The sequence below is a fragment of the Typha angustifolia genome, chromosome 5 (assembly GCF_048772165.1).
Source record: "Typha angustifolia cultivar Huaian chromosome 5, ASM4877216v1, whole genome shotgun sequence".
Lineage (NCBI taxonomy): Eukaryota > Viridiplantae > Streptophyta > Magnoliopsida > Poales > Typhaceae > Typha > Typha angustifolia.
Window position 1 is genome coordinate 7,170,861 of NC_133243.1, and position 215,363 is coordinate 7,386,223.

At 38.2% G+C, this 215,363-nt stretch overlaps 34 protein-coding genes, 1 long non-coding RNA gene and 1 pseudogene across 59 annotated transcripts; 18 read left to right on the forward strand and 18 right to left on the reverse strand.

Annotated features, from left to right (window-relative positions):
- Positions 1–5,103: 5,103 nt before the first annotated feature.
- Positions 5,104–19,645, reverse strand: LOC140760471 (probable DNA helicase MCM9). 13 transcript variants are annotated; one of them, XR_012104380.1, is made up of 23 exons: positions 19,450–19,645; positions 19,271–19,373; positions 19,096–19,198; positions 18,854–18,992; positions 18,192–18,258; positions 17,843–18,017; positions 17,250–17,349; positions 15,548–15,645; positions 15,092–15,157; positions 14,570–14,662; positions 13,157–13,273; positions 12,421–12,493; positions 11,412–11,478; positions 11,149–11,230; positions 10,319–10,440; positions 10,105–10,172; positions 8,208–8,317; positions 8,097–8,144; positions 7,865–8,017; positions 7,545–7,639; positions 7,290–7,401; positions 7,079–7,170; positions 5,104–5,432 (listed from the first exon to the last, which is right to left on the reverse strand). XR_012104380.1 is itself a non-coding variant. In XM_073097444.1 (20 exons), the coding sequence occupies exons 1-20, from the start codon at positions 19,578–19,580 to the stop codon at positions 7,581–7,583; spliced, it is 1,974 nt and encodes a 657-aa protein (XP_072953545.1). In that variant the 5' UTR covers positions 19,581–19,645; the 3' UTR covers positions 7,544–7,580. The 13 variants fall into 13 exon arrangements, 1 of the variants encoding a protein (XP_072953545.1); XR_012104382.1 differs by having other exon boundaries at positions 5,104–5,436; XR_012104372.1 differs by having other exon boundaries at positions 7,074–7,170.
- Positions 19,646–21,837: 2,192 nt separating this feature from the next.
- LOC140760039 (uncharacterized) lies at positions 21,838–31,704 on the forward strand. Its single transcript, XM_073096824.1, has 14 exons — positions 21,838–22,251; positions 22,695–22,771; positions 23,381–23,539; positions 24,682–24,895; positions 24,991–25,077; positions 25,186–25,325; positions 25,592–25,672; positions 27,585–27,649; positions 27,817–27,992; positions 28,659–28,789; positions 28,890–28,977; positions 30,034–30,247; positions 30,549–30,655; positions 30,829–31,704. The coding sequence occupies exons 1-14, from the start codon at positions 22,084–22,086 to the stop codon at positions 31,333–31,335; spliced, it is 2,214 nt and encodes a 737-aa protein (XP_072952925.1). The 5' UTR covers positions 21,838–22,083; the 3' UTR covers positions 31,336–31,704.
- A 3,059-nt stretch (positions 31,705–34,763) lies between these two features.
- On the forward strand, positions 34,764–37,846 carry LOC140760189 (putative pentatricopeptide repeat-containing protein At5g59200, chloroplastic). Of its 2 annotated transcripts, XM_073097036.1 has the most exons (3): positions 34,764–35,592; positions 36,075–36,497; positions 36,606–37,846. In XM_073097036.1, the coding sequence occupies exons 1-3, from the start codon at positions 34,818–34,820 to the stop codon at positions 37,049–37,051; spliced, it is 1,644 nt and encodes a 547-aa protein (XP_072953137.1). In that variant the 5' UTR covers positions 34,764–34,817; the 3' UTR covers positions 37,052–37,846. The 2 variants fall into 2 exon arrangements, with proteins under 2 accessions (XP_072953137.1, XP_072953136.1); XM_073097035.1 differs by having other exon boundaries at positions 36,075–37,846.
- A 167-nt stretch (positions 37,847–38,013) lies between these two features.
- LOC140760236 (14-3-3-like protein C) lies at positions 38,014–39,454 on the reverse strand. Its single transcript, XM_073097104.1, has 4 exons — positions 38,834–39,454; positions 38,637–38,759; positions 38,410–38,526; positions 38,014–38,309 (listed from the first exon to the last, which is right to left on the reverse strand). The coding sequence occupies exons 1-4, from the start codon at positions 39,305–39,307 to the stop codon at positions 38,256–38,258; spliced, it is 768 nt and encodes a 255-aa protein (XP_072953205.1). The 5' UTR covers positions 39,308–39,454; the 3' UTR covers positions 38,014–38,255.
- Positions 39,455–43,940: 4,486 nt separating this feature from the next.
- Positions 43,941–45,926, forward strand: LOC140760498 (plant cysteine oxidase 1-like). Its single transcript, XM_073097478.1, has 5 exons — positions 43,941–44,088; positions 44,179–44,333; positions 44,430–44,574; positions 45,315–45,521; positions 45,678–45,926. Exons 1-5 carry the CDS (start codon positions 43,962–43,964, stop codon positions 45,776–45,778), a joined length of 735 nt encoding a protein of 244 aa, XP_072953579.1. The 5' UTR covers positions 43,941–43,961; the 3' UTR covers positions 45,779–45,926.
- A 630-nt stretch (positions 45,927–46,556) lies between these two features.
- LOC140760484 (F-box protein At3g08750-like) lies at positions 46,557–47,881 on the reverse strand. Its single transcript, XM_073097462.1, has one exon. It carries the CDS (start codon positions 47,855–47,857, stop codon positions 46,697–46,699), a length of 1,161 nt encoding a protein of 386 aa, XP_072953563.1. The 5' UTR covers positions 47,858–47,881; the 3' UTR covers positions 46,557–46,696.
- A 413-nt stretch (positions 47,882–48,294) lies between these two features.
- On the forward strand, positions 48,295–51,153 carry LOC140760537 (small ribosomal subunit protein eS6). Its single transcript, XM_073097537.1, has 6 exons — positions 48,295–48,410; positions 48,555–48,619; positions 49,246–49,303; positions 49,402–49,510; positions 49,596–49,868; positions 50,738–51,153. Exons 1-6 carry the CDS (start codon positions 48,405–48,407, stop codon positions 50,974–50,976), a joined length of 750 nt encoding a protein of 249 aa, XP_072953638.1. The 5' UTR covers positions 48,295–48,404; the 3' UTR covers positions 50,977–51,153.
- A 172-nt stretch (positions 51,154–51,325) lies between these two features.
- On the reverse strand, positions 51,326–53,009 carry LOC140760535 (peroxidase 17). The gene is made up of 3 exons (XM_073097536.1): positions 52,668–53,009; positions 52,364–52,555; positions 51,326–52,154 (listed from the first exon to the last, which is right to left on the reverse strand). Exons 1-3 carry the CDS (start codon positions 52,887–52,889, stop codon positions 51,540–51,542), a joined length of 1,029 nt encoding a protein of 342 aa, XP_072953637.1. The 5' UTR covers positions 52,890–53,009; the 3' UTR covers positions 51,326–51,539.
- A 1,014-nt stretch (positions 53,010–54,023) lies between these two features.
- On the forward strand, positions 54,024–63,984 carry LOC140760534 (uncharacterized). Its single transcript, XM_073097535.1, has 15 exons — positions 54,024–54,278; positions 54,947–55,035; positions 55,484–55,550; positions 55,667–55,782; positions 56,118–56,184; positions 56,584–56,632; positions 57,088–57,173; positions 57,280–57,539; positions 57,628–57,683; positions 58,414–58,499; positions 59,381–59,473; positions 60,786–61,224; positions 61,355–61,893; positions 62,981–63,209; positions 63,296–63,984. The coding sequence occupies exons 1-15, from the start codon at positions 54,105–54,107 to the stop codon at positions 63,553–63,555; spliced, it is 2,610 nt and encodes an 869-aa protein (XP_072953636.1). The 5' UTR covers positions 54,024–54,104; the 3' UTR covers positions 63,556–63,984.
- Positions 63,985–64,228: 244 nt separating this feature from the next.
- Positions 64,229–67,558, forward strand: LOC140760656 (polyadenylate-binding protein 2-like). 2 transcript variants are annotated; one of them, XM_073097698.1, is made up of 6 exons: positions 64,229–64,410; positions 64,480–64,582; positions 64,963–65,030; positions 66,572–66,763; positions 66,863–66,990; positions 67,100–67,558. In XM_073097698.1, exons 1-6 carry the CDS (start codon positions 64,255–64,257, stop codon positions 67,146–67,148), a joined length of 696 nt encoding a protein of 231 aa, XP_072953799.1. In that variant the 5' UTR covers positions 64,229–64,254; the 3' UTR covers positions 67,149–67,558. The 2 variants fall into 2 exon arrangements, with proteins under 2 accessions (XP_072953799.1, XP_072953798.1); XM_073097697.1 differs by having other exon boundaries at positions 64,245–64,410; positions 64,474–64,582; positions 67,100–67,554.
- Positions 67,559–68,313: 755 nt separating this feature from the next.
- Positions 68,314–74,268, reverse strand: LOC140760088 (uncharacterized). The gene is made up of 2 exons (XM_073096894.1): positions 73,032–74,268; positions 68,314–68,646 (listed from the first exon to the last, which is right to left on the reverse strand). Exons 1-2 carry the CDS (start codon positions 74,183–74,185, stop codon positions 68,637–68,639), a joined length of 1,164 nt encoding a protein of 387 aa, XP_072952995.1. The 5' UTR covers positions 74,186–74,268; the 3' UTR covers positions 68,314–68,636.
- A 2,683-nt stretch (positions 74,269–76,951) lies between these two features.
- On the reverse strand, positions 76,952–78,122 carry LOC140760234 (protein EXORDIUM-like 2). The gene has a single exon (XM_073097101.1). It carries the CDS (start codon positions 78,059–78,061, stop codon positions 77,138–77,140), a length of 924 nt encoding a protein of 307 aa, XP_072953202.1. The 5' UTR covers positions 78,062–78,122; the 3' UTR covers positions 76,952–77,137.
- Positions 78,123–81,349: 3,227 nt separating this feature from the next.
- LOC140760219 (protein PHOSPHATE-INDUCED 1-like) lies at positions 81,350–82,652 on the reverse strand. The gene has a single exon (XM_073097079.1). It carries the CDS (start codon positions 82,392–82,394, stop codon positions 81,450–81,452), a length of 945 nt encoding a protein of 314 aa, XP_072953180.1. The 5' UTR covers positions 82,395–82,652; the 3' UTR covers positions 81,350–81,449.
- A 1,538-nt stretch (positions 82,653–84,190) lies between these two features.
- LOC140760611 (protein PHOSPHATE-INDUCED 1 homolog) lies at positions 84,191–85,332 on the reverse strand. Its single transcript, XM_073097638.1, has one exon. The coding sequence runs from the start codon at positions 85,279–85,281 to the stop codon at positions 84,352–84,354; it is 930 nt and encodes a 309-aa protein (XP_072953739.1). The 5' UTR covers positions 85,282–85,332; the 3' UTR covers positions 84,191–84,351.
- A 4,349-nt stretch (positions 85,333–89,681) lies between these two features.
- LOC140760133 (protein PHOSPHATE-INDUCED 1-like) lies at positions 89,682–90,794 on the forward strand. The gene has a single exon (XM_073096960.1). The coding sequence runs from the start codon at positions 89,741–89,743 to the stop codon at positions 90,665–90,667; it is 927 nt and encodes a 308-aa protein (XP_072953061.1). The 5' UTR covers positions 89,682–89,740; the 3' UTR covers positions 90,668–90,794.
- A 2,993-nt stretch (positions 90,795–93,787) lies between these two features.
- LOC140760646 (protein PHOSPHATE-INDUCED 1-like) lies at positions 93,788–94,882 on the forward strand. The gene has a single exon (XM_073097685.1). It carries the CDS (start codon positions 93,832–93,834, stop codon positions 94,756–94,758), a length of 927 nt encoding a protein of 308 aa, XP_072953786.1. The 5' UTR covers positions 93,788–93,831; the 3' UTR covers positions 94,759–94,882.
- A 4,981-nt stretch (positions 94,883–99,863) lies between these two features.
- LOC140760296 (protein PHOSPHATE-INDUCED 1-like) lies at positions 99,864–100,933 on the forward strand. Its single transcript, XM_073097201.1, has one exon. It carries the CDS (start codon positions 99,908–99,910, stop codon positions 100,829–100,831), a length of 924 nt encoding a protein of 307 aa, XP_072953302.1. The 5' UTR covers positions 99,864–99,907; the 3' UTR covers positions 100,832–100,933.
- Positions 100,934–103,102: 2,169 nt separating this feature from the next.
- On the reverse strand, positions 103,103–105,242 carry LOC140760216 (7-deoxyloganetin glucosyltransferase-like). The gene is made up of 2 exons (XM_073097076.1): positions 104,575–105,242; positions 103,103–104,451 (listed from the first exon to the last, which is right to left on the reverse strand). Exons 1-2 carry the CDS (start codon positions 105,101–105,103, stop codon positions 103,505–103,507), a joined length of 1,476 nt encoding a protein of 491 aa, XP_072953177.1. The 5' UTR covers positions 105,104–105,242; the 3' UTR covers positions 103,103–103,504.
- Positions 105,243–106,030: 788 nt separating this feature from the next.
- Positions 106,031–109,585, forward strand: LOC140760527 (7-deoxyloganetin glucosyltransferase-like; annotated as a pseudogene).
- Positions 109,586–111,129: 1,544 nt separating this feature from the next.
- LOC140760511 (uncharacterized) lies at positions 111,130–115,207 on the reverse strand. 2 transcript variants are annotated; one of them, XM_073097499.1, is made up of 7 exons: positions 114,439–115,207; positions 114,225–114,351; positions 113,322–113,439; positions 112,585–112,621; positions 112,043–112,313; positions 111,549–111,582; positions 111,130–111,458 (listed from the first exon to the last, which is right to left on the reverse strand). In XM_073097499.1, coding segments are annotated over exons 1-7 (792 nt in total). In that variant the 5' UTR covers positions 114,643–115,207; the 3' UTR covers positions 111,130–111,457. The 2 variants fall into 2 exon arrangements, with proteins under 2 accessions (XP_072953600.1, XP_072953599.1); XM_073097498.1 differs by lacking the exon at positions 111,549–111,582 and having other exon boundaries at positions 114,439–115,201.
- A 966-nt stretch (positions 115,208–116,173) lies between these two features.
- LOC140760368 (lysine-specific histone demethylase 1 homolog 1) lies at positions 116,174–119,058 on the forward strand. The gene has a single exon (XM_073097299.1). It carries the CDS (start codon positions 116,238–116,240, stop codon positions 118,719–118,721), a length of 2,484 nt encoding a protein of 827 aa, XP_072953400.1. The 5' UTR covers positions 116,174–116,237; the 3' UTR covers positions 118,722–119,058.
- A 5,140-nt stretch (positions 119,059–124,198) lies between these two features.
- Positions 124,199–127,473, forward strand: LOC140760009 (protein WHAT'S THIS FACTOR 1 homolog, chloroplastic). Of its 2 annotated transcripts, XM_073096768.1 has the most exons (3): positions 124,199–125,484; positions 125,549–125,625; positions 126,864–127,473. In XM_073096768.1, exon 1 carries the CDS (start codon positions 124,246–124,248, stop codon positions 125,458–125,460), a length of 1,215 nt encoding a protein of 404 aa, XP_072952869.1. In that variant the 5' UTR covers positions 124,199–124,245; the 3' UTR covers positions 125,461–125,484; positions 125,549–125,625; positions 126,864–127,473. The 2 variants fall into 2 exon arrangements, with proteins under 2 accessions (XP_072952869.1, XP_072952868.1); XM_073096767.1 differs by having other exon boundaries at positions 124,202–125,625.
- A 768-nt stretch (positions 127,474–128,241) lies between these two features.
- On the forward strand, positions 128,242–131,232 carry LOC140760012 (5'-adenylylsulfate reductase-like 3). 2 transcript variants are annotated; one of them, XM_073096771.1, is made up of 4 exons: positions 128,242–128,415; positions 129,880–130,067; positions 130,139–130,263; positions 130,638–131,232. In XM_073096771.1, exons 1-4 carry the CDS (start codon positions 128,242–128,244, stop codon positions 131,090–131,092), a joined length of 942 nt encoding a protein of 313 aa, XP_072952872.1. In that variant the 3' UTR covers positions 131,093–131,232. The 2 variants fall into 2 exon arrangements, with proteins under 2 accessions (XP_072952872.1, XP_072952873.1); XM_073096772.1 differs by having other exon boundaries at positions 130,665–131,232.
- Positions 131,233–131,764: 532 nt separating this feature from the next.
- On the reverse strand, positions 131,765–134,000 carry LOC140760010 (uncharacterized). The gene is made up of 2 exons (XM_073096769.1): positions 133,049–134,000; positions 131,765–132,313 (listed from the first exon to the last, which is right to left on the reverse strand). Exons 1-2 carry the CDS (start codon positions 133,713–133,715, stop codon positions 131,958–131,960), a joined length of 1,023 nt encoding a protein of 340 aa, XP_072952870.1. The 5' UTR covers positions 133,716–134,000; the 3' UTR covers positions 131,765–131,957.
- Positions 134,001–137,958: 3,958 nt separating this feature from the next.
- On the forward strand, positions 137,959–152,841 carry LOC140760006 (LRR receptor kinase SERK2-like). Of its 2 annotated transcripts, XM_073096764.1 has the most exons (14): positions 137,959–138,184; positions 138,432–138,477; positions 139,833–139,889; positions 139,969–140,083; positions 140,819–140,951; positions 141,762–141,833; positions 142,982–143,125; positions 143,221–143,292; positions 149,509–149,574; positions 149,648–149,718; positions 149,821–149,961; positions 150,277–150,618; positions 151,273–151,667; positions 152,209–152,841. In XM_073096764.1, exons 3-14 carry the CDS (start codon positions 139,836–139,838, stop codon positions 152,521–152,523), a joined length of 1,920 nt encoding a protein of 639 aa, XP_072952865.1. In that variant the 5' UTR covers positions 137,959–138,184; positions 138,432–138,477; positions 139,833–139,835; the 3' UTR covers positions 152,524–152,841. The 2 variants fall into 2 exon arrangements, with proteins under 2 accessions (XP_072952865.1, XP_072952864.1); XM_073096763.1 differs by lacking the exon at positions 138,432–138,477.
- LOC140760008 (uncharacterized) lies at positions 143,299–148,068 on the reverse strand. The gene is made up of 2 exons (XM_073096766.1): positions 147,765–148,068; positions 143,299–147,717 (listed from the first exon to the last, which is right to left on the reverse strand). Exon 2 carries the CDS (start codon positions 147,549–147,551, stop codon positions 145,935–145,937), a length of 1,617 nt encoding a protein of 538 aa, XP_072952867.1. The 5' UTR covers positions 147,552–147,717; positions 147,765–148,068; the 3' UTR covers positions 143,299–145,934.
- A 1,454-nt stretch (positions 152,842–154,295) lies between the features above and the next one.
- On the forward strand, positions 154,296–155,086 carry LOC140760013 (uncharacterized). Its single transcript, XR_012104303.1, has 2 exons — positions 154,296–154,440; positions 154,530–155,086. It is a non-coding gene; the product is annotated as an uncharacterized lncRNA (long non-coding RNA).
- A 2,542-nt stretch (positions 155,087–157,628) lies between these two features.
- LOC140760011 (uncharacterized) lies at positions 157,629–158,976 on the reverse strand. Its single transcript, XM_073096770.1, has one exon. It carries the CDS (start codon positions 158,877–158,879, stop codon positions 157,869–157,871), a length of 1,011 nt encoding a protein of 336 aa, XP_072952871.1. The 5' UTR covers positions 158,880–158,976; the 3' UTR covers positions 157,629–157,868.
- A 551-nt stretch (positions 158,977–159,527) lies between these two features.
- On the reverse strand, positions 159,528–168,572 carry LOC140760007 (outer envelope protein 64, mitochondrial). Its single transcript, XM_073096765.1, has 13 exons — positions 168,110–168,572; positions 167,866–168,018; positions 166,191–166,315; positions 164,546–164,671; positions 163,357–163,539; positions 163,066–163,210; positions 162,611–162,779; positions 162,227–162,361; positions 161,894–162,094; positions 161,164–161,291; positions 161,028–161,079; positions 160,311–160,380; positions 159,528–159,909 (listed from the first exon to the last, which is right to left on the reverse strand). Exons 1-13 carry the CDS (start codon positions 168,370–168,372, stop codon positions 159,827–159,829), a joined length of 1,833 nt encoding a protein of 610 aa, XP_072952866.1. The 5' UTR covers positions 168,373–168,572; the 3' UTR covers positions 159,528–159,826.
- A 271-nt stretch (positions 168,573–168,843) lies between these two features.
- On the reverse strand, positions 168,844–172,537 carry LOC140760565 (probable protein phosphatase 2C 41). Its single transcript, XM_073097570.1, has 5 exons — positions 172,089–172,537; positions 170,879–171,118; positions 170,508–170,784; positions 169,459–169,613; positions 168,844–169,367 (listed from the first exon to the last, which is right to left on the reverse strand). Exons 1-5 carry the CDS (start codon positions 172,125–172,127, stop codon positions 169,227–169,229), a joined length of 852 nt encoding a protein of 283 aa, XP_072953671.1. The 5' UTR covers positions 172,128–172,537; the 3' UTR covers positions 168,844–169,226.
- Positions 172,538–177,210: 4,673 nt separating this feature from the next.
- LOC140760349 (transcription factor MYB93-like) lies at positions 177,211–178,689 on the forward strand. Its single transcript, XM_073097280.1, has 3 exons — positions 177,211–177,458; positions 177,577–177,706; positions 177,812–178,689. The coding sequence occupies exons 1-3, from the start codon at positions 177,326–177,328 to the stop codon at positions 178,434–178,436; spliced, it is 888 nt and encodes a 295-aa protein (XP_072953381.1). The 5' UTR covers positions 177,211–177,325; the 3' UTR covers positions 178,437–178,689.
- A 2,945-nt stretch (positions 178,690–181,634) lies between these two features.
- Positions 181,635–183,500, reverse strand: LOC140760183 (large ribosomal subunit protein uL29c). The gene is made up of 2 exons (XM_073097029.1): positions 183,050–183,500; positions 181,635–182,019 (listed from the first exon to the last, which is right to left on the reverse strand). The coding sequence occupies exons 1-2, from the start codon at positions 183,419–183,421 to the stop codon at positions 181,846–181,848; spliced, it is 546 nt and encodes a 181-aa protein (XP_072953130.1). The 5' UTR covers positions 183,422–183,500; the 3' UTR covers positions 181,635–181,845.
- Positions 183,501–183,826: 326 nt separating this feature from the next.
- LOC140760182 (UDP-N-acetylglucosamine transporter ROCK1) lies at positions 183,827–187,714 on the reverse strand. The gene is made up of 7 exons (XM_073097026.1): positions 187,462–187,714; positions 186,630–186,678; positions 186,309–186,535; positions 185,467–185,665; positions 185,240–185,383; positions 184,382–184,456; positions 183,827–184,303 (listed from the first exon to the last, which is right to left on the reverse strand). Exons 1-7 carry the CDS (start codon positions 187,587–187,589, stop codon positions 184,142–184,144), a joined length of 984 nt encoding a protein of 327 aa, XP_072953127.1. The 5' UTR covers positions 187,590–187,714; the 3' UTR covers positions 183,827–184,141.
- A 1,529-nt stretch (positions 187,715–189,243) lies between these two features.
- Positions 189,244–193,058, forward strand: LOC140760599 (uncharacterized). Of its 5 annotated transcripts, none has more exons than XR_012104415.1 (10): positions 189,244–189,427; positions 189,508–189,586; positions 189,695–189,774; positions 189,873–189,939; positions 190,582–190,653; positions 191,074–191,289; positions 191,358–191,610; positions 191,712–191,772; positions 192,159–192,552; positions 192,633–193,058. XR_012104415.1 is itself a non-coding variant. In XM_073097622.1 (8 exons), exons 1-8 carry the CDS (start codon positions 189,352–189,354, stop codon positions 191,718–191,720), a joined length of 852 nt encoding a protein of 283 aa, XP_072953723.1. In that variant the 5' UTR covers positions 189,245–189,351; the 3' UTR covers positions 191,721–191,938. The 5 variants fall into 5 exon arrangements, 1 of the variants encoding a protein (XP_072953723.1); XR_012104416.1 differs by having other exon boundaries at positions 192,159–192,279; positions 192,379–193,058; XR_012104414.1 differs by having other exon boundaries at positions 192,159–193,058.
- An 851-nt stretch (positions 193,059–193,909) lies between these two features.
- Positions 193,910–206,078, reverse strand: LOC140760598 (copper-transporting ATPase PAA1, chloroplastic). The gene is made up of 17 exons (XM_073097621.1): positions 205,436–206,078; positions 205,277–205,330; positions 204,870–205,023; positions 203,526–203,600; positions 203,077–203,357; positions 201,757–201,990; positions 201,310–201,408; positions 201,027–201,176; positions 200,623–200,769; positions 199,303–199,353; positions 199,017–199,190; positions 198,220–198,351; positions 197,517–197,614; positions 196,951–197,188; positions 196,572–196,775; positions 194,907–194,987; positions 193,910–194,542 (listed from the first exon to the last, which is right to left on the reverse strand). The coding sequence occupies exons 1-17, from the start codon at positions 205,859–205,861 to the stop codon at positions 194,282–194,284; spliced, it is 2,859 nt and encodes a 952-aa protein (XP_072953722.1). The 5' UTR covers positions 205,862–206,078; the 3' UTR covers positions 193,910–194,281.
- A 3,275-nt stretch (positions 206,079–209,353) lies between these two features.
- LOC140760032 (DIS3-like exonuclease 2) lies at positions 209,354–215,135 on the forward strand. 3 transcript variants are annotated; one of them, XM_073096803.1, is made up of 7 exons: positions 209,354–209,803; positions 209,900–210,213; positions 210,326–210,379; positions 210,481–210,549; positions 211,276–213,507; positions 214,100–214,171; positions 214,248–215,135. In XM_073096803.1, the coding sequence occupies exons 1-7, from the start codon at positions 209,692–209,694 to the stop codon at positions 214,635–214,637; spliced, it is 3,243 nt and encodes a 1,080-aa protein (XP_072952904.1). In that variant the 5' UTR covers positions 209,354–209,691; the 3' UTR covers positions 214,638–215,135. The 3 variants fall into 3 exon arrangements, with proteins under 3 accessions (XP_072952904.1, XP_072952905.1, XP_072952907.1); XM_073096804.1 differs by lacking the exon at positions 209,354–209,803 and having other exon boundaries at positions 210,167–210,213; positions 210,326–210,399; XM_073096806.1 differs by lacking the exons at positions 209,354–209,803; positions 209,900–210,213 and having other exon boundaries at positions 210,342–210,379; positions 211,280–213,507.
- The last annotated feature ends 228 nt before the right edge of the window (positions 215,136–215,363 follow it).

Below are 215,363 nucleotides of genomic sequence, written 5' to 3' on the forward strand. Positions count from 1 at the left end.
CGAGCTTGTTTAATAAACTAATCATCCGTCCGTCCGTCCGTCAAATACGGGTCGGATGTATTTGCTCCGGCGTCGTCTCTCCATGCAACACGCTCATGCTCAATACACGGACGGACGCTTTCCTTCACCTCTTCATCTCCTGAATGTGGACAGTTTTTACGTCCACGTTCAATTGCCCATCCAGTAAATTCTTGCATATTTTGAGAAATTTACATTTTTCACCCAATGTTTTACTCTTATAACGATTACGTATTTACCATTTGACCGTTTCAATTTTTTTAATCACAACCAAAAAAATTAGAGCTAAATTTTGGTGGCTAGCCTGGATTGGTGGGCCCTTTTTAGTTTTTTAAGTTGGTCGGCGCAAATAATTTATTAACTCTTAGAGATTATTATAATACAATTTGATATCTTTTGAAATAAATATCACACTTAGTCTACAATAGACAACACTATAATATAAAAAATATTATTTTAAATTTAATAATATAAAATAAATAAAAAGAAAGGTCGACCCTAGAAGATTCACGGGAACAAGGAATGCGTAGTCACTCTGCAGTTTCGTCGTGATCCGACAGTCTAAAATACAGTCTCATAAAACTGAAGCTACACGCTTATGTTCAAAGAAAAGAAACAACGAGCGGAAAGAAACGATGAGATTTTGTTTTCTCCTCTGTGTATGTGTATGAGATGGTTTAGACTAGTGTTAATTTGAAAAGGAGGTTGAGATTTGTTGGGATTTTTGTAAGCATTTTAATGTCCTATTGTTAACGTCTTACTAGTGATAACGACAGTCGCAGAGTATTTTACTGGCATGGCCTTAAGAAAGGGGAAATTATTACACTGGTAATTTTTCCATCTATTTAACTACCCCCTCTTTAGGTATATTATATTACAAAAATGTTAACAGAGACCTTAATCTTGTTAATTAGTTAACTGGAAGATGCTCATTTACCTTTTAATATCGATGCTGTTGTTTGTTAATAATTATCACATCCTATATATATATATTTCAATCTAAATTAAGACTGGGGTCCTTCATGAACTTGACTCCTTGCTCAAAAGCCTTTAGAAAGTCCACAATTCTCCAGTAATTAAGGATGTCGACTGATGTCACCCTCAAAATTAATTTGTCTACTTAGGAGGGGTTTTCTTTCGCATATTTTGATACTATATTATGCATCTCTTTGCTGAAGGGTGGTAAATTTGGAACTTAAAAAGATTGACTTAAGTAAACATAAATTATTCTTACTTTAAATAATAGATCAATTTTGTAAAAATTGGAACTCAAACCTCCTACTTAGTTACCATATTAAATGATGTGAGATTGCGTGTTATTAGTTCAAACTTTTGGTTTAACTGATTGTTTCTAATCCGATTCATGCTAGATTAGTAGTTAAATAGAAAAAGTAAAAGCGAAATACAATAATAATTTTTATTATTTAGATATCTCTATTAGGGGTGTAGTTGAGCCAAGCTCAGATTAAATTTGAATTTAAATTAATTTTAAATTGAAGTCTAAATGAGTCGATCAATAAGTAAATTTAAATCTGAAACAATTTAAGACCTAAGTCTAGTGGGAGCAAACTTTGAATTGAATTGATTCTTTGCATCCATTAAAATATAAAGGTTTGGTAACTGTCCCCTTCCATTGTAGGGTAGTGTCGTTGAATACTTAAACGCAGTCTTATTCACGGATTAAAGAGAGGAAAGGGATTGAAGTCGAAAATAGATGGGAGTAGAAGGAGAGTAATCACATCCTGGTCTATTCTAAATCTCGTTGCGTTTCATCAAAGAGATTGGTGTCCGTCAAGCTTAATTTAATTTGTTAATTAGATTGAAACTTTAGCATCTAATAATTAATTATAAATTACGAGATTCTAGAGCACTTTCTTCCTTTTCTTTCCACTTGTCATCAAGCATTAGATCTAATGCCGTGTTCATTAATCATGGATTAATTATCTTGTTACTGGTGATTCAAAGATACTTTGCTCCAAAGGATAGAAACGACTCGTGCTACAGGATTCAATCTTTTTATATTTTTAACACTTGAACTTTTATTGCGTGTTTGAGGTATCTTAATAGATCAAAGAAGTAGATGTTAATTAAATGAAGAGCTGCTATATATTTTAGACGACAGATAGTATAAAAACCCACCATTTTTCTTAATACCCAGTGAATTAAAATGATATTTAATGTTTTAAGTTCAAAAACATAAAAAATTATCGTTCTTAAAACAAATATATCTTTCCAGGATCTCTTTCTTCTCTGAAACCAAAAGCTTAAGTTATTAAATATATACATGTTTCAGTATAAAGTTATGAAGACAAGTGATCCCTTTTTCTTTTGATAACCAAGACGAGTATGAATTTAGGTATCAAAACTATAGACATCTTTTATTCCAATTGCAATAAATCATACACCATAAATAGATCTCCCTTGCTCTTTGTAAAGGAATCCATACCCCTCTCTCTATCTATCTATCTATCTATCTATCTCTCTCTCCTGATGACCCATTTTGTCTAAAAGGTAGATCGTGGTAGAGATTGAAAACTGCATGCATGTCTGTATCCTGTGACATATATTATAGCCACTTTGGGTGGCGAATTATTCTTTAATTTGTATCTATATTCAACATTTTAATGTAAGGCTCGTTTTGGTCTTGGGTTTCTTCCAATTAAGGGAGCATATATATAGTTTGTGATTGGCTAAACATCTCAGTATCTAATGGCGTTTGGTGTGGATCATTTTCGAGCTACTTATTTGGGTTAAGCAGGACAATTAATCAACTCGATCATTCAATCTGGAGGGAAACCAAGATGTGACTGCGGACTATTATTTTCATGTTGTATGGAATGGACTTTTCTTTTGAGAAGAAGAAGAAGAAGAAGAGAGAAAAGTTAGTAGGATAAATATTATTTTCATACTGAATTTTGAGGGCATATCTGAAACTTTCTCACGTGAGGAGTATGTGTGCATGTAAAATGGAAGACTTTAAAAAGGGTGGCGAGAGAAATAAGGGGTTTTTGAGGGGGGTATATGTGCAAAAAAAAGAGAGAGTTGTGAGTGGTTGCATGAGGTAAGAAGCGTAAGCTCTGAAAACCACACGGACAGGTGGAAGCGATCCAAAAGGTGGGACCCTTCGACGGAGAAGGAAGGGAATAGGGATTCCTCGAGCGCCTCTCTCTACACCGCCCACCGTAGGGGGGCAGGACCACCCCCAATCCCAATCCCAATCCCAATCCCAATCCCAATCCCTATCCCTATCCCTATCGTTCTCTCCTTCTCACTCTAAGACTAGTACACTCGTCGTTTTGCTACTTGGCGTCGTATAGCAATTGAATGCTACGAAAGGGCAAAAATAGATAGAAGAGAGAGAGAGAGAGAGAGTCCCGTCACCAGACGGTGATCAAATGCTTCTTCTCCTCCGCCTATCTATCTGCTTATATATAGCTTCACTTCCAAGGAGGAAGAAGGCCCACCGGAGAAGAGGATGGAAAGCGACGAGGCTCTTTTTGGAGGTGAGCCCCAGGAAAATCCAAAACCCGAGTGGTCCAGCACATAGCCTCTTACATCAAACCCGGCCCCGGCGGCAAAGTTAAAGAGGTCGGACGTGGGGGCCAACGAAACGAGAGGCGGAGAGAGAGAGAGAGAGAGGGGATGGGGGGTGGACCCCGCGGCGGAAGCAGAGCCTCGTGAGTCGTGTCCGGCGCTCTCGGCGCCCAAGTCAGAGATTGGGGCGGCCTATGGACTTTTGTTAAATGCGATGGCCCACGTAAACGCCCCCGAAGAGCTGTCAAGGATTGGATACCGACCATATTGGGTGGGAAAGGGAGATAGTAGAGAAGCTGGCATTGAGATGGTGACGACGATGAGAAATCTTAAAGACTTTTGGGTTCACATCACATTACTTGGGGGCTCGATTCACTCAAACTTAGATCATACTATAACAAGAGAGCTAAATTATTTTATTACTTAGTTGAAAACTATTATAATAATTTTGATATGACATAAAATTAATATTAATAAAAAAATTGAATTTGTATTGAAATTTTAAACATTTTAAACTAAATAACAAAAGTACTCTTATTTAATTAGATGTAAAATAATAATAATAATTCAATAGTTTTAATCTATGAGCAAAATAATCATTTAAGTTATTATTAAATTAATTATTAAAAGTCGTATGAAATTAAATAAGAGATAACGATGAGTTAGTATACTTAAAACATTAAGTAGTTATTTAGTTACTATACTAAAATAACTAAGCTTTTTTTTTTTTTAAGTATTCTTATTCCAAAAACAATTGGGGACTTAATACTGTTTCATGAAAAAAAAAAAAAAACATTATGCTCGCTTGTTAACTTGTGATTGCATATTCTTACCTAACACGTTATGTTAACCGACAATAGATCTACTGCAACGTTCCAGCTTTTCAATTAGCGGGTCTTTCGGGAAGAGACGCTATCTTGCTGTATAACTTGTTAATTAACGACATAGCACATCGGATGAGATTGACGAGGGCAATGCTTAGAGTACTCCAGAAGGGCGAAGGAGCAGGGCAGAGCAGTGCACATATAGAGGAAAAATATCACACATTTTGATCCGGAATTGTGAAATCGGAAATCAAATAGAATTATTTCACAACACAGTGGCAGCCAGCCATATGGAACACCTCCTCAAGCATTTTTAGACGGAAAAGAAGCACCACGTGAAAAACACATACATCCCAGCCACAATTTCACGAACTTGAACCAGAACAAGTTACGAATCAAAATTTTGAGTCAATTCACAATTAGTGCAAATAGAGCTGTTACCCCCAGGGGGAGGGGGGCTTAGCCGCATTTTTATGCTAGTAATGGTTTTAGCTGAAAAGGTTGGAAGTTCATAAGATCTATGATGTTCCGCAACCATACCACTTGGGTAACATGAAAAGTTATAGTAGAATGATAGGTTGGAAGGTGGATGCAAGAATGTAGTCGGCACACAACAAACAAATAAACAAACGGAACGCTACACTAACTATAGAAAACTATGAGCAGAAAGGCTATCAATATGACCGTACAAGCTGGATGTGACAAGCATCGCAAATTTCATCGGGCATCGTAAATAACAAAGATATCAAATTTAAAGGAAATCCAGGCAAACGTAAAAGAGAACAAAACAATAACTGTGGAACGTTTAAAAAAATATAAAAGTTGTCAAGGATTTCAACTAAAGAGACAATGGGCTGCACCAAATCCATTATACAATAAACAAGAGTACGACGACTCTACCATTTATCATGGTTTAACACACAAATAATCACCATCCTGCATAAAAACAATAGATTGATAACCACACATTATTGTTGGAGAAAGTTACGGGCGAAGACTTGACTTGAATGAGAGGTCCACTCTTGATGGACGCATCATCGAAATCGATGTTGAGCCCTAGCTTCAAATAACAGAGAATTCACAATCACGGCATGGTCATTTGACTAAGAATAGGATAATATTCTCCAGATATGATTGTTGTTCAGTTAAAACAGCAATTTTTTATTCAAAATAAAATTAAAAACTAAATAGTAATTCTAATACTAGAATAATTAGGGCAAGATTAGTATCAATGTTTTCACTATCTTACCTGTTAGGTTTAAACTTTAGATTGGACGGATATTGGATACTTTCAAAACTACTCCGAACAGACCTATCTTAGATCCCGCTACACTCTTGTTTGAATCAGCAGAATTCAATTGATTTAAAATTTCAAGTCCTTCGAAAATGCTGTTTGGGATCATTAAGTGATCAGCTTTCAGCTGATTCCAATGGATTTGAACAGATTTTATATAATGAAATCCAATAATTTGAGGTCCGACTCGATGAAATTCTTTTCTTACTTAATTTTAAGTTTACCAAATATCAAAAAAATTGTTTAATAGTTACATTCTTATTGAAGCTTACGAGTAAAATAGGAAAAAGAAACATAATGAAATAAATTCCTACCTTGTTTCAAACAATAAGATTAAAAGAATTTTATTTCAATTTCATTATTATCCAAACAGAAAAATTCCTTCCCAAATAAAATTAATCGAATTCTAACTAAATGAAATCAATTAAATTCTATCTATGGTTCCAAATGTACCGTTTTAAGTTTGAACTTAATTTTGGATTGAAGCCAGACAAATATATCATTTATAAGCCAACTATTCTGGCATGTAGAACTTCGGATGTTCTTTTATTTTTTATGAAGAGCCCGTAGGCACGTAGAACTTCGGATGTGATTTCTGGTTTTGGGCTCTTCTGATCTAACCAGGACCACAGTGTTTGGCCTGTCCAGGAAACAACCAAAATGTTATTGTCCGTATTCAACACTATACCCTAATTCCTTCCAGACACTTTTTCTGCTGGCCGGGACTCTCAACTTCAACTTCTCCGACATCAAGTTTTAGATGGTAAGTACAACAATTTCTAGATACAAGTCTAGCATATCAAGTATATTCCTTATCCAAATAAAGATCCAATTTCACTAATATGAGCGTACAAACAATGTAATAAAGGATAAGAGGGACACAAGCCACTCAAAGCTAACGTTCCATTAAAGTAATAGAGCCTACGGCTTATGCAACCGCGATGCCTCTTTATTGCTATGATCAGGAGAAATTATTGACTGAGAACAATGAGAATATATTTTGGTACTTAAGATAACATTATGAGAAACAAGTGATTCACAGAGTCTAGCATACCAGCAAGTTATTATTTACTATTTAACATTTCGGATTTCCGGAATTTGATTAATTCCTATTCACATCTGTATATTTGTTAATATCAAGATTTCCCAATATCAACGTGCAGAACTTTTATATCGTGTTATATACTATTAATCATCATGTTATATCTGAATCAGAACAAATCCAAGCTGCTTTAAGGAGAGCTCTCCGTCTCGTCAACTGAGGATCTATTCTAACAATTAGACAGGATCACATGAACATCATATAACACTATAACAGTGTAACCTTAACCAATCAGATCAGATCCAAAACTACAGCGGAGCAAATAAGCAAATGAAGACGGTAGATGCTGATAAGTGTGTACCTTACATTAGAACAGCTGTCAAGGAGTGGAAGGTTACCATCAAAACCCTAGGAGAACATGGGAAGCACTCTACCTCCGCTACGAAAATGACAGCTACCTAATGTAAAGACAAATTACATACATCAGCCTCAGATTAGTATCTATCAGTTACAGTAACTGATATCCAAACCTGCAGTCTAGTCAATACACGTAGCAAGTACGAATCTACATGCTCACACTTATCTGAACATTGATGCAGACTCTTTTGTTCGAATATAGTGGCATGATGTCAAATCGCGAAGTCCCGTTGCAGCCATGCACACTAATGAATTTATTAAGTTTGTTTTGCCTGGTAATAGTACATGAATCGTTAACATTTTCTTAATGAGATAACCATGGGTCTTCACTTTCGCAAGAAAAATAGTAGATGAATCATTAACACCGCTCTTAATTGTGCACATAACTAGAGGAAATGAGCAAGATTTCTGGCACCTGATAACTACAGGTCAAATATTCCAGATGGTGGCATCAGGGGAACTCCTCGATCACTCTAAGCTTCTCGAGGATCATCTTTTCTTGTTTAGCATCTGAAGCATGTCAAGATATACAAAAGTTCGTAGGTGGTGACCTAGAAAGTAGAAACTATTTCGCGCTTGAAAATCCAATAAATTAGTGAACCAATTAACCATAAAATAAAAGAAAGCCGTCATCCTGGAGTCGCTGAAATTATCATAGAAAGCAATATACTGCTACCATCAGCAAAACAATAATAACTATTTCTCATCAGAAAATGAGGCAGCATATTAGGATACACTCCTGGTCAGGGTTATCGGTGAAGTTGGAGTGTAAAGCATTTCCAAGGCTGTCAACAATTGCAGAAGTTGTCATTGAGGATTCAATGCATAAAATGGCTGCAATAGCATCAAGTTGGAGGACTTCATTTCTGAACATGAGTCTTGCATGTGCTGAATGGAGCCCAAGCATATTAATTAGGAACAAATAAAAAGTATAGTTGTGTGGATATATAAGTTGTCAAAGCCCTACCTTGGGCCAATCTTATTAAACTCTCAAGCATGCGTACAGTGGTTCTAGCTGCACCAGAAGTCATGTGAGACAGTACAGAAACTATCTAGTAAAAAACAAGTCCATACTCACCCGCATTATGTGTTGCTGATCTTCGCTGGAGCTGGTAGTAGCTTGAAATTACTCTTTCTGAGTCTTTTGTCAGCACCGGTTTAAAACGTTGCTTTACATAGTGGATATACCTAAAATAATCAAAAGATATAAAGGACACTATCTTAGGAGTCGACAAGTTAAATGTCATGTAAGCTAAATCAGTTTTTGTCAGGAAAATCAGTTACTGCTCATCGAGGTCCTAACATTCTTATCTTAGTGAATATGCCCATCCATGAACTTTGCTGTACTAGATAACATTACAAACTAAAGACCTGTGCTTCTGTACAACCAACCTAGACTTGGTGTCCATAAGAGTATTATTATACTTTGTGGCCAGGAAAATCTCAAGAGACAACTATTGGGTATATCAAATTTCATTCAGAATGTTCCAAAGCGAATTATATATAATCATGTAAAATAAGTGTTGAATCAAATCTAAAATATAGAATAATTATCCCACCTTTGCTAAATGATAGTGCTGCAGAAGTTTAGTACATCAAATTCCGTCTAAGATAAGTGTTATCTTATTGTCAAAAAAAGAAAAAGAAAAAAAAAAGAAAGATAAGTGTCATCCTGATTTCCAACAGAATGTGTTGTTTCTTGGTAGAAACACTTCCTGTCATCATGTCAAACACTTTCTTATTGGAAGAGCTAGTTACAACTTTTTTCAGAAGTTGCCTGACTCTTATAGGAAAGTTTCATATCTACTATTTTCTTAGATCTTATTTGTTTGAGTTTAGGGATCTCTCTAAATTGATTCAATAACTCCTAAACTGGTTCGATAATTAAACATCTTTTTATCTTTTTCATATCTAATCAAGTTTACTCTTCAAAAAATTAAGACTGAAAAATAAAACTAACTAATCAAGTTTGAAACTTAGTCTCAAAGCAAACAAGACCTTACATTTTTGCAAACTGAAAAACAATACAGACGGTTTCATTCTTCTCTTTCCTTGGCATCAAGTATCAACGAGACAGGATCAAAATAACTCTCTTCCCAGGATCGTGCTAATCAGAGAGATTGGAAAGGTCGCAGACATTGTACCTTGGGAACTTTTTTTTTTATCATGGACAACCTACACAAGAGGGAGGCAATATGCTTTTAGGGAAATGCATTTTATTGCATGCTTCTTCCTTCCGGGCAGGTCATTTCTTGACTTTAATATTATTATATTAGCCTGATTCAGGATTCAGTTAATTCTTTTGGATTTTCTCAGATTTAAGTTTCTTTGAAACCAAAAAAAAAAAAAGAGTTTTCTCTTGAACTTGCAATCATTCACAAATTGTTATATTTTCTAGCACTTCCATTCTCATAGCAAGTAAGATTTTCTGTGTGCTAATAGATCGACAAGCATTGGTACTTTAAAGAGGTATAATATATTAAGTTATTAACAGATTGTCAGATGTCTAATGCACACATTAAATATAGCACTTCAGTTCTGCAGCTTTTGTTAATGATAAAGGAACAGCTTAGCCATCATATTTTTGAACCATCAGGTTGAGATATTTTCATATTAGCTATTAAAAGGAACTATTAAGGTAATTAAGCATTGGATTCTGAAATTTATGCTTAAAAAGACATCATGCAGTATTGAAGCCACAAGGGAGGGGTCATAATAAAGCTGCATTGTTGGTAGATGCAACAGGTTAAGCTTTTGCATCAATTGGCCTAACATGACACAAAAGCTCTGAAGCACCACGCCCTAACACAAGTCTCCACACTTCCCAACTAATATACAATCTCCATTTTGCCGAAACTAAATAAATCCTATTGACTTGAAAATCAAATAAGGATCTCCATGCATGCAGATTTCACTAGCTAGTTCAAATATAATCTAGCAAAAAGCATAGATATCTGAAGGGCTCAAAGTGCTACCTTCGCAACATTGGTAGTGACCACATATTTTCTAAGTCATCATTCTTGTTTTTTGTTTCTTCACCTTTCTGCATATTTTCAAATATAGAGCAAGAAGATTACTTATGCTGGAGTTAACTTTATGTTTATAAGACACCTAGGAGAAATAAAACATGTTCACAGAACAAGAAATGTAGCCAGGAAGAAGGAAGTTATGAGAATGAAAAAAAAATACCTCAGCTAATATATGAGATGAAACTATCGCATCCCATTCAGGATTTTTTGTATCCAATAGTACAAGAACTATATCAAATCGGCTCAACAGTGGTCCGGACAGACTTGTATTGACAGACAAAGCTGAAGTTATAGCAAACAACAATATAAGTTAAAGATTTGTAATATAATCTGGTATGAAAAAAAGATTTGTAATAGAAAACAAATGAAATAAATCAGCTATGTTAATAAATCTTATCACCTCTGCAATTTGTTTGGTAGTGAAAGAAATGAGGTATAGCTATATTAATAGGCACTCAATAATAGCTGACATGCCTAGACTCCACAAATAATTCCACATGGAAAACTTAGTTTTAGGTCTAATAATTATGTGTGAGAATACCAGCATATAACCTTAGGAGATAGAATTAGAAGTATTGCAAGTTTTACCATTTGGATGCAAATATGCAACAATGTACCCAAAATGTTACATTGAGAAGATTAAAATTAGAGTCTAGAGAACCTTCAAGAACAATAAAATTCAATATCAGTAATAAGAGAAAGTCAAGTGAAAAAGAAAAAGGACTTGAAGCACAATTATGATCAGATCTCTCCATTAAAATTATAGGTTTAAGCACACCCGACCTTGTTGATGTTTGAATAACTCAATTGAGGTAGCCACCACTAGACACAAACATATGACAACCAGATATGACTCAGGTACATAATTGTCAATATGGAAAAACTTCACTTAACTTTATTTAATTATCTATCCAAGATAAAAATAATTTATTTAATTCCACTTAATTACAGAATAACAGTAAGCGGAGATGCATGAAATAAATGAAGTACGTTGATTAGGATCGTACTGTCCTTTTGGATTAGTTGCACCAAAGACAATAGTCCTTGTGCTCAGACTTGTCACAAGGCCAGCCTGGAAAATAAAACAATTATACACCAATCCATTAGTACAATGCTAAGTTCAACTAGAAAACATAGAATGCGGGTATCTGATGTCAATATGTTAAACTCCACAAAATATGGAATAAACAAAAAGAAAAGTAGCATATTGCTTATAATGGTTATTCAGGTAAAAGTAGTTGGACGATAGATACCTTGGCAACACTTATCGTTTGTTGCTCCATTGCTTCATGTATTGTCGCTCTGTCATGCTCTCGCATGCTATACATGCAGACAATGGTGTTAGACTACACCTTGTCGCATTAAAGCTTACTGTATAAACAACCAAACTTATCTCTCTAGAATGACATTAATGGCAAATTATACATTGGTCTAATGGGATGTCTAAATGATATCTCATTGAGAATGGCTGTCCATATCCCATAAGCTTCTCAGATGCACAAACAAGGTTAATGAAAACTTGTGAAGCTCTTAAAAGCCATATAGATTTGATAAGGACCAACACCAAGATTATTGGAAAATAATAAACCTGTAAAATTATGTTGAAACTAATTCCTGGAAAGAAGCCGGACATGGCAAACCCATTTTGGCACCGTAAAGTAGATAGTATACGTGATTGCACATGCTTAAAGAATCTCTTTCTAGTTGCTCATACAACCAAATTTATCACTCTATTAGAATGACGTTGATAATAACAACAGAAGGTAACTACTATAAAAATGTGTCAATAAAATCTCTCTTTTTCTTACAGATAATCTATAGAAACTAGTCATGAAAGCAATAACCATAACAGTCTTCAATGCATACACAGACAACTTTGTGAATAAACTCCATGAACAGGCTGTGAAACTCAAATCATCAGATACTATGGATAAGAATGAAAAAAGGATGGTAAATTGATAAAAGTATTGGAGGCAATTATACTCTTGAGGCTGAATTAGCGTATTGTGGTCCAGTAAAATATCACTAACTTTGCGTGCATAACTAATGTGACTGCAGTATATGTCACAAGAAAATAGTTTGATGTAAGTATATGATCATTAGATCAGGACCCTCATGTTCTCATAAGGAAGTGGATGAAAGAAACAAGATTTATCTACAATGAGGCAACAAAACTTAATGATTATAGTAAGAGAAATGACACTTCCAAGTTTCAACTGTATAACAAATGAAGCAGTAAGATATTAATTACATAAACCAAACCTATCAAATTCATCTATGCAACACAGTCCACCATCAGCCAAAACAAGTGCCCCAGCCTCAAGCATCCAATCCCCTACAAATTAATAACATAATGATTGATAAGATATAATAATAGCAAAATAAAGGATACACCTAGCAAGACTTGCATAAAGACAAGATTATTAAGTGCATCTCCTTTGAAAAATAACAGGAAAGAATTATCATTTACTGAGATAATGATACTATGATTTATTAACTTTCCTCCACAATTATCATGCAGAAACCTAAAAGTTTTCACAACTAAGATGAACAATAAGAGAGTAAATAGAAACTAGGAAAAAAGAATACAATTTTTCCTTCTTTATGGATTTATTGTGTTGAAAGTCCACAATTTACTTTCTGCAGACCTAGAGCACATCATATGCATCTTTTGGGCTAGCCTGATGTTCACATTATTCCATACTTCATAACACATAATATAGCATTTGGACAATGATAAAATTCAGCACATTTGAGATAATATCTAGTTTGGCATGGCACTCTAGATAAATTGGGGAAAAAATTGAGTACAAAGATTTAAGTATAGCACCAATCATTAAACTACCAAAGGCTTAAACGCAAAACATAATATAGCATTTGGACAATGATAAATTCAGCACATTCAAACATAACGTCCAGTTTGTTGAGTACAAGATTCAAGTATAGCACCAATCGTTGAACTACCATAGGTATAAATTCATAAATATAAAATAAGTACCTCCATCCTTCACAGCAGTAACAGTTAAACCTGCACTGGTGCTTCCCAACCCAGTTGTAATCACGGATCTGTTGCTTAATTTAGCAGCGAACTTCAAAAATTGAGATTTACCGGTACCTGAAAGTCAGGAGAGATGCTTCCTTTCAACCATATCTGTTAATCTTCATTCAAATGCTGACAAGTTCGATGAGATAAAAGTATCTAAGCTATCTCTCAGGCAGGCAGGCTGAAGTGATGTACATCGGATGGGATAAAGAACCAATAGCTTACCAACTACGCAGTAAGATCATGAAATGCAACATAACATCCAGGTCATTTTGTAGAAATGTTGGCTTGGAAAATGAAGAATTAGATCGGTAACCATGTCTCAAAACATAGTAAATTGGACAGCATAACACTGTTAGAATATAAAGTATAAAAACGCTTTTCTCTGACAACTTAAGCTTTTAGATAAATATGTGAGTATTATGGTATCAGAACAAGAAGCCCTGAGTCTAGATCCCATAGGCCTATCTGTTATTTAAAATATATAACCTCCCTCAATTTAATCCAAATTCACATCTTAGGCCTATTAAAATGTCTTGAGCTCAGAAGCAAAAGGGGGTGTTAGTATAAAATAATAAAAGGGCAGGATGGTCAAACCCAACATTCAATGGACAATTTCTAAAGTAAAGAAGTGTTTATAAAGTATACTTCTTGTGGGAGGAAAAAAGCTCAACATATTCAGTTAGGCATGATTACATGAAATTAGGACAAGCTTTGTGCAGTATAGGTGTAAATGGCTAGGGGAGGTACATTGCAAAACACTGAACAAATCTTTCCACGTTGAGAATTTATATAACATAACATAAACCAGCTCTTACCGTCCTATTACGAAGATCATAAGACAACTCTGGAAATAGTGCATGAGGAAAAGAAAACTTCTTGCTCATAAATCCCTAGCCATCAATAACAAAACTTGGTAGAAAAAAAAATTGCCCATTATACAACCAGGATGCCAATACACAGTTCAACTTCTCAAGAGAAGCTCATCAAAAGACCAAGCCATTTCAGAATGCTCCATGAGTAACTCATTTTTCATACTAATAACAAACAATCTCCTCCAAACTTACCATGAAAGTCCTTAGCAACTGCAACTCAAATTATCAGGCCTTATTACGTCAGTCTCAACAAAATCAAAGATGTATAGAAGCTGGAAATTTTAGATAACCACTTTGAATTGATATTGTACATTTTTTTTTAAAAAAAAAAACTTGGAATCCTCCACAGAAAGTTGTGCTGGTACTCGTATCTAATTTAAGATTAGCAAAAGAATGATTCTCTACCAAGATTACTAAATAATGGCCATGTTTTAATACAAGAGTGGAAAGGAAAAATGATGTTCATGAAAAATGCATGTTCCACATGAAGTACCTGGATCACCAACAAGAAGCATGTGAGGTTCTCCACGAACCTTTGTCCCCGAGGCATCAACATGTTGCACACCTCCAATCAGCGTTAGAGCAACTGATATTCAAATATCTCATTAAGATAGCTGTAGATGCAAATGTGAACTTTAGAGAACAATGATTTTTATATTTTATATTTAATGTTTCCTCTCACGCTGAGGCTAAGACAATTTGATGGGCCAAAAAAGTAGACTTTTAAATTTAAATTAGCAAATATTTTATATTTTAAATGACAGATAGGCATGGCTCTATTATGATATCATACTATTATACTAACTTACAAACTACTATAAAAGTTTAAGTTGTTACAAAACTATGATTTTTATATTTTAAATTTAGTGGTAAATTTCTTACTGAGCAAAAAATTGTAACCCAGTAGTTTCAGGAAGAGTGATGTCAAGAAGAAAAAGTATCTGCTCTAAACACGAATTCTGTAATAATCACTCATCATAATGCATGCGGCTGGATGCACATCAAATTTACATACCTGCAAGTTTGACTGTGAAAAGCCCAAAAACTTGAGGACAAATACCTTGCAGAATGGTATTTCTTCCTGTGACACCCACATAAAGAACAGATTAGCATATAATGAGATCGGATGAATAAAAGTTAGCGGGATTAATTTAGAAAATATGCTTTAAGAGAAAGTTGCATTACAACAATTTTACATGAAATGGAACTAAAAGGACAAGCTTCTCACTGGAACCAGAGAATAGTTACAGACAGAAAAAATTGTTCTATTCAACAAAATTATTTATTCATATAACCATGAGCATTCTCTAGATATAATGATGACAACATATATGTTTATTAGATCCTAGGAAAGCTAAATACATGTCTGATATCTTCTTAGAAAGCATGGTATGTTGGGTAGAATAAAAACATAGACTAGACTATTATCCAAACAAAATACACAAAGTAAATGAATATAGAATGAGATTACCTCTCAATGGAGTAGTTCTGCAATCTAACCAAAATTGTTCAAATTTCTTGATAATATCATCAGGAATGTCAATATCAGACTTCAACTCATTGGTTCTCCTGAAAACATAAATAACACCAGATTGTAGAAAGCCTAGAAGATGTATTTACTATTTAGGTAACTGTTTATCCTCAATCCACCAGCAACCAACAAACTATTCTGGTCAGCAGGATATTTAAGTATATAGATTGTAAAATTTGTAAAAATGTTATAAGCACTGAAATTTGATAGACAAATATATTTCAATAAACTAGTTAATCCAAAAAAACAAACAAGAGAAATAAATTTATTGGTCACATGGTAAATTTTGTAGTGTTATAACCATCATGATGAGCTATGTTAGAGTGCAAAAGAAAAAGAAAAATCATCCTCCAGCACCTTAAACTTTTGGAAAAGTTTGTAAGTCGATAATATTAGAACATGAGGTCATGAGTTTAAATCCCATCAGGCATACATATTAAAGATATGCATCCATGGATCCACCCATTTAATTGAATATCCATATCTTGTGTCCATTAAAATGTATTAAGCTCAATGTAAGATGAGAATTAGAATATAAAAAAAATAAAAAACCACCATCCTTTAGTAGTTTAAACTTTTGGAGAAATTGGTGAGTTAACAAACAATTAAATGAGATATAGTTCCATGAAGTAGTTATCTAGACATATTGTTGGCCAGGTGTATATATACATACATACATACATATCTATATATATACATAAATTTATAAAGTGGCTTCAGAAAAGAATAGCAGTATGTTTTCTTCTCACAAGCACACTTGCTCAATCAATATCAAATGTTACGATCATGCATCGCCACATCATGATCTTAATACCAGAACAGTGGACTTATAATAGAAACCTTGAATTCCAAGGCCATAGGTTGATCTAGCTATTGACTGTGGCTGTGTGTTGTTGTTTGAAATGTACAGCAAGGGTAACGTTTGGGGTTGTATGTGAGATACTGAACATCGAACAGAAGCCATACACTCGTATGGCACTGATACACTTAAATTCATAAATAAAAATCATATCTATGATATAAACAATGCCAAAACTTTCCTGGATTTGAAACTTCTGGTTAGAAACAGAAATACCGATAGTGGCACCGTCTCAAAGGAAAACAAACTGATTACTCACGGATATTCCACCATCTCTTCCATTTATAAACCTTGAAACTTTAATTGGAATGATAAAGTAAAAGCTTATGCATATATATAGCAAGGTAGAAACACCTTTATTCTTATGGTTCCACAAGTTAACTCTATTCAGTGAGCTACTCTCGGTTTAATAAGCATAATATCTTTGGATCCCTAACACAGGACTAAGGAGCACGTTCGATTCCTGTTTTCTGACTCTACAGGCTAAGGAAATTGAGATAGCAAGCTTTGGCTAGTAAGGTACTAATAAAGTTAAAGATTCATGAGGATATATTTTTCCACTAGATGTCTAAACTCTTAAGAGATGTCAAAATTTGAAAGCAATATTGAAAGAACATGACTGTCAAGAAGTTGCTGATTAAAATAAAGTTGAAAGGTCAACTATCTTATCAATACTAAGAGCTATAAATAATAGGAAAGTGGCAAATACAAAAATGGAAAGCTAGCAATTTGAGTTGACAAATTAACAGATTCTCGGAGAATAATTAAGAAACAATTATTTACCTTACATAGTTAGCAATTATCATAGGATCAAGGTCGGAACGGACATCCTTTAAATCAGATGACCACTTGGCAGATAAAACACCTGTAACTATGACATCATCTGAAGCAAGAAAAAGATCAGATAACAATCATAAATTTATTTGTTAGCATGATAGATGACCACAGACCTTAGTATGTTACCACATAATAAGTCCAAGCATATGAGTTCATGCAACTATACATGTGAACTTCCATGTGTAGAAAAAATTGTACTGAGCCAAAATCTTGTTATTTAAGCAATTAAACACAAATCGCATATGCAACAAACTTGGCTCTTACAACTCCAGAGTGAAACTAGCATGAGCTTTAGTTTAATTGGGACATAATAATGATATAGCCACTCATTATTTCAGTATCTTCCATCATTATTTAGGAGGGGAGCAAGAAATATATATATGCTTATTTTTTTCTCCCACTTTTTCTTGCAGAATATACTGCGATAACTTTCTTGATTTTCACAAGTAGAACTAAGATGTCCTCATTTTTACAAGTCTAGGAAAAGGAAGGGCAAAGACATACAAAAAAGGAACTAGGGTCTAGGCAAGATTGCATACCTCCAGCTTTCACAATGTCCACCAGGTCATCCATTAAAATTACTGGAATTGAACGAGGTATAGATCCAACACCCAAAAGATGTGTGCTTTCTTGGATCTTTATCTCTTGGTAGTCATGGCACACCATACTATCTTCCACGAACTGGAAATTTGTCCCCTCGCAGATTCTAGACCCCTGAATCATTAGATAAATTCTTACCAATTTGCTGCAGAAAGTTGGAGTTTGAAGCGGTTAAATTATTATTGGGAGTAATGACTGAAAAACATGGTCAGTAGAGACAGCTAGAATCAAATATTACGTAATGGGAATGACTAAGGAAGCTAGGAAACTATGAATATAGGATGGTACCCTGGATGGGCACGAAGTAGGAAGATTTATACGGTTTCCAGTCTCCAGCTCTGGATAAACTTTAAACCTATTCAAGATAATAAAAATGTTGATGATTTATGATGCTCAAATAAATCAGATGTAAATATCATAAGGAAATTTGAACAGCTTAGACATCATGGAAATATGGATGCTCAAGCAAAGCACATAAAAGACTACTAAGGAGCACTAACATTTATGCATCAAATCATAATAAAATATAACTGTAACCTCTGCTACAAGGTTGCCGATATGAATTTGTAAGCATCAGTCTATTATCAGTGCTAGAACAAGCTAAACTTTCCCTACCCATCATGCATGTCCAAGAAGCAATAGGTTACAGCATCTAATCTTTATCAAAATGCAACAGTCACAACAAGATGTAGTTTGTCATTAACAGGATAAATATACCTCGAAACATTATCTTATGAGAATAGGTATCAGGCCAAAGATCAAACTATTTCTACCCGGAAGTAGGTCGTAATCAGCTACTACTCAAAAATTATATATAGAACTTTGACCATTCCATGGGCAAGAAAAGGAATGCTTTAGCTTAAACAAATCAAAAACATACATGCCTATGTGCAGCAATCCTTGAAAACATAACGCATATTTGAGATTGAAAAAAGCATGGAGACCCTTGCCTGTGCTTGCACTTCCTGCATTGATACACACGCTCTCCTTCTATCATCTTAACCGCCCCGGACCTTATGACTGTACCCTTTAGGGTAAGAAGGATCCCTCGATGCTTCACCCTCACCCTCCCAATGCTCGGAAACGTCTCTGCAAGAAGCAGAAGCGACAAAACCCTAAACCATTCCCCTTCTCACAACCATCCGAAAAACCAAAAAAATAAAAAAAAAAACCAAACGCAAGAAACTGTTACCGGGAAACTCCAACGGGGACCCGCTGACGTTGATCCGGACATGGATGTACTCCTTCTCGCTCGCGACCTCCGTCAGGTCTGCCGATTCCTTGAGAACGACGCGCTGGAAACAAGAACCGATGTGAGATCGAATGATATGAAGAAAGAGAACAGAGAGACGAAGGAGATGGCTCACGTGAGATCGTAGAGCGGCTTCGTCGAAGAGGGGGAGGAGATCCGTAGGGCGGGAGAAGAGGATGTGAGCGAGATCGGGGTCGAAGTCGAGGAGCTCGGCGAAGCTGGAAGTAGAAGAGTGGGACGAGTGAGATAAATAAATGGAAAGAGGGAGGGAGGGAGGGAGGAAGTGGGACTTACTTGATGATGAGCGGAAAGTGGAGTTTGGGGTCAGGAAAGAGAATAATAGAGCGGAGATCGGGAGAGTGATATTTGATGAGGAACTTGGCGAAGGATTTGACGAGGGAGTCGGGGTCTCTAGGCATCGCCATCGAGAAGCAAGGCAATGGTGGGATAGGAGGAGGCGATGAGTTTTAGCCTTTAGGCGGGAAGAGGTGAGCTAGGAAGTGGTTTATCGGGTTCGCGTCAAAAGTATCTGGGGGAGGAATCCAATATACGAGCCATGGTCCGGCACGTGACTCGGAGCCTGGATTGCCCCTTGATTTTTTTCCCTTTTTTTTTTGGTTAAATATAATTTACCCTGATACTTTTGATCAAATTTATTTTAACCACTAAATTTTATTTTGTATCATCCTGTCTCTCTGTACTTTTAATTAAGCCTTGCATCCCGATTTGCCTTTTTAATTTAAAAACTACTACCAATTTAAATAAATACCATCAATTCGTTTAACATAAAAGCGAGAACAGATCGGAGGTCGGTGAAGAAGGGGAAGAGTAAAGCGTGAGGGAGTGCTAAAAGGACTAATACATTTTTTTTCACGGGTTGAAATCGGTACCGATAAAACCAGCTCTTACAGTTGTCAGATCATACTTACAATTTATTCTCAAGCATTGAAGTATTTACCTTAACATAAACATTGATCAGTTTAGTTATTTTGTTATCTATGCGGACATCACTAGTATTTTACAGTTTAATTAATAAGTTTAGGAAAGAATGGTAGTACAAAACAAAATTCAAGAGGGCCATATATATTTTTATCTGATAAAAATAATAAATAAAAACTAACATGGCACTTAAAAATATATAATAATAGATATTCTAATTCGTAAAGTGCCAGTATATGTATATTTTTTATATCAACCAATTCTTTACAAGGGGTACTTTCACTATTATTAATTTTCGTGTAATCGGCTTTTTAATAATTGACATAAAACATAGGCAATTATACGAGTAAATATCAAAATTATTTTGCACGTAGTTTTAATATATAATTATATACAGATTAGTTGTCACAAATTAAAACAACAGTATAAAAAATTTATAACTAATCAAATATAAATTTTAATTATTGTAAAAATATAAATAGTCACTTAATTATAAGCATCGATTATTAATCACTATTAGTTGTTCCTATTATGTTAATGCATACGATCTAATCAATTTAACCTAAATAAACACATTCTAGACCCCACTTGAAGCCCGATTGTTATGCTGCGCACCCATGCGCACGTTACGGCGGTACTTAAAAAACCCCATCTTAGTGCAATCCAAATCGTCAGCTAATTATATTTAAAATGAAGATACTAGTATGATAATAAATTATCTTACCAATAGTGACTGTTAGCTTACTAAACACCAATTATATGATTTATTAAATTAAATATACGTACGTAGTAGACTAATACCACTTCCATTTCACAGTAATTTAAGATGAAATATAAACAGTCTTGATAATATTAATCTGGGAGGCTACATTTATTATTTCCACACCAGCTACCATTCAACCACGTTTTGTGATCTTAATTATGGATCTGTGATTTGTTAGGCAGAAGTCAATTGCGTGATTTTAATATTCAAATTACACCCTACCATCTACTAAACAAGCAAAAGTCAAGTGATGTGCTATGTTAAGCTAACCAGGGATTAGAATTTGTCATGTGATATTCATATGTTAATTTCAGACGCAAAACAAACGGTAGTTAAAGCGTAGCACTACTTACTAGGTTACAATTGAAAGGATTTAAATGCAATTTAGCCTATAATATTTAAACAAATTTATATTTTAGTTTGACCATACGCCCGTTCATTACATTCACCATACTAAGTGAATAATTGAAAATCTAGCCATCCTTCAGCTTGAAAGAACTTTCCATCGTCTCCAAATTGTAAGTAATTTTTTTTAAAAATATTTTAACTCAAACACTTAGCCACCGTACATTCAAATCAAAGTGCAGCTATTTTCTTTTAATAAATATCAATCATTAACCATATGTGGATCGTTAGCCCTAAGTTATCCTAATGTGAGTTAATACATAGATAAATAGATATTATTTTATATTTTGGTTAACAATAGGCTAATAATTGCAACTTAGTTTGAACCAAAGGGCTAATTACTTAAATTAAAAATATTATATAATATAATTTATCGTGTTATTAATAATCTAAGACAACATTAGCAAAAGTGATATTAAATAAGTTTTAAATAATAAGTTTAAAAAACTTTAATAAATAAGTTCTTAAAGACGTACCGGATCCTTTCGTCGCACAAGAGCATTAGGTACGACTTGAGCCGTGCGACCGAACCCAACTCCAAAACTCCTGCGAACACGCGCGCTACCGGCACCGACAGACGTCATCGCTTCCCTCCGACGCAAGAAAAGCGATTCGGTAGTAAAAACTCACCGCGACCCAAAGCCGCCCGGTAACTTGTTCCGCGGTTGTCCGCACTTTATTTAATTCCCTTCCCACCACCTCTTTCTCCTTCCTCCCTCCTCGTCTACGCTGATCGCATCGGACCCTTTCCTCTTTGACCGCTTCCACCTTCGCTGCTCCGGGAGGAAGAGGAGGAGGAGGAGAGGAGGAGGAGTGCAAAGATGTGGGTCTTCTATTTGATATCGCTCCCGCTCACGCTAGGGATGGTGACGATAACGCTCCGGTACTTCGCGGGGCCCGACGTGCCGCGATACGTTCTGTTCACCGTCGGGTATGCGTGGTTTTGTTCGCTCTCCATCATCATCCTCGTGCCCGCCGACATCTGGACCGTAAGATCTAACAACCTTCCCTCCTTGTCGCGGAATTTGGATTTCTATTCATTTCGGCGTTGATCTTGATGTTCTATTGTACTGCGTTGATAATATTGGATTGTTGATCGAGGATTTGTGGCAAAATTGGGATATTTTCTTATTCCAAAAAAGTTGGATTTGATCTTATATCGGTAGGGTTTAGGAACTCCTCAGATTTCCTACGTTTTGGGTGTTCTTAGGTGGTGGATTTTCTCCATTTTGCGTCAAATATTATATGGTTGGAAACAATTACGGTGTTTTGCGTACTACGAATTTGGCTAATTGGATAGAAAAATGGTTAGTTTTGAAAGCACTTCTGGATCGAGTTTTGGTGCTCTAAGTATTGTTTTCCTTTCTAAGGAAAGCTAGCTTCCTTTTTCTCTGGTTGTCTAATCTGTTATGTACTCCTATTTGCCTCGCAGACAATTATAGGTCATGAAAAGGGTGGCATTGCATTCTTCTGGAGTTGGTCTTATTGGAGCACATTCATCCTGACATGGTATTCCATTTAATTTTAATTTTATTTGGATACTGCAAGTTTATGTGACATTTGCTATGACTATCGATAACAAAACCAACTATGGTTCCTCTAACTAGCTGAGATCATCAAAACAATAAAATATGAATATTGTTATCTCTTTGATTTAGGATTACTACTCTTTCAATATGGTAAGATAGTGTGATGATTTCTCAACATAGTTCAAAAATCTACATATAAAAGAAGTAAATATAATGATAATGCACCATTATGATTTTTAGTTATCAACTAAAATAAACTATGCTTTTGTATTCATATTCCATATCTTTTAAGATTTCTTTCGCCTTCTCATGTTAATCTAAGTCTTCTAGTTCTATAAACATATAATAGAGTACTCGGTCTGCTTTATTGATCTCTGAGTAATAAATGTACTCCATTCTTCCTCTATACCTTACTCTTTTTCTGGGCTAGTTCAGGCATTACTTATATTTATTCTGCCTATAGTACTCAGTGGTCATAACGCGATTTTTATGGTCTTTTTATTTGCATATACATAATTTAATTTGGCCGTCATAGCTGATATATTCTGATTGTTTTAATTTAGTTATTTATTTCTGTCTATCTAAACAGGGCTGTGGTTCCCACAATTCAGGGCTATGAAGATGCTGGAGACTTCACAGTGAAAGAAAGACTGAGAACTAGCATCCATTTGAACCTAGTCTTTTATACAGTTGTGGGATCTATTGGCCTTTTTGGACTTATTCTGCTTATTGTGATGCATCGGAATTGGTTTGTATCTATTTATATTGGACTTGAGTATTCCATCTTATTTATGCTAGTGATATTTTTTAATATACTTCCAAGTACAAATATTTGCAGCTTAGTCATTTGGCTATCAATGTACTTTTCTTGTAAGAAGTAGTGGCTTGCATTCTGCAGCTATTCAATTTTATAACATGTAATATGCATTTTTTTTTTTTTTTGGTAGAGTTCGGAGTCCCTCATTAATGCCTTCTCACTACCAACTATCATAGTTGTTCATACATTTATTATCATTTTTTTTTGTTCCAGTGTTGCCATGGAGGATTCTCTTGTATTTTAGTGTCCAGGGGCTTTCTAATAGCAAATGCAAGTAGGCCGTGATTTCATTTTCTGCATTTTTGTTGTTCAAACTGGAAGATATGTGGTTGTCTGCATGCATTCTGGTTCAACTTGAGGAAAAAAAACTTCAGAACTTGTGACTTGGAAAATGTGCCAGCACCTTTACACATATACATGATTTTAGAACCTTAATTAAGACGTGTGCTGTTTGGTTTTTAGCTCATGGCCTTCTTAAGATTAAGACAATTAGCTGTAACTTATTTTAACATCCTTATCTTGGTATTCACATGCTATGCAATTGAAGTGTATGTAAGTCATAGCAGAAAGTAGATTGCAGGAGCAATTGGTAAGTGAAATGTATTTCAGGTGTTCTATTATGTCATGCAAGTACTTTGGCAGAGCAATGAGATAATAAGTTAGTCTTTTTTTTTCAGAGAAAACAGGAAATAATTTTGATGGAACAATCACAGAATATTTTTTCTGATAGCTGAAATAATTAATATTCCGTAGTTAGTAACTACGTCCCACTATTTGCCAGAATTGCATTACGTGGCTAGGGGAAATGTTTCATTTCTCTTAGCTCATCATAAGCTGATTTGGAGAACTAGAAGACCAACGGGAGCAATGGGGACGTTGGCGAATTGTTGTAGTAGACAGTTTGTTTACGGATATGTTGTATGCTTATTATCTGAGATATTTGTCTAAGTTTGGTGTTTAAGATCTTTTCATATATTACTCTTTTGTTGTCTGTAGTGGTTCCATATTTTACCCTACACATGGATGACTTATTTTAAAGCTAATCCGTAATAATTATTTTATTTGATCGACAGGAGTGGAGGTATTGTGGGCTTAGCCATGGCATGCTCAAATACCTTTGGGCTAGTTACAGGTGCATTCCTTCTTGGCTTTGGTTTGAGCGAAATTCCGAAGACTATTTGGAGAAATGCAGATTGGAGTAACCGCCAAAAAGTTCTCTCTCATAGGGTTGCAAAAATGGCCGTAAAACTTGATGATGCTCATCAAGAATTTTCAAATGCAATTGTTGTATGTCTGCTTCATTTTAATGATTTGATGATTTTAAAAAGTTTCCTTGTTTCTACCAAAGTCTCAAATTTCCTGTTCCTTTTATTATGCCCTAGGTTGCACAAGCGACATCAAATCAAATGTCCAAGCGAGATCCATTAAGGCCTTATATGGATGTTATCGATAAAATGTTGCTTCAAATGGTACTGCTTTATTATGAATGTTTATTTCTTTGGTTGACTATGGACATGTCAGTAACTAGTGTTATGGTTCAATGTGATTAGCGGCAAATTTGACATGCCTTTCTTCAGTTACAGGAGGATCAATCTTTTAAACCGTCAGGTGGTAGATTAGGAGAAAATGATATGGACTATGATACTGATGATAAAACAATGGCTGCACTTAGACGACAACTCAGAATGGCTCGAGAGGAGTACTATCGGTGTAAAAGGTATGGAACATGTAGCCATTTGAAAGTGACTGTTTTTATTGCGCGTAATCATTTTACATGACTTTGTCTTTACCCATTAAGAACTGGAGAGTTTTGCAGTCCGAAATAGAGGCGAAATGATATTATAGGTTCTAATTTACAATATAGAAGTTTCTAAAATTATAGAAGCATGTCTTTTAAACTTGATTTTATACTAGTTGTCAATGGTGTTGTATCTGTGATGTGTATTAAATGCTCATTCATTAGCTTACTCTTTCTTTTGGCAGTGAATACATGGCCTACGTCATGGAAGCTCTTGAGCTAGAAGATACTATCAAAAACTACGAGCGTCGGGATTCAAATGGATGGTTTGTTTATTGCCGTTCTTTTTGAAAATGATTTTGGTTATCTCTAAACAAGTTATCTAGTCATATACAACATGAGCCCCCAAAAAACTAATAATTCTTAGGAATGGCGACAAGTCCTCTATGTCATTCTTTGTCACTTTCAGTAGTTTAATAATATGATGTTTATTCTTAAATCTTAGCTCTGGATTTCTTTCTTCATAGCAGGGAAGCAAATTACAGTGCAATTTTGCATATAAATTTTAGTGGCAAATATGTTCTTCCAAGTTGATCCAAGCAACTAGTTTGGTCTTCTTTTACAAAAAAGTTGTTTAGGCAATACAAACAACCTAATTGTTTAGGCAATACAAACAACCTAGTGTTATACAACTAGTTTGGTCTTCTTCCACCTACCTCCCTTCCCCAGCCGAGCTCCTTCCATCTCCTCACTCTCACAACCCGACGCCTCACAGCCACCGATCCGAGCTCAGCCGACGGTTCGATCGCCCAGCTCATCGTCGACCTTATCACACATCTCATCGTTGACCACGACACTGTCTCCTATATCTGACCAAGTCTACTTTCAAATACAACACACAAGGTGGTGTATTTGATTTTCAATCTGATAGTCGCCAAACCTTATTGAGTTTCAGATCTACTGCATGTTATCTTGTTTGTCAAACATAGTGTACTTTTAACAAAGAAAGTTGGATGAACATAGTGTAATGCATCACCTCCTGCAAGTTTCAGGCTTCATAATTCACTTAATGACCTCTGACTGATCTTTAAGAAAACTAACTTCTTTGCAAGAGGACATCCAGAAGAACTTGTACTATCCTTGCTCCGAGACTTCCCTTTTACACAGAAAAAAACAGGCATTGGCCTTCGAGTCGATGGTGCCTTTCCAGAGTCCAACCAACTTGCCATCTTGTCATTGTGCTTTCACATTTGCTTTGATGGACCCTAAATAGCTAGATCAGTAAGGCATACTTTTCTTTTCTGCCATCAGGTTTCTTTTGTTGTATCCTTTCCATTTGGTAGGATAATAATATGGACTAGGATTAATAGGTGTACAGACAGTACTCTTCCTGATATACATTTTGTTCAGTGCTCCGAACTACTGGAATGATAATAGAGGTTATGACATTCCCAGCTTAACATTCTACATATAACATTACAAGCATCTACAAATCTTTTTTGATGCTTTACTTTTTCCAAAGAATAAATAATTGGGTTCTTTTCCTACTAGGTTATGCATCATGATTGATCATGTCTTCCATTATTCAGTGTTTGCAACATTTTATGTATGTAGAAATTCTTGCATTACCAAATCCATACCATTTAGGCTGCTCTAAACCATACATCAGAAAACTCCCTTTTCTTCCTTTCTCATATTATTTTGTGATAAATTAATCATTTGGAAAGATGCATTTCAAATATATATTTTAGACATCTCATGTCATAGATCATGATGGCTCATGCAGACAATTGTTTTTGGATGTCTCATCATATGATTAATGATTTAAACAATTGATTAATTTTCTATAGAAATTAAAGTTGTTCTCATGAATCATGATCACCACAGAGAAGTGCATGCTGCCTTTTACGAACATACATGAATTTTATTTCATTCTTTAATTTTGTGAATTTCTAAACTTAGCTAGAATTCCGTAAGGAGTTGAAACATTTGATTTGAGTAAGCCACTAATGTTTTGTCAACTTGATAGGCCAGATCTGGTTTGCCCATGATTTAGACATTTAGTCATGCATGACAGACATTCCAGATTTGATTCGGATATCATTATGCTAAAGAAATCGTATTTCCCATTTTGTTCTTTACAAAAGGATGTATGTTGTCATCAAATAAACTTTCTTTATTCATTTAGAATGTCAGATTTGGATCCACATATAATTATTTGGCTGGTGACTGTTGCAGGAGATACATTTCAAGTTTTAGAGACAGCCGATCAGGCACACTAGGATCCTTTCTTGATATTATGGGTATACCTCTGTCTATCTCTGTCTATCTTCATGAAGAAAATTATTAAATTTAATTTTCTATATAACCAGCAATAAGTCTGTACTGTCTGTTACTTGATTAATAGAAACCATAGATTTAGCATTGCTTCTCCTTGGGAGTTAATGGCGGAAGTGTTTTAATGTTTCAGCATTATTATGGCGTTGTATATTTAGAAAGCAGCTTCAGAAAGCATTGGCGGTGATCCTTGGTTGCATGTCAGCTGCCATTCTTTTGGCTGAGGCAACTTTGTTGCCAAGTGGAGTCGACTTATCTCTTTTCTCCATTCTTATAAATGCTGTGGGAAAGCAAGAGGTCTTAGTACAGGTAAATATCTTTGCTGAAAGATAGATCAAATCTTGGGATTAGAGTATTAATTGCAGCTTATCTACTTTCATCCAGTATATTTTATTTAAATATCCATAATAGATGTGAATATATAATCAAAAGGCTTAAAAGAGAGAAACATGGAAAAGGATCTCTGGTTATCCCTGATCTGTTATGTTGTGGCAATTTGCAACAATTAATTTATGATGGATTAGAGCAATTAGATCTACACTTTTAATGGTTGAACAATAGTACAAAATCATAGCAAACCTGGTAGCCATGAACTAGATCATGATCACCTCAATGAATCCATAAGAAGTTATCAAATTTTTCCCATCCTGTCCAAGTGAAGACCAAAGATCTTGAGGTCCAACCATCTTTGCTTATAGAAATGCCTTGGGCTATTATAGTATAATTGATGGGAAGAGCCAGAAAAGTGTGAACTATGCAATTTCACAGTAACATTTGATTAAATGAATGAAGAGTTTGTTTCAGAGGGAGAACAAATGGCAGAATTGAAACAGAAATATCATTTGAGAATAACTAAGACCGATTTGATACTGTGGTTAAAGAACTGTTGAATCTTCTATCAAAAGGTTTAATGTAGGCTCACCTCTCCACTACCATATTTGTTCATTAGTTAATTATGAATCTCTCCCTTTTCAGGTTGCTGCATTTGTTCCTCTTATGTATATGTGCATTTGCACATATTATTCCTTATTCAAGATTGGAATGCTGATGTTTTACTCATTAACTCCGAGACAAACAAGCTCAGTCAGCTTGCTTATGATATGCTCGTAAGTTTCTCTTTTCTAGATTAATCTATTCAGATTTCATCAAGTTGTTTTTATTCTATTGAACTAATTTCAGCTGTTATAATTAAAATATATTTTGCAGAATGGTTGCGAGATATGCACCTCCTATATCTTATAATTTTTTAAATCTGATTCGCCTTGATGGTAATGCTAAAACTATTTTTGAAAAGGTATGTTGCAATTTATTCACCTGTTAAACTTTTTTTAGTTTTGGTATAGAGATATGCAGCTCCTATTTCTTATTTTCTTAATCTCATTCGCCTTGTTTCTATTCTGTTGTAACCTTTGCAGTAATAACAGGCAACAACCAAGTGTTGTCTTATGACTATTGTATCTTAGATGACTGAAGAACTAAATTATGCAGCATCCCTTGTGAGGCCACGTCATGGGTCACTGCACATGAGTTTGTCCTGGTGTGCTAATGACCAAGCATAACACTATTTAATGTACATATCAATGGCTTAGAGAGATCCTAATGTACAATATGATTATCCAGTTGACAGTAAAACATCTCTTACGTTTTCTTGTCATGTAACTTCTAATGAAAACAAAAGCAATTGTCCTTTTTTGGACTAGCTAGTAACTTTGGGCTTGCAGAAGTACTTCCTAGTGGGCTTTTCACATCTGTCCTGCTATGATGGATGAGGAAAATGAGCCAGAAATTTATGGAATTAATCTCCTTAAGCATGGCTAGAAGACCACAATGTAAGAAACAATGTTTTGCCGGATCTTCCCAGGAATGTTGAGAATTTATTAGCCTTCATGAAAGAATCATTATCTCCAATCTAAAACAAGATATTGGTCTTCCTGAAAGAATCTTTATCATCTCTATTCTTAAATGTCATAAAGGAATCTTCATCTTTTTTAGCATAATGCACTTACCTCTTATATATCTGCTTTTTTGGACTTGGAGTTTATGCTGTGCTTATTTCTATATCTTGTATTCGTATGTACACCTCTGTTCCTTATTATTCCACATTCCATTAATGCAATGAAAGAGGAAAAGACACTTGTTTGATCTAGAGGATTAAATTGGTTAGTTGATAGTTAACTAACCATTTCTATCTCTTATTTGATGTGATTGCTGAATCATTCATCTGTCATAAACTCGTAATTCAACCTTGTGAATCTGTGCACAGTATATCTATCGTTTATAGAGCAATCTTAATCATTTCATGATACCTTTTTTCAGCAATATAGTGATTGACATTTATGTTGTCATGCAGAGAATGGGCAATATCGATGATGCCGTCCCTTTCTTTGGGAAAGGTTTTAACAAAATATATCCACTTATTATGGTTGTTTATACCCTACTGGTTGCTAGTAATTTCTTTGGACGAATAATTGATTTTCTTGGAAGCTGGAAAAGGTTCAAATTCCAAAGCGAAGAAGAGGATATGGATGGGTTTGATCCATCTGGAATGATTATTCTGCAGAAAGGTGAGACTAACATCCCATCTATCTTCAAGGCCTTAGCCGTTTTCTTTCCTTTCATTTTTTCCTTTTTTCTTTGGTGTGGATGTTTTACATTTTTAGTAGATGATGTTTAGCTTCTTGGTCTTGTCAAGCTCTTTCGTCATTTGACCTAATAGAGATTGTCCAATCTCTCTCAAATGCTAGAGTTTTTCCTTGTTAATGTTAAAATATGTCAGCTGTTAATCTACTCTGTCCTAAAAATCTGTTTGACTCATGGTACCTAGTGTCAATCAACTAAGGTGGCTAGATTTTATATTTTGTGCAGAGAGGACTTGGCTTGAACAAGGATGTAAAGTCGGTGAACAAGTTATTCCATTGGCAAGAAACTTTAATAGTACGACTGCAGATGTTGAATCTGGAAATGCACCCCTGGTAAGTCATATCCTTTGTTTTGGTATCAACCAGCTCAGGCTACTTTGCCTGGTTACTTCAGTCAAGAAAGCTTCCTTTGCTCATCCTCCTAACTTTGCTCTCTGTAGAATGGATTTGGTCATAGACAATGATCTGGATATTCTCACTTTTTTTTTCTTATTTATTTTATTCAGGAGAGAAACATATTGGAGATGAAAATGGTAGCACCCCATGCCAATGAGGACGGAAAAGGTGGTGGACAATCAAAACCTCTGAAAGAAGGAAACCACAAATATGGTAACAGCCGGGATAGTATTGCAAACAAGTATGCTGCCATGAGAGAACAGCAAGGGAGGCAGTCATCCAACCCAGTGTCGAAAGAGATATCATCTGCTTCCGTATCCTTGCTTGATGCTGGCAGTTCAGAAAAGCAATCTAATAGTTCATTAGTTGGCTCATCAGCTGGGCTTACCTCTACATGGGCCTCAATGAAGAATGGTTTTCAGAATTTCAAAGCAAATATGGGGTCTAAGAAGTTTCTTCCTCTGCGGCAAGTTCAGGGGCCTCTGCACACACGAATCTCCTCGTCTGAGTCTCTTGATGACATTTTTCAAAAACTAAAGCAGCGCCCGAAGGACGGGAAAGGGAATTCTGACGATGATGACGATATGGACATAACAGATTCAGGTTCAGCAAGATAATAGTTGACAAATTTATTTTAAAGTAGAATACACCAATTTTCCAGTAAATATATAATGAAATATTAGGTGGAAGAAGAAAAGAGAAAATGTACAGACTTGATTAATGATGGGCAGATTTCCTGGAGGAGGTTTCAATCGCATATTAAATGCTGTATTCATCTAAGCTCTAAGGCATGAACCATTAACAGGTAGTTTGGCATAGAACGATAGCACAATTAAAGAGTGGGACCATCCATGGGTACAGTTATGTGTCTGCACGGATGACTTGTATTTGGAGTAAATTGGCATTTTATTGTGTCGTTTTTGGTTATTCTGTCCCTTGTACTGATCACAATTCAAAGTAATGTGATATATAGAATTATTGATATAGTTTTTTGTCTGCATTTCTATGCGTGAATCGGGAGAGTGACCATTTTGTAGTTGAAAATGAGAGGGTTTATAGTTCTGAAAGTTTCTCTTCTTTCGCCCATTGTTTTTATACGATATTTGATGTTCGGAAAAACATTGCGATTCTTGGCACTCCGTTTGCATCTAGTTTCTCAGAGATCATACTACTTTTTATTTTATTTTTAAGATAAGTGAAAACTTAATAATTTCCTAATTAAGCTGATATAATTTGAAAATATTCATACTATACATACAATATGAGCCATTTTAACCTCTCAAAAAGTAGAATATTACGTACGGCAGGAAGGTGACTGGATCGGTGTGGCTACATGAGGCTTAATATTTAGTTATGGTTTCTTTTTTTCGCCACCATTTATGTCCTCTTTTTATGTTCTTTCTCAGTCTTTCCATTTACATGTGACGAGTGATGGATGAATGAGCTCATATATACTAAAATGTTCCCGATATCTTCAAGTGAAAATTTACGGCAAGGAGCAAAACCATTACAAATAAGAAAAACTAGAGAGGGTGGCATTAATATATCTAGCAAATTACACCAAAATGGGAATCAAACCCACTTGGTACTAGCAGGCTCCTCCTTGAGTGTCTCGGATTGCAACAAAGAGTATCCTTCCTTCTTCCCTCTTCTTGCTCCACTCAACATCTTGAACCAAAAGCTTCTTCTCTTCTTCTTACTCTTCTTCTCCTCCTCCTCCTTTTTTTTCTCCATTACTTCTCTGTGCTCCTTTCGGTCTCCCTTCCGACGCCTAACCACGAATACAAAAGACCTGCTCTTTGCCAAAGGCTCACTCTTCCCCACTAACCCACCAAGATCCACGCCTTCTTTAAGGAGAAGAGAAAACCCAGTGCTGTTTATGTGGTGGTGGGTGGGAGAGCTAGCGAGAGAGCAGAGCGCGGAGTCGTCCGGGGAGTAAGGTGTACAAACTGAGGCAGTAGAAGAGGAAGCATGGCTATAGCAAGATGACGAAGAAGAGAGACAAGAGAGCTTCTCTTTGAGGCAAAAGGGGCACACCCCTGTGGACTGCAAGTGTCTTGGGTGTCTCTTGCACCTCCCCTCCCCACCATCAGACCTTCCCATCTCTCTCTCTCTCTCTCTCTCCACTTTGATTTGTGGAATGGGCAGGGGGGCTACTTATAAATGTAGATGGTGGCCACGATAAAAATATAGTTTCTTGGCCTGATAGCTCTTAGATTTTTAGAAAGTCAGCATTTCTTTGTGAGTTTTCCATATATTATCTTCAAATTTACTGTACTAGATGACTTTCACATCAGATAACTTGAATATATAAACAATAATTTATTTAACATCTATGAGTAAATTTTAGACATCACAATAATATCACATAGTTTATAAACAAATAAATAAAGAAGTTTAATCAACTGGTCATACGGCGAAAGAGGACAAAAGTAACCCGGAAATGGTGGGAACTTACACAAAGTCCTCCACGTGCATGCATCCAACCCTGGGCTCTTGTCTTCACCCGGCGCCACGTGGCCTCCCCTCGTGACTCGCGGTGCCCCGCCTCCGCACGTGCGGTGTCTCCTGCCGACGTGACCACCGTGAAACACTAATCTTATATAATTATTAGCTCTAAGCTCTGTGGTTAATGAATTCGAGAGCGTTTAGGATTACGGCGTTGGATATGTAGTCCAGAATTCCACCATCCTCATAAATATACGGCGGATTGTGACTTCCAATGCAGGCAGGGGAATGTACAGAACTATTGGGTTTGGTGTGGATTGTTTTGAAAAGTGCCAACCAGGGAATTGGGTGTAGCTTAAGAAATGGATGTCCATTGGCCACAAACTATAAGATTGACTACATTTATTTATTTCTCTTGGAGTAAGTAGTGTGTGCTGGTATCTAGGGCTCAAATTAATGGGTACATCAAGTTAGAAAATTACCTCATGGGAAAGGAACCCTATAAATCATATATTAAAGCACAAACCAATTAGTAGTACAAACACACTACTCAAACTTCATTATTTTAAGATCATCCACTCCCCTAATTACACGTAGGGGTACTTTTGTCATTATAAAAATTTGTTCTTGTAAATAAACATTTATTTCCACACAAAAAAGAAGAACCTTTTTATTTTTAGCTCTTTGACTACCCCAATTTGAAGCTTTCAATCCAACTATGGTCTATACAGCACCTCCTCTCCTCTCCTCTTATCTTCAACACATCCCAAACAAAGCAACTTCCACCTTTCACCCTTCCTCCCTTCACTCCCACCCACCCATCGTCCCCTTCCTAGCCTTCCCCACCACCCCCCCACAACTATAAAAACCCTTCACCCCAGAAGGAAAATAAAAAGAAAAAGAGAGAGCTTTACAAGAAGTAGAAAGAAGAAGATCTTTGCAACCGATCTTTAAAAGGAGATAGCAGCAAGATGGCCGTTAGCAACAAGAACAACAACACGAACAAGGTGGTGTTGGGCCTTGCCTTGGTGGGCCTAATGGTGATGGCTTTGGTGAGCCCATCGGCCCAAAATAAGGAGGACTGCTTCTGCCCGTGCATGAGGGACAAGTGCATGACGATCAAGGACGCGACCAGGGAGGAGTGCGCACCGGCCTGCACCGAGGGATGCAACCAGGCCGGATACCAAGGACAGCCCAATCCCAGGGAGTTTTGCGGGTTTTAATGGACTAAGACCCGGCCCGGCCCAACTCGGCCATCCATCCATTCACTACGCTTCTATTCTTTAATCTTTTGGGGGGCTAATTTGTTTTTTTAATAAATATTGATGTTATTTGTACGTGAGAATTGAAAGTCATAATTATCTTTATGCGAAGCCCGAAGAAATAATAGTAATTGGTGGAGCAACTGCAAATTATTTTAGAAAAGGATAATTATTCCTGTTCTAATACAATGCTCGCTTTCGGGCCGTTTGATTTGCATACTGTTGCTATGATTCTGAACCTTAAGCCCATGGGCTGAAGTAGGGCTGGCCCATAACGTATTTGTCTTCAATTATCGGAGTAATTAACTCACTTTGGAAAAGTTCGCAATCGATACGATAGATAGCTCAGCTCGTGAAAAGAAACAGGGAGAAAACACCATGCCATTCCAATGCCAACCTTCTCCGAGATCCGAGCCCCCCTCCTCCTCCGCTTTCTCACGCGTTACCCTCGCCCATTCTGCGTACGCAGTCTCTCCACCGTCGAAGTCTTCCACCACAACCTCAAGATTAGCGCTCTCTGCCGCGGCGGGAAGATCGACGCTGCCCGGCAGTTGTTCGACGAAATGCCCGACCGAGACGTCGTCTCCTGGAACGCCATTATAAGTGCCCACTGGAAGAATGGAGATCTTGCGGAGTGCACGCGACTCTTTAATTCCATGCCGGAACGGAATGTCGTCTCTTGGAATTCCATGATCGCTGGTTGCATTGAAAATGGCAGGCCCGATGAGGCTTTTGAGTACTTCAACACTATGCCGAAGAGAAATATTGCTTCTTGGAATGCAATGCTATCTGGGTTCATTAAATATGATCGGCTTATTGAAGCGGAGAAGATGTTTAGTGAGATGCCTCAGAAGAATGTGATTTCTTATACTGCAATGGTGGATGGGTTTGCTCGGCATGGAGAGATTGCAAAGGCTCGTGAGCTATTTGATAGGATGCCTAAGAGGAATATGATTTCGTGGGCTGCGATGGTGAGTGGGTATGTAGAGAATGGGATGTTTGAAGAGGCTAGGAAGCTGTTTGATCGGATGCCAGAGAAGAATGTGGTCGTGTACACAGCCATGATTACGGGGTACAGTAAAGAGGGGAAGGTGGAGGATGCAAGGATGGTTTTTAATGGGATACAGACTAAAGATATTGTTTCATGGAATGCCATGATTGCTGGTACGTATGAAGAACTCTACGCTGACTCTTTCATTAATGTCGTTGGTGAGATAGAGAAAATACAGATGAGGTACTTAATTAGATTCCTATAGTCCATTAGCTTGATGACACGGACTTGATTATTTATATTGTTGGACCAGCTCTAGCTATGTGAATATCTGCCGATCTAGTCTGATGCTCTGTATTAGAACATTGACCAGCTTCACCATAGCGACTTGTTAGAGTCACATTATGTTCCATGTTTTTTTTTACTACAAAGATCACATCTTCCAAATATTGTCATCGCTTCTAGGATGAATTATTTGCTTTAATAATTCACTTTTCAATCTCATCTTTGAGCTCCATATGATGTTTTCCATCTTATGAATTCTTCATTCTCTCAAATGGAGTCATGAATGATACATTAGTATATAAAGTTTAGCACATATAAATTAACATGATTACTTCTGGATAAGTAAAATTTATTCTCCTAAATTTTGTAGGATATGTGCAAAATGGGCATGCTGAGGAAGCACTGAAGCTGCATATACAAATGTTAGAACTAGGTGTAAAACCAGATCATGCAACCCTTATTGCAATATTGACGGCGTGCTCCAGTCTTGTTTTGCTCCAACATGGGAGGCTTACACATGCGGTTGCAATCAAAACCAGGCTGGAATCTAACATCTCACTGTGTAATGCTTTGATGACAATGTATAGCAAATGTGGTAGCATTTGTGAATCAGATTTACTCTTTCAGAATTTTGAAAGTCGAGATTTGGTCTCTTGGAATACCATAATTGCTGCTTATGCACAACATGGACGTTATGAAAAAGTTGTAGCTTTATTCCGTGATATGGAAGCAAGTGGATTGGCACCAAATGGTCTCACCTTCCTTAGCATCTTATCTGCTTGCGGGCATGCAGGTAAGGCGAATGATAGCTTAAATTGGTTTAATTTAATGATATCCAAATATGGTGTATCTCCAAGGGCCGAGCATTATGCTTGTCTTGTGGATATTCTTGGTCGAGCAGGTCAGTTGGAGAAAGCTTGTGATTATATCAGAGAGATGCCATTTGAAGCTGAGGGTGCTGTTTGGGGTGCTTTGCTTGGAGCATGTCAAACGTATCCTAACTTGGAGTTAGGGGAATTAGCTGCTAAGAAGCTTGTTCTGTTGGATTCTCAAAATTCAGGTGCTTATGTGATGCTATCAAATATATATGCTGCTTCTGGCATGTGGAGCGAAGTTACTAGGATGAGGGGTCTGATGAAGGAGCGAGGAGTGAAGAAACAACCAGGGTACAGTTGGACTGAGATTGCTGACAAAGTGCATCTGTTTTTGGTAGGGGATGCATCTCATCCTGAGATAAGTAAGATTATGTCGGAACTTCAAAGAATTGGTTTGCATATGAAAATGACTGATAATGAAACTGACAAAATATCAGAATTCACTCACCGGCACGAATACTGCATCCCCTAGAGTATGTAAAGATATCTGAGGCTAAAGTGCTTCCAAGGTAATTTCAGATGATAACTTGAAGATCTAGATGATCACTAGATTTCATGGCAAAACATAAACTTATCATTATGATCTTGTTTTCTTCTTATATGAGAGGATAAATGTTTGATTGTTGCAATGGGTGATAAAGCCACACTTCATTCTTACCCATATAGTTGACATCCATGTTTATGTACAACCTTGCTAATACCTGTGGCTTCTTGGCTGATGCTTCCTGCCACTAGTATTTCTAATACTCGTCCAATCTGATGGGTGTCAAATTCGTGAAAAGGAGAAGCTGGGTGTGGGCCACAGTATATGGAATGGTGTAGCACAATATCAAAATAGAGTGCAAGGCAGAAAAGGGTGACCAAGTTGTTGGTTTTGGCATCTTAGTACTGTATTTACTGTAAAGTAGAACATATTGTGCAGCAGAAGTTCATTGTCCCATTTTTTTTTCCTGAGAGAACAGCAAAGTTCATCAGCAGCAGTAGCAGCAAAAGTTCATTTCGACACCCTTTTGTCTGAATTTTACTTTGTTATGCTCTAGCGATTCTGAATTAACACAATCTTCTGTCGCTTTACCTACAGCCATTTGCACATGAAATATTGTGATGTTACTCAAAATTACATGACACTGAAGCACAAGAAAGCAATGACCAAAATCTTTGCAATGCTTGTGAATTGTCTGGTTTAAGGAGATATTGCCTCTCTTTTGATGTGATATTGTGATGCATTTCCTTTGGCAGTGTTGTAAGATCTCAACATTTCATGATATAGACGTCTAAGATGTTTCAGAGAAAATGTTGTATCTTGAATTGAGTTAGCGTATTTCTTCCCATATAAGGTTCATCCTCACTCAGGTAATTGGTTTGAACCAATGATGGCCGTAATACCCATACACATGCTTTCGCCCCAGAAAATTAATACAACAAATGTTCTTAGACAAATCATCCAGGCATTCTTATTAATTTAAGATGGAATATAACCATTATATAGAAGTACAGAGGAAGATTTCAGAAGCAAATTGTGTTAGATTTTTTTTTTCAAAAAAAAAAAACCCACTACATTCCCCAAGGCAACCATGAATAGCACTAGCACACCAACCCAAAAAAATGGCGTGAAAGGAAAACCCAAAAGAAAAGGGATGGACAGCAGCACGAAGAGCAACGTCATAAATTCATGGTTACTGGTCAACCCCAGATTGGCTTGTTTCCTTGATATCATCAACACCATCATCCTGCGACGAATAGCACACAAGCAGCAATTATTTGCATTACAAGTCATTCGAAGAAAAAGGATAGAAAGTTCCTTTAATGAGAGCACATCAGCAAATTAACCTGCATATCTGAAGTCCAGAGAGTAAGGTTGTCACGAAGTAGCTGCATGATTAAAGTGCTATCCTTGTATGTTTCCTCTCCAAGACTATCCAATTCCGCAATTGCTTGATCAAAAGCCTAACAAATTTTACCATAACCAACAAGTTATAAAATTGCCACTATTTTCCATATAGGTTCCTCATCTTTCTTTTTTTCTTTTTAATTTATTTTATAAATAAATAACTCGCCTGTTTTGCCAGACTGCAGGCCTTATCCGGCGAATTCAAGATCTCGTAGAAAAATACCGAGAAATTTAATGCCAGCCCTAAACGAATCGGATGCGTCGGCGACAAGTCCGCGGCCGCAATCTCCTGCAATGCAACCTTTCGGCGATCAAAATTCCTAACTTTCTTATCCGATTCGGATCAGATCAGATAGATCAGACCTGCGCAGCCCTGTAAGCGGCGTAGGTGCTCTCCGCCGCGCTCTTCCTCTCCGCCCCGGTCCGGAACTCGGCGAGGTATCGGTGGTAGTCGCCCTTCATCTTGAGGTAGAAGACCTTGGAGTCGGCGCCGGAAGCGGAGGGCACGAGGCGCGCGTCCAGTAACCGCAGGATCCCGCCGCACACGGTCGCCAGCTCGGCCTCGACCCGGGCGCGGTAGGCCTGGATAGACGGCACGTGTCCACGGTTGCCGCGGGACTCCTCCCTCTGCTCGATGGAGGAGACGATCCGCCACGAGGCGCGCCGCGCCCCGACCACGTTCTTGTAGGCGATGGAGAGGAGGTTGCGCTCCTCCACGGTGAGTTCCTCCGCCGCGTTCGCCACCTTCTCCATGAACTCCACCATCTCCTCGTACCGCTCCGCTTGCTCCGCCAGCTTCGCGAAGTACACGTTCTGTTCCCTCGTCGCCGTTGCCATCTCCGCCGCCTGAAAACAATAAACAATAGGGGTGGAAAAGAAAGCAAAGGAACGGAGAGAGATTTGAAGGGAAACAGAGACGAATTGTTAGATTTTTAGAATGGGTTCGATGGGTTTGAGGGAGATGGGAGGTTTTAAAAATCCATGTACAGACGTGCGCGTCACGAATTTTGACCAACAATTCATCTTTTAAAATCTCAGAGTGTTAGAGAAAAACGTAAAAACCATCTATGATTAAATATAAATTTTCGTTTTATTTACAATTCCATATCCACTTGAGATAAACTTGACACACGTACATGATCAACTCAATCATCTTTTGAACGAGACCTCCTCAGCAATAGCTTTAGCTTACGTTTGAATTCTTTTCTAAGGACTGCTACTCTATTTGCTGAAGTATCTTTTCTTAGAGCATCAACAAATGGCTTACCAAAGTCGCCGGATATTGTTCGGATTCTTCTCATGCCGGAAGCACCCAGGTAGTCTTCGAGTCGAATTATTTGGTCCCTTTGCACTGAACTTGAACGCAATTTTTTCTTCAATCTCCTGGCACATTTGAGCGCTGTTCTCAACGCTTCAATTTTCATGTGTAGCTCGAACAATTCGTCTTCGCGTATGAGCATGCGTATTTCTTCCGAGCTTTGCCACCTACGTCTGGCACGACTGTAATCTTGCGAAGGGACTGATACGACCACATTAGTATTCAGCACTGATCTCTCAAGCTCGCCCATGAAGCTTGAATGAGATTCCTCAAAATTTTCCGGCAAAAAGCGGGAGCTCGGCGTGCAGAGAGGCAAATTTGATGTGTCTAACTCCCAAAGCGCTTTCTTTTGCACGGGGATCTCACGCCTAATAGTAGTCATCGGTATCTGAACTCCGGGACGATCTTCCTTCACTTTCGGAAGAAATCCGCTGAACTCCTCGAGCAAATCCTTATTCTCCGCAAAGAGCTGCGCGACGTGTCGGTGCACGCCGTCGACGGACTCGTTTCCGGTCCCGTACGCAGCAAGAACAGCCAAGAACGAATTGTAGACATTTCCTTTCTCGTTCCTGAATCGGTCTCTTACTTTTTCGAGGAACTTCTTGCCTTTCCTTCGATCGTTCTCTTCGGGCAAGAAGTAGTAGAAGCGGAAGATTAGATCGGAGTGGCCGTGGAAGAGCGCCTCAACTCTCGCAATGACGGCCTCAGGGTCGACGTCCGGATCCCTCTTGAAGTCGGCCATTATTCTGCAGAATTCCTCGTATACCTTTGCGTCATCTTGGAACCTACCCCTGACGTCGCTCAAAAAGGCCAAGACGTCGTTAACTAGAGACATGCTAACTTGATAGATCTATCTATCTTCTCTCTCTGCATACTGTTACACTTACCGTGGATATTATATAACCTTCGCGAATAGTAATCCGAATAGGATTTGGTTTTCGCGAATAGTAATCCGAATAGGATTTGGTTAAATAAAGAGTAATCCGAATAGGATTTGGTTAAATAAAGAGAAATCCGAATAAGATTTGGTTAAATCTAATAATTTTTTTTGATTAATGGAGGTAGTGTTAGCTATTGATAATTGGCTCGGATAATTTCTCATCTCGACCATAATTTACAGGTCCCGAGGGAATGGTTCACAAATTTTTTTGCCTACTGTTATTGATATAACCTAGAGTAATCCGAATAGGATTTGGTTAAATCTAATATTTTTTTTTATTAATGGAGCTAGTGTTAGCTATTGATAATTGGCTCAGATAGATAATTTCCCAGACCATTACAGGTCCCCAGGGATTGGTTCACGAATTATTTTGTGTACTATTATAGACTTATCGTGTATATTGATATAACCTGGGCGAAGAGTAATCTGAATAGGATTTGGTTAAATCTAATAATTTTTTTGATTAATGGAGCTAGGGTTAGCTATTGATAATTGGCTCAGATAGATAATTTCCCATGTCGACCATAACGTTCAGGTCTTGAGGATTGGTTCACAAATTTTTTTGCGTACTATGACAGACTTACCGTGCATATTGATATATCCTGGGCGAAGAGTAATCCGAATAAGATTTGGTTAAATCTAATAAATTTTTTTGATTAATGGAGCTATAATTGGATGGATAATTTCCCATCTCGACTATAATATACAGGCCCTGAGGGATTGGTTCACAAATTTTTTTGCGTACTGTTTACAGACTTACCGTGCATATTGATATAACCTACCCGGGGGATTAAACCTGGGGGAAGAGTAATCTGAATACTAATAAATTTTTTTTTGATTAATGGAGCTAGTGTTAGCTATTGATAATTGGCTCAGATGGATAATTTCCCTCGAACATAACGTACAGGTCCTGGAGGATTGGTTCACGAATCGAAATAAATAGTATCCGCCGGACATGTCCGATGCTGCAAACCTATCTATTCCATTTCATAATCTGATAAGTGTACGCTTAACTAGATCTAGTGAAATACTTCGTCCCAAGAACCTCCCAAAGAGGGTGAGTTTCCATCGGCTTCTATATTTCTCCAGGACTTTCGGGTTTGCTCTCTTAGCTTTTCCAAAATTTCCTCCGGGACGCCACAAGCGTCTTAGGTTGTCTTCCTCCTTTCCCACGGTCTTTGGCTCGTTTGCAAGGTGGCTATTCCCACCGGCATGGGCGGGTGGGGGAACAGCCTCCATCCCTCCACTAGCCACGTGTGAAGAGGAGCTACTACTTGCTGGTTAATCGACCTCAGCTCTAGTCACTTCGAATGCTCTCTTGGATCTAAAATTCGACGGCCGGATGCCACGTGTTTAGATAAATGTACCCCAACGAAACAACGATACTACGTGGCGTTATCATAATTGTAATCAGACTCCCAAAAAAGTGCAAAGGCTTTAGCTCCCAATCCGCTGAACTCCTCCAGCAAATCCTTATTCTCCACAAAGAGCTGCGCGACATGTCGGTGCACGCCGTCGACGGACTCGTTTCCGGCACCGTACGCAGCAAGAACACCCAAGAACGACTTGTAGACATTGCCCTCCTCGTTCCTAAATCGGTCTCTTACTTTCTGGAGGAACTTCTTGCCTTTCCTTCGATTGTTCTCTTCGGGCAAGAAGTAGTAGAAGCATCGGAGTGGCCGTGGAAGAGCGCCTCAACTCTCGCAATGACGGCCTCGGGGTCGACGTCCGGATCCCTCTTGAAGTCGGTCATTATTCTGCAGAATTCCTTATATACGTCGCTAGGCCAAGACATGGCTCATTAGAGACATGCTAACTTGATAGATCTATCTATCTTCTCTCTTTGCGTACTGTTACACTTACCGTGGATATTATATAACCTACGCAAATAGTAATCCGAATAGGATTTGGTTAAATCTAATAAATTTTGGAAACGCGTGGAATTGTTTTACTTCGAATCTGATCTTCGATCCGAAAGTCAACGGCTGAATGCCACGTGAGATAATAAGAAAAATAACAACGATCCTATGTGTAGCTCTCCTAATTGTAATCAGACTCCACAACCCCACCAAAAGTGAAAAGGCTCCAACTCCCTCCACGTTATCAGAGCCGCCAATAGATCCTGGCGCTATACAGGTGGTTAACCACCAATCTATGGGTAATAGGGAATAAGATTGCATCACATCCGTGTTTTTATAGGGAACAAAGAACATAGTAGTGGACCACGTGGCGCACGCTTTATCTTTTTTTTTTTTTTTTTTTATAAAAAGGACCTATGTTTTCATAAAATTGACTAACTTCCATCTGACATCGCAAAGCAGTTTTCCTATTAGTTAGTTATAGATAAGCTAAATTAATTACTAATATAAAATAATCTTAACATCTTTAAGTGAATATTTTAAATTCAAGATAAAAATAAAAGGAAACTAGATTTTAAATCAAACGGAATTACATTAACTTTAAAAAGTCTATTTCTTATTCAAGCCACGTAATGCCAAGAATTTGCCTTATCTTTTAGGCATATAATATAAGAGTTTAGTATCTATACATAACTAGAGTGTAAATGAGAATAAAAGTAAATATAGGGTGTTTCTGACAAAATTTGGTATAAACAGATAAGGCTAGTCTGGAAAACCTTCTCCCCAAAAACCAGGAGCTGTTAGAGGTCATCCAGTGGCACGTAGAGTAGATTAATCGAGCGGTGGCAAAAACACTCAGGTGGGATTGGGGCCCACGTGGGTACAATTCTGTGGTCCAGCGTGCGGCGGTCCCACTGCGGGCATACAGGTTTGGAGTTTTCCCGGACGCTAACGGTTGAAACCTCGGCCGTGGTTTCTACTCTACGGTCACCGATCGGTACGCTTACCTCCTCGAATGGGTTCGTTGGGCTGACTCAATCGGGCTCACTTTTTAGTGACTCACTTGCAGCTCCTGCATCTAGAATCTGGACCGTCGATCGAACAATCGACGGTCAAACATAAAATAAGGTAACTCCGGAATGTGTGAAAACGTGATGATACCGAATAGCAAAACAGTAGGACAAGGGGACCCAGGATTGAGAGAGTGAAGCCCCAGGTAAAGTTAAAGGGAGCCCATGGTTTCCTTAAATGGGAAAACCTCCCCTAAGTTGAAAAAGGACTCGAAAGTCTTATATATACGCGTATGGACAAATGTACTTCCTGTTATGCATCCTTTATTCCTTTATCTTAGAAGTAAGTTATTAAGCTCTAACAATGGCTATGGAGTCCATGGAGATGAGCAAAGTCCAGCAGCTCTACGATGCTTGCAATATAATCTTCTCATCCGGGAAGGAGGGGTTCCCAACTCTGAGGCATATTAGGCTGCTTCAAGACATCCTCGGTGAGTAAATTAACCTCATCATCGTCTCTCTCTCTCTCTCTCTCTCTCTCTCTCTCTGGATCTTAATCTCATGCATGAGAGTGTTTACAGATGATATGAATCCCATGGACGTTGGAATTGATGGGTTAAGTGATGCAAGATCCTTAGAAGAAGAGTCAAGTCTTAGAAGCCCGGATGGGCTAATCTTAGGGCAGGCAGTGTCGCAGATCACATATGTACACGTCCACGAGTGTGATGATTTCTCGGTATGTAAGCTTCGTGTGTGAAGAATTATAGAACGGTCTTCTAACTTAATTAGCATTTGGTTAATTATATTGTTAATAGTAGTTTTGGGTTGGCAGATTGGGATCTTCTGCTTCCCTGCTGGAGCAACATTTCCTTTACATGATCATCCTCATATGGTAGTACTTAGCAAGCTATTATATGGATCAGCACTGATGAAGTCCTACGATTGGACCACCACCCCAAATTCCTACCCCAGAAAAAGTAAGCAACCTCATACTAAATCTCTCTCTATGAATACATCTTGAATTGATTATTGGGCGGCCAAAAAACTTACTTTTGAGGGGATTTTACAATTTAATTGTATTTAGTTTTTTAATTTACAATAATAAATTTAGCGTGCATTGTATATGTACTCTGTTGTGATAAAATATGTATTGACTATTAGAGAGAAAAAAATACACTCAATTCTAATATATTAAATTGAAAAACTAAATATTACTTAATTGTAATTTTTTAAAATATTATATGTAAATTAAGCTCAATTAGTTATTCTTATTTTTTAGTCTTAATTTTTTTTAAAATAAATTTAATTAGATATGAAAAAGATAAAAAAAAATATTTAATTACTAAATCAGTTTAAAAATAGCTTCTTAAATTTAAAGCAAAAAAGCCTAAGAGATCACAGGGTTAATTATTAGAAACGATTCTAAAGACCGAGCTTAAAGTCATAGGCAGGGGCAGGAGCCTCGTGTATTGGGACACTTTTTCAAAGGCATGAGCGAGGAGTACGTAATTTATGAAAATGTTGCAAGTATCTGTGATACTAATCAAATAAACTAAACCAATCTGTGGGTTTATGCTTAAAAAATTAGATGTTCTACACGTCTCATTTAATTTAATATGCCAAAGTCAACGTTCATAGAATGAATCCTATTAAGTTTGAATTAGGAAAAGATTAGGGTGAGTCTAACGGGGGTTACCGCTGGCTATTAATTATGCAGGTGGAATAGCAAAGATGGTAGCAGAGGACCGGGTCCTGGAAGCACCATGCAAGGCCTCAGTTTTGTTCTCGAGAAGTGGAGGAAACATCCATTCCTTCACTGCCCTAACTCCCTGTGCCATCCTGGATGTATTGGCTCCGCCTTACTCGGAAGAATTCGATCGGCCATCCACATACTTCGCGGAGATTCCCATACCTTCTCTCTCCGGTGAGTTTAATACTATTACAGTGTGTTGCGTTGCATATTTTATTATCTATCGTTGGTTACATATTATAGATTATATATGATGGTGTGTTAAAGATGTAATATATATTCGGGTTCAACTTATTATCTAACTGTTACAACTCTTGTATGTGATTTTAGGTTACGCTGTACTTGAAGAGATCGATCTGCCTGATGATTTTAGGGTCGCAGGAGCGGCATATGCCGGCCCTGAGCTTACTGTGGAGTCGGATTATTGTTGACATATTCCTTTCTATCTTTTTAGGTTTTTTTTTTTTGGGTTCTCTGAGGTTCTGTCTAGCCTGTACATGATGTTAATAATATTTCTACTCTTTTCTTTGTGTAAATTGTCCTTAATTTGCAATGTGCCACTTTGGACTTTCTTTGTAATTTGATGACGGACAGATAGAAATTTTCTCATCTTAAACAAGCAACACGTTTTTAGCATTACAATAAAATTTATTGCATGAATAAATAATTTGAACTGAATTTTATTCCAATGCCTTTTGTACAACAATATGTATTAGGTCATAATTAGTTTACGGCCTCTTAATCTATAAAAAAAGAATTATCTTAGTGTATTCAATTTCTAACTCTGCACATCAATGAACTACGTAAAAACTAAGCTGACTAATATATCAATTACCAATATCTAATAAGCTAGTAACTCTATTCATTCAAATCAGATTTACAAGTTTTATACACACACCAAAGAAAACAGAGATGATGAAACAACCTTACTATTAGAACGAAAAAAAAAGAATTAAACATCAACCCCAAAGATAGTACATGATCTAAATAAAACAACACATAAAACACACAAATATAAATGATTAACTAATAGTAACTTTATCATCATGTTTATTATGGATATAAAAGAAGTGTAGCAACTTTGGCCCATATAAAAAACTAAAGAGAAAGACTACTGGTGCCGGTAAAGTACGCCTCTGCTAGATTCGACATTAACAAATTAATTAAGACATAATCATATCCAGAGAAGTAAGGCTTAATTTAGCTAGTAATATTCGATTACACTAAAATTTCTTTTATTTTTTTTGAAAAAAAGAAGAGAAAAAGAAACTGATATCAGTTTAAAGATTTCATATTTCTGTGAGTATTTTCGGGTTGGAAGAAGGTCTTGAATTTCCACGTACGCAGTATCAGGATCTAATGTTGACCAGGCTCTCCACGTAAGTGCTCATCCCTACCTTTACACGTGTAAATTCAGACGTGTCGATTTTGAATAGTTGAAACGATTTATTCCGAGGGTCATAATAACAGAAATTGATACCCGCCAGAAACAAGAACTTCCCGTTGCTCGTCTTCACGGGAATTATAGCGCTCGTCGGGTCTTCGAGATTCTCGATGAAGCTTTTAAGATTCGCGCTGAGGATCTGAGTCCACAACGGTGCCCGTCCATCCTCCGACATCATCCATATCTCGGCGGTATCGTCGACGTCGGAAAAGCAGAAGAAGCACAGCCTCTCTTCCGATTCGAAGAGCTTAACCCAACGAGGCTTAGGAACAGGAGGGGAATCAATAACACTAAACTCCTCCTCTTCCACGTTGAAGCAAATAACTAAATCCCATTCTTTTGCCAGCCAGTAGACGTTACCACCAACCGACGCCGGAGCGTAGTGGGTCTCAATCTGGTAAGGCGGCGGCTCCGTGACTGGCTTCCAAGCATCGCTTCCTAATGTGAGGACTTCGAGTCCGAAAGTGTATGTCGGTTCCTCGTCCTGGTCGTTCTCGTCGTCAAGGTCCATGCGGTAGAAGTGCCGGACGACCTTGTAACTACACGCTCTGGAGTCGAAGCAGAACCCGACGTGCTCGGCGCTGGAAAAGGGGAGGTCGTCAGTGCTGCCGTTCGGCAGGGTGAGGGACTCTCCGGTGGCGGGGTTGCGGACGGACATCTCTGCGGAGGTGGAGATGAGCAGCAGCCCGTTGCAGTGCAGAGGATGCGTGAGGATTTCTTCGCACCAGGGAAGCAATTTTTTGAAGAAGAAGGTCGCTTCAAACCTGGATTCGTGAAACGTGAACGTGAACATCATAACAGGCTCGTCTACCGGGGTGATGAGCGAGATGAGGGTGCGGACGTTCTTCTTGGAGTGGAGGAGATGGGAGTAGACAAAGTGAGGGTCGGAGAGGATGTCGTGCCAAGCTACGCAGACCGCCTTGAATCGCATGATGGACTTCACGGGGAGCCGTTGCAGAATTTCGTCCGTCAGTAGATGTTCCGGTATTCGATCGGACCACCTCGACGGCGGGGTTTCCTCCTCCTCCTCCTCCTCCTGACTGGGTCGCTCCACAGGACCGACCATGGACGTCGAAGCTATCCCCTTCGCCTTCCTCATGTTCTTGTTTGCTTCGACTACTCGAGCCACTCGTTTGGATCGGCACTAGCCTTCCTCTCTCTTTATATATATAGGTCTCTGGTTCCAAGCCCTAATAGGATTCCCATCTATTAAATTTTGGGTCAGTTACCTTTCGTAAGCATATACTGATTGTGCTATAAATCATAAAAGTTATTTATATTTAAAAAATAAATATGAAATAATTTGATATATGGATATTTATCTGTACATAATGGACATCATAATAATTTCTGGATACGAGTATATAGACTAATTGTGTATTTTTGCTAATAGATCTCAGCTTGTGTGTGGAATGGGCCGGGTCGAATTCGAGTTCGGGCCAGCCCTAGTCTTAACCCGAGCCGTCTTGGTCCACGCCATGCGCTATTCAGTCGACTATATAAGCTTCGAGGATGGAAACCCTAGCTACGCACTTCGGAGGAGAAAACCCTAGCGGTCGCTGTAACCTTTCGTCACTTCTCGCGGCTGCGGCTTTGGGGGGGCTCGATCCAAGATGAAGGTGCTCCTCCGCCTCCTAATCTGATACTCTTCGAGAAAACTAGTCTCGAGTTCTCGATGCATCTTTGAATCGCTACATTTAGCTTCCAGCTAAAATTTTGAGTTGCTAATCGATTTTGTGGTGTTCTCCGTGCTACTAATGCAGTTCAATATCGCGAATCCGACGACTGGGTGCCAGAAGAAGCTCGAAATCGATGACGACCAGAAGCTGTGAGTCTTTTCTGAATGATGGCATTTATTTTCTTATTAGATTTTGAGGGTCGAGTATCTTGGTTAAGTTGATCTATATGGTTTAACGAAATGTTGCAAAATGAATGATTTATAGTTTAGCTTCTATCATTTAAATTTGATTCCCGAACTGTTCCTTGTTGTTGAGCTCTGACTAGCTTTATTTTACATGAAGATTTTCTTTATATGTTCTCTGTTCTATTTCTTTTACTTCAGTTTGCACTTTGCAATTACTCGGTTGTACAAGCTTAATTGCTTCCAGGAGTATTTGTTTACTTTTAGTTGACCCATTACCTGTACTGCTAACTTGCTCTTAACACCATATGAATTTGGGAAAAAGTTTTATGCCTGTCGAACTTTTGTTACCAAGCAATGCACAAGAAATTTACATCCATTAGCAATGCTGAAATATAGGTAAGTTCTGCAATCTGCATTAGATCAGTGTACATCTATTGATAATTGATTTGCCATTCTCTGTGAAGCTATATGGCTGCTATCGTGTATCCCTTATTTTGGGCAGTAGTTTGTTTTTCATAAATTCATTTTTTTCATGTATTTATTAAGAGCCTTGGATTAATACCTATATATATTTCTTTCCTGCTTTTTAGTCGGGCATTTTATGACAAGAGGATCTCTCAGGAAGTTAGTGGAGATGCTCTTGGTGAGGTATGATTCTACATGGTCTTAATATGGACTTTACTTCATTTGCGACATACTGCGAATTTCAGTGATCTTTTTGGTTAACATCTCCTGGTGTTTTTCAGGAATTTAAGGGGTATGTTTTCAAAATCATGGGAGGATGTGATAAACAGGGATTTCCCATGAAGCAAGGAGTACTAACTCCTGGTCGTGTTCGTCTGCTACTTCACCGAGGCAAGTGTACTTTTTCTTTTTTAAGGCTATTCCAATATCTTTGCTGATTTAAGTACTCAACAACTTTTTACTGTAAGATGTGCAGGCACTCCATGCTTCCGTGGATATGGTAGGCGGAATGGAGAGCGCAGGAGGAAGTCAGTTCGTGGATGTATTGTCAGTCCGGATCTCTCGGTTTTGAACTTGGTCATAGTTAAGAAGGGTGAGAATGATCTTCCTGGGTTGACTGACATTGAGAAGCCAAGAATGAGAGGGCCTAAGAGGGCTTCGAAGATTAGGAAATTGTTCAATCTGTCAAAGGAGGATGATGTTCGCAAGTATGTCAATACTTATCGCCGAACCTTCACTACTAAATCAGGTTGGTGTATATTTCCCTAGCTTTAATGAGTTGCTTGCATACAACATTCTTTGATTTGCATCCTCTGCCTGTTTTACAGTTGCAAGTTGTGTTATATATGATCTGTGAACTATTCCATTATTTGTACGAAGGGATTTTTAAGATTCATTGATAATTCAAAATTTTGAGTAAAAGGATCTAATACAGTATGTTGTTTGCAGGTTACAAATTTAGAGAATTGTTGATAATAGGGAATGGACTTTCTAAAGCATTGATATTAGATTTTCGGTTCTTTAGAGTTCTTTGCAGTATGTTGTGCACTGTTGCTCTCTAGTTGAATTACCTTGCTAGTTGAATTTAAAGTATTACCATGAACATGAATGCATCACCATGTGAAAGTGTTAAAAGTGCTATATGCCTTTAGTTCCATGTGCTACTTCTATGTTCTTCTTGTTTTTATGCAATACTCTATTATTCATATGAATGTTGACCGGAGTGGACATTTTTTTTATCATTACCTTATTACAGAGATTATAATTTAATCCATCCTAACTTATAGGTGGGAAGAAATAAGTGAACAAGTCCTGATATTTTAATATCAAATTACTTTGATGGATTATGTTGTTATAATATGCTGAATTTGTTGCCTATAGAGCTTGTAGAAGGCAATTTGATGTACTACTTACATCCAGATTCGCAGATATCGCATATAACCTCTAGTATCTCACAAATGGGGTTCCTGGACATTTAATGAGGAAATGCAATTGTTTATCACCTAACTCGATAGTTACTTTCAATAGGGCCTTTCCTAATGGCCAGATCTTAGTGCTTGGTAATTTAGTACTGCTGCTACTAGTATTAATCAGTGCTTTTGTATATATCAATTGCAGGAAAGAAGTGCAGCAAGGCACCTAAAATCCAGAGACTGGTAACTCCCCTAACACTGCAGAGGAAGCGAGGCAGGATTGCAGACAAGAAGAAGAGGATTGCGAAGGCCAAGTCTGAAGCTGCTGAGTACCAGAAGCTACTTGCAACCAGACTCAAAGAGCAGCGGGAACGCAGGAGCGAGAGCTTGGCCAAGAGGAGGTCTAAGCTCTCTGCTGCCTCTAAGCCATCTGTTACAGTTTAGGGTGCGATGCTTGTTGTTGGAGAGCAATGGCCCTACTATATTGCTTCTCTTTGATTAAGACAGTTTTGCCTTCTTGAATTCTGTATTGGACTAAACTTTCCCTTGTTATTGAAACCTGAGATTGAACTGCTAAGGTACATTTTGCTATATGAATCTCTATATTTTTTGTCTTTGCTACTGGTGGTCTTTCAGGATGTCAATTATAAGTAGATAGCTTACATCCAATTTTTACCATAGTTGAATTTCGGTGTACATTTGGGATATGGATCAAATCATTTGAGAGAGATTTAAATTTATATATTTGTTATCTCAATGGAGTTCTTATATAATTGGGATAATGGATTTCCAATTTCCAAAAAGTTGTTGGCTGCTAACTAATTTTGGCTATACGCTAAAACAGAGTAGCATTCTGCAACACTCAAAATTTAAAATATACAATAACTCTCTTCTCATAACAAATTCTTAGGATTTATAATATAAACTCTTAACATTGTTGAGAATCTCCTGAGCCAGTTATATCAGTAAACTTTTAAGTTTTAGCCTATATTCCTTCCATATTCTCATCACCCCTGTGACAAGACTCGAATAAGCTGGAGATCCTCCTTCAGCTGATCATTTGCCACCCTGCAATTCCTCCTGATCTCTCCTCTCCTCCCTGACTGCAGATCACCCATTTTCACCATCCCCTCCACAAAAGCCATAAAGAACGCATCTGGGTCAAGACTAAACCTCTTCACCACCTCACCAGTCTCAGCATTGTCCGAGTACAACGTCTGGTCTGAGTTAAGGAATCCCCGCAGCCGGACCAAGTCTTTGAAGTACTGGTTATCGAAGACCACCGGCGTGGCGTCGAGCCCACCGGTGACATTCCCGTCGCCACTCATCGGGCACAGTCGGTTTAGCTTCTCGCGGAACGCAGCGTCCATGTTCGGATCAGGCCGGCCCGTGCCCGATTGGTTGTAGAGTCGGAAGACGATGGAGAAGCACCGGCCCTGGCCAATCGAATGCGAGCCGGAGAGGGCGACGAGGTCGGTTATGGTCAGGTTAAATTGGCTGAAGAGTTTGATGAGGGATGTTGCGTTGGCTCTGGGACTAGGCATGATCCTGTTGGAGTCTTCTTGGCTTGCTGTCAAGCTATCCTCTCTCCCTAGTTTCACTTCCCAGCATGGCCCTCCACTCTACAATAAAAAATTGACCACTGTTACAGATAGTGAAGTAGAACAGAGAGATTGCCATGCCCATGAACACCCCTAGTTATAACCTGACTATATATATATATTGCATAGAATTTGATAACAAGAAGTACTAATTCCAATTCGCGTATTAAGGCTATTAAAAATGTAAAGCCTAAGGAAATAAATTTTGACAAATTAATTAAAGAACTTACTAGTACAACAGCGTCTCTTGCAGCCATGACGATTATATCGGCGCAGGAGACCACTCCTGGGCACTGCCTCTCCAATTCCTCCTTGACCTCATCGATCACCTCGTACGACCTCAGCGAGTTTATGTTCGACAGAGACAACTTCTCGCCCAGCATCGTAGGCGTATCATCCAGTAACAGAGAAGCATCACACCCCTTTGGAGAGAAGAGAAGGGAAAAAGAAAGAAAAAAAAAAGAGAACCCAAATTTGAGTACAAAAATATCAACCAATTACCCAAGATTAAAATTCGCAAATTTACAATCTTACATTAACGAAGCAGTCATGGAATTGGAGCCTCATGACGGAAGCCCCACTCCTGGGCTCACGTGCCATGGCGCGGCCAATGACTCCTCTCACGATTGACTCCGCTTTGGGGCACGACTTGGAGTAGTAGCCCTTCTGGAGTTGGGTGGCAGCAATGGAAGCTCTACTATTTGTGACACAGAGGAGGGAGGAGAAGAGGAGGAGAAAGCTGAGGAGATGAGACATAGTTTGGTGTTTGTGTGGGATTCGTTCACGGGGAGTAAAGTGTTGAAATAGGCAGCAGCATCCATATTTGATGCCTTGAATGGGGATAAAGATGGTATGGGTGGTGGGGTGAATTGAATTGAAATTAATGGAACTCTGGAAGAGTATAAAGGGCAAAGGGCCAATGGTTAGTGGTTGCTTTGGCTATTGGTATTCACTCCTCGCCCTCGGAGAAAAAAAGGAGCTTCATATTTTACCTTTACTCCCCATTTGGAGAGTGGTTCAACGTGGGCCCGGCCCCGATAGAGAACTCTAGTTTGGCCTCTTGGGTCAGTGAGTGACCGACCTCATGAGTCATGGACTCCATGGGCATCAATCCTTTCTTTATTTCCAAAGAGGGTAGGTTTGTATAATATAAATTTGCTATGGCCTATGGCCTATGGATGAGCTGTGCGGTGAGTTTAAACTGGCAATTGTCTCAGGTCTGCTTATAGTTGTGGCCACCTGTGGACGCACTTTTTCTGCCGAGTGATTCAGAATCTTTTTCCTCCGCATGATCACAGAATTATGAATACATATAATCGGGTCCATCGGATTAAATGAATCAATACGTTAGCTCTTATGGAATCTCACTCCATCGTTATCTCCCTTTCCTTACTTCCTCTACAAGAGTCAAACCTTTCACCCCACTATCACTCTCCTTCCACCTTCCACAGGACTTGAATTTAATATATGTTGAATTATTCTAATCGATTTAGGCACGCCGTTGAATACAGACTAGCACATCAAATATGTCTAAAAGAGAATATAAATGTACTGCATACTTAGAACAAACAAGATGAAATGTGCACAATTGATGGGTTAAATTATTTTGCTAGTTTGGATATTATAAATATTTGTCATCATATGTTTGCTAATCAATATGAACAAATTGATACGTTAGTGTATATCTAGCGATGCATTAGGACCGTCCTATACAAGGTTGGCCAATATCGAAACTCCACGACCCCTTTACATGATCCGAACGGGTTTAGACAAAGTCTGTCCCAGAATGGGCCAGGCCTGGCCTGATATCGGCCCAAATATGTGACAGGAGCCGGCCCGATCTAGTAAAACCCAAAACGCAACCCTAAAGAGAAAAGGCTAAAACCGCCACAAAACCTCTAACGCCGTTGTCTCCTCCCTCCACCACGGTACCCTTCGACCGACCCATTCCCTCTCGAGACGGAAGCCGGCATGGGCGGCGGGCAAAAGCGCGGCCGCACCCAGCGGAGGCACTTCAAGCAGAGCCGCGAGAACGTTTGGAAGAACGGCCCGAAGAAGACTCGACCCGACGAACCTAACCCTAATGCCAACCCTCCCTGGCAGCCATTTGCTACTAAGAACGATGGATTCGACGAGTACTATAAGGTAAAGCATCCAGTTCTCGGTTCTTAGGGCTTGCCTTGTTGATGTGAAGAGTATTGTTAGTAATCCTCTGCATGTGGATAAACTTGTCGTAAAGACATTTTAGATGAAGATGCTTTTTTTCTCCATTTGTATTGTAATCGGTCGAATTCTGTGCTTAATGCGATCCAGGATCATATCTTATCGATATACTACGTTGACATGAAATAGCATCTTAGCAAATTTTCGAGATCAAGGTCTGTTTTACATTAATAGGTATCTATTTAAGGAGTTAGAATTGGAGGAATTCCATACCTTTGATTTGTTCACGTGCCGTGCAGGGATTGTTGTCCTTTCGATAGTCCGCCTTAGCGTCTTTCGTTATTGATTGGAAATAATATATGGCAGTCTTATTATCGACTTATGTCTTTTAAGAGAACCACTAACGTGGGTCTTATTAGCAATAAGTTTTTCTTTTAATTGAAAGTTGTGTTGGTGCATGACTTACGAAGCATGTGGCAAGGAGCTCATCTTATTCTTTTTTCTTTTCTGGGGCTTGAGTTTTGATGATTCTGGTACTAGATATCGAATAATTATTTGCATTGATAAGCTAATTTTCATTACCTGTCTTATAATAATGACTAATAATATGACATATTGGTTCTGAAAAAAATTCTCTTAATGTGTAATAGGAGCAAGCAGTTGTTCCTGAAGATGAGTGGGATACATTTATTGCTTTTCTTCGAAAGCCATTGCCAGCAGCATTTAGAATTAATTCAAGGTAAATTTCTTTCCATTGTGATCATAAACAAAGTTACCTTTTAGTCTGGTAGTCAATTATTGCAAAATCAGCACCATTTTTAGGTTTAGCATAATATTTACTATTTTATCATGTTTGGAATATATTTCAGATATTCCATTTCTTTGTTTATGCATTAATTGTCAAAGTACAGTGGCTGGGAGAAGAATTGTTAGTAATGGAAACTTCAATGTAATGTCAAATGGTGATGAATGTTCTATCAATTTGTTTTCCTTTCAAGGTTTATGAGGTGTAGCTTATCTGTTCTATTGCATGAGCGAAACGTCTTTTTTTAGAATATGGACACCACATTGTTTTTACAGAATCCAGATACTCATTTAGAACCTCGAAGTTATAACGCTTTCTTAGTTTCATTTTCTTCATATTTGGCTCTGCCATCATAAATTATGCTCATCCATTACTTTTACAGTGGGCAATTCTTTGAGGACATCCGATCACAGATGGAAAATGACTTTATGAAATCCCTTGGTGCCGAGGTTCCATGCAATCCATTTATTTGTATTACTAAATAATTTTCTGGACTCTTTAAGTTAAAAAGTTATAACACTTGGGTTATTCTAAATTAAACTTTGAGTTATTTGAATGTTGACAGGTCAATGATGAATATGAAGTGGAAGCCATCAGACCTTTGCCTTGGTATCCAGGGAACCTTGCATGGCATTTGAATTTTTCTCGCATGCAACTTAGGAAAAACCAGGCACTTGAGAGGTATTGCCCCGCACACTTGTCATGTCTAAGCTTGTTGCGGAATATGTTAATCCAGACATCCTTTTATGAATGCAAAACATGATCTCGCAATTTGACATATGATAAGATGAAGTAGTTCATGCAAGATGTTTGCTGAATGGGAAATACCTCATTACTTCTAAATTTTTTATGCTTTTTTATGAACTGTATTGATCCACATTAACCCTAAAAGTGTTATTATTAGCACAGGTTATCTTATACTCTATTTTTTCCACGGAAATTTATAACTAGCAACTTGCTTAAATTGACTATTGGATTTCTCTTGTTGGATCATGCCCTTCATTTGTCATTTCCAGGTTCCATGAGTTCTTAAAGCTAGAGAATGAGATTGGCAACATAACAAGACAAGAGGCAGTTAGCATGGTGGGCGTCCTTTGTAATGCATTTGACTATTACATGATTCTCCATAGCAGCTGTTTACTGTAATGTGTGCTACAAGCCTACAACAACAACGGTGCCCTTGATCCTATCTATTTGGCTTTTGGCTCCACATGGACCTTTTCCTAAATTTAGTTCTATCTTTGGCAAGGTCCTTCTGTAGATCTAAATGTGATTTGTCTTGCCTCCCTCCGTTCACCTTGTTTCTATCCAGTTGCTATGTGGTATTAGTCAAGCATATACATACCATCTGAAACTCTTAGCAGCTATTGTACATATTATCTTCATAGTAGGATACCCTCATTTACCCCAATACCCTTATCCTTATTCTATATTTGAATGTTATTCTGCAGAGGTATAATAATGTTTGAATTATTGCTGTAGGTGCCTCCGTTGTTCCTGGATGTACTACCAGATCACCACATTCTTGATAGTATGTTTTGTTTATCTTCCAACCTATTCATTGCTTATTTGCTTTGTTTTTGCCATTGTGATTTGTGAAATTTCTTCACTTACCACAAAATCCATCTTTGATGCATTCTGATTAACAACTTTCCAGTGTTACAGTAGGTATAAGATATAATACTACTGTACACCTGCATAAAAAGTCATATCATGCTGTAAATTATAAAGATTCCTAAATACACCCAGCTTGGGGGTGTGCTGGTTCCGTCAGCATGTCAGTACGATATTAAGCTCACACGCAATTACCTGATAAGGCCTGGTGCACCTCCTGTAACACCATGCTGTGCCACCATGCCGTGCCACCGCAAGGCATGAAATTTTGTGCTGTTCTGGTACCCAAGATCATGGTTTATTTTGTACATGGCAAAATGTTCCTTGTCACATTTCAAGTCTGCTTCTCATCAAGTTTTTTCATGTGTTCAGTGTGTGCAGCCCCAGGATCTAAAACTTTCCAGTTGCTTGAAATAATTCACCAATCAATAAAACCTGGATTACTTCCCAACGGGCTGGTATGTTCTTAAATCTCTTAGTCTCCCTTTATCAGATGCTGTGATAAAATAAAGTCTAATATACCCTATATTTGTGGGGAATCTTTTTATGGCTTTTGTAATTCAGGTAATAGCTAACGATGTTGATGTTCAAAGATGTAATCTTCTCATCCATCAGACAAAGAGGATGTGCACTGCTAACTTGATTGTAACAAATCATGAGGCTCAACACTTCCCTAGTTGTTCTTTGGCAAAGGGTCAGGTGGAGATTTCTAAGGGACAAGAGACAGTCGAGAAAAAAAATTTTCAGTTCGACCGTGTTTTATGTGATGTTCCTTGTAGTGGTGATGGTACCCTACGCAAGGCTCCTGATATATGGAGAAAGTGGTACTGCACCACATAAGTGATCTTCATTTGCATTACTCTTCTCATTTTTCCCTTTAATTATCTTTTGAGAGACATGAAACATGTTCAGGAATGCAGGGATGGGAAATGGGATTCATCGTCTACAGGTGGAGATTGCTATGCGTGGTAAATATTTATAACCATGCCTAGGAGCAATTTTAAAGTTAATCAAGTAGCATTAATTTTGTGCCTTTACCTTTTTTTTTGGTTTCATGATTCTACTTCTTTTAAGTTTAACTTCCAGTGTTATTTTCTACTTGTTATGTGTAACAGTGTAACCCTCTCTATATACTCTTAGAGCACTTCCCCATAGCACTTGGTGGGATATACCTGAAGTGTAATTTATAAGACCTTTTTTTTAAAAAAAATTTTTTTGCTCCTTTTTCTGTAAATATTGATCAGAATTTGAACGGGCTGAGAGCCTTTTGACTCTAAGCTAGACTATATGAATTCACCATTAGATATTCATGTGCATCCTCTACTTTTGCTACTGACTTCCCGGTAGAAGCATGATGAAGCAAATTAGAGGTTGGCTACGAAATATGAAAACAACTTTGGCATATACATTATTTCGGAGCACATAAGTCATGTTTCGTAGTAATTGTCCCCTTGGTCTGACACTACTTGATAGTTAATTCTGCATATGCTTCTATATTTAGGTAACCGTACCCATCTTCATATGCTCTCTCTTTATTTGCTACTTTTACTTGTTCCTTTTTCATGTAAGGGAATCACATAAGGAATTTAAACTCATAAGGAAGACCTTTGATATTGAATTATTTACTACTAGGATATGCTTTTCGAAAGAAGACATCTGTACTTTTTATGCTCATTCACTATTGTTATTATCATGCAGGTATAGCTTCGCTTAAAGTGGGTGGAAGGATGGTTTATTCTACTTGCTCAATGAATCCAGTTGAAAATGAGGCTGTTGTAGCTGAGGTATTTACCTTTATTTCTAACATGTCTTATTAGCTTGCTGGATATCTGATATTTCTTTTTATATTGAGATCACAGATTTTTTTATAGTGTATTGATATGTAGCATTCTATTTATGCCTGAAGAACTAATACTTAATAATTGTACTTGAAGGGTTGAAGCACTTGAAAATTGGAACTTACAGCTATAACTGAAGAGAGATGCAGTGACGAATTTCATATAACTTGATAATAGTACCATTATAAGGTTTTTTGTGCTTGATGAATTGGACATTGATATCCATTAGCCTATCATTTCCTTTCCTGGTTATTTGCTAGAACACAGTGGATCAATCACTTGTGAACTAGACTTACGGAATTCCAATAAGGATGTCCAATGCATAATTGTCCTGCCTATGTGGGGTTCTGCAGAGATTTTTATCTTCATTTTCGAAGAGATTGTTTCCAAACCCCTGGGAATCTAGCAAGTAGATTAAATTTGAAATACTTCTAGGAGAAACTAATTTCATAGATATACCCTGAGGCCTTCCCTTGTGTGCACCATTCATGGCCATTTAGATTGGTTTGGAAGTTCTATAACTAACCTTTTACCAAACATGGAAATCTTATCTCTCTAGAATGTATTAATATTGTAGAAAAATGCTGCAAACGTTGGAATTTCTGTCAATTTATAAATGTAAATGTTTCTATTTTACATGTTAATTAATTTTCCACTACTGATGTTCTTTAGTCAATCTGCTCAGTTTAGTGGCTCCTTTTAGTTGTCTACATTTAATTTGTTGCAATATTGTGCTTCTCTGTCACATCCACATTATGTAGTTCTGTAAAAGCAAATTTTTCTTTTTCACTCCCTTGTATATTACCCATGTATTTTGTTCCTTCTAGGTGCTTCGAAGAAGCAGGGGTTCTGTTGAACTTCTTGATGTTTCCAGTGAGCTACCTGAGTTGGTCCGTCGTCCTGGTCTCATGACATGGAAGGTCATTGAACATGCATTTGCTAGTTCATAATTTCTCTTTCGTTTGTTTTTTCATTTAGCTAGTTGCTGTTCTATATTATGGAATTTTGGTCTGTCATTTAAATAAGAACTATGATAGAATGATTTCCGTCAGATGAAGGCTAATTTATTAATCTCATTGATTGATGTCAATAATAAAAAAAAGCTATTGGTAATTGGTTATATAAGTAAGGCTGTCATGGGGATGCACAACATGATATTGATTTAGTTCTTGAGCTTCTAATTTTTAGAATAAAACTTGCTAAAAATTCCATACTGAGAGTCAGAATATGATCAACTGTGACTTAGACATTTGTTAGGTTGATAAAAACTTTAGTGGCTTTTCACATAATTTACGCTTATTCAATTTGACTGGTGTCTAGTTACTCGGTGATGCAGTAGATGGGGCCAATTTAAAGAACAACAACATGATATGCAAAATCATAGAATATTGATGCTTTTACAAAGGATGCTGATCTATGAAGTATGAATACGAATATTGGATACGTCTACGATATGGTTATGCTGGTATGGCAAATCTTGAATAATAAGGACACGATATGATTAGGAGACGTAACTCATATATGTATATATTTTTGTTCTACACATATATATCAGTGAACTTGTATACTTGCATTTTCGTAATTGAGGGATTACATATTATTGTAGAGTATGATTGTTTATTTAAGAAGACCTCTAATTTATCCATAAAAAAGTACCATTGATAACAAATGTTCCGTATGTTATATAGTACATTACGAACTACACTGTAAGATAAACAAATGAATTCAATCTATTAGATAAGCAGAAATTGGTTAGTGCAACATGATTTCCTAATATAGATCCAAACATCTAAGAAGTACCTGAGAAATAGGTAATAATCTTTTTCAATTTGGCTCTTATTGATAGAATTCTCTAAAGCATCTAAGAAGTACCTGAGAACTATTCACAATGTTAATTTTGTTTTTAAAAGATCAGATACTTTAAGGAAGTATTCAATATGTTCGGAAGTATCCGAAGAGTATCCTACCTGATACAAATACAACGAGTGTATGAAAGTTATTGTGCTTCCTAGGTGCTAATTTAGCATATTTATGCTGATGCTTCAGTCGATCATGATTGTTGTTTTGGTCCTCATCCAACCTTTTAATCCAAAACCCCATTAGAATACTAGTAAATTTGCACGTGCAGATTTATTGGGGATATCCCAATACTGTTCATTGATTCTTGTCATTATTTGTTTGTTGCATCTAGATTTTAGTTTCAAAACTGAAAATATCCTCACTGCATTTCAGGTACGAGATAGAGGACTTTGGATTGCCTCCTACAATGATGTCCCTCTCTATAGGAGGAATGCAATTTTGCCGAGTATGTTTCCATCTGGTGAAAGCTGCAACGTTAATCATACAGTGCTAGAGGATGTAGAGATACTTGACAATACCATAGGCAAAGAAGTGATAAACAAGTTAATTGAAGATCAGGAACATCCAGGAATAGAATGTGAAAGTAACTGTAGTAATCCCAAAGAAAACACCACTTTTGCTGAGAATGTTGAAGAAAGTAAATTGGGGGAAATTCCGTGCAAAAGTGTTTCTCATGAGGAGTTGGATGCTGCCTCCAGCAAAGCAGAATTTTCAAGTTTTCCGCTTCAGCGTTGCATGAGAATCCTTCCTCATGATCAAAACAGTGGAGCATTTTTCATTGCTGTTCTTCAAAAGGTTTCCCCCGTGCATGGTAATTCAGGATCAAGTGCCTTTTTTTTCCCTTCTGTTTGTCTTAGAAGTTATGTCAAGGATAATTTTCACTTTGTTAAATGATTGCTTTACAAGTATCTTATAGAACTATATAAATATTTTTTTTGCAGCTTCTCTAGAGAATCACATGAGCAAATCAACTAATATTAGGCATAAACACTGTGAAAACATGAGTGTGGACCTGAAGGATGAAATCCAGCCAGAGATCTTGCCATCAGAAGATGCCTTAGATAATTGTCAAATCTCTGCTGAGGCAGATGCTGATTTAGACTTATCAGATAAGAAAATGGAAACAAATTTAAGTTCTGATGACATGTGTGCCAAAGATAAGACATCAATGGAAGGAGAAAAATATGATAATGGAGAGAGTGGCCATGTGGAAACAAAAGATATAAAGAGGATGGAAAGCAAGTGGAGAGGGGTTGATCCTGTTGTATTTTTCACGGACGAAATGACTATTAACAGTATAATATCTTTCTACGGAATCAGTGGATCGTTTCCACTTAGCGGTCATCTTGTCACTCGTAATCATGATGCTAACCATGTCAAGAGAATCTACTATGTGTCGAAGTCAGTAAATGATCTTCTCCAATTAAATTTCCAAGTAGGACAGCGGCTTAAGATAACTTCCCTTGGTCTGAAAATATTCGTAAGTGTTCTCTTTTTTTCATGTATCACAGTTTTAGTGCTTCTAAAGGTGCATATCATAAGTTTTCTGTAGATAAAATTCTGAAACCAGTTTAGCTATTCTTTTTGGTAAAATTGAGATACCATTTATGATTTTAAAAGCCTTATTGAGCTTACAATGTAGAATTTAGTATTCATTTCCGGATGATAATTGACTTCTGCTCTCCTGCGGACATGCCTAGTCAAGAAGTTTTGCATTAGATAGTATCATCCTGTCCTTTATCTGGATTGTATTCTGCTCACTAAATGTTGTCTATTAAAAAAGTAACTGGATATCTGTTTTTGTTCTTTCACTACAACATACATGCTTGTGAGTTTATTTGATTAACTTAAGTGTGCATTTATCTGTTTAGATTATTTTTTTTATTGTATTTATTGATTGAGATTGTATATTGCAAATCTGAACTTGTGTTGAAGTCCGAAAATATGGTTGGACTTTTTTTAAGGCTGGATTATGGAGTGATAGTGCTTTTGCGCCTTCTGCTAGATTCCCAGATTTTAGTCGATATTGAACAAAATATTACCCTAAAATTATAAAAAGAAAAGAAAAGGTAGTTTGAGTTAGATGGCCCAAGTGAGTTTTTGGTTTATGTAAGTGCTTAACTATTGAGTGGATGTTTGTTCCCTTATATTTAAAGTGAAGTCTATAAGAGACTTCAGTTTTTGATTTATGTAGATGTTTAACTATTGAGTGGATGTCTGTTCCCTTATATTCAAACTGAAGTCTATAAGAGAAGCTCCTTTACTTGCCATTCTTTATGGGCATAACTGGAGGGGAGAAGTTCAAACAAAGATGTTCAAACTCTAAAAGGAAACCTTATATAAACCTTGGTTGTCAGCAATAATGAAAATCTATTATTTCTTGATTGTATGCTCCTTTGAGGTCTTTTAGTTTCTTGATGCAGCCAACTCTTATTCATTTTATATATAGTTAACAATTAACAAGCTCAATATAAACTTGATTACTATTTTGATGTCGAGAGTTGAACTTTCTAAATTTAAATTGTCTGAATTGATCATGTTTTTCCTCTTTTTCTTTGACTCTCCAGGAGAGACAATCATCCAAGGATGGCTCACCATGTTCATTTCGGTTATCATCAGAAGGATTACCATTGCTTCTTCCATACATTAGCAAACAGAATTTATGTGCATCTTTAGTGGACTTTAAACACCTTCTACAGTACAGGGTTGTGAAATTTGCAGATTTTGTTGATGCAAAACTCGGTGAAGAGGCGTCAAACTTGATGCCTGGTTGCTGTGTAGTAATGCTACGTGAAGGTGACACTTCTGTGTTTACCCTGACATTTTATTGTATTTGGGCTATCTTTATTTGTTCCACCTAATCTAGGTTTATGCTGTTGCAGGAAATCATAATGCTGATACCATTGTGGTGGATACTTCCACCATCGCCATTATCTGCTGGAAAGGCAAGACCAATCTGAGCATCATGGTTTCCCAGTTAGATGGGAGGGAACTGCTAGACAGACTTGCAGTTCGCTTTGGGACTGGAGGCACCTCATCCAACGACGTCGACAATTGCAATCTAGAGATGACACTAAATGCCCCAGAGGATGTTGAATCCACTGAGGGCATTGAGACAACTGATCAGGAAATTGTGCCTTAGATTGAAAAGTATGGTTGAAAATTTTGAGGCCACTCTACAGTTGCTGACTTGAAGTTTTGGAAGCGGCCAATGTGATTAACAATCACTTGTAAGCTGTCATTGAGAACTCCAATTGATTTGACCATGTCTGCCCCCAGACCCACCACATTGCGGTCATTGCAATTGGCATGGATTAAGGTTGTTGTAACAGGACTATCTAGCAGCAAAAGTTTCAACATAGATCAATAGCAACAGAAGTTCCACCGAATGCTGAATGGATTAGCCATCATCAAAATTCTCTTCTCTTTCTCCGGGTGGATGCACTTTCTGGGATGTTAGTCAGATCTTGCATGATGTAACCTATTAGTGCTCAGTTGAATTTAGTTATCATTTGAAAACGGTTCTGCTCTATTTATTGGAATAAAAAAACTGCACTTCGTTTGCAAAGAACATTTTCATAATATGTATTTGTTTATAACTATACACATAAAGGATGAGAATAAAGCATTTGGATGGATTAATTGAAGAAATATAGATTGCAAAGCCAAATATAAAGATATTGTAGGTTTTTCTATAGCGTAGATATCAGATATAGCAATGGTTACACTCAGTTCGTATTTCGAACTAAAGCACGAACCCGGAACTCGTTTAGCCGGACCAGAAGTCCGCATTGCACCGAGCCGCACATGGAGTCCGTGAATATTAAAGGTAGGGGAGTCGATGCGTAAATTACAAGCTTCAGTGCTCCACCGGATGAGAGTGACAGTGAGAGCGATGGAGGAAGAGGAGCACGAGGTGTACGGCCAAGAGATACCCGACGAGGGAGATATGGAGGGCGACGTCGACATGGCCCGGGCCGACGAAGACGCCGTCAAGGTCTCGTTCCCCCTCCTCCTTTCGTCCCCTCTTCTCCTTATCTAACCCTAGTGCTAATGGCAGTTTCAGGAGCTCGACGAGATGAAGAAGCGGCTGAAGGAGATGGAGGAGGAGGCCGCCGCCCTCCGCGAGATGCAGGCCAAGGTCGAGAAGGATATGGGAGCCGTACAAGGTTTCGTGCCGCTCATCAAAAGAGCCGATTATATAATGGTTTTAGGAAATAGCATCTCCTTTTCCTGCCATTAATTTTTTTTTTATGACTATTACGATTTAACAAGTTGTGTGCGGTAAAATATCGTTTGTCTCTCTTTCTTTATTGCACATTTGAATATTCATATGACCTGCATGCATAATCGTGTTGAATATATTTTTAATTGACTCACTATGCTTTCATGAACTCAGAACAATTTCTGTTGTACTGAAACCTCGAAATGTGAATAGTATTATCCGATCTTGTATTTCATGAGAAGGCCTTCTTCATAGTTTTCTTTTTTGGGTTTTCTAATGTGTGTTAATAAAATGACATAAAAACATGTATGTTGTACTATCTAGATCCTGCTGCTGCTGCTAGTCAAGCATCTAAGGAGGAGGTGGATTCTCGGTCAGTATTTGTTGGAAATGTGAGTTTTCTTGATCATTTTTATTGCATGTTAAATATTGTGGCTACATCTTGTAGCTTTTAATTTGGTTGGTCATTAACTCCTAGTTTGTAACTTAGTATATATTTGATATTAGAGGCTTACACTTATACACACATGCTATGCAGCATATTCATCACACATGTACTAGAGGCGTCATTTTACTATTGCAGGGAAGGAGCTATTAGCATGGATGTTGTCTTTAAAATCTTTTCTGTCCAAAGATTTACTCATTTATCTCTGCCTTCCTTATCTTCTGAAGTTATTTTTCCTTTTGACTGTATTCTAATGATGAACGCAGGGTCAATTTTCATTCATCAAGCTTTTGAAATTCAATAATTCGGTGGGGATAAGAAAGAAAGACACCAAAAGGAAATGGAAAAAAGAAGTTATGATACATTAGAAACAACAAAAATTGAAAAATTAACATGAAGGATCAAAAGGCTAGGAAAAAAAAAAGGTTTAAGAATTACTTGGTTGCAAGAAGAAAAGAAAAAGGAAAAGAAACGCAAAAATAAAAAAAGAGGAATTGTGTAACCAAGGATAAAATTGTTCCTGTTCCTAGGAGATTAAGAAGGGAAAAGTGGGTGAAGGTCTGATGGAAGGAAGGCCAAATGTTGGTAACTGGAGTAGCTCTTGAAACTCAGGTCTGGAAGGACTTTGGACTGACATGCATCAGCCCCCAAAAGTTTATAAATCTTGTCAACATGAGCACTATTGGCACCACACATAGGTATGACATATAAGTGCAGCCTTATACAGTGAAACCTTACTAGGCTGGGTGTAATTCTAGAGTATAATTATTATTTTCAGGTTACAATGTGAGCTTGGATCTATCTTCCCTGTTACTTTAGTAGCTTTTCATGTGTTGCTCTTTCTTCCATCATTTTCTATATTTAGTAGCCCTCTCAAACATGCTCCATTTGAGGTACTGATTTGCTACAATTTTGTTGGTTGTCTGATATTCTTCTGGTATTCCATTTGTAACCTATATTTGTCTGTTGCTCTTTTCATTTTTTACCTTCTTGGTTGCTGCATAATAGACACTGGTGCTTAACTAAATGTCATTTGTCATGCCAATGATTAAAAATTAAGCTGTGTTTATCTTTCTTAGCTGTGGTTTTTTTTTTCCTCGGGAAACATGATGGGACCTATTCTGGTGATTCTGTATTGGACAAGAACTATGTTAAACTACAAGGAAGATGATGATGTCAATATGAAACAGGTATCTTAGCTTTGAGCTAAGATCATAGCATATAGCCATCTTAGCTACACTCTTGTAGATTATGCATAGAGGTTCATACACAATCTTTAAGCAACTTACTGGATATCAGGCATTATTTTTTGAATAGTGAAATCAATGTGGAAGAATGTTTTTACCTCAGATTTTTTGTACTGTCTGCGTGCAGACTAAGTAGCTTTCTTAAATCTTGTAAGTTCTATCCAGTAACATTACTTCCCGCCATTTATGACTTCTCTCAAATACCACAACTCTGTTATCTCATGATGAACGTGTGCTACAGGTTGATTATGCATGCACCCCTGAAGAAGTGCAGCAGCATTTTCAATCTTGTGGAACTGTGAACAGAGTGACAATCCTGACCGACAAGTTTGGCCAGCCAAAAGGTTTTGCTTATGTGGAATTTTTGGAGGTCGAGGGTGTTCAGGAGGCTATTCTCTTGAATGAATCTGAGTTACATGGTCGTCAGCTAAAAGTGTGTTACTCTATGGAGCTTCTCATTTGTTCTATTTGAGAAAAATCTTACCTGCAGTTCTCATCTCACTTTCCCCTCTATTTGAGATTGGTTCGACAGGTAGCAGCTAAAAGAACTAATGTTCCTGGCATGAAGCAGTATCGCCCTCGGCGCTTCAATCCCTACCTGGGCTATCGGTTCAGGAGGCCATACATGCCACCATATTTCTACTCTCCGTATGGTTATGGGTGAGTAAATCTTTTCCCTGGCTCATGAATTTCATCTATTTGTTTTGGCAGTTCTTGTTTACTTCTTTATCTTTTTCATATCATGATGAACTTTTGCCTCCTTTTGCAGGAAAGTTCCCAGATTCCGTAGGCCAATGCGATATAGACCATATTTTTGATGATGGTCTGTGGTTTGATGAACGTTCTGCTAGTCTAGCGTTGGAGTTATCCAGGAGAATCGTTTTTTTATTTTCTAGTTGTACTAGTTCACTTGGAACTGCTGTTACTGTACTTCCAAAATCATGCTAACTGATTCGTAAACTTTCTGGAATTTGTTTCGTCATTATGGATCAGCAACATGAAAATTTAGCATATAATATCTTAGGGAGAGATATAGCATACAGAGAGACATCAAAATCATCCTGCTTTCACTATATGTATTGATCAAGAAGCCGTTGCACAGCTGATAATGGCATCTTTCCGTTGTTTGGAAGGCCGTGCAGGGTTGTATCTTCTCTTTTCAACTATTTTTTCTCTTTTGCACTTTTTATCACCTTCTATACAAATCTGTGCCTTTCGAGAACTAAGTTTAGTTAGATGCCATCGGCAGTTCTTATGAATATTTGGTCCTTCTGTTAGCAGTTCTTTTGATAAATAGTGTGATGCGAATGTTACTCCTGAATGGGGAGGGAGCTCCTTTGATGTCTGAAGCTGTCAAACTGTTCATTCTTATCTGGAAAAGCCAGAAACAGGTCAAAACAACGTCTTACAGAAGCATACAGGCATCCTCTGAGATGTTTGTCAGAATGGCCTCAGGTCTCACCTCTACCAACCCTTTGCCGACTGGTCTAGAGTAGCCGGACCAGAGTGCTACCGTGCATCGCCCAGTCCTTATTATCCACGATTGCAGAGGGATCCTCTCGTCCAACACCAACTTCAAAATCTCTTACACAAGCAGGATTAACAATGTGGCTGCGCACAATCTTGCTTCCCTAACCTATATGCCAATCGCTCTTGACTGGATCCTCGGGATCTTTGATGTGTTCCCAAGCTTCTAAGATCAGTCTACAGAAAAAGGCAATAAAAAGGCAACTCGGGCTAATCGGTTACGAGCATCGTAAGTTTGAACTGCGTGACGCAATGATCCAATCCAATTACCGGATAGGTTGACACAGAAGTTTGTGTTTGTATTTACCTAAAAAGGGAACAGATTTGACTCGTATAATGTACGTAATTTTTGTGCTATAGCTACTACATAGAATTTCTTAGTCAAAATATAGCATGTCGAGGAAAAACTATAGCGACTTATCTGGAGATTTAGAGAATAAACGTAAACGATCAAGGTTAGTCGACCTGGAGACGAAGTCTCCTTGATTAAAAGGTGAGATCTCATCACCTGTTAACTTTAAAATAGAAGAAAAGGATCCATGCTACTAAACTTCTGTAAATGGTGGCACAACGCCAATTGCTTACACAACATTCTTAACAAATATAACGTCAAGAAGAAACCACAATACAATACCCCAAAATCTTATTATGTCAAAATATTTGAACCCTATACTAAGATCAAACTCAGTTCGTAATATGATCACATTCTTCATCAAAACGTGCTGGGTCTTTGAAATCTGACCCTGAAAAGGATCCTTATCTTCTTGCTGATGGCCGTCTCAGCCATCCCTGTCCAACATAAAAATATAGATCTGATATTATTAATAAACTATTTGCAATATTTCCTGCTTTCATATAGAAACTAAATATTATGAATATACTGTAGAACGGTGCAGTAAAAGAAATAAGACCAGTAAGCAAACTACTATAAAGAAGACAGATGGCATAGAAAACCATATAAATATAGCGGAAGTTGAAATAGTTACACAGAACATTATAACTTAATAAGTTCAAGAAATTGATAAATGTACTGAAACGAGCTCATGAATGTTGAGTATTAAAGACTAAAATATACAAACAACAACGACATATATTAGCTCAGCAACATGACAATGGAGGACGGAAAATGCTCATCTGCACAAATACTAACACAGAAGAAACATTGATTGCCAACTATAGAAGAGAAATCAGGTACCAGCATAACAACTGCATAATTAGTGTAAAAAGTTTAGTACAATGTACTGAAATAAAAGTATGTACTCGGAAAATAAAGATCAAGACATCGAACAACAATCAATCAGATAGTCTCAGCAAGAAAGGACAATAGGCCAGGGCCATTGGACACCATAGAGGGTCGAAGTAGATTGCAGAGACTAAGATATTATACTGAAGAGAGAACAACTAGCTGAGAGACAAAGTGGGTGCGCATGAATTAGGCTACTTAGATTAGATGGACTTAAATAAATCAGATCTAGCCATACCTTAGCTACAGTACAGATAAGTAATTGAGAAGTTAAACCATCCAATTGGTTTGATTGTACATGTGGGACAACAGAATGTTTTAAGCTTAGCAGAAGTTCTTTAAGAGATATAGCAACATATAGCTTCCCATATTTTTCACGTTCTTAATTTGTGTGCAATCTGATATATAAAATAGTTCCTAATACTAATTATTCTGTGAAATCCAATCTTATGCAGCAATTTTCACTTGGAATATATCTCTATCTACATCTATGTGCAACTGGCAATTAGTTCCAAATTAATTATATCGAAACAAGAAAAGCTATAATGAAGGCTGACCTGGTTGCAAATTATTATTACTTTGGACACAAGCCTTTTGTCATTAATCTGGTCAGTTAGTTTCCAAAAGACATTCTCTATCGTTCGAGTATCATTTGCAACTAAATTAAGTAAAATGGACTCCAGGGTAATAAATAAGTAGTCTGACCTCACTGAAATTTGAAGTTTGATACTACTTGATGAAACCTTAAAACTACATAACAACCAAAATTGAAAACCCAGAAGCCCAATTTGGACCAATACCAAAATTGGTACTTCAAACCCTGAGAGCATTTGACTACTAGTACTTGATACAAGAAAAGTAAAAAAACTAGCAGGCATTAGCTCACCCAAACATCAAAATGAACAATATAATGATTAGGATCAAGAATTCATAACAACTCCAATTAAGATGAGAGTAAGCTAAAAGCTAAAGGTTTCAATATTTTCTCCCACTTATCTATACATCAAAATTTGACAAAACAACTATAATATATAGAAACTTGTGGTCACAATAACTCCAAGACACATTTTTAGTTATGCTATTAGTATCTTGCAGCATGGTCAAAGAGCCAAATTATTGTTGTGACTTGTGACAAAATCATCTGCGAAGCGTACTAGAAACAATAAGGTTGATGGTTATTCAATTATCTATATTGCCAACAAAATGAACAAGTACATATATTACTTAGACAAAGAATGCATATCCACCTCTTATAAAAACAAATAACTGAATGTATAACATATGGTCAATCTATTTGTCATTTTAAATTGCATTACATAGGTAATTAGTGGGAGGCATTAATGGTCTGCTTCTCTTTTGGTGGCTTTTGGCATCCTTAGCTACAAATCTCTCTAGTTCCGACAAATAATTATTGATTTTCCAAAAGTACATTGACAGAGAATTTTTCGGGTCATGAATATTTAGCATACTATAATAATGATAAAGAGAAAGATAGCACAATGCCTACAAATATGATAAGGTAAAAATTGACTAAATGGTCAGCATAGCATATTATGATGACGATTAAGAGAAAGATAGCACAATGCTAATGAATATGATAAGGTAAAAAATGACTAAATGGTCAATATAGCATATTATGATAATGATAAAGAGAAAGATAGCACAATGCTTGTGAATATGATAAGGTAAAAGTTGACCAAATGGTCAATTAGCGCTTGAGCCTTGAGGTTAAGCAAATCCTAGCTTTGGCAGTAGAAAAAAGTTGTTACACCAATCAACTTTAGCACATTTAGCATGATAAATCTATTACATGAACATAGAACTTTGATTAGTTGAACACTTTCATTTCATGGATTTAAGTATAAACCAACAGTCAGAGAATTCTTCAAACAGAAAAGCAAAACGAGAGACTGGCATCAGCCTTAAATGGATAGGACTGGAAGCCTCTTGACCTTTTATGCTATTACTTTGAATAACCCTTCACTTTCCCTAGACATGGAGGAAACCAAGGATATAGAGTAAGTCCATACTTCATCCAGTATTTGGATCCCATTTCTATAAACACAAGTTGGATAAATTGGTTACTTGTACTTGGATTATTTTCAACATATAAGCGAACATACTTTTGCGTTCCCAAAACCTAATTTCCTAGGTAGGTCAATGGGAAGGGCAACAGCTCAAGGACAAACTAACATATGTTAAATGCCATTAAAGATAACCAAACTACATGCATACAAATGATAATATAAGAAGCTAATATATCTGAAAGGAAAATAAACTTTTTATTAAATAGAGGATTTTAATTAGGTCACATGATATATGACATGAATCAAGAAAAATCTTCAGTAAAGTTGTGAATCTTAAAACACCAGTAGCTCAAAGAGGAAAGGCACTATATTGCAACAACAATAGTAGAGCAATTAGTAGCTCTGTCCACATATTCAGCCTTTTCCAGGAATGCGCGACAATATTAAGCAATCATGACAAGAAGAAAATCTAATTCGAGAAGGCTTCATGAAATAATTGACAATTTTTATTTATTTACAACCAGGTGTCAATATCAGTCCAGATTATTGGCCTTTCTGGCATCAACCTGGTGAGGCTTCTAATAAAATTCCCTTCTTCCCACAGTTGTAAAGAAATTATCTATTATCCACTAAGAAATTCAGGTTTCTTGTTATGAGCTCAAATTCCATCTGGGGTTCAGCTCAAGACAGGTCTAATATAGCACACCGTTCATATGATAAATAAGAACCTTTGCTAGGCAAGTAAGTGCTCATTAGAGCAAATGCTGATGCTACAATACTTCAAAATGATTTCCAACCTTCTTGTACATTCCAAGCAAATGCAGAGCATCACCATTACTCCATCTTCATGAAAAAAAATTTCAACCAAGACAATTCTATTCTATAGTGTGAATATATCTCAGCAATTTCAAGACTTACCACTTGTAATAGAGATCACAATTGATGAATCATATCCTGGTCCCTAAATATCTAAATTATCCAAAATAAAAAGTATTAATCCTTTATTTCTTTAAGCACCTTCCTCTGAAACAGAAGAACAGGAAGACAGCAGATATCTGGAGTTTCTTCTTTTATCGGGGTAGTTACTAATAGGTTCTATAGGAACATGACAAACTTTTATGTATTCGAATGTGAATTATAGTGGATATGGGTCCTCAACACCCATCAATGCGAGGTGTTCTTCAGCTGATTGTTACTCTTGATGGTGAAGATGTTATTGACTATGAACCTATATTGGGCTATTTACACAGAGGAATGGGAAAAAAATACTGGAAAATGAATGATTATACAATATCTACCTTATGCCATACAGTGGGATAATTTAGCTACTATGTTCACAGAGACAATAACCGTAAATGCATTAGAACAATTGGAAAATGTTCAAGAGGGATATCGTGGAGACTGCAAATTTCGTATTTTGAGGAAGAGACCAGAGAAAGGGAGAAAAGAAAACAAGAAATAAGAAAAAAAAAGAGGAAACGAATGGATAGCAATATCAGAAACTTGGGATAGCATTATATTTGCTCAAACAATAAGATGTTTAATGTTAGTAACCCAATCTTTTCTTAGATAATTCTGGCAATTTATAGAGATGGTGTTGATTTGATTCTCTCTTCTTCTTTTTTTCTTGAACTTTTTTAGTCCGCACCTCAGAGAATTTTTGCCTGACAAATTTGCTTCCACAATCCTAATAAGATGATTTAAGTTAGAAATACTAAAACTATAAACAAGATTCTTTTTCCTCCTCAGATCAAATCTCAAAACCAGTAAGTACTTCTGAGACCAAATGATGGCTACTATACCATCACCTAGAAAATAATGCACCATAATACATCTAAAAAATCAAAGAACTCACATATTCCAATAAAAATAAAAAACTTTAAAGCAAAGAACAGGTATTCTACCATTTGATGAGCGATCCGAAGAGGAAATGCTGCATGATGGGCACCTTCTCGAGCAACTCGGCCTTGTACATCTTCAACAACCCACTATTCACCTTGCTCCACGTCGGCACCCCACTGATATCATCCAGCATAGGCGAATGCTCCGCAAACGCCCCCTTCTTCTCCTTTTTCACAAACACCACACAAGCAAGATACATGTATTCATTGGCAAAATTCTCCAAGATATCCGCGTTATGGATTGATTTGGGCTTCATATACTTATGATCGATCAGCTGTGCAGATCCAAATATGAACGGAAGGAAATGGTAATCATCGAGCCCCCAAACCCCATGCGAGCCCGCGGGTTCCAAGGAGTACGTACTCTGCAACCTGCGCATGAGATCGATGTATGTGGTGAAGACGCGGAGGACGAGGGCGGGGTAGTCGGCTTCTTGTATAAGGCCGAGGCGGGCGAGGCAGTAGAGGAAGGCAGCGAAGTTGGTCTCGTGGCCGGTGCCGTAGTCGATTCTTGCGGGGTTGCCAAAGGAGTCGAGGAGGTAGGGCACCAATTCGATGGCGGCGGGGTAGAATTCTTCGGGGAGGACGGGGAGGAGAACGGATTGTGCGTCGGAAACAAGCTTCTCGTGCCATGAGCGGAAGGCAGGGTTTCCGTATCGGGAAGCGTGGGGGAGAGGGGGGAAGGAGTCGATCCAAGAGGAGAGGGTAGAGAGGAGGGAGAGGAGGGAGGAGAGGGGTCGGGAGAGAGGGGAAGGGAGGGGATCGGATAGCTTACGGCATTTGACGGAGTGGGAGAGGGCGGCGACGAAGCCGAGGAAGTGGCGGCCAGAAGGGGACGAATTGAAGATGTGGATGTCTTCAACAGAGGAGATGTGTTTCGCAGGGTCTTGGAAGGAGAAAGGAGGGGAGGCGACGGGGACAGGGAGGGGTTGGGGGACCGGGGCGAGGACGATGGCGGCGGTGTTGATGGGGGCGTTAATGGCGGGGGCGCGGATCGGGCGGTAGGCAGGGGGAGGGGAGGAGGAAGACCAAGGGACGCCGGTTGGGACCGCAGGACGGTGACAGGTGGGGCCGCCGCATCTTTGGCAGGCGGCGGAAGAAGGAGGAGATGATATGGAGGAGGAGGTGGTGGTGGTGGTTGGATCGGGATCCGCCATATTAGTTACTTGTGCGAGGTGGAGGAAGAAGAAACGGGAGTGTGAATTGGCTAACTATGGACGGGCTCCCGTGATCAAGAGTGTTCGATGGGCGGCTTAGTAAACTTGTACTCGGCCCATTTGATTAGGTTGGGCCTACCTCAAGACTAGACGTCTTCAATACGTAAACTACTTGCGCCAGCCCAAAAGCTAGATCTAAAAATCCAAGGAGGAGCCGCCAAAAGAACAAGAAATTAGGATTAGATGCGGGCCCATCCGTGTTGGCCGGTTTGAGCCACTGTCTAATTGCATTCACTCAAATCCTCCTATGACCCATATTTATTTGTTTTCCTAGCACAATTAAGACATTCGAATGTATAAATAGATGTGTTGGTGCATATCTAACTATGTGCCAAGACTACCCGGAGGGGTTGTAATCGAGTTGAGCTAGAGTCTACTGAAAATTAATTTGGAGCCTGATTAAACTTGAATTGATTAGTTTTAATTCGAGCCTATTATAAAAAAGCAAATTCAAATCTATTACTAATCAAGTATGAATCTTGCGCTAACTAAATCTAGAATTTAGTCAAGCTTGAGTAGAGTGGGTGGTCCACACTTTATAAAATAAAATCAAAACTTTCTCAACACCTCCATCTGCCTATGGTCTGCCCTAGTTCTTCTAGGGTTTTGGCTGCATCTCTTTCTGTCGTTGGGGAGTTTTTCCTAGTCATTGTAGGCATTTTTCTTCCTACTCCTCTCCTAACCCGTTTAGTCTAAAGGAGGGGAGAGGGAGCGGATTTGTCCATGGGCTTGGCTAGAGTTGTGTCTCGTTAGAGTTTTGCCATGGGCTTGCCTGTGGTTTGGCTTTGGCCCTTGTTGGGGCCAATGATTATGCTGATTTGAAATTTGGGTTCGATTTCGTTTAGTTTTGAGAGGGTTGGGCTTGGCTCTATTTTGAAGGTCGTTGTGGTCAGCTTGAGTTTTCGTCTTTGCAAGGCTCGACTGAGGGGTTCTTTCTTTTTAACAGAGTTTGTTTTGTTAGATTAGTTGTTATTAGTAGTTTGTTGTTACTTATTTTTGTGTGTTGTATGTTATGGTTTCGCTTGTCTTGGTTGTTATTAGAGATTCGTTTACTTTATTTTTTTAAATAGGTTGTGATGTTCTATCTTTTTCTTCTATAATTGGGTATGAAGTTGTAACAAATCATCTAGGCATCTTATAATTTGTGCATCAAATTTTTTTAAGGATAACTTTACGCATACTATTTTACTCTAATTTTACTGTTTAGTTGTAAAACGTTACGATTACCTTGAATAAATTTACACAAAAATTTATTTCTAGTTACTAACTATAAATAAGTATGTTAATTATACTAAAAATTAAACCACCGTATAAACGGCGAATACATATGTGGTTACCTCATGACAATTTACATAACGGTAGGTTGGACAATGGATCATAGTTTCGATTTTCGTCATCGAAAGCCTAAACAAACATGCTTGAAACTGCCCAGAATTCAACTGGTCATGCAAATGTAAACTGGCTTACTACGTGCGTAAGCTTTTCTAACTTATGAAACCTCTAAATCTCAACTCCGAAGCCCTCTTCATGACTCGTTCCATAAACGCTGACCAAAGTGCGATGCACGTCTAAATCAAGATATGATATTGGAGGTGAAATTTTCCTTTCGCATTGTTATGTCAGAGAGAAAATTTTAGACCCAAATTTAGCATCAGTTTCTTTTGGCAACAGTGGGAATAAATTGTGAATTAATGTTCCTAATTGTGCTCTTGCAAAAGATTATCTTTTGATACACCTACCAAAGGGAGGAGAAAGTGATTCCAAAGGTATATCAAGTAATAAGTTTATCATAACAACACTAAAAGATAGATATTAGTATGAAAGGAGGAAGAGAAAAGTACTCTAATGACATGAAACTCCCAAGACAGTGGGATCTCTAGTTTTGTCCAAGTGGCTATGCTTGTGGCCGACCAGTATTCCTGTTTCGAAGAACAAAACTCGCCAAAATTGCTATGGAATGATATTAATTTAACCCAACTCGTCTTTGTCGATCCAATTATTTCATAATGTAATGAATACTGCTCACTTTATTACTGCATCTTAGACTCACAATGTGATAGATAAATAATTTGCTAGTCATAAAGAAAGTGTTATTAATAATATCAAACACCCATTGGATGGTAGGATTTTCTCATCACAGCTGTGAGCCACTAATGAACCAGTTTTGTTCTTTTCAAGTTTGTTGCTTTTCATGCATTCCATTACCTTATCTTTGCGAATAGTTAAGTTTAATTTTATGGTTAATATAATGTGCCATGTCAATGATGCAACATACTATAGGCAGGCCATGGACCAAAACTTTGCAATTTTGCTAGGGCATACCCCACTCCAGTTGTTAATTTAAACAAAAAAGAAACAACGCTAGTTTCGTTTGATTTCAATTGTATGGCGTATCCTATAATGTGCCATATCAGTGATGCAACATACTCTAGGTAGGATAAGGACCAAAGCTTTGCAATTTTGCTAGGGCATACCCCACTCCAGTTCTATCCAAAGCCAATGCTAATCTCTTTTAATCTATCTATTCCTCAAAATAGTGGTGATAAAATATGTTTCATTTGTTAAGTAGTTGTCGCTCTACTTTATTATTATAACCTCTGAGAATTAAAATCTTTCTTTAATGTAATATTCAATAATCAAATTTAAACCATCAACATTTTCTCCCACAAAATTTATACATCAAACATTCACAACAACAACACTAAGTTAAGAATGCAAACACAAACTTAAACTCCAATAAACATATATTCATAATTCACCAAAACACATCTTCTGCAGATATAAGGGGGGAAAAAAAAGAAAGGAAGTTTGTATCGTTCTCCTTATTTACTTAAAAAGTAATTCATGTACGAGATAAATATATCATTGCAAATTCCATTGCCTTGCTAGTTGCTACACGAGCGTAGCGCACTGCGACGTCCTCGGGTCCCACATGGCGGGGAGAAGGTACTTCCGCCCGGCCAATCCCACGGCGTTGTAGCTCGCCCCAGTGGTGGAGTCCACCAGCAACTTTCCCGGATATCCCGGGTATGCCCCTGACCCGAAGATCCCCGTGCACGAAGACACCGCCTCCAACGGCGCCTCCGCTGGGCCCTGGAAGTACCCGTCGCCGTACGGGTTCGTCGCCGTCCCGGCCAGTAGGGTTGCAAGGCTAATGATGAGGCCGTCCATTCCGACGTCGCCGTTAGGGGAGACTAACGGCGGGGTCTGGGGCCCGTGGGTGGGCTGGTGGAACGGCCAGGCGCAGTCACCGGGGCATTGGGTGGTGGGGTTACCGACCCAGAGGTAAGTGTACCGCGCCTTCCCGTGGCGGCCGGCCTTGGCGGAGTCGTGGAACCCGCAGCGCGAGAGGCAGAAGTCGTCGACGAGGACGTCCGGGGCGGTGAGGATGGCAGTGATCGCACCGCGGTGAGGAGAAGCGTGCGATGCGAGCTTTAAAAGGGCAGAATCGTTGAGGGACTTGCCGAAAGAAAGGTTCTCATCCCAGATCTGACGGCCGAGGGAGATCCGAGCGCCGCCGTGGGCGTAGAAGGAGGTGGTGCGCCACCAGGATGAAGGGGAAGGGGGAGGAGTGGAGGAAGCGGAGAGGGAGCGGATGAAGTCGGCGACGATCGCACGCTGGGAAGGGGAGAAGCGGCCGTACCAGAGGAGGTTGACGGTGTAGTTACCGGTGAGGAGGGAGCCATTGTGGTAGTTGAGAACGATCGGGTCGGGCTTGACGAGGAAGAGCTTGCGGGGATCAATGGCGAAGGAATGGAGAGGGAGGAGGAGGAGGAGAGGAAGGAGAAGGAGGAGGAGATTTGGCGGCGAATCCATCGAGAGCTCCAAGGTTTTGGTTTTGGTTTGGGGATTACTACTTATAGAAGGCAAGAGTTAGAAGAGAGGGAGAGGGAATTTATATAGGGAGGAGGGAGGTAGGGAGCTAAGGGAGGGAATAAGAGGGTGGGGGAAATAGAAACGGTGGTGCCCACGTCTTTGGATAAATATATATATAGTTGACTATTTCTTCTCCCATCGTATTCGCGACACGGTTATCGGGTTATCGGGTTTAAATCCTCTTGTAAAATGCTATTCGGCTCTATATCAGCTCGTGACACAAGCCATCGAATTGATTAATTTTAGAGTTAATATTTGATGAATTTTATCATCCAAATGTTATATATGCAAAGTCTAAATTCATTAAGATTTAGCTTATACATATAAAAAAAATTAGTCATTTTATAAGTCAATAATAAGCCTACGATTTATAATTTATATAAAAAGAAGGGACAGAAATGCGATAATTTTATCCCAGCGGTTCACTTTAGGAAGACAAATAAGAAAGTATGAATTAGTACATAACTTATCGTACTTTAGATGACATTGGTTTTATTTTTTTTAATTTAAAAAAAAAAAGTTAAAGATGCGGTTGAGGAAAGTCAGACAAATCTGCGTGCATAGCAGTGAACAAAAGGGAGTCTGTCCAATTCCTTTCAAAGCACGTTCTTTTAGGCTCTCTCTTTAAACCTGGGGAGTATCGGATCTACATTAAGATCTGGATCCATTAAGTATAAGACCCAATAACCCTTTACAATTTCCAAAACCGATAACAGGAGCAGGAATAAAGAAGGGATAAGGACGGCAGAGGTGAAATGACTTGACTAGGCTAATCGACATGACATATTAACACTTTCCCCCCTTCCATAATCTTTATTTAGATGTCAACTTCGTGATAGACGTGACAGAGATAACTTATTATTAGACTGCTACAAAATCCATCCCCATCTCATGTCATAATTCCACAGCTGTTACCAATTCCATTTCAAGCAATGTGATGATATCAACCTAGCCAAGTTATTATATCTAAGTTTCCAGTATGTGGAAAATGAAAGTGAGTTGGATCTCATATATTATATAATAAGATAGCGTCAACAAATAACTTTCCGCTTTGTATGATGGGAAAATTTAAATTTAAATTTCAAACAAAGAAAAAGAAAAAGGAGGAAGAAAGCAACAAACTGCCAAAATGTTTGGTGGTTTGCCTCTACGTGTCGGTTCTTTCAAATTACTTGTGCATGAATCTAAAAACTTTGACCGGAATTATTGTACGTGGTGGTCATGAACTTGGTAATACTACTGGCTTTATTATTATTACTATTGGCGTTATTTAATCATATAAGACGTGGTTAGAAATAATAATAATAATAATTCTAGTATTTTTCCCAATCCGACCGGACTTAGTTGATTGAAATTAATACGCGTGACATTGTATGACGTGTCCTTTCAAATTATCACATTTGTCTCGATGTTAGACCATTTGCTAATGATTGGTAGCTCACAATATTAGGTGATATTTTTCCTTTTAATATAATTATTGCAGCTGAGTGGTTGTGTCATATTATGAGATAACATACATTTTATATATGTTTTCTTTTTGAGATTTATATTCGATAAATTATATATCTGAGTAATTTATTTATAGATTTTTTTAATATATAATTAGCCTATAAATTCGTAACTTATAAAAAAAATTAGGTAAAATATTTCCACTATTTTTCTTGGTATTTATTATGGATATATTTACGTTAGAAAAGTCGTCCAAACAGAAGTTTTTTCTATTCCTTCAGATTATTTTAAGAAAAATTTAGTTCCGGCGGAATAGTGTAGGAATTTGGATTATCTAAAGAACCCTTTGATGTACAAATAATAAGGTTTATGAGGGAATTAAACCCGGCCTAGTGAGACGTAGATAATTAGCAGGCAATATAGAAGATAGGCTAAGGGGACCCAGCATGATTAAAGAAGGCACGAGAAGTCTTAATCACCATGATTAAGTTCAAATGATAGCAAATAAAGCACGAGAGACTCGAACAGCTGGAAAGAGCAAAGGAAGCAGAGGAGATCGAGTCCAAGGTCGTGGGTCAAAAAAGCTTGCGACTAGGAGACATGCATTTGAGCACGTGCGAAGAATGATACACTCACGTGCGGATGACATGTCTCTCTTTAATAAGGTTGTCCAATATGTTGTCCATTGAGTTCAAAAGTTGAGTATGTGAAAGGTAAGGCTATCAATTTAGCTAGTAGTTCAAAATTGCTAAAAAAAAATTTGATGTGTTTACTTGTTTAATAAATAATTTTAATTTTAATTTTTTAATTAAAAACACTACATATTTTGTATTTATTGTTATTTATGTTTTATTATATATATATTTATCATATATTTTGTTTATAATGCTTGACAAAGTATTATGATGTCAATTTTCTTCGTATTCGGTTGCCACGAGTTAGAATAACTTTATCGATGCAAAATAAATAAACATAGCTTGTTAAGTTAGACGAGCACAACATGAGATGGAATCAACTTAATATTTTATTTTGATTCATAATACATAGATTATTATAAATTTAAGTGTTGAACTCATACTTACAATCTCGCTACATGTAGGATAAGGGTGTCAAAAACATATCGTGGGCTAGGGTTGAACTCAAAATGAGGCTAGTCAATCTGATATATTGGGCTAGAAAAATTATTGAGGTGAGCTAAGTTAGTACTAGCGTGCTCAAACTCGACTTGATGGGCTCATATAATATATATACTAGTGTTTAGATTCGATGATTAGTACGATGTGTATAAGTAAATAAAAAATCTTAGCGTCTAACATTCGTCTCCCTAAAATTCTCATCGACCAAACCCTTTACCACCAAAATCCTCTCCAAACTCTTTAGAATCTCCTCCCTTGGCTTCATTCGCACATTCGTCTACCTCCACGACCTTACTGTCCCAGATGGAGATGGGGACGGCGACAGTGGTGAACTTGACGATGGGGGAGTGGTAAGGGGATGGCTAGAGGACTATATGGAATAGTTCGCCTCATACTTAGCGTCGTCGAGTTTGCAAACAACACGGTGATCCGGGAGGCAACTAAGGCTCCCTACTAAGGCCTATAAGTATTTCCAACTACGGGATATTGCACCAGACTTATGGTGGTGAAACTTAGAGGGAAACCAGCAGCCATAAAAGGAGTCGTCGAGTTGAGCCAAACTAAGCTGGGTAGCTCGCTCAAGCTCCGACTCGTTTTCACCCTCAAATATAGGATAGCAATAAAAAAAAACTCCAAAACAGTTGCTTAATTCACTTTTCACGGAAAAAGAGAAGGACGAACAAATTAACGAATAACATTAACACCACGCTGTGAAAATATGTACATTGGCGAATCGAGTTCTCCTATACCAAAGTAGAGCAAACGGATGTGGACGGGTCAAACAGGGCTGGAAGTAGGTACTTCCTCCCGTGCAAACCATTCGCGTTGTAGCTGGCTCCCGTGTTCGAGTCCAATAGCAGATCCCCAGCGTACCCCGGGTAGGCCCCCTTCCCGTACACACCCGGGCACGCCGTCGCGGCCTCTAACGGCGCCTCCTTCGGCCCCTGGAAATAGCCGTCGCCGAAAGGATTCGTCACCGTTCCTGCCATCATGCTCGCGAGGTTGATCACCATGCCGTCGACCCCGACGTCGCCGTTAGGCGCCACTAGCGGCGGGCTCTGCGGGCCGTAGATGGGCTGGTGGAAGGGCCACGCGCACTGGCCAGGGCACTGGGTCGCCGAGTTGCCCACCCAGATGTAGGCCGTACCGGTCTTCCGGTTGGATCCGTGCAGGCCACACCGGCTAAGGCAGAAGCCCTCGACCGACACGTCGTCCGCCGTGAAGACCAACTCGATGCCTCCTTTCTTGGGCCGGGCCGTGGATGCCAGCATAGATATCTGGGCCTGGGTAAGGGACTTACCCATAGAGTACTTGTCGTCCGAGACTTGGTTGGCTAATAGGATTTGGGTCGTCACTGGGCCATTCTTCTTGGTCTTGGATAGGTAAAGCTCATCAATGGTGCTCCACCATTGGTACACCGATGGTTTCGCAGCTTTAGGAGTAGTGGAGGTGAGGGAGAGGAGGAAGTCGGAGATGATGGACTTCTGGGTGGGGGTGAAGCGGCCGTACCAAAGGATGGAGATGGGGATGTCTCCACGGAGAACTGGGCCATTGTGGTATGTAAGCAGATTAGGCTGTGGCTGAACCAAAGATGTTAGCTTTCTCGACCCCATGGACGAGTTGGCCAGGCTCAATACCACTACTACCAACAGTAGAAGGGTAGAGTTAGCGAAGTGACAAGAACCCATCTGAGAAATTGAGGGAATAGGAAAGGATTAGATCTTTGAGAGCTACAATGGTTGTTGTGGTGGTTTGTGGTGAGCTAAGGGATGGGTATTTATAGGAAGAGAGAAGAGCTAAGGTGGGGATTGTTCCTCTCAGCTTCCTCTCTATTGTTCTAGAGAGAGGGATGGACACTGGGGAGGCAACTGGATTCTTTGTGTCTGTGTGAGTCTCCATTGCCTGCCGGATACTCGTAGAGAATTTATTAAAGAAAGAGATAGTTGAAGTCAAAGAAGGGTAATGGATAAGGAGGCCGGTTACGTGCATTGAGCCGCCGTTTATGGATGGGGAATTAGAGTGCATGTGATGACGAAAGTTCTTGTGAACAAGGGAAATTATTATGTACAATGGAATGAAGCTGGATTGGATTAAGATTTATTTAATAATGGAGTTTGGGATTAGTTGTTTGATAGTACTATTGTAAACCGTGTTGTCCAGAGGGAATGAGTGAGGATAAGAACGACGCGCCATTGTTTGAGATGCTAACAGGGGGCAGGGGCAGACCACAGGAGTGGCCTCGTATTGTTTGAATAGAACTCAAATAACAATAAAGTAAACATTGAACATCGATTCTCGAATCATCCACTGTTGTAATTTAATGATTGCGCGTTATCGAGATTCATGACAGAGGTTATGGTTTTAATTGTCCTGGTAAATATTACTATTTGATATTTAATAAAGAATTTATTGGAGTGTTATATTTGGATAGTTTAAACTTATTAGTTTCTTAATACATTAATTAGCTCATTGTCTAGTCTAATAGTTTTGAGGCTTGTGATTGATTAAAAAAATAAAATATTATAACTCATCCCAACAGACACGTGGCATCCATATTCTTTCGGTTGTATAGTCATGGTTCTTGACAATAATTATTGGCTACGAGATATTAAAAGAGTGTATATAGATATTACGTTACAAATCTTTGTGATGTATGTAAAATGCCAGAAAAGATTACTAAAATAAATGAGTTGAGGACTCTATACCAATGTTTATTAAAAAAAAATTATACATAACATTTGATTTTCTTTTTAATTTACTTGTATATCTTCCAAAGTTGATATTATATTTATACCTTTCAAATCCCTTATATTTTTATAGATATCTTTAAGAATTAATTATCCATTTATATTTAAATAATTTACAAATAAAAAATAGAAAATATCTTATTCTAATTTTTTTATAAAATCTCTTAGAGACGGTATGTCTATTTTCTTTCTGTTTAATTATTAATAATTAATTTGAAAGATAATTAGGTGTGTATTTATATAAATTTATATATGTGTTTTTAATAAAAAAAACAAAGGATTTTATAAACTATAGCCAATTATTCTATTATAATTAGTCAGCTAATTATTAGCCTCTCTAAAATTATAATTAATTTTATTATTTTAACAATTGCAAGTTAGAAAATTTATGTCTTCCACAGTAGCCTTTGTTGACGAGAAAGAAGAGAGAATCAAATTTAATAATGATTATTTGATGGTATTCCGAGTAGGGCCTCTCTTAAATATATGTTTCAAGAGTTATACAAACAAATAAGAGTTCTATTTTAAATTGAGTGTGTACTCTGCTAACACCATAGTTTAAACCAAATGGGATGGATTCCCACGTTAGTAATTTGTTCATAATTCTGGGGCTCGGTAAGACAATGATTTAGTGAAATCAAACTTTTCAAACGTTGGGAGATAAAAGCCACATTGGCCCCTGTATCAGGTAACATCAATTACTGCATGGGATGGATAAGCAGCTTTAGACCCAATCATTAGGAAAATCCAACTTTTAAACAAAAGATATTAAGTATTAATTTCATCGAACAAATGAAAGAATTACAAACTATATTATCTATTCCTCCCAACAGTTCATCCCTTTCCCTTATCAAACTCGTATACATACATACTACTTTCCCCTCAGTTAACTTCTATCCTACACCAACGTAGAGCAAGCGGACGTTGATGGGTCAAACAGGGCAGGAACAAGATATTTCCTCCCGTGGGCCCCATTCGCGTTGTAGCTCGCTCCCGTGTTCGGGTCCAACAGCAGATCCCCAGCGTAGCCTGGGTAAGCCCCTTTACCGTACACACCCGGGCACGCCGTCGCCGCCTCCAACGGTGCCTCCTTCGGCCCCTGGAAGTAGCCGTTGCCGAACGGATTCGTCACTGTTCCGGCCATCATGCTTGCGAGGTTGATCACCATGCCGTCAACCCCGACGTCGCCGTTAGGGGCCACTAGCGGCGGGCTCTGCGGACCGTAGATGGGCTGGTGGAAGGGCCACGCGCACTGGCCCGGGCACTGGGTCGCCGAGTTGCCGACCCAGATGTACGCGAACCGGCCCGACTTGGTCCGGTTCGACGCCCCGTGGGACCCGCACCGGCTCATGCAGAAGCCCTCCACCGTCACGTCGTCGGCGGTGAGCACAACGTTGATGGCGTCCCGCGGGCCCCCGCGGCTCGCGAGCTTGACGAGCTGCGACTCGGCGAGCGACTTGCCGAGGGAGCACGACTCATCGAGGATCTGGGCGCCGGGGGTGAGGGTAGGCAACCGAACCTTCGAGTGGCTATAGTACTTCGCGGTGGTCTTCCACCAGGTAGACACGGACGGCTCGGGTTGGGAAGTGGGAGCTGGGGACGAGAGGGAGGTGACGAAGTCGGTGAGGATGGCGCGCTGGGAGGCGGTGAACTTACCGTACCAAATGAAGTTCACGGATATGTGGCCAGTGAGCAGAGCTCCTTTGTGGTAGGTAAGGGTGAGGGTTTGGTCATCCACCGGGCCGGTGAGCGGCCTCGCAGCGGAGGAGAAGTGGAGCAGGAAGGAGGAAACTAAGAAGAATGTCACGAGGAAAAGAGGAGAAGCCATAGTTAGAAAAGAGTAGAGAGCTTAGAGGAGAGTGGTGAGTGAGAAGAAGGGGAGCGGTGGGGTTTATATAATGGGAAAGTGAAGAAAGGGGGAGGTAGTAGCTTATAAGTGTTAAGTGACGTGACACAAGAGACAGAGGAGAAGAGGGGGGGACCCATATGGGTGGCTTTAGGGCCCGTAAAGAGTTCGTGCCTGGCCCTTTCAACGGTCACCATACAGCTGGCTCTGCCCTTTTCTTCGTTCCAGCTGTAGTATTCCGCACATCGTTTTACCAAAATGCCCTTTTCCTTTTATTGTCTAGGGGGGAGGCACACGAGTTTTTTATTTATTTTCTGGATCTCTTTTTGCACACACATCCTTTTAAAATCTCCTATTTATTTTTACATCTCTCCAAACATTTAATGTTTCGCACAGATACTAGCTTACTAAATTTTTAACTTCTGTAAAAAAAAAAGAAAAGAAAAGAAAATAAAGCTTTGGAGAGGGAGTAGAGTAGATATTTTCTCCGAAGGAACGGGAAAACACTTGGGAGAGAGAGGGGAGCTCTCTCACATCGAAGGGTATATCGGGAAAGCAAGTTAAAGGAGAGGGTAAAGAGCGGGCTCGACTGTCGAGGTTCTTTAAAAAGTCAGTGAAGTGGAAATACGAACGTTGGAAGAGAGGAGGAGGGGCAAAATGGGAAGACAGCTGGAAGTTCGTAATCTTGAATGGAAGCGGGTGACTTAGCTGGGTGGCGCTGGTTTGGTTCTAGAGGAAGCCCGTGCGTGACAGCTGTTGGCATGCAAGAGGCCGCGCTCCGACGCTCTCGTACGACCTCCACCTCACGATGAACTCGTGGCGTCTCCCGATTTCTTATCCCCCAACCGGCCCCCCCCTCCTACTCAGCCTTGCTGTCCCAAAAGCCAAGAGGGTAAGGTTTACACGTCGGATGATATTAGGGAGCATAATAGATAATTAATTTAATTAATTATATTTCAGATTATCAAGGTCAGTCAGCCATCTCAATAAATGAGGGAAATTTAATGAGAAGAAAAGATGTATGTAAGATATTAGCTTTTTATTTGCGTTAGTTTTCGATTATTCTAACGATTATTACATTACATCCCTCCCCCCCCCCCTGCAGTCTTATCTTCGTTAGTGTACGGGGACATTAATAGACACAGCTAGAATCCAATGATCCTTGACACATATATATATATATATATATATATATATATATATATATATATATATATATATATATATATATATATATAGATGTACTATTGCTCGTACATTGAAAAATTAAAATGGCATTAAGGTGAGGAACAAAGATGATGAGTTCCCAATGCAACAAAGAAAGCCATGCTAGTAGACTGGTAGTTAGCTCAAAGCACTTGATAAATGACTACCTGCATCTTTAAAATAGTGGACTTTTCATGTCACCTTTTTCTCCCTTTCTTATAAATAAAAGTTATGTGTTAATTACGCTTTATCCGTCTATGATTTAGCTTAATTGCACCAAATCACTATCTATTTTCAATTTTAACCAATTAAGTACTTTATGGTCTAAACTATAGTGTAATATTTATTTATTTTTCATTACATTTTATCAATCTAAAGGTCGAATTTTCATATATCTGTTGGATAAAAAGATATAGATGAGTGATAAAATTTTAATATATTTAAAATAATATCAATAAGATTTTAGACGATAAAAATATGATAAATATTTTTTTGTAATCTAAAATTGATAAAAATTATTTTAGATGCATTAGCAGATTTATTTAATTATCTATAATTTTAATTCTAATAAGTATTTTTAAATTTGATCGGTAGATTAGTTAATAATTATAAGAAAAATAATAATTTCAATTAAAATAGTTCATAAAAAAATAAAGCAATACAAATAAACTTACAGGTAGGTAAAATATATTTAGATCGACAATAAAACTTAGGTATCTTTTTTACGACCAATGAGGTTATAAAAATGATGGTTCCACAGTTTAATTAGTTTGTATGAGTAACTCGACTGTGCGATTGGCTCGGAGGATTAGCTAATTAACAACGAAACGATCAAGAGCAATATCTCGGTGTCATTTTATTCAGAGCAATAATTTGGCGATATACACATACAACTTAAACCTTAGACTAGGCAGTTAAGTATATTGGGTAAAACTTGATAATATTTAAGTGTTTTTATATTTCGTGAGAGTTAAACTCGTTGTCTCTCTCATATCTAATTTTTAAGCTCTTAAATTATCAACAAAATAAAATTAAAAAAAAAAAACTCTTTGCCCTCTAGACCTCCATCCTCCTACTGTTATACCTTATACTACTCTTAATAATAATAATAAAAGAAGATTAGCTGGAAAAAGAAGACTTCGCTCTCTCTGCATCTCCAAGGCTCTTTCATGGCATCTTTGTTGTCTAGTGACAGTGGAGCAGGGTGTAGCTTCAAAAGCTGTCACCTTTGAGGACGTGAGTGGTCTGACTAAAGGCTTCGGCGTGTCTCTCGGGTGTCTACTTGCCATTCTCACAAGGAGCATTCATGGCTAATTATACAACATAATTAGGCCCTCTAAACTATTACCATGCATGCACGAGTGACCTTTGATTGATATCTTAACCATTGACTTTAAGAGTTAATTAGATACTTACATCCCGAGTGATGATGATAGATTTGTTTGCAAGATTCTGGGTTATATATTTTTATGCCCATATGTCTCCTCTTAGGATTCATGTTGGAAATCATTAACCTCGAATCATGGAAAGTTGTGTCATTGGTGTTAACTTAGGAGGATGGCAATATCTACTAGTCTACGACTATGGAGGGAAGAATCCAAGAGCATGCATCATAAAGCAAAATTTGTCCTTTGATTGGACCACAATTAAGGGTGCTGTCATATTCACATATCTTCTTCTTCTTGATGATGGAATCTATGGCAAAATTAAGATATCTTCTACATGATATCTATAAGTATAAATATCATGTAGTACCATTTTAACTGTTTTTATCCTTTCTTTTTAATTTAGAGAAAATGGTGAGGTAACATAGTACAGATGGTACTTAATTTGTAATTATAAAGAGAGTGTGAAGTATAACTTAGCCTTTCACATGGTTTTCCTTGATTTTAACTTATTTTTCATATGGTCCAGTTATAACTATTAGTTAGTTATTAATATTAATATAAAAAATTATCATCTCTGTGGAAATATATTTTGAGGGTGCTATGAATAGTTTAGTAATTTAGTAACTTACTTACATAGTGTTTTTTAAAAGCATATGCAGCATTAATTTTGGATGTTATTTATGTAACAATTGTGAAAAAAATATATATAACCTAAGAGATCAAATCCACTGCATCCTATCAATAAACATAGAAAGATAATCCCAAGTATAAATAATTTTATATAAACTTCTTCCATGTAGAATTCAAATAGACTTTAAAAACTATCCATAAAATTGACAGAGAAATAATAATTCTTAAGCGTATTCAAACGCACTATTTATCATTCAAAGAATATTATTAATTGGATACTGTTCATCAAAACTAATTTTGCTCTACAAACTTGTTCTATATTTATATAATAATTCTAGACATTCATACAATTTTTATATTTTAGAAAATATTGTCAATTATATAAACTTTATAGATTGTAACTTTGGTGTAGACCACAGGATTGCTAGGTCCAAATGCTAAGTTTGAAACCCACCAAGCAAGTTGAAAGGGCTTTTGCAACTTCAACGCATTTTGTTTTCCAGTTGTCAATAATAGGCTTCACCATGTATTGACTATAAAAAATATATATGTACTTAATTTTCAACAGCACAATTTTGCGAATTAAAAAAAATAATTGTAAAAGCTTCCGAGTTGAAATAATACCAAATCATAAAAGTATAAATGATAATCTACACTCCCATTTAATACACTCTTTTCCTTGTTGCATAGGGCATACAAAAGATAACATTAAAAGGCCCCTCAGCATTGCTCTTTAGAACATTTAGAATGATCTAGAACTGGCATATGGACATTAAGATGATCCCAAAACTAAGGGCGCAGCCGTAGGATCGGTGAATGGAGATGCAATGCATGGGCCATGGCATTAGAGTAAGAGTGACTCAATATATTATGTCTTTGAAACAGTAGTAGAGCCCTACTCCGACACCAAACCAATTCGTAAGGAGGACCTTTCCAGCTCATAAGAACCTTCCTCACCTGCATGGATGCGATCCAACACCTGCCCATTAATTAAATCCGCGTCCATCCTTGGACTTCGACTCCAATCTATCCATGTAGTAAGAAGACAGCTGCTTCCTTAATGTCACTTTCCAAACTAAAATACTACAAGGAAGCTCACAGGAAACTTGGCTCCCCTCATCCCTCGATCCCCTTTATATATATATATTCTTCTTCCACACCATAACCCACAACAACTTCTCTACATCTCCTTCTCGCCTCCCTCCATTTGCTCCAAAATGGCTTCTTCCAAATTGCTACTAGTAGTACTTGTCATGAGCTTAGCCCCACTCTCCATGGGGTCGCGAAAGCTAACGTCCTTGGTTCAACCACAGCCGAACCTGCTTACATACCACAATGGCCCTGTTCTCCAAGGGGACATCCCCATCTCCATCCTCTGGTACGGCCGCTTCACCCCCACCCAGAAGTCCATCATCTCCGACTTCCTCCTCTCCCTCACCTCCACCACTCCTAAAGTTGCGGACCCATCGGTGTATCAATGGTGGAGCACCATTGACGAGCTTTACCTATCTAAGACCAAGAAGAATGGACCAGTGAAGACCCAAATCTTATTGGCCAACCAAATCTCGGACGACAAGTACTCTATGGGCAAGTCCCTTACCCAGGCCCAGATATCTACGCTAGCATCCACGGCCCGGCCCAAGAAGGGAGGCATCGCGTTGGTCTTCACGGCAGACGACGTGTCGGTGGAGGGCTTCTGCCTTAGCCGGTGTGGCCTGCACGGATCCGACCGAAAGACTGGTACGGCGTACATCTGGGTGGGCAACTCGGCGACCCAGTGCCCTGGCCAGTGCGCTTGGCCCTTCCACCAGCCCATCTACGGCCCGCAGAGCCCGCCGCTAGTTGCGCCTAACGGCGACGTCGGGATCGACGGCATGGTGATCAACCTCGCGAGCATGATGGCGGGAACGGTGACGAACCCGTTCGGCGACGGCTACTTCCAGGGGCCGAAGGAGGCGCCGTTAGAGGCCGCGACGGCGTGCCCGGGTGTGTACGGGAAAGGGGCCTACCCGGGGTACGCTGGGGATCTGCTGTTGGACCCGAACACGGGAGCGAGCTACAACGCGAATGGGGCCCACGGGAGGAAGTACGTGGTCCCGGCCCTGTTTGACCCATCCACGTCGGCTTGCTCCACCTTGGTGTGAGATCGGGCGAAATGGGTTCTTTTTTTGGGTGTGGATATTTATATCGGTTATTAGTGACACTGTAATTAATTTATTCGTTAATTCATACTTCTTAGCAATAAATATTGATTGGTCGATTATAATATAATTCTCTTTTGCATTAACGGTTCGATAGTGTTGCCAAATTCATAAGTTGGTCTTTCATTAATTTGTCTCACTAAAGTACGTAATCCTTTAGGCAAATGGAAGAAGAAAATGCAACTACGTACCCTTAAATGATTAATCGAACTATTTTATCCCCCCCTACCACATCAAAGTCAATGAGAAAACTCTAACCTTGGGGTAGTGGACTTTACAATTCATGGGGCCTAATGGTTGTATTAGGTACTGGTGCAGGCTCACCTTGTATTTTAGTGCCATAGAAGCTGAAGGGGTTGCGTTAAAGCTTTTGAAATAATTATCTTCTATCTTTGGATTAAGGATAACTCATTGGGATGTAAGCTGCTGATTCTAATCCCATTTTTCTTTTTAATGTCAGCTTTTGTTTGAAAAAAGAAAAGAAAAGAGAGAAAAACTTCTACATGATGTATGATCCTACTCTTATGATACTGACATAGACTTTACACTAATAAAGAAGGAGATTAGCTTGAAAAGAACACTTAGCTTTGTCTATCTCTCAAAGACTCTTTTATGTAATCTTGTTATCTAGTGACAATGGAGCAGGGTTTAGTTTCAAAAGCTGTATTCGCCGTGTCTCTTGGATGTCTTCGTCGACCTTTTAGTCTCACAAGGAGCATTCATTTATAAATTAAGGGCTCTAACTACTGACATGCATGCACGAATGACACTTGATTAAGGTGTTAAGTATTGACCTAGGGAAAGTTTAATAGTTTAACTATATATTTAGAATCCCGAGTGATGATAAAAATTTGAAAGATTCTCTGTTATTTTATGTTCATATGTCTCCTCTCAGGATTCATGTTGGAAATTATTAACCACCAATCATGCAAAGTCGTGTCATTGGTGTTAACTTAGGAAGATGGCATATCTACTGTCTAGTAGTATTGTATAGTAGGGAGGCATCCAAGAGCATGCATTCATATATCTTCATCTTGCTGATGGAATCTATGAATCCAGTTAGAAAGAAATAAGAGGTTTTGATCAAACTAGCCCCTGCTCCCCAACACCATATACTGCATTTCAAAATTTAAATACCGCACTATATGTTTTTAAAAATTGCTCATCTAGTTAGCGACTTCTAAATATATGTCTCAAATCTAGTCAACGACTACTAGTTGAAATTTCAAATTCTTTGAAATAATTATCAAGTATGCGTGAGAAATTTCTATATAATTTAATATAAGTCACCGATGCAGTCGCCGACTTATATTTGTAAGTCAGTGAACCAAAAAATTACTTTTATAGAAATTTTTTCCTAAGATTAGGGAAATTTTTTGAAGAATATAAAATTTTTCTATGACCCATTGACCCAAGCAATAACTTATATCTAGAAATCACTTCTAAACGTATGCATATAGTATTAGTATTATATTAAGTTATAAAATGAATTAGGCGTGTTAAAATGAAATAGTGAAAACAAGATATATATATATATAAAAAGCTTTGAGCAATATGCAAGGAAAAAACAGAGGATAATGGCCTTTTCCGCTTCTCTATTTTTTTTGCTAAGCTTTCCATTCCTTATCTCCCAAGTGCCATCGATAGTGCCACTTTCCTGTCTCCCCCTCTCTTGATCAGTATCCTTTTTCCCAGTCTCTGCCTCATCTTCTTCTCTTCCTTGACGTGTCATAGCCCTCTCAGTGGCCAATGATGTGAGTCACTGAGGAAGGCAAGGCCTCTACCCCCTCCTTTGATACTCATCAGCCCATGGCTAGTGTGGCTGGATGGGTTTAGGGGCTAAGCTTGGTCCTCCTTGACTCCCAGTCAGTTTCGGCTATGTGAAGCTTTGTTCAATATTTGGGGTCGCTATGGTGGGTGAGTTGAGGAACTTAGAGTTTTCTGTTAGTCATTTCTCTTCTTGTCATGTTTAGATGTGAGAGAATCTTTTGTATGCTCTTGAGGTTTGATGCTTGTTCTATTAATGTCGGACAATGTGTGTAGCTAAGTTTAGAGCTTGTTCTACAGCTATTGCTTATTTTCTTCATTTTTTTTGTATATCCCGCTGTATTATGTATTTGTGTTATGAAATAAATAATGTTTGTCCATGAATTCTCTTTCTAAAATAAAAAATTTGGGGTCTTCAAACTAGGATTGGATAGTTCAAGATTGCCTAGATTTCTTTGATATCAAACCATATAAATATAATGTAGTATCATTTCGTTAAAAGTATTACAATTGTGTTACTATGCAGAGGATCAAAACTGTTAATTAGAATTCAGAGATAATGACGAGTTAACATAATACAAAAGGTACTAAGTTCAAATTGCAACATATTTATTTGTAATTAAAAATAGATTAAAATATAGTTTAGCCTCTCTTGTGATTCCGCTCGAAGTTTACTTATTTGATGTACTTCAAAGTTAATGACTTAGACCCGATAGTAGTTAATGCGAATGTAAAAAGACTTAATTTAATTTTCTTATAGAAATACATACGAATGTAAAAATGCTAGGAATAATTTAGTAAATTGGAACCGCATCATATCATAGAAGAATAGAACCGGGCAACGGGACATGATACAGAGGATAGGTATGGAAGTCCCCTCACCATTGCTCCTTCAGATATATAGAATGATATAGAAGTGGCCTATTAGTGATGAATGCTGGAGATGCGAATATGCGATGCATGGGCCATGGTATTAGAGTAGGGGAGACTCAATATATGTCTTTGAAACAGTAGGAGAGTCCTACTCCTTCACCAAACCAATGCATATGAAGGACCTTTCCAGCTCATAAGAACCTTCCTCACCTGCATGTACGCGATCCAACACGCTCTCATTAATTAAATCAGCATCCATCCTTTGACTTCCTCTCAGATCTATACACGTAGTAAAAAGACAGCTGCTTCCTTAGTGTCACTTTCCAGACTAAAAATACCAGAAGGAAGCTCACAGGAAACTTAGTCGACCCCTTCATATCTCTATATGTATATATACCCTTCCCTTCCTTCTTCCACACCAACAACTTCTCTACATCTCCTTCTCGCCTTCCTCCATTTGCTCCAAAATGGCTTCTTTCAAATTACTAGTAGTAGTACTTGCCATGAGCTTAGCCCCACTCTCCATGGGGTCGAGAAAGCTAACGTCTTTGGTTCAACCACAGCCTAATCTGCTCACATACCACAATGGCCCAGTTCTCCAAGGGGACATCCCCATCTCCATCCTTTGGTACGGCCGCTTCACCCCCACCCAGAAGTCCATCATCTCCGACTTCCTCCTCTCCCTCACCTCCACCACTCCTAAAGCTGCGAACCCATCGGTGTATCAATGGTGGAGCACCATTGACGAGCTTTACCTATCCAACACCAAGAAGGATGGCCCAGTGAAGACCCAAATCCTATTAGCCAACCAAGTCTCGGACGACAAGTACTCTATGGGCAAGTCCCTTACCCAGGCCCAGATATCTACGCTGGCATCCACGGCCCGGCCCAAGAAGGGAGGCATCGCGTTAGTCTTCACGGCTGATGACGTGTCGGTCGAGGGCTTCTGCCTTAGCCGGTGTGGCCTGCACGGATCCGACCGGAAGACCGGTACGGCGTACATCTGGGTGGGCAACTCGGCGACCCAGTGCCCGGGCCAGTGCGCGTGGCCCTTCCACCAGCCCATCTACGGCCCGCAGAGCCCGCCGCTAGTGGCGCCTAACGGCGACGTCGGGGTCGACGGCATGGTGATCAACCTCGCGAGCATGATGGCGGGAACGGTGACGAACCCGTTCGGCGACGGCTACTTCCAGGGGCCGAAGGAGGCGCCGTTAGAGGCCGCGACGGCGTGCCCGGGTGTGTACGGGAAGGGGGCCTACCCGGGGTACGCTGGGGATCTGCTGTTGGACCCGAACACGGGAGCGAGCTACAACGCGAATGGGGCCCACGGGAGGAAGTACGTGGTCCCGGCCCTGTTTGACCCATCAACGTCGGCTTGCTCCACCTTGGTGTGAGACTGGGCGATATGGGTTCTTTTTTGGGTGTGGATACTTATATCAGGGATTAGTGATAATTCTTTTATTCGATTAAATCTTTTTCTTTTTTGACAATAAAATTAAATGGTGGATTAGAGAATAAGTTCATGACTCTCTTGCATCAAGGGTACGATAGTGTTGGATAATAGATAAGTTGGTCTTGATTAATTTGTCTCAATACTTCCACAGCATGCTTAGGAAGCTTTCCCGAGCTTTCAATTCGAACTGCTTCATTAACACACCATTTCCATATTCATTTACGTTTATGGCTTTTGTCATATTTGCTGTGAAGTCCTGTTAAGCACAGTTGATTGTTACCCTCAGTGTAGATCTTCTATCTTGTGTTAAATTTAGTTTTAAGCAATCTACGAGTATGAATTGATTGTTAAACATAAAATATCAAAATCTTCCCAGCGATTTCCACTCATGAGTGTTTCTTGCATATAATCTTTGTTCTGAGTTAATAATGGAAGCCATCAATCCATCATTCAGGTCGAACAAATTGCAGATAATTTGCTTGTTGTTGATAATCTGGAAGCTGAGTGGATTGCTCAGCGATCTGACAGATTATTTCTCAGAATCAGAAATATTCTCAGCAAAAGACTTCCAGAGATCAAACATGATCGTACTGGCAATTCCTACTCCATTACATGCTTCAGTTCCTCAGCCATTGATGGTTGGTGATGATATCAAAGTACATCGATCTGTCAACTGTATATTTGTCCTTGAATGCTGATTGAATTGCATGGTAAAATCTTCATAGGAAAATAGATTGGGGAACTTGTTCGATATCATAATAACCTCAGATATCTCTGTGATGAGATTGAAACCTCTAAAACAATGTTTTTGTTTTTCCTTTGGGCTTCGGTAAAGAAGAACAAACTTTTTCAATATTTATTCTAACACTAGAATATAAAATAAACAAATTACATATCTTTAATAACTTAAGATTTTAAAATAGATAGTGAGTTATCACAGTATCATATTAGCGATCTAGAGTTCGAATACTATCAAATCCATTTGTTATTTAAAACACAAAATTTTAAGCTTTTCTGTTCATTTGATTATTTAACATTGAGACCAATTTTTGGAGCAGGTGAGCACTCTATTTTGCAACAGATACCAACAATACCTGCCCTTTACTAAGTCCGTGTTCAATGTGCAATGATTTAAACAAACAAACAAACAAACAAACAGGCAAACAGATTATAAAAATCCAGTATGCTGCAGTGTCTCCTGCCGACTTCTCTCCAAATTTAATCCTTCAAAACTTCCCTCTATTCTTACTACTTTACCTATGAATACTTCCATCTCCATCCCTATGCCCTTGTACGCATTCATGCACCTCTTCCCTCTCGTTCCACAAGCAAATCCCATCTATATATCCGAGAGAATCTAGCAAAGTATGGCTGTTCCCTATTTATAATTTCGTTCAAGAACACAACCATTGACTTGAGTGCACTACCAGACATTAAGATATATGCATCCATTGCTCCTAACATTAGGTTCTTTGTCTCTATACATGGGCATAGGTATGATCACATATATCTAGTTAGATGGCCACATCTAGATTTTGTCTCCCCTGAAATCTAGTACATGTGAAAGAGTAAATCTTCATGTGAGTTAAAAAAACTTAATTACAAAGAGTGTAGTGTAGTTGAAGAGAAGACAAAATGAGATCAAGTGAGAATCCAGTTGTTCTTTTATATCTCAAACTATTCAAGGCCAATCTAAAGTCCTTTTGCATTCTCCCAATGCCAGTGGGCACAATTTACTGGGAGTTGCATATCTAAGAGAAAGATTCTGGCTGCCTGTTTACTTCTAAGTGATAAGATTTAGTCCAGGATTTTTCTTCAAAACTTTGAAAAAAAAAAGGAGACTTTGGGAGTTTATGATGAAGTCTTCGTTTGCTTCATTTGAATATTGGTAACTTCTTGTTTTACTCACCCTACTCCATAGGTTTGGCAGCGAGATTGTTATATGAAGATATCATTTGGAAGAAGCCAAGTTTTGTCTTAGTAAAATAGGTCTTGATACATGCATTATAACAAAAGGCATAATTAAGCCGATTTATACTTAAATAATTAAGGAGGCTCATATAATATGAATTTCTTTTGTTCGAATTCTAATAATATGTAATAATTTAACTTCGACATTCTTAATTAATTTTTACCTTAGAATTGATCGCTAAGCTTGGAGCCCGACCACTAATCAGTGTTATAGTAATCAAGTTTAACTTTCTTAATTTTAAGGAAAAAATCTGTGTGCGCCGATTAAGGTGGTGTTCTTTAGAGCAACTACGTTTCGGTGTGTCTCACAAACCAATTTTTTTAAAATTTATTATTATTCATGTTAAATAACATTTATTTATTTTTCAAACAAAAAACTAGATTTACTATGCATAAATATTATGTGTTAAAATTTAAAAATAATAAAATAATAAAATAACACAACCCTATGAAACTCAAGAGGCTAAACTACAATCATCAATCAATAACAAAACCCTACAAAAGAAATAATAGAAAAATAAAATAGATAGTCATGGTTAACAAGATAGGGTAAAACTAACATTGTTGCAGTTGGGAGATAAGACAAGTTCAACATATGGAAGACAATAATGGCAATGTAGTCGAAGAGGATGTAGGAGACCCCAAAAGTCCGTCAAGGCGGCGAGGGAGGGACGATGGATCGGAAATGACATGGCCGGGGGTGGGGTAGGGGGTGACGAAGTCCTCTAAGGTGGCGAGGGAAGGACAAGAGGTCGTAAATGGCGTGTGCATGAGTAGGGGTGGGGTTGATGGGGGTCTTTGCACTTGGAGAAGGAGGGTCATTTTAAGAGTTTGAATTAGCTTGAAACACAAACTAAACTAACCAAAGTTTAAATTAGAATTTGAATTATGTACCTAATTCAAACTTCATGATGCGATAATTTGGAATCTATGCTCTTTTATCCATAGTATTCGAGTCAAACCGACACTAGGGAATTGGGATATTTCTAAGCATGGGCAGCTACACACTCATCTTCTTTTTAATTAGCTTTGCTTGCATCACAGGATTCTCTCACATCAACAATTAATAGCTAGATGACACTTTCCTCTTACCTGGCTTAGGGGGCCCTAATTAGCATTTTCCCATGCTCATTTCCGAGTGCAAGAAATGATTTAAAGGAGTTTATAAACCATAATACTTCCAGAGTCATTAGGAGTTAAGTTCCCATCATTGCGTATCATATGCAAAATATGTATTCCAAACTCATGGTTTCATAGATAGAACCCTGCGTTATAATGCTTATCATACTATTATTTTGGTCGTATCCAATCATGCTTCCAATATTTATTAGAGTTCTTAAGGCATTAATTTGAATAATTAGTTACACGAGCGGCTGTCTCAGAAATGTTAATTATTTCATGATTAAACTCTCAACTCTATCCGGTACTTAAAGCAAAATAAAAGTTGATGAAATTTGAGTGCTTGTTACGTGACTAATATTAAAACCTTCAGAATTGTGCTGGTAATTGGCGACAAAAGGAATCTTGATGATATTATTGACATTAATGTAAATCATATCTCTGGATTGGCAAAATATGCTATTATCTTCATGCAAAATGTCAAAGAAATTGCTTTAAAGAAAATGCCATATAATTTAAAAACTGTCTCATGGTTATATATATATATATATATGCACTCTAAAGTTTCTTATTTATGTGTGTACTTCATAATCCATACAATTTGCGTGGATAATTTCATGATGCTTCATAATCCTTTAAGTTAGTAACTTGGCAAAAATTAACATGTACAAAGAAGAATAATGATATTATAATAGAGTTTTAAAAGTTATTGACGTGTGAAGGATATTCATGAAATAAAAAGTTGAATCCATGTAAAAACTGTGTTTCAAGAGACATAGATATAAATATCAATGTTTGAAGGTATACATGCAAATAAAATATTTGAGAATGATACACACTACAAACCCTAACTTCAACAATGGGCTCAGTGAGCAAGCACATTATTTTTATTTTTTTTTAGTATAACTTTGCACTCAATAAACCCAGCAAGATTGCTGAACAAGCTTTGTTTTCGATAACATCAAGTTCTTTATTAATCTCCACTATAAACTACTTTTAAATTGTTATAGAGATCATCATAGTGGATTCTCAACTTTGTCACATTCTTTTAAACAAAGTTGGGATCTATGGGCTGCCCTAGAAGCTAGATGATAGCTTAATCAAATCCTCTAAACCACACAAAGTATTCCAATTCTCCTTGATTCCCTTGAGAATATGTCCATTGATGCCAATTTGATATCAGTTAATAATATACTTATCATGCTGCTTGTGCTAAATCCAACAAGGCTAAGGCTGTCAATTCCCCTCTAAAACAGTGCACTCAGTTGGTGCTTCTCTCCACCCAAGGCTTTGCTTATTTGCTAAGCCACTAAATCAAGGTAAACCCTAAACCTCATTCCTATCGACACTACCCCCATTCACATGCTTTGCCATTAGAAGTACCTAGGAACTCTCCCTCATACACATGCAACCCTAATTTCCATGCAAAAATTTTTAATTCAATTTTTTCCCAAAACCAATGCCCTAATAATGTAGTAAGAAAGATGCTGAACAGATGTCATCTCTTCATGCCTCCAAGTTATATCATGTGGCCCACCATTCATCATTGATCAATTAATAATTTGAGATTGTTAGGCAGTTGTCATTGAGAATTTTCTAATATTATAATTCTCATTGTAATTATATAACTGCTATCAAAAGCTAACATAATATTATTATTCAATATCATAGTATAATTTTTTCTGTGTAAGAAAAAATTGGCTGGCAAATATTTTAGGTTATAAACTTTAATTTACATATAGTTATTAATCTGCCATTTGTTAGAAATATTCTGTGGATCATTTATTAAAAAATTAATTGTAATGACAAAATTGAGTGAAAAGATTTAAATGACAATTATAGTATTTATGAATAAAATAAGTGGCGATTATGTAAAAGTTCTTAAAAAATCTCCCTCACTAACTTATGCGCCAATTCTCCCTATATATATGACCTCTGCTCTATCGAATATCATCATCATCATCATCTCCAATTCATAGAAAGTTTAGGCTCTCTCTACAATGGCTGCAGCTCTCCTCCTTCTGATCCTTGTGAACTTTGTAAACATTTGCTCTGGTACTCGAAAGCTATCATCTCTATACCAACCACCACTCCCTCTTCTCTCATACCACAAAGGTCCTCTTCTCCAAGGAGACATCCCCATCTCTATTCTGTGGTACGGGAAATTTACTCCATCCCAGAAATCCATCATCTCTGACTTCCTCCTCTCCTTAACTCCCCAACCAACCCAGCATCCAATCTCATCATCCACACCTCCCTCTGTTGCCAAGTGGTGGAGCACAATTGACTACTTGGTCCAAAAGGCCGGCAAAGCTAAGACCCACATCGCCTTAGCCAACCAAGTCACCGACGAGCACTGTTCCATCGGAAAGCTACTAAAGAAGCCTCAGCTCACGGAGCTAGCACTCAAAGCCAATGCGTTAAGCTCAGGTGTGGCATTAGTCCTCACCGCCACCGACATCGCAGTCGAGGGCTTCTGCGAGAGCGCCTGCGGCACCCACGGCTCGATCGCCGGGTCCGGGCCGGCGTACGTGTGGGTTGGGAATTCCGAGACCCAATGCCCAGGGCAGTGCGCATGGCCATTCCACCAGCCACTGTATGGGCCTCAGAGTCCTCCTCTTGGAGCTCCTAATGGCGATGTAGGGGTGGACGGCATGGTCATCAACGTTGCTAAGCTGCTGGCTGGGGCTGTCACGAACCCATTTGGGGACGGCTACTTCCAGGGTGATGCCGGTGGTCATGTGGAAGTGGGCGCGGCTTGCACCGGAGTCTATGGCAAAGGGGCGTATCCTGGCTATCCGGGAGAGTTGTTGGTGGATTCGAGCAGTGGTGGGAGTTACAATGCGGAGGGGATCAATGGGAAGAAGTATTTGGTGCCTGCTATGTTTGATCCTGCTACTTCCTCTTGCTCGCCAGTGGTTTGAAACTTGAAAGGGATTTACAAGACTCTGGGGGTGTGATTTGGGATTGTGTAGCTTCTGTAAATGCTTGCATATAATAAAATTTGTCTGAGTGAAGTTATCGAACTGCTTGTTTACTTGGGCCCTTCACCGTAGACTATGGTTTATTTAACTTTACAAATCAAATACTCTTGAAGAATTTTAGGTTTTACAGTAGTAATTCAAATAAGAGTTTTAGAAGCTAAGAGAAATTAAGGGCAAAGATAATACAAGAGCGTTTTAGGTATTTGAAAAATAAGAGATAAAAAAAATAAGACTCATATACTATCACTGTTTTACTGCATAAACTCCTGAACTATGTTTTTTTTAGCAATTTGCATAGTTAATTTTTTTTAAAAGAATATATATATATATATGAATATTCTTTTTAATTTAGATACATCACTAATGTGATAACAAAATAATTCAGAAAATTTAAATATTTATTATTCCTTAAAAAAATCAATAAATTTGGAATCGAACATTCCTCCCAGGATTACAAATCGCCTAAAGAGAGGTGGTAAAAAATATTTAAAATAGGGTGTTATTTTAAAAATATATATCCCTAAACTCAAATACCTCTCTACGCCAAGCTCTCTCATGTCATTCATAAGGTGGCTGTCAAACCCACATTCCCAATAGTAGTTGATAGTTGTGCGCTAAATTGCAACAAATGTCTTCAGAAGAGAAATAAATTTAGAGAGAGAGAGAGAAGTGGGAACTTGTCTTCTTCCTTTCCCCATCTCCTCCTCCTCCTCCTACTCCCAAGTTATATACACTTGAGATCGAGTTTAAACCCAAATGAGATTGCTCCCATGGATATCATGAACTCATCTCCATGCCATGCACTTCTCCTTACCTCCATCTTCCTTTTAACACTTCTAACCCTGGTCTTTGAAACCAACTGCACGGATAGTATCTCTTATCCTGAGGAATCTATCTATCTATCTATCTATCCACCTTTTTCTATCCCTATTCTTTGTTATTCCTCATAAAGATATATTTATTCATCGAATTGGGAATGCTAATGGAGGAGAAGATCCGATTAGGGTCGACGCCGCCCGACTGGTACAACCGCTGCAACGACTGCATCCCATGCATTGAGATTCAAGTGCCGAGTCTAATTGGGCCGAGATGATGGGGGCCTTGGTGGCCCAAATTGGCCCATCTGATGAGGATTCCTCCTTTGATAAGTACTCAAATTACAAGCCTCTGGAATGGAATGCCTGCGTGTCTCTCACCACAGCCCCACCCGCACCCACTACTCTCACCACACCACACCCCACCCTCACCCACCTCGTTATCACCCATGCCCTCATCCGTCAGCCTCACCATCACCTCACCCCCACCCCTCACCCATTTGGCCTCCATGGCTATCACCCATGCCCTCACCCATCAGCCTCACCCTATCAGCTCACCCCGCCCGTCACCCATTTGGCCTCCATCGTCGTCACCTCTTCCTCTCTTCTTCCTCTCTTGCCTCCTCGTCCTCGTCCTCCTCCGTGGACCATCTCCTTCGGCCTCCTCCTCCATCGGCAAGCCGTCTCTCTCTCTCAGCTTTCTCATCTATGGCAAGCTGCATTCCATGCCGTCATCGCCTCCTCATCCTCTAATCAAGCTCGAGCTCTGCTCAGACTTAGGTTTGGGTTTAGTTAGGCTTGGCTCGAGCCTAAACAACACAATTAGGTTCGAAATTGATTTTGAGCTGAGCCGGAGCTTGAGCCGACTAACTCAGTCTCGGGTCATTTACACCCCTAGACCTATAATTATTTACTTATTATATTAATATAAGAATGTTTACATCAGAATATATATATATATTTTGTATAGTCGGTTCGAATCTTGATTTATTTAAGCCCAATATATGTAAGCGTGGATTGGATTAGGACAAAGAATCTGGTAAATTTTGCTTTCCAGTACTTCATCTCCTACCCCTTCTCTCCTCCCATCACCTGTCTTATCGACTTTACATCATTATCAATCTCCACGCCGACCGACTCACATCTGCGAAGAACGACCAGCACAGCACAACATCGGCACGCCGCCGCAAATGCTCTCCGTCGATCGTCGAATTCCAGTGCGTCAAGAACGCGCGGATCGCCGGATTACAGACGTCGTCCAACTCAATCGCAAATAGACACCTTCTTTCACTATACCATGCCTAATTATCATCCAAAAGAACTCATATATATATATATAGGTTTACGTATCCAGTGCCCCATTCAAATTCATTTATATATAGGTTTGTCATTTGCCATGATGTTTTGCCTTGTAACCACCGCTTTAACCATCAAAGTGATCAAATAAGAATACACTGAGATACCATAACAATCAGATCTAACACAAGACATCACCAAATTGAACACTAACACTTCCTGAATTAAACATCATAACGTAGCAAAACAAAAATAACAAAAATAAAATAGATTCATCCGAAGCTAGCAACTATTGGCTCTTTTCTGGCATATCACTGTTGGCTGAGTTAATTGGATAATCAAATCTTTCGCACAATGCTGCAGAGTAGACTGGAATTTTTTATGATTTCTGACCAGCCAAGTAGAATAAATGCAAGCTGCCATCAAAATTACTGTCCACCAAAAGCCTTTTTTTTTTTAAAAGAAAACTTCTATCAATGATGCATGTACCACTAAACAACCTTTAGTCCAGGACGGAACTCCCCTGTTTTAGCACCTCAAGAACGAACCTCTCAAAATTAACAAAAGAAGTTCCACCAGGCTGTGTTGCGGCCCTAACTGCACTTTTTTTCCACTCCATTGCTCTCCTCTTCATCTCCTTCCCTTCCTCTCCATCCATCACCTCTCTTATCAGCTCCTCAACCTCCATCCTTTTCACATTATTGTCGATCTCCATCCCTACACCCAACTCATTGCACGCATACCTGCAGTTGGTCTGCTGGTCTGCAAAGAACGGCCAGCACAACATCGGCAAGCCGCCGCATATGCTCTCCATTGTCGAATTCCATCCGCAGTGCGTCAAGAACGCTCCGATAGCCGGATGACACAAGATCTCCTCCTGCGGACACCAACTCGCAAATAGACACCTTTCTTTGATCTCTTCTAGCAACTCTGTTGGAAGGATAGCAGAGTCACCCTTCACTAAGTCAGGTCTAATTACCCACAAGAACTCGTATCCACTATTGGCTAGGCCCCATGCAAACTCTATAAGTTGGTCATTTGTCAGGACTACTATGCTACCAAAGTTTACGTACACGATAGAGTTAGGCCTTTTGCCTTGTAACCACTCTAAGCAACCAGGTTGCTCTTTCCATAGGTTTGAGCCCAACGAGCTGAGTGGGCTCTCGGGGACTTGGTTGGCAAGAGAGCAAAGTGGTCCGATTGTGTAGATGGGAGGGAGCATTGGAGTCATGGCTTCAATGATTGGGAGCTCGAATTCATCAAAGGTATTGACTAAGATTGCAGTTGCCAAGGATGCCCTCTCTGCCTCACCCTTGATGAAGTTAAACATGACATCATTTGGGTCCAATGTTCGTACGAAGGCTGGGAAGTCTTTAAATCTCATGTTCTTAAGCCCTGGTATCCAATCGATTGGCGTGTCAAGATATCCATTGGTAAGTTGATCGACATCTGTTAATGAAAAAGAACAGGGGCTTAATGTGCTTTCCATGCATGATTGTTTAAGTTTCTAATGGAGCAGGGGCTGCGGCCTGGTTTGTCAGGAAGATAACAGCAGATTTGAATTTAATTTACCTCTGAGTGGAACGAGCTCCCTCTCCGCGAGATGCCTATAATGGAGGCAGCACAAGAAGGCACAAGCGCTGGCAGGCCAGAAGATGACATCCGGGACTCCAAGCTCCTTTGCAGCGTCCAGAGTAAAGCTCATGAAGGCATCTGAGACGATGCAACTCACTGGAGGAACACAAGGAGAAGAAAAAGAAGGATTGTCGCCATTGAGCTGAGAGAGGAGGCGGCGGAAGTTGGGGAGGCAAGTGGCCGTGATGGATTGACAAAGAGAGGGGATGTCTTGGGTGGCATCGTCGTCGGAGGGGGGGAGGCCGTCTGGTATCGTGGCGAAGCGGAAGTCGGCGAGACCGTCGAGGGCGGCGGGGCCGCGGGAGTTGAGGAGGCGACGGTGGTTGTACTCGGTGTTGACGAAGGTGACGTGGAAGCCCTGGGAGTGGAGGAGCTTGGCTATCTTGAGCATGGGGTTGATGTGCCCTTGGACTGGGTATGGGATGCACACCGCATGGGGCTTATCAGATGCAATAGCAGAACTCATCTCTCTCTCTCTCTCTCTCTCTCTCTCTCTCTCTCTCTCTCTCTCTCTCTCTCTCTCTCTCTCTCTCGGTTTTATAGACAATTGTCAATGAAAAGTTCTAGCAGCGGTGCTCGACGAGCCTTTGTTCAGGCTCGAAATAAACGGCTCAATAAGCTTGAGTTTTTATCTATTAATATATTCTGCATAGTTTATAAGTAGTAGATCTTTGATCCAAGGCTTATACATCTTCGTGATAGGCTCGAGTCGTTTAAAATTTGGATTGAGCTCATTTTTCTTATCCTTGAGATTTGTAGTGGGTTATATAATATTACATTAAAAAAATTTCCACCAGTAGTTTGAACTTGGAAATCCATTCAATATCCTATTTTTTAATCGAATAGCCTAAAGAATCTACCATCACTCTTCAAAATGCTTCGGACCACACTTCAAGGATGGTAGATCTGAGGGTAGATCTGAGGATAGATCAATCTATTCTCCTTTGATTTGAAGACCTCTATTCCAATATGGATCACTTATTATCTTTTTATCCCTGAGGGTGAGAGTCCATGCACACACATGAGTAGCTTCTCTTCAGTCTTCACCAAAGAAGAAAACTATCTGAAGAAATCTAGCCAAATCAAGAAAGCCTTTCACTCAGAAATGGGGTCTCCTCTCAAGCCGCATGCAGTGCTCATCCCATACCCAGCCCAAGGCCACGTCTCTCCCATGCTCCAACTTGCTAAGCTTCTCCATGCAAGAGGCTTCTACATCACTTACGTGAACTCTGAGTACAACCATAGGCGCTTGCTACGGTCTCGAGGATCCAAGTCCTTGAACGGCCTTGACGACTTCCGGTTCGAAGCCATACCAGACGGCCTGGCCTGCCACAGTCCGACGAGGATGTCACGCAAGACATCCCGGAATTATGCGTCTCGATTACGAAGAATTGTGCTGCTCCCTTCCGAGATCTATTGGTTAGGCTCAACGGGAAGCCGCTGGTTAGTTGTGTGATAGCTGATGGACTGATGAGAGGGTGGCTGAGGAATTGAGCTTCCTTGGACTTGTATTCTGGGTCACTAGTGCTTGCGGCTTCATGGGCTACCATCAATTCTCTAAGCTGATTAGAAGAGGTTATACGCCACTTAAAGGTAATTTAATTAAGATAGGCATGTGGTAGAGTCGTTAAGGAAAATTCTAAACTTTACACCATATAATTTTTTCTTTTATTTTTCAATAACACTCTGTTTTCAAGGATTTTGTAATCCAAAAGCTATTTTTTTATAATTTTAATATGACATGTTGAGTAAACTAAATGAACTATTTTCAAATGGAAGGGCGTTAATCAAAGAATATTTTGTTTGATACTAAAGATAATTTTCAAATGGAAGGGCTTCATAGGGTTATTTCAAAATATAGGGTTTATTCCTACTGAAGGAGGAGGATCTTCGAAGGAGAACATGGAAAGATTGGTTCACTATCTATTGACAGGAAATGGTGAAGAGGCTCGCAGTGAGTCCATATGAGTTCCAATGATTTTGGAGCAAAAGGGTGGAAACATGTACTGTGTGACTCAGGAAATTTGCATGTTACATTCGAATGTTAACCGCAGTCTATGTCTGAATCGAATTCATATTTACTTTCCAGAATTTAATTAAAATTATGTTCAGAGCATGTCTTAGAATATAAATTTTATCTTTAAGAGAACTTAGCATAAGATTTATTTAAGATTAATAGCATATGGATAAAACTATAGATATGTATTAGAATCTGCTTAATCCTGAGGGTGAAATAAGAACTATCAATTAGATTACCATTTCAGTACTTGCTGGCATCCAAACAGAGGATAAAATACAAAACTGGTTGCATGCCCCTCCAAAGAATAGGACAAATTGGATGACCTTTTGCTCAACAAAGTCCGCGGGTAGATTTATCTATCTACTTTGATGAAGACTACCATTTCGAAAAGGGTCACTTATCTTTATCCCTGATTGTAGAGTCCATGTACACACATCATCGGTGGCTGCTCTCACTAAAGAAGAGAACTTCTGAAGAGAAACAAAGTAACAAAGCCTTTCACTCAGAAATAGGGTCTCCTCTCAAGCCACATGCAGTTCTTATTCCACAACCAGCTCAAGGCCATGTAACTCCCATGCTCCAACTTGCTAAGGTTCTCCATGCAAGAGGTTTCCATATCACTTATGTGAACTCTGAGTACAACCACAAGCGCTTGCTAAGGTCTCGAGGATCGAATTCCTTGAATGGCCTCGATGACTTCCGGTTCGAAGCCATACCAGACGGCCTGCCGCAGCCCGATGAGGATGTCACACAAGACATCGCAGAATTATGCATCTCGACTACAAAGAATTGTGTCGTTCCCTTCAGAGATCTATTGGTTAGGCTCAACAGTTGTCCTGGAAAGCCACCAGTTAGTTGTGTCATAGCTGATGGAGTGATGAGCTTTGCACAGAGGGTGGCCGAGGAATTGAGCATCACTGGGCTTGTATTCTGGACCACTAGTGCATGTGGGTTCATGGGTTACCTTCACTTCTCTGAGCTGATTAAAAGAGGCTATACACCAATTAAAGGTAAAATACACTTAACATAGATAGTCATGTGATAGAGATCAAGTGAAGTCCAAGTACTCTGTTCTCCTCTTTCTGCTCAAACAGAGGTATACATAGGATTAACCACTAGTTTTTAGTTATAACAAGATGAGCTCATGCCATAATGGTCCAAAGTCTATAAGCTAAAAGGATTGAGCTAAAATTAATCCAGCATAATCTCATGCCTTACTAGCATATTTCCATATTTGATTGTGCAGATGAGAGTTACCTGACCAATGGCTATCTTGATACACCAATAGACTGGATTCCTGGCATGCAAGACATCCGCTTGAAGGACATGCCTAGCTTCATAAGAACCACTGACTGCAACGACATCATGCTCAATTTCGACGGTGGCGAGGCACAGAATGCTATAAAGGCACAAGGCGTTATCCTCAACACGTTCGATGAGTTAGAGAACGACGTGGTTGCCGCCTTGAACCACATCTTTCCTCACCTTTATAACATAGGTCCACTACAAAAATTTGTTAGCAAGATGCCACAAAGTGAATTGGATTCAATAGGCTCAAACCTTTGGAGAGAAGATACCAAGTGTCTCGAGTGGTTGGATGCTCAGAGTTCTGCTTCAGTTGTAATATGTGAACTTTGGAAGCATAACAGTGATGACAGGTGACCAGCTTACAGAATTTGCATGGGGACTGTCTAATAGCAGGCACCCATTTTTGTGGGTCATCAGGCCTGACCTTGTTGCAGGGGACAAAACCATGGTAACTGAGGACTTCATTGTGGAGACTAGAGGTAGAGGAATACTAACAAGCTGGTGCCCACAAGAGCAATTGCTCTCACACCCATCTCTTGGTGTGTTTCTAACTCACAGTGGATGGAACTCAACCTTAGAGAGCATTTGTGGTGGAGTGCCAATGATATGTTGGCCCTTCTTTGCTGAGCAACCAACTAACTGTAGATATGCTTGCAAGAAGTGGGGAATTGGTTTAGAGATAGATAGCAATGTAAGGAGGGAGGAAGTAGAGGGACTAGTGAGGGAAGTAATGGAAGGGGACAAAGGGAAGGAGATGAGGTTAAAGGCAAAGGAGTGCAAGGAGAAGGCAGAAAAGGCTACTAAAGGAGGAGGATCTTCGAAGGAGAACATGGACAGATTGGTCCACTATCTATTGACAGGAAATGGGGAAGAGGCTTGCAGTGAGTCCATATGAGTTCCAATGACTTTGGAGCAAATGCGTGGAACACAACACTGTATTCACATGCTTCAGGCAATAAATGGCTCACAGTCTACTTTACTGATAACAAGTATAATAGGTGCAGGGGAGCCTGCCTATTTTCTGTTTTTGAGAGGGAAAAAGAAATCATAATCATCATATTTATTTGGAAGAAATGATGTTGAGGGAGATAAAGAATAGAAAAATCTTCATAAAGAAGAGAAAAAAAGTCCAAGAAATAGCCCAAAGGCACCAAACCAAGATGAAGAGATACTTATTATTCGTTGGTGGTAAAGAAAAAGAAAATGCTTTGGTTCCATAGCTTCAAATTAATCCGAGTAACTTAAAATTCATTTCAGCAGAAAGAAGCAAGGACTAATTGAAGATGAACTATATCGGACCTGTGGCGATAAAATGCATTTCATTTTTTATTTAAAAAATAACTGCACCTTGGTATTCAACAATTGCATGAGGATACAGTAAATGCTGTGAACCAATATTATGGGAATGCCCAAAACTTCATAATAAATGGAAATGGAACTCTAAACAATCTAATTATCACAATGCCTTGCTGGTCATTTACACCCACAGCTATTGCATTGTTTTTTAATCAATTTCAAGTGTAAATGGGGAGAAGTCTTTTCATCTCCACTGGGAAAAAAATAGTTGAATAGAATATAAGTACCTGATTTATCTGAATGTGTTCAATAAGTTTTTCATCATCATTTGTCTACCATCCACCACTGCACTTATTGTCATAATAATTATGTCAGGAGCCAGTGTAGTAGCTGCAGATCTCCATACACCTGAATGTGCGAGCAAAATAAAAAGATAAAATTGTTCAAATATTCTCTTCAGCATTCAAAGAATGCAGAACATATGCACAGGGGAACAATGCTCAACCCTATATGCATTGATCCAGACTCTAAGCCTGTTTGATTTTTTAGCGGATAGAAAATGAAATTTCTTTTTAAAGCTAGTAGAGTATAATTAAAATATGATTTTATACGAATTTATATGATTTGACGTGCTTAAACCTAAACGTTAGTTAAAAAAAAAAAAGAGCTAAATAATGCCTAAAATACAATTGCATTATTGTTATAAATATTTTTGTAAATTATTTAAAAATATAAAAGAACTCGTTGAAGCAATTTCTAACAACTGGTCGGTTCTAATAACTATCAATACTTGCCAAATAGATCAGACGCAAGTTTCTCATATTGGTGAACGAATTGGGTCCTTTATCTTTTACAATGAGGTTCATGACTAGGAAGTATTTTCGATTATCATATATGATAAGGTTATAACGCATAAAGGGCTTAACTAATAGCTATCGGGAGGCAGCGACAACTTGCCGATGGAAGAGGAGGAGGCTGCCGGCGGATCCAAATAATTCGAGCTATAGTTTGATGTTTAAGCTTAGTTCAGTTCAATTGAACTAAATCAAGCCCGAGCTTGATTAGAGAAGGAGTGGGAAGAGGCAGCGGCAGCGATTTACCGATGGAGTAGGAGGAGTTGGTCGATAGGTAGACGATCAGTCAACCACTCATCAAGGGAAAGAAGAAGAACTATTGTTTTTTTCTTTAACAGTTGTTTCAAATTTGGAGAGGATTGCGTGGTGTTCCAAAAATAGAAATTTCTAATTGATGAAAGAGAGGAGTAATGAAAGGAAATTAGGAGACTAGGTCGGTCTAAGTAGGTATGGAGGTGTATCTTAGTGTTAGCCTCTGAGAGACGTTTTGTTCTCTTAGTATGTTTCAAATGAAGTGCAAAGGAGTGTATATATATATAATTTTGAGTTTATCACCCAGCGAACTGATTTCGAGCTGAGCCGCAACAGAGCTAACCTTAAACCAGCTTGCTTACACAACGAGAGGCATGTTTAAGTGGAAATTAAGAACTGGAAAGCCCAAAATTTGGACTGATGAATTGTATTCTAGAACACGTAGGGTAAAGAAAGGGACGGATCTTTTTGGCTGAAATGGCAAGATTAAGACGTTGGCCCTGTCTTAAAAATATGTAAGGCGAATATTAAACAGATTACTTTCATTTGCTAAGTAAGCTTCTCAAGAAATAATATGAGTATGAGATTGCCGCTTGTAAAGCAATGCCACAAAATTAACTTACATTAGCAATGACATCATTGCAGTATGTTCTTATTTTACATTGATATCGTATAAATTATTAATCAATGCACATTTGATAAGTGCCAAGATTTTCAGATGATATTATGCGTAGACAGATCCATCAACGAGATCGAGATGCATTGAAAAGTATAAAGATAAAATAAAATAAAATAATAAAAAAATATTTTTGAGGTCAACTGGTACGAAAATATCTTACAGCTTTCAATTTATAAAGATTGATCGTATTAGTTGCACTAGACACGAATCTCTTTGCAGGATAGCAGAAGCCTGTTTGAGGTCTTTAGCTCTGATATTACTTATTGGGATTCTATCGTCCCATGTACTTCAAGATCATCAAATATGTCAGCTGATGAAGTTGGTACATGGTAAAAAATTGTCAAAGTCCTTTAAGTATCAGAACTCTCAAAGTTTTCCCCAGCTGCAGAGGATGGCTGAGAGGCTTGTGAATCTGAAATTACATAAATATAGAACGAGGTTAATGGTATAAATAATAATTTAGCAACAGAAGTTCTAACTCAATTTATGAAATGTCAATCACCATATGGAACGTTGTCCATCTTGAGACGAACTAACTGAAAGGAAAAGATTCAAGACTTAGAATAATAAGGAGAATTATAGGATCGAAACCAAATATGCTTGCGAAATTAGATATTAGATATCACAATATAGCTGGTATTACAAGATTATGACGACTAACAAACTAGAAGCATAAACTTCGTATAGCACATATATTTCTATTTTAGGCTTGGTATCAAACTGTATGGTCCGAAGAAAACAAAACTTCAAATATATATATATATATATGTATATGTATTTATATGCATATACGTATACTAGGCACACAGCTAAAATAGATCGAAAGTAGCCACTTTACACTACATTATGTGGAAACCTAGGTGGGCCAGTTAGAATGCTCTAAGTTTTACAAAGAAATGCATCTTATTGGTCTCTTTACATCATTTTGGCCCCATTTTTTTCTTTTAAAAAGAATAGTTTTGGAGCACAGAATTTGACAAGCTCAAAAGAAGTTACCCATTGTACTGATAGGTGGCCTTGCATTTGGTGGGGGTTGGAGCTGGAAGTTATCAGGCAATGAAGGTGTGAAGGGCCTCTCCATCTGAGCCGCAGGATACTGGATGTACAGAGGGCGTGGGCCTTGTGGTGGCGATAGGAAACTTGCCCTTGGATTTGGCATGTAACCCATATTGGTGTAGTAGTATGGTGGAGAACCAAGAGTTGATGGTGAAGTTGGTCCATACATCTGGTGGTAGTACTGTGGAGTCACTTGAGCATTGTAGAAAGCCTGCTCATATAGTTGTAGATAACTTCATCACTAGTTAAAGGATAGTGATATATATTTATATATACATAGCAGTTAGTTATGCAAGTTTGTATCATTCTAATAACTAAAAGATTCATTGAACAAATATGAAATCCTCTTCTTTCATGACTGTGGAGAAATTTTTTTATCACTTGGTGGAATTAGAGAAGACATAGATGCCAATTTTGAAATAGATTAAAAGCTTCATGAAATATATACCTAACATAAGATTCACACAAGGAAGAGCACTTACTTGTTGGTATGCATAATCAGTAGGGTAGGTCACAAACCTGCAAAAGTTGGCAGAGTGAGTGTATGAGATAGAACATCACCAACATGATGATAGGTCATAGAGGCCCATTAAATCTGCAGAGCCCAAATATGTGCTAGATTTACTATGTGGCCCAAACTTTAGGAATAATGACAATTGAAGGGAAAAGAAATAGGTGTTTACTACATGTCACATATTAATTGTTAGGGCCCTCAAATTGAATGAGGTATCTCATGCATGTTCAAGGTCTTTTTGGTGCTCATTTTCAGGAAAATAGAAAGAGAAAAAACATCACCATTCTGGTAAACAGTTGGCACACCTTCGGCAATGATTAATCTTGACATAGACTAATAGACCTCATTGGACCCTTGTCCGACCTCTAATTAGCCCAAGGTCTCATATAATATTGAAAAATAAAAATGAGAAAAGTAATCCTGCAGATATTCTTGCATGAAAGCCTCATCAACCCTGGCCTTTATGGTTATTGGATGGACATTAATACTGATCCAATCATGACGAATAGTATGTCCTACCAAGTGTCAATTTCTTGATGGCATTGCTCCATCGGTTTCACTGCAAATGGTGGCCATTAACTAAATGGGGCCAATGAGTTGAATGTTGTGAGGCCTGTCTCACTAATCGATTTTAATGGGCTTTCCATGAAGCCCAAGATATTGCAGTGAAGAGTAGTTACCACTTAACTAGTTAAAGGAACTCACCCGAATTGAGGATGGTAGACTACTGCAGCAGGAGAAGGCATCTGCTCTCGCACTCTGCTATATTGTGGCCCTGTAGCCAGTGGAGGGCCGTGGTGAAGGCCCTCATTTTGATTCCTCCCTACTCACAAATATCCATATTAGGTCACAAGCTTATTAAAAGGAAAGAAAGATAACAAGTATAAGTCACTAACTACAAGCAATCCTTGGTCCATTTGATTGCTAGACAAGAGAGTGATATTTACAAATTGACTATCCCTTGTTCACAGATTGCACTCAAACGCATCTTTTGTATTTTTCTCTATAAAAATAAAAGTCAGTAAACACATTTTAAATTTTATGCACGGCTTTCTCTATCAGGATAGAGTTGCGAGATGGCAGAAGTTAATTAAGTTCATTATCACCTCTTCTCCCAGTTCGTTCGTATCGTACATAACTTCTTTTAACTATGCTTTGTTTTTCCTTATCCAACAACCAAACACCTTTTTGTGTTCAATTTGTTAAAAAAATAATGTTATAGTCAACTCCTTTATGTCAAAATCACACGATCAATTGTAAATAGTAAATTATAGGTAGGATGTGAAATGTAAATTATCCTTAAAATTTATAGATAGATCTTAAATGAAAGTATATTCTCCTTACCATTAAAACAATATCCAGCATTAGTGGCTCGCATGTAGGTCTAGTTCCTATGGGCTGGCACCCAACTTTTTTAACAGCTATTCCGGGTCCACATTTCTTTTAGCTCTTCCAATGGCCACTTAGGTTGAGATCACTTGCACAAATTAATATTATTCCACCACAGTTTTTAAATATACTAAATATAATGCCAGCTAAAAGCCTATAACAAATCCTAATTAAATTTTTTGAAATAATATCTTCTTCAAAGTTTTGGTACCAGCTCACCTCGTGACGGCGGAGTGGGCCTCGGCCGGCCCATCGAGGCAATGTTGCAGTTCGCTTTCCTGCCGTCGATTACCGGGTTCGGATCCTCCACAGACCGCCTCGCCGAATCCGGATCCTTAAATGTGACCTGCAAGAAATCAAAACTTGGCTAAAAGAATCGAAGCATGAGAGAAATTGCCGCAATTTTCCGCGAGAAGTTAATGCAAAAACTCACAAATCCATAGCCTTTCGATCGCCCGGTGTTCTTATCGGTGATGACGACGGCCTCAAGGATCTCCCCGAACTGCTCGAAATATTGGCGTAGCTCGTCGCTTGGGGTTTCCCAAGCCAACCCGCCGACGAAGACCTTGGTAAGAGTTGTATCCCCAAACCTCGATCTATATTGTGTAGAATAAGAAGAAGAAGAAGCAGCAGCCATGAGAGATGAGTCGTGTGAGATAGGTTGGAATCTAGAAGAAGTAGAGATCGATCAATCGAGCTTTCGTTTCTCCGTGTAAGCGATCTTCTTCTCTTGATCGTCTTCTTTGGTGGCCTCTCCTCCTTCCATGGACCAAGGGGTATAGGTTTGATTCTATAGAGAGAGAGAGAGAGAGAGATGGAATCTAGAAAGGCTGGGAAGGGGATCGGAGAGGTGCAAAAGGGCTTCTTGCTATAATTTGCATATCGAATGACAGCTGCATGACCCTTTCTTTCTTCTCTCTCTCTCTCCCTCTCTCTCTCTCCAACTTGGTTTCTTCTGACCTCCCTGTCTGCTTGTTTAGCTTATTATTCAATATTTCATCAAGTTATACGGAAGCGGATCGCCTGGAGACCCAATTGCAGGAATTTGCTACTGCCGGATTACTTGGATTCTATGAAATTTGACAGTCGATGCTCTTCTACGGAGAGTAATTGCACTCGCAGCATCTGATCGAAGGCTACCGATTTAGTAGGGTTCAGGAACTTGGTACACTCAGAGATGGAGACGATCCGCACCATAGAACAGTGACGACCGGAATAAATGGATAGTCCGTTCCCTTTTGCTCATTACTACGGTATACTACCTTGTCGACAAACTTATCCAAACGAGATGGGAATAGGTTATGAGTTATCCAATCTTGCAAACTTTGGTGATTCGGCCAAAGTGGGACCCACGTTGGCTGAGCTCGCTTGTCATCGTCATGCACGGCCCTCTTTAATTAATCTCTTGGTAACAATAAGATTTCTTAGCTACCACGCAACCGGGTGTGTAGCTTAATTAGCGTTTTAAGATTAGGCTGTGGATATTTAAGGTTTGGTAACCGAAACTTCCAGGATGAACCAAACAAAGTTGTTTGCATGCTATGTTATGGCTCATAAGACAAACTTATGTACCTTTCAGATAATCCAAAGTTAATGATAAAATCTAGGGTTAGATAAGTATGACGTTGACAAATTTAAATAATAGCGTCAAAAATGTTCTCCTTATGCTCCGACAATTCTTTTCTTATAAGAACTCGAAAATTAGATATAGACCGGATAAATAGTTAATCCTTTTTAAGTATAGAGTAAATTTTAGTTAACATACTATTTGTCTAATCTAAACTACTTTAAATCATATGCGTCGCTAAATATTACTCTGAAAGTAAACAGAATTATTATAAATAATAATTATTTAGAATTTAGAGTTGACCCAGCGATCTCCTCCGTGGCATGGGAGGTAGACATAGTATCTTTACGAAAGCAGTGGATAAGAATAAAATGGCAGCAGATCATATGCAACCCTGGTTGACTGCAAGGATCTCATGCTGCCATGTATTTGATTTTGATAGGAAAAGAAAGCCGTAATATGGGCCAGGTTTCATTTAGTAACAGGCCAATGGGCTAATGGGTTGGGACGAAGAGAGTAAAAGTCTCGTTTCAAATTTAAAAGCTAATTATATTCCGGCCCATAGTTTCAATAACCTCCCTGTCTAAACCACCAAAAATCTACTTCTCCTCTTTCCTCTACTCGACTAATCCATTTACTTCCTCTCTATCGCAGCATCAGAAATAATGGAGGAGGCCAATTCCAATTCTACCCCTCCTCCTCCACCCCTTCCCCCATCTTCCCAAACTATCGCTCCTCCCCCTGCTCCCGCCGACGACTCCGAAGCCACCCCTTCCCCTCCCACCGCCTCCACGTCCGCCGTCTCCGCCTCCGCCGCCGCCGATGGAGACCCGACCCCTCCTTCCCGGAAGCGGCGCCGCCGCAAGAAGCAGTTTCCCGGCATGGTCCCCACCGCCGGCCTCCGCGTCCTACGACCTCACTCCTCCCGCTCCTCTGCCGTCGTCTACAGCGAGAAGCTCCTCGACGACCTCATCTCCATGCAGCTCAACGACCTCCCCCGCCGTAGGGGCCGGCCTCCCTCGTCCTCTTCCCTCCGCCTCGCTCGCGAGCTCGACGTGGAGGCCCTCATCGCCGTTTCGGTCGGATTCCCCATCGACTGCCTCGCGGAGGAGGAGATCGAGGCCTCCGTAGTCCCCCTCATCGGCGGCGCCGCACAGTCCAACTACATCGTCGTCCGCAACCACATCCTCTCGCGGTGGAGAACTAACCCTAGTGCTTGGATCACCGAGTCCCATGCCCTAGAATCCATCCGTGCCGAGCACCGCGGCCTCGTCGCTGCGGCCTACTCCTTCCTCCTAGACCACGCGTATATCAACTTCGGGCTCGCTCCGGCGATTCTCTCCGCGCCGCCGCATCGCCCACCCTCCCTCCCGCCGCCGTCCGTCCTCATCGTCGGCGCCGGGCTCGCTGGCCTCGCCGCCGCGCGCCACCTCATCTCCCTCGGCTTCAAGGTCGTCGTCCTCGAGGGCCGCCGACGCCCCGGGGGGCGGGTGTTCACCAAAAAGATGAGATCCTGCGCCGCCGATTATCCCGATGTTTCTGCTGCCGTCGACCTTGGCGGCAGCGTGCTCACCGGCATCAATGGTAATCCGTTCGGTGTTCTTGCGCGGCAGCTCGGGTTTCCCCTCCACAAGGTCAGGGACAAATGCCCTCTCTACCTACCCGATGGCCGCCCGGTTGACCAGGTAATGGATTCTCGCGTCGAGACGGCGTTCAACCAGCTCTTAGACAAGGTTTGCAAGCTTAGGCAGGTTATCATCGACGAGCTCCAGTCGGTTGATGTGTCGCTCGGCACCGCCCTCGAGGCCTTCCGCGAGGCCTACGGCGTTGCGTTCTCTGCAGAGGAGAGAATGCTCCTCGATTGGCATCTCGCCAACCTCGAATACGCAAATGCTGCCCTCTTATCTGATCTCTCCATGGCATATTGGGATCAGGATGATCCTTATGAGATGGGTGGTGATCACTGCTTCATCCCTGGGGGCAATGGGCGCTTCGTCCGTGCTTTGGCAGATAATGTACCTATATTTTACGACAGGACTGTGACCAGGATACACTACGGGAATGATGGTGTGATGGTGTACGCGAATGGGCAGGTCTTCCGGGGGGACATGGCTCTCTGCACCGTTTCCCTCGGTGTGCTCAAGAAGGGTTGCATTGAGTTCGTCCCGGAGCTCCCGCCGCAGAAGCAAGGGGCGATTAAAAGATTGGGTTTCGGGCTTCTAAACAAGGTTGCCATGTTGTTCCCTTACGATTTCTGGGATGGTTCGCTCGACACCTTTGGGCATTTGACGGAGGACTCTAGCCAGCGAGGTGAATTCTTTCTGTTCTATAGTTACTCTTCGGTTTCCGGTGGCCCGCTACTTGTTGCTCTTGTTGCTGGAGAGTCTGCCATTAAGTTTGAGACTACCCCGCCCATGGTGAATGTCGAGAAAGTATTAGATGTTCTGAGAAGGATCTTTTCTCCAAAGGGGATTGATGTCCCCAATCCGCTGCAGGCCATCTGCACCCGATGGGGAACCGATAGATTCACACATGGGTCATATTCATATGTGGCTGTTGGGTCTTCGGGGGATGATTATGATATTTTAGCCGAGAGTGTAGGTGATGGGAGGGTGTTCTTTGCCGGAGAGGCAACAAATCGGCGTTATCCAGCAACGATGCATGGAGCTTTGCTTAGCGGCTTTAGAGAGGCTGCTAACATTGCAAGGACAGCTAGGAGGAGATCTGCAGTGACAGTAGCTGAGAGAAAAGATGTTAAAGACAACAACTTGGAAGATTTAGATGATCTGTTTCAAGCTCCTGACCTCTCCTTTAACAGCTTTTCAGTTCTTCATGATCCTTTGTCTTCTGATCCTGATTCAACTTCATTGGTGCGTGTCAGCATCAGTGAGCAAAAGTTGGGATCTGGTTCTCTTTTCCTTTATGGGTTGATCTTGAGGAAGCATGTGTTAGAGCTGGCTGAGATTGACGGAAGTGACCAAAGATTAAATGTATTATACCGCAGCTTTGGTACAAAATTAGTTGGAAGGAACAGTCTGGGAAGTCCCGGAGAGAGCCTTATATCACGTATAAAGGCTGCTAGAGGTGTTAGTGGCAAGACAGGAGCTGCAGATGGAACCCCATTATGTCTAGGAAGTTCTTCTGTTTGAGCAATATATTCACATGCTCAGATGGAAGCTATTGATTCATTTGATTTGGTTATTTTCCTCGGGGAGGCATGAGAGTGTCAAAGTTTCTGCTTTTGCAAGGCGCCAAGACGTGATCAAAGATGTACAACTGCAAGGACCTTCATTTTTTCTTGCCTTTAATTAGGTAAATTGATCAATAACACAACCTCTGCCTGCCATTCTTTGTGGCTTTTAATCAGGTTCTCGACTCTCAACCCAGTGTAATAACCTTCAGTAGTTACATTTCTTTTATTTTGTAGGGTAACTTATTTGTAACATTGAGAACATAAAATTTAGATGACATCAGGAATTTCAGGCCATTCTGGATTTAAAATAGTGTTAGTTTTAAATATTAATTCTAATTTGTGCAGTGTATTGTTTCATTTAATTGCAGAGTTATCTTGCTTTTATAGGTATTCAGTTACTTCGGTCTTGTGTCATGCATATATAGCTACAATCTTGTTGTTGACTACATTTACATTTTACTTGTTTTTCAAGCAAGTGGCTTGCAATTTAAGGCAATTAAGCAAATCATTTGAAGAGAAAGTAGCTTGTTAGTTATCATAGATTTCTGTGTGTAATAGAACTACTTCATATTGGAAAACTTCCCTCAATGTAATCACCATTTGCTGGTTGAAGTCATATTGGAACTTGAATCTGTTTGATCTTGAGAAAAAATAAAAAAAAAAACTCAAAGCTAAACCCTCCCAAGTAAGCTCCTATGTAAAGAAAATGACTTCTGCTTAGCTCAATTTAACCATGAGTGTGATATTCAGATGGAATTTGCTTAGCCATGAGGTTAGCCTAATCTTTCATTGATGTTGGATGCCCATAATCAAGTTCTTGAAGCCATTCCTGGTTCAACCTGGCAACCTGCATACTTGACACTTAACCTAGGAGTAGGGGTGTAAACGAGCCGAGCCTGAGCGAGTCGGCTCTGGCTCAGGTTCGGCTCAAAATTACTTTCGAGTTCGATTAGAGGATGAGGCGGTGGCGGCGTGGGCGGTGGCAACATGGACAGCGGCTTGCCGAAGAAGTCGAAGACGGATGGAGGAGGAGGTGACGACGAGGAGATGGTGAATGGAGGAGGAGGAGGAAGCCGACGGAGTAAACGAGGAGGAGGCCAACAGCGGAGGAGGAGGTCAATGGCGAAGGAGGAGGAGGAGGCCGACGGAGAGGAAGGTGTGGCGCCGTGGTGGTGACTTGCCATCGTTACCGATGGAGGCCGACGGGGAGGGAGGAGGTGGCGACGCGTGGAGTGAGGTTAGGAGTGGTGATCGGGTTGATGAGGGTGAGGGTGAGGGTGAGAGTGAGGGTGAGGGTGGGGTGGGTGGGGGAATTGAGGATGGGGAAGGTGATGTGATGGGCTGATTAATGAGAGTGGGGTAGGTGAGGATAGGTGAGGGTGGGGTAGGTGAGGGTGATGAATGTTGAATGTGTTACGGTGATGATGGGTTAGTGAGGGACACGTGGCAATATTTCTTTATGCCACGTGTCCTTAGTTATAGGGAGTCAGGCTATCGAGCCTATCGAGCCGAGCCTGAGCGAGCCAGTTCTAGCTTAGGCTCGGCTCGATATTAATTTTGAGCCTATTATGATGGCTCGGGCTTAGCTCAGCTCTGATCGAGCCGAGCCGGACTCGAGCTTCACCCGACCCGAGCTCGAGCTGCTCGTCAAGCTTAACAGCCCTACCTTGGAGTGAGCTTATAATCCATCTACTTAGCCAACTTTCTAACCTTTGCCAAGTTTAGAGCTAAGACATTTTTTAGCTCACAATATGATAGTTTCTATTTCTACAACCCACTTGAATTATGATCAGTTCTTGTGAAATTGTGTAGTTAGGACTCTAAAATGTCGACGATACTGTTATTCATGTGAACTTGATGACTGTTTGCACTAATGAGGTACCTTGGAGATGGATACTAGCTAATAGACTATTTAGTGGAATGGACTGCATTAAACTTCTGATTAGCTATTTCTGAAATATTCATCGTCAAACACACATGTTCCTCATGTGAATATAACTCACATGATTAGCTGGTCAAATATTTCAACAAGCTATTGAAAATTATAAACCAAAATTTATCAAAATTAATCTAATAAATAATTCAAATTTATCATAGGTCATAACAAGTCTCTAAAATACGTGTCTATAACATTAGATAAAAGATAAATACTCACGCATGGGCAACATAACTAATATAAAAATTTTAAATAACAATCTAGCTAATCTTTATTTGCTTCTCCACGACCTTGATTACATCTATTAATCTAAAAAATATTTCATCGAAGGGTGGTGAGTATAAAGATCAAGTATACATCTTTATAATTTAAGGACAGTATAATACAAAATGCAACAATATAAATCATATTTCAATGACAATGTATTATTAAATTCATAAATTTAATAACGAGGGTTCATCGATAAAACAAAATCATAATCATATCAACACTCTTTCAGAGTTTCAAGTTTATGACAATTAATAATATCACATGCTCTCTCAGAGCTTCTATGTTATGATAATTAATAACAAAATATAAGCTCTTCTAGAGCTTTAATTAACGAGGATGAATAGACATCTAGTGGTATGTCACCAGTACATACTTAGCGACGCTGCATATGATCGGTTATTTGTATCCTTAGATTAAGAATTCTAATCGTAAGCCTATCCTCACACTCATCACCGCACCCCATACAGAAAATCACAAGGCCTCGGCTTAGAAAAAAAGTCTTAACTTTGCATCATCGAGTACCACTAAAGTTATAAGTCATATTTTATAGTCATTATTTTCAAGATCAACGAGTTTCTGACCTCTATATGCGACAGTAAACACACCTACTCAAACCTGGCGTACAATTTACTTGATTGTCCTCTTCGAACTAATGATTTCAAACGTAAACCAATATATATATACACTCTACCTCTAATCTTGGCTGAGTGAGTACAATAGTACTGTTTATATAAAATCTAACTACTTCATGATACGTGTATGTGGTGCAATATCTAATACACATGACATGATCATAGTTAAAGTGCATATAATGTGCAAAACATGTATTCAGTCCTTATGAAATAATAATGCATGCTAATGAATAACAAATGAACATGGATGTCATAATGTTACTATAGTATAAAAAATGTTAACATCATCACATTATGTTTATATAATCCTTAGATTACAGAATAGTCACTTGCCTAAAATCACTCATAGTTATTTGCTTTCCTCTGCATCATGGTCCTACCCGTACGGATATCGATATAATATGATAATCAATTAATTAGATAGCCCATGTATACTAAGATAAAAATCAAATTAAATATAAGGAGACCAAGACCACTAACCGGAGAAGGGATAGAGTGGTCGGAGGGGTTTGGCGGTTCACTGACGACGAATGCTTTATTCAAATAAAGACAAGAAGAAGAGAAAAAAAAAGTAGAGGAAGAAAAAAAATAGAGGAAGGGCGACTGCGCGAGAGATTTATATATAGACTTATGGATTAAGCTTAACGGCTTGATCCAAAATCTTCAATGAGATTCCGGATGAAATCGGAATAGAGAGGTGGGGAGGATGACAGCACTGTAGCGCACATGCCGAGCACATGTGCCAATTTTTTTTATTTGTTTTAGGATTTTACAACTTCATTGTTAGTTTTGAACTGCATGGGTTCATATCGTACACACAATCAAAGTTAAAGCATCAAACCGTTCTCCCCTTGCATCATCTTGTCATTCATCTCAACCTTGTCAAACCTTTTCATACTCAAGAAAGAGGCGTGTCTTCTGAAAATACTACACTTCATGGCCTCTATTGCAGTAGTTAATTTTCCTCAAGTTTCCATGTGATATTTATTTTCGCAATAACTAGTTTATCTTTCAGCTTGAATAAATTAGTTTTTTTAGATTCAATGTAGGATTATCTATCAAACATTTCTACGGGCAATCTTAGATATTGTATTCCATTGGTTTCCACCAAGACTGATAGAAGATAATCTTAAGAACTATTTTCATCAGAATTGGATGTTTATGATCTTTTGTGTTTCAGTGCTTCGTCTATCTCATGCCAGTAATTTTTCAATAATTCTCACTTTCTGTAGCAAAAAGATGGTTTCGGATGGGCTAAGCCAGGGAGACCATTACCATTGGAATATTCATGAGATAGTTGTGATACCATTGTAATTAAGCTTATTGTGGGCCCTCAGATTTCCGCTTATTCTTGTTTTCCCGTCATCTGATTGTAAAATAGGTCAATCATCATATTATGTGCACTAACTAATGTTATCTCAATCTAATATTTGTTTCTCATCCTCTGTATTTTAGTTAACATCACCAGTTCCATGGAGCATTTTCAGTTACTAGTGCCATATTTCGTCTACTTGGTTGTACTTATTCACATCATTTAAAAAAAAAGAATCTGTTGATCAAGGTAAATCTGTTGATCAAGGTTCAGAGCTCTCATTCTGTTTGAAGAATTGAATTTTGGGAACCATTCAGATATGATAGTTCTAAAATTTTCTGTTTTTGATTGTACTACTGCCAAAGAATGGTGCCATGGTGTCCAGTAACTATTTCAATTTTCAAAGACACTTCTGAGCCTCATTGTCTTGCAATGACTTGCTATTTATTCATTTGAATCCGTTGTATTGTGGGGACGCGAAAGCATTAGGGTAGAGATAAAACAAGACTTATCAGGGATTGGGCAATGGTGCTATCCCAATTTTATTTTAGTTGGAAAAGAAAGAAGAAGATAAATGTGACGTATTAGACAAAGATAATTAAATTAATCTTGTTGCATTTTTTTGGTTTAATGTCAAATAGATATTTATAATTTTATTTTACAACTACTATATTGTTTACTCATAGTTATTTATGGGCTTCCTGCTTAAAAGATAATTTGTGTGAATTGATCATAAATCTCAGATGAACATCTAACTGCTTCCAATGGGTAAGATATAAGTTAGTTTGCTAACTGTAATAAACAAAGGGGGCAATTAGCATCTCTAGAATCCCCTTTTCCCCCTTCCTCTCTCTTTCCTCGACTTCATTTTGTTCTTGGATTTCAGATGGGATCGATAATCTTTACAGCAAATAAGTTTATTTGATGATTGTAATAATACAAATGTAATTGAAGAGTCTATAATTATTATAGAGAAAATTGTTTGGTGATTAGTGGTCGAGTAATTTGGCAATGCGATGGCTTCAAGTGATATTCACTGACATTTAGTTCAAAGCAATAGTTTAACGACGCATATGATTTAAAGTCTAAATTAAACGGTTTTATATATTGGCTAAAAATTTGATGAGTTCTTAGTGCTTTTGTATTCATGAAAGATTAGTTTTTTGTTGAACCAATATTTAGTCCAGACTTTTGAACACAAAAAAATAAATAAATAAAAGAAAGAGGCTTCTTTTAGCAGTTGGGGACTGGGGATTGGTACTAGATAAACCTCTCTCAGATATCATAAACCCCTTTCATCTAACCCCCTGCATCCCTTCTACCCACCTAAATGGCACGTCGCCTCCTCGCTACCACCAAAGCCCACCTTTTCCCCTCCTCATCCCCTAACCCCAACCCCACCTCTGCCTCCACCCCTCCTACCTCCATCTCTTCCATCCTCCCCCTCCTCCCCTGCAAGCGCAGGAAGAAGCTCCTCAAGAAGCTCCAAAGCCCTCGCCTTTCCCCGATCCAGCGCGACCCCTCCCGCCGCCTCCCCTTCCTCGACGCCATCCTCGACCGCGACGCCGCCTTCCGATTCCTCTCCCGCACCCGCTCCGTCCTCTCCCGCCTTCCGTCTCCTCGTCTCCTCCCCCTCCCCCTCGCTGGCAAGCTCCACCACGACCTCGGCTTCCCCCGCGGCCGCAAGCTCTCCAACTTCGTCTCCCGCCACCCCCTCCTCCTCCACCTCCCTCGCGTGGGCTCTACCCCCCACCTCGCCTTCACCTCTCTCATGGAATCTCTCCTCGAGGAGGAAAGAACCCTTTTTGACTCCCTCGAACCGCTCCGCGTCACTTCAATCCGCAAGCTCCTCATGATCACGGCCAATCACCGTCTCCCCCTTGCGAAGCTCCACCACTGCCGCCAGATTCTCGGCCTCCCTGACGACTTCCGCGACCGCGTGCTCAAATACCCTGATTTCTTCCGCGTCGCCGTCGACCCCGATGGCCGTCACATCCTAGAGCTCGTAAAGTGGGACCCCGCACTCGCCATCAGTGCCCTCGAGCGTGACTTCCTCGTCGATGAAAACCGGGTGAGGAGAACATTTAAATTTGCCATTGAGCACAAAAAAGCGCTGCCTTTGGATGAGGACGAGGAGCGGCGGCTTGATGAGCTGACCACTTTCCCCCTTATATCTCCTTATTCGGATGGATCAGGGCTGAAGCTGTGGTCGGTGGAGGCGGAGAAGTATAGGGTTGGGGTGATACACGAGTTCTTGAGCTTGACATTAGAGAAGAGGGCGTGGATACATCATATTGTGGAGTTTAAGGAGGAGTTTAACCTCACGAAGCACACATATCAGATGTTGTTGAAGCAGCCGCGTGCATTCTACCTAGCGGGGACAGAGATGAATTGGGCAGTGTTCTTGAAGGATGCTTATAGGGAAGATGGAACTCTGATAGAGAAGGATCCTCAGGTGTTGTTCAATGAGAAATTGCAGCGATATGCTTGTATGGCGGAAATGGAGGAGGGTGCCCCTCTTGTCAAAGGAGATGCAATGAGTTGATGATATTGTAGTAGTCTTCCGAAAGTGAGTTTGGTGAATTGAGTCAATTTTCCAATATAAGGGTGTTGATGAGGAATGGTTGTTTCAGATGCTGGTTGCTTTCACTAATATGGGGGGCACGGTCTTTTGATCTAGAGATGGTGACTCCATGGAGACATGAACCAGGTAGAGTTTCTTACTGGAAATGTTATTTCTCATTGTTATTCTATTATTGAGCTCTTACAGTAGACATTTTTCATCCATTTTACATTGTCTTCCTATAATTTGTTCTTATATGTTAGATAATTGTGTTGTGCTGGACTTAATCTTAATGCATGGAGTGATCAATAACTATATATCTATGGCAATTGGACTCTCATCATTATTAAAAGTAGTAGCATCTAATGAATACTCCTTCCTTTAAAAGTGCAACAGTTGACTTTCCTGATACTCTCAAGGATCACTACACATTTCCCGTAATTTCTTTTCCTCTGAAATTACTTTGCCAACTCTTTCCTGAATGGCAGTAACCATTTCATCTAAAGCCACACTATTGGATAAGATCTCAAAGTTGTCCTTTTTTGTAGATGAAAATGTCGGATAGTGAATGCTGAGATTTTATAGAGATTCAGATGTTTCAAATACTTACACTGCTACTTCTCTATTAGAAATGAATGATGTCTTGAAAGATATTAGTATATCGCTCTACTTTTCTACATAACTTAAAGGCAATTGAATGTGATTGCAGGAGCAGGTTACGGGGACTTCTTATCTATGAGTCCTAGTGCCTAGTTGTTTGTTATGAGCTCATTTTAAGTTATTAACAACAAACAAATTCATAATGCTCATTCCTTGATTAGACATTTTAAAAATGAAATTAAACAACCTGGTCATGCAATCATCAGGCTTACAATTGTTCTAAACTAAGCAACAATTTAAAAAAAAACTAAGCAACAATATTTACAACCTATCAAACTGATCCACATTTTTTTAAGATGTACCTATCGAAACACTTATGAATGAACACGGATGTTGTGGAATGGTGTTTGCAGCCCAAAGTATATAGTACAGTGTCAGTATTGCCATCACCACTGTTATAATCACTTATATGATAATTGTAATATCCTTGTACTTACGTCAGATTTGATTATGAGGTTGTCAGCTGTTGCCCGTATTACCTTGATATTTTATTGCATTTAGTTAGTTTGAGTTATCAGCATGATGTAACTGGTTCTTAAGCTTCTCTTTAGTAAGTTTCATCACTAAGCCATGCGACAGTCGCTTTAGATGCACCAAATACAGGATAGCATCTAATCACTCCCTATTAATTTCGGCATGGTTGTTGATTTCTGAAGTGCACTTACCTTGTTCTGTTAAGAAACATTTAGCATTTTACTGATTAAAAGACCTTAATGTTGAAACAGTTTGAAGCTGATAACGGTATCAGCGAAAAGCCCCAGAGCATGCCTGGCTTCGAAGAGCTGATTAGATTTGACAGGATCTTCTGAGACTAGTTAGGAGTCAAATACGTCTGTCTGAGCCAACTAAGGCAATAGGTGATCAAACAGAACTGGATACTGGTTGTGCCGCTGTGCTCATCTAAAATGCGATATATCCTCGCTAAAGATGGTCACCGGGTTTGAGCTAGCTCGTTTTTTGTTAGGTGCAGCAAAGATTCCAGCCATGATGATTCTGTTGCTGAGCAATGACTATCTGATCTGCATGAAAGGAGAGGATTTCAGGTCATCTGACTGTGCTAAATAATTTCTTACCTATTAAACCAATTATCGTCGAATTCATCATCTTCATCCATGTAGTAAACAAGGAGTAAGTTTGTGAGTAATCTGCTTCCACTTTGTTTCCTTGTTCTTTATTTGTGAATGATTGATTCCTTCCTTTCCTGCTCATCGTATACTCTCATTATTAAATCAGCATTTTGTATGATCGATCCTATTGAATGCATTACACAAGGACTGTGATGAGTTGTGTAGCCTTGTACCAACTCCAGGTTAGTGGTACTGCTGGAGAGTAGTTCATCATCTTTTCTCAATGAGCAGTGAAGGTTGTCATCCACCGTCCATCTTTTCTACGTCCAAGTGATTAAAACTCTGGTAGCAAATAAATGGCAATGATCCTACTCCTTTTATCTACGTGTCAGGTCTGTAACTCCACATATGATACACATACTTCTCTAAATGTACCATATGATGCATCCTAATGACACCTCTATAAAGTAGTATTAAAGATTTAATACAAACAAAAGTGGTATTTCTATAGCTTAGAATAAAGAGCTATTAACTTTTTAAACTATAATTTATTTTCACATTGTGATACGAGGATGCAAACAAAAATAATAAATAAATATTTTAATTTTCAGACATTTTCTTCTTTATTTTCTAAAATAATAATTATATGCCACAAGAACTTTGTATGAGAATGGGTAATAATTTGGTGGTAGTTAATCCTAAAATAAACGCTTCAAACTTCTTCGGTCCAGGCTGGACTTTTTACTTTATTACCGTCCGATCGGAAACCAACGGCTCCTATCCAACTTTGAGTTAGATAAAAGCATCCTTCGACCCTCTCAGACAAGGACGGGGAAGGATAAAATAAAATAAAGATTAAAAAGAAAGGAAGGAGAAAAAGGAAGAAGAAAGAGAAGAAGCTTCGATCGTCATGGACGAGGAGAGCTCCCAATGCTAAAAAGGGTGGGACGTGCTTCCGGCTATCCTGCGCCTCTTCCTCCTCGAAACTCGCGGATCTAGGGTTTTCGTCCCGTCACCCCTCTTTCACGTCGAGATCATGGCGGCGAGGGCTCTGACGGCGGCGCTTCTCCTGATGCTCGCCGCCGGTGAGCTTGCCGCCGCGGCGGTTTGCCCTAGGCTGCCGTCGGCGGAGTCGATTTTGGGGGTTCAGGCCATGTGCTCGGCCCTAAATTTCCGGGGGCTGGACTACGGCCCCATTGACGTCGTCGAGGTCAGTTACTTACCTCTTCTAGGGTTAATATTTTCTCGCTTAGGATGAAGCAATTTTGTATCTTGTTTTACTAGTAATTCTTCCTCGGTAGCTTGTGTTTGATTTGATAAAGTGAAAGCAGATCCTTTTTGGATGAAATTTGTACGAAAAAGGTAGGAGAATTGAGACATCAATGTCATGGATTTCTAAGACTATTCATAATTCTCAATAAGGAAAAGGAAAGGTCTGGAAGGGTTGTATCTCAAATCTGTTTTACCCTGTTTATGTGCCTTGGTAATTTGGCGGCCAAGCATGTTGAAATCATGAGCGTTTTTTAATTCTTCCATGCTCCATAAGGCACATTTAATTTGAAACAATTTTTGTTTCAAAAGATTAAGAGGTCATTAGCTAATTATAGACTAGACAAGAGGCTAGCCCTCTCTTATGCATAGATCGGACAATTGGGTCAGCTCCCCTAAGAAATGGGCTACAAATTTTGGTTCGAAGTTTCAGTTTTGACCCCTAGAAAGCCGAATTGTGATCTAAATAAATGTTAAAATCAGCAATTTTGGTAGTTTTGGCCTTAACTAATGAGTTTTGGCTTTAGCTTTTATTGAATTTCGGTCGCTACTTCCATTTCAGGTGAAACTTTAAATCATCTACAACGAGAGTGCAAGTTATGCGCATATAGTGCTTCAGTGGAAAATCCACCTATGATTATTGAAACTTGAAAGGAAGGAATTTTTTGGTTGAACTGGTTTTGAATCTGAACACAGTGTGGTAAAATATTTTTCTTCTCCAAAATTTTTTTTTTTCTTCTCTTGGCTCTGTTTACAGGAAAGGGCTACCAGTCTAGACAATTAGGAGAGTAGCTTTCCCCCAAAACATCATCATACCCTGTTATGATTCTGCACGACAATCCTTTGTTGTACCTACATCCAATGTCATTAGAGTTTGTATGTACTGATTTAATTAGGATGTATAAAATAATAAAGTTTCCTTTCCCTTGCCTTTTTTTCTTTTGAGTATAGATGGTATCCTTATAATATAGGGGTATTTTTTTTGCCTTTGCCCCCATATTACACTTCCCCACTGACCTATATCCACTTCCCTCTTCATCAAAAGATAAAAGGTTCAGGTTCGAAGACAAAGTGGAAAGTGAGAACAGGTATTTGAATAGCTCTTGACATGTAGGTGGGTCTGGCATCTGTATGTCACCTGCTACTAGTAGACGGGGTCCCGTTTCTATGAGTAGTTGCAACAAGTTGGTATACTATTGTAACTCCTAGAATTCGACAATGGCAGAGCTCCTTATTTTATAGTGCTACTTCTCTTCTCTTATGTACATTAGGGTGGCCCAGGTCTATTAATCTTTGGACAAATATTTTTCCTAATGCTTCTTTCCCTCTTGTAACCTTCCTTTTACTTGTAGATCAAGCAAACATTCCTCTCAATGATCTGTTTAATTTTGATACATTTCTCTAGGGAGATGAAGCTACATTGCTAAGGGCACTGAATCTACTGCACAGTAACAGGGAGGGCTTCTTGGCTGTGCTTTTCTATGCTTCCTGGTGTCCTTTCTCCAAAAATTTCAAGCCAAATTTTCAGAGATTATCTTCCTTGTTTCCAACCATACGTCATTTTGCATTTGAAGAATCTGTTATCAGGCCAAGGTTTGTGTATGCTGAAATATTTTCATAAGCTAATTTTATGCATGGAATATAACTGGAATTGTACTTTGCAGCATTCTCTCAAGGTATGGAGTTCATGGTTTTCCAACTCTTTTTCTCCTAAATTCGACAATGCGGGCGCGATATCATGGATCACGAACCATCAATTCCCTAGTTTCTTTCTATGATGATGTCACGGGTAAGTTGGTTCTTTCGTGTGGATCATTTGATAGAAGTACATAAAATTAGGAAGATGAGTTACAATCATACACAGTTAAAATTTAATTCATGCTTGACTATTATATTCTAATACTTCCATCTCTTCCAACTGAATTGTGCTCCTTTCTTCCCCTTAATTCAAATGCCTCATGCTTTTATAAAAGTAAAAAACAGGATTTTGTACCATGGTTTAGGAGCCATATAGTGATTCTGCAGTTACATGCTCACATAAGTGTTATCCACTGGTCTACACTGTTCTAAGTTGCTCATTTTATTCTGCTTTGAGTTTGAATAATTGTTTATCTCCTTTTCTGTACTGTTCTCATCAATTTTATTTTATTAAACATGTTGAAGGTATAAATCCTTTGTCACTGGATTCAGTGTCTGTAGAGAAAATTCTGGACTCGCTAAATTTTGCTGAGGTCAAGGAAGAGGCTGAGCAGGAGAATTGTCCATTCTCATGGGCACGATCGCCAGAAAAATTACTTCAGCAAGATACATATCTGGCATTGGCCATCTCTTTTGTGCTGTTGCGACTGCTTTATTTTCTGTTTCCAAAAGTGAATGCATTCGTCAAGTGGGCCTGGGGAAGGCATATGCAACTTACAAACTTGATGAATTTAGATGATTATTTCCAAGGTTATGTTGAGCAAGCAAAACAGGGGCTGAAAAGGTTGAATCCGTGCAAAAGAAGTAATTTGCATGAAGGAGCAATGAATGCTAGGGCCTGGGCCTCCAAGTCACTGGTATCAGTATCAATCGGAGAGCCAAGTTCCGGAAGGGCTCACCCTGTGGGGGAGAGAGGATAGAAAAATAACCATGTAATTCACTCTGTATAGTAGATGGATCACCATAAACAGAAACATGTTTCAGTGCTTACTGTGATGGGCTGTGGCAATTCTTGTAGCAGGTTGTGTAGGAGGAAAATGAATTAATGGCTGATTGTTAATTTCCTGTTATAGTTTCTATCTAAATTCTATACCAGCACTGCTATTGGCTGTTTCATTACTCTTGCCGCAAAGACACTGGTGACAGTCCTTGATACAGCGCATTAAGTTTGCAGTTCATATTCATATGGTGTGGTAGCCTCTTGACGATAGGTAGCTGCAGTAACTAATCAAAGATTAGGAAACAAGCAGTTATATATGCCCTCAGGGCCTCAGGCTCATATCAATTCAGTTTTTTCCTCAGCAGAATTACTTTCCTCACAGCAAAGTACTAGTGGTGAGGACAAATCTCAGAGATATATTGGATTCTAGGCTGAAGAGTGTTAAAAGCTTTGCCTGCCTGCAATTCTCATACTTGTAAAGCACAGTGACCTAGGTTTCTAATGATGTCACAACCTTGCAGATTTGTTGGAACCAACTTATCATGCAGTCGTTGAAATCGATTAAGAGAGTATACAAGTACAACCAGAGCTGAATTCTTTGTACAAAGTTGAGCTGAAACTAAACTGGTGTATAAGAGTACAGAAATAAAAATAAGAGAATATGCTTCTGCCTTTAACCTATATTGCAATGGCATCTGAATTTGATATTTCAGACTACAACTAGACATCTGATCTTCAAGAATTTCATGTTTGTTTTGAAGCAAACTTGTCTGCCACTATATCGAGGCAACCTTTTATGAGATTCACATCTGTAATGATCTATTACTTCTATACTCTACTGATGATTACATCAGGAGCTTGCGTGATTCAGAATACCATCTGGTGTAGCAGGACTCCAGATTCGGCCAATCGGAATCTGGGCATAAGGTGAAATTGTGAAGCCAGAGTGCCAGAACCTCTTCCTGCTGCTCCCAAGTTAGCTTCTCAATCATCTCCTCCAGTACCCTCACCATCTCAGCCTTCTCCCTACCGCTCAACACTGGAGCATCTGTGCCATTGCTTGCTCGGCACAGCAATGGTAACCATGATGTCAACATCGCCATCCAGCAGTCGCAATTGGCTCTCTTATCTTCTTCCTCCTCCTGCCCCCCTCCTTGACATCCTTCAAATTGCTTAGAGTTGGCATGCTTGAATAAGAATACTGCACAAGATACCATAGTTTCAGTAACCAATGTCATAGTTTAATATGCCCATGTTATAGAGATCAACAAAAGACCAACTTGTTGATTATACCAAGTAAAGAAACTATCAGAATTAGCTAAATCGCATGCTATAATGGCCTACAACTGCAGGAAATTGTGTCAATATTATCTTGAATTATACTCAAGATGCCTAAGAGCTAGAATGATTAGAGAAGTAACATAGTTAAAAGGTGAAAAGGTTACAAATATTATTCTCATTTTTATCCAGCACTCCCCCAAGGACAAGTACACGTCAGATTTTGTTCTCTAACGGTGAATCCTATATCCAGGGGCGTATGGGGTTCCGTCCAATGTTTTGCCGACCATTTGCTTCTAGAAAGCTAAAATTCCTCGAGACCAATTGATCTCGACACGCAGCAACTAAAAAATAATACTAGTCGTCGCAATGTCTTGCAATTCCACACGGCAGATCCTCGATCAGATTCTTCCTCCCCCTAATGAGGTGGAATTATTGCTTAAAAACTTCCTCGGTTTGTTTTCGGAAGAAGTAACACGGACGAAGTTTTTTGCAATAAGGTCAAATTTAGGGGGTGATATGCAAAAGAAACAATTCTTTTTTCCTTTCGGGACCCACGATACCAATGCGGATCGGGTTAAAATACATCCGATACGAATAAGATGCGAATAATAGCATAAAACGAAGAGGAATAAAATGCGAATATCAGAAGTCTCACCTGCGACGCGAACCAACGCCACCTGAATCCTTGGCTCGGCGGCGACGGCTCGGCACCCGAGCCCCGCCGCCGCGCTCCACCTCTCCACCGCCTCCTCCACCGCGCCGCACTCCGCCATCTTCTTCCCCAACCACATCAACTCTGCCGCCATCTTCTCCGCCGCCGCACCACCCCCTTTTCTCTCCTCCTCCCCCGCAGTCGCCGACCACCACCACCTGCTCACCTTCCCCACCAAGGCCTCCACCCCGCTCTCCCCCGCGACCGCAGCCTCGAGGCGGCGCAGCGTCCTCCCGAACGCCTCGGAGAGCGCGCCGCGGTTGACCCCCGCGACGCCGAACCGGAGGTTGTCGTCGAGGATCCGCTCCGCGAGGGATCGGACGAGCTCGTACTTCCGGGAGGCGACGGGGACCCGCGCGACGACGGCGAGCACGTGCGAGAGGGCCCGCGCGGCCCGCGTGCCCTCGGGTTGGGCGGCGGGTTTCGGCGAGGAATCTGAGCGGGAAGGGGCGAGGAGGAGGGAGAGGAGGAGCGAGAAGAGGGAGAGGAGGATGTGGAGGAGGAAAAGGAGGTAGCGGCGTAGGAGGAGGGAGGAGGAAGAGAAGTATGGGGATTGGATGACGAGTTTCGAGGAGAGGAGGGAGGAGAGGAGGGCGGACAGGGTATCCATAAGGTTACCGGGTTTGATGAGTATTGCTTCTCCGCCCTCAATACGAGATGGAAAAAGGGTAAGCTATCGGTGGTTTGGAATTAGAAAAGTCGAGCAAGTTTAAACACTTCACAGTTCACACGGGGAAGACTAATGAGAAATGGGAGGCAGACGGGAGACCCAGACATTGGTGCGGTTACCACAGCGGTAAGGTGGACCACTAGTCTATAAAATCTATTTTGCTGTGTGTGTGGTAGCAAACAGCGAGCAGCTTTTTCCCTGATCATCATATGACCGAGTATGACAACTAATACTATATATAAAGGAAAATATTTCTTCTTTAAACAGGTAAGGTTTATTACCACAAAAACAGGGTGCAAATAGGCGTATGAGATGTGTCCCTATAGTATACACGCACAATAATAGTTTGGAGAGAGACAGATGGGGTTGTTGAGGATATCCACCAGAATTTGCAAGTGCAACTTAGACGCAAATGTTGGAGGAGTTGTGAGTTTTAAGCTTTGACGAGACCCACGCGGATTTCGTTCATCTATCGGCCTTGTTAACCCCAGAAATAAGGGGCTCGTCAGCGATCATTCCGGACAGTATAGTCGAGGCCAACTAGACTAAAAGCAATAATAAACCCCATCACTTTTAGGTTTCACCTCTAGGGCTGTCAATATAGACTAGCTACTCCCCGACTTGGCTCACCTCAGCTGAAGTTCGAGTATAGCTTGGCTTGGTTAGAAATGAGCCGAGCTCGAGCCACCGAAATTGGCTCGAAATTAATATTGAGCCGAATCTAAGCTAATGCTGGCACGTTTAGGCTCGGTATAAAAGGGGTGAGAAAAACACTAATCCTCAAATCCCATTTCCACATCTCCGCCTCCTCCTCCTCCTCCTCCTTCAGTGCTCATCCTCTTTCGCCAAGCCACTGCTACGGTGCCCCATCGTGCCCTCGTTCTCCTTCTCTAAGTCACTGCCGTAGTGCCGCCTCATCCTCTTTCAGCAACGGCAAAACTGTCGTGGTGCCGGCGAATTGAGGTGGATTAGCACCTCTGCCACACAGCTCTCTGGTAGGTCCCCCAACGTTGTCTCGTGAGCCTCGATCTTCTTCGTGTTCTTTTTTTTCTTCTTCTTTTTGTGGCTTGGCGTGGGCTTGATCTAACTCGGTCTAGCTCGATTCAGCTCAGTTTGAATGGGACTTAATGACTCATTTCAGGCTCGAGCTCAGCTCGAATTGAGTTGAGCCAAGCCTGAACCCAATTTAAAGACTCGAAATTAATTTCGAGCTAAGCTTGAGCCAAAGCCGACTCGCCAGAGCCAAGCCTGAACACTTCTTTTCACCTCTTGTTGCTTATGCTATAGACTTGCTTTGTCTGCACTAGATATAACCTTTCAAAATTAAGCTCAACTCGAAAGTTTGCGTAACTGAGCTTAATATTTAGAATAGGCTTAAAATTAATTTTGAATAATAAGGCTCATAATAATAATATATAAGAAATATGAATTATTAGATCAAAAATCTAGATGTTTAGTTTCTTACTCCCTAGAATTCTTTATGACTCTATTATGCTACTTAATATTCAGGCTCCTTTCTTCACAAACCAACCTACTGTTTTCGCCGTCAGTCCATTAGCCTTCTCATCTCTAGTTGTTGTGCTTGTGGATCTCCCTCAATAGTTGACATCGACACCTATGCTCATGGATCCCTTACTATTTGTGAGTAGATCTACTCGCTTCTTGATAAATTTAACCGGTAAGTATGTGACTATACTATGATTCTTTTGTAGTTTTCATAGATATAAAAAGATTGCCTTTCTTTTTATCATTTCTCAAGAATCTTGAGTTATCGATGCGAAGATTGAAAAATCTGAATCTCAGTAATAGATTTTTTATCAATCAATTTGTTTATAGCGTTAACAGTAACCCGTGTTAGAACCAATTGATCAAAGGCTTGAATGAATTTATCCTTGAAATTGCTTATTGATCACTGAAGCTCGGCTCTCAAACTCAAAATTTAAACAATTTCAATTCAGACTTAATTTAATATCTAAACTCAAAAATAAATTTAATTCAAATTTAATCAGAGCTACGCGTAGTTGGGCAGGAAGCCCAATGAAAGTAAAAAAGATTCCATAGTGCCAAGCTACTACCAAGCCACCACATCAACAAAGTCCACTCTAACCCTATTGACAGAATAAATTCCACTAATTCGATAACAGTAAAGTGGTAATTAAAATATAAAGATATGATTTGGAGAAGAGCATTATGCTTAGTTACTATATCGCTTTCTCTCTCTCTCTCTCTCTCTCTCTTAATATCTCATCTCTTTAGTGATGCCCCCACTGGTGGCATGATAGGAGTCTAGGACGGGTTCTTTAATAGATAGGTAGGTTCGTTCCCACGTCTCGATATAAGATTTTGCACTTTGAACCTTTACAATTACTAAAATCACAATACATATTTTTTTTACGTATATACCCTTCAAAAAATATACTCCTTACTTTTTCGAGTTAAGCCTCAATAATTTGATAGAAATTAACAAAAATATCGTTAATTAAAAGAATTAATGAAATCTAGAATAAGAATAGTTTTATTTTTTATATTAAATTATTAGATTTTCATTAAGTACAATTCAAATCTCCTTCAAATAACGAATTTAACGAAACTATAACTTTAATTAATTGAGTTATAATAATTTAATGATACGAATCTAAAATGACTTACACAATAGCGGTCCATATTTAGCCCGCAAGTTCAATGAAATCACTATCACTTACTCAGAAACCAAGTTGAAGGGTTTAATGGTTGATATATATTTAAGAGCAATATATTAACTTCACGCTAAAATGACATTGAGGATGATACATTTGAGTCACTGTTGCTAAGATAAGCCACATATAAATCTTCTGCAGGTTGGCCAAGTTGATTCTTTTCTTCTTTTTCTTTTAATCATTTCTTTTTCATGGCAGCCAACTCCATCCTAAGGATTCGATAGCAAAGTATAAAAGCTGTGAAAAGACCATCAATTCTCCATCCAACAAGAATACAAAAAGTTTGGAATATACCATCGATTTTGGCATTCTAAATGCCAGAGATATGATTCATGGTTTATTTCTTGATTTCATGGCATAAAAAAAATATTTTTTATTATCTTTTTATAGATTATAAGTTAATTACAAGTGCGATAAAAAATAAATGTATTTTACCCATGTAGCTCTCTAGTAGAAAATACGGTCGAAAAGATTTTAATTATTTACTGAAAGAGTTAAGTCATTCTTATAAATAATTTCATTAAATATCAAACCCAACTTTTTAAAAATTAAGTTCACCATTTCCTTCGATCAAACTATTTTCTAAACTAGTAAGTATACTGAAATCGCTACATTAATTGTTAGTCATTTTTTTTATATTGATCATTTTCCTGAAAGTACTTTATATAAAAATAATAGTGAAAAAAAATTCGTTGTCTAAGATATTAATTTTCCGAATAGGTTTTCTCAATGCATTGAAAGCAACTAGAATTATTGTTTTTAAATATATCACTATCAAAACTATTTTTCAAATTAGTAGGTATAGTGAAATCGCTACACTGATTTTTAGTCATTTTCTCTATATTAATTATTTTCCTGAAAGCAATTTATATAAAATATATTTTTATTATAATTTTTTTATAGATTATAAGTTAATTACAAGTGCGACAAACAATAAATGTATTTTACCCATGTAGCCCTCAAATAGAAAATACGGTCAAATATTAATTTTGAGTTCTAAAATTAAGTTCACGATTTCTTTCATCAAATTATTTGGAAATTAAGCTCACGCAGTAACATGAAAACAATTTAATGCTCATAAACATAGAGTTTTTGATTAAAATATTATTATTGTATAGACTAATTTCTTAAATCCAACACTATCAAATTATTTTCCAAACTAGTAAATACAGTGAAATCGCTACATTGATTTTTAGTTATTTTCTCGGTATCGATCGTTTTCTGAGAGCGATTTATATAGAAATAATAGTGAAAAAAATTTATTGTCTAAGATATTAATTTCTTTTAACAGTTTTTTTGAATGTATTGAAAGCAACTAAAAATTATTATTTGAGGGAGCGATTTTATTGTAGCACAGTTTGAACGGTGATCTAATTTAGTAAATATTTAATATTTAAGTAATATTTTGGTCAAAAAAACTCTCTCTCTCTGTCTATGTATATATATAGCGCCGCCCACCGAAGGAACTAAATATAGAAATACTTTTATCGCATCTGTGCGTTTCCTTCTGCTTGTGTGAGCGACTGGTAGGACTTGAGAGTCGTAGCCAAAGCTTCTTTGTCCTCTCGCTTTCTCGCTTGCTCTCTCGGTAGATCGAGTGGGATAAGAATTGGAGGAAAGAGATCACAAATCGAACGGAGTTGGTTCCATACGAATCTAACCGGAGGATTCGTCTTTCTGTCGTTCGAGAAATGGATCTCCTTTTAGCCTCAGGTATAGCAAAGAATTCCCTTTCCCATCATTATCTCTCTATTTCTTGAAGTTGGAGTTCCATGATGTCTTGGCGGGGCTTGGTGATTCCTACTAAGGACCTTCTGGGAGTTGGGCTTCAGATTTCTCATAAGCATAGAGAAACCCCAACCCTACTTCCTATTTTTCTCCGCTTCTTATTCTGGCGTTAATCTCTTATGACGATGTATCTCTTTGTTTATTCTGATTAAAGGCCGTATTTTTGCTGCAGTTTTGGCGATGCCGCAGTTTAGACTTGTATTAACTGCAACGGATAGGTAATTATAGATCGTTAGCCAATTTTAAGGTCAAAAGATTGTTCTACATAGCATGAAGAAGCGCATTCTTGACTCGAATTAAACAAAGTTCCGTCTGTACAATTAGATTGAGGGTTTAGACTTTAAGATCGTAGATGAATCAATATATCAAAAAAATGATTGCAAAGATGCATTTAGTCACTCCATACACCAGGTCAATAGTCAAAATCAATGATAGATTATACTCTACTTTCTGAAGTTTGGTGTTGTTTGATCTTAATAGCGTGTGATACAATGCAAGTTTTTTGGCTAGTCACTAATTCACTATGTCTTATGTTTCCACCAAATAATTTTCTATCTGGAAAGTCAAAGTGGTGCCACAATATGGTGCCTCTTTCTAGGAATAAGAGAGGTTACTCCAAGAGTGCTATTACCAGTGCTTGTAAATCTAGCCAGATGCGGATTATGTACATATGAACCAGAACTAAGCTCATTGTAGGCAATTCGGATTCATGTACAAACTAATTGCTTACTGGCTACACATATGTTTAGTTGAGAACTTGAAATATAGATTTATCTTAATGCAAGAGCCTTTCCCATTCAGCCCTTCTACGAGACTTGCTCTTCAAGTCATCACTAGAAAGCTTTGATTTTGAGCTCTTATCAACATTCACAGGCCCAAAAACGTCTCCTCTACTCCTCTTCTCAGAACAAACATCTTCCCCACCGATCAGCCATCGCAGCATCCTCCATCCTTTCCTTCCGCTTCTTCCCATGCTCGACATGCCCGTTTCCCGCCCCAGACAGCTTCGAATTCCGCTTCTCGCATTCAAAATCCTTCGAAACCCTAGATTCAAATCTTGCACCCTCACTCGGGTCCTCCTCCCGTGGCTTCCTCTCCTTCAGACTACTCTCCTCCTCCAAGTCAGACCAATCCTTCGAGCTATGCTTGTGCGACCGATGCGATTTCTTTACAAAGATAGCTTAGTGTCATATCTAATTATCTATAACTAGTTCTTCTAAGTTTGAGAACAATTGATTCATCTTGATTATTTCAACTTAATTTTAATGTAATGGATAGTTGAGATTTGAATACAACTTCTACTATCATGAATAGTATATGTGAATTTTTGTTCTGCATTCTTGATTGATCTATCTTCTGCAAGGTAGGATGATTCAAGATTTCTTATTATCTTTTTAAAGCTTGTTAAAAAAAAGTCTGCTTGTCAATTTATTTTCTGTTCACATTCTTACTTCATCATTTGCTTTGAAAATATTACCATTGCATGACTCTACATTGCCTCTCCTCAATTTCATCTTATGCCTTCAATTAGTTTTCATGCTTGTAACAGTTTGTATATTTGTTTCTTGACAAGGTGATGGCACAGAACATTAAATACATAAAAGTTTCCTTGAGAGAAAAAATGAATCTGGTCAGTCTCCTCACTTTCATCTTACACCTTTAATTAGTTTTCGTGCTTGTAATAGTTTGAATATTTGTTTCTTGACAAGGTGATGGCACAGAACAGTAAATACATAAATTTTTTCTTAAGAGAAAAAATGAATCTGGTCAGTCTACTACTTATTTTGGCTTCTCTGCCTTTCTTTGCTGAATCTGATCGTCAAGGTACTAACATTTCCTCTTTCTGACTCATGATATTTATAGTTACGTATAGCTCTTCATTGTTGCATACTTACATATCACATAGTGACATTGTTTGCTTATTAGTATTCTGTTCTTGTGCGATGTTTCTTTTATGACATCTTATATTTTCTCTGATTTTTTTGAGAGAAATTTATTGGTGTCTCAAGTTATATCTGTTAACCTTTTGTAGCACAGTTATGAACATTTCTTTCAATGTAGTAGTCATATACCGTAATTTTCATTCAAGTCGACTGGTTATTGGCCTAAATCATATCTCAGAATGGCCAGTTCCTGGCCTTGATGAATTACGTCTCAAGTGCATGACAAAAAAGTTCAAGCAGATTGAGTCTTGAGCTTGCTGATGAATATGAGGCACTGAACAAATTTGGTCCAACATTTGCTATATCATCGTCTTTGAGACCCTATAATTTAATTTTGAATAAAAACTTGGTCAGTAGTGAAAAATCTTGTGCTATCGTTAGTTTGAACTGTGAAATGATGTAGTTAGTTAGCTGACTGATGTGAAGATGGAAGTTGAGTGCAAAATTGGTTATGCTAATTCTAAAGAATAACGATTTGAGCAATAAACATTTTTAGTGAAATATAGTAATGCATTAGATCAGTATTGATATCTGTAAATTCTTACACTGATCTTCTATAGATGTAACAGCCTTTCGTTCTCTTGGTTATAAGGTAATAAATTTTGTGTATTTTCAGGAGATGCGTTATATGACATGAAGCTTAAATTAAATCCCACTGGTAATCAGCTTTCTGATTGGAACCAAAATCAAGTTAGTCCTTGCACATGGAATGCTGTTATTTGTGATGCTAACTCTAATGTTATTGGAGTGTAAGTTGTTCTTTTTTAATATCTTTTTCTTTCTTCTATTGGCCAACATGGACATATAGTGTCAATGAGGAGACTTGTGCGATTGTTGTTAAATTCCAAAAATTTAGAAGTGGCAAACAAGTTTCATATGTCACATATATGCATTGTACCTCTAATTCAAATTGCCCAAACATAATATTAGTCCTGCATCTTACATATTAAGACAAGCACATGTTCCGCCAAGTACAATATTATGAAAAGCACCCACAATATGCGGGAGGTCAAGCCACTGGATGCCTGTGCTGTCTAGCAATGAAGTGTTAAAAAATATTACCTATATAATCTATTATCTAGTATATTGAAAATTTTATCAACAGTAAACCAATAAATAGGTAAAAGTAGCTATTCATTATATGCAGAATTGTCTTCATTAACTCCCATTCGCATATCTGACTATATTGCTATCATATGATTACTCAAGTAAACTAACTAGTAAATGTTTCCAGCAAATATGATTAGTTATGGACTGAAAATACTAATCACCAAAAAGAGAAATTTAAAGATTGATATGCCAACAATGGCAACAATACAACTTATAGTTATGACATGAATTTGTGGGCAATGCATATGTGGTGCTGGCAACCTATGGATGCATAGTGCATAGGCAGGGCAAATCTACTGCTACTGCCTATGTGGTGGCTTTTAAAAGTATGCACAAGAGATATTGGGACATACATAATTTTCTCCTTTGAAAATTTCCTGGTTGTATATTTTTTGCCTTTATGCGTCATAATAATATACATACTTTACGTTCTGAACTTGTTTCTTCAGAACATTGGCTTCCATGGGGTTCAATGGTGTTTTATCACCAAGAATTGGAGATCTGAACTACTTAACTGTCTTGTAAGTATATAACTTTTCTGGAAGATTTTTAGCATTATAATAATATTTAAATAAGTAAGATGGTTCCCATCTATTTAAACTTGTCTTTTATGAATATTGACCTATTCTGTTGTTATACTAATTCTGTTGTTTTAGGGCTTTTGTTGATCATCAGCCATGAATATTAAGTGACTGCTCATAAGAAGTACAGAGTACCTGACATGTGATTTTTTTTAATTTTTCTGTTTTATTGGCAAATGGAAATTCCCTATACTAGTATAGAATGTATAAGTGGAGGGGGGAAGGCTCCACATTGTAGAACTCATTTTGGATGGGATTCATAAAACAGGGCCAAGTTTGATCATATAAAAAAGTAAAAAACCTTTAGGATATCATCTATCTACAATATATTTTTGATGCTTTAGTGAGAAAAGGTAAATTAAGAACTAGATGCTATGAGATCACATTATTTCTAATCTTGGCCAGATTATTGTATGAATTGCTAAGTCCGCTTTATGTTATAAATATCAATCAACCTTCCTTTAAGCTGGCGAGACTCATTTAGGCAACTTTAAACTTATTTCCAAATTCACTGTTGGAGTGAATCAGTACTGCATGAAGTATTCTGAATATAGTCTGAAAGGAACCCACTTATTATACTTCATCGTTCAATTCGCTGTTGATACATGTACTTTATTTGGTCAGAAGAATCAACTATATGACGGATCAGTATCAAGCAGTTGTCAACCTCATCTTTAAAATGAAAAAGGTTAAAGGCCAAATGCTCAGTAGAGGTTGACTGCATCAGTCCAAGTCTTAGCTCACCTTAAACTGTCTATAAGTTTGTGCAACATAAAACTTTGGAGTTGTTTTATCATCTTTAAGGCGATGGTAATTCATAAGAACATGCTAGCATCGACAGAAGGACAAAGATTATGAGAGAAGTTTTGTGCCAAGACTGTCATCTGTGAAGAATGTAGTGGAATTAACTCATTTGACTTCTACTAACTATCCAATTTCTTTCTTGTTAATCTACTATCAAGAGCAGTCACAAATTTACTTCGTGTCAATCATATGCTGCATGTCTGATATAAATGACACTTCCCACTGCTAAGTTTTTCACTTCCTCATTTTTTTGCCCCAAAAGTATCTAATTTATAATCATGCAGGTCATTGCCAGGTAACAAAATAACTGGTGGAATACCTGAACAATTTGGAAATTTGTCTAGTTTGAACAATTTGGATTTGGAAAACAATCTCTTGACTGGACAGATACCCGCTTCTCTTGGAAATCTTTCTAAGCTCCAAATTCTGTAAGTAAGGTTATTGCTTGGTTAACCAACTGATAAGATTCTCTATTGGAGATAATTTTCTTTTGCATCTATCTTGACTTCATTTTTTTTATCAGGATCTTGAGTCAAAACAACCTTAATGGGAGTATCCCTGAATCTTTATCAAATCTCTCAAGCTTAAATGACCTGTAAGTATGATCGCTACTGATGTAATTTGTAAATCTCTTGCTAGAGGAGAAAAATGATGGATTTTCTGGTTGTGATACTCCTTGAAATGTAGTTTGTAAATGTCTTGCTAGAGTTCTTTCATTTTGTCTTATCCTATCATTTCTATTGAGATGGAAACAAACCCAAACTAGTGCAGAAGTGGAGTGATCCATGGGCAGTGACCACTAGATAGAGATTTTGACACAAATAACCTTCAACTCAAGCAAACACAAGCACAGGCACAACATAAACAAAGAGGATTATGTGGTTTGGCTTATAGCCTACAACCACTGGCAGAGACAACTATAGGATCTACTATTAATAGAAGAGTACATGGAGGAGTTAAAACACTCAAGCCCAAACCCCTCGCAATGCTAGAAATGAGAAAGGCAAAAGCAAGGTTTTGAATATCAATATTGGTCATTGGAAAACTGATACCTATCGACGGTATTGACCAATTTAGTCACTGTATCGACCATTTTGGTTTCATACGATCTTTGAATTTCCTAAATTTTAAAAGAATGATATAAAAGGTAGGAAAATCCACATAAGATAGTAACAACATAATACGAAGAGTGGATTTTAAAAACAATATTGAATCCGCATGGATATAATAAATACATGCATCTTGTAACAAAGTTCGCAGGAACCCACTTGTAGATGAGGCTAATAATGACCTTGTAACAAAGGTGATTGTAGGGGATGTTAAAATAAAAGGTATAAAAGGGCAGGGTGAACAAAAAAAATAAAAGGATAGAAACAAAAAGGAAAAAGAGAGAGAAGATAGGAAGGAAACATAAAATGTGGTGTCCAAGACATTAGGACATTAATAATTTATGTCCTGAGTTGGATTCGGGTTAGATCCAACTTATGATGCAATCCAGATATAGTCCATATGAAAAGAAAATCAAAACTTTGCATTTACGAGTGATACAGGATCAATATGGTCGATGCTAGGTCGAAACTAAGAGAAAACTTGTTTCGGCCCTTGTTCCAGATCGGTAATGGTTGATACCAATGGTATTGACTGATACTTGAATCACGGAAAAAAAAAGATTTGGCAGAGAAGATATCAGACAAGGTTCCCAGTATCGGGATCGGGATCGGTATCGGCCGTCCAGAAAAACGATACGTATCGGCCGTATCGGCCGTTCGTATCGGATCGGACTATTTTTTAATTATATAAAATTCTAAATATTATTTAAAAATGCAGAAAAATTTAGAAAAATGATAAAAAATAAGAAAACAAAAATTACTCACATATGAAGTCTAAAAACTTAAAAAAATGTATTAACTTACTCAAAATTTAAAACTTTGTTGAATACCGAGCTGGTTCTCGTAAATTTCTATAGTCTTCATCATCATAATAACCATAAGTTTGTAAATATTGATGTCTGGGACCTGATGTTCCAAAAAGTGATTCCATCATACTAGTCATATTGTATGGATCTTGTTGTGTGACTTGCGTTTGAGGAGGATAATAACTAGCATTTGGATCTTGTTTTGTGACTTGCGTTTGAGAAGGATAATAACCAGCATTTGGATCTTGTGTCTGAGAATACTGAGTATACTGAGGATAATAACTAGCATATGGATCTTGTGATGGCTCCAAACAATAAATACTCGATGTACCATAATCATAGGAACCAAAATGCATCTCATGACGACGTCGCTAATATGTATATATATCCTCAGTTTCTCTGTCTTCATTCCTTATGCCTCCTTGACTTTCCTCAACAAATTTAGATGGAACGATCTCACCACCATATGTATCATCAGGACTATGACTCGTACCAGCCTCTGCCCTCGTCGTGGTCTCTCCCAATATTTTATCTAACCATGGGTTATCTCTGTCATCTAATAACTTGTCCTCCATTTCTCTGATCCATGAAGTCAAGGGGTCTTCTTCATCAAAAACATGATTTAAATCAATCAGTTGTTCATTTTCTGTCTTTCTTCTTAAATTTCTCTCCCTCAATCTCATATTATAATGACAAAAAACTAACTTCTCCAATCTTTCCATTGTCAATCGGTTGCGTGTTTTTGTGTGGATTAAGAAAAAAGTAGTCCAATTTCTTTCACACTGTGATGAAGACACAGTTTGACTTAAAATCTTCTTTGCTATTGGCGTCAAATTTGGTGCCTCCTCCCATCCATAAATAGACCACCATTCAGCTGGAGTGTTATGAGATATAGCTGCAGCAACTTTAGCAGTACTGAATTGCCTAGCTCTCAATCTATATCTTTCCATCTGAAATCAAAAATATATTATTAGCTTATTGATTATATTGATTATTGAAAGTTAAAACTTGAAACAAATAATAATAAAATTATTTAATTGAATCATAACTTACTTCTTTATCGCACAGGATTTGTTTATGAATATCGGGCTCAAGCTTGCTGATTACCTTTCTAACCCCCAATAAGACTTCACTATCATTATTGACATTTTTAGAGAATTGAAATCTTGGATTAAGAAAATACCCTGTAAAAATTTAAAAATTGTAAGCATTCAAATTTTTAAATATTCATAAATAAAAGTAAATTAAAACTTAAAACTTAAAAGCATGCTTACCAGCAGCGTGTATATCTCTATGTAGTTGTTTGTTCCATCTAGAATCAATCATCTTCCACCACTTCTTATAACTTTGGCCCACATTTTTTTTATTGATTCTTTAGCTATGTTCATTGCCTCATATAAGAAACCCATCTCAGACTTGTCATCACTGTCTACAAGTCTTAATACTTTGACAAAAGGCTCAAATACTGCGGTGGCAATTGTAATATTATCCCAAAATGTATTTGCAAGAGCCATATTTTTCAAAGTTTCACCTAAAGATTTATCTTTAGGTTTCATATTCTTAATTTTCATAGACCACTCCTGTGATGTAAACATCCGTATAATATCATCCTTGTAGCGCATGATGCTCTCCAAGGCTAAAAAGTGAGTGGCAAATCTAGTGACGTCGGGTCTGATGATCTCCCTACCACCAGTCATCTGCCTGAGTAAATGAAGAACCCAACCATGGTTATATATAAAATTTGTTAACCTCTGACCTTCACATATGACCATGTCAATTTCAGGCTCTTTTGCAATATCCTCTAACATCAGATCAATACAATGTGCAGCATATGGCGTCCAATATAAATGAGGTCTTTTAATCATCAGTAAATTTCCAGCAGCTTTATAATTTGCCTCATTATCAGTAACCACTTGAACTACTCTTTTTTCACCAATTTCTTGTACTACCTCATCCATCAACTGACAAATATAATCTGCACTTTTAAAATGAGCAGTAGCATCCACAGACTTCAAAAATATTGTCCCCATGCCAGAGTACACTAAGAAATTAATTATATTTCTTCTGTTTTGTGTACTCCACCCATCACACATCAGTGTACAACCAAATTCATCCCAATACCGTTTAAATGTCTCAATATAAGTATGAAATTCATCTACCTCTGAGTCAAGATATTTAGTAGCAATATCATTTGAACTAGGAGGGGGAACACCAGGCCTTACTGATTGTATAGCATCCACCATAGTGTGATAGTAAGGGCTATCAGCTACATTGAAAGGAATATGATTGTAGAAGAAAAATTTAGAGATAGCTCTACCAATGTGTTTCTTTGCATTTTTAATTCCTTTGAGAGCTGTCTTGATTGAAGTCTGTGTACGATCTCTTTTTTTTTGAAGATATGTATCCATTGGTCCAATATTTTCAGACTCTGCTGTAACACCAGGAGTCCTATGGGTAGAACTGCTGCCCCCATATTCTCTCTCTCCTCGTATATTAACTGATCTAGATCTCTGAAAGTTACTACCAGTGCTTCTTCTCATCTCTTCCTCTTCTCTATGCATATTTCTGCTCTCTTTCATTGCCCTCCTCATTTGTCTCTCCTCCTCATCCTCTTCACTTTGCTCACTGCTATCATTATCAATCTGTACAGGATTATGCATCAATTCTTCACGAATCATTGACTCTCTTTGTTGTGCAGATTGTTTATCCTTCTTTTTGCCAATTAAATGAGCCAACATCTGTTTTCTAACTTCCAAAGACACTTGAGTGCAAGCTGCTACATTTCCTTGTCTTCCAGCTAAATGTTCTTTCAAACGACTGACATCACCACTCATTTCCTTTCCACACCAGTTGCATTTAACGCGCCTTTTATCTTGCCCAATAATGCTACAATGTTGCCACCCAATATCGGTATCATATGACTTCTCTTTTGGAGCCATTGATATTTTAGCTCTACAAGACTGCAACTAAAAAACATAAACAAAAATCAAAATAAAATATAAAATAATTTAAAATAAGGCATAATTGCATAAAGCCATAAGCAGCACCTGTAGCTTGCTGCTGCTGCAAACTACAGCCGCAGAGAACCTGTTGCTGCAGCAGCACCTTGCTGCAGCAGCAGGTGCAGCAGTATCTTGTTGCTGCGGCAGCACCTGCTGCAGCACCGTGTGCTGCAGCAGGGGAGAAAAAATTAAAAAACTGAAAAAAAAAACTTACCGAAGGTCGCCGGAGATCGAGGTCGTCGGAGAACGTCGCCGGAGATCGAGGTCACCGGAGAGACGGAGATCTACTCAGTCGCCGGGGAGAAAGAGAGTAAGAAATCGGTGAGAAAGAGAGAAAGAAAGAAATAAAGAAAAGAGAGAAAGAGACTAAGAGAGGAAAAGAGAGAAAGAGAGAGAGAGAAAAGGGAGAGGCAGGTGGGGATGGGGACATCAATTATTGATGTCCCCCGGGTCGGATCCGACCCGTTCCCACCCGTTTCGGTCGGGATCGGCCGTTTCGGCCGATCCCGACCGAAACGGATCGGGTTTCAGCCCAACCGAAACCAATCAACCGATTGGTTTCGGCTGGGATCGGGATCGGCCGAAACTGAGAACTATGATATCAGAAGATAGATGAATCCAATCCAAAACTTGATTTTTATACAATAGTCTTTCATCTCATCTCCTTATTTTTGTGATGATGTAACCCTAATGGTTGAGCAAAGATATTTATAGTATTTTGAAAATAGCCCAACTTATTGCCTGAAAAATGTTGGGTTGTTTGAACACACTTTGAATGTTGCACGATGTTTGAACGAGCATGACTGTATTCAAACGCCACAATGCAACTCCTATAGAACCTACTAATCCATTCGAACAGATTTCGGATGGGAGTCTCAACCACTTCTAACAAGATGTCAGTCATCCAAATGATCCTTCGCATGTCATAATGCATTTGCATTTTGGGATGTTGTTTGAGTGTCTCTATGGTTGTTTGAACGACAATGCTAAAGCTGCACTTGATTGAGCAAGTCACGCTACAACTTCAAACTCACTAGAATCTATTGTTAGTAGTTAAAACAACTAAACAAGGTTCCGAAACTTGGGATCGAGATCGTGAGCATGATCGTGATTGGGATTTGGATGCCCTCCCCCCCACAACATGATATGTATTGGCCATTTTGATCGCCCCTATTAGATTAGATTTTTTTTATTATGTAAAATTCAAAATATTATTTAAAAATACAGAAAAAATCTAATTATTTAGAAAAAGTGATAGAAAATAAAAGAAAAGAAAATTACTTACATATGAAGTTTAAAAACTATAAAAAAGTACTCATTCAAAATCATGATGAATTTTGAGCTGGATCGGTAAATTTTTATGCTCGTAAATTATCATTATAGATGTAAAATGGTGAGAAAGAGGAAGAGATATATCTCTCTCTCACTATTGTTCTGCAAAAATAAAAAAGAGGGAATTAAGATTGGTTGAGAAAGAGAGAGAAGAGAAATGTGAAAAAGAATTTACTCGAGTTCACTAGAGTACGTATTAGTTGGAAGAGCTCATCGGACCAATTGTTGGATGAGCTCAGTAAAGTGTGAGAGTGTATGAGAGAGATAGAAGGTAAAAGCTGAAAATTCGAAAAGAATGCAGCTGGCGACATCAATTTTTAATGTTCCCCTAAGTGGGATCTATTTAGATCCGACCTAAAGCTTTAAAAAAGCCCATTTCAACCAGTTTTAGTATCGGCCAAAACTAGCTGATTCCAGACTGAAACTAGTCATCAGTCTGGTTTTGGGTTAGGATCCGTTTTGGCCAATCCATTTCTGGATCGGCTGAACTAGGATTCATGAGTTCAAGCATTCACTATTATATTATTCTATTATATTTTGATGATCTTCTCCATGTTGGCAGTCGGCTAGCCTTCAATCATCTCTCTGGTCAGATACCTGATCAACTATTTCAAGTGGCCAGATACAAGTATGGACATGTTCTCACTTTCCGGCACTAACACACAATCCAGGCAACTGATTTTCTCTGTTGTTTGTTGCAGTTTTTCAGGCAACAATTTAAATTGTGGCACAAATTTCTCACAGCCATGCACCTCCAATATAACTACCCAAGGCATGTTCAACACATACTAACTTATAGCTGTAAAATCTTATTTCCTGTTTGTCTTTTTTACTTCTAGGAATCGCCCCTAAAGATTGACTTCAATCATTGCAGGATCATCTCATAATTCAAAAGTTGGAGTCATTTTGGGAAGTATTGGAGGAGTTGTAGGATTCCTTCTCATAGGAGTAGTGTTTCTTTTATGCAAGGGTAGAAAGAGAGACTGTAAGCAAGATATTTATGTTGATGTTGCAGGTTTGGCTCCTAGGTTCCATTTGACATCTGTTATCAAGTGCATATATGGGATTTCACATGAATAATCTTATTTGCAGTTCTTCAACATTATTGGTTGATCAAACTTTCAACCTTAGATATCCTGAATCTCGAAGTCTTGTGTTCACTTAAACTAGTTCCCATGTCTCACTAGCTGTAACCATTTATAGTGTAAATTAGTATGAAAATTGGATAAGAGAATCAAGTAGTTTAAGTTAAAGCCTTAATCTGTATGTATCTGACTATTACAGCGCATGTCAATTGTGTAATTTTACACTGCACATTTTATGTGACCAGGTGAAGATGATCGGAGAATTCAATTTGGACAATTGAAAAGATTTTCTTGGAGAGAATTACAACTAGCAACTGATAACTTCAGTGAGAAAAATGTTCTTGGACAGGGGGGGTTTGGGAAAGTTTATAAAGGAGTTCTTCCGGATAACACAAAAATAGCTGTGAAGCGGTTGACTGATTATGAAAGTCCCGGAGGAGAAGCTGCCTTTTTACAAGAAATTGAGCTCATAAGTGTAGCAGTTCACAGAAATCTCTTAAGGTTAATTGGCTTCTGTACGACACCAACGGAGCGTCTCCTTGTTTATCCTTTTATGCAGAATCTGAGTGTTGCCTATCGTCTACGAGGTACTAATTCCTTTTCCTTCAACTGTCATACCCAGATTATTTGTGAACATTGTTTCTACATGTTTTTATCTTGTGTCAAAAATAACTACTTGGTGGTGGCCAATGATTACCATCGGCATGTTTGAGATATCAATACTTATACTCTTATAGCTGCTGGTACTTGTAACCAAGAAGCGTTACTGGTGCAGTTTGTGCTGGGAAGTTGGGGAAATCCTTGTACTTCTGACCAAGTACCAAAATATGTCCATCTCTATGTCCATCTCCGTGAATTATTTGTTTATTCTTTGTTGCAAAGATAAATTCTATGAAAAGCTCTCTTGTGGTTAAAGATCAACATATTCTCATGGCAAAAACTGTTGTAACAGTTTGATTGCACATTTTGTTGATGGAGTAATCATCACCTATTCACCTGCAAAAATACATATTGGAGATCTTAATTCACAATATTACTTTGTCTACTTAAGTTTGGTCTTTTGGGCCCTAGTTAATGATTCAGATTGTTCATATTGTTCAAATTAGTGTAATTTGCTGACATCAATATTGTTTATATATAAATGCATATTTTGATTTAGAGTTGATGCATAACACTTCTTAAAATAACATCCTTTATATTACCTTTCTAATGATGAGTGCATATTGCTTTGTTTGGTTTAGAATTTAAACCTGGGGAGCCAGTGTTAGATTGGCCTATAAGAAAACGAGTGGCTTTAGGAACAGCTCGTGGATTAGAGTACCTTCATGAACACTGCAATCCAAAGATTATACACCGTGATGTTAAAGCTGCTAATGTGTTGCTTGATGAGGATTTTGAAGCGGTTGTTGGAGACTTTGGCTTAGCAAAATTAGTTGATGTCAGAAAGACATCTGTGACAACTCAAGTGCGTGGGACTATGGGTCACATAGCACCTGAATACTTGTCTACAGGAAAGTCATCTGAAAGAACGGATGTTTTTGGTTATGGCATCATGCTTCTTGAACTGGTTACTGGACAACGTGCAATAGACTTTTCGCGCTTGGAGGAAGAAGATGATGTGCTCTTGCTTGACCATGTAAGTTCACTCTTTCTGACTTGTGACATGATTTTATTTAACAATTATAGATGGATTTCTGCTAGATGTAGCATGTACTTGTATCTGGATACTGTTTCATGTGCTACATTTCACCGCTATTTATGTATTAGAAAGTTTATGACCATATGATTCTTGCATACTTATTTGTATACAATGAACGAGCCTACACTAGGACCAGTTAATGTACCTTTCAGACAGAGGCACTATGAGAAGTAGGTTCAATTCTCGTACTGACTAGAAACTAATTATTTAGTTGCTTTGTCAACATTAGCTTACATGGCTACATATATTGCAACTAAAATGACATTCTTCAGTAATTCTGGTCTGATAGTTTTGCTTCTATTAGTTTCATTATGAAAATATGATACTTTTGGCGTAGTTATACCAGTTCATAAACTGGATATAGTTCATTAAGTATGGTTAACATTTTATTCATAATCCGATCCTTCCTGACAAAATTGTTTAATCTTATAACCTGTGGTTAGTGAGTAACTGACAGCATACGTTTCTTCTGATGAAGGTGAAGAAGCTACAAAGAGAAAGGCGACTAGATGCCATTGTCGATAGCAACTTAAATAAAGTTTATGATTGTCAGGAGGTTGAAAAGATCATACAAGTCGCTCTTCTGTGCACCCAAGGATCACCGGAGGATCGCCCCACAATGTCCGATGTAGTTCGGATGTTGGAAGGTGAGGGCCTGGCTGAGAGGTGGGAAGAGTGGCAGCAAGTTGAAGTTACCAGGAGACAAGAGTATGAAAGAATGCAGCGGAGATTCGACTGGGGTGATGATTCTATGTACAACCAGGACGCAATTGAACTCTCTGGTGGTAGATGACATGCGGCAACAATCAAATTCACATCAAGAATGTGAACCAACTGATGAAAAATATATTAGTTATTTTCTCTTACTTGTATACATTTTGTATTTGATGGTGGCAAAGAAGAACCAAACATGCCTTCACCTTGATCTGGCATTCTCTCCATTTGTGGAAATCTACGCTGTGGTTCTTGATTTAAAAGTAACCTTGGTCAATCTTTTAGCCTGGAAAACTCGGATTGAGAGTTTTTCTCACAATATGTGTATAATTAATTAGGTCGCAGCAGTACATTGGATTCAAAAGCTAGATGATTGCGTTCCCTGTTGTTTCCTGTAGTATTTTGTCACCAAAGTTGGATTTAATGTTAGATCAATAAACTATGAGCTAATTGACCACACTGCACAAGGGCCCAAGAAAGCCAGCTCAATCAAAGTAAAAGATTCTACTGACATCAATGGTCAAGAACGGCTGCATTGACCCATTTAACATATGTAAGCTGGCATGAGTTCAATACTTCAATAGGTGGTTCACTTGTGCGCATATTGTATAACAAGCCTTATGGTAATTAACTCTTCTACCAACCCCAGGCTATTTGCCACACTGGTACTGTGGCAGTATGTGGTATCCACTAATACATACGGTTTTCAATTATTTCAGTATGCCCCCATAATTAATTACTAATTCCTCAATTCGTAGACCACAAGACTAAGAGGGAAGAAACTTTGGGCTGCAATTATTGAGCATATGGAGCTCTCCTCAAACAGTGTGACATTTGCATGCCAACCAAAAGTAGGTCATCAATTTCCACATAATTGCCATGTCTGACGATTCCGAACACACACGGAAAGTGATCTCATTTGTGGACGGCAATTGACAACAAAATGGGTGCTTGTGGTGTTAGCTCTTCCTAGTCTTATGTGGGTCACAACTCACAAGTCTCTGGATTAGATAAATATTCGCCCCCAAAATATCACTTTCACTCTTCAAAAGATTAAAAAAAAAAAGAGACACCCTCTTAAACTATTTAAATATATCACTAAATCCTATCCACTAATATACTATTAGAATTTTCGATGAAAAATAACCTTAAAAATTAACTAATTTAATAGATGGATAAAATGTCGACGTCGTCCTCCTGGATTATTCTATCTTCTCCTTTAGTGGTCTTTATAGCAACTTCTCCAAATATTAATCTTTAAACGGATCTTCTCTTCTTCTTTCAACATCCACTTTAAAAAAGAAAAAGTAAGGTATATTTAATCCATCCAATTAGTTAATTATTTCTTTAATAGGGGTGTCAAAATGTAATTAACTCAAAAGACTTTGCATCAGTTTTACAGTCATCATGTTGGCAAATTTATTAGAAAAGTTGAAGACTTGCCAGTCATAAATGGCGATAGCCATTACAACAAAATAGAAAGTCCACTTTTCTGACAGGGAGGATCACCTAACATTAAAAAAAATCACAGCAATAATGGTTCAGAATCTTCAAAAGAGTAATAACTATGTAATAAATGTAGCACATCAGCCATCATTTTAGTTGGGATTCTTCAAGAAAAAAAATAAGGTTGAAGGCTTAAATCTATGAATGAGTCGAGCTAGGCTGTAGCAATTTGTATAGTAATATTAAAGTTTTTGAAATTGAGTGAGTCTATTTTTTCCAACAGTAATAGGAAAAGTGGGCCACTATACAAAGAGTGGCCACTTTCGAGCCCTCGTCGAAAGTCTTCTTATCCTAGAAGAGAGTGAACATTACACAATCCTTCTCATCGACATGTACAGTTGTTGCAATATCATATATAAGAAGTCGACCGGGAGGGCTAGTTTTTACCACATATGGACTTCCCGTCTCCAAGCAATGACGTGTTCCTCCTGCTACCTCTCTTCTCCTAACGTCAAATTTGAGCCTTCTTCCCCACTATTACATATAACAGGTAAAGGCAACGAGTACTGCTACTCCATGCAAAGCTGAGACTAGCTTACTTATAGATCAAATTAAGAATAGTTCATTCTATCTACTCAGAGATGGTTTTGGGAGCTCAAGCTATGCCGGATAGCATCGGTGGCCAGGCCGAGGTGGTTGATGGAGCTCTGTTATTCCATGGCAGGGATAAGAACCACCCGGTGGATCCTTCACTCTGGAGAAATGAGAAGAAGATGAAGAAAGAATTGGTGGCTTGGGCTAAGACTGTTGCTTCCATGGCCATCCATGCATCAAAACAATCCCATCCTTACGAGAGAAGATAGATGAGGCTTCTTTGGTTGGGTTAGGATTCAGTATGGGCTGACTTTTATCGACACGATCCAATCATAATTTTAATATTAGATGCGGTTATGATTGTGTGATCGATTAGTTGGCGACCATTTGACGGTGCTCAAAGACCGACCCCGATGGATTGGCTTGCATCGAATCTACTCCCAACCAGGTTTTGCTTTGTTATTGAGAGTGTAAGTTTGTATATTTGTATATTTGATTGGGTGTAATAGAGCATGTGAAATAGCGTTGGAGGAAACTGGAATCTATATATTTTAAATGTTAAAACAAGTTTCAAATATTAGGCACTCATAAATGGTTTACTGAAGTAATGCTTATCTATAGTTTTGATAATGCAAAATAGGAGCTGGTTTCAGGACTAATTATTGCACTAATCGAATTCATCAGTTAATAAGATAAATTATTCTTCGGATGCAGAATAGATACCCAGAACGCAATTGTTTCTTTATAGTATTTCATCTACCTAATTAAGCACTCATCATACGAATGATGGATGCTCTTCAAGCTTAAATTTTGAATAATAATACAATACCTGATGCTTGTGTTTTAGTTCTCGGAACAACTGAGATTTCTTATCAACAAGATTTTTATTTTCCAGGTGGGTTACTATAACAAATGGAATTCAAATTTCCTGGGTCCCTCAAACATTTATTAGCAAAAGCAATCAAGGAGTAGAAAATTAAGAGATCAAACTTTAATTATTTAATCTGTTCAAACTGTGAAGCATTCTCCTTCTGTTATCACAAGTGATTAAAGATCAGGAGGAATATGTTCTGCCCAAAGTGATTATCATACCATCAAGACTATAGTTTGAGTGCCATAACTATTTGAAGCATCAGCAAATCTATATTCACTGCTCTTCCTGTACCATTATAATGACATTCGCCTATAAAACCTGCTGAAAGGGCATAACAAAAGTTCTCCATGACAAGTTCTGCACCCCGTCTGGAATCACCAAAAAGGTGGAATTCAATTCTAGTTTCACCAACTCTGCTTTAAATGGATTTCAGTGTATATAGAACATAATGAAATGAACTACAACCTCTTTCCAAGTAACAGTGTTAGATGGATTTCATTACAATTTTATTATTTTCCAAACAAAGTAATCATTTCCAGATAAAAACAATTGAATTCTCTTCAAATAAAATCAATTAAATCTTATCTAGAATTAGTTCCAAAGGTACACTATTGTGAGGACTGGTTAGCTATGATCCCTTAAAACTTCACAAGGGGGATGCGCTAGGGGTTTATCCTTTCCCGCGCGGCACTCCTACTCGTAGCTCTTTCCTTCTTCTTCCCTCCTTCTAAACCATCGTTAGAATTTGGAGGGGGAGAGAGGCCCCTCCCCTTGAACTTTTGTTGTTCAGTTTCTCCTTTCCTTCTATTCTCTTGTATTTCCTCTCTTTTCTTCGCCCCATTTTCTTGTTCTCTCTCACAGGTAGAGAGGAGATGAGCTTCAAGGATTCTTTTTTTTTTTTTTTCTGGTGCCTCTCCATGTTTAGGATGAAGCACAGAGGTTCATTGATCTCCTCCTTTATTCTCGGTCCCCCTCCCATTTTACGACAGTGGCTTGTAAGATTTTGGAGGCTTTCTTCCTCTGTGTTCTTGTTGTCATGGTTGCAACTTCTACTATTATTTCTTGCTTGATTGTGTTATCAGACTATGTATTTTTACTTTGAATTGCTATCTGTGCTTTACTAGTAGACGCTATGATGGCCGGTAGCAGGCTTAAAAGTTCGAGAAATCTTTCCTCTCAATCCGATGATCAAAATCATTCGAAAGCAGGCGTCGAGGGGAGCGTCGAGTCCCCTTATTCACTTGCGCAGCTACTTGCTCCTTGCCCTATAAAGCATTTGGAATATCAACTTAGTTGTATGATACAGTGCTCAGGGTCTTAATTATGGGCTCCATTTGTGATGGTTGCTTCTGCATTGGAAGGCTTGTACTAGTGTCATGAATTTATGTAAAGCCTACCCGTTTAGTTGTGGAATGAATATAAGCTTATTCTAGTATATTGAGGTCTATACTAGTATAAGTAACTAAACAACAGCCTAACTCAATACTAGTTTACTAATACTTATTTTTCTCTCCTCTCCTCTTACCATCCAATAGTTGATATTTAACAACAAAATCTAATTAATATTTTGCCATCAAAATACATTATTTCAATCAACTATTATTTTAATCATTCTCTCCTGCTCTCTCCTCTCCTCATCCATCCATCCATCCATCTATTATAAAGAGTAGTTTAATTATTTTTTTAAAAATCTCCTAAATTTGTTACTTCTTTATGTTACATTAAGCATAATTATTACAGCATTATACTGATTTGCAACCAAACACCATGATAACTTGAACGGTATAAGCTTTCTTATGCAAGTTCAAGAAATGAGCATAGGTAAACTAATTTGGAAATTTTTGCACAGCCAAACACACTTGCTAAGTGTTGGATCTTGTTAAAATTAAACTCCTTTTCTTTGTGTAATAAACCTTGTAATCACTTGATCCATATATTTGCCTGCTTTCTCTCCCAAAAGAAAAGGATAAAAAGAAAAAGCTTTACAGGGGGATAGTATGACTAACAAATAAAACAAAGGAGACAAGTTTGCTAGAAGCTAGTTTAAGAAGGTATCTACTGAAGGTGAACGAAGACAACTAAAAATAAAGACTCAAAAGACTTATAGCAACAAGGAAAAACCCACCCAAACTCAATAGCCACAACTAATCTTGTTAGCGCAGCAGTTCTAATTCCTTTTTTCTTCCTCCTGAAGCAAGATGCAGTGGATTCAAATTGCAGGACATTGCGCACTCATATCCAACAAACTCATATGGTGAATCAATACAACAGATGATAACAGTAGTAAATTCTCTGATAAGTATAAAAGACTATCATTATTTCAAACTTCCAAACATGTTGTGCACATTGTTAAAGTTACATAGCTGCAGGAGAACCAAGAACCTTCCTTTTTTTAATCTCCAAACAAGAACTATATAGCATATAGAGTACCAGGATTCCTAGATCAGCACATAAATTACAACAAAATTTCGAGATAAAAATCTAACCTTTTCATTCTCCCTGCAAAGGTGCTACGTTCCTGACCAATTACCCTTCTCGATCCCGACGAACTCCTCCATCAACCCTTCAAAGAATTCAGCATCGTTAAAACCGTCTCCTTTCGCCTCCCCATCTCCATCTCCATTACCTTCCACCTTCCTCCTCTCTTCCCCACCCCCGACCGCCGGTTTATGCCCCTCGAAGAGCGCTAAGTGCCCAAACAGCTTATCCTTCCTCGAAAATGTTGTGCCGCACGAGCAGCGCCACGGGCTCTCCCCGCAGTGCTTGAGGTGGCTCCTGAGATCCGCCACCACCGCGAAGCTCTTCTTGTTACATCTGTGGCAACAGTACATCTTTGGGCAGTGGCTTCGCTTGAAGTGGTTCCTAACGCAGACCGCCGACTTCAGCGGCCGGAACCGCCGGTGGGCCCGGTTCCGGTTGCACCCAGGAAATGGACACGAAAATTTGACCCCGGTGGAGGACGAGGACGAGACCGGTCCAGATCCGATGCGATCAGGTCGGGAGAGGGCTTCTAGGGTTTTGAAACGGTCGCCGTGGGCGCGCATGTGCATCCGGAGGTTGGCGTCGCGCTTGAAGCCCTTGCCGCAGATCTCGCAGAAGTGCACGTGCTCCGCCATCAGCTCTGCCTCGTCCAGCTCCACGATGTCGTCCTTAGCCACCACAGACGCAGTCGACGGCGGAACCGGCGCCGGCGGCGGAGGAGGAGGAGACGGATCTGGGCCGTTGATCCGGGGGAGGGCGGAGGAGGCGAGGAGGGCGGCCGCGTTAAGGATGGTATGGTGGACAGCGGCGGAGATCTCAGAGGAGACGAGCTGGAGGTGGTCGTCGGATATGGGAAGGCCTCGCTCGACGGAGTCGGAGAGGAAGCGGCGGACGGATTCCATCCGATCATTTAGGGCAGAGAGGTTCAGGAGGGGGACGCGAGGGTCCGTGGTGGATATGGGAGGGTAAGCGACCGCCCCAGTTGAGTCGCCGGTTGTGGCCGCATCGTTCTTAGTGTTTGGGCCGCCGGAGCCGGTCATCTCAGTCGCGGAAGAGGAGCCGATTTGGTTCTCGGGATTGGGGCAGGAAGGGAAAGTGAAGTTTCTGGCAAACGGACGTTTTCTATTAATAGTGGTCGAGTGGTCGGGGTGGAAGTGGCCCAACCTAGTGGAACGAAGTCACGAACTTGTAATTGTATAAGATTTTTCTTCAGCCTAGTCAGCAAAGAAAAAATATATATCTTCCTTTTAATTTTATTTTTAATGTGCCCGCGTGTTATTATTCACGCTTCTTTTTCTTTTTCTTTTTCTTTTTTGGACCAAATCAACTTCCGTGAATACCAAAGACGGTGCATTATTAACTTATAAAAGCACCTAATAATGTTACATTATAACATCTATTTTTATATTATAGTTAGGATGCATAATAAATATAGGTTTTAGACTTCTCTATTTTTCTTTCCCTCAACCAATCAGTCAAGAAATGCAATCCATAATTTGATGAAACCGGAGTTTCATCAAAGGTATGAATGAATGCCCAGTAATTCAATCAGTTACATCATGAAAATGAAAAAGAAACGAGAAGTATTACAGGCCAGTAGGATTCTGAAACAGTACAAAATAGAATTTATTCTTGAGAACAAGGTAAAAGATATTGGGGGAAGCTGTGAGCTTCATGAGACATGAATGGAGGACAAAATTATATTTGACATCTACTCCACCGAAATTTTGCATCACAGCCACATTAAGTTACTGTAACTCTTTTTCAGATATGCAATCACTTTATCCTGCAGTTTAAATATATTATACAGCAGAAAAAAGAGGGCTCCTGCGAGATTACCGGGCCCCATCTCATACTCGATCAAATCAACGAGTTTGAGGTTGAACAGCAGAAGATGGATGGATCTAGCATGTAATACACATTGCTGTTTGGCTTCCATCAACTACCATCATCCAGAATCTATCGAAGATTTAAGATGATGGTCATATCATTTCATGAACTTCTGTAGTCTTCTTTCTGCTGCAAGTCCAGCCTTGTTTTGCGGTTCAAGCGCTAGGGCATGTCTGAAATCTGCAAATTCAAAAAATTAAGGGGGGAAAAGAATTAGAAATTGCACTAACACTAATTCAAACTTGTGCATAAGCCAGTCTCATAGTCAGCATCTGTCAGGAATTTCGTGGATACCATATAAATGAATCTGTCCTAACGTATTATCTTGTGAGACAACATGAAGTGCTGAAGCAAGAAGATACTCTGACGCAGAAATTAAAATAAAATTTGGATATGATGTTTCTTGTTTTTAGCATGTAGGCATAAATTACTTGGGAGTAAACAACATTTTGCCAGTTTTTCAATAAAACAAATATTCTGTAACAAGAATGGTTGCATGCACGGTAAGGCATACATACTGAAAGAAGTTTGAAGGATAATATACTATATAAAACTATAGTCAAGCAAGAATTTCCACAAACCTTGCATAGCTTCTTTATAGTACAAGAGCATTTCCCTGGCTGTCCCTCGCCTTAGATATGCTTTAACATTCTGATAAACAGAAATGTTATGGTTATATAATAGCAAATACACCAATAGGCAGAATATTATAAGTAGGAAAAGATAAATAACAATTACATCTCAAATCTCCACAGAAATATGTAAAGATATTCATAGATACTTTAATCTTCTTGGGAAGCAAATGGTGAGCATGGTTTCCACAATAAACTTTCTAACCACCCCATTGCAGTAACCGAAAACACAAAAACTAGATCATCAATGTGTTTGATTTCCACTAACATTTCTCTACCAACCCTTGACAATTAAATTTTGGGATGTGTGCAATAAGACCTTTTAATACATTTCTACTATTTGCAGGCATGAGTTTTCCAGCTTAACAAAAGTACGGAGGACACTCTGAATGACCTGTTATCTAATTTATATTACAGTTTCACTAAGGCATAAATGTTTGAATTCTCTCTCCAATCAGAAAAATGTTCCAAATTGATTAAAGGTACGAAGGAAACTCAGAAAGGACCTATTATATCATTTCTAACTATTTCATTCCAGCATTAAGGTTCCAATAATTTATGAAATATTGATAAATATTTAAGAGAAGGAAAGATACGATGTTGAATAAGACACAAAATTGAAACATGTATTGATCCAAAGAAGCATATCTGCAAACTTCGTTTTACCTTCTTATCCAACAAAATGGCCTGATTGCAATCTGCTTCAGCTTGCTGAAAGCTGCAGAGAGAATTTACTCACCAATAGAATTATTGATTTTAGGAGAACCTATCAACAAATGCATCATAAAGGAAAATAACATACCAACCCAGTTCCAGATATGCAGCTGCTCTATTGCAGTAATATGTTGCATTCGTATCATTCAATTTAATAGCTTCAGAATAAAATGTGACAGCCTTATTCCATTGTCTTCCCTTATATGCCGCATTCCCCTAACACAAAGTTGAGCAACAACTACTAATTTAGCAGGGAAATAAACAAAGAAAAATTGAATATCCATCATTAACTGCTGAAGCAGAGAAATGAATGTCAAATCCAATAGAGAACTCCTTATATCATCTCTAAAAGATGGCAACAATATGAATGATGGGTCAGACAATGAAGTTAAACATGTCTACTGATCCATGATCCATCTAAATATATCACTCTCACCATATCCAAGACCTTCGCAAAATTGAAGTCAGCTTGCATATGTTGTATGCTTGAGATCCACCAATGTTAAAATGATTTTATGTGAGCAAGATAGTAGTTCAGGAGATTGCTGGTCATTCAAGTCTTGGAAAGGTTCTATGAAGAGCTAAATAGACAAGCCAAGGATTTTAAGTACATGTCTTCGTATATTCACTTTAACCCAACAACTTAAATGTCTATATCAGCATGATAATTAGTAGCAAAACACAGCTAAAATGATATCTAAATTGAAGACCAAAGATCAAACAAAAGAAGAAGTTAAACAAGTTGAGCATTATCAGGGACCAAAGAGGACAAAAAAGAATTATTGTTTTACCAAGCAGCTTATATGCAGTATACAAACCTTTTCTTTCAATAATTCCGAAGCATCCATATCCCCATTGGTATCTGGTGCTGAAACTGAGTTGGATGCCATGCTAACTTGTTCTTGTATAGAAGAATACATGTCTAAAACAGTATTAAGAAGAAACTTATCTGCTCCGTGTGCTGCTATAAATGAAACTGAGATGGGATAACTATCATGCCTCCCTAATGGAATGACAGCCTGAAAAGAATAAGTCACCACATAAATACACATTGCAATGGATTTAATTAGCTTAAGAATAAAAAAAGCTATCTACGGAAATGCTTCTAAGTATTTATTATCATTAATCATCCCTAAATCATGATTATGCACCTGACAGCAGCCAGACATTCCAGCGATGCTCAATAATGTCTGTAGTCGATCTTCAAACTCTACAGACATTCTTTGCTTGGATTTTCGTTTTAGTGGAAAATCTGCTGTTGTTGGGATGACCAAAACTCCTCCATCCTAAGAGCAATACAGCAGATAAATAACTCAGAAAAAGTGTAAGACTAACAAAACTGCAAATGAAAATGAAGAACATGTCAACTTTTAAAATCAAATTTTATTACAGAAAGTTAAGGAAGGTTGGACATACATGAAGAAAAATCAGATTTATATCTGCAGATATGTGAAACAATCCTGTTGTTCCATGTTTAGGTGAAAACAAGATCTTTCCACAGGTGCTTAACATTTTTTGCTATAATGAAAAATTACCTTGAGGAGGCTGTTAAGTGCAGCTCGCAGTTCAGTTCGAACACTGTACACAGATTTGATGTTGGCATGAGTAGAATTCACAGCTGCAAGAACTCGAGCAGAGATATCTAGACTGATCCTGGGTTTCACTTTTTTAATCCAATCCTCATGTTTTGTTTTGAATTCACATCTGAAAAGTTGATTGATATTTCAGACTGACAGTAAATACATCAAAGATAATGTTATGCATCTATAACATTTTCTTGTGCCAAAAAAAGCAAAAGCACATGTTATTGTTTTCAAGTAATTGTGATGCGTGACGGCCTCTTATATCATGTTAACTTTTTTTTTTCCGCAGAGCATATCACCACAAGAAAATTGTGTCAATAAGTTGTACAAAAAAGGACCCTATGAGCTTGTTCAAGTTAATGTTTGCAATAAGTCCCCACCAAAACATAAATATACTTAAAACAAACCTTTGCAATAACACCATAACTGTCGCAAGAGCCTTCAAAGCACATGTTCCTTGCTGCATCTTTGTAGAAGGTTCATAAAACTCTTTCAAACTTGGTACGTTAGAAGCAATATATTGACCAAGATTTATATGCCTTGGAGTCTGGTCTGCATACAATATACAGAAAGGAATGGTGGAACACATGAGTTTTGACAAGAAATCATGATTATCAATACTTAATGTTAACTTCAACTTTGACTCTACAAGTGAAAGAAGAAGAAAGAAAAAGGACAACAGTGACCGTATAGCTCACATCCAGATAAAGTTCCAATAGCACTGCTTATAACATGCAATGTCTTCTGTTTTGGAACCCGTAATAACTGAAAGCAATCATCAGCAAATATGAACTGCCTTGATTGTTTAAGCCCCATTGGAGATGCTTGCAACAAGACATTCCCAACACGGTGTAGAACAGAAGGATCTCGTGCAAGCCATCCTAAAAGAATTCGATGAAATAATTAGGAAGAATCTAAAAGCGCTGGAGTTGATTGTAGTAACAGATAAATTCAAAGTGAACATTGGCATACTATACAAGACACAATGACTATTCAAATACTTGGACTAATAGTCCTTCAAGCCAAGAGAAAATACAGAGAAGATAAGTATGTGTGTGTCGTGGTGGCCACATATAATGATCTTAAAGCTTCAATTATCAAATTGGAATCTACATAAGATCCTAGATCCTTTCATAAGAACTTCCTCAAGAGATAAAAAATCTGAGAATAGAATAACTTTCCAGCTTGGAGATGATCGAATTGTAAGAAATAAATCAAACAGTTAAAACTGAAAACATACAAACATGTAGAAGTATCTAATAAGGAAAACATGCTAGATCAGAAAGCAAAAGTCTTGAAGCAAGATGTGAAGATCATGCCACTGATGTATCCTAGAAAACGCTAACTGAATCATCTCCATCCCTTCATAGTTATATTTTCCAGCATTCATTTATCTATGGAAAATTTCCAATCAAGATATTGACTCCAGTACAGCACAAACTATAATATATAGCCTATTCTGCAACACTTAACAGCATAAGTTCCAGATGTTGACTGTCAACAACCACACCAAAATAAACCTTTTGGAATGAAATAAGTCAATAACGTGAAGCTTTCTCAAGGAAAAACTCACAGGTCATATATATATTTTTTACAATGAACTCCTTGTTTGATTTACATTGCTTATTCAACTTTCATAGAAATATAAAGATAATAAACCTGGGTCAAAGAAAATGAAGCGATTAAAACAATTCCAAAGATGTGGGTCAAAGAAGCCTAATGTATAATGCATAGGCATACCACATTACGAACACTACAACCATTACTCTTCTCTAAAATGCAAATTGAAATAAAGGAAAGATGTCATTTATATGCATCACCAAGACAATGCCTTCCCACATATGCGTCATCAAACAAGTACATTCTTATTCAATTGGCAGGTCATACCTATAGCATCTAAACTTTGACAATTCGGTAAAATTCCAATAGTAGATACAACCCCATGAGAAGGTCTGAAACCAAGGATACCACAAAATGAAGCAGGGATTCTCACACCTCCAACTGTGTCAGTACCTGCAGATGCACAAAGTGCCTTCATGTGACCAGAAATCGGAAATTCATAAGAAAATCTATCTAAGGAAACTTAGTAAAATAACTTCTTGAACAATTGACTGCAACCTGTAAAACAAACTATTTGATAGCATGGGAAGAAGATAAAGGAACTCAATAAATCAAAATTTCTTGAACAATAAGCTTTAACCTGTAAAATAAACAAGTTGATAGCACCAAAGGAGATGGAGGAACTCATTCAATTCAAAGACATACAAGTCAATCACCATAGGTCAGCAAAAGAAGAAACAACCAGTACCAACATTTTAGTCCCAATCCCAGCCATTTTGTTTGGCTATATAGATCTTTTTCCTAAATTTTTACTATTTAGTGCAAGGGGCTTTGTCAAATTAAGTGCTATCCTGTTGCTTCCTCCCATGTAGTTTTGCTCCCTCTCAAGGACCTTCTTGAGCGGGATCAAATAAAGACTGCAGTGAAGATGTGAATATTCACGATTATTTGATAGCATAGGTGATAATATTATTACATAGTGAATTGTTAGGACATCTAGAATCATGTAATTGCAAAGTAAATGTGAAATGACTCGTAAGTTAGATATGGCAAATGTACTAGAACAGATGGTCAACACAAATAGCAGAAAAATGACGAGAGTGTGTGCCACCTAACAAAGCACTATCAATTTATCTATTAACAATTAACACCCCAACCCAGCGCGCAAAAAAGGAAGAAAAAAAAATGAACCAAACCAAACCGAGCAGGAAAGGAAATAGGTACATAAGCAAGTATTCACACTGATATTATACACTTCATGTTGGCCCACAAGTATGGATTATTCAATATTGTTGCCCATAGTTATCAAATGTCAAAACTGAACCAGACTGAGTGGTCAAACCAGTTGGAACTGAAATACAATATACCGGTAAAAACCGGCCAACCTAGTAGTTCAACCAGTGAACAATGCAATCTGGTATGGTTTTTGCAAACTGACTGGATTGCTCTTTTTCTTTAAAAAATTATCTAGTTGTCCTTAATATTTAACAATTCTATTATTTATCATAAGGGTAATTTAGTCTTAAAATAAAAAATATATATATTTTAGAAATGTAAAGTCTAATTAAGATATGAGTTTGTACAAGTCATATGATTTGATTTACTTAAACCTAAATATTAGTTTAATTATTTAGAACTGTGAGTAAGGAGAGCAAATCAACCGATGGAACCCGCATTTAAACCCTTCAATATTTAAAATAATCTAAATAAACCAGCAGTCTGACTGCGTGACCCAATGTTGAACCAGTAACTCAGTGACCCAACCTCTAATATTTGGTTCTATTCTGATAACTATATTGTTAGCTACACAAGGATATGTTATCTCTAGAACATAGATAAACACTAAGTGCACAGGAAGACAGTGTTGGCTGCTCTGAGGCAAACTAAATTCAGGTTTAGAGCAAAATATGATGAATAAATCAATAATATATTGTTCTAAATGTGAGAACCCAGTTTACAATCAGTGGAATACCAAGAGCAACATCAACTAGTTCAGAAGCAACGGCCACTGCTGACCCACTGCAAGATCCTCCAGGGACTACTGACGGGTATTCTGCATTGACTGGCGTCCCATAATGCAAGTTTTCTCCGGTTAGACTGCCAAAAGGAAGATAAACAAGCTAAATCAATGAGCTTTAGTAATTTTAATAAAAGTTATCGTGATAAAAAGACGTACTTATGAAGATTAGACTCATTAGAGCATCAAAATAAACTAGTACAAGAAAAAAAAATGTTACAAGTTTCACTTAATGGATAAGGTTAATAGATATAATGATCATGGGAGAGATTCAAAAATCAAATGAGACAAAGAAGTTAAAAGAACAGATGGTATTAGCTTTGATACATAGAGCAGCACAGGAGGGCCAGGACAATTATATGTCTCAAAAGTTGCCAAAAAGAAGTGTAGAAAGATAGATATGCCTCAACTCTTACAATAAGTTTCATAAGATATTTTTTTTTAATCAGTAGTTATATATGACAAGTAGAACAATCACATCAAAGGTGGACCTAAAAAAGATATATAAAAAGATTAAAAGTATAAACAAGAAAAATTTTACATGGAACATATCAATATCGCTGCACAAAAAAGGAACACAATATTGAGAAGGGTTCATCAATGTTATACATCTAAGGAAAGAACAGTTTTTGAGACATGATCATAAACTTTGCTATTTACATCCTTGTAATTGCCAATAAGTACTTTAGAAAGCAAGATGAGCATCCAATTACATAGAAGAGCAATCTGATATACATGAAAACTTTTTGCCACAAGAATCTCAAATGAATTGTTTGATTTGCTAGCTTTAGAGTATTTCTAACTGACCATGTGCAAGCTTGAGTCGAGTAAAACCAGATGATTCTTACCATCGGAATATTATTGTAAGAATTTGCATAAATATACAATAACTATCCCGGCAAGTAACAATAAAGACACTCACTTTCACCCAGCCATTCTCCTATCAAAAGTTTAATGGTATCAAATTCCAACCCTACTTCTTAAGCTCCATTACCCTAAGGTTTCGGAAGAATCTAACAGCAACTTGTCAATCTTACTAAAAGATTAGCATCTAGATCAAGAAGTTTACAGAATATATGTAATAATGACACTCTTACTGATTAATTCAAAGGTTCACTGCCAAACTTCTGTCCACAAAGTAGCAGTGAGATTTTCAGTTTTCTCAAGATGAAAAAGTAAGGCATACTTCTGCTTGCAGCATAATCAACTTATCCATAGCTTGTAGTTCATAGTGAGTTCAAAGTTAAAGTAGCCCTTTAGTTTATAGATCTCTAACATAACTCCCCAAAAGCGGTCAACACCTTCCGTGTAACTTATTGATCACATTAAAGAAATAACGAAAAGGAACAATACTGCATTTCTGTTATTAAAGTAGCTCTTGTTTGAACAACTCAAGGAGGTCTCATGAGATGACCGTCACAGAAAGGAGATTAGATATCCTCTTATTGTGCTATTAGCCTATTATTCTCCATAAGCTTACAAGAAGCTACAAATATATAATTCTTCTGATCGTCAAACAGAAAGGAAATTAGAGTGTTTCAAATCAAACTTACAGGAACGATCAATAAATAACTCAACAAACAGGCTAATAAGAACAACGACCGATGGGCTTAGAACTAAAATTACGAACCCAAAAGCTAGTTCATCCATAACAGTCCTCCCTACACACGTGGCTCCTTGCTTTAGGAGCATCGTCACCGCCACAGCCGTCCGTCTCGCGGCCTCGTGCGTCTTCCTCCAGTCCGGATTCCCAAATCCGGAAACATATCCCTCAACCTCAAAACTGCAGATTTCAATTACCAAAATGTTAGAATAACCTAACAATTTCTGATCATAACAATTAAGATACAAAAGGAAGAAGAGGCAGTACTTACTTGTCGCTAACAGCGAAGTTGAGGTCGGCGAGGGGTTGGCGAGCAGCCGGGGGAGGCGGCTGAGGGAAGCAAGCAAGCTCGAATCGCTCGACGAAGGCGCCGAAGTTTTCGATCGGCTTGGATCCTTCTCTTAACCTACGCCTACTCCGGCGACTGGCCTCGGCGAGGATCACGACGCCGACGATGGTTATCCCGACGACGATCCAGACCTTGGGTTTGGACGCCTCGATCATACCCGACCGCAACCTCCCCGAGAGCTCCATCTTTAACCGATTCGATCGCGAATCGCGATCAAGAAGAAAGAGAAGAGGGGGAGGGAGAGAGAGAAAGAGAGAGAAAGAGCTAGGGTTTATGGAGGGTTTAAGCCGTCAAGAAGAAGAAGAAGAAGAAGAGTGGAGGAAGTCCTTATTACTTTTTTCTTTCCTCTCCATCTCAGAGACGATCAGTTGGAAATATACGTCTTTGCTACAATGCGTCGAAAAATTCTACGCCGACTTGATAAGTATCTTTATTCGTGCTCGTGGAAATCGGCAGCGTATTCCATAAGACGCCGTTTTCTTATCTTTCCCAATGATATTGGTTTCAGGAGATTAACTTGCTTTGCAACTATTCTCCCAACTATCAGTGACATGATCACCAGGTGTTTGTTTAAAGTGAAGTCATACAGTTGATATCAAAGTCAGTGCAGAACCATTAGAATTACAAACAGTTAGCATGGTGACGAGTAATAACACCATAGATATAAATAATCCAATCAATTACAATATCGCCGATGACACAAGGAAATCATAGAATACCTCATAGCAATGTGCTAATGTGCATATTATTTTAACAACTGGTCACCCAGCAAGCTCTGCATAAAAATCTGGACTAAAGCATTACTTTACAACTTGTACAGAGGAGAAATAAAAACATTATTAATCTTACAACGATGGGTCGAGAGCATTTACAGTATGATATCATAGAACCCTCTCAGCTTTACCATGTTTAGCATCAGGAAGTCTAACTCCAGCTTTTAGACATATCCTTCTTGCGATGAAAGTCATAATTGCATAGCTATGATGGATAATATAGTGGAATGATTCTCCAGGAGCATCTTGAAATTGTAAGATATTTATCACCACTTAAATCTAACAACTATGCATGATATGTCATCCGTAGAATTTCTATTCAGTGCTTCAGCTGTTAATTGCTTCGCCGCTGCTTGTGGGTCTTTGGTCTTTCTAACAAGATCGACTACCTCATGATTGGTCATAACCTGGTTGAATTGTGAAAGAAATACGTATTTGTTAATATAGCTAGGAAAGAGTCCAAGGTATCAACAATCAATATCAACAAAAGACAACAACCTTCCAAAGGCCATCACTGGCAAGGACGAGTAGCTCTGTGTCAGCACTTATGTCTTCAAATCTTAAGTCAGGATCGGATCCCAAATGTAATTTAAGAGCCTTGTCTCCAAATGCTCGAGAAACAGCTAGCTGACCGTTAACTCTCGGAACATCTCCTGCAAATTGCACAGTTCTGACACTCAGATATAATTAAACTCATACGAAGAGACATGCTGAAACTGGTGGATTGTTGGTAATTCTAAGATCAATTATCACCCATTTCATGGATATAATAGCATCTTCCATTTGTACAGGTTTTCTTAGAAATTTTCATATCTTTTCTTACAAGACTTGTCATACATCATATCTAAGCTCATGGTTCACTTACACGTTCACAAAATCAGATTGCATTACATTTTTCCTTGTAGATCACACTCAGATAATAGTTAAATTTGTTTATCCACCTATGAAGACATTGAAGTAAGTGTTAGTACTAACCAGAACAATCTGATAGTAGAGGAAAATTTTCCACAGATATTTTCTGATGGAAAAAGAGAGTAATCTGAAATACTGAAATTAGAGATAGACTACAGCAATAGAACAATTTGTGGAGAATAAACTTACTAGAATGTCTATTTTGTCCTTTCAATAGAATTAACTTATTAGTATATGCTAGTTCTTAAAAAGAAAAATAAAATATCAATCAGTTTTCAGCAGAGCAATATGTAGCTAAAGTAATTTAGAGAGATATTGCATTTGTGTTTTCTTAACAGAACCCCAAGAATGGTTGTCAGTAAATACAGTAGACTTCACTTCCTTTTCAACTCCCATCCAGAGAACCAAGCACACACAAGCAACACACTTCTTCATCTCCCTCTCCCTCTCCCTCTAGAATGAGAGCATAGGTATCTTATGTTGGATCACGGCTCAGTTATGATTAGAGTAGTTTAATAACGAAGGTTTCTATTTATAATAGTCAGCAACTACAGAGTATCAAGGGAAGAAAAATAATACGAAGAAAAAACATCATTACATGAAACTAGACATCAGTGAAAGAAAATCAGAGAAACCTGGTATGTTTGAAACAAAGCCGCCCCTTCTCTCAATACTCGCACGCTCAGCATTAGGTTCATGATCTGTTGTCATTTGTAGGACTTCCCCTCCTTTTAAAAGAACTGCTCGTGAATCACCAACATTGGCTATCCATAACTTCATACCATTCATGAGGATAGCAGTAACTGCAGTGGATCCACCTCGTCCCAAATCTGGATTATGAGAAAGAATTGCCTGATCAGTCTTCTCGTAGGCTTTTATGATGGCCCTATCGGGATGGGTCCAAAACTCTTCCTGTAAAGAAAAAAGTCAAAGACGATATATTATTCCCATGTGCCAGTATGAGAGGCCTTTAATGGCATTCAGTATGAATAAGTGGAAAGAGCACCTCTTTCAAGATGTTAGCAAACAGATGCTTCTGTAAGTAAGCTGCAACATTATCTCCTAAATGGCCATCATAGATTGCAAATAGACCAAGCTCTTGCCCATTTATGCAAACAAACTCGGCTACATGATAATCCTCCATAGGATGATTTGCCATGCCTTTAACAAGGCTAAAACCATAGGTAACTTTGACATGACTACCTGCGCTTTTTCCTTTGCCACAAGATGAGGAAGGACCTGCCAACTGTACAGTAAATCTAGACTTTTCAGAATAACTCATACAGAGAGACACAGGAAGGAAGGAATAAAGCAGGGCTTGAACTTTATTCTGTGCAATATGTGCGATGATGATATATCAGAAATAAATCTACCAAACAAACTATAAACTTAAAAAGATTTTGGGCATACAGGATCAGAAAGATTAAATTAACAATTAGGCATACTAAAGCATATATATCCCACCCTACCAATACATGGCTTCTTAAGTTACAAGAGACTCAACGGCAACTTTACAATGAACATAAGCTCCAATTTGTCACACCACAATTACATCTTAAAGGAATTCTCCCTGCAGGGTTTAAGGTTAAGCTGGAGGGCTATTGATAATTGTCCTTCCATGGACAAGCTTGATCACTTGATTAGAATTGAATCTGTAAGATTTATCTAGTATTATGTTTGGTTTTCATTCCCTCCTTAGTAGGCACCCAACCTCTCAAGTTCAAGTACACCTTCGGCAAACTTTTATTTCTCTCAAGATGACAAATTGAGATAAACCTGAGCTAGCTACACATGAACTCTTTGAAACAATTGGGATCAGGCAATCCCGCTTCAAACAACAATCAGATAATGCTGTCAATTTAATCATGAAAACATCCTTTTTTGTTTAGAATGAGCCAGATAATTCCCTGGAGTGAATGGAAACATTGAATCTTCTGCAGAATGATCAGATCAATGTTTTACCACTGTAAAATAAAGAAACTGCCACTATCTCTATAGTTCAACTCGAAACCCTCACTGATGTATAGAAGAAATTTATTGAATATAGAAGAAACTCCAAAGGTGGATCTTCAATCTAATGATAGAAACTAAAATACTATGGACTCCCCCTACAGATTAAATCAACGCAAAAGGAGAAAATATTCTTGAGAATTTAGTAGTTCCAAAATTAATGCTCAATCACTTAAAAAGGAACTATTGTTTAGATCATCACAGACCTGAGAACAGCACGCTCGGAAGCAGCATAATCTATCCATGAATCCTCACCTAAGTCCGCAACATGTACTCCTTCCGTCAACCCCAAGATTCGATTTTGAGCGAGACCCAGTTGGCGAAACCTCGAGATGTTCACGGAACTGCAAACCTTGGGACCCGAAACCAAATCCAAGATCGCTAATCGAGAAGTACCCAAATCGAGAATCTGGGCATCAAGAGATGGGTCTCACGAATCAACCAACCAGACCGCAAGAGAAATCGAAAGGAGAAGAAAATTAAAGAGGAACTCGGGAGACAAAGGCTGCCGTGCTGACTTCGTGGTGGAAGCCAACGAGTTTGATACGCTATGATCGCCAAGAACAGTGTGGGAGAAGATTATTCGGTGGTGCAACTTGAGACTTTCTTTGCAGTAAATCGAGAAATAACAACAAGACTGCAAATCGTACAAATTCAAGAGAGAAAAAAGGTTGACTTTTGTTTCCTCCAAGTTGAGATGGTCTTTGAATCGATTAGAGATGCGATTGGACGGGCCCAATCGTGATCCAACGGCTGCCGCTCGTGAGCCTCGAAGGAAGGAGAGACGTTGGATTGCCATAGAATCTACCTAATCATTGAAGAATCCGAACACGAATGGGGAGGTCTTGGATTGCTTAACTATTTTAAGAATGTCACAATAATTTTTTACGTGTGTCAAACAAGACTTGGTATTGGCGGGAGAATTCAGCGATTTATGTGAACAAATAATTCACTTAGCTATTTTTTCAGTAACTTTTAAATTCCTATATAAATAGTTAAATAAATAACTTTTAAATAAAAGCTCAACGGTCTTCAAACTCATCTAATCTTATATTTATATTGGGAACCAACTCTCTCTTCTTTTAATTGAAGAGAAGTCCAACTTGAACTCAAACTTTTGCTATCTGAATTTGAGACTTTTTGACTATTGACCTTAAAATATACTAGTTTATAAATTATTAAATTAGATGACAACTTTCAGATAAGTCATTTAATAATTTTCAAACTCACATGGTTTTGTATTTAATTTCAAAGTATATTAGATTCAAGTTTGATAAAAAAAAAAGCTGATTGAGATGGCTACTTTCAAATATAAGTTCTCCTCCTTAGTAACTTAGGTCCATTTGGTTTGAATCCAGGGCTCCTAACTTATTTTAATAACTATATTTTTTTATATCTAATCAAATTTAGTTTTTAAAAATTTAAAACTAAAAAATAAGACCAACTAATTAAGTATAAAGCTTAATCTCCAACCGAACAAGCCTTTCTTATTGACTCGGTTAATAATTTTGAATTCAAGATGTGATAAAAAAAGGTTTGACTGACTTAAAATAGTCAATAACTCCATGCCATGAGTATAGATTAGATTATTAAAAAAAAAGTAATAATAATAAATAAAATAACAATATTGATCTTGATTTTAGACTTGGGATGATTCGGAACACTAATCTATAGGAATGAGAATGAGCTCAACAAAATTAAATTTGGGCCTGAGTTGGACAATAGGGCCTGTCTGTTATTAGGCCCATCTGGAGCCATTTCAGCCCAAATATAAGCCTAATTTTCTCTGTGCTAGATTTACATATATTTATCAAAAACATCCTCTATTTTGACTTTATTATCGTTCACACCCAACAATATAGTTTTATTTTTTCCATCTAACCCTTGTATTTTTTTTAATGCTTTAAAAACACTTTGATGTCAGTTTTCTTATGTGAATAAACTAGAATATAGTAAAAGCAACCAGATTTTAAGATCAACCAAGGAGTATTTTAGATATTTTTATATATTTTATTTTTGAAAGTAATATAATACTCAAGATTTCATTATATGTTGTTATGTAAAAGTTGACTGTGCTTTTAAGATATAGGAAGTGGCATGCAAGGACACTCGTGTGATAGGATGTGAATGATAATAAAGACAAAAAGTAGGATCTTCTTTATAAATTTTCCTAAGATTTGTTTTCAGTTGAGCATGCTTAAGAAGTAAAAAGCTCTCAAGGATGATGGTATTGCCACCAACTTGTCATGATTTTTGTGTGAAAAAATGGGACAAATTGGCAAGTTGATTGCAAGTCAAGGCAGACAGCAACATTAATTTTAAAACAAATGCTAAATACTAGTCATAATTATGATTAGTTTCACAAGTTGGATTAATATTATCTTGAGGATTTACTATATACTTGGAATTAATAACACATAAGAGAATTGCCTTCTGTGTATCATCTGAAAGTTATGACATTCTGGCTTTTAGTGCTTTAGTTCAACTGTTATTATGTTTTCTTTATTTCTGAAAATAAGTATTCCATCTTCTGTGGAAACTGAATCATCTTAATCTGTCATGTTAAAGTGATATAAATGTTAAAAGAAGAGAGGGAAACCTTTATAGATCTAACCATGTTTTGGCATCAATCAATCAATCTAAATAAATAAAGTTAACCACTGAATGAAATGTCTGGTTAATGTCCCTATAGAAGTTAATGTATCAGATAGCTAGCTCTCAGATATTGCAGCATAGTTATAAGATCAACTCCTATGTCAAGTAAAAGTAGCAAAATTGGAGTTCTTGAGAAGTAGGTATAACAGTTAGGAAAACGCTGCAGATGATACTTATTCATTGACAAACAAAATAGGACAAACAAAATAGGTACTATGTCTTTGTATCATAATGTGATAGCAACTTGACTACTAGTCAAGGATCTTTCACTTTCAGCATTAATGTTTTAGTGAGACACTTGGAGGAACCTGGCATCTCTATGGAAGCTTATTCATGCTCCTTGGACAACTTCGATCATGTTAAAGACTCAAGAGTCTCAAGAGGTATGAGCATTAATTGGAGAATTTATTTATCTTCATATGATGCATGGTCTAATTTTTTTTTTATTTTGTTTCACACACTAAACAAATTAATCTATATGATTCATTTGCAAACATTCTGATATCAGTTTATCTTATAGCTCTTCCTCTTACTGACAATTAAATTTGCTTCTCAGTACTAGTACTGCATAATCTCATCATTCACAAGAAGATAGATTTTTAGTATCTGGGATGACAATTGATTTGGACAGTGCAGAGACATGGGTCATAACTACTGGCCAGCTATGAAGATTAATGCCCTAAAATAAACAAAAGCACACATGTTTTATTAGTAATTTATGTTGAAATGGTCAAGATCTGATGAATTTAGCATCGGATCTGCAGGGCCCTGCATCCAATATACTACTCATCAACATTTGTAGTGTTCATTAGTTACAAGGAATTATTGGTTTGAACAATGAATTAGGTACTGCCCACTTGTGCAGTGTCTCAAATATATGAAATACTTCTCTTAGTCTTTATGACCTTATTTGCTTTAGTTTAGACACCCTTCCTAAACTAGTTCAATAAGTAAACATATTTTTATCTTTTTCATATCTAATCAAGATTAGGCCTATAAAACTAGGCAACTGTGATGCTTTTTCGTCGAAATTAACAATTATCTTGCACTATTTTAGTTTATCTGTATTGTTCAGCATTGGCAAATTACAGTACTTCTGTTCATATATGATTACTATTACAAAATTTAAGTTCTTCAACTGAGAGTGAGATGTTTGATATTGACATATTTGGAAGATGCAAAATGAAATATTAGTTGGGAGGGATACATCACAGTGCCTTTCTCCTTCAGTTGTCCTTTTGCATTGACTCTTTCTCGCAACTGCTGCCCATCTCCCCTAGACATTAGTTCTTATTATTAACTTGTCTTTGTAACAAACCTCTAGTTCTTTAATTAGAATTTTCAGGAAGCTCGCTTTGTCATTCTCATCAAATTGCGGAAAAAAATTAATACAAATTTACGAGTACTAGTAGTGTTTAACAAGAGCCAATGACTTCTTCCCTGTTGTAGGATCTAATGGAGAAAATATATATTATCTCATATGATCATAGACGACGGCTGATTCATATTCTTGTCAATAAATTCAGACAAAGTGAATCAGTAAGGAAGAATGCCTAAATTGAAAGAAAAAGAATATGTTCATGTCTCATTCTAATCATAGACACAGTTGCTATATAGAGAAGCAGTTTATCTTTCTTGCTGCTAACATTCTGATCCAATTTCTTAGGAGCTAGCAAAGAAGCAAGAAGTTTGCCAATCTTGTGGTTCACATACATGCAGTTACACATTTCTACTTCATAGCATTTTGATTCAAGTAGGATGCAGTATGGCATTGAGTAGAAGATATACATTTTATTCCTTGTGTGAATGGTCTTGAATGACTTTTTATTTCTTCCATCGAAAATTATCATAACCCACGAAGATATCTTTCTATCAATACAGATATCTAATGCACTGATATCTGATATAATATGTACTCTTTTTTTCTTCTGGTTTGTGATCTTTGAAGAAAGGAGGGGAAGGTGAGGGATGATGATATAGTATTTGCTTACGCTGAGTTGCGTGCATGGGGAGTCTTTCTAACCCCAAAGGAGCATTCTAGACCAGGGTAGGCCACCAAGATGGCCATTTCTTTCCATAATTTGTATGGATTTCTATGTGAATTTTACCTAATTACCATGCATGCAAGTTACAATTTGATAATATATAGCTATGTTTATGTATGTCAACTCTTTCATTGGTAATTATGAATGCAAATCCTGCCAAATTCAATCTTCTTTTGCATTCTCAATCATTCATCCTCAACATAATTCAAATGCTGATATCATTTAATCACCTAATTCGTTATATTGCAAACAAATTGCAAGTGGGTACTATTCCACTAAATTGTATGAGGATTTATTTTACTGCCACGTGCTCCAAATCTAATCATATTCTCATCAAACTTTATCCTCAACTAGCCAGTGGGCTATAGCATGAGGACACCCGAGTTCCTTTTCTAATCTGAACTCTACAAGGGAAATGAGCAATTAAGCGTCAAATAGAAGTGAAGTAAAGATCACAGACTGTATAAATAATAAGAAAGCCATGATCTAGTGGAATTTTGTTTTTGTTGTAAAGTTAAGCCAAAAGCGAATAACGTTAACAGTTCAGTGGGGCCTTACTACGGACACTTAGTGGGCATACCCACCTCGTGCTGCTATAAGTGCCCGGCCTCAGGCGATTGTTCTGCTTCCAAATTACACGATGTCATTGGGTTGGATCTGGTGGACATCTGAAAGAGGAAGTCATACTTAGTCTCAAACTGTTCTCCTTAATATCTCTACCTAGCTGCAGTATTCCATTCAATATGGGAAGGCCACCTTGTTCTGATGCGAATGGCATCAAGAAGGGTCCTTGGACTCCTGAAGAGGACCAGAAACTGGCGGAGTACATCCAGAATCATGGCCATGGAAGCTGGAGAGCTCTTCCAAGACTTGCTGGTCCTCTCATCTCATTCTCCATTGCTATCTTTATCTAAATTACTCTCTCTTTCTCTAGTTCTTACTCTATAATGTGATGCTTTTTTTTCTTTTCTTTTTCCTCTCTCTCTCTCTTTAGGACTCAATAGATGTGGCAAGAGCTGCAGGCTGAGATGGACCAACTACCTGAAGCCAGACATCAAGAGAGGCAACTTCTCCCGAGAGGAAGAGCAAACCATCCTAAACCTCCACTCCATGCTTGGCAACAAGTAAGCTGCATCTCCATATATCTATGCCAGCTTTCTTTTCCAAACTCACTGTTGCATTGAGCTGATCCCAAAAATCGATCTTCTTTCCTCTGTTGAACATCTCAGGTGGTCGGCGATCGCGAAGCACCTGCCTGGCCGGACTGACAACGAGATCAAGAACTTCTGGAACACCCACCTCAAGAAGAAGCTGATCCAGATGGGCATCGACCCGATGACTCATCAGCCCAGGACCGACTTCTTCGGCTCCATAGTACCGCAGCTCCTCGCCCTTGCCAACCTTGTGGAGCAAAGATCTTGGATGAATGATCACACTGCCCTTCTGCAGGAGGTGAAGTTGCAGTGCTCGCAGTACCTCCTCCAGTCCGCCGTCGCTGGCAGCCCTTGCACTAGTAGTCTTAGCGCTATGGTCACCAATACAACGGACTTGGAGACCATGAGCATTTTGAGTTCGCCACATATGGCTTCCTTGTCCGCAGTGCATTCTCCAACTCTTGCTCACGACATTAGTAGCCAGAACAAAGTTATTAGCCAAGCGCAAGACATCCAGATGCCGTCATGCTCTTTCTTTCAGCAGCCCCTGAGCAATGAAACACGCCAAAATTACGAGTCTTCTCTTCCTCCCCTCATTGATATGCCTGTTCCCAGCCAGGGGGATCATTGCAGCAGCACTCCTTGTTTCTCTTGGCATGACCTGTTTCTTGATGACCAAATCATGACAAAGTTTGCTTGATCTCTCTCTCTCTCCCTCTCTCTCTTTCCTATAGGAAGTGTGAGTTCAGTATTGTAGTTCTTACTATGCATTGATTGTTGACATCAATGTATTGTAGTAGTTATACAGATACACTTTTGGTGTGTGCGTGTTGTTATTATTGTTGATTGTTATCTATAGGAAGTTTGAGTTCTTTTCAATGTATTGTAGTAGATGTACAGATACTTGGAGTACTTGTATGTACACATATACATATTGTTCTATTTATGTGAGAATATCCACATGCTTTTTATTCTGTTTGCTTCTCTTTCATATTATCCAAGGAAAATATATAATGACCAGCAGTCGCATGAGGAAGAGGAGGATCTTTCTAACGATTTGCTTGCATCATTCTCAAAATCACAACTTGCATTCTTAGTTGCGCCAGAGACTTAAATTTTTTAGAATCAGATAATAAATGGCTCAAATGGTTCTGGTTGCTTTCTGAATATATGCAAGTGATGGGTAGAGAGATTTTGAGTTTAGGTTAACTTAATAATTAGGGTTAATTGTAAGTTAGTCCCGAGTGGTCTGGTTTTTATTTCATAAAAATTTTATGTACTTTCGACTTATACACTTAACTTTTATATGGTATTGACCAAGGTGTGACCGTTATTAATTTTCATCCTATTTGATCAAACAGAAGTCAAATTTGTAAATCTTCATTGGAGATAAATTGTAGAGGATTTGATAGCCTTTCTAAAGCATCTAAAATAATATCAATAGAGTTTTTCGACGATAAAGATATCATAAAAACATACATCTATACAATATGTTTTCATGTCTTTGTCACTATAAATCTACTTAGTATTATTTTAAATGCGTTGAAAAGCTCATTAAATTTTCTACAATTTTGTCTTTAATGAACATTTATAAGAGCAAATTCTGATCTGATTAAATACAGTAAAAAAGATAACGGTTCAACTTTAGTCAATACTATAAAAGAGTTAAGGTGTTTAAGTTAAAAGTATACAAATATTTAAAAAAAAATTGAATCAAGCAAAGTGCAATTTCTCCTTAAAAATAATAAAAGAGAATCTTAACTTAACTTTCTCATGTTACAATGAACCTAAAGCTTGTGTGCAGGAAGTGTATATTGAAGCAATACTAGGAAATCCAACATTAACATCATATAAGCAAAACAAAATTAAGGAATAGAAAAGAAAAATGTCATATCTGGCAGTTAGAGAGAGGTTATCAAGGCTTTAAAGAGGGGTGCAGACAAGCAGCAATGATAAGAAAAGGACCAAATAATTGAAACATTAAGATACGCAATTTCAAATTATCTTAAAAATGATATCAATCATAAATCCTTTTCAAGTGCCATGTTCTACGATGTTTTGAAACATATGTCAAACCTCTCCATCCTTGTCAGGAACAAAGCCTGTCTTACTATGAGAACTCTTTTAGGGCTAAGAATCATTCCCCCCCAAAGTTTCCCTGTGAGTAGGTGGAGCTGATGCTTTTCTTATCCTACAAGGGATTGATTTGGTATACAATATGATCTTATTGAAAGCATTGTAGATTCTCTTCACCCTCAAGTGCAGGAACTTCCTGCACCCTGGGTATTTGACAACCATAGTTAGTGTCGAAACTGTATGTTAATTGTTCTTATAGACTCCAATTCTCTAGGTGATAACCAATAGTTCACTGCCAAATGTTCCTGCAGCAACAACATAAATTTCCACGATAAGAGTTTTAGGTGAAAAAAGTTTGATTAAAAATGAGGTTTGTCGTGGTTGGTAAGGAAGTTTGACAAGCATGATAAGGAGACTTGAGTACCTAATAAGTAGATTTTGGCTATATAATTTTAAAACTTAAATAATAAGATTAAGTGTGTTTAAAAATATAAAACATTTGCGTAAGTTTTAGAAAAAAAGTTAAATATAAATTACTTTCGACTTTCAAATATAAATTATTATCAACTTATATAGAAACCACAAAAAAATTTCCTGGGACTTAGATATTTTTTCTAGAGGATTTAAAATTTCTATATAAATCGTTCTCTGGGTTAATGATTTCTAAACAATCGTAACATACATAGTCTTATATTTAGGTTTTAGAGTATATTAAGCATGTAAAACAAGTAGTTGGGGAGGCTAGTTTGGTCAATACTCTACCTGATCCTCAGCTCCATCTGTAGGATACAACATCATAAAGTTTCCTGTGCCGTTTAGAAAAGGATAGGAGAACTGAGAAACAAATGATAACTGGAATGCACTCTTTAGGTAATCTAATTTTTGTTCTAGAAGAGCATCTTACAGTTAACTCATGTGATATTTATCTCCAGCACAGTGAAATTTATTACCTACGGATGCTAATAGGATTAACGCAATTTACTAATAAATGTTATAAAGCTGTATCTTCAAATGTTTAAATAGAAGGCTATACAAAAGTAACCAGATCAAAAAAGGTGTTCCTCTAGTAATCACATTGCATACCTCTCCAATAGCAATACCTTGTCAGAAGGGCTATCTCACGAAATACTGAAAGGTGAAGCATGTACAAATTGTCATCCAAGAGAAGTGATTAAGAAATCAAAAACTTGTTTACCAGATAAACCATTATGCTGAGGATGACCAAGAAGCACATTTATGAAATTTAGAAATCAAGTTTAAGCAAAAAGGAAAGAAACCTCCTGATTTATGAATGTAATTGTATCGCAAGTTGAATAGGAATGAAAAATAGCCGATTTAGTCTAAAGTAAACACTCTTTTTTGTATGACTAGCATATCCAACTAATAAAATTGGAAAATTATGACACCCAACTTTAACTATTCTCAAATCTGATGGCGCCTGTTTGTAGATCAATGTAAATCATGATCAGAATGGAACATCAGATACACTTACCTGGCTGGGCTATAATTAATGTCTGCTGAGAGAAAAGAAAATGACCCACCCATATCTAGCAGTAGTGCACCCAAATATGACATCACAAATTTGCTGATCTGATGCATGTTCTCAGTAGTCAACGTATGGTGTTTGAAGGACAATTACAACCTAAATGATGACCAACACTTCAAGCGGATCGGAATTAATGTGTTCTAGGATTGTCAAATATTGGGGATTACTGATCAAACTCAAGTTCTTCTTTTACAAAACATGGATATCACATTGTATCACCCTGAACTTCTTTGCCCAAAATTGGTCAAAACCAGAACTAATAAACATCAGCAGATAGAAAGAGGAAGCAATTGTATGAATTGAAATTGATAATTTTGCTAATAAACCAGAACACAGTTACATAATTCTTCTGGTTTTGACAGAAAGGGCCTCACTTACACAACTCTAATAAAAATTTTAAATTAGTTCAAACTACAGCATTCCTATCACAAACAATAGAGCCATTGCAAAGAGAAAAGGGACCTTGCTTTAGACAAAATGGACTGAACTATGCTGACTTATCCGCTTCTGCTGCTTTTTCCTCTTCCTGTTTCTTCCTCAATGATGGTGGTGGCCTTACTACAATACTTCGCTTCCATTTCTTATCAAGTTTTCTGGACAATCTTTTGCTGATCCCTTCTTCAATTTCCCTTTCTCTTTTCACAGTCATCATACGAGCAATCTGATGTAAAGTAAAACTGATATTAGTGATTACTTTAAAGTTTGAATTGCATTGACTTCCTGGTGTACCTCTTGTTACTTGAACTTATGAAATTACACTACTCTTCATGTTCTTGCTTAATGGTCCACTCCTGCTGCTATCATGATATCAGAGAGATGTCATATTTACTTCATTGTTGGGATGTCCATTTAACATAATTCATAGCATAAAAGCAAACTAATTAAAGGTACTAACATATTACCAAAGGAAAACATTGTCAGCAACATTAACGACTTTAAAGGAAAGCTATGAAGCCATACGGGCCAGAAAGTTCTTCAATGGATTCTTCAATTATCAATTTCTTCATGGTAGTTATAAGTGCTAGAAACGAATCCTGTAACAGATGGTTGTCTTTGGTCAAAGTCTATTAGTCTAATGACAATGTATTGAAAATTTGAAATGTGAAATTTTCTTCTAGTTCTTATTCGAATACTACCAAAAATTGGTATGCAAACAAGTTATAGTTGTTACTTTCCAATCAAAGGTTAACAATCTAATGCATACTTCTCTTTAAGCTAAGTTGCATCAAACACTGCCATGCCTTATTACTATTAAAAACCTTAGGCATTGAATGCACATAAAAGCCTGTGCAGCATGTTGTATGAACATGAGATGCATCATAGCAACTTGAAGCTAGTAATGGGAACTACTTGGTATCAGGGAGCTCAATGACTAATAGTATAAGATGATGATATCTAGCTTATTTACTTTGACTTTCAGCAATGATATACAAGTTTTCCATATTCTCTGCTTCCACAAATTCTCGCATTGTATGTTAATTAGGTATAATTTCACTACCAACTCCAAACCCCTAATCACCTAAGAGTTGTGACCTCTCAAAGATAGAATAACTCATCAACTTCCGCCATGCCATCTCAAGCCTTAAACAAGCTCAATTATATCCCAATTCACAACCGACCAACAAGGTAAATCACAAGAAAGAGATATAAAATAGATTAAATGACTGAGCTTTGCTGAGAAATTAGAGTACCCTCTTCCGCATGCGGCGGAACTCGCTGGATGTGAACTCGTTCCTCGCCGACTTCTGGAGGCGGAGCATGAATAGCTCCCCCTTGAGGTCGACCACCTCTTCGTTGATCTCCTCCGTCGTCTTCGCCCTTATCTCCTTCAACTCCTCCTCTCTCTTCGCCATCCGCACCACCATCCGCTCGTTGCCGCCACCTCGGTACGGCACCGGCGTCGGGACTCGGACGGCGTTCCCGATTCGGATGCCATGGAAGGAAGACTTGAGAGAAGGGAAGGGAGACGCCATCCTAAAGGGAGGAGGAGGCGAACGAGACGCGGAAGAGGAGATCCCGCGGGGAGAGGAGGAGAGAGGTGAGGATACCGCCAACGATATCATCTTCCTTTGCTCTTCTCGTCTTGCTCTCGAACTGAAGCTGGCGATAAAAGGATAACGCACCGCAACCTTTTGTTTGCTCTATTTCCTCCGAGAAATGGGCGGGGGATAAGGGCACCCTCTGTATGGTTACCTCCGATTATTGTTAACATTAATTTTGGATGGATTGTAGCGAGACCAGTCCGTGCTGCCATTTCAATCAGATTGAGCTCAGTCGGTTAGTTCAAATTTCACTAAAATTAATTTGCCAAACTTAGTTTTTTTTTTAAAGAAATAGTAGTTTATATCAAGCAGTTGGATATAAGCATGTCAAACTTTTTTTTAATGGTATTTAGTTAAACTACTATATGGCCTTCAAGATTGGAACCAAAGAATGAATACTCGTTCAACATGAGAGCCCGTTGGCAATATAAATGTCTCAAGTAGCAACTTCAATAGTACCAATAAAGTTACAGAGCTTTGTGTTGATGATCCCTGTCTCACTTGTTTACAATGCATAACTAACAATAAAGCAATGAATAGCTATATTATTTAAAGAAGATGAATTCGTGATATTCATATAGGCTACAATAGTTCTTGAGTAATCCGTGAATTAGCTTACATTTCCAGTATAGTTTCAACATAATAATAATACTACATACAAGTTCTTCAACCCCGGGTACTGGTAATTATGCTGATATGATAAATGGTTAGTAGAATCCAAACTATGTCACGGATATTTTGTCAGTCTTTCTTCTTCCTGTGAACGTAAGGATACTTCTGGTATACAAATATGCTGGTGACTACAAGAGGTAATGCCGCCAGGCAATACAGGGATGGTGGTTTCCCGTCAAAAAGGAACTGCAGCAGCGCGGTAACAAGCAGCGCTGATACTATGACAAAACCCTGCATAAACAAAATATAAGCTACAAAAATAGAAGGACAAAGAGAAGAAGAAGAAACTAGTTGATAAGTGCTGCTTGCCTTTCTGACACCTCCTGCATAAGCTGTGACGAGGCCAACAAGAATTCCTCCAACAGCATTGGATATAACTGGTATCTGAGAAAGAGGATAAATATTTATGCAATAGCAACACAGAATAAAACAATATTTGCTTGTTTCAAAATTGGCATTCACTTAATCGGAGAAGGTTTTATTCGTAAAAAGTAATACATATATGAATATTTTGAATGTCATTCCATCTGAGATGTTTTATTATTTTGCTGTAACTAACCATGTGTAAACTAGGTGTCTATAGAAATGGACTACCAGCAGCAGCCTCAAGGTTTCAATTAATTCTGTAAGGTTTCAATGGCCACTTTATGATGAAATTAGGAATTGTACATATCACAAGTGTTTCTAAGCTTATTCAAGGTATGAAATGCTTAAAAAAGGAAAAAAAAGATGTGTAGAAGTGAAACACGAGAAAAATGTCTTGAATAATCTTCTCAATTCTAATAGTGAGAAGTATTCAATAATCAAAACCATGAATACGTTCAGAATTATCCTATACCCTGACATCACTTGGTTATTCTGTCTTCCTGTTTCTGCTCAGACTATTAATAACTTTGAATGGAACAAGGAAAATTAGATCAACTTACACTGATACTCAAGGTTAAAATATTGTGACTTTGTGGCACTAGAATGAAAATGGGAAAAAAAAGGATCAAAGGACTGGTGCATTTCATAAGGACTTTGTGAGAGGCAGGAAATGGTATAAGACCTCTTCAGTCAAATAGAATTGTGGAAAATGTTAACCAGTAGTATGTGGAAAGTGGAAACATCTATGACTAACAATGTACATAAATATGACTGCAAATATCAAGAGCCATTGACACTTACCAGAGTCCACATGGTCCAACCATGAAAGAATCCATACTTTCTGATGGCCTCTCCATCTGGTGACTGCGAGGTACTTGCCAACAAGCACATACTTCCAAAAAGTGACATTTCTACCGTCATTAAGTATGAAGTGTGTTTTTTAACCTACAAAAGAAGGAAGATAAGAGTGAAAGAAAATTGACGGCAGTGAGGAATTATTTTCCCAAGAAGTTCCTAAAAAACCTGACCTGAGAAGCCCATTGGCACAAAGAAGAAGCCAAACCAGAGAGCACAGAAGCAATCATAACAGGAACGATACCATATAATAAAACTTGATCAGCACTACCACCACTAGAACCTCCACCAGAGCTCTCACCAACACTCAAAAGTATGGCAGCAATAATCAATAAGGCCAGAGCTCCTACTTGTTTAGCTGATTGCTTCTGCCTGCAGAATTTCCCAAAAGTAATTAGTGGATGAATGGGGATCCAAAATGATTTTCCACCAGACCTGCATCTTCCTGTAATAAGAGTAAAAGTAGACTGTATGCCTAATAAAATAAAGATGATTACTGTTAATTGATGATACATGCTGTCATTTATCTGTTGATCATACAATGACTATTGATGATGAAAGAATGATATTACATCACTTCTGCTGTAACTTGGAGGATGTACATATATAAGCCATGTCTAAAGTGCCAAAACACATGATCATTTCTTAATTCTTTTAGCTTGAAAAATAAAACAAAGTCATATATGACTGCTACAATGACACTTGCATGTGTTTGCTGTATGTAAGGGCATAGTTTAAGAAGTTCAAAACTTATGTAATTGTTCAGTTACTTGCCAACAAAAGAATGTTAAAGAAGTATCTTTTTTTTATAAGATCATGCCAAATGATCCATGCTAAAACCTAGAAACCCTCTAAATCACCAACAAGTCACAATGCATACTGATAACAATCAGCTATTAATAAATCCAGTAGTGAGCATGCACAAGCATCAAGAGTAGTAGTGGTAGCCTAAATGAATATTTACCCTGCCCACAGTAAAATGCAAAGGGGAAACAAAAAAGAAACAAAATCATACCGTAAAATTAGGTACATAAATAATGCTGTGAAGAATAATTTCGTCTGGTTAAGGATTGAAAAGGTGAGAGAATCTAGATTCTTGTAAGATATCTGCAACAAGCTATTCTGTAAAGCGTAAATGGCTGCAGGAAGTCCTGATGCAGTTAAAGATCCAACAAGAGTCCACTGATCATACTGTCTCTTCAAACTACCTTCCACAGCTAAAAGAATCAGCGCACAAAGAACCTAAAACAAAAATTCAGTGTTACGCATCTGAAATAGATACAGAAAAATCATCTTAGAATAGTACTATATTGGAATATATACTGTTCTGAATTACCTTTGCCACCTCACATGCTAGGACTAATGAGGTCACAATAACTTCTCGCCTGCAGCAGTGAAGTAATGCAGGAGATCTTTAGCATCAAGTAGTAGCAAAATGTTCTTTCAATGTTTGTATTTCTTAGTTATTTGTGCCAAGAAAGAAGTTCCTATAATCGAACATCACCATCAAAATCCACCAGAGCAGCACTCCAGCAGGAACTATATTATTTAAAGTAAATATAGCATATAGTCCAAACAACTACAACTACATTTCAAAATTCATCTTGGAAAAGTGAAACTTTAGCAGATTGGAAATGGAATACAATCACAGGTGATAGAAACTACTTCCAAAAACTTTGATGACAAAATGGCAAGTAAGAATCGCTTTCAAAGTGCTAAATGCATGACTAGTTATCTCATTGAGGTACCTAGTTAAGTAGTTATTGATGCCCGTGAAAGTTTGACTTTTTAGATACTTTCCAAGAAGAAAAAGCCTAATAATTTGTGAGCAGCACTGACATCACCTCAAGATAGCAAAAGTAAATTCGTGACGATCGTCTCATTTGTTCCAACACATCGCAGAAAGCATGCCAATTTCTTGACTTAGTGAGCAATAAATATAAATCTTAGTGTCGATACGTTTCAAGGATAATATGGAATCAAATTCCCAAGAAACAAAACCCTAAACTCGCACTGCTTCCAACATCGCGGCTAAAATTTAATCTGCGAACTTGAATCCATCTCCAAAGATTCCAATCCCAACACAAAAAAATAACAAAATTCAGGAGAAGCTAAGGGATTCCGAAGATATCGGAAGGGAAAAAGGAGGAAAGGGACAGGATCGCAACCTGACGAAGCGCTTCGAGACCAGCGGCTGGGCGCCGTACTGGAGCGTGAGGAGCAGGAGGTAGAGCCAAACCTTCGCCTTCGGCTGAACCGAGTCTTTGCGCCGCGTCGCAGGAGTAACCGTAGCCATCAAAGGCGACGAAGGAAGAAGGGGGAGCAAGCGAGTGAGAGAGAAAGCAACGCTCTTGAGGCTTGCCTCCTCTCCAAACCTTCTCTCCAAACCTTTTGCTTTGGCGGATCGCGTCACCGTCACTAGAGTCGGGTTACAAGTAGGAGTTTTATTTTATTTCTTCCAAACTAGCACTCTCCGAAACCTTTATTTACCTAAATAGACTGAACCACAAACCTAGTATCAAAATAATTTAGTTTTTATTATAGCCTTCACTAAACCGCTGAACTTATTTAAAGAAAAAAATAACTAAACTAGTTTTTATTGAATCTTCTTTCTCACATAAGATACGGAACTACTTAAGTTTGAAGGTTATAACTATATAATTGATAGCCTATTTTTTTAAGAAGATAAAAGAGAAACAAACCTAATATTTTTGGATGAAATTTAATTAAACCCTAAACAAGAAATATATAAATAAAAAAATTTAATGTTGTAATTTTATGTTCGATTATTTATTTTGGATATAAAGAATATTATTATGAAATTATGAAAAAGAATTATAGATTGATAACTCTTCCAAATATTAATTTCAAATTTTTTATCTAGTCTTTTGATTGAGAATTTAATATTTTCTCTCAAAGTAAACCACTAAACAACATATATATTTAAGCTAAAATACTAATAATTTAATTCTATAAAGATAAAATAAAATATTAGTAAATTCACGTTTTATTAGTAGCTACATTAAAATAGACTTTTTTTTAGTATTGAGTTTGGTAAAATAAAATCTCCTCCAAATGGATGTAATTTAAAATAAGCATATAGTGTAGGGTGTGAAGTGAAAAAATTCTCTAACTTTGGAAGCCAAATCTAAGCCTTTAAAAATTAAAATCTTAATCCAATACTTATAATAATCGGTTTTCATACCTCCCGATATTATATTAGTTAAAAAATTTAAATATATGTGTCTAACTTTCCAATTTTCTTATAATACTCTTGAAGATATTAACCATTAGATCTTCATCAAACTGATTGATAAACAATTAACTTTAAGGTAATGATGAAGCCCTCAACAAGTTTTTTTTTTCTTCCATTAAATTCTCTCTTAAATATAATTATACATTAATTATAGAAGATATTATTTAATATTAAATAATTTAAATTTAATTATTTGGAGATAACTTTAATTTAAATATAATTCTCAATCTTTATCTATTAAAATTTAATTTAAATCAACCTTGACTAATGAGAAATATATGTAAATAATTAAAAAGATAAAAAATATAATTAAATTTTCATCAAATTAATTATAAAAGACATCTATACCCTTATTTTGATATATATACATTACTCTCAATTAATTAATGATATATATATCTTTTATTTAATAAAATATTAAAATAATATAATTGTCAAAAAATAATGTGCAAGATTATATATTAAAAAAAACTTATTATACCATTAAAAATTTTAATCATTAAAATTTCGTCAAATCGATCGATAAAGAATTAACTCTGCGACACATAATAAACCCTCACGTTGGAGACGTAAAGATGAAGTACAATTTCCAAATATCGGAGTACATTTATCAAGCTTCACCGTCATATCCCAGCTGTCCATTGGCACCTTCTTGCACGCACGTCTCACGTGAGAGACGCTACTCTTCGCAGGCGATAAGCTCATAAGCTTGTTCCATTCGAACTCTCTCCGCTCTCGTCTCCCTCCCCAAAAACTAACCCTAGTTTTTTTCCCAACCTCCCTTCTCTCTCTTCCGCCGGCCATGTCGCACTTTGGGAGGTCCGGTCCTCCGGACATCAAGGACACCTACTCCCTTCTCGTCCTCAACATTAGCTTCCGTAACTGCCCATATAGCTTTCTCTACTCTCCTTCTCCTACACTTCGTTCTAATCTCTTATCCGATCTGTTCTCGTCACAGGTACTACGCCGGACGATCTCTTTCCTCTCTTTGATCGGTATGGAAAGGTTGTGGATGTCTTCATTCCAAGAGATCGAAGGTGAGCTCTCTAGGGTTTCGAAATTTCTCTGGATATTCTTTACTTTCTTCCTGTATTAGCGGGTTTCTAGCGTTTTGGTACCTATGTTATCGCTTATTGGATCTGAAGGACTGGGGATTCCCGTGGATTTGCGTTCGTGAGGTACAAGTACGCTGATGAGGCGCAGAAGGCAGTGGAAAAGCTGGACGGTAAGTTCTATCTTTATATTTGATGAAATTCTGGCAAAATTATAGGTCTTCTGTGTCATGTTTTGTGTTGCCTTCTCGCTTTCTGTTTGAAACTGTAGGCCGGAATGTGGATGGCCGTAACATCATGGTGCAATTTGCTAAATATGGTCCGAATGCTGAACCTATGTAAGTTGAGAATCCTTGTTCCAATTTTGCAGAAACATGATGGATTCAGGGTTTTTATATTGTGGTCCTACTTGCTCTTATCTTCCGTTCTATATAGTTCTGTCTACATTGTAAACTGTTTTGCAATTTGTTCTAAATCCCACAAGAAGAAACCTTTTTGTTAAGTTTTTACAGCTCCATCTAAAATTTGCAATGACTCCCCCATGCGAAAGTGAGTGGCTTAGAACTATATACTTCTGGAGAGCTGTAATATATGAGCAAAGAATCTTTGAGATGTATGATGGTGAAGGAAACTGAAGAAATTGAAAAAAAAAAATAAGTTAACAGGATTGTGTAGTTAGTTAATTTGTTGGGATATTTGAGGAGTGCTTTCTCAAATACATGTCCGTATATTGTGTACTAGAATGGTATATCATTTCTTTAATTAAAATTTGAACAATTATTTCTGCATTTACTCATTTATGGTTGCAATGTAAATATAGAGTCCCTTTTTTGTCAACCTGCTTTTATAGCTGGAGAAGATGGTTCTTTTCTCTTTATGGTTGCAATATTTTTATTTAATGTATGCCCTGGTTTTTGTTTGTTCGTATCAATCAAACTTATTGGCCATTACTCGTGGTGCATTTTCATTCAAATGTGCAGTCAGAAAGGAAGAATTATGGAAGAAATGCCAAAAAAAAGAGGCAGGTCGAGAAGCCATAGCCCTAGGCCTAGGTGAGGATCCTTTTTCTTTCTTTAGTCTTTATACACTACCTAGCATTGACCAGTGGGTAATTAATGAGTACAATAGTTCTGAATTCATTGAAGGATGATTTTCCTTTTTGGATGTAGTTTGTACAGTTAATTTAGTGCATGAACATCTCTTAATTTTTTTGATACGTTAAATATCAATAATTATATTTCCAATTAACAACACCAACTAGTTGTAAATCCCAAGTATGTGTTAGATATGTGGATAATTTTCTTCCATTCGGTTCTATCTGGTGTAAGGCTCTAAACTTCTAATCATATTTCCAATGGCATTATAGTATTATATAATTCTATGTAATTGACATTTGTTTTCAGAAACTTGAATGCTAATACAAGAGTCGGGGCTTCCCTTTTCTTCCTTTTCTACATTTATGTTGTACACAGGCATAGAGATGATTATCGTGATAGAGATCATAGGAGACGAAGCCACAGCCGGAGCCGGAGCGGAGGAAGATATGAACGTGAAAGGTATCGTGAAAAAGAAAGAGACCGTCGTCGTCGAAGCAGAAGCCACAGTGCGAGCCCTGATTATTCTAGGGGGCGAGGTAGGGGAAGGTTGGATGATGATCGACGGAGGAGTAGGAGCCGCTCATATGATAGGTAGTGTTACGAAATCCTATATGCTTCAGTACTTTGTAATTTTTTTTCTAACCTACTGCATTATACAGTGCTTCACCTGTTCGGCGTAGCTTGAGTCCTCGTAGGAGCCCTTCACCTCGTAGGAGCCCTGCACCTCGTAGGAGCCCTTCACCTCGTAGGTCACCTCCTTCTCGTGATCAGAGCATCGAGAAAGTGAATGGGGAACATTTACCTCCTTCTAAAAGTGTTTCTCCACGAGCTCGCCGTGCAATTTCCCGTAGTGTTTCTCCACGAGCTCGCCGTGCAATTTCTCATAGTGCTTCTCCTCACAGTGCTGACGAGGTAATTGGTACTTGTTGCATACTTTTCATTTTTTTGCTCACCTCCTTTTGGTTTAGAAGAGGCCCTCATCTTATTCACAATCCATCTGCATCTACTGGCAGGACCGATGAGCTCTTCAGCTTGGCTGCACCTTTGAGGCTTGACTCTGTTATTATATGTTAGGTGTGATCTTAAGTACTTTGGTAATCTGGGTTCCCCTGAATTGCTTTTCTAAGTTTGCAAGTATGTACTTTTGTGGATCAATTTTGGTTTCTAGAATATCTTGTGGTAGACTTGTAGTTATTGGAGTTTTACTATGCTCTTTATGAAACTCTAGTCCTTCTCATCAGCTTTTTTACTTCTTTTCTGAACTTGCTTCATTAAATAGTTTAGTAGAACACTTATCTTATAATAGAACGTATTTTGCATTTTCTAGTTATCTGTTCGTGAGTTGGGTGTTGTGCTTTACTGGAGGATGATTTCAAATGGATTTTTCCATGCTGATGATGTTGTAGCTGAAACTCATTGTTATTCGTTGGTGTTGATTTTGGTGGTGATGTTGATATCAGTGACCATGCTGGTAATGGTGATGGTGATGCTCTATTGATGCTCATGCTGACAATATGCAGTTCCAACATTTTTAGATGAGACCTGCATAAAACATGTTTAGTGTGCCATGACGGTCCGCTGGTAAGGATTATGTTTGAGCTTTTGTTGCTCTTGTTCCTTGGGATTTAGATTATATTCATCATATTTCAATCTTTTCCTTTTTCCTGTTGGCACTGAAAGGAGTAGTGCTAGCTGTGATGACCTGGGTGCCACTTGCTGTTGTACCAGCATGTGATGCTGTTAATATCAGTTTCTAATTTCTTGGACTGCGTGCGTATGAACTTGTGAAACATAGCTTAAGCTATTGCCATCTCATTGCCAGGAAGTGGTTAGCCTTCTTACTGCTCACCCAATGTCAGTACTCAGACCTAAGCTTTTCTCTATTCCTTTTCAATGTTGGCTGGAGAACTAACATCTGCTTTTGTCTGCTATAGATGAAGCATATGTTATGCTTGCATGCTAACCTGTTAGTAGATCAATTAACTTGTCTTCAGAGACAAATTGTGAATGATAGTGTTGCGGCGCATTGTTTGCCTGCTTTGTCAGAATATATAATGGATGATTGGAAGAAATGTAGGACTTTTGTTCGTGGCAAGGTGATGAGAATTTGCGTTTGGATTTTGGTTCCATCATGTCTTTAACGTGAGGTGATAATGCATAAGCCTGTAGCTGTGGATCCTGATAAAAGGAAGATGCCTTATAGCTGCTGCTTGGCGGTCCACTTTTTCTTCTTTATTTTCTTGATTCTTGCTTTATTTTTCTTTTTTTTCTTCATGCTGTTTTTAGCTGGTGAGCTGGCATGAATATTTATCTTTTAGTATGATTCCAGAAATTTTAGTCCTTGAAATCCATGACTTTGCAACACTAATTGCTGTTGACTTATGTTTGCTTTTTCATCTATGTTTGGTCTATGCTTTAATAAAGAATTTGTCTCTAGGTCTAAAATAGTATAGTTGCTTTCCTGCACGACTACGCTCTTGTCAATTCTCATATAATAGAATTCAGTCCATTTTCCTTTATAAGCTCGGAAGTCCATCCAATAGGGAGCAAGCTATCTTGGCTTGAAATTAATTTTGAGCCTATTTTATAGCTTTAGGTTTGGCTCGGCTCAACTCGAGTTGAATTCAAGCTGAGCCAGATTGAACCTGAACTGAGCTCAAATCTGAATCAAGCCTATTATTGAGTCATATTCAAATTGAGCTGAATTGAACCATACTTGAGCTTTAGTTGAGCCGAGAGTCACTCGTTTATTTTGACACCCTTACTATCCGACAGAAAAAGGAGGCGCTAACTCACTCTTACTTTTGATTCCAGTGGAAAGGAAGGGTGTCATTTTGTTCTAGCTTAATATTAGACTGAAAATTACGACAGAGCATTTGAGATAATTCCTGTACATCTTACATCATCTATCTGAAAACTACTATTTGGGTTAGTTACGGATTTGTAATTAGGAACAAGATGTGACGTCTCGATAACTCTTAAGGTCCGGCAACAGAATTTGGACTACCACATAGAATAAATGGATTTCAACTTATACCTGTCAAACAACAAAGGGTTGAGGTGCGGTTAGAGAAACAACTAGTCTTGTTCACAAAGTTCAACAGGTTCCTCTTAATACTTAGTGAAAGGGAAACTAAAAGTCATCAAATATAAAACAAATTAAAAAGCGCCGCTCTCAGTTTCTCAAGTCTGTAAAATATACGCCAGCAAATATAAAATGAACATGCCACAGAGAATATCATTCCCTTTTATTTGTCACTGAAGCATCTATTGGGTTGAACACAATGGATGCCACCTAGCACCACAAATTAATGAATTCGATCTAAAGAACATATTATACTACCACCTTATTCACGGCAAGTGTCTGATGGGGCGAGAGCATATTGCCTGATCAGACAGCAATATCGCATCATCATAATAGATTAGATCTATGACAAGAACACATGCCCTAATCTCGTCAAAGAGGTGTAATGCATTTGTCACTATCAGGCTTCTTTTGTACTTGATTCAGTAATTGTAGAGGCTCCTTAAAAGCCTTGCTCCAGCTGGGCGTAGTGGTAATTAACTATACCATCTTGCAAAATCAACTATTCCTCCATTTTGCAGTGTAGTTTTTGTCCGCTGCCTCATTGATATCTACCAATACATGTGCGACAGATTGGGAACTGGTTTCGTGCTGAACCATGTAAATTGGTTTCTCCCTTGATCCCAACTTGAGCCTTAAGAGAAGTGAATTTGCCATCACCCCAACTGAACTCAAACCCATCAGAGCTCCAGCAATTGATGGGGTCAGCATTGTACCAGTTATCGGCAGCAGTACTCCAGCAGCTATTGGAAGTCCAACCTGCAAAATAGCAAAGATCCTTCAAAGCATCCAGCCAGAAAATGATCAAATAAATATATGAGGCAGTGTAGGGAAAGCTCAAAGGAACTTTAATAGCATGAGTTGCTTGGCATCAGAAAACACTCGAGGTTCCATTTGGGAAAATCAGGTCAGAATGTCTTAATTTCATTATCACACTACGAAATTACCAGTGCAGTAAATACTTGAAACAAAGCATGATTTTGGGCCCAGTGTTCTTCTAAATGTGGAGCTGTTCTTACGAAATAACTCGTGAAATAAACTGGACAATGTTAACATTTACTATTTGCTATATAATAGTGAAGCACACAAAGGAAAGTGTAATTGCAAAGGGAAGTATACATACGATGTTATATGCGAACGCCCACCAAAGGTTCTGCTTCACAGTCTTCATGGTCTCTTTGCTTAATTCTAATGCCTCGATTAACTGCATTAGAATAGTGGTATTGTCAAAATGTAGTCACACTGGCATGATACCATTAGACCAATAAGGCAACCGGGGCTAAAAGGGGAGGGGAATTTGCAGCTCTTCAGCATAATATTAATATGTAACTTTTCAAGTATTCCAACTTGACATTATACGTTCAAGTAAACTAACCACAAAGGTAAGGCTACGGAAAGAAGCATCCATGTTTAGAATGTTGTAGTGAGAATCAGAAAATCAAGGCTTAGAAACAAAAGAAATTCTTTTAGAAGATACTAAAAAAAGAAAACTATATGTATCGTCATGACAACAAATAAAGGTGAACATTTACAAATTTACTTGAAAGTTTAACTTTTCATCATTCTTTAATCCTTTCGCCAACTTCCATCATTATCACTACTGATCGACAGAAGGTGATGTATATCTTCACATCTCATCTCAACATATTATCTTATTTACCTCACTCTTGCCTTGCATTTATGATTTATCAAAGTAACTAGTTGGCATTCCAAAGATAAGAACTCCTTTTCTCATTTCTCGAGGTGCACACAATCATAAGAACTAACAGCCGAAGAGAACACTTAGTATTATTCTCCTGTCATAAATTATCCAGATATATGGCATAAGAGCAAAATCCCTGAATCAAGCGAGTGCATTCATGTGTTACTGACCAAATCTGGATCGATTTTGGATATAAATAAATTATGAAAATTTGGATGGTGGTAGCCTCAGAAGTTAAAATTCTAATGGTTTTGGTTTTACATAAATTGAAAGTTAGGATAAAAAGATATAAATAAAATAGTAAAGAAAGATTAGAACGGAACATATTAGTAAATATCTGGCATTGCGGCGATCATCGAAGAATGACGAATGACCAAGTGTGATGGTGGACGACTGTATAGTAAGGTGCCTCGTGGTAGAGAATTGTGGCTAGGATTTGGGTACTTAAAAGAGTTCTGCGATTACGACTTACTCCTATAAAAATAAAAATGATCTAACGGTTACGATAAAGTCATAAAACGGTAAATGTAATAATAAAAAAAATAAACTTAGTTAATTCCTAATGTTAATTCTCAAGGCTTGAAGAAATAAATAAAGATGTCCGGCCCTTCTATATATAGAGGTTAAGTACAATAAATCCTACCCGGACTAGCCCTAAAGGCTTATACAACTCGAACTAAGACTTACCTTATAGGCTTATATGACTTAATTAGACTTGACTTATAGACTTATATGACTTAATTAAGTTTGCCTTAGAAATTTACATAACTTAATTGAACTTATTTTTTGAGGCTTGCATGACTTATAAGGGCTTACAACATAATTCAATTAAAAGATAAATAGGCTTGATTCATCGAGTCAAATGTCCCCGTGATTGGATCCGATCAAACCCAAATCATATCATCATAGTGGCATAAATTTTTTATTACGAGTACAATAGATAGGAACTCCTAACATTATCAAAAACATACTACCGACAAGGGAGAACATTCTATATCACAAAGTTCTAAAGAAATTGTAATGAATATTCAAAGATTACGTTATAGACATATAGCTATATAGTTTAAATGGTGAATAGATGTCTACCTGTGATAATCTATTACCCATAAGCACTACAGAAGATACATCACTAGCAGCACCAACACCTTCTGCCATGGCAATACCAACATCAGATGAAGCCAATGCAGCAGCATCATTAATGCCATCGCCAACCATTGCAATCACCTTTTGATCTTTTTGCAGTTCAGAAATGAATTTCTTCTTCTCATGTGGTTTGACTCCAGCAATTACCTAATATATTTATTAAAAATCAATAGTAATTGGATGGACTTAGAAAAGATTGACTTACGTATGTTACTTCAGAGAAATAGTTAGGAAAATGAAGTTCTTGGCAAGTAAATCAAGTGCCATTTATGTCACTAGGTCATAGGTCAAAGCAACAAGGCAAAGTTCCAAACTTCATTACCTTGTCATTTTGAATGCCGACCATTGATGCCACATGCTCAGCAGCACTCTCTTTGTCTCCAGATAACATATATGTACTTATTCCTTTCTTAGACAAAGTGTCGATAACTTGACAGGCATCTTCTCTAATTTTATCTTCAAAGTATATTAGTCCAGATAAAACACCATCAACTCCTATATATACAACTGACTGATTATTAATTTCTGCATCTGGGAATGGATTGTGAACGATGCCATGCCTGCAAGACATATACTGCATCAATTTATGTCATTATGAAGTGCCATGTGCACATCCCTACTGAAACATGTTAACTTGAACCAACATGCTGCTGTCATTCTGAATCCTAGCAACAAGAATGAATGTGTAATGAATGATTTACTGTATCAACAGATAAACAAGTTCACACACAAACTACTATAAGACAATAAAGATATAAGAGGATCTCTGCCATGGCCTTTTACAATAGAAAGAAACAAAGAAATGTGGAAGTGACTTTTATGATTTTATCAACCAATAGCAATTATCCAAACATGTCTTGATAGAAAACTTGTAGCTCACTGTCGTACCTTCTAAGCCAGCCCAATGTCCCAACAGTAACCTCCTTCTCCTCAATGATTGCTACAGCACCAGATCCAGGTTCCTCCTTAAATGTCCCATCTTTTGCCTGTCATAAGTACTCATAAGAATGAATGCAAAATGAGTGTGTACCTTGCCATGTCACGTTCAACTTTGACTGAGAAACCATTATTTCAGAAATAATTACTCACTCAATAAGTGCCATAACACAATGTTATCTATATTTTACAAAGTCATGCTCGACAGTTCTCAAGAATATTCTGTTGTTAGATTATTCTCAATTATTGTCCTTGAAATGTAAAAACAACTGTAGTACTTCACTTCAGGGCACCCTAAATTTAACATAAACCAACATTGTTTACTTCAATCAGTGAAATCCATAACCTATATTACCTACTACCTAGGACAGGTTACTAAGGAGGGGCGATCTACAAAAGATGCAATCAGATCACTGATCTTAATAATTCTTAACAAAAATGGCTCACAATTCATGTTGAACACTTAAAAACAACAAACATTTTGTGCTTTTATATGGAGATGTATTACGCCACCGCTAGTTCCTAGAAAAACCTCAATACCCAATCAATCAACACTTTTCTTCTTGTTATTGTCATAGATCTGCATTGCTGAATATAGGTTCTTAGGTAAATAATTAAAAAGGTGACAAACTTATCCAAGATTAAGTTGAATCACCTTCAGATTTGCACAATTGGCAGCACGAGCAGCTTCCAGAATAGCTTTTCCAAGTGGATGATTCGTAGATGATTCAACTCCAGCAGCTAAATTCAAAATATCAGCTTCTGTCCACTTGTAATTAAGATCATTCTGTACAGAAAATATGGTTTTGTCAACAGGCATGCTTGTAAATAAAGTATTTTGCAGAAGTCTACTGAATCTGAATAGTATTGCTCCATGTTGAGGCAGTATCACACAATAGCACAAGAAAATGATGAAGATTATGACTCCCCGTAAAACTCACATGACAAGCAAGAATAGATTGTTGGACCTTATATACTAAATTGACGGTCTGCATACAAATAAAAATAAAAATCCATCAATTATTTTTAATTATGATAGCACCAAACACATCATTCATTCAGGTGCACACTGATCATGATTGGACCTCCCACGAGTCTCGTCCCTCCAAAATCTTGTGGACCTGCCAGGTTTCAATTTTCAAAGTGACACAAGGCAGGGGCACTAAAAGATACCTCTTCCATACGAGATGCTAACCACTATTACTTGAATATAGTCTGATATAATCTGAAATAGCTCTTGCCATGGGAAGTTGATAACTTAATGCAACTACTTGATTATCAGGTTGCCAAAGATAACGGTAAAAACATAGCATTTTAGACTATAGTGTAGTGTACATAGATCAGAGTATTAACATTATGATTTCTAGTTGAAGCAATTCCATTCCCTAAAGAAAAATACTGTGACAATATTATAGTAGTAAAATTCAGCATTCACAAAATGCAGCCACTTAACTTTGAACTATTGTCTTCATTACAATGAGAAACCATTACTTCAGTAACAACAGGTCTTCCAAGTGTCAAAGTCCCTGTTTTGTCGAACACAATAGTGTCAACTTCTGCAAGCTTCTCCAAGACATTGCCACCACGTAAAAGCAGTCCTTTGGTTGCTCCTAAAGAAGTTCCAACCTGAAAAAAAATCTAAGGTCAATAGAAAGATAGATCCTCAAGATCAATAAAAACTATTTTTGGAGAAAATGTTTGTTTAGTCAATAGCAGAATGGGATCTTGTAATCCGTACCAGCACAGCAGTAGGCGTGGCAAGCCCAAGTGCACAAGGACACGCAACAACCTGGACTTCAAGATTAAAATATTAAACTACTGGATAGGCAGTCAGGTTGATACCAATAACATCATGGGAGAGCTTAACAACTCTAATACAGTAATACCACATGATACACATGAGACAAGAGATGAGGGGAAGGATGCAAACAAAAGGTCTTTACTGAAAATAGATCAGCAGGCAATTGCCACAGACTTGCATACCCGAAAGGTAGAAGAAACATAACTAAGCTTTTGAAGTGAAATATTCAAACCGGATGAAACATGTTTGCAAGTTTTGTTCCTGATTTTGGCTGGTAACCCTAGAGAAAACAGAAAGTTTTCACGCAATTCAAGCTGTTTTGGTCGAGACCTGTTCATAAGAAAGGTTGAAACCAGCAAACTTGCCATCTACTTTTGGACCGTGTCAACTAAAACCAGTACATTCTGGCCTTGCTTGTTCAAACCATTATGTTTATTTCCAAGAAACACTACAAAAGGGATCGATCTCCAGGCTTAACTGCTTAAGAATTGAAGATTTTTATTTCAGTAAATTTTCTTTATTCGGCAATAACAGCATTAATGTTGTCATTCATTAATGTAGCAGGACCTTAAAATAAGTCAATAATAATGGCCTTGAGCAGTTTTCTTATCAGTGAATGCATTTTACAAGTTATGACTTATGAGCATAAATAATTGTACTTAATATCTAGCTAACTACCAGTGAAATGGGCCCCAACCAGAAATATCACAGGGTTGAAATATGGTTTTCAAATTAAGTTCCAAATTTGGTAGAGCATGGAACTGAAAGTCCTCATGTCATGTCACCAGTTCAAACCATTTTTCTATTCTAATACACCAATTCTGTGATGAACAATAAAAGTTTTAGCTGTCATTCATGAAGCTGAGCATCTCTACCTTGACAGAGCAACTTTTTTCCTTTCTATTCCCCTTGTCTTGAAGGGGCATCAGTTCATCACAGGCTCATTTTGGAACACAAGGTGACGAGAGTTACTAGACCATGCAAGAGATGTGAATTCAGGCACTATAAAGATTCTTTTTGAAAGAAACTTTATGGTATTCAATTTTTAAGTTATATCAATAGTTAAGTACCTCCCATGTTTTATCCAGTTGCCCAAGCATAAAGTTTAATCTTAAGTTTGTACCTTACAGCCTTAGATTGCAGTTCTTCCAGATATCTATATAAACAGCATGCTCATAGATTACCACTATAAAAAAGTCAATATTTAATTTTTTATCATAAAATTTGTATGCAGATGGTAGGTGTATGATGCCATACCAGGACACTGCAGGAAAGCTGCAGAGCCAGAGATATTGAACTTCCTTGTTGGATCAATGATGGCACAACTTGTGAGCCAAAAGAGTTCCAAAATAGAAAAGTAGCAGCAGACAGTGCCATAACTCCATATGTGAAGTTTCCCGCGACCTATAATCATGACGCATCACATTTATAATATGTCAGATAGTATAAAACCCAACACAAAGATAAATGTACCAGATATGACACACCAAATTGAAGGAACCAAGACTGATTCATATATGCAAATCAGACAATGATATTCATGACTCAGACAAGAACATTCCTCAAGTTTTAGTGGGCCCACGGCCTACTGACTTCCTTGACCAACTAAATCTAATTTCTTTTGGTGGGAATTAATGTAAAAAATACTGAGATGCACAGACCTTGTCAGCCAAACACTGCACAGGGGCTTCCCTTATTTGTGCTTCTTCCACCAAGCGAACGATATCTTCCATTACAGTTTCACCACCAGGTCTTCTTACTTCAACTGTAAGCTTACCATTTAAGTTAATGCTTCCTGCTGTTACTTCAGCCTGCAAGAAAGAAATGAAAAAATAATGGTGCTAGAAGAAAGTGATCCCAAGCTAGTTTTCAGAATGAAGTTACAGAAAAAGAGCATAATGATCATGCCAATAATTCAAATGATGAAAGTGAAAGAATTTATACCCCAGGTAGTTTTGTCACTGGCAAAGGTTCTCCAGTAAAACTTGACTCATCAACCGTGCTTCTTCCAGCTTTTACAACTCCATCTGCTGGAACACGGTCCTAGATATTGGAAGAGTGACAAAGGATAAATTAATAGGCAGAAAGAAAGACCAACTCAAAGCTTAAAAAAGTTACAATTACTCTGAAGAATTTTATAAATAATATAGCATAAAATAAAGGATGAAACTAGAGAACATGTACATAAATGTTTTTAGGTTTATGATAAGCATAAAGAAACATCTATTTCTATTCAATCTCTTCACAAATCCTGATATCTGTAAAATCCATTCACAAGGACAAGTATTACTAATTTAATAATCTCCTAACCACCACTTTATCATAATATTATAAAATATTGGTATTCTGAGACCTAAGTACATTGAAGAATATCAGAGCCAATTCACTCACTCCTGGTAGCACAACAATATGATCTCCAACAGCAAGGCTATTGCATGGAACCTCAACGAATGATGGTGACTGCTCAGTATCATTACTAACTTCAAGGCGTGCTTTTGTTGGGAGAATACTGAGTAATCCAGTCATGTCACTGGTTGCCTTTAGCTTTGCTCTCTGTTCAAGATTCTTTCCTAGCAGGACAAATGCTATCAACATTATAGGTTCCTCGAAAAAAGTCTTCCATCCCTGCATGTGCATAACATGATATTAAAACAAAATACGCCAACCATGAAGAAGGCACTGATTGATATTTGACTAGCACAGTCATAAGCCAAATATAGCATATCTAGACATGCTTCTGGAAGCTGCTGTAGCAAAAAATTGTGTAGTTGGATCAGAAAAGTAGTTCAGATAGGAAGCACATGAGAATATCTGGCAGCTCAATGCACCAGTAATTAAAAGAGCAGTACAATACGTGAGCTGGAATAAACTAGTTCAATGCCTATGCCATAGTAAGAGCATTAACATGTGAGAAGGAACAAACTAATATGCCCTTTGTTTCTTTTTCTTTTACACTTCCATGTCATGATTGCATAAAGATTTTACAATAACTTTGGATTGATCATCTTTTCGCACTCTCGCCTATTAATAATGGCAATGGCCGAGCAACCTATTAACTTCCTTTTGCAGATACTGCAGCAACTGGTAACTTTAAGATCAAGTTTAATGCATGTAGAAAGAGTGAATACTGAATAGAGAAGCACTAATTTCTAGCATAAGTGGAAATCAGATTATGGAAGTGAAGATAAGCAACTTAATTCTCCATGATTAGCAGGAAAGGTCACAGCTGACAATGGGATTAATACCTTAATGCTTAGTTTAGAATTTTAGATGTCTTTGTTTTGGTGAACATGTGGGAAGGAGTAGTTCAAGGATATTTAGATAAATATAGGCATTCATGTGCTTTATCATCAGGGAAGAAAATTTTAACATGGATTTTTCACAGAATGTATATAAAAAAGATGGGTGCAGCATCTTCGAATTGGCACGATCTAGCAAGTAACGACTTATAACATATAAGCATAACGGACCTCCTATGCAAACAAAATATGTCCACTATGGTGATCATGCGTCCATCACTCACTACGATTGTTCATCCTTTTCTGCTAATTTATTACTGCAGTTTGTTCCTCTAAAGCACACTATAAAAATCACAGACATTTAAGAAGAACAAAATCAGCAAGCATCTGATGAGTAATTGCAAGTTTGCTATAGCAATGTTTTCATACAAAATAACCTAGTAAAATTTAGCAGGGATGATTTGAGAAGTACCAGCTTTGGAAATAAGGCTGCAATGCAACTAACTGCAAAAGATGACAAAGCACCTAAACCAACTAAAGTATTCATGTTTGCCGATCCTCTGAACAAACTCTTCAGTCCATCAGATATAAGTTTCCGACCAGGGCCAATAAAAGTAAAGAGTGAAAGTGAGAAATGAAACCCAGTGGAATGAAATGCATGCATCAATGGAGGGGAATTAGCTCCAAGGAAATGAGAGACATGGCCCAACAGACATACAGCACATAATGCCCATGACACAACAAGTTCTCTACCTGGAAAAGAATCAAAAGGTGCACAGTTAGGTCAAGGCTGTCAGTCCAGAACGAGAAATAATTCTAACACAAAAAACAATTTGGAAAATGTGTACAGTCAATGAATTAGGATAGTCAAAATGAAGTCATTTTTATTCACATCTCTGCGCAAGTTTTAGGAAAGCCTACCGCTCTCTTTCAATCGCTGAAGCTTTTCATCCATCTTTCTTTGGAAAACATTGCTCAAGCTCTCTCGTGCAGAATCTACAAGAAGCCAAATTTCATATAGATACTTCACAATTAATGAACAGCTTGGCAAAAGGGAAAATTCATATACAATAAGAGAGAGACTAACTCATTAGAAATAAAATATAACTGTGACTAAGATATCACATAAATGAAGCTGAATGAGAATGTTTCAATTCTCAAGCAGAAAATTTTGCTTGAAGAGGGGAATTATGAAATGATTTGCAAAGAGATGAATTAGTTTCACCAGTGAAAAACATAAAGAAAAAAAGAGGAGAAGAAAACCAGAAGAAAAGTAAAAGCTAAATATTACAGGTAACTCTAAATAATGGAGGCTGAGAGGATAGAATATTAGTGTATATTAGACTTGATCTGTTTTAGTTTTCAATGTGCAAAGGTAACTCCATGACTCCACATAGTAGTGAGGTTTTCAATTTTAATTACAGCAAGTGGTAAAATGATCCTCTTAACCTTACTACCTTATACTTCTCTCAAGAGAAAGCTTGATTCTTTTCAGTAAGACATCTCATCAATCACTTGAGTCTTAGAAGAAAAAGAAACTGAAAAAAAAATCTGGAATAAAAAAACAAGTAGTCTCATATTAACTCCTCTAAGACACCTAGTCAGTCTACTGAATGAAAGCAGAACTGATAGTTAAAATTTCAAACTTGGAGAGAAATAGCTCATTAGAAAGGACCAAAAACTTTCAAATATTCAGATCAATGTTACTCTAACAAGAACCATTTTAACAGACACTTCAGCGTAGAACTAGAGAACTTGAATTTCTTCAACTTCAACACTGACGTTTACACAGGAAAAAGTGCCAACTTGCTTCGACAACCCAAGCTACCTATGTACCTACTCTTTTAACACCATCTATCCCTCATGTACCAAAATGCAACACTATTATGCATGATAATTTGCTTGACTATCATGTCTCATGAGTCAAATAGCTTATCTGATTATGAAATTATTTCTTAATTCACACTTCATACTTTATTCTACAAATGCATTGCAGCATGCTTTTCATAAAAGTTATGAGTTACACAATAGAATTATATACATGTAAATATCCTTATAAAGTACCTTATACGTTGTGCCTTAGTTATCAAGTATATTACCATAAATAGAATATTTAATTTCAGCATTACAAAACTAAACTAAAACATGTATTTAGAACCAAACAATTTATAGGTAATTATATATATCGACACAGACTCCTAGGCACAAAGAAAGTTCTCTCTGCCTAAGACTGCACCAATTAACAACTTCGATCAGCAAAGTTACCTCGAAAGCTGGACTTAAATCCACATGTTGTCAAGTGTTCAGCAAGTTTTTGGCCCAGTTGCTGTTTCCAACTCTGTGTATCATTGGATTCAGGTAGAGCCCATACTACGGCTGACTCAGTTGCAAGGTTGACATTTGCAGAGGACACCTGAGGCTGCAGAAACATGCTCCATATTTCAACATGTAGGACACTTTATCATTATTATGCATCAGTCTATTAACAAAAAATAAAAAATAAAAGAACAATTATATCTGGTTACACAGAATGAGTAGAAGATTCACAATGCTGCAATCAAGACGATATGCATTTGACGAACCATAGCTCCTTTCATGGGACCAATGTCTTATCATCTTAAAACGCCATAAAAAATATTAAAACTGTTTATAACAGTTTGACAAGATCTTACCAGGCTCTCCAAAATACGTTTCACGCTTGCCGCGCATCCTCCACAGGACATTCCCTAAAGAAAACATCCAGAAATGTCTTTTCTTAAAGTAAGTAATTGGGCAGTAAACAAGGAAAACGACCCAAAAAAAAAAGGGAAATATTCTGTCAAAAATCTTACGCCGACGTCAAGTAGTATAACATCCGTCCCCAGATTCGATGCCTCCTCCGCCATCACCCCGACGGCTTTCGCCCCGTCCCCTCCACCACCCGAACCACCACCTCCGCCGCCACCGCCAACTCCATCACCGCCCCCAGGCGGCCCAGATAACGCCGCGAAGGACCTCGATATGCTCGCCAATCCACGCGGCAACGGCGCGGCCGCGGGCGAGCTCCGCAGCACTCCTCCGGCGAAAGAGATCAGAGACAACTCCCTCGACAACTTGGGACCTACGGAGTTCGCGAAGCATCTGGTCTTCCCTGGCAGAATCCTCGCCGGACAAGGGGGAACAATCGAGCGGCGGCAGCGTACGTCTGGCTTCGGGAAGTGCTTTAGGGTTTTGGATAAGGCCAGGAAGGGGACCGTCGGGATGAGATGCGACTCCATCTTCTCCTCTCTTCTCCCTACGCTCCTCTCCCAACATATACCATAGTTTCGATTTATATGTATCTCCGGCTACCACATCACTCCTTGAAACGCGAATTAAAGAGAGGTGGAAGCAGGTAGGCGTCGTTGGTACTCCATTGAAAGGTTTCTCTTGGCAGGTCGGGGACTTGGGAGGAAGAAGACTACACAGTGGCGATGTAGTCACCGCACACCACTACTACTACTACTCCTCCTACGGTATCCCAATTTGGTTAATTAATTCCGCGAATAATTTATGTTAAAATATATTTTAAAATATTTAATTAGTTAGATAAAATGTCCTTACGTTCCCTTCCTTTCTCTTATTATGAGTATTTTTTTTTAAAACAAAAAAATATATAGAGAGAAGATCGGTTTAGAAAGAAATTGACATAAAAATCACTGAAGGATAAGATAAAAATTAAGCTAATTGAATTTTTAAAATTATTTGTATCAAAATTGCTAATAAAATACCTAACGGTTTAGTGATATACTGATATATTTGAATTGTTTAAGAGTTATATCTGGCAATATAATTAGCTCTTCTTTAGTGATGGAAACTTACTTGAAACTACTTAAAACCTGTTTGGTTTGAGTAACTGGTTTAAGAAAATACGAACTTGGTTTAGTAATTAAATCTTTTTAATACCTAACTAAATTTACTTTTTAAAATATTAAACTTCGTGGCAGTTGTCACGATACAAGACGACGAAGGAGTTTTATTGTTGTATGAGCAAAATAATAAATAGGTCTCCTAGATAGTGATTTACTACTGTGCACGGCTGCAATAGCTAGCATAGCAAGGAAGGTGTAGACATTGATGACTCCCACACAGAGGTTATAAGAATGTCAGGATATGGGGGCATTTAATGGTTGATTATCTGTAGACTGTTTAGTTTATATGTAATCTCGGCGCCATTGAATGTGTATCAGCATAATAATCACACATATCTAATGCTATAATTTTTATCTTCTTGATTAATTTGTTGCCATGATGCACATAATTGATGCATGGCGCCGCACTCCAATCGATTGTATCGGCAAACTCAATAAGAATATGTTCGAACACGTTGTTAAAATTATGCTAATTTATTAATTATGTGCGTCTCACGACTTCAATTGCACTTAGATCAAATTTTATAATTTTTTTATATTCTCTTTTGAACATGATCAATTAGATGTGCATAATCTATCTATATATTAACATACATCTAATGATATAATCAAATCGATGTGCACTAAATTCACGCTCCTTCCTTGGCTCAAGTTCAACTTGGCTCAAGGTTATGAAGCTTGGGCTTGAGCTAAATTTTGGACCATCTCAGCCTAATTTTTTATCCCAACAATATCCAACCCAACTAATGCCTACCTTCTAGTGAAAGTTTTCTCTTGTTGTCAGCCCTAGCGCTCTGCTAGGGCTTGATCGTTGTCTTTCCTTCATCCTCTTTTTTTTTCGCTTCCTTTCTTCCCTTCCTTATCGAGTTAGGGGTTTAGCTGAATTAGTAGGTAGTGGTGTCAAGCCACCTAGACTAGGCCTGTCATCTTCTCCTTCTTCTACTCCAGACCTCCTTCGCCTCTAACTTCGTTGATTTCTCACTCTGCCCTCTCCTCGCCCCATCTACGTCGTGATCTCCCTACCCTTTCGTCGAAACCTTATACTCAATGGTGCAACTTCCAATCCAGTCATCCCCCTTCTGATCACAGCTATTTGGCAAATCTTGGCTCCTGCTATAGTTTCTACAACCCTTGCTCCATCTCTGCTACCGTCCTAGTGCCACGGTGGTCGTTGCCTCCTTCGACTTAGTCGATCTCCTTTCGTCATTGCCGCCATCCCTCACCTTGCCCCGCCTCACCCCTTGTTGGGCCTCCTCTGCTACTGCTGTCATTAGTGGATCTGCCATAGCAATCGTTAGGTGGTTGTCTCGTTATGGTGCTGGAATCCTGCTGTTGTACTAACCATTGTCGAGTAGAGTACTATTAGGGGTCGAATTTGGTTTGGTGTTTTGATTGGAGTTTGTTCGAATGGTTTGGCTGATCTCTGTACGTGTTTAGTTTATTTTAACCTGTGAAGAGCCATAGGATGCCAGGCCTTTATTGTAAAGAACTCTAAGTCTAAGTCTCTTGTAGTTGTTTCTTCTTTGCAGGGCAGTTTTGATAGTCTCCCTCTCTTGTAGTTATTTCTTTCTGCATGAGTACTTGTATGTTATATATTGATACTCTGGATCAATTGTTGGTCAAACAGTATTTCAACCAAGAGCAGGACTTATTACAGAATGTTATCCTATCTCTTTTTTTTCTAAAATTTTATGTGTCATATTGTAATCACTATTTGAAGCTTAACGAATCATGTATCTACAAACATTTTAAATAAAAAAAATAAGGATGCCCGCCTCGGTAGCGAACTAGTTTCCTCTATGGATAAAAGGCTCCGCCTAGAGGATAATTCAAAGCTTGTGGTTGCTAGGCTGCTACTGTATTGCTGCATTTTTTGCCGAGCATACTACGTGCTGTAACCTTCTTTTAACTTTAAGGGAAGTCAATCACTTGTAGCATTCTCTAACCTATGAAGTGACCTTGTTGCAACACAAACCAATGAGAAACTTACCTTGTAGGCAAATTGCAAAGGAGAACTACTCACTCCGCCTCTTGCATGAGAATGAATTTTGGACAGCAGACCATCAATGAATGTTGTCTTAAGCCATTACTACTCATTTCGCACTTAAACATGCCTCTCATATGTCTCTATATAAATAATGCCTGACTCCTTCTGCATGTAATGACATACAATTTTAGTGTACTTTAGTTATAACAAAACAAGAGATAGTCTTTGTAATCCATGTTCGCCTTCTTTTCTCCATTCTTATCCCTGATGTACTGGTTGAGAGAAAGTTGGTTTACTCTATGAAAAACATAGTTACCAAAATCGAATCAGAGTTTAGGTAACTGGGTTATTGGTTCAACTAGTAATTTATCCATACGGATCTCTATTTTTTAAAAAAAAAACAATTTAAATATTAGATAATTTTAAGAAACTAAAAATATATCTATAAAAGCAGTTAAATAGTATAACTTCTACTAATTATTATTTTCAACTAATATTTATGTTTAACAACCTCAAATTTTTATAAACATATGGTTTTTCATATCACAACCAACATCATATTAATTAATTCCTGAACACTATTAACTAAGAATGTTCAACCCACAAATACAGGTTATCATCAAGAAACGTGAATTTATATAAAACTATAGAAGTAGTACAATTTTTAGGATAAAGAATTGAATAATTAGGTCATTTAGGTATTGTGATAAGAGATTCGATCAGTTTGTTAGAAAACCGGCTGATAATAAAATTGAACCGGTTAGGTGGTTAATTTACTAACAATTATAATTTAAGGTAAGACAAGCCACAAAAGAGAGAAAGAAAAGGGAAAGCATAAAGAGTGGAAAAGAGAAGGATGATTAGAAAAGCAGTGTAAAGGAGAAGTCGGCGCAAAAACGTCTTGCCGACCAATGATGGAGTCTTTATCCCGCAATTAAAACTCCCAAGTCCTTATCTGACTTCGTCCTGATACTGTAACCATTTCATCTTCCCTCCCTCCTCTGCGGCTCGACCCCTTCTCCCCGTTTTCCCCTTTTCCCTTCCGGTAATCTTATAGATATATATATATATAATTTTTGTCTTCTCGCTATCGGAAGCAAGAATCTCCAGATCTAGGGTTTCCCCACCTCTCTTTACCCTTTCTTGTTCTCTTCTCCCCTCCCTATATTCGCTTCCTTTGTTCTCTTCTCTTTACAAGAGTTAAAAACCCATGGAGCCGGTGGCAGATTATGCGGTGGCGGCGGAGGAGGAGGTCGACAAGGAGAAGAAGAGGCGGCGCCGTCAAAATCGCCGGCCCAAGCAGAACGGCCCCGCCGTCCAAGGTAGCTTCTTGATTCGAATGGTTTCGTCACGTAATCGATTTTATTGGAGAAAGATCCCTTGTTTATGGGCTTTTTTTTTTTCTTCAAATTCCTTAGGCGGGTTTTCTGGTTCGATGGATTCGGTGTTGGGCCAACGGTCGGAGTTGTCGGAGAATTGTAGCGGAGGACTCGGTGGTGTAGGGCGGAAGTTTGTGCCGCCAAAGGCGTCGAATGTTGCGTTCAGCTCACTCCCTACGATCCACGTCAATGGAGATGGTAATGCCGGAGCCATTTCTGAGATCTCCCAGTCCTGCCCCTTGCCAACCTCGTCTTCTCTGGCAGGTGTGCCAGATTTGATCTATTCGTCAAAACCGGCAAAGAAGTATTTTTCTCCACATTGGTCTGAGCAGGATGTGGAAGAGGCAGTCAAGGTAACTTGCTTGGTGCTTTTTTAGATTTAGTGTATTCTTGTTAGAATAACAGAATTTCTTGGTAAGAAGATATAGAAGTAAAAGAAGTGTTGGGTTTTGTGTTGTGTTGCAGAAAGGGAACGCATTTAAAGCAAAGTTTCGTGTTAATGCACATAATCGTCTTGAGGTCAGAGATTAAAAGCTTTAGTAAGAAATTCAGTTTCGTATGGAGATCTTCATTTGATGGATTGTGGGCATTTTGTTGATAGAGGGTTTTGGTTGTTTCAGGCATATTGCACCATTGATGGTTTGCCAATGGATGTTCTCATCAGCGGTCCTTCAGCTCAGAATAGAGCGGTGAGTGGGGTTCGTAGGACCTGAAGCTGCGTTACCTTGATCAATGCATTTTTTTTTTTCTTATGGTAAAGTAACTTTAGTTGATGCACACCGTTAATGCTGGGACAAGATGTTTAATCTTGTTTACTGGTTTACATCTGATAAGAATATGGAAATGATCTTGACTGACAATATATAAGATTTCATTCTAGCTGTTAAGCTTAGATTGAATATAATGAGATGATATACTACATTATGCATATGCAGCTAACAATATAATGGCTGAATGTAGCATCTTCAGGGTGCTAATATAGTTTTTTGCAGGGTGATCTCCTAAACTGGTCGAACATATCTTCATATGGGCACTTTTTAGAAAACATTGTTTTTCAAAAAAAAAAAAGAACTTTTAAAGTTTACCAAACTGCATTGGCTAAGAATGGCACTATTTATTATAGCACCGCATACAACTGAATTTTGTTTTTTTGCAACAACGAAGGTCATAGTTTTTTTTTAAAAAAAAATACTGCTTTATTTTGGTAGCTTTCTACTCTGTATAGTTGTTTATATGAGCCAGTATTTTCATGAGCACAATTTTCTTATTTGTGAAACTTTATGCTTTGGTACACCATTATGTGTTAAGGTTGTCTTGCAAATTTGTTAAAAAATGGATTGATTTAGACACATTTTATGTTTCTCTAGTTCTTTTTTAGGTAAATTTTGTTTGATGTGATCTTATTGATCTTGTAGATAGAAGGTGATATTGTTGCTGTTATGTTGGATCCTGTGTCTTACTGGAATAAGATGAAAGGGCCAAATGTACCATCTAATCCTGTGTCATCAGATGATTCTTATAATAACTTTTCCCGGAAACAGCACTTCAGTATTTGCGGTGAGCAGAGCAAAAATTGCTGCAATGGCCTGCTCCAATTGGAAAGGGGGCAACGATATCACGAGAAGGGTACTTTTAATGAAGCTGTTCATTATGATAGTGAAAGTGATCCTGTCACATCTGCTAACAGAGAAAATGGACATGCTACAATCCCACAATGCTCGCGTGAAACTGAGGCCTTTGAGCAGGGAGAGGCTGCTAGAGCATTAGAGAGGATAAGAACCATGATAAACTCTCACCCATTTAAACGGCCTACTGGAAAGGTATTATCTATCATGAAAATGTCTTCTTGTCGTGATGTAGTAGTTGGTTTTCTTGCTTTTAAGTTTTCTGAAGGGGAAGGTGAAGGAAAGCAGATAAATGAACTGAGTTCAAAGAGAAATAAGAATGTGACATCGTTATCTGATGCAGACTGCATACATCTGATGCCTACTAATTCAAAATTCCCAAAGATGGTAGTTAGTGTTAGGAGCTTACTTGAGAGTGTGAAAGAGAGGTTGAAAAATGGTGATATAACAGTTGAAAAGGAACTAGTTGCTGCACGAGTCATTGACTGGAGTGAGGAAAGTCCTTTTCCCCAAGCTCATGTCATGCATATGCTGGGCAAGGGTGGAGAAATTGATACACACATTGATGCCATCCTGTTTGAAAATGCAATCTGTACTGCAAGTTTTTCTCCTGAATCACTGGCTTGCCTTCCAGATGTATCATGGAAGATTCCTACAGAGGAGTTCGAAACTAGAAAGGATCTCAGAGATATTTTGACATTTACAATTGATCCTTCCTCTGCCACTGACCTTGATGATGCTTTGTCTGTTGAAATTCTGTCAGATGAAACATTTCGTATTGGTGTTCACATTGCAGATGTATCGTACTTTGTTCGTCCAGATACAGCATTAGATACTGAAGCTCAGATTCGATCCACCAGTGTCTATATCTTGAAGCGTAAATTACCAATGCTGCCTCCAGAACTTTCTGAAGCAGCGTGTTCACTTATTCCTGGGGTAGATAGGCTTGCTTTCTCAATTGTCTGGGATATTGATCGTCATGGAAGCATAATAAGTCGCTGGATTGGTCGATCCATTATCTTTTCATGCTGCAAACTTTCATATGATCTTGTGCAGGATATAATTGATGTAGATTTTGATCAAGCGAGTCCTTCCGACAGGTCGAGTTCTCAATTGTATGGTCAGTTTGAATGGAAGGACATTGTCAAGTCCCTTAGAAGCCTTTATGAAATATCTAAATCACTGAAGGAAATGAGATCTAAAGATGGGGCTCTTTCTCTTCAAAATCCTAAGCTAGTTTTCTTGTTTGACGAATGTGGTGCTCCACATGATAGCTGTTTCGATGAAAGAAAGCAGTCATGTTCTCTTGTTGAAGAGTTCATGCTTTTGGCAAATAGGTCTGTTGCAGAAGTTATATCCAGGGCATTTCCTGATTGTGCTTTTCTACGCAGGCATCCTGAACCAAATTTACGGAAGCTTAGAGAGTTTGAAGCATTTTGTTGTAAGCATGGTTTTGAGTTGGATGCTTCATCATCTGGTCAACTCCACCTCTCGCTGTCAAAAATAAGAAAGAAGCTAAAAAATGATCCTGTGTTGTTTGATATTCTTATTTCATATGCCTCAAAGCCTATGCAGTCTGCATCATACTTCTGCAGTGGGGATCTAAGTGGGAAGAAAGATGAATGGGCTCATTATTCACTGTCAGTTCCGTTATATACTCATTTTACTTCCCCACTACGAAGATATCCTGACATCATTGTCCATAGAACACTGTGTGCAGCACTCGAGGCAGAGCAAATTTATTGGAAGAAAAGCAAATATCTTCTTCAAGAAAATAAAGGTGAATCAGATGGTTGCAACATTACAGGCAGTTGTTTTACCGGTCTCAATTTCGATAAGGCCGCTGCTGAGTCTAAAGAAGGTAGGGAAGCACTAGCAGCTTCTGCGCTTAAGTTTATGGTTCCTAAAAGTGAGGTACTTGGGGAAGTTGCTACATATTGTAATGAAAAAAAGTTTGCTAGTTCTCATGCTGAGGAAGCTGTAGAGAAACTTTATCTTTGGGCTTTGTTGAAGAGGAAAGAGGTACATTTTGCATCTTTTGTCATAACTTCTTTATGCGTTTAAGTTCAAGGCATCTTATTACTTCATGTGAATAGAGAAGGTCCAATAATATAGGGTAACGGTAAGGTTTGCCACTGGTAATGTAGGTTCTGTCTCAGAACAACCTCTATATTGATGGTTGGATGTATATCTTCCTGACCCAAACTTCCCTGTTGATGGGTGTTTTCCAATCTCTCTAGCTTCCTACATAGATGGGATCCTCGACTTACTTTATGGTTTTTCTTGGTTTTGGCACATCTTGATAGGTTCTTTATGTAGTATTCAGAGATCAAGGGATACTTGATTTAGGATTTATAGGCGTGATCAGAAAAATTATGCAAACTTGCAACCCCCATCAACTTTATCGTGATAAGTATTTACTTGGTTTCTTATTATTATGATGAAGTTGAGGATGTTCATTATCTAAGGGTTATTGGAACCAAATTGACCTGGAAAATTATCATAATTTTTACTTGATTTATTATTCTTTGTGTTCCTTATCTTTTCACTGTGTTTTTTTTTGGGAGTTAGAGATCTTTATTTCTCTTCTAATTCTTCTTTATACTGTTTACAGGTCCTTGTTTCTGAAGCCAGAGTTTTAGGACTTGGACCAAGATTCATGTCAGTTTATGTGCAAAAATTTGCGGTATTGATTTTGACATCCCCAATTTTGAAATATGATAGGTCATGTATTATATGATGATAATGTTTTAATTTTACAGATTGAGCGGCGTATTTATTATGATGAAGTTGGAGGCTTAGTAGTTGACTGGTTAGAAACTACAAACACTTTAGTGCTAGATATACATAGGAGCAAATGCTTCCAGAGAAGAAGTCCCATGAAATATCGAACTGTTGAGGATGTTGCATTGGTGCTGAACCCATCGGAGGAAGTTTTATGCGAGGAAGATAACAAACCAGAAGCAACTGAAGAAGAATATTGTGCTGCTAAATTGACACCCTTGGGCCAACCTGACAAAGACCATACAGCTGTTTTCCCCTTAGTATTGCGGCATTTATCATCTATACCTGTGGCTCTTCATGCAATTGGTGGGGATGATGGTCCACTGGACATTGGAATAAGATTGTACATGTCCTCGTACTTCAAATAAAATTGTTCGGGGGGATTCAAGTATCAGAAGAAATGAGCTGTTAATGATCACATCTGAAGTGCTGCGGAACCTTATCTTATCTTCATGACATTACAGAACCTTAAAGATGAACTGTGCTGCATCCTGTTTATATACAACCATGTACAGCTACGGTGCTTTAATTTTTTCAGCTTTTGCTTTTTGTTACTTGGAGGTGGCATAGGAGTCAAGTAGCTTTTGCTTTTTATCTCAAAGCTGCTTGCCGGAATTGGATCAGCCTGACCTTTTCTTCAACAAGTCGGCATCTCAGTTCGATATGCTCCTGGCCTCTCTTCTTATGTTCATCAAATGGCTCAGAATGTTGCAAGCTGAAGCCCATCTTTGTTTTTTGCGTGGTGGGCTTGGTCTTCTGTCACAGTTATTACTGTAGGTTGAGTATTTAGGAAAGGCAGATAAAAACTTGTTCCATGTGTTGAACGATATAAGCTGCAAATTTTCTGAGGTTATTTCCTCTTCTCATTGTATGGAAGCTTTTGGATGTTTTATGTGTGGTATTCATCACTAAGGGGAGGATTAATAAAGCAGCTGCTTGAATTGATGTATTTCAATATGATGTATTTGTAGGAGCAACATATAATCTGAAATCAACAACAGAAGGAAATATTCACCAATTTTTCTTCAAACTAACAGTAATAAGAACACATGTAACACTCTTCCTTTATTATAGAAAATTAGAAATTTGTGTTT

Bases quoted from the DNA above. Each gene is read 5' to 3' on its own strand.
- LOC140760498 (XM_073097478.1), top strand. From the start codon at position 43,962: ATGGCTATGGAGTCCATGGAGATGAGCAAAGTCCAGCAGCTCTACGAT. The intron at 44,089-44,178 runs GTGAGTAAATTA...GAGTGTTTACAG, and splicing joins GCTGCTTCAAGACATCCTCG to ATGATATGAATCCCATGGAC. The intron at 44,575-45,314 runs GTAAGCAACCTC...TTAATTATGCAG, and splicing joins AAATTCCTACCCCAGAAAAA to GTGGAATAGCAAAGATGGTA.
- LOC140760011 (XM_073096770.1), bottom strand. From the start codon at position 158,879: ATGACCGGCTCCGGCGGCCCAAACACTAAGAACGATGCGGCCACAACC.
- LOC140760534 (XM_073097535.1), top strand. From the start codon at position 54,105: ATGGGCGGCGGGCAAAAGCGCGGCCGCACCCAGCGGAGGCACTTCAAG. The intron at 57,174-57,279 runs GTATGTTCTTAA...TTTGTAATTCAG, and splicing joins GATTACTTCCCAACGGGCTG to GTAATAGCTAACGATGTTGA. The intron at 61,225-61,354 runs GTAATTCAGGAT...TTTTTTTTGCAG, and splicing joins AAAGGTTTCCCCCGTGCATG to CTTCTCTAGAGAATCACATG.
- LOC140760611 (XM_073097638.1), bottom strand. From the start codon at position 85,281: ATGGCTTCTCCTCTTTTCCTCGTGACATTCTTCTTAGTTTCCTCCTTC.
- LOC140760012 (XM_073096771.1), top strand. From the start codon at position 128,242: ATGGCGGCGAGGGCTCTGACGGCGGCGCTTCTCCTGATGCTCGCCGCC. The intron at 130,068-130,138 runs GTTTGTGTATGC...TGTACTTTGCAG, and splicing joins GAATCTGTTATCAGGCCAAG to CATTCTCTCAAGGTATGGAG. The intron at 130,264-130,637 runs GTAAGTTGGTTC...AACATGTTGAAG, and splicing joins TTTCTATGATGATGTCACGG to GTATAAATCCTTTGTCACTG.
- LOC140760008 (XM_073096766.1), bottom strand. From the start codon at position 147,551: ATGGCTCCAAAAGAGAAGTCATATGATACCGATATTGGGTGGCAACAT.
- LOC140760368 (XM_073097299.1), top strand. From the start codon at position 116,238: ATGGAGGAGGCCAATTCCAATTCTACCCCTCCTCCTCCACCCCTTCCC.
- LOC140760565 (XM_073097570.1), bottom strand. From the start codon at position 172,127: ATGGATAGATTATGCTGCTTCCGAGCGTGCTGTTCTCAG. The intron at 171,119-172,088 runs GTCTGTGATGAT...TTTACTGTACAG, and splicing joins TCCGAGCGTGCTGTTCTCAG to TTGGCAGGTCCTTCCTCATC. The intron at 169,614-170,507 runs GTTTCTCTGATT...TGCAATTTGCAG, and splicing joins CTTTGTTTCAAACATACCAG to GAGATGTTCCGAGAGTTAAC.
- LOC140760183 (XM_073097029.1), bottom strand. From the start codon at position 183,421: ATGATATCGTTGGCGGTATCCTCACCTCTCTCCTCCTCTCCCCGCGGG. The intron at 182,020-183,049 runs GTACTCTAATTT...ACTTTACATCAG, and splicing joins TCCGCCGCATGCGGAAGAGG to ATTGCTCGTATGATGACTGT.
- LOC140760007 (XM_073096765.1), bottom strand. From the start codon at position 168,372: ATGGAGCTCTCGGGGAGGTTGCGGTCGGGTATGATCGAGGCGTCCAAA. The intron at 163,211-163,356 runs GTGAGCTATACG...TATTGTATGCAG, and splicing joins TATTGGAACTTTATCTGGAT to ACCAGACTCCAAGGCATATA. The intron at 160,381-161,027 runs GTAAAACGAAGT...TCTGTTTATCAG, and splicing joins CCATTTTGTTGGATAAGAAG to AATGTTAAAGCATATCTAAG.
- LOC140760234 (XM_073097101.1), bottom strand. From the start codon at position 78,061: ATGGATTCGCCGCCAAATCTCCTCCTCCTTCTCCTTCCTCTCCTCCTC.
- LOC140760189 (XM_073097035.1), top strand. From the start codon at position 34,818: ATGCCAACCTTCTCCGAGATCCGAGCCCCCCTCCTCCTCCGCTTTCTC. The intron at 35,593-36,074 runs GTACGTATGAAG...TAAATTTTGTAG, and splicing joins ATGGAATGCCATGATTGCTG to GATATGTGCAAAATGGGCAT.
- LOC140760032 (XM_073096803.1), top strand. From the start codon at position 209,692: ATGGAGCCGGTGGCAGATTATGCGGTGGCGGCGGAGGAGGAGGTCGAC. The intron at 209,804-209,899 runs GTAGCTTCTTGA...CAAATTCCTTAG, and splicing joins GAACGGCCCCGCCGTCCAAG to GCGGGTTTTCTGGTTCGATG. The intron at 214,172-214,247 runs GTATTGATTTTG...TTAATTTTACAG, and splicing joins TTTATGTGCAAAAATTTGCG to ATTGAGCGGCGTATTTATTA.
- LOC140760598 (XM_073097621.1), bottom strand. From the start codon at position 205,861: ATGGAGTCGCATCTCATCCCGACGGTCCCCTTCCTGGCCTTATCCAAA. The intron at 205,331-205,435 runs GTAAGATTTTTG...TGTTTTCTTTAG, and splicing joins TTATACTACTTGACGTCGGC to GGAATGTCCTGTGGAGGATG. The intron at 201,991-203,076 runs GTACTTCTCAAA...ATGCACATGCAG, and splicing joins CAGCCTTATTTCCAAAGCTG to GGATGGAAGACTTTTTTCGA.
- LOC140760088 (XM_073096894.1), bottom strand. From the start codon at position 74,185: ATGGCGGATCCCGATCCAACCACCACCACCACCTCCTCCTCCATATCA.
- LOC140760039 (XM_073096824.1), top strand. From the start codon at position 22,084: ATGTGGGTCTTCTATTTGATATCGCTCCCGCTCACGCTAGGGATGGTG. The intron at 24,896-24,990 runs GTATGTCTGCTT...ATTATGCCCTAG, and splicing joins AATTTTCAAATGCAATTGTT to GTTGCACAAGCGACATCAAA. The intron at 27,993-28,658 runs GTAAATATCTTT...CTCCCTTTTCAG, and splicing joins AGCAAGAGGTCTTAGTACAG to GTTGCTGCATTTGTTCCTCT.
- LOC140760537 (XM_073097537.1), top strand. The intron at 49,511-49,595 runs GCAAGTGTACTT...TAAGATGTGCAG, and splicing joins TCGTCTGCTACTTCACCGAG to GCACTCCATGCTTCCGTGGA. The intron at 49,869-50,737 runs GTTGGTGTATAT...TATCAATTGCAG, and splicing joins AACCTTCACTACTAAATCAG to GAAAGAAGTGCAGCAAGGCA.
- LOC140760216 (XM_073097076.1), bottom strand. From the start codon at position 105,103: ATGAGTTCTGCTATTGCATCTGATAAGCCCCATGCGGTGTGCATCCCA. The intron at 104,452-104,574 runs GTAAATTAAATT...TTTCATTAACAG, and splicing joins GGAGCTCGTTCCACTCAGAG to ATGTCGATCAACTTACCAAT.
- LOC140760656 (XM_073097697.1), top strand. From the start codon at position 64,255: ATGCGTAAATTACAAGCTTCAGTGCTCCACCGGATGAGAGTGACAGTG. The intron at 66,764-66,862 runs GTGTGTTACTCT...TTGGTTCGACAG, and splicing joins TACATGGTCGTCAGCTAAAA to GTAGCAGCTAAAAGAACTAA. The intron at 66,991-67,099 runs GTGAGTAAATCT...CTCCTTTTGCAG, and splicing joins TACTCTCCGTATGGTTATGG to GAAAGTTCCCAGATTCCGTA.
- LOC140760236 (XM_073097104.1), bottom strand. From the start codon at position 39,307: ATGGCAACGGCGACGAGGGAACAGAACGTGTACTTCGCGAAGCTGGCG. The intron at 38,527-38,636 runs GCGAGTTATTTA...AAAATTTGTTAG, and splicing joins CCTGCAGTCTGGCAAAACAG to GCTTTTGATCAAGCAATTGC. The intron at 38,310-38,409 runs GTTAATTTGCTG...TATTCGTCGCAG, and splicing joins TCTGGACTTCAGATATGCAG to GATGATGGTGTTGATGATAT.
- LOC140760009 (XM_073096768.1), top strand. From the start codon at position 124,246: ATGGCACGTCGCCTCCTCGCTACCACCAAAGCCCACCTTTTCCCCTCC.
- LOC140760182 (XM_073097026.1), bottom strand. From the start codon at position 187,589: ATGGCTACGGTTACTCCTGCGACGCGGCGCAAAGACTCGGTTCAGCCG. The intron at 186,679-187,461 runs GTTGCGATCCTG...TCACTGCTGCAG, and splicing joins GTCTCGAAGCGCTTCGTCAG to GCGAGAAGTTATTGTGACCT. The intron at 186,536-186,629 runs GTAATTCAGAAC...TTTTTGTTTTAG, and splicing joins TAGCATGTGAGGTGGCAAAG to GTTCTTTGTGCGCTGATTCT.
- LOC140760471 (XM_073097444.1), bottom strand. From the start codon at position 19,580: ATGGCGATGCCTAGAGACCCCGACTCCCTCGTCAAATCCTTCGCCAAG. The intron at 18,018-18,191 runs GTACCATCCTAT...CTAATGATTCAG, and splicing joins CTACTTCGTGCCCATCCAGG to GGGTCTAGAATCTGCGAGGG. The intron at 8,145-8,207 runs GTGAGTATGGAC...CTTCTGGTGCAG, and splicing joins ATCAGCAACACATAATGCGG to CTAGAACCACTGTACGCATG.
- LOC140760296 (XM_073097201.1), top strand. From the start codon at position 99,908: ATGGCTGCAGCTCTCCTCCTTCTGATCCTTGTGAACTTTGTAAACATT.
- LOC140760511 (XM_073097498.1), bottom strand. From the start codon at position 114,642: ATGGCTGCTGCTTCTTCTTCTTCTTATTCTACACAATATAGATCGAGG. The intron at 114,352-114,438 runs GTGAGTTTTTGC...GATTTCTTGCAG, and splicing joins GATCGAAAGGCTATGGATTT to GTCACATTTAAGGATCCGGA. The intron at 113,440-114,224 runs GTGAGCTGGTAC...ATTTGTGAGTAG, and splicing joins GCCCACTCCGCCGTCACGAG to GGAGGAATCAAAATGAGGGC.
- LOC140760219 (XM_073097079.1), bottom strand. From the start codon at position 82,394: ATGGGTTCTTGTCACTTCGCTAACTCTACCCTTCTACTGTTGGTAGTA.
- LOC140760646 (XM_073097685.1), top strand. From the start codon at position 93,832: ATGGCTTCTTTCAAATTACTAGTAGTAGTACTTGCCATGAGCTTAGCC.
- LOC140760133 (XM_073096960.1), top strand. From the start codon at position 89,741: ATGGCTTCTTCCAAATTGCTACTAGTAGTACTTGTCATGAGCTTAGCC.
- LOC140760010 (XM_073096769.1), bottom strand. From the start codon at position 133,715: ATGGATACCCTGTCCGCCCTCCTCTCCTCCCTCCTCTCCTCGAAACTC. The intron at 132,314-133,048 runs GTGAGACTTCTG...TATCTTGTGCAG, and splicing joins GGCGTTGGTTCGCGTCGCAG to TATTCTTATTCAAGCATGCC.
- LOC140760599 (XM_073097622.1), top strand. From the start codon at position 189,352: ATGTCGCACTTTGGGAGGTCCGGTCCTCCGGACATCAAGGACACCTAC. The intron at 189,428-189,507 runs GTAACTGCCCAT...TTCTCGTCACAG, and splicing joins CGTCCTCAACATTAGCTTCC to GTACTACGCCGGACGATCTC. The intron at 189,940-190,581 runs GTAAGTTGAGAA...TCAAATGTGCAG, and splicing joins GGTCCGAATGCTGAACCTAT to TCAGAAAGGAAGAATTATGG.
- LOC140760484 (XM_073097462.1), bottom strand. From the start codon at position 47,857: ATGGTCGGTCCTGTGGAGCGACCCAGTCAGGAGGAGGAGGAGGAGGAG.
- LOC140760006 (XM_073096764.1), top strand. From the start codon at position 139,836: ATGGCACAGAACATTAAATACATAAAAGTTTCCTTGAGAGAAAAAATG. The intron at 143,293-149,508 runs GTAAGTATGATC...CCATGTTGGCAG, and splicing joins CTCTCAAGCTTAAATGACCT to TCGGCTAGCCTTCAATCATC. The intron at 150,619-151,272 runs GTACTAATTCCT...TGTTTGGTTTAG, and splicing joins TGTTGCCTATCGTCTACGAG to AATTTAAACCTGGGGAGCCA.
- LOC140760535 (XM_073097536.1), bottom strand. From the start codon at position 52,889: ATGTCTCATCTCCTCAGCTTTCTCCTCCTCTTCTCCTCCCTCCTCTGT. The intron at 52,556-52,667 runs GTAAGATTGTAA...TTCTCTCCAAAG, and splicing joins TCCATGACTGCTTCGTTAAT to GGGTGTGATGCTTCTCTGTT. The intron at 52,155-52,363 runs GTAAGTTCTTTA...TTTTTATTGTAG, and splicing joins CAAGAGACGCTGTTGTACTA to AGTGGAGGGCCATGCTGGGA.
- LOC140760349 (XM_073097280.1), top strand. From the start codon at position 177,326: ATGGGAAGGCCACCTTGTTCTGATGCGAATGGCATCAAGAAGGGTCCT. The intron at 177,459-177,576 runs GTCCTCTCATCT...CTCTCTCTTTAG, and splicing joins AGCTCTTCCAAGACTTGCTG to GACTCAATAGATGTGGCAAG. The intron at 177,707-177,811 runs GTAAGCTGCATC...TGAACATCTCAG, and splicing joins CACTCCATGCTTGGCAACAA to GTGGTCGGCGATCGCGAAGC.